The sequence below is a fragment of the Malaya genurostris genome, chromosome 1, assembly GCF_030247185.1.
Source record: "Malaya genurostris strain Urasoe2022 chromosome 1, Malgen_1.1, whole genome shotgun sequence".
Taxonomy (NCBI): domain Eukaryota; kingdom Metazoa; phylum Arthropoda; class Insecta; order Diptera; family Culicidae; genus Malaya; species Malaya genurostris.
Window position 1 is genome coordinate 36137917 of NC_080570.1, and position 239153 is coordinate 36377069.

A 239153-nucleotide genomic window follows, 5' to 3' on the forward strand; every position below is an offset into this window, starting at 1 on the left:
TTCGACCTGAATTTAGTTCGAGAAGGAGGCTTAAAACTATCAGGAATAAGGGACTGATTGATATACTATGAACCGTGAAAAAATTTACCGGTTTCTCTGAAGACTTACGGCTCTCGTGGATCACATCATCTAATAACACCTAGTAGTTTCTGCGCATGATGCATGTAATTCTTGTTTTAGACTGTGCTTTCTCATTGATCAATTCCATCGAGGTCTTCGATATGCTTTTATATATTATGATATGACAGTAACTATGTCTATCTCGCAGTAAATCTATATTTAGAAGTTTAATTTATATTCCTCTAAAAGGATAAAAAAATAATCCAGTAGACACTTTTATAAAGAACGTGAATGAAAATCCAATGAGTAGTATGAGTAATAACATATTGGTTTCGACATTTTTATTACGCTGTCGATTTAAGAAAAACGATTTACACTGCGCCGCCACATTTATTTGAATGAGGCGAAGGGAAATGTTATTATCATTAGTGCCGACTTTTCTTTCATAGATGAATCAGCTTACGGTTGAAAGAAAACTAGCTTAACAATATTATTTCGATTTTCATTCCATTTTTTTCTCTTCTCAATCCACCTACTACATGGAATGAAAAGTCCCGGGTCTCACACATAAAAGAATAGTTTCGAACCGTGTATATTTTTGTTAAGAACAGGCTTCTAGATGGCCCAATATCAAATTTCATGACAATCTATCCACTAGTGTTTGAATAACAACTGATCATGTCAGACGAGCATCCCCCGAATTCTTCAGACCTATTATCTATTTCCAAACTTTCTCCAGGGAAAGAAATTTTCGTCGAATGCTGACGGAAGCCTATTTTGAAGGCCTTGACAAATCTTTTATTTTCAAAAGGACTTTTTTCCGGGACTTTTTTTTTCTCATTCCACGTAGTATGAAAAGTATTCATAAAATGTGTCTTCTGAGCATCATTGTTGTTGACCGGAAAAATGGCTACAAAATACTGAACATACGACAAAAGTTTCTGATAATTCGCTGGTGGGTTCACAGCCCAAATAAATAGTATCTTCCTATCTAAACAGAGAAGTTGGCACATAACTTTTTTTCACAATATTTGAATTCTTCCAAGTTTTTTTCCGTTATCAATTTATGAAAAGAGACGGGTTTCATAAGTTTCATAAGCCATTTGTATGTTCGAACCTTGATCTGGAAGAAATCATGCAACGGTTCAGTACGCTAAGAATCGGCGGTGAAGTCTGTTGAAACAGATGGTCAAATTCCACAGAAGGAGTGTAATATCTTGGCTTTGCGGATTTCAGAGTATAAGGGGCACTAGTCTCGTGAACTAGTTATCGTATGTTCGAGTCTCGACATAGTAGGCCTCTTAGTGCCAATAGGGTCGTAGCACTAGCGATGCAATGGTTCTGTATGCCGAAAATTGGCAGCAAAGTAAGTTGAAACAGAATGGTTAAATTTATGCCATTTGGATTATAACTTTGTAGGTCTTTTCAAAGAATAAATCTATCTTTCTAGTCTTACTAGTCAAAAGGTCGAAGTTTGACGCTACTGTAAACGATAGTGTTTGTTTTACTTGGAAAAGGTTTACACCAAAAACCGAAACGTTGGATAATAAAAAACATATTTTTTCCATTATAAGACTGAGACAGCCAAGTTTTCTTGAGAAATTACAATAGTTAGTAATATTGATCATTTATGTCACGCAGCCGCCACTGGTAAAAATGGTCTAACGCGGCCGATTTTTATATTCTGGATCGTCGGCGCACAGTTTTACGTAAAACAAGTGTATTCGAAAAATTACAATAAAGAAGTGTTTATACATTTCCTGATATATTCTCACGTGTAACATCTACAAAGATAGAAACAATTAGAGTAGATTAGAAAGGTAAGCGTTAGTAGACCAAACTTTTCGAGGTTAATTTAAGAGCATTGAAGTAATAATCATTTGTACCGTTTCAGGAATAGAAGACTACAGAAGAAAGCAGGGGGAAGTTTCACTAACGAAGATGAAGCAGATGGTAGGCTGACAAAAAACTGACTCTATTGACAACTAACTGTTAAATTCTTGAATGGATTTTGCAGCACATTTTTTTCGCTGGAGGACAACCTATCATTTCGTTGATGACGTCGGTTTCATTTGGGCACCATAGCCTAGTCCGTCCGGTATGGAATGTGTGGAACCTGGAAACCCTAACCTTGGCCAGAGTAGCCCATAAAACATTTAACGATTGTTGATCCTTAATCGGATATTTTCTTTTATTCCTTCATGTGCAAATCTACAGTTTTGACGTGCCGCCATGATGTACAAATTTTTCAGCTGAATTCTACAATCAACGGAAACTTGAAGCTTAACGATTACCTCTGCGCTAATACAAGCCATTCTCTACTGGGTGGAGAAATCAAAATCACTCTCATCATTCACCGAACTAATCGTAGTATCATTCTTATCATCCGTGGATGCTGGGACGGCGCCACTGGTTTCTGGAAGTTCGCCTTTCGGTTGATTAGCCGTGTCACTTTCCGCGGCTGGATCGTTTGTGGAATCCGCTTGTTTTTCCTCTTGCTGCTGTTCTACCGGTTCCGGTTCTTCTGGAATACTTTCATGTACATTAGCGGAAGCCACGTTGTATTCGGTTGACGCCTGAGTTTGATCGTACATCTCTTGCTGCTGTTGTTCGGATGTGTAATAATTCTGCTGTTGCTCATCACCTGCATTCGGATCGTAGTAGTCTGGGATCTGGTTGGGATCATACGGCTGTTGATTTTCCGGTTGCTGTTGATCGTAGTAGTTTTGTTCGTAAACATACTGCGTTGGACCAGGATATTCCGTAGCCTGCTGGTACTGGCTAGGATCAGTTTCATCACCTACTGCATATTCTGGGTACGCTTCTATCGCTCCCGATTGATCTTCGTACATGGGATATTGTTGTTGGGCAACGTCTTGCTGATATTGGTATGCTTCCTGTTCGGCCGATTGATCGTACTCCTGCTGATACTGGGAGTAGTCTTCGTACTGAGTGGGATCCATCTGCTGTTCAAATTGCTCCTGCTCCTGTACTGGTTCCAGCGGGACAGACGTGACTGGAGAGTCACGTTTAGATTCCGTTCGGATGGGTTGTTCTGTCCTTTGATCTCCATCGACTGCAACTTCGATCGTTTCTGATTCACGGGATTCGGCGATTTTCGCGAATTCCTTTGTTTCGATTGCCTGACGAGCCGTTGACCAATAGTTAGTACCTTCCGGTGGCGATGTTTTTGCTTCCGTCGATTCTTGCTCCGGTGATAATCTTTGCTCGATCACAGGTTGCTCGTAAGTGTACTGATATTCGGACGGATCCTCAGCACTGTACTCTCGGTGAGTGTTGTCCGGTTCGTAACCCTCGTACTCAATGGCTTCTGCGCTGTACTGTTGCTGTGGATAATCGCTCTCCGGTGCATTTGTTTGTTCATAACCTGGTTGGTATTCGTTTTGATTCTGTTTTGGATCTTCTAAAAAGGATAAGTTTTTTAATCTCTGGGTGTTATACCACTTGAATTACTTACCTAAGTCAGTCGTTTCATGTACTTGCTCTTCCGAGGAAACCTCATCTTCAATCCCTAGTTGTTTTGGTTCGCCAATTTCCAGTTCCGCGAAAGTCACCGGGTTCTCGAGAATTTCTTCAGTACTGAATATAATTTCTTGTGATGGTGGTTCTTTCATTTGTGCAGTAGAGTTCAGTTGTTGGTTCGGAGTATCAACGGCTTCAACTTCCGACGGCTGATCGTTTATGGTCATCAGAGCGGTATCTTCGACCAGTTCCTCTATAATATTTGAACTCGTATCTAGAGGTTTTTGTATTGTAGCTGAATCTTCGTCGTTGACGACGTCTTCTAAATAGGCAACCGTCGGATGAAGCGTTGCGACTACCGCCGGTGGGTTGACTACGATGCTGGGAGTCACGATGTTCTCAGCTGCTGTACCGGCGATCGGTCCCTTCAGGATTTCGTTGTCGATGTAGTTGATGAACTCCTCATTGGAGAGTTCGAATTTACGGGGACTCGACTGAGGAACGGTTAAGAAGTGACGTGGCGTTGGAGGAACTTCAAGTTCTGAAACTTGACATGGATCTGTTTGTGTCGTTGGCTGGGTCCACGATGGGCCAGTTTGTGGATGATAGTATCTTGCCGGCTGCTGTTGATTTTCGATGTAGTTCGCGAGTGCCATCGGCATTGGATATGGATTGTGTTCTACAGTTTGAACGTGTGTCAGATCGGAAAGATATTTGACGAACTCCGATCTCGGTGAATTAGGAAACCCAGCATAGGGAAGATTGGCGCTGTTGTTCGATGCCCCAAGAAAAATTTGTGGTTGAGGGGAACTTTGAAATGAAGGCGAACGCGGAGCAAGAGCTCGCTGTGACGACCAGGACCGAACGAGATATGATTCGTACTGGGTCTGGAAAAAAAGGAAGAGTATTTCTCACAACCGTTCCAATCCAATATACTTATTCTACCTTTAGTAGCTTAAGACGATCGGTTTTCGCCGCCAAGGAAGCTGCTTGCTGGTCAACTTTGTGCAACATCCGCAGCAGTTCTTCGTTTCTCTCCGCTCGCTGCCGTTCCAGGTCCAGCATCCGCTTGTATTTCAGTTTCAGAGAGCGGGCTGCTGCCTTCTCGCTACAAAAAATTGGCGAGTCAATGTCATTCTGACGAAAGCCGTTTGGTGAAATGGCTTTATACGAAACGACATTCGGCGAAATGGTTCGCTCCCAAAATTTACTGGATACTTACCATTCCTGGCGTTCCCGCATTAGTTGACTGAATTTTTGCTCCAGCTGAGTACGCTCTAATTCACTGTCGAAACAAAGCAACCATTGAAAATCGTGACAGATCGAATGACAACCGACAAACTCACCATTTTTTAATTTTATCTTCCATTTCCTGGAAACGTGTTCGATAGTTGTATCGATTGATGCCCTGTTCGTTGGAGAACATTCTTCTGTCGTGTGGTGTTTTGTGCAACTCAAGGACAACTGTGTCACGAATATCCTGTGCTGGAATAACTGCAGCTTTGTGTGAAAAAAAAACTGACTGAAAGTGCAGGGACAACAACAAAAATCGATACCGAATTAGAACTACGCCGTGGAACGGGCGGTGAAAGAAAAACAAACTTATAAACTACAACATTGCAGCCGTAGCGAACGAAGCCAACTAGTGAGCCTGAATTTATGCTCGAAATGTGTTAATCAGGTATGCGCTCGTCCTCTCGTTCCGTTGCTTTGGGGAAGTCATGCTTGACTTGCAGGGGCGAACGAAGGAAAAAGGAAACGGACTTTGACGTGATGCGGGTTCACTGACTTAGCACGCACCCAGGTCATCCATGACCTTCGAACCACTGAACAAGGTTTGTGCGAAAGGCTTCGTTTTGTTACGTAACATTCGATTCACAAAAGTTAATTCCATGCAGAAAGTTAACCTGACAGCAACTTATAGTAATTGCAAGCTAACCTTAATCCTTAAAATTGTTTTCGAAAAAAAATAGAAAATTAGTACTATGAACTATTTACCGTTGCTGCACTTTTGAAACTGATACCGACCACTGCCACTCTTTTTCCCTTCTCAAAACAAACTAACGCCATATGGGCAAGTCTCTTTCGTGGTGTTTTGACTTGAAAAGCGCGCAAATGTCCCTTCTCGTGTTTGGAGGAAAAACTGCATTGCTGTTAGTTTGGGAACCAAAACATTCGAGCGTTGCTTAGGTAACGGGTTGTTTGTTTTTATTCCCACATTCGGTGGAAAAGAGTGCATATCAACTCCAGACAGACTATTTCTCGTTGTAAAACCATTATAACATTTCCGGATTGATTTCAAAACTTCTGAAATCTATTATTTATAGGTAAGGAATAGTAAATAAATGTAATAAAAGATAATTATAACTGGGTTTCGGAAGTAATTCGATTTTTTGTTATGCATCTTACTACTTTATTTATGTCGTTTTCGCTTGATGCAAGTCTAACCAAGTTTACACCCTAACTGCTTTCAAACCGTTTGTTTGAAGCTAGTTTCGAACCTAGTTTTAACGTTGTTGAACTGATATCGAGTCAGTTTTGAGTCTGGTTTTTATATCAGGTTTGCTCAAACCCCCGTTGCTAAGTGCGAAATCAACACAGTTTCGTGAAAAGTGTTTGTTTGATGAAACTACCCTGAGTCAGTTTCAGTTTTCTCAAGCGAAAACGACATTAGTCTTCACTTTCTTTACATTGTATTTTTTCTGCATTTTTTATTCTCTGAAATTTTTGTTTTTTACTCTTCACGAATGAATTTCTATACTTTTTATTATTTAATAATTCAATTTCGAAGGCACACTGCTTAAGTTCTAATATGTTGAGGACATTTTATGATTTTAATTTACTTGAAATTAGAATAATTTCAATAATAGTGGTGATGTCGTATTTGCGTAATGATGATCTACTCAGACGGATCCTGCCTCCAGGTTATGGTTGGCAATAGTAGGTAGATTAGCACTTATCCAAGTGACACTGGCACATATCGATGGTGGCCGCATCCTTTTATCCGTGTGGGTCTGAGGATCACGAAAACTCGGCGGGTGGCCCGCATGCTGGTCATCGTCAAGAGCGGCCCTCAATGAGCGACGGTTGATGATTTTGCAGACGAGAAGATGTAGAAGATGCAGAAAATGGAATTTAAAAGCGGGGAAGGAAATTTCTGTACTGTTTGCCCTTTCTACTTTTTTCTTTTCTTTTTATCATCTTTATTTACATTTTTTCCATATTATTTCATCTCGACTATTTTATTTTCTTACGAATTAATCTCTCAACTTATTTTCTCTCTATTTTCTCTGTACATTTTTTTGTCTTAATTATTCTGTCTCTTTAACATTTTCTCATTTTGCTCCCATTATTATTTCATCTCTTAACGATTTAATCTCTTTACTAATTTCTCTACATTTTTTGTTTTATTATTCTCGCTGCTATTTTTACTGATTGCTATTTTCTGTTTTCCTATTTTTTTTCTATATTATTCCATCTCTACCATTTTCTCTCTTTACGATATGATCTCGCACTATTTTCTCTGTTCACATTTTTGTATATTTATTATTTTATCTTTCTACAACTTTTTTCTTTTCATAATTCTCTCTTAATAATTTTCTCTTTTTGTTATTTTCTTCCATTCAATTTTCTTCGATATTATTTCATCTATTTTATTATTTTACGATTTAATTTCTACACTATTTTCCCTCTCTACTATCTTCTTTGAATTTTTATCATCTCCATTTTCTCTTTAGTATACCTCTCTTTACTATGTTCTCTTTTTTATGTTTACTTTCTTTGCATTTTTTTTCTATATTATTTCATCTGTACTATTTTCTCTCTAATCTCTGCTAATTTCTTTTTTTACTATTTATCGTTACAATTTTCTTTCTTTGTATTTTTTGTTAAATCTCTTAACTATTTTCTTTCTTTACATTTTTTATACAATATTTCAATATTAGCTTTTTACTATTGGCTCGAAAACTTCTTGCTCTTTTTCATTTTCTTTCTTTAAATTTATTCTATATGATTTAATCTCTTTACTGTTTTATCTTTTCACTATTTTGTCTCTTTACTTTAATCTTTCTATGCAGTTTTTTCTCTTTTCCATTTTCTCTTTATTATACTCTCTTTTTGCTATTTTCTTTGTTTACAGTTTTTCTATATTATTTTATCTCTTCTACTCTTCTCTCTTAACGATTTACTTGCTCTACTATTTTCTTTTTTCACTATTTTCTCTGTACTTTTTTCTCTTTTCCATTTTCTTTTTATTATTTCTCTCTTTATTATTTTTACACATTGATTTCTATGTTTCATCTCTATTATTTTCTCTCTACAGTTAATTCTATTTACTGTTTTCTCTATGCACTATTATTCTGTTTTTACTTTTTTCTCTCTGTATTTTTTTTTCTCTTTCAATTTTCTCTTTTTGCGATGTTGTTTCTTCAAATTTATTCTATGATATTCCATCTCTATTTTCACTCTTAACTATTTTCCCTCGTTTCGATGTAATCTCTTGTCTATTTTATCGTTTCACTATTTTCCTTCTCTACCTAAATTTTTCTGTGCAGTTTTTTTTATCTTTTCCATTTTCTCTTTATTATACTCTCTTTTTGCTATTTTCTTTGTTTACAGTTTTTCTATATTATTTAATCTCTACTACTCTTCTCTCTTAACGATTTATTTGCTCTACTATTTTCTCTTTTCACTATTTTACCTGTACTTTTTTCTCTTTACCATTTCCTTTTTATTATTCCTCTCTTTACTATTTTTTCACATTGATTTCTATGTTTCATCTCTATTATTTTCTCTTTACAGCTAATTCTTTTTACTGTTTTTTCTATGCACTATTATTCTGTTTTTACTATTTTCTCTCTGTATTTTTTTTCGCTTTCAATTTTCTCTTTTTGCGATGTTGTTTCTTTAAATTTATTCTATGATATTCCATCTCTATTTTCACTCTTAACTATTTTCCCTCGTTTCGATGTAATCTCTTGTCTATTTTATCGTTTCACTATTTTCCTTCTTTACCTAAATTTTTCTGTGCTGTTTTATTTAATCTTTTCCATTTTCTCTATGTTATTCTCTCTATAGAACATAATATTTTCTTTGTTTACAGTTTTTACAGTTTGCTTTACTATTTTCTCTTTTCACTATTTTCCCTGTACTATTTTCTCTCGGAATTTTTTCTCTTTTCAATGTTCTGTTTATTATTCCTTTCTTTACAATTTTTTCTTCTTTCTTTTTTCATTTTGATTTCTATATTGCATCAATTATTTTCTGTACAACTAATTTTATTTACTGTTTTCTCTTTTCACTATTTCCCTTTGTTACTGTTTTCACTGTTTTTTTTAGCGTTTTCTCTCTTTTTATTGTTTCTCTTTACTGTTTTCCTTCGTTTCAGTATAATATCTTGTCTATTTAATCGTTTCATCATTTTCCCTCTTTACTATCTTTGTTCTGTGCAGTTTTTTTCTCTTTTCCATTTTCTCTATGTTATTCTCTATAGAATATAATATTTTCTTTGTTTGCAGTTTTTCTATATTATTTTATCTCTACTATTTTCTTGCTACGACTTATTTGCTTTACTATTTTCTCTTTTGACTATTTTCTCTCGACATTTTTTCGCTTTAATTTTCTCTTTATTATTCCTTTCTTTACAATTTTTTCTACTTTCTTTTTGTCACATTGATTCCTATATTGCATTTATTATTTTCGCTACAGCTAATTTTATTTACTGTTTTCTCTTTGCACTATTTCCCTTTGCTACTGTTTTCACTGTTTTTTAGCGTTTTCTCTCTCTTTTTATTGTTTCTCTTTACTGTTTTCCTTCGTTTCAGTATAATATCTTGTCTATTTAATCGTTTCATCATTTTCCCTCTTTACTATCTTTGTTCTGTGCAGTTTTTTTCTCTTTTCCATTTTCTCTATGTTATTCTCTATAGAATATAATATTTTCTTCGTTTACAGTTTTTCTATATTATTTTATCTCTACTACTATTTTCTTGCTACGACTTATTTGCTTTACTATTTTCTCTTTTCACTATTTTCTCTCGGCATTTTTTTTCTTCAATTTTCTCTCTATTATTCCTTTGTTTACAATTTTTTCTACTTTCTTTTTTCACATTGATTTCTATATTGCATCTATTATTTTCGCTACAGCTAATTTTATTTACTGTTTTCTCTTTTCACTATTTCCCTTTGTTACTGTTTTCACTGTTTTTTAGCTTTTTTTTTCTTTTTATTGTATCTCTTTTCTGTTTTCCCTCGTTTCAGTATAATATCTTGTCTATTTTATCGTTTCATCATTTTCCCTCTTTACTATCTTTGTTCTGTTCAGTTTTTTCTCTTTTCTATTTTCACAGTTTTTCTATAATATTTTATCTCTACTATTTGTTTGCTGTACTATTTTCTCTGTTCACTATTTTCTCTGTACTATATTCTCTTTTCCATTTTTTTATTATTTCTCTTTTGACTATTTTTCCTATTTTCTATTTTCGCATTGATTTCTATATTTAACTCTATTATTTTTTCTCTACAGCTAATTCTATTTACTGTTTTCTCTTTGCACTATTTTTCTTTTTCACTATTTTTCACTGCAATTTTCTCCCAGCTATTTTCCCTTGGTTCGATATAATCTCTTGTCTATTTTATCGTTGTACTAAGGAGGGAAGTGAAGTTTTTTTTCTCCTCCGTTTTCTCTATATTATTCTCGCTATATTCTATTTTCTTTGTTTACTATTTTCTTGCTACGATTTATTTGCTTCATTATTTTCTCTTTTCACTTTTTTCTCTGTATGCAGATTTTTTTCATTTTTTTACTATCCCTCTCTTAACTATTTTGTTCTATTCTTTACATTGATTTCTATATCATTTCATCTCTATTATTTTCTCTACTATTTTTCCTGTACAGTTAATTCTCTTTACTGTTTCACTATTTACTTTACTTTTTTCGCTCTTGTAATTTTTTCTCTGTCCTATTTTGTCTTTATTATTATCTTTCTAAACAATTTTCTCTTTTTGTTGTTATTATTTTTACATTTTTTTCTATATTGCTTCTCTACTATTTTCTATTTTTACGATTTAATCTCATTACTATTCTCTTTTAACACCTCTTATTTCTGTTGTTTTGCTAGCTATTTCTATTGTTTTTGCTAGCTACTTTTTCTTTTTTTGGCTGTTTTCTTTTAAACTATTATCTCTCTATATATTTTTCTCTTTTGTTATTCTCTTTGCCTTAATTCTCTCTTTTTGCTATTTTCTTTCTTTACGTTTTCTTATATTATTTCATCTCTACTATTTTCATTATACGATTTCGTCTCTACTATTTTCTCTCTTAACTATGTTCCCTCTCAACTAATTACTCTCTTTACTCCTCATTCTGTTTACTATTCACTCTCTAACGTTTTGCCATTTTCTCTCTTTATGATTCACTCTCTTTATTTAATCTCTTTGATATCTATTTTCTTTAATATTTACTTATTTTTATTTGGTCTTAGAAGCCGGATGGATTCTTACTTAGAGTCGACCAAGAATCAACGGCGAAGCCTGTTGAAACAGAATGATCAAATTCTTCAAAAGCAACTGTAATTCAAATACTTTGTTTTGCTCTTTATTTAATTCTCTTTAATCTTCAATCGTATTTTTTTTTCTTTATAGTTTTACTTTTTACTTTTTTCTATCCTTACTCTTCTTTTTTCATGCCTCATTTTTCTCGAAACTGTAGCTGCTTTACCCTGCCCAGTCTTATTCACTTTGTTGTTTTTTTTATCCTTTATTCTTTTTACTTTTTCCTCTATACGACATACTTACTTTACATTCTTAACTCTTTTTATTATTCACTTAAACTGTCATTGTCAACGTTGCTATTTACTTTTCCTGCCGTTTTCTAGTACTGCTCGTTTTCATTGTAGCTTGTAGCTCATTGTTTAATAAATAACAAGCTTTACTTTTCGTTCTCTACTTTTGATTAGGTTCTCGTTTTCTAGTTTATTTATGATTGATTTGACCAGCCACGAACATAAGCCCATTACAAGTGACACTCACTTGAAGAAGTTTTGCAGAACTCAGTAAGTTTTCACCGTAATTTGGTAATGAATTTTTTTATTGATCTGTTAAAAACTGCGGTACAGTTTTGTTTTATTAACACCAACCACTAACAAATGACTGGTAAATTTAGTTTTTATTTGAATTTTTGTCGATTTCCTTTTACAAAGTGGGTACAGTTTGACAGTTAATTTTCCATATTCAGAAGATCTTAAATTCATTTCTTTGGGATTAAAAATGCCTTACTCTTCACTATATGGGGCCGGGTGTCAATTAAAAGTTTCAAAAATAGTCGCGTAACTTTTTTGTGTCATAATTTTGAACGTTAATAACTCGGTCATTTGTTGATGGATTGTTATAATTTAACAACCAATCGATTCGGAAACTTTTAACTTAAACATGTATGACGACGTCGTTTCAGTATTTCAATAGCATACTATTGAAAAAATGGTTGGAATCGACCTATGTTTTCATTAACATCGATGATTTGTTAATGGATTTACCTAATTCAAATGATTCAAAAGCTTCAATATTGTAAACTTAAATATGTTTTAATTTGCCAACGGATCGGTTTGCATACTTAAATCTCAATTCCCATACGAATAAAACGTGACAATGTGACTGAACAAGTTGTTGTCCCACCAGGAATTAAACGCTTCAAATGATTCAAAATTAAATTCTGAAACTTATCTAAAAGCGGCCTCCTCGGTTTAGTAGTATAAATGAGTTTCACAGACTCACATATACAGTACAAATAGATGCAATATCGTATAGTTTCAAAGATAAACTCAAGGTAAGCTTACCTGCGATTTTACATGTATCGTTTGAATAGGAACCCTCGTAGAATTTGGTTAACCGCCAGTTTCAGTTTAATTATTATTTGCTTCAAAACAATAAGCGTCTGATGACTACACGCGTTGTAACTATGACAATGTTCATTCATGTATTAATAACATCAAGTTACAATATGAACAAAATTTCGGAATATTGTTGCGTATCCATTCCGTATATTCCGTATATGCCAAAGCGAAAATCAATGTAAGTAACTAAATATTTTATGCGGACTGTTTCACATGTTTTCTTCCTCGTATTGTTGCCATATTATTTACCGACACTTTCCGAAGATTATCGGCAATTTTGAAGAAGGATTAATAAAATTACACTCTTACTGAGCACAACATTTTTCGTTAAAATAAATAAAATCTTCTCTTGGATCTATAAACTGTTTATAAAATTAATAAGTTTGTACGTTTCTCGAAAATTATTATCATAAAATAAAATAGTTTTATTTGTACAGGTTCAAATCTTTAGGTTGTTTATATCTAAAATTGAGATTTCGAGTAACTTTGAATTCATCATAATTGACTTCTAGTTGAAGAACGTTATTCAAAAACTTAACAATGTAAAAATTTGTGGAAGGGATCAAAATTGAATAGAATCAATTATCAAGAAAGAATCTAATTGTCAATTTTATCATTCGCTAACAATCTTAGCGCTTAAACTAGAGCAAGTTTGTAATTAGTCAATTGAATAAGTTTTTAGTTTAGTCTATCATCATCATTATCACCTTCATTTTCGTATTTATTATGGGAACCCTAGAAACATTTCATTTTTAATGTTATTGTGCTCGGTTGTGTCTTGAATACAACCCTCTAATTTTTTTCATTTACAGAATTCTGTAGAACAACGTAAGTGAAACGATTCGGTCTTGAAACGTCGAGTCGTCTTTCTGTCAAAAGAAACGAATTTACTAACTAGGTAATTGGTTATGTCTTATGTTTGCAGAAAATTTTCCGTCCACCAAAACTACCGAGCAACGAAATCAAATCGTACTTTCTGTGCCTTGTGGATTATTTTCGTTAGTTTGCAAATTCATGACCGAAGTATAAGGAGGTAATTTCCACCGAGACTGTGGCATGCACCGGAAAATTCTAGCAACGCTCACAACGCACCAAACATTCTCAGACGGCGTGGAATCTATTCCTGCATCCCTATTTGGTGGTAGATCATCACAAATTCAGAAGCATAACGGAATCCTTAGGTTGCTTTTTTCGTAACGGAATTAATGAAGAGCTTCGACTTCAGGATGGAACCATTATCGGGGCAAATTATTGCACTCTGCCGCCTGGATTTTCCACACACACCCCCTTCCCCCGGACGCACGAACGATTTCGAATCTGGTGTTCGCTTGTGGTTCTTCGACGAACAAACAGCAATCATTGAGAAATCTGGTGTTTATTTGTCCTGTCCTGACACGGCTAATTTATGTGTTGAATTTGTTATCTCCGGTACACCCACATACGGAGTGACCTGTCGATAGTGGGCCATGGCATCAGGACTCTTACCTGTGGTAAATGTGGAAGAAGAAAAAAAAAGACGGAAGAGAATCAACAGGCAATTGCATTCTTGCTCGGTATCGATGTCTATCGTTTCCACTAAGTGATAAAAAAAACCGTCAATTGACATAGAGATTGTAGGGCTTATAAAAGTCCACCGTTTGGCGGTTGCTGGTCTCATTTGGGCCTGGTCTTGGCAACGGTTCAGTTCTTCGCGGTTCCAACAAGTGTTCAGGTTTTTTTTTACCAGCTTAAACCCTTCGGTTTGGTTCGTGATGATTTTGCTATCGATTGTAGTGAAGTGTCCGGATTGGAACTGATTGAAACAAAACACAAAAAAAACACGAAGTCCAGAAAAAGGGGAAAGCTATGCGATCCCCGCTGTCGCTACTGACGGCCCTGTGTGTCCTGATGGATGTGGCAGTCGAGGTCAACGTCTACGGTGCCGCAGCCAACGCCGACGATGCCCTCGAGGTGACGTTCAGCGAGCGAACCCAAGCCGACTGGGAAAAGGTTTGGCACCAGGAAAGCCACTCCCGCTGCCGGGAAAAGCTGATCCGGCACCTGTACTGGGCTTGCGAGAAGGATATCTATCGGATCTCGAGGCGGAACGACTTTTCCGGGTCGGAGATGAACATGCAGAAACGCACCGGCGGTAAATGTCCAGAGTGTAGTTTTTTAATGTATGATGAATCAGAATGGTTTGAAACAAAATCTACCGTGGCCTAAGCTTCTATTGTATGGGTAAAAATCCGATGCATTCTGATAGATGTTTGTCAGTTCCGTCTGCTAAGCAGTGGAAAATATTACCCATCACAGTAGGCCACAGTTTTAAAACAACCGTTTGTTTTGGGTTAGTAGATTGGTTTGAATTTTCAACTGCAAATAGAAACTAATCGTAGTAAGCGTGCTTTTGTCGGTCGCGAAAATTATTCACAGTTTTTTTTTTTCTTGTCTATGAAGAATATTGTATTCGCTTGAAGAACCTAACATAGTTTTCACGAAATTGAATTTGGTTCTCACTCACGCCCCCGTTGATCAGTGCGAAACTGATTCGACTTTTAGGTTCGTAATTGGTTTTAAATAAATTTGTTCGACAGCAGTTACGGTGAAAATTTGGTGATGATTGGCATCAAGCGGACCCTACGTTAGCGTTCCCTTGTCCAAGTGTTTTGGATAGAGTATGCTGATAACATCGATTTCGATTGAAAAGTTTGCTGAGTTTTTCTTATTTATGTTTCGTGCTATGGACATAAAGAAAATATGTTTCATTCGATTCGATTTTTTCAGGGAAAAGGTACCGCTGAATCAACATAAATAAGACAGCAGAGTATTTGACTTTTAATGCACTGAAATTTTTTGGTATTTTTTGTGCGCATTTTTTTTATGCATATTCCAAAAGTTATTGGGTTTTCCGTAGTTATGCGATGTTTTAGGCGAATTTGATATTCGATTTTCTTCTTGCGAATTTTTCGTTGGTTTTTTTTTCTGTGTTTTCTAAAATTTTGTTTTTTGTTGTATATTAAAACATGAATTTTGTATTATAAAGATAAATAAAAGATTTTTTTCAAGGTGAACTTCCGAAGCAATCCGTTTTCTAGGCGGTACATATTATCTGCACAAAACAGAAGTTGTTGTAGCGAAAATCTAACATATAGAAATGCTGAATGAACACATCAGTTGATAGGATGAAATAATTTGTTTGTGTTAATTTATTTTAGGAGTGGTTTAAAAAAATTCTGGCGAAAATAAGGTTGGAACAAAAATTTTTGGTCTGTGGACTTCGAAATAAATCGACGATTCAAACAGTAGCTAAACCACGACTATTCGCTAGCAGTGTCAACCAATATTTCTAACGATTTATATGGTTTATAGTGTTGTGTAATTCTGGAAGTGGGTCATTTCGCTTAAAGTTATTTCACAAGAAAGTCGTTTTGTCGAACGTCGTTTCGACTAAAGGGTCATTTCACATATTTAGCGGCTTCTTATTTCATATCATTTGTAAGGATATCACCTCAAAACCCTGATTTAACCACTAAAATCATTATAAAATTTTTGCTCCTTTGCTTAAATGTAAACTAAACTTTTTTTTTGGAAAAAAATCGAAAATTTTCTAAGCGTCCCTGAGTTAACTTTTTGGGATAATACCATATCTCGAAGTTTCATGCATTTATAAGACAAAACAAGAAAACCGCATAACTTGGAAAATCTGCGTAAGAAAAAAACCGCGGAACTTCGGCAATCCGCGTGAAAAAAGTTGTGTAAAAAGAAACCGCGTAAAAGAAACCCCAGTGTACCAGGGAAAAAGTTCTCCCAAAACTTCACTTTCGATGGAAAGATCTCTCCGTACTGGGACATAGTTCTGCGAATATACTGATCGTTAACCGATAAGGATGATGCACACGCACTTCTATAGCATTATCGTCCATATACAATGGTATGTTGTATTGATCGTCGATTGTGGAATACTTTGTAGTTTCCCTCTCCACGATACCTTCTTTCTTTCTTACTCTAACTTCACTAAAGTTTCTAAATAATTAAAGCAATAGATATAAAAAAAATATCTTTAAGAAAATAGGGCCAAGATCGAAGCGGATTACAATACGAAATTCTCCAACGAAGATATTGAAAACACAGAAACAGTTGGCAGAATGACAAAATAACGATACGATACAGATGCACGACTCAATGATTGACTGACTCCCGGGCGAAGCACATTTTCTGCTCAAGTGACGAATTCTCTGGCGAACTTGCAATAGAAGATACTCGTATATTTCGTTGCACATTGGTTACCGTGAAGGAATCTGTCGCTTGGGTTACATGCTGGAGGGTTTCCTTTTTCGTTACTAGTGTTCATTTAGGCACCATTGCTTAGTTCGTCCGGTATGAAAAGTTTGGAGCCTTGTAACCCCTTCCCTCGGCCAGAGTAGCCCATAAAGGGATAAAAAAAAATAAACACTAAGATTTATTGGTTGTGTCAATTATACTATTATCACCTTCACTCTTGATTACGTCCGTATCGGCCATATAACGAACGGATACTTTCGAATAAATACGAATAAACCATTCTTGTTTTCACTCGAATGAATTCGAATGCAACTAGTTTGCCACAAAATATTCAAATATCAGTAAACTTCTTCAAATAAATGCCAAGCCTTGATGAAATCAGTCCAATTCTTGTGATTAATCATATGCGAAACGCTAGAATTCGTACGAACGAAAAGTCCCATTCTCGTTTACGGACGAATAGACGAAATGCCGTGGTTTCGATTCGTCAGTTTTATGTTACGAATCAATCGTTCGATTTTTCTGACGATTCTTCGAAAATATGCGTGGTTCCAAGTTTTTACGCATCAAATTTTACATATATTAGGTACTTTATGGAAAATACGCCATGGGCATACATGCTTTATTTTATATCAAATGCATGATTTTACCAATGTAATAAATATGTAAAACTATCGAAAACATGACAAAAGTGCAAGATAAATGCAGCATATTTTTCGCAGATACTACTGATCGGACTGCTATTTTAAATACTTTCTTTACTTTACACGAAGTTTAATTTCAAAATTTTATTTATCGACTTGAATAAAATTGATCTTGAGAATGATATTTATTTATTATGTAGCATTCTTCACTTCTTTGATGCTCGAATTCTTCCTAAAAAACTACCTGTGATGCCGATCCTTATTTTGCACATAAATCACGTTCGAAAACATTCGAGTGAAAACAAGAATGGCTTGTTCGCACTCGTTCGAAAGTAATAGTTCGGCTGAAAAGTTCGTATCCTTTAATAGAAATACACATTTTTTTTGCCAAAATTCGTTTTTATTATTCAACGATCTTCCAACTTTTCGATACCATTTTTGTACTACGATTTGTCCTTTGCCTCAAAATAGGCCTCAGTTTCAGCGATTACCTTTTCATTGCTTCTAAATTTTTTACCAGCGAGCATTCTCTTGAGGTCTGAGAACAGGAAAAAGTCACTGGAGACTAAATCTGGAGAATACGGTGGATGAGGGAGTAATTCGAAGCCCAATTCATTCAATTTCAGCATGGTTTTCATCGACTTGTGACACGGTGCATTGTCATGATGAAACAAAACTTTTTTCTTCTTCGAATGAGGCCGTTTTTTTTAAATTTCGTCCTTCAAACGCTCTAATAACGCTATATAATAGTCACTGTTGATGGTTTTTCCCTTTTCAAGGTAGTCGATGAAAATTATACCAAGCGAATCCAAAAATACAGACGCCATAACCTTACCGGCCGATTGTTGAGTCTTTCCACGCTTTGGGTTCGGTTCATCGCGTGCAGTCCACTCAGCTGACTGTCGATTGGACTCCGGAGTAAAGTGATGGAGCCATGTTTCGTCCATTGTTATATATCGACGAAAAAAATCGGTTTTATTTCGATATAACAGCTCCAAACACTGCTCAGAATCATCAATTCGTTGTTGTTTTTGATCGATTGTGAGCTCACGCGGCACCCATTTTGCACAAAGCTTTCTCATATCCAAATATTCGTGAATAATATGTCCAACACGTTCCTTTGATATCTTTAGGGTGTCAGCTATCTCGATCAACTTCACTTTACGGTAATTGAAAATCACTTCGTGGATTTTTTTCACGTTTTCATCGGTAACAGCCTCTTTTGGACGTCCACTGCGTTCATCGTCTTCGGTGCTCATATGACCAGTACGAAATTTTGCAAACCACTTACGAATTGTTGCTTCGCCCGGTGCAGAGTCTGGATAACACTCATCAGCCATTTTTTGGTATCGGCGGCACTTTTTTTCATCAAAAAGTAGTGTTTCATCAACACACGAAATTCCTTTTTTTCCGTTTTTTTTCACAATAACAAAAGTAGCTTCACTCAAAATGCAATATCTCACAAACTAATGATCAGACAGCTGTCAAATTTATACACGTATATTTTGAAGGTGGGTACTAACTGAAAATGGTATGGATTTAATTCTAGTGGCGCCCTCTCATAGAAACGATACGAACTTTTCAGCCGATCTGTTAACAGTATAAAAAATCGTGTTTCACGTAGCTTGTCATACATCGCTCAAAACTTCTACTACTGGAATAGGGCGAAAAGTCGTTTACACAGAAATATATTTCCGTTAAAATTGGACGGGTTTTGGCAATCTATGGCTTGATAGATAGATATTACCGTGCGGAATGCAAGTCTGAAAACATATTCTGTTTTCAAGGTCAATTGTGACAGATACTGTAAAAAAAACTGGAAATTTTTACATAAAACTTCGTATAACTCAAAAAGTAAACATCCGATCTCAAAACCATTCAATAGCGCCCTCCGGACCTCGGAAAAATTTTCTAAAGTTTAAGCAAATTCTACACCTATTTTTTTATTTATAAAAAAAAAAGTGAAAACCGCAAAACTGAAGAAGATTTGTGGCGTAATCTAAAAAATTTTTTTTGAACAAAATCAACTGGGAAAAAAATTTTGTGATTTCGATATCGAAAAACAATTTTATTAGAAATGCATGAAACGTCGAGATCTGGTTTAATCTAAAAAAACATTTTTTAAGTTCAGAGCTCACCTAAAAAAATTCGGGATAACATCAGATCTTGACGATCGGATTGTTTTAAAATGCAAATTGTTTGATTAGGGAAGTACAACGTAATTGAACCGAATTTATTACATAACTTTATATACAAAAGCTAGTAAATTTTGAGCAGTATGAAGTTAACGAAATGTTCTTTCATGATCAATTTTTAAATGCTCGCGATTGCAATTTTCAAGAGGTAAACATAACCTAGTTCTGTATAAAATGTTCAAAACGACGGATGTAACAATGAGAGATTCTCTTTGTTTACTTTCTCTTTTGATTATTGCGAAACATTCCTGCTTTTTTTTGGTAATTTCTTCAGTGCAGATTCAAAGATGATAGCTTTAGTTATTACTATCGGTAAATAATTGGAGTGAAGGATTGTTAACAGTACCGTAATAATCGAAAGAGAAAGTAAACAAAGAGAAACTCTCATTGTTACATTCGTCGTTTTGAACATTTCATATAGAGTTCGTCTGGTATGAAAAGTTTGCTATGGCAGGGGCCGTAAAAATTGATCAGGCATTACAAAATATTTCGTGTTGCTAGGAACGAGCTTAGTTTTAGATACATTTTCTCTAGTAATAATCAACGGAATGGATCTGTCAAGTTTCGCATCGCTTCACTTTGCGTCGCGTGTTGCCGAAATTTTGGTTTCGCTCTTAAGCCGTTCGTTTCGACGATGGATTCGATTTATGAAGTACCAGTGTTCAATTGGTCAACGTAGCCAGTTCATCATGTATGGAACAAATAAATAAGAAATATTCCAATTAGCATACGGCCGTTTCTGTTGGAACCAAAGAAAGAGAAAATTCTGGCACAATAAAAAAACTATCATCAATCAAATGTTTATTCAATACACATGAATGTTCATCACCGCAACTGAGGGTATGACATGAGCCCATGTGGGAAATTTGTTGATCAGTTTCGTGAACTCGTCGGTATGGTTCCGGTGAAACTCCCAGAACGTTGTGATAACAGAAATATCAACCAGCAAACCATCGTACTCGTGGTCGTCCGGATGCTCAAAATCCATCGTCACATTCCAAGGTACGCCCGGTAGTCCGTGAGTGATCAGTACAAAATGTCCGTCTTGATTGTTGAACCGAGTTGGTGGCGTTACGTTTTCCAACAAACTCCAGCTGACTAATTTCACTCCCGGTTTTGGTCCAATTATGAGTGACGATTGGATGCTTCCTTCCATGGTGAAACTTAACCGTTCGATGCGATCAGTGATCCGCTGTCTACCTTGGTATGCTAGGGTAACGACACCATCGGCGGAAGGCTCCGGTCCAGAGATCCAATAATTGCTGTGTTAGAATAGAAAAATGTTATAATTTGTGTAAAGTATCTTCAACTTTCAGAATGTACGAACTCAAATCGAATCTGATGCCACATGGAATAGAACGGAACGGCGCAAAATATTTCCGTCTGACAGGTGCTCATATCACGCATGGCTACAATCGGTTCTGGACTTGCTACATTCCGGATCAGACGATGTGAGTTGCGATCCATTTCACGGAACAGGAATCCAGAATCTTGGCCCTTCAGCGATCCCAGTTCGTCGTGGTATAATCGAAGAACGTGCTGAAACGCGGAACATCTTTCTTACTTGAGCTGGAACAAATTCGAGCGTTACAAAGTCGACTTACCGTTACGTAGTGTCGCTGAACGGCGGGGGCGTTGGCGCTGTCGTCCCGGTACGGAAATCCAACCTGCGTGAAGCAAGCCAACAGAACGGCAATCAGTAGGAACACCGTCAACCGAGCAGTCAGTTCGGAAGCTTTCCTCAGTAGCGCCACCAACGGTAACATGTAGCTACTACACAAAAGCATACAAAAAGCGGCAATCGAACCGATTAAATATTCGGGATTTTTGGCACCACCTATGCGACCGGATATCGGAACGAACAACTTCATGTAAGTATGGTAGAACTGCGTGGCCCAGAGCATCGTGATCAGCTGGAATCCGACATGTACCAGAAGCCAGTTTCGAACGGTTTTCTGGTAGCCAAGTCCGATCGTAACCAGTGACGATACGAGCGATGTCAACTGTACCACCATGAAAATGTAGACACTGCGAATCCCAACGAATGTCAACGGAACCGTCACCAACGACCAAAACACACTGACTCCGATGAGCCGGGATTGGACGAGCTGCGATAAATTAAGCACCGTCTGTGGACGACAAAAACTGTAATCAGGGTTACCACGATACTTCAAATTACCTTTTTATCAATGAGAAATCTGTTAACTGCCATCTGTACAAAGCAGTGTGACAATAAAGCCGGACAGCAGTACAGTCCGAGGATGAGGTAAGGCGTAGAATACCACGTCATAGCTCGTCCGATAGCATCCAGTTGTCGTCCCACGGCAAGACAAACCACCCAGGCTACGACCGTTCCACCGAAAGTGGCTAAAAATCCGTACACGATTTGTTTACGAATAGCAGCTTCTCCAAGATTTCGTACGGAACGGCTGAGTCCAATGTAGGGTACCAGCACTGCCAGTACGGAAACCAACGTGTTCACGATCACGGCTGTGTCGGTCGAATAACTAACGAAGAACAGTCCTAGGAAATCATAGAACACCGAATAACCTCTGTTCGATTGTTTGTCGCGGCTTCTCGCCAGTTCATCACTGTTCACCATTTCACGAGCCAACGAAAGGATGTTGTCCCCGGTTCGCTGTAGAACCGGCAACGACAGATAGTCAATGTTATCGTACTTGGTGTGATAGCGGTAGCCTTCAATCATGTGCGAAAAATCCATCCCGGGTACGTGTCCAAAATCGCGAAAGATTCGAAAGTCCGTATCGGATGGAATCAGTCCGGAGTGGAACAATTCCTCACCGGAAGCATGTGCAAACGGATATCGAACAGCCCGAGCGTACAGATCGATCATCCACGGATGGTGCGGTCCACTCTGAAACAGTATCTCCTTTCCACCGGATCCCGCCGATTCCAGGTTGAGAAAAGCCGCCACATGTTTGGCCCACGGATGCTGGGTGATAAATCCGTGAGCGGCTTGCAACGGTGTTTCCTCTGCCCCATTGAATAGGAATATAATCGAATGACGATTCGGTTTGTGCTGCCGCGACATCACTCTCATAATTTCCAGCATCACACTGCAGCTCGCTCCATCGTCACTGGCTCCGGGACTGCTGGCGACCGTATCGAAATGACAGTTCAACATCAAAGCCGAACCACCGGTGACGTTATGCTCTTCCCCCACCAACATCACAACCAGATTCTGGACGTTCCGATACAAGTTGGTTAGTGGATTGTCCAGGAATGCCACCGCGTATCCGCCGCTTACGATCTGATGCTCGATCAGCAACCGTTGACTGCCGTCGTGACTGCTGGCCTTGATCAGTTCAATCTCCCGTTTCAAATAATCCACCGTAAGTTTTTCACTGGCCTCGCTTCCGGTCGGTTTCGGACCAAATTCGTTCAACTTTTTTAGATTTTCCCACGCCCGTTCGGCAATGAAAGCTCCCGGATGGTTTTCCAAATCGGCACGCGTCAGCGCGGCCGGCAAATTGGTCAGCAAATAACTGGAAAGGGTTCCACAGAACAGCATCAGCACTACGGCAACCATTCCCAGCTGGGAATCGATCCGGTGTAGGTTCGCTTCAGCTTCATCTGCATCTTCGTCCTGTCGTCGTCGCGTCGGGGTTTTCGCCGTCTTCCGTTGTACCACCATCGTTCACACAAGTAAGTGAAGTGACTGAATGGCCTGTTCGTCATTCTCGGAGGGGGACATCTACAACGAATGAGAGATACACGAAGAAGCGTGGGTTTATCAGTGTGAGCGATTACCAGGCGCATATTATATGATAACAGGTATTATACAACCGAGCTAGTGGTTTTTTTATCTCTTGAATCGCACTTTGTAGTCTATCGTTAGCTTGAATTGGCTCGGAGAAGCTGATATGCTTGAATACTTTAGTATATGTGATAAAGTTTATAAGTTTTCCGGATTTTAAAGTCCGGCCCTGACAAACAAATATATATCAAATATGTAGAACTCGAGTTATCAATACTAAACGCAGTACTTATAATTGTATATAGGATCCATTCTAATTTTTAATACAAATGGCTTCTAAAAGATCCAAAAAAGACAAATGAACGAAATAAAGTTGATGGTTAATGTTAAAAACATAACTGGATGACGTGAATAGGAAAAAAGTACGGGTGTGTAATGTCAGAGACATAACTGGATGTCGTGAATACGAATAAAACTGACACGATTTCTTTACACTTTCGAATTCGAATTGATAGTTGATCGATTGTGTGAATTGCGAAACTATCCCCCTTTTCACTACTAAAATTTTCAACGATTTTTGACGTAGATTATCTCATTTCGGATTCGCATATTTCATTGAAAGAAACTATCAAGATGCTGTACAGGATTCATTTCTGACTTTTAGAAGGACCAAATTGTGGAATTCTCTACAATATTTAGCACAGTTCGGAACATTTATCTCGAACGATTTTCGCACAGCGAAAAGTGCACGAACCAAATCAAATTATTTTGCAAGGATAATTTTTTGAATATTACCATTTAATTCTGTTATAAGTATATCACGTCACTATACAAATTCACTATGTATCTCACAACACTATAAATTATGTATAATGAACGTCACATCACAATGTCACATGTGATGTGACGTTCATTATACATAATTTATAGTGTTGTGAGATACATAGTGAATTTGTATAGTGACGTGATATACTTATAACAGAATTAAATGTTAATATTCAAAAAATTATCCTTGTAAAATCATTCTGTTCAAACACTCAAACTGAAAGGTAATGAAATTATTTTGGATTTTCACTAAACTGATGATTTTTACCTTCAAATTTCAAAATTCAATGCAAAGCACCAGCAGCTGATGCTATCGTTCTTGCTTGAATTGAAACTAGCTTTGCGTACAAACTGAGAACTACGACCTGAGCGTTTAAGGTTTTTAACCACGCAGAAGGTGCGCTCTCCGATGCCGCTGTTTGAATGCGTTTTCTCGCCCCGACGTCTGCTTTCATCCAACGCACAAGAAGAAATGATCTATTTTCGACCACGGTTCCCCTTTTATAACGTTCAATTGAAGATATGTGCCTGACTACCTCAAAATCGACGTCCTTGCGCGAAAAACCCAAGCAAAAGTAAAGAATTTTCCGCGTTGTTTTAAAATTTTCAAAAATCTTAATTTTTTATTTGTTTGTGGTTATCTCACACTGTTCAAAATATTATCCTAAATTCCTGATCATATTTTTGATGAAATAGTGAAAGAATTATGTTGCTGCCATTAATACAAGTCGAGATATTCACGATTAAATTCTGCCCATTTTTTCATATGGCTAATTTTGAAAAGGCGTCCCATAGTAGAGTAAGTCGTATTCACGACAAAAAGAGTCACAATTCTGAATATCGAAAATCGTTCTCAGAAGTTAATATATTGTATGAATTGTGCGTTCATTTCATCACTTCCAGAATTTTAACGGAGCATCTATTCGAAAGTCAGTAAAATTGTTTGCCTGCAGAAGTACACACGTTACAAATTCGAACAATTTCTATGGAGGAAAGTATCGAAAAGTTCTTTAATAATTATTTACTGATATTAAAAGTCAACTGCGCCAGCTAGAATAAATGAAACGGGTCAATTTTTACATTTTAAGCCTACTCAGTTGGTAATCCGAAAATTAAATGTCGCTCACTACAACTAAGTCGTCGTCCGAGCACGAGAAAGAGACGAGTTTTTCTCTTTAGTACTCGTTGAAACCAAACATTTTATAAAACTATAATTCTGAGTTTTTTTTTGTGATTATTTCATACCACCGAAAATTTTATCACAAATTGCTGATCCTATTTTCGATAGCACGGAGACAAAATTCTAAAGATTGTCCCAGAAAGTATGGACGCACTTTGATTTCGCTGTAAATAATTCACAAGTGTTAGATACTCCCGGGTTGGCGGTTCAATGCATAGGATGCTGGTCTTACAAGCCACTTGTCGTATGTTCGAGCCCCGACCTGGAAGGATTCTTAGTGTCAGTAGGATCCATAGTACTAGCCATGCAATGATTCTGTACACTAAGAATCGGCTGCGAAGTCTGTTGAAACAGAAAGGCCAAATTCCACCAAAGGAATGTAATGCCAAGACTTTGCTTTTTTTAGATACTCAAATTTTATTTGATATACTGATAATGTTAGACTACAACAACAGAATATTATTCTCAACATTTGCTACTTAGCCATTGTAGACTAGCTGGCGCACCTTCTTGCGAACGTTCCTCATTAAATTCCGTACGGACTTCTTGGCGACAAATTTTAACACTTTTTTTCAATCTTTTTCGAACTGTTGAATGGTTTCGGCTGCCGAAACATGTTTCCTAAGATGTGCCTTCGTTAATGCCCAAAATTCCTCAATTGGTCGAAGTTGTGGGCAATTTGGTGGATTCATGTCTTTTGGGACGAAAGTGACATTTTTGGTAGTATACCATTCTATCGTTGATTTCGAGTAGTGGCAAGAAGCAAGATCTAGCTAGAAGACAACATGATCCTTATGGCTTCGAATCATGGGTAGAAGTCGTTTTTGTGAACATTCCTTGATGTATATTTCGCTGTTCATTGAAGCAGTGGTGATGACGGATTTCGAAATCTTACCGCAGCTACAAATTGCTTGCCAGACCATAGTTTTTTTTACCAAACTTTTCGACTTCAATCAATGTCTCGGACTGGTTTAACACTTGCCCTTCTCGCACCGTATAATATTGTGGTCCCGGCAAGGATTTGTAATCGAGTTTCACGTAGGTCTCGTCGTCCATGATTATGCAGTTCAAATTTCCAGCAAGAATCGTATTGTACAGCTTTCGAACCCTCGGCCTGATCGATGCTTCTTGTTTCGGACTACGTTTTGGTTGTTTCTGCTTCTTATAGGTTCGAAGATTCAAACGTTTTTTAGCACGAAGAACATTTGACTTCGAAGTGCCCACTTTTTTAGCCACATCCCGAACTGAAATCTCCTTTTTTTGCTCGAACGCCTTCAGTATACGTTTATCCAACTGAGGGTTAGCGGGACCTTTTTTTCGACCCGTTTTCGGTTTATCCTCAAAGGTGTTATCCTCACCGAATTTCCTGATTGCATTTCGCACGGCTTTTTCACTTACTCCTTCCGTTTTTGCTATCTTTCTCAGTGACAGTCCGCGTTCTTTGCACCATTTGTACACAACTCTTCGACGTTGTTCTGCTGAAAGTCCACGCTTTTCGAAACAAACTAATGAAAACGAATAAACAACTGCACAAGTGGTTAGAGAAGAGTGTAAACAACAGTACGCATCCATAAAAATTGACAGATTCTGAGCCATTGCGAAATGGCAGCGGTTTTTGGTTGCGTCCATACTTTCTGGGACAGTCTTTACATCAGTATTCAACTGCTGGGCCTTTGCATTTTTTTTCTCAGATTAAAAGAGATATTAGATTAAACTAGATTTGGACGATTTATGCATTTCCAAAACATTCGGCATTAAAAAAATCGTTTTAGTTTTGCGGTTTTTTTTCGCGGTACGTATCTCTCGCGTAAAAAGATACCTCCGTTGTATTTTGCGAGCTGTCAGGACTGTCCATTTGTGGAGAAACTGCAAACGAAATCTCTTTAAGCTACAGTACTGAATTAATCCGTACAGGACATTTGCAGTACGATTTTCGCTTCAAACGAGAGCAATTGTGTCATCAAGCTGCTGGTCGTTTGAATTAAAGCAAAATGCACCAAAAAGTGAACAATGATGGGGACCACTCTACAAAATAAGCCCTTCTAAGGGCTCTAAACGTCAAATAAAGAACTATAAAGATTCCTCTGCAAATCGGAGGAAAAAAAAGGCGGGTAGGTAATGTCAGAGTGGTAACTGTAATGTAACTGGATGTCGTGAATACGAAAGAAACTAGCACGCTTCCTTCACACTTCCGAATACCAGTTTTTTGATCGGTTGTGTGAATTGTGCAAACTTTCCCTTTTTTAATTAATATTATTATTATCAATAATAATAATAATAAAATAATAATAATAATAATCATAATAATGATATTAATTATTACTACTTCATTAATAGTATTGAAAGTTCTGGCACGAGTTCGAAATATAGAAAAGTCAACAATGATAATAACAATAATATTTTATGATTGTTAGTATTATTATTATTATAACTTTCTTGAAAAACTAATTTTATAATTTAACGAACCGTTATTATCAATAACTATATTAAAAAGTATGCCAAAAAATTTAGCATAAACTTACCATGTCGGCTTACAATCAAAACCGGATTTTGAATCCCGCTCACTTCAAACACTTGTGGATTTTCAGCGGTTTTGAGAAATTCTTTTCTTTCGCAACATTTAAATTTGTATTTTTCTGAAGATAAAAATTACACATTAATCTGTACATGTGGCAACCCTGTTTCGCACGGCATATTTCCAAACGACACCCATACTAGTATAAAGATGGGTTCTACATCAATACTTTCATTTTCGCGTTGCATGAGTTGTAATTGAATGTGTTAGTGACGGTGCAAATTTTGTCTACTTTGAATTGTCGCGACCAACAGGATCTGTATTTAGATCCGAGATGGTTCTTGGCGTGTACTTTGATGACTTCAGTTGTAGTAACGCTGTGTGCTCGGCCCGATGTTACTCTCGTGTGTGTGTGTGTGTGTGTGTGTCTTGCTTCTATAATCGTTGCTCACACAATGATTGAAAAAGTGAAACATTCAGCATTTATATCGCTTTAGCAGCACCTATTTTGTTCTCTTACTCAGAACGCGTTCTGATTAGTTGGTGCTGAAATGGATCAAATCAGACAGGTTTTTCAATAGTGTACTTTAAAAAAAACAAGAAAGGCTAACGCGCGTCATGCGTTTTCCTCTTTGATACTCGTTGATACCAAATATTTCAGAAAAGTTTAATTTTGAATTATTTGAGATTATGTCACACAACTGAAAATTTTATCATAAAATTGTGATCATATTTCCGATGGCATGTAGCAAAAATTATGTTGATTCGTTAGATACAACAGGAGATATTTACGATCAAAAACTTATCACTCTCTCAGAGGGTGAATTTTGAAAAGGCGCCCCATAGTAAAGTAAGTCGTATTTACGACAAAATCATCATTTTGATTAGCTTTGTACACTTTTCGCATGTGAGAACTTTGCAGTAAACGAGTGGAAATGAGGCCTCTGTTGAAATATGCAAATCGGAAGTGAACATAATCAGTTTAGTAAAGGTTTACAGTCTGCTAGATTCCAATTAGAAAACTTTCGCATACTTTTCTCTGCTTCTTTTAAGTGGATTTTTTTTTGTGTATTGGCGTACTGGTTGCCCTAGCACAAAACTTGACTAGCCCCTGAATGATAAAATAAATGTTTTGTTATTCCCTTTCGTTGTGTTTAATCATAGTTTGACTTATTATTATTATTATGGATGTTGGACTTATTATTATTATTATGTCTTTTATTTAGCCCCAATTTTAACAGGTATTTGTCGTTCGTCAAATATCATGCTTTATAAGGACACAGTTTCAGTTTCAGTGAGCCAATTTTATTCGTATACCCGTCAATCCGACTATGTCTCTGACAATACCCACTCGCCTTCTGTTCTCTCGTTTTTTTTTCGTTCACTAGACTGCATTCTACTTAGTTTCTCTCGCCGAGTCCGCAATGACACCAGCGATCCGAAGGACAGACTTAAATATAATCGTTGAATGAATAAATAAAATCGGAAAGTTCGACAAGAGTCAAGACTCGTTGAATAATTCTCGGTTTATTTTTCATTAGGGCGTATAAGCAAGTGACAGTTTCTCTTTGTCTACTTTCTCTTCTATTAATTACCAAGCGGTTTCCCCGTTTATTACTCAACTCTTTGCATAAATTGATACCAGAAACTTACGACTTTCAAACTAGAGTAGTGAAATCAAAGAAAATCGTTTCAATCACATCACAATAATCGAGTGATTGAAGAGAAACTGTTCATTTCTTATATGCCCTAATGAAAAATCAACCGAGAATTTTCTAGTAAGTTTTTATATTCGACATTTTTTCATCGCACATTTTCTAGTCTATCTTTCATTGGGAATTTATAAAAATTCATTATAATAAATTCACGAAAAATCATTTCACGAAATAAATTTGCTCGATAATCTCGATCAGATATCTTCAGTGTGAAAGTTCATAAGTGAATCGCTCACAGCTGTAATTCCATGGTTTTCAATCAAGAGTGAAACGCTTCTTTAGCGGTGATGTTTTGTATTAGTGTTTGAGAATAATCTATGAAATGTTTCAGATGAGAATTTTTTTTTAATGAACGCTTTTAGAATCTATTGTTTATTATAATTCAAACAATTAGTTCCTTCATAAGCGGCTACTGTCTGGTTCCATGGTGTAATGGTTAGCACTTTGGACTCTGAATCCAACGATCCGAGTTCAAATCTCGGTGGAACCTAAAAAAAAGAGGTCTTTTATTTTATAAGTTTAATTCTGTTTTAGAACGTCGTATCCATCAACAAAGCAGTTTTCGGAAATCTTTCTCCATGAAAAAAAAATCACTCCGAAGAGGTTCCACCGAGATTTGAACTCGGATCGCAGGATTCAAAGTCCTGAGTGCTAACCATTACACCATGGAACCGTGCTGACGGTCGACCCTCCACGGCGATATTTTGAACTAGTCGATCGCTTTTCGCCTACCAATAGGCAATCCAATGTGAGAGACATTTTATTTATTTCTTTTATTTTTACTTTCAGTTCAACCGCTCCTCTCGCGGTGGACGATTAGTGCGGAACAGGCGCAAAGCTTTCTGCGCACACGCCGTACCGGAAAGCGCCGTTCGGGTGGTTCCATCACGGCGGAATGCTGCACCCGGATCGGCTGTACCTGGGAGGAATACGCCGAGTACTGTCCGTCGAACAAACGCCTCAACCACTACCGGAAGTAGTCGGCGTCGTCGTCGTTGTTGCTGCCGTTGGGGAAAGCTGGCTTTCGGAACGATCGCAATTATTGGTGGTTAGTGGCACAAACTAAAACAAATATATTTGGGAATGATGCAAACTGGCTAGACATTTGTGGTATGTTTTTTTTTTATTTTGTTTATGACTTTTTACTCTTCGAAAATCCCGCTTTCGACGCGAGGAAGGGAGTTTGAGCGAAGAAATGTTTTTGGTAGACCAGCCAAAAGTAGGACACTCCCAGCGCACAGTAGACACTCGTTGCCATCAGTGGGATGAAGGGAAAGTTTCGTTTTAGGTCCAGTCCCGGGTGGATGATGTTTTCGAACAGTGAAAGAAATACGAACCCGTACAGATAGAGCCGTTCCGGCATGGTTAAAAATTGTCCACCGTGAATTTTTCGGAAAAGCAATACGCTGATTCCGGTGTAGATTACAAGCATACTGTGTTTGATTAGGACCAGTTCCGGTTTGAAAAGAAGCGGAAACAGGGAATAGTGACCCACGATTCCGAGAAACAGCGTCCATCGGGCATCGTTTCGATTTGTGATCGATAGAATAGTGAGCGGGATGATGACCATGAGGATGGCTTTTTCGTGCACATGCCATCCGAACATGAAGGACGAACAGCCGCAAAGTGTGATGGCTCGGATGAAATTCAGCCCTAGATGGGGCGATTCCTTCAGCGTCCAAAGTTTGTGAAGAGTGGGAAGCATCGCGAGAGCCGACAAAATAAATGTCACCCACGGTGGAATCGAGGGAAGGATTTCGTGCTCGAATGTTTGCACTAGACCTCCCGTGCTGGATGCCGTGGCAGACTTTTTACCCAGTGCAATCGATAGTAGCTTGTCGATAAAATTGTACAGCGCCCAAAAGTTTGGTGCCCAATAGGCGTGAGTCAGTCCTCGTTTGAACGGGAATAGCCTTGAGAGTACCTGAAAAGAAAGATGAACTGCAATAAAACCGGTCCATTGAGCTAGCAAATTACAACCAACCTACCTGCGGTATGTGATCGTAGAATGGACCGAATGAAAGTAAACAAACACCTCCGGCAATGGCAATCAGTTTGATTACTTTCATTAGTGCGGCGCCATTGCGGAAGCAATAAAACCGTAGGAGAAATATGGCGTACACCGGAGCCACGTAAATGAAAATATGTTTCAGGTTCAGTAGAATGGCAAAGAACAGTGCCGCAGCGAGATAGTTTTTCGTCAGAACAAAGCTAATGCTCAGCAGTAGAAAACCGAACAGAAATCCATTGTACTGAAAATGAATGTGATCGACCATCAGCAGCCCAATGTTGGCCAGTAGCAGTGCGGAACCGATGACATGCTGACCGCTTGATTTTGCCAGAATATTCATACATCTGAAAAAAAAAAACCCGTTGTTATAACAAACAAAACAAATAATAAGACTAACCTTTTCACACCGAAAGCAAACACAATGTCGGCCACAATCACCGAGAAGCGCTGGAACATCACAGTAGCCATGGACGAATAGTTCAGGTTGGTAACGATGAGCATGGACGAATCAAAGTGCACAGCAACCTGCGACAGAGCCCACTCGAAGTAGGCGAAAAACGGTGGATAGTCCAGCGTCCACTCGCTGGTGGCATCGTGGTACCACTTGGACAGTGGCCTACTGTGAGTGATTGCCAACCAGTTTCGGTGCACTTCGAAGTCTGTCGAACGACTGTAAACAAAAACCCGATTATATCCGTTGATTTTATGACTTAAAATCACTTCATCTGCTGGGTGCATACTTACTAGGCCGGAATGAACATCATTTTAATCGCCGAAGCGAGTAAAAATAGGTGCCAAAACATGACTTGGACTCTCGACTATTCAGTCATACAGTCTCAGTCAACAACCCAATCAACCAACCAACCAACCAACCGCTTCAAGCCAGCTGCCGACACACACTTGTTTACATCAACACTTTTTGCATTTCACCTTGTGCGCTTTGACTGTTCTGTTATCCGTCGCTCGCAACAACGTTGCCAGGTATACCGATTTCTCGGTATTTATATAGATTTTTTACCTCTATACCGCAATACAGATATGCACTCCCAAAATACCGATAATTCACATATCATACAGATAAATACCGATTTTGGTTTTAAAGTGCAAAGACTGAGAAAAGGTTGCCGTGGGACCTTTTTTTTCGGTCACCTTAATGAGCCTTGATGACATTTTCCTGATACTTATATAGAAGAGATTTTGATACCGATATGGTAGACGCAGAGAAAAATATTGTAAATGTAACTAAATCTGGGTTTCACGTAACGATTTATTTTGTTGAAATAGTGACAAAAGAAAAATTGGTTTAATATAGAAAATATTGTTGCTTGAAACAACAAAACTAGGTATTTGATTTTGCTCAGTGGATTAGTTTGTTTCTATAAATATTTTGTTAATACCAACAAATATTTTACTTGTGCGTTCCTGTCAATTTCTTGACAAACAATTTCATAGTAAATTCAACTTGCAAAATCAGTTTAAAATGAACTAATTTTGGATAAAGGTAATATGTATAGTGTTTTGAATTTATAAACTTGGCAGTTGAAATAAATGATAAGATATCAACTTGAAATGATTAGTATTTCAACTTACGTATTTGTTTGTAAAAATTATTCATTTTGTTTTGTTTTTACGAGTAAAATGATTTCTTTCGAAATAATTTGAAGGCTTGTTTTTTGTATGTTTTTCTTCAATTTATATATTTGTAAGGAATTCCAATTATATTTATATTCCATACATTTATAATATTTATCTACATACCACAATCAATCTAATATTACTTTTTATAGTATTTAATGATTCGGTATCCTTTCCCGGTGCCCTTCCGGTGAAGGTAGAGATAACCTGCATCAAATATATGTTGTTAAGAAAACGTGTTATTGCAGTTTCTAATATTATTAACTATCAATACTTACACTTGGATTGATGAAAAGCCCGATGAAAAATATATAAGCAGATAAAATTTTACTTTTGAAACATGTAAAAAACTTTTCTGTTCATTCACGATTGAAAAAACAACTCTGGTTTATAAGAAATAGGACTGATACGGTTATTTTGAACAATAAACTTTGTTGTATCATTACACAAATAAGACAACAAATAAAATGAATAAATTTTGTTCTTAACATAAAGATAAAGCAGACTTGAATCAACATAGATATTGCGAATAAAATCAACTCTGCTTTTGTTGATACGCAATACATTGATGAATTATTTCAACAATAAAATCAGCTGGAACAATAATTTTTTTCGTTTGGCAAGACCAAAATATTTATTCACATTGAACAGAGATCTTTGTTGATGTTGAAGGGAGAAAATGGTTTAAAACAATCATATTCTAGCTTGAAATTAACATGAATCAGATTTAAAAATCTACTAACCGATTTGTTATTTTAAACAAGCTCCATTTCTCTGCGTGTACAGATAAATTTTTTCGCCGAATAGATTTTTTGAAAAATAAACTGGCAGCGCTGGCTCGCAATTCGACGCGGCAGTGATGCCATTTTTGTAATAAAAGTTTACCGGGTTCATTTGAATAGGAGTTTGATTTTTCTTGAAATGAAATTTGCGAAACCTGCGAAATAGTTCAGATAATGGATAAAGGAGAACAATTGTAAGGAAATTGGGTGGATAATCTCAAAGACGTGAATACAAAAAAAATCTCACATCTTTCGTGTTAGAATTTGATTGTGTGCACACAGAATTCGGTAATTTTTTACCGAATTTTCAACAGCTGAACGTTCGGTAATTAAATTGATTACCGATCGTTCGGTAATTGCTGAGCTGTCAAACAACTACCGTAAACTGTAAACCAAATGGATCTAACTGATTGTTCGATAATTTTTTGTTTGTTTGTTTTCCTTTGGTTAAAATTCTGGATTTTCGGATTTCAAAAAACAACACAAATTTACAAAAAGGAATGAAGAAAATTTCAACCTGTTGTGGCTATGGTTTTATTTCACGAAAAAAAGGGTCAAATGTTCCGGCTGACCGGGATTATGAGCGCCTTCCAAAGCACTGCACAATCCGTCGAGTTTACCAGGAATCACCCTCGAACGATTTGTGTAGGCAGCAAGTGGTCAAGTGATTTATTATGTTCTGCCTATAAGTAAACAAAATGCTTTGAGTGGTTCTAATGTTTTAAAAACTTTAGCACCTGTACCTCAAAACATTCGATAAACTATTCAATATTTTTTTTCGTTTGGTTAATAAAAATACACTTACTGAAAATTTTAATAACTGATTTACAGTTAGTTTCACGACAATCAGTTTTCACAGAAGTTCGGTTATTGGAAGATCATTTTACCATTCGGACAGTATGGTACCAGTATTCAGATTTACCGTATGAATTGTATATCGATCATATCGACATTGGCATAAACGATGGAAAGGTTTGTTTTTCATATATTTTGCTCAGAAACAAATGCTTTCAATTTCAAATAGCCCTCCCTGTAAAGTTTTATCTCAATTTTAGGTTGCAATCTACAATCCTGATGCAGATCAAATACGTTCTACCGAATTTGATCCGCCTTACATGAAAAGCTACAGCAATCCAAATGTGTGAAGTAAGAATGACAACACTGGACCATTTAACCCGTTCTACCCCAATTGTTTTCATCATCAGTTTCTCTAGGTAAACTTTCTTCCTCATTCCGATTAGAGGCTGATTGCGACTGACCAAACCAATTGCTATAACGTAGAAAACGTTTGAGAGTAGACCATAAATAGATTCCCAAGCCGTACGAATCATGTTATTCCGTATTACCTCAAGTAACCCTTTGGTCTAGGAAGATTCATCAAAATTGCTCCCTTTCACGTATAAAACTCCAGTGTATTCGGACTTCTCTTTTGAGTCTTCAGATTTTTAAAATGCTTTAAGCACTGATGAGCCGAAGGCGAAACGTGAAGAAAGCTGAAATAAAATATGTGCTTTTCTGTACAAACCCAAAAAACCCCTAAATGTTCACACTCTGCGGCGACCAGTAGTCAGTCGTCACTCGTTTTCGTTCTGGCCATCAGAAAGGATATAGCATCTCGGTGCAACATCCAAAAAAGTCGTTACATAAATAGTGTAAACTTTGCGTCTGCTTAGCGGTTCAAATTGAACTGTTAGGCGGCGATGGCAGTTCAATTTGAACCGCTTTAACACTCCTAATACCAAGCCTCAAAAAAAGTTGGAACGGTAACTTTGAGCTATCATAGCTCAGTTGTTACTTGACCAATTTCGATAAATTTTACACCCTCGAATTTTGTGAAGTTTGTAGATTATTTTAAGTATATCATTATTGACGATCGTCTAGGAAAAACTAATGAAAATCTGATTTTTCCCGTTCCAAGTTTTTTTTTCAATCTCAAAATGTGCCCTATCTGCATTCATGCGGCACCTGCATCGCGAATCGGATATTGAGAACCTCAACTTTACCGAGTCATAACTTTGTTGTTAGTCAACCGATCTTCAAAATTTGTTCACCATTGGAAAGGTACTACTTTCACAAATAAAATGCACTTAAGAAACTAAAAATAGGCTTGTCTACTCTAAGTTATAATGTAAACTGTAGATAGATGACCTAAGATAAGATGAGACTTTCCACAATGATAGTAAATATCTCGAAATCCAAAGCGATGACCTATATATTTTTATACATCACTCGAATGCTAGTGATACCAGCTATAACTTTTGCTCAACTACCATTCCTGCACAATCAAAAGAAAACATTAAAAAATCGATGAATTTATAAATATATATGAATTTTTGATTTATTTTTTCAGTGAAATCCAAGTTTCAGTTTTTTTAGTTTACTGTCTACAGTTTTTATTATAACTTTGGGCGGAACGTGAAGAAAGCTGAAGATTGGAACAGCTAATTCGGAGCTTTGAAATTTCGGATCTAAGTAGCATTAGGAAAAATCTTGAATCTATATACTCAGACAAAATGATCTTCGAAAGCCATATGAACGAATTAATCCATAAGTTTCTTTTATGATATAGAGGTGTAATTCATCAATATTTTTAGATATCGGTAAATTCTTTTCTGTGAATAAATTTAGAATTTGTTTTTTTTTAACATTTCAAGTGTTAAAAACATTTTGAGAATAAACATTTAGGGTTTTTATGGTTTGTACAATAAATATTAAGAGCACAAATGAGTTCGGTCCGTTGTTTTTGGGGTCAAAAAAGCATTTATTTCAAAATTAAAAAAAATTAAAGATTAATCGTCCATAGCTAGTTACGAAAAAAATGTCTCGTCACCCGAGGCGATCCATATTTAAAGTCAATTTTCGTTTACAGCGAAAGAAGTAAACTGACGATCGTCTGCCAGATCGTGATACCTCCGTCGGAACAATCAGTAATCAGAAGGAGCGATGTCAGGATAAAATGACGGGTGCGAAAAATCGTCTTCCAATGTCTCTGGGTTTCAGTTCATAAGACACGCATTTGTCTTCAACGCTGGAATCTCCATTATTGAAGTGTCGAAACCATTCCCTAGATGATTTATCAGTTGGAGAATTTTCACCATAAACATTCACAAGCGTTTCGGTTGTACTTTTTTCCAATTAAAACAAAAAACTAAAATTTCCCGCAAATGCTGCTTAGTTAATACAAAATTGCTCATAATTAACACAAAGAAAAACAAGTTTAACCTCGAAGCAATATGAACTCATCGACATCAGCGGTTACTGTTTAATATTCCGAACAGCCAGAATCATTATTTGAAAACGGACCAACTAATTTGTACTCCCAATACATATTTCGTTTAGATTTATTCACGTTTTGCCTTCGGCTCATTAGTGCTTAAAGCAGTTCGAATTGACAGTTCTAACAGTTGGTTTTATAGGGTTGGAATAATTAATTTAATTCGAAATTATTCCTTTCTCGTTAGCATTTTTGGCATGACGAAATCATAAGACAAAATTATAACATTTTCACATTACGGAATACGCCCATCCTAGTCGTCCGATTTTAGCTATCCGTACCATGGGTGGTTATCCAAGCATATGTTGCAATTCGTGGTTCAGATGTTGTTTCTGTACTGGAATTTAAATTCATATAACTTCTAAACATTAGCGCATGTCTTTTTTCTGACCTTCGCCATTGTCGAATTAACCACTGTTTAGAGTTTGCGAAATTAGTAGACTCGACAGTTTTCCATAGGAAATTACTTTTTTTAGTGACAAAGTCCTATATAGATCATTGTTGAAATCATCTGATTTAATTTTCGGTGGAAAACCACTAATTTTGCATGGTCGAATCGACCTGGTATATAATAACTGATAGCATAAAATTTTTCTGCTGTAATAATGGTAACAAATCATTAAAATCGCCATTTACAAAACAAATACGTGTTTGAAATCGAAATCCGCGTAGGCTTGGCAACACTGAAATAGTGTTGTTTACCGGTCGTTCGGCGGGCAAAACCTAGCCCGCCAATCCACTCGCCAGCAAGACTTGCATACAAGGGCGTACTTTTCTTTTCATATGACCGTTACGCTTCGGTTGCAGTGTATGGCAGTGTGAATTTATTCCCAATGACATTGGGAAAAAAAATGGAACAATAATAATAATAATAGTAATTCTAACGGCACCCGAGCCAAATGTTACTGGCCCTTCGCGGATAGCCCCTTTCCGGTCGAACCCGCTCGTTGTTGTACAGCCAGTAGTAGTTTCCTTTGAAGAAGTACGTCTTCCCGCTGGCAACCGACGTGGCCGCGTCCAGATTGGCTGGTATGCCGTACCAGCGGTCCATCGACATCGGATAGCCGTCGTCCGCTTGTTCGGCCGTATCGTTGTATCGCCAGAACTGATCGCCGGCAAAGATGTAGGTTTTCTGGTTCTTCGCTGTGTGTGTGTAAACCGAGACACGAGAAATGTAAAAGACACAGGATAAGATAAGTCTGCTTGAATGACACTTACACCAGACCATGGCGGCGTCCACCTTCTGCACACTATCTGGTAGACCGAAATCAGTGATGGGACGTGCTTCCGGATGAAGGTAGTTTAGCCCGTCGAAAATCCAGTACTGTTTGCCTGTTTTTCAACAGCGAAATTAGGTTTTATTTTTTCATGAAGCACAAGTCACTCACCGGAAAATAGCACCACACTGTTGTCGGACTCCCGTTCATACACGGCATCGATCCGCTGTACGTGCCTCGGGAACCCCCGAAAAACCTGCCAGATTTTCACCGGATAACCTTCCTTCACGCGGTACTTCTCCGTCAATCGCCACAAGTGCGCTCCCTTAAAAATGAACACTTCTCCACGGAGAACACCGACGGCATCGAATCCACCGGCGCAAACATCGGCCACCTGTGTAAATTCGGGGACTGCTGGCGTGGGAACACCAATGCCGTGATGCCGCGTGATGTGATCATCGACGGTGGTGTAATCTCCTATGAAAGTGATCGGAATATCGTACAGCTTGGTCGTCACTTGATCGGCTTCACTGGCTACAGTCGAAGCTTCGGTAACGAAATCCGGCAGTTTGGAAGCCGGTTCTCCCGGTGGCCTCGTCGTGGGTTCTTCGTAATCTTCGTCGACACTTTCGTCGGAACTGGCTTGCGGTTTCGTGGTGTTGAACTCCTCCAAATGGGGTTCCTCGGTTATGTAGGGATTCTGAACTGAGATGAGATTTTAGTTTACAGAGTGAAAGTCATCAGTCGAACTTACTGTAGAGTTTGTACATTGCCAAAATATCGTCGTAATCAAGCGAACCCTGAGTAATTCCTTTGTAGTAGGGAAACATCAACGACGAGTAGACCGGTGAATGGGCCAATCCCAACGAATGGCCGAGTTCATGAATAGCAACCGAATAGAAATCGACGCCATCCGATAGATGAGTGGAATTCTCCTTCCAATTTTCATCTTCGTCAAAGTGAATGTCCCCACCGTAGGAATTCATCTCGTACGGATAGAAGGCATGCGCCAGGATGTTGCCCGGTCCATCGAACGGATAGCTAGCAATGACAAATGTACTGACAATTCAAATCAAACTCTCAAAACTCACTTATCGCCATGGTGACCACTACCGAAGCCCACTATGATATCGGCCGAAGGGTCGTACACTCGAACAAATCGCAAATTGCTGTATTTGGCCCATTCGCCAAAAGCTCGCTGCATGAACCGGGCAACCGAGTCTTCGCCTACTTTGCTGCTCCAGTTGGCAATGCTGGAATAATATGGAAACAAAGGTGAATTACTTGGTAGGTATTTCATTTCTGGAAGCTGTCACCCTTTCACTTTCCTAGCAAAACGCTTCGCGTTTTTTTTTCACCGAGGCCGCGTCGCATCGCAGTAGGCTTTTCTTCGATGCCAGTCATTATCCGTTCATAAATTCGTTTCCCAACCGCGGCACTAATTACTGACCACGTAACCATCAAAAACAAATTAATCGCACCTGCCGCCTTTAGCCACAAACTTTGATACGATCGGTTGGTGTTTGAAGGGTATTGTCGTCTCCATCAAAACCCGGGCAGTACGGGGCAACGAGAGGTGGTACACTGAGTTTCTGTGCAGTGAAAGTTTTAGGGCTGATCAAAGTAGGCGCGGCTCCCCCCAAAAAAGCCCCGCATTAATGAGTGTGGATAACAATTATCATTTCAACAGAGGTCTATTTCTCTGTCGAATGCGTGTTCATGGGCTTGGCCGACGATCCTTTTATGGGCGAACAATCAGATAAACCGATGGCGATAACGGACCATCGGACCCAGCGTCGCGGCAATGAAGCTGTACTAAAATAGGAGGATCATTCAACGCTCGAGTGACACTGACACACGATCGCGGCACGGAATGATTCGACAAAATGTGCGTATCGAACGAATGAGGTCGTATGGTGGTCGTAGCAGATTTTCGTTTAGGTTGTCAGACACTTGCGAGTGTCATTTAGCGCGCTATTCCGTCTGATTTGGAGATGGAAGATACGGTAAAATACTTACAAGTAGGTAATTTTCCTCTTTCGCCAACTCTCGGAACCAATGACGTACCGCCGGTGACGGCTCGAGTGTTCCCGGCGCTGTACGAGGTCAACAACTCCGCAGCGTGGCGACGACATCAACTTCGGTTTCGATCGGAGAAAACGAAAAAAAAAACCATCAGACAACTTAACTTAATCCTGCATTGAACCAACCTGAATCGTCCGTCGATCCAACTGGCCGGTTTCCGGTAATGCTCCGAAGTGTTGGATGTTCCGGATCGCTTCGACGACGGCATCCTCGCTGTACAAAGCTTCCGCTTGGTTCGGACCCTTCTCCAGGTAGCCAAACCGGCGCATAAAGTCAAACTGTCAAGTCAACAATGGTAATGTAAACAACGTTCGTAACCCGCGAGAAAACAAAACAAAAACGCACCATCGCTTTGGTGGGAATCGGCCCGGGCGCAGCAACAACAATGTCGGCCCGATTCCACGACGGGGCTCCCAGCAGTGTCCTCGGGGCGTAACTAATTAGCAACAGCAACACCACACTGACAATGATGGTGGCGGTGGTGGTTCCCATTCGGTTCGGCCGGGTGTCACTCAGAAATAGTTTTGGCGCCATTAAATTTCACCTTTATCAATTGGGCCACCAAAAAAAAACAAAAAGCTGTTCACGCCTCAACCGAACGGGAAGGGGGAATCTTTTTCCCACCAGAAGCACAATCAAACTGAGACAAAAACTTCCCTCGCACTCGAATGTTAATTACCGCGAACGCCCCGAGAGCACAGCACAGAAATTTTTTTCTACTATACATACTATACATTCTCCTTCTCGTGCGCCACTTGAGCGATCGGTCCGGTCCGGCAGTCCGTCAGTCAGTCAGTCAGTTCAGGAAGAAACAAACGGATTTTGCAGTAGTAATCTCTAACGATCGTGCAATTATGCTTATCGCGACGCGGTTGCAGAAGGCGCCACACCAAGCACGCGTCCCCGCGTTTCGATGGTGCCGCAGAACAAAACAAAACAAAACGAAAAATGTGCCGTCGAAGTAGGCGCCCGTTGTAAACAAATGAAAACCAGACCAGCAGTGAGCTGCGAAATTGTTCGGTCGTGTTACTTTTAATTGGGTAATAAATTTGGTATCAATCATTCTTTTTGTTTTTGATTGTTTGAAATTCTACCTAATTCTGCAACTTGGTCAAGATCAGCTGATTAACTATTTGAACTCTTACAGTTTGCTGATACCGGAACAAAGGGTCACCCTAGTAGTGAAAAAATGGAAGGAATAAATTTCTAGACCTGTTTATTGTTGCAGACATTACAACCTTTTGGCATCGGGGAAATGGCACATAAATGGTTTGAAAACTATTTATGTGGTAGATCTCAATAGACTGTTTTTTTTAACGATGTAGTGTCCAGTTTCCTCGGTAATTCACTTGGTGTGCCTCAGGGAAGTGTGTTAGGTCCTATTCTATTTATTATGTATATTATTGATGTGGAGCGAGCTATAAATATTTTGTGAATTTAAGGAGTGTATCGAAAATAAGCTATCCGTAAATTTTTCTTTAAAATTATGATAAAAAACGATATTTTATTCAAACCAAAAATTTAACCTTTATTGTACGAGGTCAAACTTGAACATTATGAAAAAACGGATGAAATTTAAGTTATTCCGAATTTTCGAACTTTTGATCGAACGCTTTTCATTAAGTTCCGGACAAGTGTTGCATCGCATTTTCGGAAGCTTGAGCCCAAATTTGTTTGGAATCCTGCATGTTCCCATCTGCCTTACCAGTCTTCTTGAAGACCCTCTTCACGATTGCCCAGTAACGTTAGATGCGTCGAAGTTAAGGGCAATTTGGTGGATTGATATTTTTCTCAACGAAATTTATACCCTTTTCCGCAAGCAAATTGAGAGTGATTTTGGCATAGTGAGTCGACGCTAAATTCAGCCAAAACAGTGGAGGTGTACTATGCTCCTTATGTAACAGTTCGGCTGAAAAGTTCGTATCGTTTAATAGAAACACACATTTTTTTGCCAAAATTCGTTTTTATTATTCTACATAATTGCCATCAGAGGCGATACAGCGATTCTAGCGATCTTCCAACTTTCCGATACCATTTTTGTAGTACGATTTGTCCTTTGCCTCAAAATAGGCCTCAGTTTCAGCGATTACCTCTTCATTGCTTCTAAATTTTTTACCAGCGAGCATTCTCTTGAGGTCTGAGAACAGGAAAAAGTCACTGGGGGCCTAATCTGGAGAATACGGTGGATGAGGGAGCAATTCGAAGCCCAATTCGTTCAATTTCAGCATGGTTTTCATCGACTTGTGACATTATGATTGTGAGCTCACGCGGCACCCATTTTGCACGAAGCTTTCTCATATCCAAATATTCGTGAATAATATGTCCAACACGTTCCTTTGATATCTTTAGGGTGTCAGCTATCTCGATCAACTTCACTTTACGGTCATTGAAAATCATTTTGTGGATTTTTTTCACGTTTTCATCGGTAACAGCCTCTTTTGGACGTCCACTGCGTCTATCGTCTTCGGTGCTCATATGACCAGTACGAAATTTTGCAAACCACTTACGAATTGTTGCTTCGCCCGGTGCAGAGTCTGGATAACACTCATCAAGCCATTTTTTGGTATCGGCGGCACTTTTTTTCATCAAAAAGTAGTGTTTCATCAAGACACGAAATTCCTTTTTTTTCACAATAACAAAAGTAGCTTCACTCAAAATGCAATATCTCACAAACTAATAATCAGACAGCTGTCAAATTTATACACGTATCTTTTGAAGGTTGGTACTAACTGAAAATGGTATGGATTTAATTCTAGTGGCGCCCTCTCATAGAAACGATACGAACTTTTCAGCCGATCTGTTATAGGCAGCAATCTCTTTTGGAGACACTCAGATATTATTTATAGTTCCGGTAGTGTAAAAAATGGTTGACTTCAAACCACAGGAACATATTGCTTGCCATACTAGTACCTTTCGACCGAATTTATCCACTTGAATCGACCTGTCCGCATCGCTCACACCCTCCCCAAACGACAACAGTAAAGTATTGTGGACCTGGAAGGGTTTTTGAGTCCTCTTTTACATAAGTCTCTTCGTCCATTAAGTTCATCAGCATGCATCCGGACACTGCAAATGACGCGAATACAATTTCCGGGCCCTTGTTGCTGCTCGCTTTTTCTGTTCTACACTTTGTTTCGAGATTTTATGTCTTCAGGTAATTTCGCCTCTTGATACGCTGGATCATTCCGACACTCGTTCCTACGTTTTTGGCCAAGTCACGTATTGACATTGATTTGTTCTTCATGATTAGAGATACCACTTTCTGATTCAGTTTCAGGTTAGAAGAACCGGATTTTCTGCCTCTTCCGGGTAGCTCATTCAAAGAATAATGTTCCCCAAACTTATTAATGATGACTATTTGAAGAATTTTATTATTTTGGCCTATAGAATAAAAAATTTTAAGTACACATTTTTTAGTCTATTTGCTGAATTTCTGTTTTTCATTATTGGCTTTTAACTTAAAACTATAAACTTTTACTTTTCATTCTTCGGCCTATGTCGTTGGACTCTCGATTTCTGAATTTTGGTTTTCAATTTTGATCTGGAAATTTTAAATCAATGATTCAGACTTTCGCCTTGGGAGATTTTTTATGATTCGTGATTTTTGGCGGAATTCAAACTATACTGATTATATTTTGCTTTTGTATTTTCACTTTACTTCAGGTTAGGATCTCGATTTTTGACTTCTAACTTTTGATTTTTAAACTGATTCCCTTTTTTTTATACAATTCATTATGCTTAACTTTGAAGGAACTGAGTCCACTAGGAAATTGATAGTATCTATTATCTTTCTCCGGACAGAAACAGCTTAGAGGCCGTGTGGAATTCGGCGGGGAAAAACCTTATCAAAAATAGGTCCACTAGGTTCTTGCATACCATGTTGTGAAAGGCAGCAATTGCACTACAGACTGTACTCGAAAAGAAAAAAGATAATCAAAACTTCATTTTAAGTCGGATATTTTCGAAAATCCCAGAACCAACAGTGTTTTTGGCATAGTTGGGTTGCTCAACCTTCTCTCCTAGGACAAATGCCCCTACCTTGGACTGAAACCTACCTGTCAAATTCGGTGCAACTTTTGCGCCATCTTTCTTAAACACTTTCATCCACTTTGTCGTTTTTGAAGATCTCTCCTGCTTTCCGAAGTTTTCCCTTCATAATCGCCCGGAATTTTCATATTATTGAAATTCTCCCAAATTTAATTCCTATCCTTCAGTGCAGAATCGACAACGATGACTTCGTACCATACCATCACCGGTTTCGCGCCATGGCGCGATGCCAAATTCCATCAAAAAAAAAGATAATCACGTTTGTGAAAACTGAGTATGGGCAACAGACATTCTTCTTCGTAGGTGCCGAATGCCTGGCATAATTCTTACGATAAGCATGTGCAGTTTTCTCAATTGAACGAAAATTTCCAATGTGAAGCACTACGATTCTAGTGCATTCTTTTGGTGTGTATCGACTAGTAGCACGTTTTGTGTTTGTCTGTCAGAATCGGTCAAGAAATTGCGTAATAATTCCATGTTGACATAGGATACATCCAGATGGTGCACCGTGTACACTAGCCTCGGCCAGATTAAAGAATTTTCTTGATTTTCAGGGATTGAAAATCTACTAATGGGTTATGCTTTACGAAATTCGTTTTATTCAATTGCGTTCCCCATACTGAATGCTTTTGCCTTTGACTCTACGGATCATATTTTGTGCAGGCGATTATTTCAGTGATTTTTGTTTTTAACCTGATTTTCTTCAATTTCATGTCAGTTTAGATTGCGTTGGGATAGGCAAAGTTACGGTGGATTTAGTGAGTTCATATATTTTGGTGAGAATTTGTCACCGTTGGCTCGGTATCACTTTAATACGTTTCAAACGTAGTGGCAGAATGCTAAATCACGTCAAAACAGAATTGATCGTCTGAGTTTCTTTATGAAAAGACAAGAGAGGCTTCCACCGGCACTATTCCGTGTAAATCGCATTATTTATTGTTCCGGAAGTGATGAAAGGAGCGCACATTTTACCACACCCGCCAATCATCTGTCAGATCAGAAATATCAAATGACAAATTTATGAAGCTAAGCCTTGGTATTAACATACATTCGCTTTGTGGAACCTTGACCTTCTGTTTCAACGAACTTCGCAGATGGTTCACAGATAGTAGCTCCAGATTTTCAAAATAATAAATTTTATTAAGTACAATTCTACCGAGCCGCACAAGAGGCGACCTTTGAACTAATTAATGAGCATTAAAGTTATCAGTAGATTTGCTAAGTACGTTACGTTGTTGAGTGGAACTGATTGTTTTGTTTTTTCCTCTAGTTAATTTTGAAAGTTATTTATTCGATTAAAAGGTAGGAAAACAACAGATCGATTGGCTTCAAAAGCTCCCAGATTTTGTATTAGTGGAATAAAATTGTGCAAAACTAAGTTCTTCAAATTCTGCGTGTAAGAAAATGACATGACGGACACGGATAGGAAACCGGATCGTATGAATCAGAATGACGGTTACGAACGTTGACGTTCCGGTGACGGTGACGGAAGAAGCCGGACCGTCTGAATCGTACTTAACTCTACATTCACAACCTCTTCCTCAACTTTCGCACTAAATTGCAACTCAATGCAGACTGCTTCGATGGAAAAATCAAAACTGCCACTATTTTTTCGGATCGACACTGTACATCTCGGCGTAGTTTCCTGCTGCGACCACCCGAACAGAAGTTTCGAATCTTTTTCTTCACCGTTCCGTTTGTGCCCGGTCCGTGCGGTTGTCCCAGCCCAGCCCCTCCCGGTCACTTTCTCGGGTTCTCGATCTAATCCTCCCATGTGGGGTTCGATTGGATGCGGACTGAGAATGGATATTCAGATGACGGTTTGCCACTTGCCCCTGTTTCGGAACGAAACATTTTGGTTTCTTCTTCGGCAATTTCGATTTCCGTTGTCTGAAATCTTCCATCCGAATGACAGGTTGATGTTTACAGTTTCTTCTGTCTAACCTTTTTTTAATCGAATCGATTATCGTGATTTTACAAGTCCTTTTCGCGCAAGGCCTACTAATGTTTGGCTTTATGAAGAAGTATCTTGATCGAAACACGCTCCCCAATAACAATCTGGAGGGACTTGTTTTAAACATTCGATTTGTTCGTTGATATTTCGGTTTCGCAACGGCGAACAAAAGTGAATGAATCTTCTTCTTCTTCTTCCTTTCTGGTTGGCGTCACCTCACTTGAGATGACGCCGAATTGATGGCACAGCAACTAAGGCTATATTGCCAGTTAATTTTCGTTTATAGTCCAGTGGACTTTCTTTTCACTTGACTACAAGCGAAAATCTCGCTGTGTGGCTGCGTCGAATCGTCAAAGTACGGCTGAAAATCCTTTCTTTCTTGCGAAATACTCGAATTTTCCCCGGACTAACACGATGCAACGTGCTCACCTGTTGAGAGTTTCACCGGAAGTCCGTGAATGAATCAAATTGAAAAGCAATCCATTCGTTATCAATCAACACCAACGTAAAAACGTGCCTGTGCGTGTGCATGTGATAGACGACACCCGCAGTAAATGCGAGTAACTGAGTTAGTAAACGATTCATCATTCGGAGGGAGAAAAAAAAATCTCCAAACATATGTTCTACGACCGACAACCTTTATCTAACCGGAGCATGTAAACTGTCGTAAATTATAAGCAGCTATGACAGGCAATTTTCTAGCTGTCAAATTGTTATGCTGCACCCTGTCGGACAAAACGGCCACGCTGGAACACTCGTTAATTGGCCCCTCACCGAATGTCACTCGGAGGGGGGGGGGGGTCCATTGGTGAGCCAATTGAATTGGATTGTTTTGAACTTTCGCGCGCGATGGCAGTGCTGTCATTTGACTAACGACGACGGGGTGGCTGATGTAATTATACGGAGGATCTAAGCAGGCGGCTATTGGGTTGCTGCATCTCTTGTGCTCGAATCGATGTAATTTATTCATTTTTTCTTCTTTCTTAACGCGGACTGCGGTTTCACCTAGAATGCATGCAATTTAGTGTAAATTACATGTCTCCTTGCGACAGCGGCCTCGGATCACACCGCAGAACCACCAGCAGCCGAACAGGTCTTGTTGCCCACAGAGGCTAACGTTCGGATTCGATTCCGATGCGATTGATTGGCATCATTCTCCTTCGGATTCTGTGGATTGCCGTGGATGGTTGTGGTTTGTGATTGTATCGGATTGCAGAGAACCACACGGCTCTGTGAAACCTTCGACGGAACGTTTGCCTCAGAATCCAGTTGGTTGATTGAAAATTAATTCAATTGTTTTTGATTGATCGGGAACAACCATCCTCTTAACGCCTTCGAACATCATCATCATCATCATCATCGACTGTTCGAGATGGAAGGAGGAATTCTGGTTCTGTCCACTTGACCCTTTGCGGGCAGTTCTAATCATTCAGTAATTAATGTCACATTTATTTACTGGACAATTATTATGCTTGCGGATGATGTATCCTGCGTTTCGTAGACATGCTTCTCTGTGATTTGCCAAAACCATCGAAATTGCATAGGAAAGCTGAAGTTTGACACATCATTTTTTTTGCAAATCGTTTCATAAAACTCTCAATACACCAAATTGTCCGCTATCCGGGCGCGCAGCAAATTACTGGCTGTTACGAAGAGGAACCTGAAAGGAAAAAAGGTACAGTCATCAAACGGCAGCTCAGATGCAAATTATTACAAAAATAGTGAGGAAAGGTTTGAAAGTTTTCCGGAAACCATGACGAATCCATTATCTTCGACTAGTATCTATTGTTGAAAGCTAAAAAATGATGTGCAGCTGACAACTGTTTTCCAACTAAGTTGGCGATGCTTCATGATGTCAGTTTCCCATCAGAATTAAGCAGCCATCTGACACCGGTATGTGAGCACCAGCCATTTGAAAGTATACCGATTACGTTGAGCCCCTCGCGTTTCGAGCCCCAAACACTGCGATGTTTTGATACTCATCGCGACTCTCAAATTGTGAAAATTATCTCCACTTAATGTCCCAAAACACTGTCTGCTGTATTTTAGGTAAACCGACAAGTTATTGTGAGAGAGTCGACAAAAAATTCACTAATTTTCGTGCACTAAACATTGTAAACGCGTTAAACAAATGCATTACTGTTTGGTGTTTACGTTGATTTTGAAGTTCCGATTTTGATCTCATCAAGATGGCGTCGTGACAGGGGACCGGAATTAAGCCATTCCACCGCAAATGACAGATCTTTAGTTTGCCATTCTAACTCTACACTCAAATAAAAATTAATCACATAGAATCGTTTCTAATGTCAAATGGTGTATTTCACATGACAAAAATGAACGTTATGCGAACATCCCAGAAAATGAATAGAATCATCACATGTTTATGGTTTATGTGAATTGACCAAATCCCAAACAATCTACGTGAATTTGTGGTGTGAAAAATTCGATTATGAAAATGGCTAGCAGTGAGTCGTTGAAGTGTAACACATGGACTGAAAAGTCACGGACCTAACAAATCATCAACGTAATCTCCATCAAGAGCGCCGCTCTAACATGTCAATACCACTTGTTTAGAGCGATTTATCTTCTGCCTCAAAATAGGCCTTAGTTTCAGCGATAACCTTTTCATTCGAGCGAAATTTCTTACCGGCGAGCATTTTTTGTAGGTCTGCGAACAGCCAGTAGTCGCTGGGAGCCAAATCTGGCGAATACGTTGGATGTGGAAGTAATTCGAAGTTCAATTCATGTAGTTTTGTTTTTTATTCGGCATTCGTCTGATGGAACAAATTTTGGAGATCTTGAATGTGGAAACAAGATGACCTGAGTTTTTGCTGCATTGATCACAATTTTCCAGCTAGTAAAATATTCAGTTAGAGCGTCCAGACCTGTCTGTAGTTTATTCTTCAGAGCATTAATGACACGACCTTTGTAAAGAATGGCAGTGTCATCAGCGAATTGTGACAGAACACCACCACCCGGAAGAGGTGGGATGTTTGATGTAAAAATGTTGTATAGAATGGGACCTAGGGTACTTCCTTGGGGTACACCAACAGGAATAGTAAATCTTTCTGAAAGTGCTCTATTCAGAGAAACCTGGAATGCTCTATCTGAAAGATAATTTTTGATAATTTTAATAAGATACATGGGAAAATTATACCGATGCAGTTTAAACACCAGGACATCGTTCCACACATTATCGAATGCCTTTTCAATATCCAATATTGCCATGGCAGTCGTTTTGGACACTGATTTGTTTTGCTGGATGACGTTGTTAACCCTTGTGAGTTGGTGGATGGTGGATCTTCCTTTCCGGAACCCAAACGGTTCTTCCAGAAATATATCCTGTTCATCTGCGAAAGCAAGAATTCGCCTGTGTATTGACTTTTCAAACAGCTGGAATAGGGCAGAGAGTAAGCTGATGGACCGATAGCTCTTGGAAAAGGAAGTATCTTTCCCCGGTTTCAAGACTGGCTTTAACTTTAGCTAACTTCCACTTTGAAGGGAAGTAACCAAGCTCCCAGCACCTGTTAAATAGTTTAGCTAAGAAGACAATTGAGCGAATACTCAAATGTTTCAGCTCAATGTTGAATGTGTTATCGAAACTGGGGGCCTTCATATTTTTGGATTTTTTCACAAAAGCCATCAGCTCATTCGCAGTGACTCTACTTTCCTCAGGAACTAAGCTGTCTGATTGGTCAACCTCAGCTACGCTATCAGCAACGGCTCTTTCATATGGACTAACAATGTTGAGTCCTAAATTGTGAGAACGCACAAACTGCTGGCCTAGCGCATTTGCCTTCTCTACTGGTGTGATTAAAGGAATTCCTTCAGCTGCGTCCTGGAGTGACATCAGAGGAGGAATAGGCTTCGGTTTTTTCTTAAGCACCTTCGTTAAGGACCAGAAGGGCTTTGAATGTGGGAGAATTTCTCGAAGCTTTTGCTGGAAGTTCCTGTTGCGAAGCTCAGATATCCTTTCCTGGATTATCCTAGTTAAGTTGTTATAAGAAGTCTTCCTATCTAGGATGCCAGTTCGTTGATACTGCCTCCGGTAGATATTTCGAAGTCGGATGAGTTTCTTGGTGACACTGTCAATTTGAAGACAACTCGGCATATGTTGTACTGGAACCGTCCTATCACGAGCGACTGTGATTGAATGCTGGAAGGAAGATAGGGGCGCATCGATTTCCATCGGAGAATCAAGTGGCAAATCGATATTAATAAGTTGGCCGGCGATTTGTTGAAATTGGGCCCAGTCGGTGCGATAATAGTTCCTCCGAGGTTGAATAGGCACTGTTTCTGGTGAAGATCCCAACGTCAATATTACTGGAAAGTGGTCGGAAGATAGCTCGTTGAAGACAATCGGAGAGCTGTCTATGGCGATGTTGCTGATAAATATATCCAAAATGGAATGAACTCCCGATCTGGAAAGTCGCGTTGGTTGATCCGGAGCGAAGATGTTGTATTGTCCAGCTTCGTAATCTTCGGCAAGTACGAATCCGTTTCGATTCTGTCTTCTGTTTCCCCACAGCTCATGCCGTGCGTTCAGGTCCCCAGCAATGATGAATTTGTTCTGTCGTCGAGTGAGCATAGCCAGATCTCGCTTCAATGATGCACACGTACCATCTCGAAGATTGGCTTGTTTGGGGCAGTACGCTGCAATGATGATGATGGGTCCCATCGTCGTTGTAATCTCAATTCCGATGGCTTCTATGAGTTGCAATTTAAAGGCTGACAGAAGCCTGTGCTGAATGGATCGTTTAATGGCAATGGCAACTCCCCCTCCTCTGGTAGTTACCCTGTCGAGCCTGTGAATCCTGTAATTGGAAATAAAAATAGAAATTTCAGGTTTAAGATGAGTTTCAGTTAAAATAGCAATATCGGCATTCTTCTCTTGAAGAAAGTCAGACAATTCAGAAGTTTTGCTCCTGAGTGAGCAAGCATTCCAATTTACTATAACCAACTCATTAAATTGCATATTCGATGATGAATTTGCCTAAGGCGTTGATTTGATCTAACCGCGTTCTGCAGTTTCGTAGTTTTGTTGTCATTGTTTCAAAAATGACGATTTTACCCCTGTTCCTCGACTGATGCTAAGAAGAAACTCCACCCACAGGTTCGACACTAACATCCGCCCGAATCTCCCCATCCCTCGTCTGTCCACCATCTTCATTGGAACTAACAAGATCTTTCTGCTGTCACTAAATTTTCTGCTTCCCCCTCCCACGTTTTTTCACCATCTCGATGTCAACTAATTAGATCTTTGTCGTTCTTAGTCATTTTGTTCCCATATCCCCTTTTTACTCTGTTCTCCGTAATATTCACTTCTCTGTATATATTTCTTTTTTTTCATTTTCCTCCGTAACATCATCATCATTGCCCACGGACGGCCGCTGTAGTCTATGAGATGAATATGGGCCACCCGCCTGGTATTCGTAGCCTGGGGGTGTTCCTCGCGAACCCACACGGACAGAAAAAAGCGGCTAATACCAAGATACTTACCAACGTGTTACATTCAGTACGCCGGCCGGTGCCGATTGCCAGCTGAAGGCGGGATCTGCCAAAGTCATTACATTATCTTAATATACTATCCTAGTTTTAAGTTATTTGTTAATTAAAATTAGAAAAAGCCCTTGGCATCTTAGAGCTTAAGCAGTGTGCCTTAATAAATTATATAATTGAAAAAAAAAAAAAAAAAATGACGATCAGTTGTTCAGCAGAGAATAAATCACCAGAGTCATCCTTTGCTTGTGGTTGATTATTGCCCCATCCAGGAAGGATTCTTGAGGAAGATTCTTTTTGAGATCCAGCGGCTGAAGTCTTTGGATTGCTGCGAGGAAGTGGCGGCAAATTCGGAATATCCCTCTTCGGTGGGAGCCGTGGGAAATTAACTTCATCCTTCTGTGGAACATTCTTGCGCGTTGATTGTTTACGGGACGCCTGTTGTCGAATTTTTGTGAACTCAGCACGTTTAGGACACGATTTGCTAGTAGATGGATGGTCCCCATCACAGTTCACACATTTTACAGCGATGTCATCTAGTAGGCAATCGTTGGTATTGTGTGGTTCGGCACATTTCCCGCACCGACTTTTCATGTGGCAATTCCTCGCTCCATGGCCGTAGTTCAAACAGTTCGTGCACTGTGTGACATCCCGATGTACCGGTTTATACTTTTGCCATTCGATGATTATGTGAAATAACGATTTAATCGTTTTCAGTTGACTCATGGTGATGGAGCCCTTCTCCAGATGAATCAGGTACAGTTGATCTCTAAACTTTTTGTCCGTATTATGGCGCTTCATTTTAAATACCATCAAAGGCTTTAGTCCAGCCTCCGACAGTGCCTGCTTTAGTTCGGCTTCCATCATGTCGGGTAGTCCTCGAAGTACAACCTTCATAGGTTTGTTGACGGCAATATCGTGTGTGAAGTATTCCGCTTTTGTCTGCTTCAGATAGCATTCCACTCCTTTGTAGTGGTTCAAAGCCGGAACAGTTATTTTGTAGCCTTCAGTACATAAACGGATTGTTGCCTGTAGTCCTTTGCTGATCAGTGTGTTGAAATCCGAGCGTAGAGTTGGTGGGAAGCCCTTCAGGTAGAAAGGCGGCATTTTTTCCTTCTTCTGCAGTTCCTCTTCGACATCTACTGGCAGATCAGCATATTGGTTTTTACTCAGCAAACGGTCGTTTACCTGTACATCACTTGGCTTCAGACGCTTAGCATCCTTTGGATCCTTCTCGGATCTATGGCGGTTTTTACCCATAGCTTGGGTAGGTAGACAACTGCGAATAAAAAATAAAACAAAATCGAAATTAGTCGTAGTAGGTTATTCGTCTATCCACATCGAGTGTTAGATGACGAATTGATGAGAGTACGACCTGAGCGTTTCACGCTTTATACTTGGTTTGTTCTTACTGATGTTGGTGGGAGAAGCTCACCTCGACATCCAGTTCTGTCTGTAGCAATAAGAGAAATGAACAGTTTTTATTAAAAGATTACCTTTCCTATTTGTTCAGTAGATTCTAATATGTGCCTGGCAAACTCAAAACCGTCGTCCGGATGCGAAAAAGGCAAGCAAGCGTGATGAATTTTCTTCATTATTTCCAAAAGTTTTAGAAAACTTTGTTTTTCAATTATTTATGGGTTTTTCACGCTGTTGAAAATTTAATCACGAATTCCTGATCATATTTCCGATAGCTTGTAGAAAAAAATATGTTGTTGGGTTAAGTACATCAAGATATATTTGTGATAAAGTTGTGCCCATTCTTGTACAGGGTAAATTTTGAAAAGGCGCCCCATAGTAAAGTAGGTCGTATTCAGGACAAAAGAACCGATTTGAAGAATTCTGGAATTAGGAACTGGACCTGAGTTCATGAACTAGATTCAGAACTTAGAACAAACTTAGAATTCAGGTGGATTTTAGTCGACTACAATTTCGAAACTGTAATCAGCTCCGGAATCTTTTTCCAGAATCCAGTTCAGCATGCAGGCTCTGAATTCGGAGCCCATATTTCGGAGCTAAGCCTTGAAAATTGAAGACGAGTTTTCGCCACGACTACCAAAATGGGTTGTATAGAGTACAGTAAAGTAAAATTTCTTATAATTCTTTGGGAGTAATATTATATTTCTAAAAAGAACCGAATAGAAGAATTCTGGAGTAAGGAACTGGACCTGAGTTCAAGAACTAAATTTAGAACTAAGAGCAGACTCAGAATTCAGTTGCAATTCTAGAACTACAATTTCGAACCTGAAATCAGTTCCGGAATATAGTTCCAGAATGCGAATGAGCGTTTGAGGTTTTAACCACACAGAAGGTGCACTCTCCGTCGCTGCTGGTTGATGATATCGCTAGCTCGGCGACCGGAAAGTAAATGATAAATCATTCTCACGACGTCTGCTTCCATCCAACACAAGAAGAAATGATCGATTTTCATTTTTTATATATATTTTTTTTACATTAAATATTTATTGTTTCTCTTTGGTTACATTTCTGTATGATATTACATATCAAGTGATGTAGTAATGTTACTTTTCAGCTTTTAATTTACGGTAATTCACTAGTTAATAATTTTGATTAAATTTCTTTTTAACAGTTTAACTGAGTGACAGTTTGATTTATAAAACTAAACTACAACTAAAACTACAACAAAACTAAAATAGTGAACTAATAAGAGGGTATTCAGAAATTGCACATTTTGCTTGGAATTTTCTATTGGCTGCAAATAGTTTCTCGTTGACGGTAGTGACGTCTGCTATTTGATGAACTGTTGAAATACTGGTGAACCACGGAAGATCCAGAATCATTTTCAGGGCTCTGTTCTGCAGCACTTGGATTTTGTTCCGATGTGTAACGGCACACCTCCCCCACACAGGCAACGCGTACTGAAACACTGGAGCGATGATCTGGATGTAAACGGCTAACTTATTCTTGCGAATAAGAGATGACCTTCTCTTGATTAGCGGGTAGAGACATTTGATGAGCAAGGAGCATTTAGTTTTTATCTTATCGACATGCGAGCGGAAAAGTAGTTTACGATCAAAAGTGAGCCCCAGGTAGACCACCTCATTGGACCAGTCGATTTGAAGCCCATCAACCACGATCTTGCAATCAGCTGGTGGAGTGAGTCGCTGAGGAAACAGGATCGCCTGAGTTTTGGAAGCGTTGAATTTTATCTTCCAGGTGTTCATGTAATTGACAGCGGTGTCAAGGCAGTTTTGCAGCTTTTTGGTGAGATGTTTTGTGACCCTTCCTTTGCAAAGGATGGCTGTATCATCCGCGAAGAAGCAGAATTGGCAACCATCAGGAAGACGAGATAAATCCGAGGTGTAGACGTTGTACAATACTGGTCCGAGAATACTACCCTGAGGTACTCCGGCGGGTACAACAAACCCATTCGACAGGGTTCCGTTCACGCTGACTTTGAAGCTTCTGCCACTGAGATAGTTTTGCACTATCTTGATGAGGTATACTGGGAAGTTGTAGCGATACATCTTGTAGATCAGACCTTCGTGCCAGACGTTGTCGAATGCCTTCTCGACGTCCATAAGAGCCATAGCTGTAGACTTTGCGACGTGCTTGTTACGGTCGATGATGTTCACTACTCTTTGCAACTGATGAGTTGTGGAATGGCCCTTTCTGAATCCGAACTGTTCGGGCAAGAAAATGTTGTTGTTTTCGATGTGCAACAGAACACGATCTAGGATTAGCCTTTGGAAGAGCTTGCTTAGCGACGACAGAAGGCTAATGGGACGATAGCTAGAGGGATTCGTTGGATCTTTAGATGGTTTGAGTAACGGTACAACCTTGGCGATTTTCCACTCCGAGGGGAAGTAGTTTAAATCGAGACATCTGTTGAGAACACTGGCAATAAAGGTGTAGGTCTGATGGCTGAGTTTCTTCAATGTAAGGTTAAAAATTGAGTCAAAGCCCGGTTCTTTCATGTTTTTGGATGCTTTCACTGTTGCTGCAACTTGTTCGGGTTTAACCTTGACATTATCCGGAACGTAGCAGCGGGTGTTACGCAAAGTGGACATCGTTTCTCGAACGGCGTCTTCCATGGGACTGACAACGGAGTTTCCCAGGTTGTGAGAGCGCAAAATGTGTTCGCCGATTGCGGTCGCTTTTTCAAACGGGGTGACCAGTACGTCGTTGTTCTGAGCTAACGGAGGGATTTGTTTCGGTTTGGACTTTAAAACCTTTGACACCTTCCAGCAAGGCCGCGAGAACGGGTCTAGCCTTTGGATCATTGACGAAAAGTTTTCGTTTTTCAGATCATCCACTCGAGAACTGATCAGCTCTGATAATTTCGATGCAACATATTTTTTCGACAAATCGCCTGACCGTTGAAATTGGCGCCGTACTTTGTTACGTTGACGGATAATTGCTTTGGTCATCGAGTCGATTTTAAGCAGTACTCCGTGGATCGGAACCTGTCTAACGCAGTGGTTCTCAGCTACAGAGATAGCGGACTTCAGCTCGGATAAAGCTTCATCTATATCGTCAGTGGAATTCAAAGCTTTGGTTGCATCGATATGTCGATCAACAATACGGGAAAATTCCACCCAGTTGACATCGTGGTAGTTTTTTCTGTATTGCGGTTCACCGCGCTGAGTATCACCACCGATTTGAAATGAAACCGGAAAATGATCAGAGCTGAGATCGTTTATTGTAACTGGTTGGCTCAGCAAGTCGAAGTTCGACAGAATTATGTCCAAGGTGGACGAGATGTCGGCAGGCGAAAGATATGTCGGCTGATACGGAGCGTGGATAGTGTAATATCCCAGCTGTAGATCCTCGAAGAGAAGACACCCATTTTTATTCCTACGGATATTTCGCCATGTCTCGTGTTTCGCGTTTAAATAGCAAGCCAAGATGAACATCTTCTCGGTTCTTGTTAGCTTCGCAAGATCATTTTTAAACTTCCTTGCCATCCCATTGCCGTCATAGCACTGTGTCGGACAATAATCGGCAATAATAATAATTTTTCCAGTATCGGAAGACACCTCGATACCGACGGCTTCGATAACAGATGTTCGATAGTGTGGTTGTATAGTATATTTAATAGTTTTCCTGATGGCTAGAGCGACACCTCCTCCGCCCGAGTGGATTCGATCCAGCCTAAATATGATAAACCCAGAAAGATACAAATTATTTCCGGGTTTTAAATGCGTTTCTATGATAGCTACGATATCTGTTGATTGTTGCTTCAAGAGATCACACAACTCAACGCGTTTCCGCGACAATCCGCGGGCGTTCCATAAAACAACATTTAACGGGTTAACAGGCATATTGTATGATGAATTGCCCTAACACAGAAACCTAGTCAAATCTTGTTTGACATTTTTGCATTTTGTTGCGCATCTCTGCGAAGATCGGCAAGAGTTGTTCGGTGGTAAATTTGGGCGGAAGATTTTGGTCCAAATGAGGCGTATTTAAATGGGGACTCACCTGAGCTGGTTGACCGTTTACTCCAGCAAGTGGCATTCCGGATCCTGCCAACAACGATGACCAGAGAACCATGGGATTTGGCTGCGGCGGCAGTTGCTGTGTGGAGGAAGTTCCTGCGCCGTTCTCCCGATTTGACGTCAGCAAAGGAAACTCGCCGTTATTGAAAACCGGTCCCTTGTTGAGTTTTCTTCCAGGCTGATGATTCTGCGATGCACGTTTTCGTATTTAATGATCGATTTTCGACCACGGTTCCCCTTTTATACGCATTCAGATAAGGATATGTTCCTGACTACCTCAAAATCGTCGTCCTGGCACGAAAAAGCCAAGCAAAAGTAATGAGTTTTCCGCCTTGTTTTCAAAGTTTCAGAAAATTTAATTTTTGAGTTGTTTGTGGTTATCTGACACTGTTCAACATATTATCCTAAATTCCTGATCATATTTTTGATGAAATGGTGAAAGAATTATGTTGCTACCGTTAGTACAAGTCGAGATATTCACGATTAAGTTCTGCCCATTCTTCCATATGACTAATTTTGAAAAGGCACCCCATAGTAAAGTAAGTCGTATTCACGACAAAAAAATATCTCTACTGGCAACAGTGATATATTATTTATAACAGGGAGCAACCGCAATAAGAAGAGAAACCAGCCAGTCTGGCCTTGTCCTAGGAAAAAAATATATGCAAAAATAACAAACGGTGCCTACTTTTTCAACGTCCGCTACTGTAAACGGGTAGAGATAACAATGATCCATCCGAGACCGGGTAGGCAGGGAGGGTCGCTAGCAGGCGCGCCAGTGGAGGACGTTTTGACCAGGGGAAGACGAAATGCAAGTTTACATCGGCAAGTAAAGTTGAACACCTGCCGGTTTGTTGTTTTCGGACCAGTTCGGTTTTCTTTCTGGTTGGCATTTTTTCTTTCTTTCTTTCCACCAAACACAACCAGATGGAAAGAAGAGTGTGGGACAAGGGTTTTTCAATGGGCTCAACCGATTCTCTGGATGGACGATATTTATTTCTGCTCCATGCAGTCAAACACACTCGCACACACACACACCTTGTCCGAAGTTGGGGAAAGGAACTTTTATAATAATGGAAAAAAATCGGTCGGCTGGTTGCTAAATTGCGCAGAAATTATCTGGTTTTGAAAAGATTGTGTGCTTGCTAGGGTTTTACTCTGAGATAGGAAACCATTTATTTAGATGGGAATGCATGGCTGATTTCAGCTCTTGCAGTTTCGGAAATATTTCTTTCTAAACAAAAAAAAAAAAATCAACCATCATCGTTCGAAGTAATAGTTCTTTTTAATAACGGTTTCGTAACAATCGCCATGGCCTTACAGTGACTGCACCATCTGGAAGAAGGGAACGGGTAAGGAGACGAAGGAGACCTCATTAGTAAATGACTAACACTGAAACTGAACACACAAACCGATGATATATTGGTGACCACCGATAAAAAAAAACAAACAGGACAAAAAAAACATCTACGGATTCCGTATCCGCATTTCGTCATGTCTTTTCATTCAGGATGAATTGATGATTCATGAGACGATGAAATGGTGAACAATGGTTTACGGGAAAATACTGCTGGGTGACAGTACCAGGGCCGAGTTGCAGCTTTTCAGTATCCCTCGGAGCAACGAAACGTCGTCGGGTGTCAGCGACCAACCGCTCAGCTGGCCAAGGCTCTGCAGCTCCGGACAGCGATCCATCAATATCTGCAATCAACGAAAGGAATCGAATTTCATTCTACTAAAACCAACAAAAACCAACTCACCTCGACGCTAGTCATCGACATGTGAGGAGCCGTCGTGAACCAAATGTCCTCCAGCTGATAGAAGTTCTTCTCGATCATCAGTGAGCAGAAATCCTCATCGTTGAAGGTGACACTGTCGATCGCCAGCCGCTTCAGGGTGGTCAACAAACCAAGCAAACTATGAAGTCCCGGTTGGGAAATGGGACTGCTAAGGATTTCCAGTCCCTGCAGATCACGGAACCCACGATCACCGGAGAACGTCAACGAATCCATCATGTAGAAATCGAGATCGATCAGGTTCGGACAGCACCGTATCAGGCGATGGATTTCCAACGTTCCGCGACCTTTTATCACAGTTAGGTGCCGCATGGAGTTCCCAATGGTTTCGACCAGGGTGAACAGTTCCGCACAGCTAAACTTATACAGCTTCAGTCTTCGCAGGTGAACATTGGATAGTTTCGTTAGGATACCGGAATCCGGACGGTCCAAGTACAGATCCACTAGATTCGGACAGGTGCTAACGATAGCGTCCAGTTGTTTGGCCTTAGTTTTCGTGTCGTGAATGTAAGCTAGTTTGCACTTGAAACCGGCATTCTTCTGTTCTAAAATGTACAGAAGACTTTGGCCGACGAACGAGTAACTGGCTAAGCTGACAAGGTTCGGTAGGTTCATGACGACCAACGCGATGTCCGTGTGACAAATATTTTCCTCACCCAACGAACCAATATCCAAAATTGTTAGGCTATTCTTCGACTCACCATAGCAAAGATATTCCAAACCAATCTCGGTGATATCGGTATCTCCACTGACGTCCAAGTTCCGAAGGTTCTTGGAATAGTCCCCAATGTGCTTCAGCAGATTGTCATTGGCAATGTGCGGAATAGTCAACTTCGTCAGATGCGGTAGATGCTTGATGATTTCGTACATAAAACAAAGACAATCTTCCTTCACCCAAACACCCTTCATGTTCAGCTGCCGTAGTCCTCGACCCTGGGAAGCGATCACGTGCAGAATCCGTTCGTAGTAGGAAAACGGAAATATCTCCGTGGCCAGTGTGTGAACACTTTCGTTCAGCAGCATTTGTAAACAGCAAAATCTCGTCGACGCCTCCAAAGAATCCGACGTCAAAATCACTCGCAGCAGATCTTCGTAGATGGCAGCGGTAGCTCCCATATTCTCCAGGTACGAGTTGATCTCCACTATCAGCAGGGTGAAGTCCGGTTCCACGCCGAAGTTGTACGTCGTCTGGAGCATGTTTTCGATGGCGATCACAATCGAACCGGCCACCTCCGCCAACGTAAGCTGAGTCAGCATACGGACCGGCAACTTTTTCGACATTTTCTCCCGACGCAATTCAAAATGGAACTGTCATGTCAGCTGTTCTGGCGGCGTGAAAAATGTTTCGCTTCTGCGCCGCGCTTTCCACGGCCTGCTGTTTTGTAAACAAAAATAGACAGCTAGCACCTGCGCGCTACCGTCGGATGCGAAGCGTAGCTGGCCTTGACGGTTTACCGCAATTCAATCGGTCGTTTTCCGTTATGTAACGACGGCGTTGGGATGCAGAAAAAGGACGACACTATTCAAAGTGGTTTAGAAGTTGCGGCAAAAAAAAACAGAACACACCGAAGCGACCGGACAAATTTGAAACCGTGAGGCGTGAGGTTTCCAGACGAAGGGGGGTGAGGCAACAGATCAGAAAGAGTTTGTATTCGCTACTGATTTCATTGACAAACGAAAGTGAGATGGTAAGGCTCTAATGAGCGACCGAGCGTTTCGCTCTCGTTGTTGGGTTTTATTTTTAGGGAAGCATTTTTTTTGGTTGTATTGTTCTGCGCATGATTCAAAGACCTCCCAAATAGTTCTAGGTACGCTGGGCGGGGGGGGGGGGGGGGGGGGGGTTAAACGGCGGTGTGGTTTGTTGGTAAACAAATTTGCATTTTAATTGTTACACGATGCTTTCGTCGACCATTAGGGGTCAGGGGGTCCATTTTTGGGTCAGGGTTGCCACATATACAGATTAATCTGTATTTTACAGATTTTTCAGATAAATTTTGACCAAGATTCTGTATATACAAATTACAGATTTTCGGCAAGTAATACAGATTTCTACAGATTTTTGATAGCGTGGATTAAAAATTGAATAATGATTGAATTAAAATATATATCATAATGGTACTATTGTTTCTCGAAATAAAACTTTTCATGTTAATTTTGAAAAGAGAATAACACAGACAGGGTCAAAACGTAAGGTAAAAAAAAAGTAGATTGCTATTTGCGTCATACCTTATAAACGATAGTAAAAATAATTAGACTTCATTTTTAGAGCAGTTTCCAATAGGTTTTCAAGTAGTTCTTCATCTTTTTTTTTTTTTTTTTTTTTCAAATAAAATTTTTATTAGGCTCATTTGCTTTAGCTTAACGTGGCCGATTGTCTTGTTGTTAGGGGGAGAGAAAGGGATGCCGTATTACGGGGCGGCATACTCCCCAGTTAGTAAGGGGACATAGGGAGGGTGGGACCTACACAGTATTGAATTGAAATTTGAATACATCATTGGTTTGTGGCATACATCTTTTAGACACATTTTGCGTTCGATGAATCTTCATGTTTTGCAGCTTGTAGCAATGAAGAGATTATTCTGGATTGGGATGCTTCGTTGGTGTGTTCTGACGTTGATGTGACGTTTTTGGGTAGCTTCCAGCAACTCAGTCAGTTCAAGGCAGGTGCATGCTCCGAAGCATCGTTTACACAGGCCATACTTCCAGCAACGTAAAGAAGAGTGCGGTAGAGCTGTAGACGAGAAAGAGATAGGGAGAGCACTAAATTTGAGCATTGATAGTTTTCAAGAAGTTATAGATGAGAGTCATATAAGGAAGATTTCGAGTTGCCAAGACGTCGCGGACTGGTACGAAGGGTGGTATACCTCGGGCCCGAAGGGAACCTATGAGTTGGGACCTGGCATCACAATACTCGACACATGTCCAAACAACATGTTCGATGTCATGATAACCCTCACCGCAAACGCAGACACCACTCTCAGCGAGCCCCACACGACGGAGATGCGCGCTGAACATATAATGATTAGACATGAGCCTTGACATTACACGAATAAAGTCTCGGCTCACGTCTAACCCCCGGAACCAAGCTTTCGTCGATACCTGTGGGACTATTGAGTGTAACCATCGTCCCAGAGTTCCACTATTCCATGTATTCTGCCAGCTGGCTAGAGTTTTCTGACGACAGCAACTGAAAAATTCATTGAAGCAGATTGGTCTTTCATAGATATCACCTTCTAGTGCGCCCACCTTGGCTAACGAGTCCGCCCTCTCATTGCCCCGTATGGAACAATGTGAGGGGACCCAAACCAAGGTAATCTGGTATGATTTTGCAGATAAAGCACTCAATTGTTCCCGTATTTTCCCCAGGAAATACGGTGAGTGCTTTCCAGGCTTCACTGAACGGAGAGCCTCAATGGAACTGAGACTGTCCGATACAATGAAGTAGTGATCTGTGGGCAGAGTGTCAATGATCTCAAGGGTATACTGAATTGCAGCTAGTTCTGCGACGTAAACTGAAGCTGGATCACTGAGTTTATAGGAAGCGGTGAAATTTACATTGAATATACCGAAGCCAGTGGACCCGTCTAGATATGATCCGTCAGTGTAAAACATTTTATTACAGTCGACTTCTTTAAATTTATTATTAAAAATTTTTGGGATCTCTTGAGGGCGTACAGGATCCGGGATTCCACGAATTTCCTCTTTCATGGATGTGTCGAAAAACACAGTAGAATTAGAAGTATCCACAAAATGAACACGATTGGGAACAAACGAAGAAGGATTTATATTCTGAGCCATGTAGTCAAAATACAAGGACATAAAACGGGTTTGTGAATTAAGCTCGACGAGCTTTTCAAAGTTTTCTATCACCATCGGATTCAAAATGTCGCATCGGATTAGCAGTCGATATGAGAGATCCCAGAACCTGTTTTTCAACGGTAAGACGCCCGCCAGCACTTCAAGACTCATCGTATGGGTTGATTGCATGCAACCCAAGGCAATACGTAAACAACGATACTGAATTCTTTCCAGTTTAATGAAATGAATATTCGTAGCGGAGCGGAAACAGAAACATCCATATTCCATTACTGACAATATCGTCGTTTTGTACAACCTGATCAGGTCTCCTGGGTGAGAGCCCCACCAAGTTCCGGTTATTGTACGAAGGAAATTGATTCTCTGTAGGCATTTTCGTTTCAAATACCTAATGTGACATCCCCAGGTACCTTTGGAATCGAACCAGACCCCGAGATATTTAAATGTGAAAACCTGAGCTATGGTTTCACCCCCTAGTTGAAGCTGTAATTGCGCAGGTTCTCGCTTCCTTGAAAATACAACCAGCTCAGTTTTCTCCGTAGAGAACTCGATACCCATTTGAAAAGCCCATGTCGACAAGTTGTCGAGGGTATCTTGCAATGGTCCTTGGAGATCGGCAGCTTTGGGTCCTATAATAGACACAACACTGTCGTCGGCAAGTTGTCTTAGCGTGCAAGATGTGTTGATACATTCATCAATGTTATTTACGTAAAAGTTGTATAAAAGGGGGCTTAAGCATGAGCCCTGAGGAAGACCCATGTAACTGAATCGCTTTGTCGTCAAATCACCATGCTCAAAATGCATGTGTTTCTCGGACAATAGATTATATAAAAAGTTGTTCAAAACTGGTGAAAGACCATGCTGATGCAACTTCTCAGATAGAACGTTAATGGAAACTGAATCGAATGCCCCCTTGATGTCGAGGAAAACTGATGCCATTTGTTCTTTACGAGCAAATGCCATTTGAATTTCTGTTGAGAGCAACGCTAGACAATCGTTCGTTCCTTTGCCCCTGCGGAACCCAAATTGTGTACCTGAAAGCAATCCATTTGTTTCGACCCAATTGTCTAGACGGAAGAGAATCATTTTCTCCAACAATTTCCGGATACAGGAAAGCATAGCAATCGGCCGATACGAATTGTGATCGGAGGCTGGTTTTCCAGGTTTTTGAATAGTAATAACTCTCACTTCTCTCCATTCGTGTGGGACAATATTACCCTCGAGGAACTTGTTGAATAAATTCAGCAAGCGCCTTTTGGCAGAGTCGGGCAGATTTTTCAACAAGTTGAATTTAATTCTGTCTAACCCCGGGGCTCTATTGTTACACGACAAGAGCGCAAGTGAGAACTCTACCATCGAAAACGGTGTTTCGTTTGTATTCAATGTCGCGACGCGGGATATCTTCTGTTCCGGAACAGAATCAGGACATACTTTCTTAGCGAAATCAAATATCCAGCGGTTAGAATATTCCTCGCTTTCGTTCGCGTGATTTCGATTGCGCATGCGACGGGCCGTATTCCAAAGAGTGCTCATTGCTGTTTCTCTCGTTAATCCGTCAACAAACCTTCGCCAGTAACCGCGTTTCTTAGCTTTAATAAGACTTTTCATTTGAAATTCTAACGCCGCGTATTTCCGATAATTATCTGGAGTTCCGTTCTTTCTAAACGAGATGAAGGCTGAAGCTTTTTTCGTTTTCAGCTCTGAGCACTCTTTGTCCCACCATGGGTTGGGAGAACGCATACTAGTTTGCGCGCTAGGTACTCGTTTCGTCTGAGCTTGAATTGCGGTGTCAAGAATCAAGCCAGCCAAAAATGTATACTCTTCCTCCGGAGGAAGCTCCTGTGATGTTTCTAGTTTCTCAGATATCGAGCTCGCGTAACGTTTCCAATCAATGTTTCGTGTGAAATCGTACGAAACATTGATTGTTTCCGATGGTCTTCCACGGTTGGTGATAGAAACTATGATCGGCAAGTGATCGCTACCGTGAGGATCACAGATTACCTTCCACTTGCAATCTAACTGTAGCGAAGTCGAGCAAAGGGATAAATCCAGCGCACTTGGTTGTGCTGGCGGTCTAGGGTTCCGTGTCATTTCTCCCGTGTTTAGAATTGTCAAATTGAAGTTGTCACACAGATCTTGGATTAACGAAGAACGATTATCATCATATAAGCAGCCCCATCCTGTACCATGCGAGTTAAAGTCCCCTAAAACCAGCCGCGGTGAAGGAAGAAGTTCTATGATGTCTGCAAGCCGACGATGCCCTATCGAGACTCTGGGAGGAATGTAGATAGAAGCTATACATAGATCTTTGCCTTTAATATTAATTTGGCAAGCAACAACTTCAATTCCCGGTGTCGAGGGGAGGTTAATACGATAAAATGAATAGCACTTTTTAATCCCTAAAAGTACCCCTCCATAAGAGTCTTCTCGGTCCAGGCGGATTATGTTAAAATTATGGAAGTCGAGGTTGATGTTAGAAGTAAGCCAAGTTTCACTCAAGGAGAATACATCGCAATTATGAGTATGTATTAAGTGTTTGAAAGAATCAAGTTTTGGGATGATACTTCTGCAATTCCACTGAAGCACAATGATCATATCTTCGATTCTCAGTGGTAAATTATCCATCAAAAGATACGATCGCTGCAAGGAGGGGCCATTGTTCAGTCAACTGTTTTAAAAATGTCCTTACTGTTGGCAGTAGAGCAGTTAGGAAGCTTTTCAGAGGATCAGTAATATTGAAGGCTGTTAATATCCAGTCCACGATATCAGAAAATTTCAATAATCCAGCGTTTGTTGGATTTTCTGGTTGTGCTTTGGGGTCATTCGGGTTTTTTGATGCCCCAGGAAGTGCTGGGTACTCCTTATCATCCCTAAGTTTTTTTAACCCAGGAGGTGTTTGCTTCGGTTTTGAGTCAGCACTTTTTGTTTCCGTTTGGTTCTTTTGTGACGAAGAGGACAGTCTGAGGCCTTTACGAGGAAGCTTGGGAGAAGCCAGATTTTGTCTTTTCCTGCTTCCTTCAACCTGTGTGTAGGAAGGTCCTTCGCCTGGGTCGTCAGAGGTATCCTCTTCAACTGGCAAGATTGCAAACGGGTTCTCAGGGGTCGATGGAGTGGTTCTTTTTAAGATTTCCGCATAAGAACGTTTGGAACGTTCTTTCACGGATCGCTTCAATTTCTCCGCACGCTGTATGTACGTAGGGCACACCGAAAGATCATGAGGATTCTCCCCGCAGTAGCAACACTTTTCCACTGCTCTTCTGCAGAGATCGTCCTCATGGGCCTCTCCGCATTTGCCGCATCGCAGTTTGTTGCAACAATAGGTTGCCGTATGACCTAACTGTTTGCAGCTTGTACAATGCATTACCCGCGGTACATACAGCCGAACAGGTAGACGAACTCCACTCACTACCAAGTAATTTGGAAGTGCAGATCCGGCAAAAGTCACGCGAAATGAGTCCGATTGGTAAAATTTACCATCTATCGATTTGGAGTGCAATTGCTTGCACTCCAAAATTTTCACTGGATGAAGGTCGGGGTTTTTGAAACGGCCTACCCCGTCCTTCATCAGATCTTCGATTGTCAGACTTTCGTCACGGACCACACCGTCGATCTCCACCACATGAGACGGGACGTACACGCGGTACTCCTTCGTGAACAACTCGTTGGTAGCAATCGCGTTTGCTTGCTTCAGGTCGGACACAACAACGCGTAACTTGTTTGGCGAAACCTTATCTATTGTTTTTATTGCCGAGTAATGTTTTTCCAGGTCCCGAGCAATATTTAAAACTCTGAGAGACTTTAATTTGGGCCGGAAGTATACCACCCACGGACCCCCCGAGCCATCATCTTGGTAAACTTTTTGGCGGGCAGGCAATATCTTAGAGGGAGATGGAGGCATCGGAGAGGGAGATGGCATCGGAGAGGGAGATGGTATCGGAGGGGGAGATGGTATAGGAGGGGTAGATGGCATCTCGGAAGCAAACTCAGCCTCTAAATGTTCTTCGTTCATTCGTTCAGCTTCGCCCTCCTCCGAGACACCCCCACTGTCATCAATATTCATATTTAAAGTGCGGGAGTAAAGAAGTCTCCCGCACTTGAAATGAGAAAGAAAGAAATAAAATGAAAAGAAAATATATGAATAGTAAAAGTTGAAAGAAAAAGTTTGAGAAAATACTTAACAGTATGTCACGGTAAGCTGTTAGGTGAGTTGCTCCTTCACTCCTTCGTTGTGCTTCAGCGTGACCTTGACTCAGGATTTGGCTGCTGCGATGCGGGTAGCAAACAATAGAAATAACTGCTGCCCGAGGATAGCACAATAGCGTCTACTGTTGATACCGATACAAAACCGGTGCACAGACAGAACTCACTTGCGGGGATGCTACTTTTTATCACTTTTATTTAATGCCTATACTACAGCCTCTGCTGTGATAGGCACCTTCGTCTTACCGATGTCGATTGTTAAAAAAACGCGTGTGCTCACTTCGAACATTCGGTTACGAATGTAGTTCTTCATCTAGTTTCATGTTGATTTTTTAACAGTAGTTCTTCAAGTTATTTTTTAATTGTATTTTGAGCAGTTTCGAGTAGTTTTTCAACCAGTTTCGAAAGGATTTTTGAGCAGTTTCATGTAGTTTTTAAGGATGTTTGGAGTAGTTTTTCAAGCAGTTTCGATTTTTTTCAAATCGTTTTTAGAGTAGTTTCAAGTAGTTTTTCGATCAGTTTTTCTAGCAATACTTCGAGTAAACTACTTCGAGCAGTTTCAAGTAATTTCTCGAACAATTTCTAGCAGTTTCGAGCAATTCTTCGAGATTTTCTATCGAGCATTTTTAGTAGTGTTCCAAGCATCCTTACTTATCTTTTCGAGTAGTTTTTTCGAGCAATTTCGAGTAGTTTTTCGATCAGTTTCAAGTAGAGTTTTGAACAGTTTCAAAAAGTTCTTAGAGTTTTCCGAACATTTCTTCGAGTTATTTTTGAGCAGTTTCGAGTAGTTTTCCAACAGTTTCAAGTAGTTTTTATAACAGTTTCAAATAGTTTCTCAACACTAGTTTCACGTAGATGTTTGAGCAGTTTCAAGTAGCTCTTCACGAACACTTCAAGTAGTTTTTCGAGCAATTTTACAAATTGTTTCGAGTAGTTTTTTTTTGCAGTGTCGATTTTTTAAAAATCGTTTTTATAGTAGTTCAAGTAGTTTTTTGAACAGTTTCAGACAGCTTCGAGCAATTTTTTGAGATGTTTATCGAGCAGTTTCGAGTAGTTTTCCGAGCATCGTTTAGAATCTTTTTTTTGAGTATTTTTTTCGAGCAGTTTCAAGTAGTTTTTCGAATAATTTCAAGTAGCCTTGAACAATTCCTTTGGTTAGTTTTAAAGACTTTTTCATGCAATTTCAAGTACATCTTTGAGTAGTTTCGAGTACATCTTTGAGAAGCCTTCAAGTTATTTTTCGTATGATTTTTGCAGCAGTTTCAAGTAGTTTTCAGATGAGTTGCAAGTAGTTTTTTAAGCACTTTCAAGCAGTTCTTATTTCGAGCTGTTTTTCGAGCCTTTCTAAAAATTATTTTAAAGTAGTTTTTGGAGCAGACTTGAATAGTTTCCGAGCAGTTTCAAGTAGATTTTTGAACAATTATTTTTTTAGCATTTCTTCGAATTGTTAAGTAGTAATTTTTCCAGTAGTTTTTAGAGCAGTTTTAAGTAGTTTTTCCAGGAATTTAAAGCAGTTTCGAGTAGTTTTTTCAAAGTTTCGAGTAGTTTTCCAACAGTTTGTAGTAGTTTCTAGATGAGTTGCAAGTAGTTTTTGAAGCACTTTCAAGCAGTTCTTACTTCGAGCTGTTTTTCGAGCCTTTCTAAAAATTATTTTAAAGTAGTTTTTGGAGCAGACTTGAATAGTTTCCGAGCAGTTTCAAGTAGATTTTTGAGCAGTTATTGTTTTTAGCATTTCTTTGAATTGTTAAGTAGTAATTTTTCCAGTAGTTTTTAGAGCAGTTTGAAGTAGTTTTCCAGGAATCTTAAGCAGTTTCGAAGAGTTTTTTAAAAGTTTCGAGTAGTTTTTCAACAGTTTGTAGTAGTTTCTAGATGAGTTGCAAGTAGTTTTAGGAGCACTTTCAAGCAGTTCTCATTTCGAGCTGTTTTTCGAGCCTTTCTAAAAATTATTTTAAAGTAGTTTTTGGAGCAGACTTGAATAGTTTCCGAGCAGTTTCAAGTAGATTTTTGAGCAGTTATTGTTTTTAGCATTTCTTTGAATTGTTAAGTAGTAATTTTTCCAGTAGTTTTTAGAGCAGTTTTAAGTAGTTTTTCCAGGAATTTAAAGCAGTTTCGAGTAGTTTTTTCAAATTTTCGAGTAGTTTTCCAACAGTTTGTAGTAGTTTCTAGATGAGTTGCAAGTAGTTTTTGAAGCACTTTCAAGCAGTTCTTACTTCGAGCTGTTTTTCGAGCCTTTCTAAAAATTATTTTAAAGTAGTTTTTGGAGCAGACTTGAATAGTTTCCGAGCAGTTTCAAGTAGATTTTTGAACAATTATTTTTTAGCATTTCTTCGAATTGTTAAGTAGTAATTTTTCCAGTAGTTTTTAGAGCAGTTTTAAGTAGTTTTTCCAGGAATTTAAAGCAGTTTCGAGTAGTTTTTCAACAGTTTCAAATAGTTTTTATCACCGTTTCAAACAGTTTTTCGACTAGTTTCACGTAGATGTTCGAGCAGTTTCAAGTAGCTCTTAACGATCACTTCAAGTAGTTTTTCGAGCAATTTTACAAGTTATTTCGAGTGGTTTTTAGCAGTGTCGATTTTTAAATCGACTTTTTTAGAGTAGTTCAAGAAGTTTTTTGAACAATTTCAAAAAACTACTTGAAGCTTCGAGCAATTCTTTGAGTTGTTTATCGAGCAAGTTTTCGGTCAGTTTCAAGTAGTTTTTAGAGCTTCCCGAGCATTTCTTCGAGTTATTTTTGAGTTGGTTTTAGAGCAGTTTAACTGCTCGAAACTGCTCGAAAAACAAACTCAAAACTAAATCGAAGAAATGTTCGGGAAACTCTAAGAGCTACTGGAAACTGATCGAAAAAACTACTCCAAAAAAACATTCAAAACGAGTTTCGAACAATTCTTCGAGTTAGTTTATAGTACTTTTTTATGTAATTTGTTGTTTTTCGTGCAATCCTTAGAGATATTTTGAAAGTAGTCTTCGAGCAGTTTCAAGTAGATTTTTATTATTCTTTTTAATATTTCTTCGAATTGTTTAAAAGTAGTTTTTCGAGTAGTATTAAGAGAAGTTGTAACTAGTTTCTTCAGAAATTGTAAGCGGTTTCGAAAGATGCTTCGAGTGATTTTTCGAGGAATAGTGTTCAAAAACTCCACAACGGAACTCACTTCACTTTCACAAACTGAGACTCAAATGCATAGTCTTATGGTCCCATAAGCTGCTATTGAATTTTGTCCGGATCTGACATCCGGCGCCGAAACTTCTATTTTTCTAAGTATCTCGACCTAAAAAAAACGGGATAACACCAGTTTCGTGCATTTCTAAGACAAAAAAAAACGGATAAATGAAAATTCGCGCAAATAATCCACGTAAAAAAACGCATAACTAGGAAATACACTAAACCTCAGTGTATTAATTTATTCCCAAATTGAGCAGATGAAACCGAACATGCTCAGCTTTGTTCGTACTCCTCGCAACTCAAATAAACGTTATACCCCTACGGTATCTTTCCACTACCACTTATTATTTCGCAAATTTTTACTTCTGCCGTTTCATTCGGCAGTCTTCTCCCAGTCTACTATTCTCATTAGATACTGTTAACAACATACTACATAGTTCCATTTGAACGTTGAGCAATTTCATGCGGAATCGGTTGGCTCGAACCCCTCTAATTTGCATGAAACTTTGCAGGTGTGTTCGGTATAGCAAGTATTTTTCACCGATTAAGAGATTTTTTTTGTCACTCAAGATTAATTTTTGAAAAAGGCGCGTGTGCTTTAGGCAACATTATTTTTAAACAATTTTAACTCGAAATCTATAGCTTCTACGAAAATTGTGTCGAAGAAGAAGTTGTTGGTAATCAATATAAATTTAAAAAGAACTGATAAAATTGATTAAAAAATTACACTGAAAAAAAAATTGATTAAAAAATTTAAGTTTGATTTAGTGAAATTATGCCCCAAAGATCTCAAGTCAGCATCTGACGGCAAAGCAGAAGAGAAGACAGACTTGTGATGCAGTGAGTGTTGTTGTTTTATGGATGTGTTCCCAGAGAAATAGGACTATAATTGAATGCTGTCAAGTAAAGCGAAGCATGCTTGGTTATTCTAGGTTCAATTGGGCTGTCTCTTCATGGGTTTTTCACATCCAGGGTAGTGCATTTGGCAAAACAAACAATTCTCCCGGTTAGGGGACTACGCGACGGGTTCGAGCCCCGTCTCTGCGGTTTTCATTATATAGTTGCATTCGCATGTTATTTTTCCAATCCGTTTTCCTCGTTAGATACTAATCAAATTTATTTTCTAATGACAGATTTTAGATTTACGTCTGTCGTAGCGATATGAAATTAACAGGGAAGGTGGTCTCAATGTTTATTGCAAATAAATAGAGGGTGATTTTTTTGCTGGTATCTTTTTGGCAACACTGTTTTTGACAGATCACCCGTGAATCATGTCTTGTGTCAATTTGGTCAATAATTTTATAAGGAATCGTCGGTTGCACTATAATTTAATCGATTGGCGCTGGCAAGGTTGGAGGAAGATTCACTCTTTTATCGCAAAATTGTATTTAGCGATGAAGCTCATTTCTGGTTGAATGGATGCGTCAACGAGAAAAATTGCCGCAGCTGGAGTGAAGACCAGTCCGAAGCATTGCACGAGCTACTAATGCATCTCAAAAAAAGTCACTGTTTAGTGTGGATTATGGGCATTCGATTCCAATACAGATTTCGTCAATTCCCATCCTATACCTCTTTGAAAATCACCCTTTAGTGGTAAACATTAACAGGAGCTGACAATGAAATGCGCACTATTACCCACCTTTCCTACCTAAATGTGACGACCCGGAAGAAAATCTCCCACCAGACAATCAAAAGATTAAAACCGGACCAATATAAACCTGCAAATCTGTAGTCCAATCCCATTCCCATTCCAGGGTAGCTCAATTGGTGCAGAGCAGTTCGCAATATTTCATTCACTTTCATTATGGTTGAAGTGGCTATCCGTTCTCAAATAGACAAGTTCGAAGTAATCCTAAAATTAGTAAATTAAGATACGAACTAAAATGAAATGTTGGAAACGGGATTTTTTACGACATCTTCGAGGTCAGAGTCGTCGAATCCAAACCCCGAAAAGGATTGGCACTCGCTATGTTGTAAACCGATTCAGAATTATGACCCAACGGACACCACACGCATCGCTTAATGGCTGTCTATCGCCGATCACGATCCCATCCCGATCGACAGTGCGGGTAATACTTTGAGACTCGATTCGAGACTGAGCCCCTGCGGACAGGAAGCTGCCAAAGCCCAAGCAATTTCATCACGAAGGAACCGAACGCAGCAGGCACGCACCAAAACCCGACCTTTCGGAATGTTTATGTTTCCGAGAGCGAAAAGCCAGATGATGATGATGATGAGGTGGTTGATTCTAAATTGCTGCGTTGGGTTCTTTCTCCACCAGCACGCGGAATCCGAGAAATGATTGACTGACCATTGGGCCCGGCAGCAGCGGCTACCTGTGGCGATATTTTCGTTGGTGATTATATGTTCAACGTAACGAAGATGAATTGTAATCGAGTTCTCCCTGTAAGTTCTAAAGCAGAACAAAACTTCAACGTTGCTGTTGGCCGTCAGCCACGAATTGCTACCTTCCGATCGGACCGTTGACCTCCACGAGCCCGTTAGCACCGTTTCGTTCGGTTCTTGTAATTGGATGTTGCGCGAAAGCAAGCGTAGCAAGCTGAAATGACATTCGAATTTTCGTTGCAAACAACGACGAAATTAATTCATATCGCAGAATCACCTGCCGGCTGTCAATCTTTTGCAACCAGTTCAGCACCTTGTCATTCGCGCGACCGACGCGAACCGTAATAATGCTTACATGCAACGCGCGTCCGATAAAAGCATGCCTCTTCCTCTGAAGCCTCCTAACCTCATTCTGCTGCAGTGCAGAAAATAACGACCCCGAAAATAAATTGCTTATAATTAATATCTCAACGCAGAGCAGCGTTCCGCTTAAAAAAGGGGTTCCCCCCAACCGATTGACCAGGACCCCGTCGGCATCCTTTCTTGAAAAAAGCCCGGCACCTTCGCCTGTGCAGTTCGTGTCTTGGCATTCCGTTTTTCGTCGTCCACTTTCAAAAAAAAACGCTGTCCTCTCAAAAATGCGCCGCTCGCGATAATTATTATGCATTATGCTTTAGTTGCAGCAACAATCCAAAACCGCAGTAGGCGGCGGCAGGAGGCAGAGCCCTTTTTCGCGAAAATAAACACACACACAAACACACACCGCTTGTTTTCGAAAATGATCCCATTTTGCGGTCCGTTCCATGACAACCGAGTGGCATGGCGTGGCGCCTCTCGACGCTTGCTTGCTTGGTTAGAATGGTTAGAAGGCGCTGGCATCTGCTCGATGGAATATGGTTTATCACTTTTGGCCTCGATTGCTCTAACCGTTTCGCGGAACGCCAAAGTCTAAGTTCTGCCGGGGGGTGCGGGAGGATGCGCTCGAATGGACGCGTTTTGGTAAGCCTGCGAACGCAAAGCGGGAAGTTTTCACTTTGAACCCATTAGCACCGGCTCGTCGCACGCTAATTGCAACCAAACCCTGCTGCTGAAAAACTTCTACTTGTTGATCTTTCTGCTGGGCCGGTTCTCTAGAGAGCGCGGCCTAGACTAGGAATGACGGACTGGGAAAAGTTTTTCGACAAACAAGCCGTATGCGATGAAAAACGGCCTTTCATCTTCACGGATGAATAAATTGAACTTAAATTATTCAGTGGATGGTTGGTGCTACCGGTAGACCGGTAGGATCAAAAGAAATAGATAGAAGTTCAGGAATCAGAACAAATTGGCTCAAATGGCACGTTCCCCTTGATATTTGGAGATTTGTGCCTTGCCATCAATTTGTTTTTAGCATCATTTTCTTGATATATAAGAGGGAAGGATTGAAAGGAAATGGTAAGGGTTGGACTAGGAGGATGGGAAAAATTGACACAAAAACACATAAAAGCAGAAGTAAATTCTGCACCCCTAAGGGATGCTGAACAATCTGCTGAGGATCACATTTAGTGGAAGCAGAAGTAAATTCTGAACCTCTACGAGGTCCCGAACAGTCTGCTGTTAATAAAACCTTCAACCCCCGAGAGGATTTAGAGATCTTTCAAAAGCGACACCATTCTGCACTCCCGGAAGAATGCAGAACGATTCGCAGTATGTACGATCAGAAGTAAATTCGGTACCCCCTAAAGGATCCCAAACAATCTGCTAAACCCTATTTAAGGTGCATACAGAAGGGATTCATTCACTCCAGGAAGAACGATGAACCCTTCTGATTATAGCTCCTTACCACATTGGGTGAGAAACGAGAGAATATCCTTCAATTTTAGCTCCGCATACACAGACTCAACCATGTATGGAGAACCAAAAACCCGGATACGTAGCTGCGTCAAAGCGGGACAGTTACATATCAGATGATATGAAGTACCGTAATCGCATTCACACAAATCACACGAATAATACTCAGCACGTTGAATAGTAGCCATGTGATAATTGAGTTTGCAATATCCAGTCAGAGCTCATTCGAACTGAGTGCTTTTAAGGCTGCCTGACTGTCGGAACAAAAATAAATTCGATTACCACAGATCCTCTGCCGAAGTGCCGATTGTACTCCACACAGAATCGCGTAGATTTCCGCTTGGAACACAGTACAGTATCTACCAAGTGAATGAGACTGCTCCAGCCTCATTTCACGACAGTAGACACCAGCACCAGCACGACCATTCAACAGAGAACCGTCCGTATAAAAAAACTATGTGTTCACCAAGTTGTCATTCCAGACAACCAAACAACCATTCCTCACAAGGAGGATAGCTCACATTGAATGTTTTGAAAGGAAAACTGCATGTGAGAGTTAGGTCACTAGGAGCGAGTAAATGCTCATCCCACGTAACCATTTGATACCACAAGCGAGTGTGGCTAGTAGCATAATCTAATCAGTTACTGTTCCAAAGCCCTGTAACCTTAAGACGGTATGCACAAAATAATGCTTCTTGTTTTAGGAACACATGAAGTGGTTTAATGCACAGTAGCGCCTCTAGAGCAGCAGTAGGAGTTGTCGTGAATGCTCCTGTCATCGCCATTAGGACCATCCTTTGGAGATGATTTAGCTTTGACTGAACTGTCGCGACTTCTTCTTTCTGCCACCATACAAGACATCCATATGCTAAAATTGGTCTAACAATAGTTGTGTAGATCCAATGAATATATCTGGGTTTGAGTCCCCATGATTTTCCAAAAGCTCGTCTACATTGGCTGAAAGCCATGCAAGCTCTTTTAATTCTGAAGTCAATGTGAGCAGACCAATTCAGTTTTGAGTCAAGAATAACCCCGACGTATTTAACTTGTTCGACCACAGTGACCTCTGAACCAAAGAACTGCAACGGACGAGCTCCTGTGATTATCCTACGATGAGTGAAAAGCACCATTGATGTTTTGCCCGGATTTACAGATAATCCAACCTGACAACACCATTGTTCAACAGATCGCAGGGCTTGTTGCATTAAATCAAAGAGAGTGTTAATGCTTATACCGGTCATCAATATATGATAATCGTCGGCAAAACCATAAGTCGGAAATCCAAGGTTATTAAGTTTCCTTAACAAACCATCAGCGACTAGGTTCCATAAAAGTGGGGATAGTACACCACCTTGAGGACACCCACAGACACTCAGCTTTTTAATCTCTGCTTGCCGAAGCGATGAACAAAGAAGTCGATTGCTAAGCATTGCGTGTATCCAATTTGTGATACTTGAAGGTATGCCATGACCACGGGCTGCTTCCAGAATTGAATTGAAAGACACGTTATCAAAGGCACCTTCAATATCTAGGAAAACTCCCAAGCAAGATTGCTTTTGTGAGAAAGCTTTTTCAATGTTGTACACAACATCATGTAACAGGGTTGTAGTGGACTTTCCACGCTGGTAAGCATGTTGCATTCCATGTAGCGGATGCACGCCCAAACAAACATTCCTGATATAGTGATCTACTATGCGTTCCACTGTTTTAAGAAGAAATGAGCTTAGACTGATAGGCCTGAAACTCTTCGCTTCCTCGTAAGTGTCGCGACCGCCTTTGGGAATAAATTTGACAGTTATTTCCTGCCAGACTCTTGGAATATATCCTGTCGCAAGTCTAAAAGTAAGTATTTTCTTCAAAACATGTTTGAAATGTTCATACCCTTTCTGCAGTAACACTGGGAAAACTCCATCCTTTCCAGGAGACTTGTACGAAGCAAAACTCTCAGTTGCCCATTTGACCGATTCAATCGTCACAACGCTTCGAGCAAGGCCCCAAGAATCGTAACTACCTGAAAAAGTCTCGGGAAAGCTTACCCCGCGTGACTCAGGTTGGTAATCCACTCCATCATCCAGTCATTCACTTGTAAGATACCCTGATGCACTCCCTGCTCCTCCCCCTTGTCGATATACTTGATCATAATACAATATAATATAATATAATATAATATAATATAATATAAAATAATATAATATAATATAATATAATATAATATAATATAATATAATATAATATAATATAATATAATATAATATAATATAATATAATATAATATAATATAAAATAACATAATATAACAAAATATAATTTAATATAACATAATATAATGCAATACAGTATACTACAATATAATACAATATAACTACAGAAAACAGACATCCAAGCTTCTTTAAAAAGCTGTATAAAGCATACAAATGAAAATCCGTTAAAAATCACCGTTGCACACGGCTTTGCACGTTTGACTGTCTGTTGGATATCTGTCCTCTGTGATATAACATAATATAAAATAATATAACACAGTATAATATAATATAACACAATATAATATACCATTACACAATATATTCTAACAATAGACTATAACATAATACAATATAACACAATACATATACATATACTTATAATATAATATAATATAATATAATATAATATAATATAATATAATATAATATAATATAATATAATATAATATAATATAATATAATACAATATAATATGATACAATGCTCTGCAGTATAATACCATTCAACATAATATAACATAACAGAAGATAATATATGAAATAATATGCTATGATACAATGTATAACAGTTGATGTCGCAGTGTAAGTTATGCTCTTCTTTCGTCGCAGTACTGCAGGAAATATAATATTTCATTTTATATAATAATAATAATAATAATAATAATAATAATATTGATAACAATAACAATAATAATGATTAGATAATAATAATAACAACAGTATATAATACAATGTAATATAATTCAATTCAATATATAACAAATAATGCAACAAGCAACAGAACCACATGTTGCAATATACTATGATAAATATTGCACTTTAGGATGGGCTTCAAACTACAAGCCTTTTTCGCACCCTCTCATTCTGCTACTAACGCAGAAGGCGATAGCACCCAGTCGACGCCGTTCTATTGACCAAATGTCATCATAGACGCTCGGGGAGGCATGAGATAGGAACTTGTGAGGACTTAGTTATCTCACCATTTGACGACCCAAAAAAAAAATAACCAGATCTAGTAATTCTAAGATATTTGGCATAGAAATATATTTTTCGGTTTCAGAAATCTCCAAATTTCTCTTAGTCGATATCTGAAAAAAATATTTTCTAGTTAACACAAAATCTTAACGTTTCAAAAAGTCCCAGAGTCGAGTTTTTTTTTCGAAAAAGAAAATTGGAGAAGACACTAGATCTCGACGTTTCAGACGTTCAAATTGGCCTGCATAGTGCAAACTTGAACCGCTAAGCAGACGTGAAGTTAATCCTTTTTGCAAAACACTTTTTAATTGGCATCGAAGTGCCATGTCTTTGCTGACGTGCCGAACGAAAAACGTTATTTTCGGCTAATACTGGCCGATTCAGGTATGGTCATTCAGAGGTTAACCGAAAATAACGCTTTTCGTTCGGCACGTCACCTAACCTAAGCACAAACTTAGGTTAACCCCTCAATGAAAAAAAAAAAAATTTCGATCTCGGAAATCTTGAAATTTTTCGAAGTTCCAAAATCGATTTTTTTCAAAAAAGAGAAAAATTAAAATGTTTTTGTTTTATTTCTGTGAATCTGAAAATATTTCTAAGTACCAGAGTTTAATTTAAAAAAAAATCGGGATGATACCAGATCTCGACGTTTCAGACAATTCTAAGGCATTTCGTATCAAAAACTATTTGTCCATTTTGGAAATCTCAAAAATTTTCCAAGTCCCAGAAAGTCGATTTTCTTAAAAAAAATTAAACTAAATCTTGACGTTTCATGAAATTTTTACCCATATCCGGTTTAGCATAGGGACTTTTTTGGGGTGCTTAAACTTTTGAGCAATTGGAGATGACCCTAAAATATTGCCATCCTACTGGACATGGATTTCGTTTTCGAAATTTTCAAAGCTGACAGTGACATTTATTTTTCGTCGTTTTAGTATATTTTAAGTCAATGAAAACGACTTTCATTAGCTCTGATTAGCTTTAGATAAAATTAGATAGCATTCAACAAATAAAACACTATGATCGTAACTCATTCTTCGGCCTTTTTACTGACTTATTCCACAGTAGTCCTGGTTTTTGGATTGCATAATAACACCCTCGAATAAAGAATTAACATTTCGTGAAAATATGAGCGGCCCTGACAAGAACCGATTATTGACGGACATTCAAATGTCAAAATATCAGCTTAAACTTAGTAGTAAAAGCTAGGTATAGCTTGAATATCGTTCTGCTTCAAAATCACAGTTATGTCTTTAATAGGTAATGTTTGTTTTAATTTCCTTTTTCCTTCCAACCAACCAGTGAAATTGTAGGTAGATTCTGTCACCATCATAGGTAAGTTATACGCGTTCGCATTGTCAATCGTAGGTAGTGCAGCCATTATTTTATTTCCCCGGGGTAAACAAAGCCTACCTCGTTCTCTGTCAAATATATCTGCCAGGTGCATCGTCACCATAGCGACAGTCGCGTCAAACGATCGAACACGTGCGTCACAGTAGAGGTATGGATCTCATCAACGAACTCCCGACGGAACTGCTCGAACAGGTGTTCGACCATTTCGGTCACGTCCAGCAGCACATTGTGATGCGTGCCTGTGTTCGGTGGTTCCAGATTTTGTCCAGCGATCGGTACATCCGGCGGCGGCGGCTCTGTCTGTGTGCCTACAATCTGTGCCGGGACGGAGACAGCCTGGAGGAGATGGGCCGGTACCGGGCCTTCACCGTCAATTCACTGGTCACCAATCGGAACAAGAACGTTTTTCTGAAACCGCTGCGGGAGTTCCTGTTCGACGGTGGTGTTGTGCGACAGCTAGAAGAACTGCGGTTGACGCAGTTCCGGCACTCGCTGGCACAGTTGTTTGCCAGTGAAACCAAGTTGCATCTGCCGAATTTAAGAAAAATCAGTTTTCAATACTTGAAAGAGACGTCGGAGGAAGACGTGTCCAGTTTTCAGTTGGTGGCTCCGAATTTGCGTGAAATTGAACTGGAAGATTCGAATTCGTCCGTCAGTCCCTTGGTTCGGCTATTCAGTGAACAGATCGAGACTCTACGGGTGGCATTTGAACACATTGAACAGTTCAGTGCGTCGATTGGATCGATGAAGTTTGCGAATCTTCAAAGTTTGACACTGACAGCCCGATCCGAGTATTCGTTTCAGGAGTCAAGCGATAGTCTGACCAACATCGAATTGTTCGGTCGGTTGAAGTATTTAAAGCTGACGGATGCAGGGGATGTATTTTATCCGGTTTACCAGAGCATCCTCCGAGATGCGAAGAACCTGGAAACCTTGATCATCCACGGTCAGGATATTGGTGAAGACGCTTTCGCCGAGATCGGCCATCTGCAAAAGCTGCAGGAGCTACAACTGATGATTCACATCGAAAAGTTAGATACGGTGGAGAAACTGTCGCTTCCGAACTTGAAACGGCTCACGACCTTCGTGGGATCCCTGGTTCCACTGGAAACGGTTCCCCAGTTGCGATCAATATCGATCAAGAATCATACGCCGTTTCGGATGAGGTTCCTTTTCAGTGACGCCGAAAAGCTGAAGTCATTCTTCGGAGCGTTCAACCAGCAGTTGGAAGTGCTAAGGCTGGACAAGATCAGCACACTGTACAACACGTTCGCCAAGCAGATCTGCACCATGATTCGACTCAAGGCCCTGGAAATGGTGGATGTGGAAACGGTAAGATTCGTGTAGTTTTAGATGATTGGAAGGTTAAAGTTCTAATCGAGATTTTTATTTCTCCGAAATAGGAACAACAGGATATCGAGTGGATCCTTGGTTCGCTGAAGCAGTTACGGAAGGCGCACTTCATACGGTGCAATTTGCTGCGGAAGGTGGTGGAGGAGACTAACGATCAATTTTTCCGGAAGCTCCGACGTCAGAACGAGGACTGCCAGATTGCGTACGTGACGGCTGCTTCCCGCTGATTTTCTAAGGCATTGGATGCATTATTTTGTAAGATTTTTGGTTATAAATTGCATGAATGAAGTTTTAATAAAATAAAAAAATTAATTACTGTCTTGTTGAATTTAACTATTAATTTGGTAACAATTCAGTTCGTTCATAAAATCAAGAACATTTGTATTGAGAAATACAAAACAAAAGAATATTTCCAAGTTTATTTCTCTAACGGTATTCAACGATAAAACAGACTACACCAAAGCCAAAAGTTTCGTCTTCGAAAGCGACAATGCATAACAGTTCAATCTGAACAAGTAGTGCTATTTTAGTAGTTCTTCGGAAATCCGCGTAGAAAAATCTCGCAAAACTAAAGAAATTTTTTTTTTGATTCCAAATGTCTTAGAAATGCATCAAACGATCCCCTTTTTTTGGAAAAAAAAATCTAAAAAATCCAAGTATCAGAGAGTTGACTTAAATATTTTTTTTCGGGATAACATCAGATCTCCACGTTTGATGCATTTCTAAGACAAAACATGAAAACCGGATAGCTTTGAAAATTCGCGTCAAAAATCGCGTAACTCTGGAAATCCACGCAAAAAAAACCCTAAAAACCGCATTAAACAACCGTGTGAAAAAAGACCTTAGTGTAAATTTTGTATGTGTCCATATTTTATTGGTAAATGTATTTTATTTTAATATGAACCTTTTTCTTGAATTTTGCACATTTTTATAACATTTTTTTTGCCAAAATTCGTTTTTATTATTCAACATAATTGCCATTAGAGGCGATACAGCGATTATAGCGATCTTTCAACTTTACCATTTTTGTAGTACGATTTGTCCTTTTCCTCAAAATAGGCCTCAGTTTCAGCGATTACCTCTTCATTGCTTCTAAAGTTTTTACCGGCGAGCATTCTCTTGAGGTCTGAGAACAGGAAAAAGTCACTGGGGGCCAAATCTGGAGAATACGGTGGATGAGGGAGCAATTCGAAGCCCAATTCGTTCAATTTCAGCATGGTTTTCATCGACTTGTGACACGATGCATTGTCTTGATGAAACAAAACCTTTTTCTTCTTCAAATGAGGCCGATTTTTTTTAAATTTCGTCCTTCAAACGCTCTAATAACGCTATATAATAGTCACTGTTGATGGTTTTTCCCTTTTCAAGGTAGTCGATGAAAATTATACCATGCGAATCCCAAAATACAGACGCCATAACCTTACCGGCCGATTGTTGAGTCTTTCCACGCTTTGGGTTCGGTTCATCGCGTGCAGTCCACTCAGCTGACTGTCGATTGGACTCCGGAGTGAAGTGATGGAGCCATGTTTCGTCCATTGTTATGTATCGACGAAAAAAATCGGTTTTATTTCGATATAACAGCTCCAAACACTGCTCAGAATCATCAATTCGTTGTTGTTTTTGATCGATTGTGAGCTCACACGGCACCCATTTTGCACAAAGCTTTCTCATATCCAAATATTCGTGAATAATATATCCAACACGTTCCTTTGATATCTTTAGGGTGTCAGCTATCTCGATCAACTTCACTTTACGGTCATTGAAAATGATTTTGTGGATTTTTTTGCACGTTTTCATCGGTAACAGCCTCTTTTGGACGTCCACTGCGTTCATCGTCTTTGGTGCTCATATGACCAGTACGAAATTTTGCAAACCACTTACGAATTGTTGCTTCGCCCGGTGCAGAGTCTGGATAACACTCATCAAGCCATTTTTTGGTATCGGCGGCACTTTTTTTCATCAAAAAGTAGTGTTTCATCAACACACGAAATTCCTGTTTTTCCATTTTTTCACAATAACAAAAGTAGCTTCACTCAAAATGCAATATCTCACAAACTAATAATCAGACAGCTGTCAAATTTATACACGTATCTTTTGAAGGTTGGTACTAACTGAAAATGGTATGGATTTAATTCTAGTGGCGCCCTCTCATAGAAACGATACGAACTTTTCAGCCGATCTGTTAATTGTATTCTTTTGTGTCGGCGGTAGCTTTTGTTCGTTTGGTTCACTCAGTTCGAGATCGTTCTATTGTTCACTACACAATACTGTACTTGGTTTCTTCCGTCACGAACGTAAGCGGTTTTGTTTTATCGACTGACTTGGATGAGATGAGAAAGTGTACTGAATTCTCAACGTTGATCTGATTTGACGAAATCATACAATCAAGGTGCATTTTTTTTATGTGAATTGAGAAAACTGTCGACTCAAGGTGATGGACATAAGTTTACAACAACATTTGTATTAAGGAGTGTATTGAAAATAAGCTATCCACAAATTTTTCTTTCAAATTATGATAAAAAACGTTATTTTATTCAAACTAAAAATTGATCCTTTATTGTACTTTGGTTAAACTTGAGCATAATGAAAACCGGATGTAATTTAAGTTATTCCTTCACGAATTTTCGAACTTTTGATCGAACGCTTCCGGACAAGTGTTGCATCGCATTTATTGGACGCTTGAGCCCAATTTTTTTTTAACTCCTGCATGTTCCCAGCTGCCTTACCAGTCTTCTTGAAGATCCTCTTCACGATTGCCCAGTAACGTTCGATGGGTCGAAGCTGAGGGTAATTTAGTGGATTGATATTTTTCTCAACGAATTTTTTACCCTTTTCCGCAAGCCAATTGAGAGTGGTTTTGGTGTAGTGAGCCGAGGCTAAATACTACCAAAACAGTGGAGGTGTACTATACTTCTTATATAAAGGCAGCAATCTCTTCTGGGGACACTCAGATCGATTGGTTTCTGCATTTATAGTTCTGGTAGTGTACAAAATGGTTGACTTCAAACCACAGGAACATATTGCTTGCCATACCAGTACCTTTCGACCGAATTTCTTCACTTGAATCGACCTGCCCGCATTGCTTACATTCTCCTCAACGACGACAGTAAAGTATAGTGGACCTGGAAGGATTTTTGAGTCCTGCTTTACATAAATTTCACAGTCCATCAAAACGCATGCATCCGGACAAAAAACAAAAGACGCGAATACAATTTCCGGGCCCTTGTTGCTGCTCGCTTCTTCTGTTCTACACTTTGTTTCGAGATTTTCTGCTTCTGGTAGGTCTTCAGGAGATTTCGCCTCTTGATACGCTGGATCACTCCGACACTCGTTCCTGCTTTTTTGGCCAAATCACGTATTGACATTGATTTGTTCTTCATGATTAGAGAAACCACTTTCTGGTCCAGTTTCGGATTGGAAGAACCGGGTTTTCTGCCTCGTCCTGGTAGCTCATCCAAAGAATAGTGTTTCCCAAACCTATTAATGATGGTTTTAATACTGGCATGATGAATTCCAAACCGCTTCGCCAATTTTCGCATAGTAATACCCTTCTCACTTAGCCATGTGTCCAGCACCTTAATTTTCACTTCCTTTTCAATACGCGACATTTTGAAAACACAGAATTTCAACCGCACAAACCAGTAAACAAACGATAGCTGACAGCCAAATGCACAGAATGCTGTGACCTGAGCATACAAAACCATCACAAATACATGCGTACAAAACAAATGTATGTGGATAGCTTATTTTCGATACACTCCTTAATTGCATCCTTATTCTATAGGTTTTCCTCCCCGGTGAATGATCAAAATGGTTAAAGTCGGGGTAAAATATGTGATATATAACAGTTATTCTATAGTACGAATGTAGTTATGATGATAAACAGCCTTTCGTTATAAAATAATCCTTATTAGATGGCGAATTTTGAGCAATTACGTGGAAATAATGATGTCATAGAAATTTTCTATAAAGAGGAGGGATCAGCAAGTGTTTATAGTAATTGAAATTATGATTATTGTGAAATCTGAGATGGGACACTGATCATTCGCAATCTAAACATGAACGTCTTTGTTGTGTTTCATTGCAATCAGAGTATCAATGGACGAGGACCATTTTTAGAGTTTTTTCGGTCTTGCCTTCACGAAACGTTACATTGGAATTACAGGGTGTTGAGTTCCTAAAATTTTAAATCGTCGTATTTCGATTATACAAAAAAAAAACTTTAAAATACATTCAAAAGGTTGGACTCCAAACTATTCAAATTTGTAGCTGTAGTTAGTTCATCATTACATGAACCGTTTTCGTTACAGGTGGACTAATTACTTATACGAGGCAATTCATGTCAAATGACGGGCGATTCCATTTGTACTTACTTTTAATGTTGGACGAGACTGAATTTTACTTGTTCCGTCTGTAATTTCCATCCGGCTGGCAAGTGAGACTGTATCAATTTAGTTGCACCACACAATAACTTTCAAATGAAATATTTTTGGAAGAATAACCGCGAATGAAATTTGTGTGTAGATCAAATGAATGAGTTTTGAAATCGGCTTCAAAAGTATTGCCGCACACTGCTTCTTTAAGGAATTACATTATTCGGATTTAAAGGACGAACAAAATAGAACCTTTTATGGACGACAGAATGGATCTTGATAATGAAAGGGGAAAAAATCCTTCGCCAGCTGTCAACTTCCATCATCACAGCACGGACTACTAGCAACTCTGACTTGCCTACGCATACTGCGATTAGGGATGTCGTATTATCGATCGATTAATCGAGTAATCGATTAATAACCCAGATAATCGAGTAATATTTAATCGATTAACTTAAAACTAATATTCGATTATTGAGCTAATCGAATAATTAAGAAAATCCCATAGCAATAATCGAATGAATAATCGAGTAATCGAATAATAACCCAGCTAATCGAATAAATTTCAATCGATTAGTTTCAAAATTGTACTCGATTACTAAATAATCGAGTAATCCAAAATTTCCGACATCCCTAACTGCGATGGATGAACAAATGAAACAAAGTGAGCGAAAGAAAGAAAAAAAAACAGTAAAACTGTGCAATTTCGGGTAACGTCATTCATCTTGATTCTTTCTATCTTCGACAGTACGTTTCGTTACGTTTCAATTCATCCAACTCACAACTCCCAACTGTTCCAGGGTAAACTATTCTACTCGTACAACTACCGGGGAACCACTTGGAGGGGGGAGATTTAGTCTGCCTGAAATGCGAGGCATCATCGTCTAATCAAATCAGCTCTCGGCAAGTGACTTTTCTCGCTCGGGTCAATCTTTCCGGGGCTGGCCCGAATCGCGTTAAAATCTGGACTCTATTTACTAATCTTCCACTGTGGAATTAGCCTCGTTCCACACTTCGTGTCTGACTAGGGGCCAACGGTAATCCGAGCCAATCAGCAGCGGTCACCGAGATTCAGAACGTGACTCCCACTGTTCTGTTCTATCCGGCAATGGAAACCGGTGCCCTAAACGGTGTGTGTGTGTGTTTACGGATCGGAACGGGACGAGCAACATTTGATACTTTATCGAAGGACACCCGAGAGCTACTCTCCGTATGAGAATGGATCGCACCGTTTTCTCGGACCAGGGACCAGAAACTCAACCTCCGGTCTCCGGACCAACCGAGGGTGGACTGGAATATGGGTACAAAACGGTGGAAGTGAAGGCTAACCTAACCTCGTTCATCGTCTGTGATTGACTGTGAAGCCCCAGCAAAGGAGCGAACGGTCTTCTGCTGGTCCGATTGGGTTTCATTGAGCTGTGATAGTGGCAGAAGGCGTTGCGTATCACGAATTCTAAACAGACGGAGAACCAAATGGGGGTGGTGATGTTAGTTGGGTAAGTTAGCCAGACGTCAGTTAAATCAGGGTTGTGTAACTGTAAGAGGAGATTTTTCTTTTATTTTTTTTATTTTACACCTTCGTGTGCGTACCGCGCGTTTTACCGATGTTTCCATCAAACTTTATAAATGTTTCATTCGTGACAGTTCCCTCAGCGATTCCCTTGGGAAAAATCAAGCGTTCATTAGTCAGCCATTTCTTGGAAATTCAAAAGAATTCCTTTGGCCAGTCCAACACCGCGCAGCTCCAAATCGCTACTTCGTGAGTTCTCTCCAACTTGCCAGAGGAATGTTCACGGCAAGCTTTCGTTTCGTTTCGTTTCGTTTGGTTTCGCAATCCGCCATTCAGAGACCAGTTCGAGATGCTGGAGGATGGATGGATGGATGAAGCCTTGGAATTGGAATCCAGCCGGACTCTCGGCGGATCCTTTGAAGCGGTCGTTTTCATGCAGCCTGACTTGTAGCCCATCACAATCAATCATATTCAAACACTCGCGCGTCAACTACGCCACATGTGAGGCCGCCTGTCCGACCGGTGTTTGCATCGATTCCTACCGTGGCAGCCACCAAACTCAACGCATGCTGTGTGTGTGTTGAGGGAGTTCTTCCCGAGTCCCTAAAAGAGCGTAATTTTCATTCATCATAAACACATCACTCTTATTACCTCGTTTTTCTTCGGATTTAAGCTTGGGCTCATGCAGAAGAAGAAGGAAAAGAAGATAGAAAAAAAACAGTTCAAACTCGACCTCAGCTTCTTCAGCTGCCCAGTTGCTGGCTGAGTAAAGTTCAACAAAAGCGCAAAAACAAGTGAAGGGAGAAAAAAAATAAAGGAGATAAAAACATCATTCAAACATTAATTTCCCGCCGCCTTCTCACCACCCCTCGGAGGGACTGCGAACTCCGTGCGGTGTGGTGGTGCGTTTGAGACCTCGCACCTCACCCTCATAGCTCGTGTAGTAACCTGTTTTTCGAAATCACCAAGCAGAGCCTACTATGGTTGCTGCACTGCAGTGATGAGACGGCGGATTCCGACGAATCACGAGAGTCAATACTTGCCGTTGTTGTTGTTGTTGTTGGGGTCCGTCGATCCATCACTCACCGTTCCGCTACTCTCCCCTTCTTCCGTCATCCCTCAGCAGTAGCGGTAGAACTAAACAAATCATGACTTGGGAAGTGTTGGCAGCTGACTCGGCATTTCAGATTACGACTGGGTTTAATTCCTAACCAGTATTTTTGGAGCTCCTAAGCCTGAACAAATGTCTGGTCTTTTGGTGAAATTGACGAGTCACGCAGATCCAAAGCCATAGTCGAAATGGTAGATATTTTTTTTTACTAGAAATGTACTTGGCTCAGTCACGTGTTTGAGAATGATCCGATTGAGTTCGTCACAGTGTTTGGTCGCTCTGCAGGACAAATCATCAGCCCAGTTGATGACCTACAAGTTCTTTTTTCCAGCGTTTAATGCAAATTTGTAGAAGGCTAACACACTGTTAATTTTAACTGAAGACTGTCCCAGAAAGTATTTAATGACGCACCTAATTTAGCCTTGCACAACAGATGAGTATTCTCAAGATTTGCTATCTAGCGATTGCAGACTAGTTGACGCACTAAAATTCTTTAATTAGTCGAATTTACGAGCAATTTGGTAGATAATTACAAGACGCAAGATCCGGCTAGAATACAGTAGGATCCTTGTGGCTTCAAGTCGAGTGGGTAGAAGTCGTGTTTGTAAGCATTCCTTTTTTATATATTTCGCTGTCCTTAGACGCAGTTGTTACGAAGAGTTTTGAAATATCACCGCAGCTACAAATAGCTTGCCAGACCATAACGTTTGTATTGAGAAAGATCGATTTTTTTCGGATGGTGATAAAAAAGCTAAGACAGATAATTGATGAATTATCCATGGAAGGTTATTATTTAAGTTTATCAGGTGTACAACTTTGCTTCCGCCGTTTTCCGATAGGTGGCTGTACCGGCTGAGACTGGTCAAAATACATAGATGATAATGCCTATAAAGTGAGTGTGTACAGTGCCTAACGAATTGTCATCGCCGTTTCAGTGACAGTTGTTCTTGTTTTCGTATTATTCACGCTCGAAAATGTCTGTTTATGTGCCCAATTCTCGCCATTTGCGGGAAGCGCATCGAATGCTCTCAGAAACTTACGATGATGCTGCTCTGAGTAAAAGAACGCGTCGGGAGTGGTTTCAACATTTTAAAAATGGTGATTTCGATGTCGAAGACAAACATGGTTGTGGAAGAGAAAAAACCTTCAAAGATGAACAACTAGAAGCATTGCTCGATGAAGATTCGTGCCAAACCCTAGAAGAGCTTGCCGAATCGTTGTCAGCAAGCCATTTCAAAACGTCTCAATGCCCTGGGCATGATTCAGAAAGAAGGAAAATGGGTGCCGTAGGAGTTAAAACCGAGGGGACATCGAGCGCCGTCTATTTGCATGTGAACAACTGCTTCAAAGACAAAATCGTAAGGGGTTTTTACATCAAATCGTAACTGGTGATGAAAAGTGGATTCGATACGATAATTCTAAACGCAGAAAATCATGGGGAAAGTTCGGGCATGCTTCTTCATCGAAGGCAAAACCGAATATTCACGGCGCCAAGGTTATGATTTGTATTTGGTGGGATCAGCTCGGTGTGATTTACTACGAGCTGTTAAAACCGTCCTTAGTCGCGCGCTAAAAGAAAAGCGGCCACAATATCAAGAGCGACATGACAAAGTCATCCTCCCAACACGACAATGCTCGGCATCACGTCGCAAAAGTGGTCAAAAAGTACCTGGAAACGCTGAAATGGAAAGTCTTGTCCCACCCGCCGTATTTCCCAGATGTCGCCCCTTCTGACTTCCACCTATTCCGTTCGATGGCACACGGCCTGGCAGATCAACATTTTCAATCCTTCGAAGAGTTGGAAAAATGGATCGCTTCATGGATTGCGTCAAAAGAGGACTCCTTTTTTCGAGCCGGGATCCGAAAATTGCCGGAAAGATGGGAGAAAGTTGTCGCTAGCGACGGACAATACTTTGAAATTGGGCCATTGATAAGCACTTTTTCGCAATAAAGCTATTTGCTCCTTCTTCTCCAACGATCGCTTCGAGTAGTGGGCCGATGCCAGAATTTTCCAGAACACCACATCTTCGCTCATATGGTATTTCTTGATGAACGACGCTACTTCCGGCAGGCATTTCGATGTTCGTTAAACTATGATTGATGCTGCAGGGGTAGTTTCGTCAAATTAAAAATATTAAAAATATAAATTAAAAAAAAAATGAAATGAAATTTCATTTTGTTAATTCGCCCTCTATTAACAAACCATGAAAACCGCTTAAAGGCCATGCAATTAGCGTTTTCATACACAAAACTTTTTTATATTTTCATTTTTTATTTCCTGGAAAATGAAAAAGTTATGATTTTCGAACTTTCCCTATAAAAAGGTACTAAAATTCTGGAAACCCCGACTTTCGAATGGAATTTCAGAGACCCATAGCGTTATATACCATTCGACTCAGCTCGATGAGATCGTAAAAAGTCTGTATGTGTAGTGCGTGCACCTTTCAACGAATTTTTTTTACCACTCAATTTTCTAAAAGATGGCTGAACCAAATTCAATAAGCTTAAGCTTGTTTGAAAGCTACTATTGGGCCATTGATAAGGTTGAAGATCAAATGGCTCTGACTTATGGTTCCGGAGATATGATGGTATAAATGACGTAACCGACAAAACACGTTGTTGTTTATCCGCACAATGATGGCATAACCGACTTTAGCAAACTGAGGCTTGTTTGAAAGTTAATATTGGGCCATTGATTAAGTTCGACTGTTACCTTCGGTTCCGGAGATATAATGGCACAAGTGACGTAATCGACTAACTGCACTTTTCTCATTGTCTTTAACTTCTCGAAGATAATCAACGAATTTCGATAAACTTAAGATTATTTAAAAGCTGCAATGTGGTCTCCGACCATGTTTGGAGTTTCAATTATGTCTTACATTCCCGGTTCGGAAGTTGTAATCGTATATATGACATAACCGACAAAACGTAGCGTTTTTTAGTACGCCAAAATTTCTCTCTGCAATGTCTGAATCGAATTCAAAAGTTTTGAATACGTTTGGGGGTACATGCAATTTCCGAAAACGAAATATTTTTTTTTAATCTATTCTCTGGGATTTTAAAAAATGTTGATATCTCTGAAATCGAAAATTTCATTTTGGCATCAAAACAAAATTTTCGATTTCAGAAATTTCATTTTTTTTAAATCCCAGAGAATCGATTTTTTCCAAAAAAAAATTAATTTAGTTAAGATATATATGAAATTTCTTAAATCGAAATTTTTTGTCAAATGTTTAAAAATTTGCCTGAAACGTGGAGATCTGGTGTTATCTCGAAAATATTTCATGCAACTTTTAGACGCCGGTTTCAGACAATTCTAAGGCATTTGGATTCAAAAAATAAATTCCTAGTCGCAGAAAGTCAATTTACTATAATTTTCAAAAAATTATAACTCAAAATTAGAAATTTTACTTCGCTGATTTTGTGATAATTTTACACAACTCAAGGTCTAAATTGAAAAGGAAATAACAAAATATAGCGCCCTCTATCTATCAATCATGAAAACCGCTAAGAACTATCTATGAACAATAGACGTTTTTAACCACGAAACTCCAATTTTCTCTATCAACGCATTTTTCCTAAAAGCTGCCATTTTTCCTATAAACTGTAGACAACATATCCAACCAAAAATTTCAAAAAAAATTGGTTTCAAGTTATGAATTCTTGGAAAAAGCCAATTTTCCAGAAAATCGATCAAAACCGATTTCTTGATCTGCCCTAACATGGAAATGGTCCCCCAACGGAAGAATGAGAATAAATACGGGTCTAATATTTTTCGACGGAGAACGATTGTATCAAACATTACGAATTTCTGAAAGGTCGTATATTTTTTCCATGACAGAATTGCTGCATAATAGCACATGGGCTGAAAAGTTCCGGGCCTAACAAAGAGAACACGATTTGTTTGGCTCAAAATTAACTTTCTTCATTATGGTAATCTCCATCAAGAGCAACGCAATCATTCCAGCGTAGAGCGGTGCGCATTTCAATACCACTTTTGTAGAACGATTTATCCTTTGCCTTAAAATAGGCCCTCAGTTTCAGCGAAAACCTTTTCATTCGTGCAAAGTTTCTTACCGGCGAGCATATTTTTTTCAGGTCTGCGAATACCCAGTAGTCGCAGGGAGCCAAATCTGGCGAATACGGTGGATGTGGGAGCAATTCGAAGTTCAATTCATGTAGTTTTGCCATATGCAGTCGTTTCCTTGCAATTTCAGCCTTCAAACGCTCCAACAACGCCTCATAATGTTCAATGTTAATAGTATTTCCTTTCTCAAGATAGTCGATAAACATTACGCCAGCCACATTTCAAAATACCGAGGTCATAACCTTTCCAACCGATTGTTGTGCTTTCGGGCGTTTTTTACGTGGTTCACCAATTGCTGTTCACTCAGATGACGATCGTTTTGATTCCGGAGGGAAATGATGAATCCATGTTTCATCCATTGTCACATATCGACGCAAAAAATTCCGGTTTGTTACGTTTAAGCATACCCAAACACTGCTCAGAATCATCCACACGTTCTGGTTTTTTGTCAACAGTGAGCAAATGTGGCACCCACTTTGAACAGAGCTTTCTTATGGCTCATGCAATATGAAGCCAACACTTTTCTGGTGTTACCGGCTCATTTGGATGTCCACTGTGTTCTGCATCATCGGTGTCTCTACGACCACGTTTGAAGTCAGCAAACCACCGTTTTATTGTTGTTTCTGTTGGAGCGGAGTCTCCATAACACTTTTCAAGCCATTACTTCGCTTGAACGGTATTTTTTCACAATCAAGAAGCAGTGTAAAATTGAAACACGAAATTGTTTCTGGTCCATTGTTCTGAAAATAACAAAAGTAGCGTCACTCTTAGCACAATAACTCACAAACTAAGGAATAGAATATCATGAAATTTTAACAGCTGTCTTTTTTCAGCCATGTTTTATATCGCTCGATTGATTACAGAACAAAAATGATTAGTAACTATTTTGAACCGCGCTTTCGAATCAATATCTTCAAATAAGTTTATTAGGGCAGCCGGCTACCGAGAGAAAAATTATTGGATTATCTTGTAATAGTTGGAAGTGTGAAACGTCACCTAACTAAAGATTTTTTATCGGTTATCGGAAGCGAGATGATCATGTCTTGTATTTTTTCCTTAATTATTCAGCATACCGCAAACGCAGTAAGGCAGATTCATCGATAATATTAACATTACCGAGAATCGGGTACGACTGCTTTTGTTGATTGAATTGAAAGATGACCAAAAAACATTTCTGGCTTTTGAAATATCAGGTGTACAACTTTGCTTCCGCCGTTTTTTTCCAAAATTAAAGCTTTATTGCGAAAAAATGCTTACAGGTGTATTATTCAAAAGTATTGTCCGTCGCTAGCGACAACTTTCCGGCAATTTTCGGATCCCGGTTCGAAAAAAGGAGTCCTCTTTTTACGCTATCCATGAAGCAATCCATTTTTCCAACTCGAAGGATTGAAAATGTTGATCTGCCAGGCCGAATCGAATGGAATAGGTGGAAGTCAGAAGGGCCGACATCTGGGGAATACGGCGGGTGGGACAAGACTTCCCATTTCAGCGTTTCCAGGTACTTTTTGACCACTTTTGCGACGTGAGGCCTCGATGTCCCTCGGTTGCAACTCGTACGGCACCCAGTTTCCTTCTTTCTGAATCATGCCCAGGGCCTTGAGACGTTTTGAAATGGTTTGCTGGCTCACTCCCAACGATTCGGTAAGCTCTTCTTGGGTTTGGCACGAATCTTCATCAAGCAATGCTTCTAGTTGTTCATCTTTGTAGGTTTTTTCTCTTCCACCACCATGTTTGTCTTCGACATCGAAATCACCATTTTTAAAACGTTGAAACCACTCCCGACACGTTCTTTTACTCAGGGCAGCATCACCGACAGTTTCTAAGAGCGTTCGATGCGCTTCAGCTGCATTTTTTTTCGAATTGTAACAGAAAAGTAAAACTTCTCGCAAATGGCGAGAATTCGGCACATAACACATGGATCAATAAGTCCCGAGACTAAAGCAGAGATCGCGCTCGTAGTAAACCAGTAACCACGTCTTTCTAGAGTACTAACCTTTGCTTGAAACGGGTCAAAATTTTAAGTCGATCCGACCAGAAGCAGCTGAGTTATCGAGGTTGGAGTAAAGTCGTTTTGTAGTTTGTTTAAAAAATGGAAAAAAAACCGAGTTTCGTGTTTTGATAAAACATTGTTTTTTTATGGGTAAAACACCGTGCAAGCGAAACAATGGATTGAAAAATGTTATCCGGACTCTTGTCCATCAAAAGCAACGATTTGTCGGTGGTTCGCCGAGTTTAAACGTGGTCGTACCGACACAAATGACGCGGAACGCTCGGGTAGACTTGTGGAAGCCGTTACACCGGAAAATGTGAGTGAAGTGACAAAAATTATAATGAAAGATCGTAAAGTAAAGCTCCGTGAGATTGCTGAGATGACACAGATATCACATGGAAGTGTATTTATAATCCTTCATGAAAAATTGAGCATGAAAAAGGTTTTTTCCAAGTGGGTGCCGCGATTGCTTTCGATGGAACAAAATGCACCCTGCCACAAGTCGATGAAAACAATGGCGAAATTAAACGAATTGGGCTTCGATCTGCTTCCCCACACCCCATACTCGCCAGATTTAGCCCCCAGTGACTACTGGCTCTGTGCTGATCTTAAAAAAATGCTCCAGGGAAAAAGATTTGGCTCAAATGAGGAGGTCATCGCTGAAACTGAAGCTTATTTTGAAGCGAAAGATAATTTTTTTTATAAACATGGTATTGAAAAATTGGAAAAACGTTGGAACCATTGTATCACCCTAAAAGGTTTATGTTGATGAATAAAAAAAAATCTCGGGACTTATTGATCCATGTGTTAAACAGACATTTTCGAGCGTGAATAATACGAAAACAAGAACAACTGAAACTGAAACGGCGATGCCAATCCGTTAGGCACTGTACACACTCATTTTAAAGGCATTATCATCTATGTATTTTGACCAGCCTCAGCCGGTACAGCCACCTATCGGAAAACAGCGGAAGCAAAGTTGTACATCTGATATTTATTTCACGGTAACGGCCAACGTTTCGAAGGTTTATTCCTTTATCTTCAGGGCAACACGACTACAAACATTTTTCGTCAATAACATTATTTTTAAAGTTGCAACCTACTTGACGAGAAATATTTGTAGTCGTTTTGCCCAGAAGATGAAGAAATAAACCTTCGAAACGTTGGCCGTTAACGTGAAATAAATACTTCAAAAGAAACAAATGACCAAAAAAGCCATCTTTCAATTTAATATTAATATCGTAATTTTAATGGATTAATAACGAGCGGTGATTTAGATAGAACTACACTTCGAAACTCAACGCCCACCCGGCCTCTAGGCTAGTACTGTCCGGAGAATGATAATAAAACCTATCAATCTTCCAGTGGACCCTAGCCCCTTAAGATGCTGCAGTCTTCTAAATGCAATATTTATTGGAAATTTTTCGACATCGATTTTTTAAATCTATATTGTGAACGAGGGAAAAGTATCTATTAAAAGTACACGCAGCACTCAATCCAAAAGCGATCGCTGGCAACACTGCTCCCGTTTGTCAAATAGTACCCGATTGCTTACCCGTTTACTGGTCAGACCACCCCTCTGATGCGCGCCACAGAACACCGCACGCCCCCGGTTCTTCTATTTTGTCTACTGTCTGTTTCCGATCGCACACAGGCTCAACTTTGACTCATTGGGTGATGACTAATAATTAACATGTTTTCAAGTTCGTTACCGAGCCTCGTAAGCCCACCGTGCGAAGTCAACTCGGCAGCATTGCATCTGCGGTGCGGTTGATCTTATGTTGCGGTTCCACACATACACACACAAAAACACAAAAGAGAAGTCACGGGGATGCGGTTAGGGGAAGGAGTGAGACGGACACGGCACAAACAAGTGCGAAGGAGTTCAGGTTTCCATAGAGATCACTGACTGCAGGGTAGATTGATGATTGTTCAAGGCTTGTTACGAAATCTGCGTGAGAAAAAAAATTCATCATGGGTATATTCCAGTACGACTTAAGGGTCTTCACCGTACGGTCCTATTTCGGATCATTCAAGTTTACTGTTTACGGCAGAATAGAGACAAAGCGACAAAGCCCCCACTGACAGATACTAATCAGCTGTCGTAGAGGAAAGCAACCGTAATCCGAAACATAAACAAGCTTCCAAAGTGCTGCTACGCACCGAACCGGGGCCTACTGCGATCGTAAATCGAAACTTTCCATCGAGTCCATTAATGTCGTCATCGTAAAAAAGAAGAAAAAGAAAAACATTGACAACCCAATCTATCCCATGCTGTGACACAGACTCCGTTTACTTCACGGTCTCAATATGCTTGAATGGAACACTGGATGGGTGTTCAATTCCTTAATCAAACACAGAGTTATCCTCCTAGAGGCAGGGAGCAGCAAGTGCATTATATGGAACGACCTCCATTGCTGCTATTAACTTGGATAGGGTGGCAACATGAGAAGGCGCAGAGAAACAACAACAACTGAATGTGTGTCATGGTGCTGCTTCCAGGCCCCAACATCATCGTCATCATTCCCGTACCGTACCTACATTAAATCTGACAACATGACAACGCCTGGGCGCTGGTGTCGAACGAGGACGGGAACCGCCGAGTCGAGTATGGCTTTTCGGTGGCAAATAATATCAAATCCTTCGACCATATTACGGCTCCGGCACTGTTGCAGTAAACGTTGCGATCTCACGAGACAGAAAAACGGTGAGTGAACAGCAAAAACAGGAAGAAGAATCTGAACCCGAACACCACAATCCGAAGCCAAAGCTCTAAACCCAAAGTGAAGCCGTACGTTGTCATTAATGGCGTTCTTTCGGCGATTCGGTGTTCTGTGTGCAACGCCTCCTGTGGTCCCGGCTGTCAAAATAATTGGCAAGCGCTTCTTGTGTTCGGTTCGGTTCGGTTCGTCGGATCTTCCGACAGCACTGCAACTGTGAAATCAGAAATTATTGTCAATATCGAGCCTTTGTTTACAATCACAACATTTGCGTTGTTTGATTGGTGTGCATTCGAGGTTGGACTTGCATTCTCGCCAATCCCATCCAAAAATTACATAAAGCGGTGATAACGGAACCGAACATACGAAACATCGTCATATCTTATCTGGACGGGAAAGGTTTGATGAAGAAACATTTCGTCACTTCGCGCACCTTTCGAATTTCGTTTCAAAAGTGCCCGGTCCTAACTTGGCATCCCAAAACCGACGTAACATCATCACATGGTCAATGAACTCGAACGAACATTCAAAATGTACCAATCCCGTTCCCGAAGTCACGACCATCCTCCCGCATCTCTCCGTTTCGAACAAGCCACGTGCTTCCACTCAAGTGAGTGTGTGCGAAAGAGAGAAAAAGAGTGAGAGAGTAGGGAAACCCGACTGGTGGAAATCAGCTTTTATCCAAATTATTCCTGTTTTTTTATTATTATTGTTATTATTATGATTCGGACTTTAGATCCCTTGATCCGAACGACCAAACAAAGAGCCCAGTCGAAGGAACAATTCCACGGGATTAAGAAGTTGCAAATCATGTTCCGGGGGCTTCAGACACAGTGGAGATCGAACGAATTCAACCGAGTGGACCATAATTTTGTTCGGTTCAAATTGTCTGGTTCTCGTCGCTCCGTGTTGAACGTAATGAACGTGACCTTGGTAGGGCGCTGGGAGAAAGTCGGTAGACTCAAATTTCACGATCGAAGTCAGCTTAGGATGTTATAATAAATGTTCATGCTACAGCTTTTCAAATGAGTGAATGTGTGTTTTTTTCTTGACGAATGGAATCCTGTAGCAAAAGCTTTTTTATATAATCAAAAGCCTCCTTGAGGGCGGGGGTGGTGGGGGGGGGGGGGTTTGTAGGATCTGACGGTTGAAACAAATTTCAAGGTTGAGTACAAGACACGACCGGTTGCGATGACATTGAAAACGCAGTAATACAAAAATTAACGAAATCATATCAATGGTAGAAGTCACGATTCTAGATTCAAAATACAAGGAATAATAGTCCTATAATATTCCCACTGATTTGTAAAAAAAATAGTTTAAATGTATATTATTTTGGATTATAATAAATTGTTATTACATAGGGGTGCTTCTATTATTTCCTATACTTTCGTTATGTGACATTCTTATTGTTAGTATTATTTTTATTGTTATGTCTTTCATTTACCCCAATTTTTAACCTGTATTTGTCGTTCGCAGGAGTTGATATCATGCTTCATAGGGGCATAGTTACAGTTTCAGCAAGCTAATGTTATTCATATTCACGTCAATCCGATTATGTCTTTGACATCACCCACCCGCTCTTTATTCATTACACAGTAATTACAAGCTATAATAATCGCTTATTTTATCAATCCGAATCGAAGAAGCTAAAGGAATCTCTGTTAGAGAAGCTTTTGACAACAATGTTCAAGTTAAATTGATTTGGTTTGTAGAAGATAATTAGTACAGAATAGAATATAGATATACAAAAAATGCGAAATCTCAAAAAACACCTTCAAACAGTTAAAGATAGAAGCACCTGGCACCTCTATCGTATCTTATTTGGACATTGGATAAGCTTTGTTGATATCCAGATCAATATAAAATCATTCTGAATAGATTGGTAATTAATTCAGAAGAAGTAATTCATGGTTATCTCAACAATACAATATGTCAAAATGAACTACACGTACATACGATACCTACCGCATCAAACAAACCGCGTAACTTTGGAAATCCGCGTAAAAAAAAATTAAAACTAAAGAAAAAAATTATTTTGATGCCAAATATTTTAGAAATGTATGAAACGTCCAGATATGGTGTAATCTGCAATTTTTTTAAATTGAAAATTTTCAAAGTGTCAAAGAGTTAAACAAAAATTCGGGATAACGCCAGATCTCTAAGTTTCATGCATTTCTAAGACAAAACAAGGAACCGCCTAACTTGGGAAATCCGCGTTACTTTGGAAATCAACGTAAAAAACGCATAATTTCGGAAATCCGCGTGGAAAAAACCGCGTAACTTCGGAAATCCGCGTGAAAAAGCCACGTAAAAAAATCCGCGTAACTTCAGAAATCCACGTGGAAAAAACCGTGTAACTTCGGAAATCCGCGTAAATAAAGTTGCATAATCTTCGGAAATCCGCGTAAAAAACCCGCGCAACTTCGGAAATTCACGTAAATAAAGCCGCGTAACTTCGGGAATCCGCTTAAAAAAGCCACGTAAAAAAACCGCGTAACTTCGGAAATCCGCGCAAAAAACCGCGTAACTTCCAAAATCCCCGTAACTTCAGAAATCCGCGTAAATAAAGTCGCGTAAAAAGACTCAGTATGAAAAAAACCGCGTAACTTCGGAAATCCGCGAATAAAACCGCGTAACTTCGAAAATTCACGAAAAAAGCCGCGCAACTTCGGAAAATCGCGTAAAAAAACACGTAACTTCGAAAATCCGCGTAAAAAAACCGCGTAACTTCGGAAATCCGCGTGAAAAAGCCGCGTAAAAAAATCCGCGTAACTTCGAAAATCCGTGTGACTTCGGAAATCCGCAATAAAAGAACTGCGTAACTTCGGAAATCCGCGTAAAAACGCGTAACTTCGGAAATCCGCGCAAAAAACCGCGTAGCTTCCAAATTCCACGTAACTTCAGAAATCCGCGTAAAAAACCCGCGCAACTTCGGAAATTCACGTAAATAAAGCCGCGTAACTTCGGGAATCCACTTAAAAAGCCACGTGAAAAAACCGCGTAACTTTGGAAATCCGCGCAAAAAACCGCGTAACTTCCAAAATCCACGTAACTTCAGAAATCCGCGTAAATAAAGTCGCGTAAAAAGAATCAGTATGAAAAAAACCGCGTAACTTCGGAAATTCACGAAAAAAGCCGCGTAACTTCGCAAAATCGCGTTAAAAAACACGTAACTTCGGAAATCCACGTAAAAAAAACCGCATAACTTTGGAAATCCGCGTAAATAGAAACAGCATAACAAACCGCGTATCTTCGGAAATCTGCGTAAAAAAAACCGCTTAACTTCGGAAATCCGCGTAAAAAAGCGTAACTTCGAAAATCTCCGCGTAAAAACGCGTAACTTCGGAAATCCACGTAAAAAAATCCGCATAACTTTGGAAATCCGCGTAAAAAAATCGCGCGACTTCGGAAATCCGCGTAAAAAACGCGTAACTTCGGAAATCCGCGTGAAAAAGCCACGTAAAATAATCCGCGTAACTTCGGAAATCCGCGTAAAAAAATCGCGTAGTTTCGGAAATCCGCGTGAAAAAGCCACGTCAAAAAATCCGCGTAACTTCGGAAATCCGCGTTGAAAAACCGCGTGACTTCGGAAATCCGCGTAACTTCGGAAATCCACGTTAAAAAATCCGCATAACTTTGGAAATCCGTGTAAAAAGAAACAGCATAAAAAAAACGCGTAACTTCGAAAATCCGCGTGAAAAGGCCACGTAAAAAACTCCACGTAACTTCGGAAATCCGCGTAAAAAAACCGCGTAATTCCGGAAATCTGCGTGAAAAAGTCAGGTAAAAAAATGCGCGTAACCTCGGAAATCCGCGTAAAAAACCGCGTGACTTCGGAAATCCGCGTAACTTCGGAAATCCACGTGAAAAATCCGCATAACTCTGGAAATCCGCGCGACTTCGGAAAACCGCGTGAAAAAGCCACGAAAAAAATCCGCGTAACTTCGGAAATCCGCGTAAAAAAACCGCTTGACTTCGGAAATCTGCGTAACTTCGGAAACCCACATAAAAAAATCCGCATAACTTTGGAAATCCGCGTAAAAAGAAACAGCATAAAAAAACCGCGTAACTTCGTAAATCCGCGTAAAAAAACCGCGCAACTTCGGAAATCCGCGTAAAAAAACCGCGCGACTTCGGAGATCCACGTAAAAAATCCGCGTAACTTTGGAAATTCACGAAAAAAACCGCGTGACTTCGGGAATCCGCATAGAAAAAACTGCGTAACTTTGGAAATCCGCGTAAAAAAATCAAAACTAAAGAAAAAAGTTATTTTGATGTCAAATATTTTACAAATGCATGAAACGTCGAGATCTAGGAATTCTTTACATTTTTTTAAATCAAAAATTTTCTAAGTGTCAACAAATAAAAAAAATATTCCGGGATAACACCAGATCTCTAAGTTTCATGCATTTCTAAGACAAAACAATAAAACCGCTTAACTTGGGAAATCCGTAACTTCGGAAATCCGCATAAAAAAACTGCGTAAAAAGAGAACCCAGTGTAGTGTATGATTTCGGTATGCATGAAACAATAATTAATTTCATCAGTACAACAGAAAAATTTCATGCACAAATATTCACTTTGGCACGGTGTATATTCCAATGGCACCCATACGAAGACAAAGCGTTGAATGTATTAGTGGCGACGATCTGAATAAAATTCGGTTTTACGAAACAGAGTGATTAAATTGCCACAATATCGAAATTATTCCTAGCTTGATTTGTTATGGTAGCCCTAAAAAGGCCTGAGATAATTCACCTTATAACTCCAAAAAAAAGCTCCTGGGAAGAAAATCGCTATTTCTATTTCAGCGTTGTCCATCTTGTCGAAATTAGTACCGTCGTCCTGCTATGGTAGTAACCGCTCCAAACAGAATAATGTGCGCAAAATATTTCGCACTGTCCTTAGAGATGCAATAATTGCTCCTTGAGAAATGATTAGGAAGTAAAACATTTTTGCGCTGCCTTTCCGGTTGCTGTGTCTGCTCCAGACAGAATTGTTTCGCACTGCCCGTCTTGCAGCGAGAATCGCTCAGGAAAGAATGATGAAAAAATTTTAACCGTTAGCTTTTGTATTCGCGCAGTGTGCTTGTTGCTTGTTGATAATGTATTCTGATTGGCTGAGCAGCATAGTCACAGTAGATGTTTTTCCAGACCCCTACGTTTACGTGTATTATTTTTTAAATCTAATGTTTTGTGGTTGTTAAGGTCAAAACAATTATTTTTCACGACAAAATTCGCCATTTTGTAGCTATAAAACCTCCCCGACGTAACAAAAAAACGAAAAGGAAGACGTTGGAGTTGAGTATTTTATATGTAGAAAGCGTGTGAGAAATTTGAAAATAATTGAAGTAAAATCGAAAAACGCTTTTGTATTTTATTTCCTATAAAATCGAAGGAAACAGTTTGTTTTCTACGGAACGGGAAGGGTCAAACACATTATAAAAATTATATTTTTGTCTTGTCTCTTTTCAGTATGAGATTAGTAAAGATAAAGGCCCATAACTTCCAGAATTTTATTCCGATAGGCTTGAAAATTTGACAAAATATTCTTGAAATGTTCTATTACAAGAAAATACGATTTTTCAAAAGTTTTGGACCCTACCCGCCCTTTGAGTTTTGAATAAATGGTTTTCGGCGAGTTGGCTGTGGGCGAGCTGTTGGTTTTTAATGAATTGGTTTTGAGGGAAGTAATTTTCCAACTTGGGCCGAAAACTTCCAATTTGTTGGTCATATTAGTTGTATTAGCAGGTCATTTCGCCGAAAGCCATTTAGTCGAAAGCCGTTTCGCCGAAAGCCATTTCGCCGAAAAGGTCATTTTGCCGAATCCTGAAATCGTCCTAAAATCGAAATGGGAATTTATTTAAAATAAAGAGAAATGAAAGAGGAAACGACCCTTTCGACGAAACGACGAAATGACCTATTCGGTGAAACGACTTTCGGCGAAATGACCCGCTCCCCTAGGTAAGCTAGGCACAATACAACAACTGAACCGCAAAAATTTTGTACCGTGGCAATCCGGGACATGAACCTGCAACCTGCTTCAAGCAATGGGAAGGCTCTACCATTGAGCTACCTCGAATTGTTTCAAAATCTGGAACCAAACGAATCTTTTCTTTTGAAATCGAGCTTTATTTCGGTTTCGTTTCGCTTGTTGTTTCGTTTTCGACCATTTACACTGAAGTCTCTTTTTATGCGTTTTTAATACGTTATTTATGCGAATTTTTCATACACGGAACGACCGAAATCAGCATTTTCGCGAAAAATTTAGTTGATTTGCTGATTTTAGTTAGTTATTTTTTGAGACAACTAAAAAAATCTTACTTTTGCTGATTTAGATTTTTTATTCTCATTCCCTTAATAATAATAAAATATTTGTTTTAATGACTATTTTTTTAGTTGAATTCACAAATTAAACGTGCTGTCATTTCTTAGCTAAGGCACATTTCATTTCCATTCAACTAATTTTTTAGTTGAATTAAACAAATATAATGTTGTTTTCAACCAATATGAATGGTTGAATTGGCCTCTGCAATCTGCAGCTATATGGCGCCCTGTCACCGAAACGGTAACACAGTAATGACTACTAGCCACTAGATGGCACACTACTGCCGAAAAAATTTCAGACGCGGTTGTCTTTTCTATATTGGCAGGTATAAATATGATGTTGTATTGGAGAAAAAGACATAAACGAAACGTAAACATCGTTTTGAATTTTTTTCTTCTTAATCACTGTTTTCTTCATTCTCACTGAAAACTTTGAGCACTCGAAAACAAAAACCGAATACAAATAGTACACCGGACGGCGCAGCTCGGAAGGTTTGAAGATACAAAAAAACTTCATCACAATTAGAGTGAAACATTCGAAATTCACTTCACTGTTCCGCGTAAAAACATTATTACGCACAATCGCTTCAAGTGCGCACAAATTCTGAATAAATACGATTTCCACTAACAGTTTACGACATTTTTACATATCGGTTTAGAAATTTATATAAAGATATATCGAACACATGCGAAAAACATCAAAACAATTTTCAAGCAGTTTCAATAAGACTGTCCTTTTTAGCTTTTTAATGGATTGTTTTGCTTTGACACTTCTCATGAGTTTTTGGCTAATAAACTTGTTAATAATACCCATTTCAGTTTTGGTTTCTTTGTGCTGTCCTTCAGTAATGATGGTGATAGATAAATAGAAACAAATTTTCTGATTTTAATAACAAAATTAGTTGTCAATGAGAATTTCGTGTTGGATTGAAATATTGCTGGTTTGTGTCCAGGATATTCACCAACTAAACACATTCTCTAAAAATAAGAGTTTTTTCAGCAAAACAAATTCTCAATTTTAACTAATTTAATAGTTATTTTGGAAATTTTGTTGTTAAAATCAACTAATTCAAAAACAGTAATACGAATTAGGCGCAGAGCTAATTTCGGTCGTTCCGTGTAGTTATGCGTCCTATAGATAATCTAGTTAATTTAATTAACTGTAGAATTTTTCAATCGACTACATGGTAATTGGGATAAAATCGATTTTTAAAATTTCAAATCTCAAAAATAATATTTTTCGAATTCACACTAGAACTCGATGTTTCAAGAATTTTTAAGACATCTGACAACACCGAAGCCTGGATTCTAAAAGTTAGTTCAATTCCGGAATTCTAGAACTAAATTCATGAACTGAATTCTCGATCTGGATTCCGAACACGATAATAACATGTCCTACTGTGAGCAACCATATCTCAGGAAAAATTGGATGTTTTTACATAAAAATTATACAGATGGAGTCTCTAATGAAGAATGATAAATACATAAAAAAACTGAAGATTAGACAACCCATAGTTTATTTTTTATTCCAAACTCGAAATGAAGAAATCGAAAAACACCGCCTCCAGGAGAAGCTCTCCTTAACTAAAGTTTCGTTAAAATTTTCGTCTACCCTCGACCTGAGTGCTTCAAATCAAGAATTGAAGACGAAATGTCAATAGTATGAAGTAGGTTTTTGTGTTTTTCGTACCTAAAACTACAATTTATTCAAAGATAGTTTTTTTTGTTATGTTCTGTGGTGCATAATTCAGAACTCTTGGACTTTTTAGTAAGACCGTTTCCATGAGACCGTAAAAAGTCTTAACAAGAGCCGAAACGTTAGAATATTAGAACATACAGAACATGTGCAATTCCGAATAGCTGAAACATAATCTAAAAATAGTGAGTTTTGTTTCGGTGTTACGTTAATTGATCCGTTTTACTTTAGAAAATCGATATTTGACAATCGACCTCAGTTTCGATTGACAGTTCATTAACAGTGAGAAAAACCTTTCCCTTCAAAGGCATTCCGACGAATTCTGCGCATTTTGTTCTTATCTTTTTGAACCTCACCTTCGGCAGAAGATTAGTGGACCCTTTTTGTGCACCTTTTTCCGTTCAATGTAACACACTTAATTCTCTTCTTCGATCAACGAAGCAAAACACTTAAGCTTTTTTTACAAAACCGTACGGGACGCACTAAGCGTCACAGATAAACGGATGTGTCACAAAGAAGTGTTTTTTTTTTGCTAGATGAATTTTTGCGAACTATTATAAATGTGTTCAGTTTTTAAAATCGATCAAAAATTTCAGCAGCCTGTTCCATCCATTTTGTCTGTGGTCAGTTCGTCTTGCGTTAAGCCCAGCATCAATAGAAGAACGGTCATCGGGCTTCGGTCGTCGTCGTCGTCGTCGTCATTGTCGCTGGTGTGCGTTGATTCACCTTTAGCTTTAGCATCGTCCGTTCTCTTTCTTCTGTGCTGTGCTCATTCGCGCAATTCTTCTGTTCTATGTTCACTTTTCCTCCCGTTTTTTGTTTGCTTTTGCTGCCACAGATTTCGAGCGCACCACCGACCGCCGACCCCGATCAGGTAGGAGAAGGAAAGAGAATTCGTACCTTTTGCTGTAGGGTTCGTCGGCGGCGACTCGTTCCCTGATGATGAGCCGGCCGTCGTGCACACGCACACTCGGAAGAGTTTTGAGCAACAGTGCTCAAAACTCTTCTCGCTCGTTGCGCGCTTAGCTCACTCACCTGTGGCCGTCGGCTGAAGGTATTTGTGCGGTCGCCTAGCAAAAAGCAGCAGCAGCAACAGGTCGCGCATCACGATCCAAACCAGGTTGCTACGATTCGGCTCAATCGCCGTGCGCTCGCTCAGTTGCAGTTCGGTGGTCGTCGCGAGAACTTGTTGCGTGCGCAGATATTTTGCCTGTTCAGTGTTTCTTTTGGTTTTTTTTTCGTTGTTCGATTTAAGTTGGCAAAATTTCGTTATAGTTTTTACTTCGAATAGTCTAGCGTTACTTGTTTTTTTTTCTTATTATTTTGGTTTGTTTGTTGCCGTTCACTGTTGATGATGATGCCGATGTAGTGGTGGTTCCATTCATCCGAATTCGTTCGATTCGCAGTGTTCGATGCTTAAGTCGCGTTATTTGTGCTAGAAACTGATCAGCTGGACGGAGACGAAAGGCGAAGAAAGGGACTGTCAGCCTCCCCTGTCAGTGTGTTTGTGTTGTGATGTAAAGACACAAGAAATAAGTGGAGAAAAAAAAAACTTTAGCTGTGCTGTTGCCTCCGGTGAGCGCCCGTGTAAGTTTCTTCGAGGTCGAGTGTGGCCTTTAACGGATTTGGGAATCGGCCATGCTGGCCATTACTAACTTGCTGTTCGCGGAGGTTTCCAGAGCGATTTCAGTGCTAATTGCCGTTTTTTTGTAACATGAAACAAATAAGAAGGTGATCTGTGAAGTCTGGCGCACCGAATGTGGCTGTCACTTTAGGAAAGCTTTCCAGCTCTCCAGAGGAGCTCGGGATAGAATGAGGTGAACGGTAATGGCTCTTTGTCACGCGGTGCCAGTCAGCAGGAACAGGAACTGACGGTAGTCACTAGTCACTGGAAGTCGGTTAACGGTTATGCTTCGTTGTCACTCGATTGCACGTGAGGTCTGTTTCCGTGTTGATGACTTGCGACACTTGATCCAACGGTGATGAGTAAGACGTCATTCACCGCTTCATAATAGCCCCGTACTGACGGTATGACGCACAACTAGTCCCAAGGTGGATTTTCTCGAGAACTAGCGTTGCTTTAGTCGGTCGTAGTTTTGATTCAGACATACGAATGCATTGGGGGCCAGTGACGAAACTCGACACAGAGTGTTATTTTTACCTTTTGATATTACCTTATTATATTTATGATAGCAGATTATATTGAATGGATTTCCCTTTGCTGCTGACTAAACTTCTAACACTTGTTTAGTTTGGGTTCAAGTTCTGGTCCACCAACAGGGCTGGAAATTTTTTTTCTGACTAGACTAACACAAGATCATGCAACACGCAAAACTCCACACAAGAAAAGTGCAAACTCTTTGAGAGAAAAAAAAATCGGGTGGGTAATGTCAGAGACATAACTGGAATACGTGAATACGAACAATAAACGGACACGCTTACGAATATTGTCAATAGCTCTAATTGACAGTAATAATCGTACAAAACAGCCACTTCTAAACTTCCAGAACTTGAAATGGTACCCCGTATTGAAGTACGAGTTCATTTAAATATATTGTAACGAACATTTTTTTTAATTTTTATTTATTTCAAATCAATTTACGAAGAAACCCATTTTGATGAAATTTTGTTCCAAAATTGCAAAACCGTTCCTAAATTGCAAAATGGGCACATTCAAGGAACAAACGCTTCTATCAAACTTTTGCTCTTTCAAAAGCTACTGTCGGGCCATTGATCAAGTTCAAAGATCAAATGGCTGTGACTTTTTGGTTCCAGAGATATGATGGTATAAGTGACGTAACCGACAAAACACGTTGATTTTTACCGCTCGTATATATAAGGGTGCCAATATTTTGGGATCACCTGTAATTTCGTAAAGCGCTAGTGCTCAAAAATTTAAGCACCTTGAAAAATGTCCTCATGCAAAATTTGAGCTAAATCGGACATAGGTAAGGGGTGCTGCGGCGGTTTGAGGTTTGAAATTTTCGATCTTGAAAAAGCACTATGTGGTAGAATACATGAAATCGAAATTTTTTTTTGATGCCAAAAATCTTAAAATTGCATGAAATTTTCATGTTATCTACGTTAGGACAAAATCACATTCCAATAAAGAAAGGCTAACTTTACTTCAAAATATTTATTCATGATCGATTTTTCTCAGTGTAAAATTGGATTAATAATTTTTCCAGTACATTAATTCGACTTGTTTTGAGAACATCACCAGCACAAACCATTTTTCGTAGGATATGTCATTTTTCTATTTTAATTGCGAGTCCTTTTCAAAAGATAGTGGCTTTTTGTGATAAAGGCCGACTATGAAATTTGTCAATTCGAATTCTTCACTGAAAAAAACAAAAAAGCCCGCCTTACATGGCAGGTTTTCAAAATTTAAAGTCTTACAAAAATGAAACACCACTTTCGAGTTCAATGAAACTGTGTCCCAAGGTAGGTATTATTAAGATTCCTTTTCAAACCGGCCATGTAAGGCGGGCAGTTTTAGGAAAAAAGAGTTTCTAACTAGAACTGTTTTGCAAATATCGGGCAATCAGTATTCTGTGAAATCTCCTCTCCAATTGAGATGCTTTGAATTCTTGAATGATAATGACTTTCATTTAAGTTTATACAATAAAAAGTAAATTGGTTTTAAAATTTTACAATCATTTTTTTCCAGTGTAGGAATCGATGTGGAAGTTTCTCAGAATTTTTACAGCCGACTATCCAAGTTTCCGAATAAATCAGATATCCCGCAGGGTAGTAATTAAGGGCCTGTCATGTTCGTATTGTTCTTTAAGGATACCAATTGTTAGGAATTGGTAGGTTATATCAACAAAAAGGCGGGTGGGTAATGTCACAGACATAACTGGAGGACGTGAATACGAATAAAACTGACATGTTTCTTTCTCACTTCTGGATAAAGATAATCATTCGTATTAGATTATGTATATTATTCAACTTTCATTGCTTCGCTTCCAGAATTTTAACGAAGCATCTATACTGCAGTACAACTAATTGACGGCGAACATATTCTACCATACAATTAAATAACACGGAAAACATACAGTTTTGAAGATTTAGATACTAGTAGAAATAAACTTCTCAAAATCCTTTGTAAATATTTTAGTGGCTCTAAAAAACCGCTTTGCGTGATTTGTTGAATGGTTATAACTGTTAAAATTAAAGAACTAATATATAAATCTGGGGCACGCTCCGAATTTAGCTGCAAATTTTCGGAATCTCAGGTCTTATATTTAGTTCTAGAAGTAAGGAACTGAAGTTATTTTTAGAATTTTTCAAATTGCGTTATAGAACTAAATTCTGAGCTTGAATTCTAAGTCTTGATATAGGAACTGAATTCAGTTCCAGAAACTAGTTCCAGAAATCATGTTCACAATTTAGTTCCACATGTAGGTTCTGAATTCTGGAAATGAATGCTTAAACTGAATTGATGAAATAAATTCTGAAACTAAATTCAGGAATTAAACTCTGGTTTTCAATTCAGTTTTTAAATCGAGGTTCGGTGTTCAGGCCTAATATTTAGTTTCAGAATCCAGATCTAAAATTCATATCCTGAATTTTGTTCATGAATTCTGAAAAATTCTAAATCTCTGGATTCGAGTTCCTGAATAAGGAACTAAATTTGAAACCATTTTCAAAATCCAGAAATATGATTCAGTTCTAGAGTCATAGTTTTAAATTCTGAACCTGTAATCTGGAACTAAATTTTTAAATAGAACAATGAAACTATATTCGGAACCTAAAATTAACTTCAGAATTCAGGTGGATCAGAATCTAGTTTCTGTGATTAGTTCTTGAATTTAACTAGAAATTCAGTTCTCTGCTACTGCTAGCCACGACACGTCCGAATGCGAAGAAGAGCTACATTGATTCCACCTGAGCGTTTGAGGTTTTTACCACCTCATTATTACTGATGTTGGTGGAAGAACCTCAGCACGATATCCAGTTCCGTCTAACGTACTAGAAAAAATGAACCATTCTCGATCAAGATTTACCTATTACACTCGGCCGGTAGAACATCGGAACTAGTGATGGGCGAGCGCTCACGAGCCGTTTATTTGAACCGGCTCGTAGCAATGAGCGAACGAACCACGGCTCTTCAAAATTGAACCGCGGCTCTCGAGCAGAGTTGCCATTTCCAAATTTGCGTTTGAACTTTGAAAATCTGTGTGCCTGTGTACGCCCAAATTTAATGGTTAAACGATGATGTTTTCTAATGAAGCTGTTAAACATACATAGGCACATTTATTCAGCAGTGAATTTTCAAAGAATTCTGTCGTAATAGAAGAAAAATAGATTTTTTTTCCAAATGGAATTTCAACTCATTTATTTCAATATCGCGCTTCCTCGCACACGGACACCTCTTGTTGTGAAACACAATTTTAGATCGCTCATACCGCTCATGTATTTCCGTGGCTCTCACACTCACTCTCTCGAACCGCTTCTCCACATTGACGTTTATTGAAAAAGAGCCAATGAGCCGTTCAATTGAACCGGCTCTTACGAAAGAGCGTTCGGTTCAAAGCCGAATTGAAATGAGCCGTATTGCCCATGACTAATCGGAACTGATATGTGCCTGACTATCTCAAAACCGTCGTCCTGGTGCGAAAAAGGCAAGCAAACGTGATGAGTTTTCCTCGTTGTTTCCAAAAGGTTGAGAAAACATAGATTTTGAGTTATTTATGGTTATTTTACACTGTTGAAAATTTAATCACAAATTCCTGATTATATTTCAGATAGCATGGAGGAAAAATTATGTTGTTGCGTTAAGCATACCAAGAGATATTCACTATCAAGAACTTATCACTCTCCCAGGGGGTAAATTTTGGAAAGGCGCCACATAGTAAAGTAAGTCGTATTCACGACAAAAAAATCTCGCCGGGTGTTGATAATGGCTAACTTTATCAACGGAGAGATTGACCCTCTCGAACGGTGTTATGACCAGAGCTGCAAATTGTCAGTCATGTCAAATGACCTTGACAGACTGAATAAAATCATCGTCAACTGTAAGCGGTACGGTCAAAGTGTCTGTCAAATGAGATACTCGATAGTTCTATGACCAAGTAGAAGTATACTCAGTCAAAGACAGCCAATTTTTTTTATTTTCTCTCTCATTCTCCTATTGTCTGTTGAAGTAAAAAAAAATACCACGAGAGTACTAACATAAACATAAATTGATAAAGTTCAGTCATCGGACTTCGGAGTTTTTTGGTGTGAATGAATTTAGTTCAATGTTTATGCTGCATGATTAATAGTTGGTCACATCGTAATCAAGCAGTGAGAGGAGAAATGAAGATAATATCAATCGCATCGGCAATCAATGAGTGTCCCGGTGAGTGTAATATCAAGAGAATTTAAGTTATGACAGATCGGCTCTCGGACACTCAATATATGACAATTGGTAGAGCCTGGTTGGCGGCAGCAGTCTAGTGATATAAGCTTTCCAATCTTCACCGTGCAAAGTTGCTAGTTGATAGTGACATTCAGCATGACTCTGGTTATGACCTGCGAAACATAACCTTACAACAACACAGATTCTATAGTAAGGTATTCGGATATAAACAACCGATTCCTGCAGATGTAAGAGCATTCACTTTATTGGAAGAGTTTAAAGATTTCAAGTTCGGAAAGCGATCTCCAACAATTTGACGACAGATAGTTTGTGATAATTTGTTATAACTGAATTTTTGAATGTAAGGAGTTTTTCGAAACAATAAGCTATCCACAAATTTTTCTTTCAAATTATGATAAAAAACGACATTTTGTTCAAACTAAAAATTGATCCTTTATTGTACGATGTTAAATTTGAGCATAATGAAAACCGGATGAAATTTAAGTTATTTCTTCACGAATTTTCGAACTTTTGATCGAACGCTCTTCATCTTGTTCCGGACAAGCGTTGCATCGCAGTTTTTTGACGCTTGAACACAATTTTTTTTAACTCCTGCATGTTCCCAGCTGCCTACCAGTATCGTTCGATGGGTCGAAGCTGAGGGCAATTTGGTGGAAGGATATTTTTCTCAACGAAATTTATACCCTTTTCCGCAAGCCAATCGAGAGTGGTTTTGGCATAGTGAGCCGACGCTAAATCCGGCCAAAACAGTGGAAGTGTACTATGCTTCTTATATAAAGGCAGTAATCTCTTCTGGAGACACTCAGATCGATAGATTTCTGCATTGATAGTTCCGATAGTGTTTAAAATTGTTGACTTCGAACCACAGGAACATATTGCTTGCCATACCAGTACCTTTCGACCGAATTTCTCCACTTGAATCGACCTGTCCGCATCGCTCACATCCTCCCCAATGACGACAGTAAAGTATATTGGACCTGGAAGTGTTTTTGAGTCCTCCTCTACATAAGTCTCATCGTCCATCCAAACGCATGCATCCGGACAATGCAAAAGGCCCGAATACAATTTCCGGGCCCTTGTTGCTGCTCGCTTCTTCTGTTCTACACTTTGTTTCGAGATTTTCTACTTCTTGTAGGTCTTCAGGTGATTTCGACTCTTAATACGCTGGATCATTCCGACACTCGTTCCTGCTTTTTTGGCCAAATCACGTATTGACATTGACTTGTTCTTCATGATTAGAGATACCACTTTCTGGTCCAGTTTCGGGTTGGAAGAGCCGGGTTTTCTACCTCTTCCTGGTAGCTCATCCAAAGAATAGTGTTCCCCAAACTTATTAATGATGGTTTTAACACTGACATGATGAATTCCAAACTGCTTCGCCAATTTTCGCCTAGTAATACCCTTCTCACTTAGCCATGTGTCCAGAACCTTAATTTCACTTCCTTTTCAATACGCGACATTTTGAAAACACAGAATTTCAACCGCACAAACAAGTAAACAAACAAAAGCTGACAGCCAAACGCACAGCATGCTGTGATCTGAGCATAAAAAACCATCACAAATACATGCGTACAACACAAATGTATGTGGATAGCTTGTTTTCGATACAGTCCTTATTGCGTTACTTAAATAACTCATTGTTTTTAGAAGACAGTAGTGTTTACGTCTATCTGATAGTGACATGAAAATGTTCCAACTCAGATGGACTCCATTATAAATAAACAAACAACATAAAAAGGCTCATTATAAATACTGCATCATTACATGCTTATAGGTTCTTCAAAAAATGGATCCTTTTTCTTGAAAATAAAATTTTTAGCAGCTAAACATTGCCACTGATTCGGAATTGTAATAACACACATCGTACAATCGTCCGTGTATTTCATTATTTCATCCATCTCAATATTTGAGTGAAAGTAACTATCGAAATGCTGTACGAGATTCATTTTCGACTCGACACGACATTGAACACTGTTCGGAACATTTTGCTCGAATGCGATGCAGTCAAATGCTAGCTATATTTGCGCTCGCCATATTGGATTTCGAAAGAAATTCAAGTATTGTTTTCTAATACCTGTTCATCGTATCCGTTCCGAAAATACCCATATTCAAGGAATATCAATAAACCGGAAGTCGTTATCTTGGATTTACGAAATACCTTAAACATCATTTTTCGGAACTACTACTCTTTAAACCCGTTTCGAAAAAAACCCATATTGTAGTAGTTGCCATGGAACATAAATGAACCGGAAATCGTTTTCGTTGTACGCAAAAACCTCGTTTTACAAAGCAGACACGTAAAAAGGTGGGTGGGTAATGTCACAGACATATCTGGAGGACGTGAATACGAATAAAACTGACATGTTTCTTTCTCACTTCTGGATAAAGATCATCATTCGTATTAGATTGTGTATATTTTTCAACTTTTATTGCTTCGCTTCCAGAATTTTAACGATGCATCTATACTACAGTACGACTAATTGACGGCAAGCATACAATTAAATAACATGGAACAAATACAGTTTTGTAGATTTAGACACTAGTAAAAATAAACTTCTCAAAATCCTTTGGAAAAATTTATGTGGTTCTAAAAAACCGCTTTGCGTAATTTGTTAAATGGTTATAACTGTTAAAATTAAAGAACTAGTATATAAATTTAAGCGCTCCGATTTCAGCTGCAAATTTTCGGAATCGAGATCAAAAACTCAGGTCATAAATTTAGTTCTAGAAGTAAGGAACTGAAGTTATTTTTAGCAATTTTCAATTCAGTTTTTAATCAAGGTTCGGCGTTCAGGCCTAATATTTAGTTTCAGAATCCAAATCTGAAATTCATATCCTGAATTTAGTTCATGAATTCAGAAAAATCCTAAATCATATCTATGGATAAATTTGAAACCATGTTCCAAATCCAGAAATAGGATTCAGTTTTAGAGTCATAGTTTTAAATTATGAACCTGTAATCTGGAACTAAATTTTTAAATAGTTGTATGAACTTAAAATTAACTTCAGAATTCAGATGGACCAGAATCTAGTTTCTGAGATTAGTTCTTGAATTTAACCTATTACACTCGGCCAGTAGAACATCGGAACTGATATGTGCCTCAAAACCGTCGTCCTGGTGCGAAAAAGACAAGCAAACGTGATGAGTTTTCCTCGTTGTTTTTAAAAAGTTTGAGAAAACATAAATTTTGAGTTATGTATGGTTATTTTACACTGTTGACAATTTAATCACAAATTCCTGATTATATTTCTGATAGCATGGAGGAAAAATTATGTTGTTGCGTTAAGTATAACAAGAGATATTCACGCTCAAAAACTTATCACTCTCCCAGAGGGTAAATTTTGAAAAGACGCCGCATAGTAAAGTAAGTCGTATTCACGACAAAAAAGTTCACGTTATTTGGGATTTGATTCTTGAAAAGAGTTACGTGAAAAGGTTTGGGTGTACTTTCGGATTTTAAGTAAACTCAAGGTACTGGAAGATATTTGTTGGATTACTTCTGAGCTTTACACTGGCGGAGAGCAGATCTCGAAATTTCTATGAGGTTTTCTGGTTTCCAAGTCGGCCTCTTGAAGCTTCTACCTGAAAGTATGATTACTAATTCGTCATGGAACTCCAAGACGCTCGGAGTTCTTTGTGAAACTTCAACCGCATTTTCTAGTTGCTCGAGTGCTTCGAAAACGCCTTTTTAGTTCGGAAGAGTGAAACATATTCTTGAAGGCAAGAGAATAAGTTTTGAAGATTGATAACAGAACGGGTTCAAGCGAAACCCCTAAAATTCATTTTTCTAAACTGTTCTTCCTCTTCTTCTTGAAATTCAAAAAATTTAAAATAAATCGATTTAAAAAAGACAGTCATTTTCGTTTGAAATCGAAACTACTTTTGTTTCAGCTCCAATGGCTTTGAAGCTTTCAAACTTCTGACAGCCTTTTGATTTGAAAACTATGTTAATTTTATCTTTAAGTACTAATTTTCTGCCAGTGTGTAGATTGCAGGCAATTTCAGTTTTGGAAAAGTCGTAAAAGTCAACTGTTCTGTCTCAAACCTATGCAAATTCCGAACCGCTCAATGGCCAACCAATCGCTATTAGATCAATAACCATTCGAACCAGGCAACAAACTCGGACCAAAACAAAACTCGTTGCCGTCTTCGTTGTCGTCGTCACATCTCTATAGTGACTAATCGAACACCGCCTACTCAGGTAGGCGCAAATCATAAACAAACGTCACGCACGTAAGTAATCTGGTTTCCAGCGCTTGCCTGGCTCGTTGTTTACGCTGCCGCCGACAAATATTTACATTTGAAACCTCATTTCCATTCCCTCTTTTCAAGCTGAATCTTTGTCATCGTTTTTTCCCCGACGTTCCCCCCCCCAACCGACAATCGAGCATCCCTTGTCTTGGCCTAAAACGGTGGGTAGGCAGGCAGTCAGGCAGTTGGTTGTCTTGCAATGAAAGTGTTATCTCTGGTGCAACCGACTGCAAACCTTTGCGCCCAACCCAGCTCAGACCAGCTGTTTCGTGTTTCGTGGCCTGATAAGGAACCCCCTTTTTACTTTGTACGTTGCATTCGAAAAGTTACAATCAATTACGGGCTGTTGCTGTGGATGTTCAGCTTTTCGAGTAGCTTCGAATCTCAAATGAGCCTCCATGTATTTTGACAACCGCGTGTCACTTTACCGGGGTTATCATCCTCCGTGACCGCAATTTCCGATCATTTTTTTGACAGATGGTACCGCGCGAATACCGAGGATTTCCCTCAAAAGTTCAGCGTCTCACCGAAGCTGAATGAACCGAACTGTGTCTCTGTCGAATTTCTCACATAGGAGGCGTGGGAATTTCCAATGTTGCTGGCCTGTCATTGACCGCTTCGCTCAAGAAGAAGAAGAAGAAGTCATCCATGCATGGAAATGTAAAAAAAGGGGGCAGCAGCAGCAGCATGGGAATTTCAAGGGTCCCAACCACCGTTTTGGTGTTTTGGAACTTTAGTAGTTTGTTTCGTTTTGTTTTAGGTTCTTTCATTTTCGGTCTGAAGACTGCGGAAAGTTAGCGCCCAACCAAACTAAGCGCGGTCGACGCTTGTTCAAAATTAGAAATTCACGCAGGAAGCAGTCAAGCTGCGTAGCAAAGCCCAGGCTGGTGGCAGCGGAAAACGGGGGTTGGCAACAACCCAGTTCGAAACTCGATGACACTGATGGGTTGAAAATAGTAGCGTTTTTTGCGTCAGTGTATTGCACGATTTTTCCCGGTTTACTTTGTTTCTGTGGCCACTGTCAGCCACTGTCTGCCACCGTATTTGACAAGATTTGGTCAGATTCAGTTCGAGGCGTGATGTCACGTACGTGACGTTAAGTTTCTTTATTTTACACTTTTGCTGCCCGCAAAAGTTCGTTGGAGGAACTGAAACAGGAAGGAGGTCGAGCTCATATTGCCAAGTGATTTGTTAGAGAAATCTGACCGACGTTTCGATCGATTTTGATTATCTTTTTCATCGGATGAAAAACTGGACAAATTGCCCTGAAGTTATAGGGTAACGGCTCGCTATTTCATCTGAACTCCTATTTCCACCGTCTCATAACTTTGAACATGAATCATATCGTTCAACGTATCTGAACCAAACAGTGAAATGTTTCAGAATGTTTTTTTTTTAGATTTTGTCACACTTTTCCATTAGAAAAATGGTTCTAAATCATTCAGTGATCGTTTTTTCATTCAAAAATAATTCAATAACTTTCCAGCAACATTTTCGTCTCAAGTTTTACAATTCATCATGTTTCTGAATATCTACTACTTGATTCGATTCAAAACATGACCACTATTTCACACAATTATAAGGGAGAGTGTTCGGTTACCAGCACCCTTTTCTTTTAAGCTTATAACTTCTGACTAAGTGCACATTATGCGGACATATGTACATCAACGGAAAGCTAAAGTTCCTATCTAACAACTGAATAAGAAACTAAGTTGATTCAATCGATTGAAAAAACATTATTGTCAATTTAGTAAAGTTATAAATTTTGGGTGCTCGGTTACCGGCACCCTAAGAAATTTCACCAAAAATGGAAAAATATAAGTATACACTGCAGTTATTCAAAGAAAAAACAGACTTACTTTACTATGGGGTGCCTATTCAAAATTTACCCTCTGAGAGAGTGATAAGTTTTTGATCGTGAATATCTCTTGTTGTATCTAACAAATCAACATAATTTTTGCTACATGTCATCGGAAATATGATCACAATTTTATGATAAAATTTTCAGTTGTGTGACATAATATCAAATAATTCAAAATTAAACTTTTCTGAAATGTTTGGTATAAACGAGTATCAAAGAGGATAATCCATAAGGCGCGTTTGCCTTTCTCGTATTTTGAAAGCTCATAGCTCAGTAATCCGTGAAAGGATTTATGTAATCTAACTACCAATAGAATCGAAATTTTTCAACTTAAACGTGAATAGAAACATCATTGAAGTATTTCAATAGTACACTATTGAAAAACCTGTCTCATTTGACCCATTTCAACACCAGCCAATCAGAACGCGTTCTGAGGAAGAGAACAAAATATCTGCTGCTGTACAACAAATCGTTCGAGAAAAATGTTCCGAACAGTAGTGAGTCCCACAATTTGGTCCTTCTGAAAGGCAGGAATGAGTCCCGTACAGTATCCTGACAGTTTTGTTCAATGAAATGCAAATCCGAAATGAAATAATCGGCATTAAAATTTTATATGCTGCTATTTTTATAGCCGTTAGGACCGCCCATTAGTGAAAAGGCTACAAACGAAATCACGCAAAAAGAAACCTCTTAACAAAATGGATCAGTTTGGATTCTATCGCCACTGCGAGCAGATGTATAGTGTATCGCTTCCGACAAAGGCGATTACGTCACAGCTGCTAGTCGTTTGCATTGGTGAAAAAACAACGAAAAGAGGACAACGGTGGAGAGAATCACACAAAATCAGCCGTTCTAATGGTTCTAAAAGTTTTCTGAAGAACTATTAGGATTTCTTGCTCGCAAATCGAAGGTAAATGTCCTCAGTTTAAAGCAAATCTAGAACAGTCTGATTAGATTTGTGCACTTTTCGCTGTGTGAAATTTACAGTAATCGAGATCAAGTGAAGCCTTCTCTAATTTTGTGAAAAATGTGAAAAAGGGGAATGCTTGCATAATTCATACATGATTGATATTCGGAAGTTTTAAGGAACATGTCAGTTGTTTTCGTATTCACGACATCCAGTTATGTCTCTTATTATTACCCACCCGCCTTTTTTTCTTTTTGGAAACGTTTTGAACAAAAGTCTCCATTGTCTGATGATGACTTCATCTTGGCTCTCTTGGTCGATGATTTGGATGGTGACGCCTTTGGTGTTGATTTGGCCGGTCTTCCACGCAGCTAGATGTTTGGCCAAAACGTTGGCCTGCTTTATCTCGACAGCAGCCTTGCATATCACTAACAATTTTTCACGATTTGTCGAAAAAAATGTAGTGCCGGTAACCGAAATCGGTAGACATTTAGAAAATGACAAAAGAAATCATTGGTTGCGAAAATTTTGATAGCATCCAGTATTAAAACACTAAATAGATCGATTTCACCTCATAAATATTCAATCCATTCACCTTTTCGATTGATGCTTTTCAATTTATGATACTATAAAAAACCTGTTTTAATCCATCTAGTGGTGTAATGATGCCTTTCTCATATCAATCATACTATCATATATAATACTGTGGTATTCTTCAAAATAATTTTCTTAGATTCTTGAGAAAATAACCAAAATCGGTTTGTTTTTCTGTCTGAAGATTTGCGGTCGATTTAGAAAACTTTTTACGGTTTTTCGCCCTTTTCAGTGATGGTATAAAATTTTTAACACACTTTACCCTATATTTCCGGATCCGGAAGTGATTTGAATCTGAGTTTGTGAAAATCGGTTCAGCCATCTCCGAGAAAAGTTAGTGCAAAAAAACGTTACATACACACATACACATACACACATACGGACACAAACAGACATTTTGCGTACTCGACGAACTGAGTCGAATGGTATATGACAGTCGGCCCTCCGGGCCTCGGTTCAAAAGTCGGTTTTCACAGTGATTACATAACCTTTCTATATGAGAAAGGCAAACAGTCATAATAAACTTTTGTGTTGATTTTCACGCAATTAAAATTTGTTTTGAGCGCAGCGGCTATTTTTATAGCCGTTAGGACCGCCCATTAGTGAATAAGCTACAAACGAAATCACGTAAAAAAATTGGTGACCTAATCCCTCATACGATGTAATTCATAAAGACCTAATTTGTCAAATGACGGAAAATCTCATTTGTAATGACTTAATGTCAGATGAGCTTGAATTTTACTGGTTTCGACTGTAACTTGCGTTCTACTAGCAGGTGCGACTGTATGAATTGAAATGCACCTTTTACCAACCAAGCAAATGCATGCTTCTGTGGCTCAGTCGATTAACAGACGAACTTGTGATCCAATGATTCTACGTTCAAGTCGCGACGGTTGCTCTCAATTTTTTTTTATTCATTTCAATGAATTCCATGTATGGAGTTTTAGACACAATATTAAATGTTCTTCCACGTAAATTTGCGTAAATTGCGACTCTCCATTTATGTGCATCTAATAAGATGTAAAAATTTTTAAGTGTGTAGTTTCGCTTCCGACAAGAGCGTTTACGTCACAGGTACCAGTCATTTGCATGGATGAAAAAGCAACCACCGAGAGCATTACACCAAATTAGCCGTTCTAATGGCTCTAAAAGTTTTCTGAAGAACTATTAGGATTTGTTGTTCGCAAATCGAAAGGAAATATCCTCAGTTTAGTGAAAATCTAGAACAGTTTGGTTAGATTTTTGCACTTTTCGCTGTGTGTAATTCACAGTAATCGAGATCAAGTGAAACCTTCTTTGTTTTTGCGAAAAATGTGGAAAAGGGGAATGCCTGCATAATTCATACAATTGATCAACTAATTGATATTCGGAAGTGTTAAGGAACATGTCAGTTGTTTTCGTATTCACGACATCCAGTTCTGTCTCTGACATTACCCACCCGCCTTTTTTCATTAAATTTTAATTTTTTAGTTTACAAACGTTTTACAGAGTAAGTGATACAGCTGGTTGCTTCTCAACCTATGTCTCTCTATCTTGTTTAATAGTTTAAATCTATTTGCAGTGTTGGCGATTGCCGAAAATTTGACAGAAGCTGCTATATTGCTATCTATATTGTATACAACATTTTCAATCCGATAGAAGATGCTACAACAACTCAGGTCTCTCAATGCATGAACCACGAGAGAATTTTTTCTACATTTGTTCGCTCCACTTCATACTCTGAATATTTCATGACCCTTAGAAAAAATTACAGTCTGATAATGATCGTTGCTGTGTGGAATTTCCCAAGAGAGAATCGCAAGTTGACAATTATCGTTGAAAATCGAATCGATGATTCAACTTGATGATTCTCATACTAGATTGCAATATTTCAAAACCCTTGTGTGGAGCCTTCACAGACATTTTCATTGACACAACTTATACAAAGATTATATGCACATAGTTAGAATAATCGGCAATAGTAAAATGATTCTATCGCAATTATCAACTGCCTGTGTAGAATCGGATCGCGAAACGAGAATAAGCGACCGTTTGTTTCTTCAGAGAGGATCCCCACAGCCGCGTGCTAACCTTTGGTTCTCAGAAATGTCATCGAGAGAAATTCGCTCTCGCACTGGTGTCTATTCTATGTTAAATGAGCCATGCCGGGTTTTTGTTGTTGCGATGATATCCGTCTCTCTTTGATGGCACTGATTCAATCATGTGAAACGTTCTTTGATACGATAAAAGCCATCCTTGTCTGTTTGTATTGTTTTGCTACTTGCAGAAATTTTGGTTAACAAAAACTTTTGTTTCTGGAGGTCAAAATTGTCGGTTATGTCACTTTTATGGTATTCGATCCATTTGAGCAGCTCAAGCTGGTTAAAATCGGTTCAGTTATCTCCGACAAAATTGTGCGTAGAGAAAAATCTTTGAAAGATCAACACAAATTGAGTTGAGCTGAGTAGAATGACTTGTTTTTCTAATAATTCCATTACCTTTCATTTCCATTGCAGAAAGACAAAAAGACATGAGTATATTTTCATTTTATCGCACAAGAGTTTTCAACTGGTCACTGAAAGTGACATGACATTGTTGGAGCATTTCATTAAACGATGGCTCAAAGTGTAAAACATGTCAAAAATTACGTATGGTGGCCAGTTTTTACGTACTTTAAATAATAGAAAAAATACTAATACCTTGAAATTCTAGACGCGACAAAAAATATTCAATCGACAGAGATCTCTCGGCAGCCGGCTGCCCGAAGATTGAGTTCAACGTTTGGATCTTCTTTCTTCCGTACTCACTTGTCTATTATTGTCAATAAGCTTCCTTAGAAACACAGAATATTACAACCAAATACAAATAATAATACCCCTAAGTCCCATATAAACAAATCGCCAATGTTTGGTTCACAGCATGAACAAGTCAGCCTAGCAAATATCTCCCTTTCGTTGCGATAGTGTGAAAATGTGAAAGGAGATCGTTTCCGGCAACGCTTTATGCTAGTTGCCACGGTGCAAAACAAACTTGTTTGTTTATCGTTGCTGTATTAAACTGCAACAATCAGTCTAAATATCTCCGGCTAATAAACCGAGAAGCTCTCGAAATGGTGGAAGTTGCTTAGTAGAGCGATGTGACACACGAACAGGGTCGGCATTTGGCTGCGCGCGATTCTTTTACCTTCATCTCTCCAGTTTTACAATACCTCGGTTAAGATTATAGTTCTTCTGACTTCGCTTGTGTTTACATTTTTTTTCACTATAATATACAGTAACTATAGTGAACTTGTTCTTACCCTTCAGTGTTGCTAGTTTTATAGGAAATTCGTTAAAGTACATTGTCACTCTGACAGTGTATCGCACGATGCAAAATGTGTCCTTGAAAATTTGTCGGAGTACTCCGTATTATAATTTGTATTTGTTACAACTCTGTCTAGGTTTTCTGGTCTTTTGATTATCGTTGGTGTCTAATTTCAACTGGATTGAATGTGAAATACCCTAGGAAAAAACAATTTTTGTTCCAAACGTCAAAACAAGACGAACCAACTGATGTAAATCGGATCCGGAGTTTTTATTTTTTTATCTCAAACACCCAGTGACATCCAGTGTTCCAAACAGGCTTTCGGGAACTTGATAACGCTGAAAAGTCACGTTCTAGATTGCCGCTATCAATTAAGATTAGCCATGCGAAGGGGCAAAGGTTCACCCCCTTTCCGGGGAAAGGACGGAAAGGACACAACCCCACACGCATGATCTTTCTTCCCCTTGGTCTCTTTCCGACAGGTACTTCATAAACAGCTTATCACTTCCGTCACTTGTAGAGCCGTGTCACCAACCACCGAGCCCAGAACAAGTGCACGGACTGACTGACGGCTATAAGTCATAAACCACCACCGAATGAACGCGAAATTCTGGAGTTGTTTAACTAATGTTCTTTTTTTTCCTCTTCTTCCTTTCAGATATTACCGCTCATTTGCGAGACAGGAGTTCGCAATCAGATCACCGCCTACTGGTGTCATATAAATCAGAATCGAACAGCCCGGCGAGGTTCGGGTAAAAAGTAACACACACCGAAAATTTAAAAAAAAAACCGATGCGATAAGTGACGAGTGTGAGTGTATGTGTGTGTGTGTGTGTGTGTGTTATCTTCAATGATAACAACAGTCCATGTTTTGGTAGGAAGAAACGGAAGAGCAGAGCAATAAGTGATCGAAAATTCGAGTTGCAGTGCGATTGTTATCAGCTGATGTAATTACAGCTGCAGCAATAAATAATCAGTCACCTGGGGAAGTAAGAAAAAGAAGTTTCAGCTTTCAGTGCATTGAGGAGCCGGTGCTGACGGGCTGGCGTGCAACGTTGTTGTGAAAGTGTGAAAACCGCTGCAATTGATAGAGTGTATTTGTTTCGTTGTTTTTTTTTTTCAATCAAAGCACCAGTGCGAAGAGAATTGAGGTGGTGCGGCTAGTTAAGGAATCAACGAGTCGGTTTTCAGTTTATAGCAACAAACCAAAAGTGCGGATAAATCGTGAAAAAAATATATATAAATACGAGACGGTACGGCAGTGGGACCGGTAGTGACGCGCGACTGTGTGGCCATTGTTCGTGAGCAGGGAACCGTCATTCGACAGTAGGAATGATTGTACGTAAAAGTGTGCTCCGAAGCGCAGCATGAAAACCGAAACCACACCGATAGTAGCCGATGGTTTATGTTGATAGAATTGGCGGTTTTTTGCTGTTAGGTAGACGCTAATAGTGGGTGGCTTAGTCAGACGAGAGCAGCAGGAGGAGGAAAAAAAATCAATTCAATTAACCAACAGTTTGTAAACCTATTGAAGCGTGCGGTCTCTCATTTTTCATTTCCCCCCGGAGGTTGGTGTTGATACGGGAAACGTTCCGCTAGATGCCGCCACAGATTTTACCCTCGAAGATGCAGTCCCGTGAGCATCCGTTCAATCGTTCGACGCGACCTCTGCTGGAACGACGGGCCGCCAACATGGCGCAACCGCAAGTGCTGAGCAGTAAGCAAATCAACGCAAAATCACCGCCAACCCGTGGCTACAACGACTTCAATCTCATCACTCGGCAGTACGAAAACTTGAATTCCAACAAGGGTTACCCGTACGGTAGTCCCCCGTCACCAACTCACCTCAACCAAATTGACTTTCAATTTTCCGATGTAAATGAGCCGCGTTATCGACCGGTAGCACCAGCCGCCACACGATACCTACCGGCCAGTACCAATCGGAACAACAGTGACCATGAGGACGACGACGATGAGGACGATTACGATGAGTTGGTGTACCATCACAACCAGTTGAACGTCCAGCAAGTCCCGGCCGTTCCGAGGCGACGATTGATCGATGCAAGTTCGCCGCCCGTTCCACCACAGCGGATAATCCCGGTGGAGACTTCGACGCCACCGTCGCTGCCGCTGCCACCGCCGCCGCCGCCGCTATCCCGAGGGGATACTCTCGAGCACGAGGGACCGTTCGTGTTTGGCGTTCATCATCCGAATACTTTTACACCGGCCTACGGCAAAGGCAAGGATACCGCCGTCGTCGTCGTCGGCAGCAGCAATGGCAGTCCCAACTCCTCCATCCAGGTAAGTCCCATTAATCTTCCCAGTCATCTAGTTGGTTGGAAAATGGTTCTGGTTCAGGCTTTCATTCGGGGTCAGGTAGATATGAATAGGATGCAGCGTGCAATCAATTACCGGGGATGATTTAGTTGTTTTTCTTCGATTCTACAGACTACTTTGTTATCTGGTCTGTGTGTGTGTGTGTGCGTTTTGGGAAACCGATTTTCGGCCGAGCAAAAGGCGCGCCGAATGAATGTGTTGTGTAGGGATAATAATTTATCGATCCGGATCGGGGTTTGAAAGCAGGCAAAGTAGGCCATAAACTGAGAAACGGAGAACATATGTTTTCTCACAAGCAAAGCTTGCTGGGATTTCTTTTCTTTTCTCTGCTTTTTTCCCCTCTTTATTACAGCCACCTCGTCGTCTTTTATTGCGGAGACCGAAGGCTGTCGTGGCATCCTGGCAGGATCCTTTGTTGTTCTCCGGGTGTCTCTGAGCTTAATCTGTGCCTTCGGGGAGTCGTAAAATCTAGCGAGCATTTTTTCTCTTGTTTCGTTTGGTTCGCTAGCTGTAATTTGGTGAGGGCAAATTTGTAGACTTTTGCTAACGAGAACGAATGATAGCGAATGACCCGGAATGCTGCAGGGATTCGGTAGAACACACGAGAATGCTGTGATCTAGTGAGAACGTCAAACGTTCTTTGATCAATAGGAAAAAAAAACGAATTCGTTCTGATTTCCATGGCGAAACTAGTCAGTTTCGGAAACAATGGAAGTTGTCACTTGTTGACTGAGATCGACAGGTTTTCACGTATCGGTTTCAGAGGGATACACTAAAGAAACTGTAGGAAAAAGATGCTCATTTTAGAAAAATCGAATCTAATGACGATGGAACAGAATATTTCCATTTCATGTTTCATTTTTCCTACTACTTAAAGCTGCTACTTTCTTTTTCGTTAGCTAACTGTCTAAAAGATCGTAGCGTTTTCGCAGTAGAGCAATTCCGTGCAGAATCGGCTGGCAAGATACTAAGACTAATTTTTAAAAAAGGGCGTATGTGTTTTTTTAGCAACATTATTTTTAAACAATTATAACTTAAAATCTACAACTTCAACGCAAATTTTGTTCAGAAAAAAGATGTAGCCAATCAATTGAATTTAAAAAAAATATATCTTCAAATTTTCCAAAAAATCAAAGAAAAAATTATTTTTTTCAAATTTCTTAGTAATTTCACTGTATAATTTTTTTTCAAGAAAAACGTCAAGTTAAAAGGAAACTAATGAATGTGTCAGAAAGTAGGAGAGGTGATCTACAAACCCGTTTCCCGACAAAGATCTTTGTGCCGGTTTCCGGAAACGATGTTTTTAAAGGAATAAATGTGTTCGAGCTCATTGCTTATCAATAAAAAAGTTCATAAATGCAAATATGCATTGATAAATGCACTTCCTAAATGCAGTCATTTTTGAAACATGAAGAACAAAATCGAGAAAATGGATACTCTATTAGAATACGTCTCTTTGCTTTTCCTATATAACAGTTCGGCTGAAAAGTTCGTATCGTTTAATAGAAACACACATTTTTTTGCCAAAATTCGTTTTTATTATTCAACATAATTGCCATCAGAGGCGATACAGCGATTATAGCGATCTTCCAACTTTTCGATACTATTTTTGTAGTACGATTTGTCCTTTGCCTCAAAATAGGCCTCAGTTTCAGTGATTACCTCTTCATTGCTTCTAAATTTTTTACCAGCGAGCATTCTCTTGAGGTCTGAGAACAGGAAAAAGTCACTAGGGGCCAAATCTGGAGAATACGGTGGATGAGGGAGCAATTCGAAGCCCAATTCGCTCAATTTCAGCATGGTTTTCATCGACTTGTGACACGGTGCATTGTCTTGATGAAACAAAACATTTTTCTTCTTCAAATGAGGCCGTTTTTTTGAAATTTCGTCCATCAAACGCTCTAATAACGCTATATAATAGTCCCTGTTGATGGTTTTTCCCTTTTCAAGGTAGTCGATGAAAATTATACCATGCGAATCCCAAAATACAGACGCCATAACCTTACCGGCCGATTGTTGCGACTTTCCACGCTTTGGGTTCGGTTCATCGCGTACAGTCCACTCAGCTGACTGTCGATTGGACTCCGGAGTGAAGTGATGGAGCCATGTTTCGTCCATTGTTATATATCGACGAAAAAAATCGGTTTTATTTCGATATAACAGCTCCAAACACTGCTCAGAATCATCAATTCGTTGTTGTTTTTGATCGATTGTGAGCTCACGCGGCACCCATTTTGCACAAAGCTTTCTCATATCCAAATATTCGTGAATAATATGTCCAACACGTTCCTTTGATATCTTTAGGGTGTCAGCTATCTCGATCAACTTCACTTTACGGTCATTGAAAATCATTTTGTGGATTTTTTTTCACGTTTTCATCGGTAACAGCCTCTTTTGGACGTCCACTGCGTTCATCGTCTTCGGTGCTCATATGACCAGTACGAAATTTTCAAAAAAACTTACGAATTGTTGCTTCGCCCGGTGCAGAGTCTGGATAACACTCATCAAGCCATTTTTTGGTATCGGCGGCACTTTTTTTCATCAAAAAGTAGTGTTTCATCAACACACGAAATTCCTTTTTTTCCATTTTTTTCACAATAACAAAAGTAGCTTCACTCAAAATGCAATATCTCACAAACTAATAATCAGACAGCCGTCAAATTTATACACGTATCTTTTGAAGGTTGGTACTAACTGAAAATGGTATGGATTTAATTCTAGTGACGCCCTCTCATAGAAACGATACGAACTTTTCAGCCGATCTGTTAGAAAGGCTATGCAATCACTGTGAAAATCGACTTTTTAACCGAGGCCCAATACCATTCGACTCAGCTCAACGAACTGAGCAAATCTCCGTGTGTGTATGTGTATGTAACAAAAATATGCACTCACTGTACTCGGAGATGGCTGAACCAATTTTCACAAACTAAGAATCAAATGAAAGATCTCATGGTCCCATAGTCTGATATTGAATTTCATTCCGATCCAACTTCCAGTTCCGGAGATATAGGATGATATGTACAAAAAACTGGAAAAAATATGCACTCACTTTTTTCAGAGATGGCTGAACCGATTTTTACAAACTTATGTCGTTTTCGCTTGAGAACACTGAAACTGACCCAGGGTAGTTTCTTCAAACAAACACTTTTCACGAAACTGTGTTGTTTTCGCGCTTAGCAACGGCGGTTTGAGCAAACCTGATATAACAACCAGGTTCGAAACTGACTCGATTTTCAGTTCAACAACGTTAAAACTAGGTTCGAAACTAGCTTCAAACAAACGGTTTGACAGCAGTTAGGGTGGAAACTGGGTTAGGTTTGGTATCAAGCGAAAACGACATTAGATTCAAATAAAAGGTCTAATAATTCCATAGCCTACTATTAAATTTCATTTGGATCAGATTTCCGGTTCCGGAGTTACATGGTAATATGAAAAAAATAGAGAAAAAGTTGACACTCAAATTTTTCTGACACGGCTTAACCGATTTTCACAAACTAAAATTCAAATGAAAATTTTCTAAAAATTGCTCATAGTTTTCTAAAAATCGATAGAACATTTTATCTGGATTCGACTTCCGGTTCCGGAACTAAAGCGTGATAAGTGGAAAATTACCAATTTCATTAGTACTTTTTCACGAATGATGGTCAAAAACAGGTACAAATCCTATAAAACTGTCTGATAAATTCTACTAGTTTGCAGAACTTGTTAGTTTGTGGTCATAAAAAACTTAATTCGGCACTACTAGTCCCTCCTTTTCCTGTTCCGGAAGCACCGAAAGTAATGAAGAAAAACCCAAAAAAAATAGAATTCACTTCGATTTCTCTGCGATGCTTGAACCGATTTTCACAAATCTTGATTGGAATTAAAGCTCATATTATCTTTAAAGCCACTGTGAAATTTCATCCGAATCTGACTTCCGGTTCCGCAGTTACAGGGCGATGAGTGTCAAAGTTTTCAAATCGCCATATAGAATGACAATATGTACAACACCGGTGCGTGGTGGAACGGTGGAAGAAGAAGAAGATGACACAAAACAAACGATGCGTGCTTTGTTCTATTTCGTAAACGTTATAAAGAAAACGAAAGGGTTACGAATGTCTGCTACTGGTGTGTGATATTGGTAAAGGACGGTGCAGCGGTCACTCACTTTTCTTCAAGATGGTCAAATTGATTTGCACAAACTTGTAGGTTTAAAGGAATAGTTCATACGGATATCTTAAATTTGTTGTGGATACTACTTCCGGCTCCGGAGCTACAGAGTAAACAGGATTTGTAGATTTTGTTAGATTAAGTCCGAACAAACTTTTCAATTTCTATTCAATGAACGGTTGATGTTGCGAATTCCTCAGTAATATTTATGATGTTATGAGTAATATGAAAAAGGCATCATTACACCACTAGGTGGATTAAAACTTGTTTTTTTTTTATAAACTAGTCTGGGTTCGTCATGAACAAATTTATTATTTTTGTAATACGCATACGAGCAGATGTTTTGCCAGTTAATATGACAGCGTCGTCAGCAACATCGGGAAATAATTTAGAAGAAATACCGTTGGCTACATCAGGCAAAAGCAAAGTCTTGGCATTACATTCCTTTTGTGGAATTTTACCTTTCTGTTTCAACAGACTTCGCAGCCGATTCTCAGCGTACAGAATCATCATTGCATGGCTAGTACTATGGATCCTACTGACACTAAAAATCCTTCCAGGTCGGGGCTCGAACATACGACAACTGGCTTGTAAGACCAGCGTCCTATGCATTCAACCGCCCCGGGCTACATTAGGAGTACGATTTAGAAGAAATACCATCAGCAGCTTCACTCGCCCGAGCATCCTCCCAATGATTTGAGGAATCAAAATGATAAGATATTCATTGGGAGTACAAATCAGTTCGGTTCGTTTTCAAAAGATGGCTCTGGCTGTTTTGAATATTGAACACTATCAGCTGATGTCGACAGTTTCAAGAGGTTAGACATCTGTCATAAATATTCAGTTCATATTGCTTCGAGTTTTTTTTAAACTTGTTTTTCACTGTTAATTACGAGTAATTTTGGCGGTTGAAGCGCATCAAATACTTGTGGATGTTAATGGTGATAATGCGCCAACTGATAAATCTTGTAGGAAAGGGTTTCGACGTTACAAGAATGGAGATTTCAGCGTTGAAGACAGGCCTTGCTCTGGACAAAAAAAAAATCGAAGACAAACAGATAGAGATATGACTCGGTGAAGATCCGAGTCAAACGGAGTCAAGAGGAGCTTGCACAATCATTGCAAGTGACTCAACAAGCAGTTCCTGTACGATTAAAATGGGAATGATTCAAAAGCAAGTGCCTTATGAATTGAAACCGAGAGACATTGTAAGGCGACTTTTCACTTGCGAGAAAGGGTTTTTTACAACGAACATCGAAAAATGGACACGTATTCTATGATAACCCCAAGAAATATTAGGCTATATCCGATCAATTGTTGCCATCGATCTCAACATCGAAACCATAACCGAATACTGATTATTCGAAGGTCATTTCGTTCATCAGGCGAGACAATAACTGTTACAACTGCTACTACAACGGGCGATCGGAAGAACGGACGAAGAACGGCCGGAATACAAGCAAAGACATCATAAAGTTACTCTCCTGCATGACAATGCTCGGCCTTGTGTCGCAGAAGTCGTGAAAAAATATCACGAAACGCTCAAGTGGTACATTTTGCCGCACCCGCCACATTCTCCTAACATTGCTCCTTCTGATTACTGGTTGTTCCGACGGATGCAGCACGATCTGATATTTTTTTCACAGAAATCAAAAATTGGCTTCAAGGCCTGTATCACCTTAAAAGACGAGACATTTTTTCGAGATGAAATTCGAAAATTGTCTGAGAGGTGGGAAAAAAGTAGTAACTAACAATGGACGATACTTTGATTAAGCTTTATATTCTTATTTTGAAATAAATGCATTTTTGACCACAATAGACACAGCAATCTCGTTCTGTTATATGTCACATGAGAAATATGACGATGGTGCTGTTGAATGGAAAGATATTTATCAACAAACAAAAATGATTCAGGGTACACAGAAATATAATTGCTTCATTCCAATAACAGAAAATAAGATTGCCGTAAAATTCGTATCAATCGACACAAAAATGAGCTATCACATTATACATAAAATCTGCGATTAATGAAGCCTAAATATTAGTTAAAGTTTAAAATAAACTATATAATTACGAAGATAATCAAAACATGACAATATACAACTGTAATGAATATTGATGAGAAATTATAAAATTGGTTTGCAAACGGACACATCTGCTCCAATTGTCTTGACATAAAGAATAATTTATTCAAAATTTCATGAGGTTTACAAAAATTATAATGGAGAACCCAGACTAACGTATAAAAAAGAGTGTATTCCTATGAAATATCCTTTTTCCTGATTTTGTTTCTATATCTCTAAAATGGCTTCATTTAGGAAGTAGCTCTCTATGAACTTTTCCGTTAAACGTAGTTTTAAGAATAATATTCCTATACACATTTATTCCCATAAAACATAAACTGTTTTACAGATCACTTCTTCAACTGTTTGGGTAGTTTTTCGAGACCTTCTTCGAGCTGTCATTTCGAAGAATGTTTTTTCAATTGAAAAGGGTAGTACAACTGTTGTTGAATTTTATCAAAATCCGACTTCGTATTCCAGAGTTTATCGGGCAGATTATCGGAATTTTCAAAGCAGTTTGGTCCAGTAGTGGATATTTTTTTTTCAAGTAGTTTTCCGGGCAAGTTTTCGAACAGTTTTTCGAGTAGTGTTTTGTGCTGTCTTTTCCAGTAGTTTCCAGAGTAGTATTATTCCTGCTGTTTTTTCCAATAGTTACTGCGAGCAGTTTAGCGCACTGTTTTTTTTTTAGAGTCTTATGATTGCTATTGAATTTGATTTTAACTCGACTTCGGATTGCCCGACAACCTTCCGGAGTTCTTAAAGTAGAATTTAGGCACTTTTTTGAGCAATTGTTTCGAGTAGCTTGCAGAGCAGTTTCTCGAGTAGTTTGCCGAGAAATATTTTGAATAGCTAGTAGAACTGTTTTTCACGCGCAGTGTATCGCAGCTAGAATAGGTCCATTTGGTTATCAATAGAAATAAGATAATCAAAAAAAATATGTGTTAAATTGCTTGGATTCGTGGGTCTTTACGATTGGAATGTTTTAGCGACCTCATTGGATTACCACAGCAGTCCGGAGATCTGAAGTGGAACTCACTAAATATGATCGGGTTTCGGGTGCCCTCGTCAGTTTTAATGCGTTTTTTAGCATGTGACAGTGACAGGATGCTAAATCTAGCCAAAATTGAGTTGATCTTTTGTATTTCCTTCTGAATAGAAAAGGACGCTTCTTTGAGTACCCTTCTGTGTGAACCGCGCCGCACATTATTCCGAAAATGACGAAGAGTGCGTTTAATTCACCAAATTAACGAATCGCCTGCCTGATCATGAAATTCTGTTGCAAATTTCAATAATTATTTTTCCCGAAGAAAACCTTTCTCTGAAACAGTAAATTTAGACTTGGTAACAAAATATACGTGCCCAAGTGAAGTGATTGTGGCCTTCACTGATGCTTTGCTTTTCATTCAGATTCGGGCCTTTTTGTACCTTGTAAACATTCCAAACCCACGCTCCATGGTTTACTCCACAAAACCAACTGACTCCTTGAACTTTCTAGCGACATCTCGATATCGTTGATCATAAAAGCAACGGTGAAATTGAATGATTTGCGGTACGGACTTTCTACCCGGATATCACTTTGAACCCTCTGCCTCAAATGATATGATAGATTGCTTAATAGTTTAATGGTAAAGCAAAAAGCAGACATTGAAAAGCAACACCTACTAAAAATGTTTACTTGATCCTGAAGCATGTTCATTTGATAACCGTGTTGTTTTACCCACCGGCTGATAGAGAATTGACAACATAAAGATAATGAACCGAAAATTGACAACATAAGAGACTGATCAAAAGAAGTTCGTCGTTGCTATTGAAATGTACTTCATTTGAGAGATTAGTTAAAAACGCGTAAAAAATACGTTCATCTCACCATTCCATTTAATTCATATTTGGTATCTTCATATTTTAGAACATTACGCCTGAATTTATGTTGTAGAAATTACCATTGTAGCAGACACACGCCTGAATTTATACCCATTAACGTCAAGTGCGTTACGTTTAAATTTCAGCGGAATCAATCCAAATAGATCATGATCCGAGAAGTTTTTTTCATGGTGTATTATCATAATATGAAAATATATTATTTTCCCCAAATCATGACTCGTTTTGCTCATTTCTAGAATCGGAATTCTTCCCGTGTACTTTTGTAGAATGCACCCTTTATAAGAGTAACCATTTTAATCACGCCTTGAAATCGCATCACTGTAAGTAACGAAGGTTTCAGTCGCAGTCTTTCGTATAATGGAACCATATCGACCACAACTCTCGGGTCAAAACAGTCCGAACACCTGACACAATGTTTTTAAAATTAGAAAACTTTCATCCGAATCCTAACGATCCCTCTTCGCCCGGCTCTCGAAGCTGTGCCGAGAACAAAACCACTGACCAATTTTCCGACTATGCTTTTAGGATAAGTGCAAAAGTCAATAACAGCGTTGTCACGTAGCCGGCAAAACTCACCCCGAAACCGACTTCTAATCCGCCGGAATCATTGCGTGACGACGATTAGTTCCGACAGCACGTCACGTGAAAATTTTCACTTTTTCGACACATAATCTTGGAGTCGATTGTGTTTGATAGAAAGAAAAAAAATACCACACGCACAGTCAGTGCCTTTCTCCGCACTTGAAACACGCACTTTCAACAGTAAAGTTAAATTTTCCGGGGGTCACTTTCAAACCGTTGTAGATTATGTAACTCAAAGGGGTTTCCGATCGCCGCCGTTAATTGAAGCGTGATATCAACAAACCAGGCTAGGCTCTTCGGTATTTTGGATTTCTGGGTTCGTGTCGGGATTCGCACTGAATTTGCAAACGCGGAGACCGGCGGGACACGCCGTCATGCGTGACTTGATGTGATGTGGTGACGTGATGCGGTGGGCGGTAAATCACGACTATAATTGCTGCGGCAATTAGATTTAGGAGGACAGCCCTGCCCCGTCTTCGCTTTGATTGCGATTTTGCGTTTTTATCCACCGTAAATTTCCCCTCCGTTAATTAGCGTGCGATAATTACCGTGACAATCAGTGAAAAAAAAAATAACCACCACGAAGCGCCGACATAATTCGTTTAAATGCGACTACGAATAGCTTAATTAGGAGCCAATTTCGGCTGGCAATTCTGATTACGATAAGTGAGCGCCGCCGATGACTCTTCATCACATTGATTGATATGACATAAACTGGAACAAATTGAGGAGCTTGGTTCGCTTTTGCTTTGCGCTCTTGATTCCCAGCTCCGTTTTTGGGGAGCTCCCCAACAACAAAAAAAGACGTACTTTGCATTCAATTGACGTCGTTGCACAACTCCGCATTCGTTGACATTCACTCGAAAGGTTTAAAGGAGAAAAAAACGGGTAGCTTTCACTTCTCATTCGACGCCCATGATCATTTATTCGATTAGGCTAGTTGCTCCCGTTGGACTCACTCGTGCGCCATGTTCCTCTACAATCAACGTTAATTATCGCCAATTTCGGGCAAGCCTCATTTTCGTACCGTCGGATCCGCCGAGGCATCGATGGCATAGCCTCTGGGAAAAAGTTCCCGTCTGGCTGCAGTGACAGGTGCTCTGACGGTGCTGACACTTGCAACAATGTAACAAGATGTAAATACTTTCCATAATGAGCCTATTGTTCCAACGCGGTGCAGCTCGAGTTTCTTCATGTCGGCCATGATACTGCTGGTGGTGGTGGTGTGCGGGCCCGTCATTTTCTGTCGCTGAAATTTCTCGGCGCGAAAGCAGCCACCCCGGGAAAACTCGGGAGTGTAAATTGATTAACCATGTAACAAACCCAATTAAGTGACAATCAGCCGGTACTTGCTTGCTCTTTGCCAACACCGTCTTTCCGTTGCTCGTGTTAGAGATGGTCACATTTTTATTCGGTTTTTGAATTGCCAACCCAAAAAAAGGTAATAATCAGGCTTCTATCGGCGTATTGACAAATAGGCAAAAAATCAGTGATTCGTGTGGCTTGTCTTGGGTAGATGGATGGCGCTTTACGACATCTCTAAAGCGCCACCCATCTACCCGTTCCCTTCCATTTCCGGCATGATATGGGAAAGTGATTCCATTAAATCAGAGGATACAAAGTTTCTGCACGTTTCGCCTTGCAGTGTGCAATTTTTTTTTCTTTTCCCATTTTCTGCCGGATGCTGCTGCTGCGGTCGACAGATGCGGAGGCTTTCCTCGGCGATGTTTGACACTTGACAATGACGCCCGGTGGTGGCTCGGTGAAAGCTCGACGTCGACGTCGGATTTGCATATCTGTTCACCAAGTGTCCCTCGGGGGAAGTTTCTTTCCTTTTTTCGGGTCGGGTCGAGTCGGGCAAGTCCTGCGGTCGGAACACTAAACCGGGTAGGAATGAAGAGTCACGTTTTCCGGTGCGGTCTGGACGGAACAAAATACAGTGGGAATATCTTTTGTTATTCTTCCGTTTGTATTCTGTTCATTTTCATGGAAGTTTTCAGTTTTAGCTTTCTGCGAATGAGTGATAAATAGCGATGTTTGAAGTGGCCGTCTGGGTGTCTGTCTGATATCCCTCAATCTTGCTCAGTCGAATTTTACTTTTGACATACAGTTCACCCGTTATCTTTCGGTATCATTTTCATCATTACTATGGTGTTTAAGATTCTGTGAAAAGCACTAGACGTTTTTAGTCAGTGTACGAAAAGTTATACGAATGCGCGCGTCTTTTGAATGATCGTTTTATTTAACTGAAAAATTAAATTCTCAAACTTTTGGAAACAATGATACTCAGTTACAATTCTTGAAACAAGTCCACCAACGATGTCTGTGGCATTACCAACCAGCTTTTTTCTTCTAATATTATCTTAAACTTTTTATAACAAACATTCGACGTTAATTTGATGAGTACCTTCTTGAAAAAATGAAGTAATTACAGCCTAACCAATCCAAATATGTTTGCCAAATATTAAACATCTGATGAAAATGTTTCATTTCAACACTAGAATATGATTTTACAGTATAAAAGCAATAAATTTGCTCATTGTGACGTTTCTTCTAGACGTAGCCATTCTCGAGATATTTGAACTTGAAATCTATAGGCTAGGTTTTTATAGAATTTTACCGATTTTGAATAAGTTTCATAACCTCAAAAAATCTCTTCTTAATTCATCTTTCGCATATTACTCATATTTCCATGAACTTTACTATGGAATTCTTTAGAAAAAAAAAACTGTTCATCGAATATTTGATAAAAACTAGAATGTTTATTTGGGAATAAACTAACGAAAACTTTTCAATTTGTGAACAGTTGAAAGTGTGAAAGTGTCTAAGTGACTGTTTGAACACACTTCATTTTCTAGCAGCTCTGGAAGCGGAAGTCGGGTCCGCACAAAAATTCAATAGCAACTGAAAAGACCGTAAAACTTTTCATCTGAGTCTGGGTTCAGTCGTCTCTGAGAAAATGAAGTGAGAACTGTTTGAGATTATTTGACCACTATTTTCCAGTACACCTACAGCCGAAACTGTGAAGCTGAGCTCCGAACCTGGATTCTAAAACTAATTTCAGGTGCTGGATCTCGGATTCCAGAACTGAACTGGAGCTGAACTCCAAACCTGGATTCTGGAACTGAATTCTAAGCCCGGTTTCTAGAACTGAACTGTGAAGCTGGGCTCCAGTTCAGTTCTAGAATCCAAATCCAAGCCTGAATTCTGAAATTTCGAGAGCTGAATTCTAAATCTGGACACCAGAACTGAACTGTGAAGCTGAGCTCCAAACCAGGATTCTGGAACTGGATTCTGAATCCGGATTCCAGAACCGAACTGTGAAGCTGGGCCTCAGTTCAGTTCTAGAATCCAAATCCGAGCCTGAATTCTGGAACTAATTTCGAGAACTGAATTCTAAGCCCGGACTCCAGAACCGAACTGTGAAACTGAGCTCCAAACCTGGATTCTGGAACTAATTTCAGGTACAGGATTCTAATCTCGGATTCCAGAGCTGAACTGTGAACCTGGGCTCCAAACCTGGATTCTGAAACTAAATTCTGAACATGGATTAGGGAACTGATTGCTACAGAAGAACTCCGACCCATGATTCTGAAACTAAATTGAGGAACTGCATTCTGACCCTGAAATCTGGACATGGATAAACCGAATTTCAAAATTCTGGAGCCTGATTCTGAACCTGGATTCCGGAACTGAATTCTGCAGTTGAACTCTGACTCACGATTCTGAAACTGTATTTAGAAACTGATTTCTAAAACTGAACTCCGGAGCTGAAAACTAGACCTGGATTCAGAAGCTGAATCCTAAACCTGGGTTATAGAACTAAGTTCTGAGTCAGGATTTCGCACCAGAAGTTTGAAACTGAATTCCGAACCTTGATTAAGTTCTGGAAATCGAAATCTGGACATTGATTCTGGAACTGCGTTCCAGAAAAACGGAGTTGGGTTCTTAACCTGAGCTCTGGAACTGAATACTGAAATTTCTACTACTATTCCGAGTTCTGGGCCTTGATTCTGGAACTGAATTTGGATCTGAACTCTGGAATTTAATTCTGATACTGATTTCTGGATATAAATTCTGAACCTGAATTTTGAACTGGATTCTAGACCAGGAATTGATATCCAGGTTCATCTGAATTCAGATCTTGAATTGAAAACTCTAATTCCCATTCTTCACCAGAATTGGGAGCTGGAGCTCTTCTTAGAAACCAAATTTTGGAACTGAACTCTCAACCGGAATTCTGAAACAGAATCTTTGAACAATGCGAAACTTTGAAACTGAATGCGGCAGCAAAATTCTGAATTCTGCAACAGTACTCCGACGCTGGTTTCCGAATCATAATTTAGGAACTGAAATTGAAAACTGAATTCTGGAGCTGGATTTTGAACCTAGATTATGGAAATGAATTGTAAAGCAAAATACTGGATATGAATTCTGAACCTGATCTAGACCATTAGATAAACTTATTAGCTAATTTCAAGAATTTGTTGCTTATCATACTTTTGAAATTAGTGTTGGGCACCAAGCATCCTGAATCTGCGGAACTGAAAGTCGATTCTGAATAAAAATCGAAGTATTATTATGGTATCTTAATACCTTCCAGTTGAACTTGAGATGGTGTAAATCGGTTTAGCAATCTCCAAGAAAAGTAGCTAACATTTTGTATCATAAATCACCCTCTAATTCCGAAACTTGAAATCGGATTCGGATTAAATTCAGGAATCTTGTGCGGGATCTTAGGCTTTTTTGTTTGAATCTGAGTTTAATAAACTCGGTTTAGTCATCTCCGAGAAAATTGAGTGACATTTGCTGGTGTAGACGAACTGATTCGAATGCACAGTGGTCCGAAACGGGAAATTAGGAGACAATATTTTCGTCATTAACTAATATTTTTTAGTGGTTGAAGTCTTCACAAAAGTGATTTGCTAACAACTGGCGCATCTCTTGATGTAAACAGTGGCACATCTTTTGATTAGGATGGCCCATGTTTGGATTGAAATCTAAAATCCAACTGTCTTAATTGAATTTAAAAAATTAGTGCTCTTTACTGCAAAGTTGTAGGAAATTTTATTTTGAGCAACTTTGCTCAAGACGCCGTCTTCCTAGCTCTCCATTAGATCCAGTTACATAATTTTTTCGGAGTAAAAGTAGGATGTGCAATAATTAGCTCGACAAATCTTTGGAAGGCAATTTTCTCGTAAAACTGTTCACAAAAAAGGTGATTTATTGAGAGCCACCCGACTTTTACTCCGAAAATTTGATATAATTCGATCAAATGAAGAGCTAGAAAGGTGGCTTCTTCAACAAAGTTGCTCAACAAAAAATTTCCTACAATTTCGCTATAAAGTGTAATAAAGTTAAATTATTCTTGATTAGATTCCAGGTAAATAAATATGACATTCGGGCCGGTTTCAAAAAATTTAGTAACTTTCATGTTCTGTACGGTATTTTCAATTCAAACATAATCAAACGCATTAGTTTCTCTACTAATGCGTTTGATTTTAAATTTCAATTTAGATCAGAATAAATCTACAGACTAACAAAATTAATGGCATAACTTACCTCTTTCATCTGAAACTTGGGACTGATATAACTGCTACAAAAATCTCATTTCCTGCGGAAACTTTTAGTGTCGGATATGCTTTAAAAATTCGTATTTCATTTTAACCAATCTACAGTGACTATCAAAACTAAGCTTTTACTTTACATTCTGTACTTACCGATGGCTATATTCCAATGGATAACGGTATTCAACTTGAACTCATTACCAGTTCCGATGCTGCACCATGGAAGATAAGTCACACACAGAGCGTCCTGCAAAAGAATAAGTGAACGAAACAAAAAACGAAAGATTTTAATAAGATTATAAAAATTACTTTCCCAAGAACAAATCGACACAGGAACGAACGAACGAACGGATGGACGGTCTTTTGCCTGAGTTCCGTTTTCACCTGCTTGGGGTATTAAATTTCTTCTGTTACGTCGCAAGACCCCCTCATTCCTCCCTCACAAGACAGAATAAAAAAAAAACAAAAAACGGACATAAACTTCTCAACAAGCGAACAACGAACGAACAACAAATCCAGACGAAGTGGTTTATTGCGAACCTGTTTTCAAGTCGAAAGCTTCCCCCTTACATACCCAACATACAACCCTCGAACTTATGTTGCTCTATTCGGCAGAAGATAGTGGCGTTTTTCGCTCACACTAAGATGAATTTAATTAGAAAATAACTCTCCTTGCACACCGGTTTTGACGGCCGCCACCGGGTTTTACTTCGTCGTTAAGAGTTATCCAGTAAAATTTTAAGCGATTTCCTTGGCACACGATAATAGTTGATAATACTTTGTTATATCTTTAGGTTAATTGTTGTAGTTGCGAAGTGCTTGTAGTAAAAAAAAACTAAAAAAAGTGAAATAAAACTTTCCGGTGGAAAACTTTTTGCGTCGTCTAGCTTTAATCGGATGTTGTTCTCAAGTCAACATTTTAATCAAAGCAAGCGAGCAAAACAAAACTCTGTCCCGAAGAGTTACTCGAATGACAGCGCACGAGATCTAGTTTGGTTCGTTCTTGAAAAGCTGTTGCGCGAAAATAGAAACACAAACTCAACAACCAACAACCATAACCTCAATCGAGTGAATCGTGACGCTGTGGAAATCATCATTCTGTTGAAAGCGTGCAACAGCGTCGGAAGGCAGATTTCGCCTTCGCCGTCGTGCATTTTGTGATCCGGTCAGTTCGAAGATGGTTAGGAAATGAAACGCGCTGGTTGCAACTGCAACTGCAACTGCAATTTCCTCATCGAGGCCTTCGTGTTGTTTTCGCCGGGCCTATTTGTGCTGCTCTGATCGTCGTCGTCGTCGTCGTCTTTGTTTTGCTATCACAGTAAACGGAAGAAAGGCTAGAGTTCACGTTCCAGTCCCCCACAAACGCACAAACGTTGTACATATTATCATAACCTTGATTCAGGGTCGTTGCAAATGTTCCGGTCTCGAGAAAGAGAAAAAAAAACTGCAGCTGCACCTTTCAAGGTTACTGCGATTAGAAAAGTGTCACTTTCCGGGAGCAGTTGCTTGATAGAATCAGGGTTGGTCAGAAGTCGTTGTCGTCGCAAAATCGAACCGAAACCGCGTGATTCGACAGCGCTTTGAGAAAGTGACGCATGCTGGCGTCTAAGGTCTTATCGTAGACGAACGCTCTGTGTTTGAAAATAGACTGAAGGCAGGTGCGAAAGCCTTGATTTTTTTCAATGGTTACTGGTTGGAGATCATTTTAAAACAAATACCACGATTTCCAGAGTTCGGTTCCGTCAAGAAATGTGTGGAGTTTTGATAACGCTTTGGTATGCAGCTGACGCTGCTACCCGAACGGATAATCACAGCAGGAGCTTCGGCAAACCCCACCTTGACCGTTATCATCGAGCGCAGCTGGTCTGGATCTGCGCCAGCGTCAGACTACGACGGACAGGCCCGTACCAAGGATTTCATTTCGGGAGGGGGCCACATTTAATTCTTGGAAGCAAGAGTGCAGTTTCTAACTTACAAAACAAATAGAAATAATGTCCGAATTCCCTTAGATTGTAACTTGCAAATTAAGTAAATTTTGGATGGGAATATGATTTAAGCAGGATTTAAGGATTTAAGCAGGAATTTCTATGTGTTGAGGGGACGAGATTTTTACGTTTCTCTTATCATATTGTCCCACAGTCCGGATTGAACTTCCTGTTCTGGAATTACGAGATCTTCAATTTCAAAAATGAGAGACGATGCAAAAATGAGCAAATACTTTTAATCTATTCAGTAAACTCTTCTAGTTTTTGTAAATTTGATTGATTACAGCAGTTTTGGAGGCGATCGAAAATTTCAAAATATAACTCACATCGATTTCTCCGAGATGGCTGAATCAATTTTGATAAACTTTTTTTCTAATAAAGAGTCCTATTGAAAGAGTGATAACAAATATCCATGAGATTGTCATAACCTTACCGGTCGATTGTTGAGTCTTTCCACGCTTTGGGTTCGGTTCATCGCGTGCAGTCCACTCAGCTGACTGTCGATTGGACTCCGGAGTGAAGTGATGGAGCCATGTTTCGTCCATTGTTATATATCGACGAAAAAAAATCGGTTTTATTGCGATATAACAGCTCCAAACACTGCTCAGAATCATCAATTCGTTGTTGTTTTTGATCGATTGTGAGCTCACGCGGCACCCATTTTGCACAAAGCTTTCTCATATCCAAATATTCGTGAATAATATCTCCAACACGTTCCTTTGATATCTTTAGGGTGTCAGCTATCTCGATCAACTTCACTTTACGGTCATTGAAAATCATTTTGTGGATTTTTTTCACGTTTTCATCGGTAACAGCCTCTTTTGGACGTCCACTGCGTTCATCGTCTTCGGTGCTCATATGACCAGTACGAAATTTTGCAAACCACTTACGTAACTCCGTATTCAAGAACGCCAGAATACTGAATGTAAGCGTTTAGTCATAAAACTTCATAGGCTTTCGCCGTAACAAAATCAAAGCGGATGTCGTTCTGATCACATATTTATAAGACTCTCTCAATGTCCATTTGTAGAGCACCACAACCCACGAGGCTTACGATGATACACTTCAATTCACTGTATTGATCGTTCACGAATTGCATTAGAAGCAGTGGTTCGAGGGGGCTCCCTTGTTTCGTCTTGCGAAGAACGGAAAAAGTCTTCTTGACGCGTATCAAAATTGTTCCAATTTGTAGGTCATATTAGTTGATGGCCAAACTTATTTACTTATTTATTCAGGAGCAAGGGAAAAGCCCGCTGGAGCTGAGATTTTTGTTCGCCTTCTCCAGCAGGTATAAAACCACCTCATCTTTTGTATCAACAGGCCACTTTTGTGCAAATGATACATAACGAAATCTTAAATTACCCTTAAAGACGGTTCCAGAAAGTATGGACGCAACCAAAAACCGCTGCCATTTCGCAGTGGTACAGAATCTGTCATTTTCTATGGCTGAACCTGTTGTTTACACTCTTCTCTAACCACTTGTGCAGTTGTTTATTCGTTTTCATTAGTTTGTTTCGAAATGCGTGGACTTTCAGCAGAACAACGTCGAAAACTTGTGTACAAATGGTGCACAGAACGCGGACTGCCACTGAGAAAGATAGCAAAAATGGAAGGAGTAAGTGAAAAAGCCGTGCGAAATGCAATCAGGAAGTTCGGTGAGGATAACACCTTTGAGGATAAACCGAAACCGGGTCGAAAAAAGTCCTGCGAACCCTCAGTTAGATAAACGTATACTGAAGGCGTTCGAGCAAAAGAAGGGGGTTTCAGTTCGGGATGTGGCCAACAAAGTGGGCACTTCGAAATCAAATGTTCTTCGTGCTAAAGAACGTTTGAATCTTCGAACCTATAAGAAGCAGAAAAAAACAAAATGTAGTCCGAAACCAGAAGCATCGATCAGGTCGAGGGTTCGAAAGCTGTACAATACGATTCTTGCTGGAAATTTGAACTGCATAATCATGGACGACGAAACCTACGTGAAACTCGATTACAAATCCTTGCCGGGATCACAATATTATACGGTGCGAGAAGGGCAAGTGTTAAACCAGTCCGAGACATCGATTGAAGTCGAAAAATTTGGTAAGAAAGCTATAGTCTGGCAAGCAATTTGTAGCTGCGGTAAGATTTCGAACCCTTCATTACAACTGCTTCAATGAACAGAAATATACATCAATCAATGTTTACAAAAACGACTTCTATCCATGATTCGAAGCCACAAGGATCCTGTTGTCTTCTGGTCAGATCTTGCTTCTTGCCACTACTCGAAATCAACGGTAGAATGGTATACTACCAAAAATGTCACTTTCGTCCCAAAAGACATGAATCCACGAAATTGCCCACAACTTCGACCAATTGAGGAATTTTGGGCATTTTTTAGGAAACATGTCTCGGCAGCCGAAACCACTCAACAGTTCGAAAAAGATTGGAAAAAAGTGTCAAAACTTGTCGCAAAAAAGTTTGTATGGAATTTAATGAGGAACCTTCGCAAGAAGGTGCACCAGCTAGTCTACAATGGCTAAGTATCAAAGACTGAGAATAATATTCTGTTGTTGTAGTCTAATATTATCATTAAATCGAATAACATTTGAATATCTAACACTTGTGAATTATTTACAGCGAAATCAAAGTGCGTCCATAGTTTCTAGGACAGTCTTTATTAAAACTATAAAGCTAACTATAAACCTTGATATCGCCAGTTTGATAATATGGTGCCCAAATAACAACAGCATACTTCAGTGTAGAGCTGACTAGAGCGCAATACAACGATTTTAGGCAGTATATGTTATTGAAATTTTTTGAGAAACGAAAGATGAAACCTAGCATCTTGAATGCTTTAAAGAGAGTATATTCTATGTGATCTTTGAAACTAACACTTCTAGATCCTTGATTGATGTCTCCTGTTTTAGTACAGCTTGCGAAATAGTGTAATCATACGTGATCGTGGTTCTTTTAGGATGCGAAGGAGATAACGGAGCATTTCAGAGGACGTTCAGAACCATTCGGTTGACGTTGCACCAGTTAGAAAATACATCCAACTGCGAGACTGCAAGAAATTTGAGTCTTTCAGATCTTTTATGAGATGAAACAGCTTGAAATTGTCGGCAAATAATAGCTTCCTACATTGCAATGAGAAATTCCAAAATCATTTAGATATAGCAGAAATATGAATGGTCCTAGATGGCTTCCCTGAGCTCATGATAAATGATACACTACGGCCATTCAGAAATGATTCAATTCAATTGGGAAAGGTGCCGCTAAATCCAAGCCTGTCGATGTGACTTGTAGACGTAGACCGTTTCGGCATGGATCCATGTTGAGTATCAGATATGTAACTAAAGCAGTTGTGAGTTATGAAGTCCATAATGCGGCAATTTCTCGATAGTTAGGGAAATAAGGGATTTACCTTATGATCAAAAAAGAACCGGAATTTTATTAAAAAACGCCAAATTTCAATTTTGAATAAATTTCTTTTTTATCGCCTTCAAAGTACTCTCCTCCTGCGGCAATACATGTATGCCAACGCTTGATCCAATTTTCCATACAAGTTTTATAACAGTTCGGCTGAAAAGTTCGTATCGTTTAATAGAAACACACATTTTTTTGCCAAAATTCGTTTTTATTATTCAACATAATTGCCATCAGAGGCGATACAGCGATTATAGCGATCTTCCAACTTTTCGATACCAATTTTGTAGAACGATTTGCCCTTTGCCTCAAAATAGGCCTCAGTTTCAGCGATTAGCTTTTCATTGCTTCTAAATGTTCTACCAGCGAGCATTCTCTTGAGGTCTGAGAACAGGAAAAAACAGGGAAAAGTCACTGGGGGCCAAATCCGGAGAATACGGTGGATGAGGGAGCAATTGGAAGCCCAATTCGTTCAATTTCAGCATGGTTTTCATCGACTTGTGACACGGTGCATTGTCTTGATGAAACAAAACTTTTTTCTTCTTCAAATGAGGCCGTTTTTTTTTATTTTCGTCCTTCAAACGCTCTAATAACGCTATATAATAGTCACTGTTGATGGTTTTTCCCTTTTCAAGGTAGTCGATGAAAATTATACCATGCGAATCCCAAAATACAGACGCCATAACCTTACCGGCCGATTGTTGAGTCTTTCCACGCTTTGGGTTCGGTTCATCGCGTGCAGTCCACTCAGCTGACTGTCGATTGGACTCCGGAGTGAAGTGATGGAGCCATGTTTCGTCCATTGTTATATATTGACGCAAAAAATTGGTTTTATTTCGATATAACAGCTCCAAACACTGCTCAGAATCATCAATTCGTTGTTGTTTTTGATCGATTGTGAGCTCACGCGGCACCCATTTTGCACAAAGCTTTCTCATATCCAAATATTCGTGAATAATATGTCCAACACGTTCCTTTGATATCTTTAGGGTGTCAGCTATCTCGATCAACTTCACTTTACGGTCATTGAAAATCATTTTGTGGATTTTTTTTCACGTTTTCATCGGTAACAGCCTCTTTTGGACGTCCACTGCGTTCATCGTCTTCGGTGGTCATATGACCAGTACGAAATTTTGCAAACCACTTACGAATTGTTGCTTTGCCTGGTGCAGAGTCTGGATAACACTCATCAAGATGTCAAATTTATACACGTATCTTTAGAAGGTTGGTACTAACTGAAAATGGTATGGATTTAATTCTAGTGGCGCCCTCTCATAGAAACGATACGAACTTTTTAGCCGATCTGTTATCAGTAATTAGAAAGACTGTTTCTAAGAAAGCTTTGTAAACTGAATGTGTGAATAGAAATTCCCCCCCCCCCCCCCCTCCTTTAAGTACGTACCTGACGAAGTAGGCCCGTTCCAATATCAGTTTACTCACTCGCTCGCTCGCCTACTTTGTACCGTGTAGCGTAATTATGGCTTTTGCCTGTCGGCCGGCCAACCGGTTTGCTACGTTTTTGCGATATTTGTTGTTGTTTTTTCGATGTTATTGCGATTCATTTGAGTAACTCAGCAGAAATGCTCACTCGCAGCTTCGCTGGTGGAACTGCTGGCTATTAAATTGTAATCGCATTATCACTGTGAGTGATCCGAAGGGTTTGCGTGGTGGTCGGTAGGACCAATTCCGGTTGTTGGCTGGAATATTCGCGGAAGACACATATGAAATCGCCATTATTAACCCGCGATGTTGGAAGTTGTTTAAATAGTCGTTGCAACACTTAATTCACCCTTCAATCCTCGATCGCTGCTGGGTGATTATCGTTGCGGGGATTCCGCATCGGAAGTTGAGTTTCACTCCGGGAGAGGAGGACCCGAACGTGAAAGCAGTCAGCCGTGCGCGGTGTGACCTTGGGAAAAAAGGTACGAAACCCTAACAATGGGGATTGCAACGATGCGAAAAGCGCCTCCGGGGAAGTGTTTCACACACTTTCCAGAGCAAGCCAGTAAGTAAGAGTGTGTGCGTTTCCTTTGCCGGCGGTTAACCTCTCTGTCTCTGTCTCTGTCTCGGAGATTTCTATTTCCCCCCATCTCGGCAGGTATTATGACCTTTTCCTCTGGTGACTACCTTGCTTCCTTTGCCAGTCACTGCACCGTCCGCGGAGAACCGCTTCGGGGCCCAAATAGGGGAAGGTTACCAGCTTATTTTTTCGCTTTCATAACGACCTCGCCGTTTTTTTTTTTTCTATAGGAGGTATGGACGGTCGGACTCGGTCGGAGTTTCAGTTTCACGAAAGTGCGATTTTAATGGAGTCGTGCTGCAAACTAATGCCCGGTGATTTGTGTGGGTGGTTGCTTCCGAAGGCTAAAAGTCGGTTGGATTTAAATCCTTTACCTTTTGATTTCCGAACAAGTGGTTGGCTTTGGAATGCTACTAGTCGAAAGTTTTCATTTGCACCAAGTGTTCTTTCGTAGCATTGATGAGAGGGGAGGGGAGGCGGGTAAGCCAAACGTTTTTCTGTGTACAAAAAGTATTAAAAGCGTTTTAACATTTCAATCGGTCCACTAGTCAAACCCATTTCGAAAGTATTCACAATGAAGAGGTTCTACCAAATAAAAGCATCCGGAAGGCACTGAGGTAAGAGCCAGTAGATCCAAAGTCGAGTCCTGACCTAAAAGAATTCCCCTCGTCAATGCTAGCATCCTTACTACAAAGCAACAACTGTTGAAACTATGTTAAAACAAAAGGATAAAGTTGATTGCGAAAACGAATTCCGGAATTTTGCATTGGTTTCAAATCAACCGGAAGATATCGAATGGTTTTAAAACTCCATTTTAGATTTCCTCTCGTTTCCAGTTCGTTCCAATAAATTTGTAGGGTTCTATATCAGACATGGCGTGACCGATTTTCACAAACTTAGATTCAAACGAAAGGTCTTATGGTCCCATGGCTCGCTATTGAATTTTATCCCGATTTATCCGACTTCCGGTTCCGGAATTACAAGGCAATATGTGCAAATCTATGAGAAAATGCGCACTCAATTTTCTAGGAAATTTCTTTACCGATTTTTACAAATTAAGATGAAAATGAAAGGTCTTGAAATTCTTTAAAAAGTCCCCGAACAGTTGATCCAGATCTGACTGTTGATTCCGGTATTACAGTGCGATAAGTGAAAATTTTCAATTTCATGAGCATTTTTTAAAAATGATTGCGAAACGAGGGCCAAATTTTTATAAAATTCACTGCTAAATTCATCTAGTTGGCAAACCTAGTTAGTAAGTGGATATATAAATATACTTTAGGACTACTAGTCCCCGGTTTCTGTTTCCGAAAACACCGGCAACAACGAAGAAAAGCTCCAAAAACGAAACTCACTTTGATTGCTCAGCAACGGTAAAACCGATTTTCACAAATCATGATTCAAATTAACGTTCCCAGTTTCTTAAAAGATAGTGTGCAACTCCATCCAGAGTCGAAATCCGGTCGGTTCCGAAATTATAGGAATGATCGATGGAGTATCTAAACTTTCAAAATAATGCTAAATCGGAACGTGCTGGTACGGAAGAAGAAAACGACACCGTCTAGCACACAGCGTGCTTTGTTCAATTTCGTATAGCGTGCAGAGTTGTCACATTTAAATCTATATTAATATGACAAAGGCGTCATTAAACCACTAGGTGGATGAAAAAAAGGATTTTTGACTTTGAATTTCTAACAATTCTGAAGTAATTCGAAGTAAGTAATTGAAAAAAAAGGAAATTAATTGCTCGATTTTTTTCCTCAAAATTATTGATTTATCATCGTAGAAAACCAATTCTTGTGTCAAAATATAGTCTGTGTTTTCTATCAGGCTGTTACAGATTTTTCGGGGTTTCGGTTGAAACAAACCCCATCCCAGTTTTGAATGCACCGGCTATCAAATAACGAGTGTTTTTTTAGTATGTTTGTTTTTTCAATAGGGATCACTCTATTGTTTGAAAGTTGTTTTGACAGTGTACTGTGACGTCTCTACTCAGTATTGTTTGGCAAATCATCATGATTAGGTTGACCCCAGAACTACGCTTTCGAATTGTGGAAATTTATGAGGAAAGACGACGCGTGACCGTGACTGGAAATCGAAACAGAATCATGATCGGTGAATTTTTGTTGCCAAATTTTCAAGATATGGAAGTGCATGGAATACGGTTTCAACAGGATGGTGCCACTTGTCATACAGCGGCCGAAACAATCGACTTTTCGAAAGAACATTTCAACGACATTATTTCAAAAAATGCTTATGTGATTTGACGCCACTCGATTTTAGAATTGTAGGTACTTTCCGCACCGGAACCCGAGAAGCGGTATAATCGAAGTCGGTTCGTATGATCATCAACATGACGTACAAACTCTACCAGATTTTGACATTGTACTTAAAACGATGGTGTTAATTTTTGTTGATTCCGAAGAATATGCTTTATTTTTGGTAGGAGCATAAGATCATTCATTTGAACCTAAGATTGGGAATATCGGTTGCGGAAGGAAAGAAAGTGAGATGCTTTTTAGAGTATATGACTATTATCTTTTTTTATGCGGTTTTTTTTATGCGGTACGTAAATTCGCATAAAAAAAGACTTCAGTGTATTATCGTTACTCGAATACCGGGAACCAGAATATACCGGAACCGGCTTGTATGACTCTGCCTACTGATAATGGCTTCAATAGTGCATAAGACAACGCCGCTTCAAGTGAGGGTACAAAATAGACTTTACCCTATAATTCCAAAACCGGATGCAATTTGGAAGTTTTGTATTGGATCACAATACCTCTCATTTGAACTTAAGTTTGTTAAAAACGGTTGCGCCACCTCTGTGAAAAGCGAGGAAGTAATTTGAAATTTAAGTTTTTACACTAATCACCCTGCAATTACGAAACCGGCGGTCAGATCGGAATGAAATTCAGGAAATTTGAAAGAAAGCGTTTGAATTGGAGGTATTTTTATCCAAAATTTAAACTTTTCATATGTCATATTGACTGACTGACTGACATTGACTGGCGGTTCTAATGATTTCCATTCTATTTGATTTTTGAAGCAAACGTTCTACCGAAAAAAATCAGGAATGTTTTAAGCATTGTCGGGAAGGTTTACCAATTTGTCAAATATTTTGGAGAACATAATTTCTCACACTTCCAATATTTGTATAACTCTGGATTTGTTTGTATTGAAAAAAGAAATAATGTGTAACGTATTAATGTGCATCGGATACGTATTCTTTTTAATGTTGACGACCACAACATCTCACTTAAAAAAAAAAACTTGGAGTAGGTAATGTCAGAGACATAGCCGCGAGATTGACGTAGGACTGCATTCGAGATGTGTACAGATATATAACTGATTTGATACCGTTTGATTATTTAAGATTTTGTAGTCCTGAAAAGAACAATTTGGTTTCGGAAAATAATGTTTGTATTCTAAGAATTAAAGCGGCAGTTTAAGACAGTTCTCTAAATGAGTTCTTTACGTTACCTTTGGGGTCCTAAAAAGGACTCTTTGGTTACGGATGATTATGTTTGTATTCCAGAAAGAAGGGCACCAGAAGGTTTGAGTCTTGGCCTAGAAGAAATCATTACATAAATATAATCGTAACACAAGTCGTACAATCGCTCATATATTCCAATATTTCATACATCTTAATATTTGACTAAAGGAAACCATCAAAATGCTGTACGGGATTCATTTCCGGTTTTCAGAAATGCCAAAAATACGATATTAAACACTGTTCGGATCATACGAAGCAGCCAAATGCTAGTTCTATTTTCGCTCGTTTGGTGCGAATTTCGCACAGCGAAAAGTGCACAAAGCTAATCTAATCACTGTAAATTTGCACTAAATTGATGATTTTCACTTTCGATTTGCAAAGAAGTAATCTTAATAGTTCTTTAGATAACATTTAGAGCCATTAGATTTAGGCTGATTTAGTATAATGTTCCCCATCGTTGTCCACTTTTCGTTTGGTTTTTCTCCAATGCAAACGACCAGCAGCTGGATGACGCAATCGCTCTTGTTTGAAGCGAAACTCACACTGCGAACGTCCAACAGCAGATATGCTTAAAGAAGAACTAGTTGTTGTTTTTCTGCGTTTTAGAAATGGAGCCTCATATTCGCCACTGGCTTAAGCACCAGTTGAATAATGTCTGGTGTAGTTCCATAGTCTTGACGTAGATGGCAGCCTGCACACTCGATGATAGCTACAGGGTCTGTTAATAGATTCGGTTGACTTTGAGGTTTCGTGTTTCGACCTATTTTTTATTATTTAAACAATGTTTTTACGTAATGAATGCGACAATAACAACAATCTTACACCTTTTCCCATTGGTTTTGTGAAAGAATTAGAGAAAATACTGAAACAGGGAAAAAGTTATTAAGACATCAAATCTGGAGTAATATTGTTACACTTAGTTGCGAAATTTTGAAATGGGATCCATAGTAAAAGAAGACGTAGAGAAAGACGTAGGTGGATTATTTTAGTGATAACTTGGAAAAGCTGTTGTTCACCTCATCCCAGCTACCTTCACTTTCAAGAATTATATCGAAAGAGAAGGTTAATGAATTTCTTTTATTTTGACTGGGATTTTTAAACGATTGCAAAGTTCGCGAACAGAACCAAAATTGCAAACAAATTCAGTTTGGATAGCGAAAAAGTTTTTGAGTATTTTTGAATACTTAAATACTACAATTCCGAACCCGAGCGGAGCCTCGGAAACCCATAGTGTTATATACCAATCGATTCAGCTCGACGAGATCGGAAAATGTATGTGTGTATGTATGTATATGTGTGTGAGTGTGTGTGTGTGTGTGTTCGCGCGCAGTTTTCTCAGAGATGGTTTAACCGATTTCAACGTATGTGTGTATGTAACGTTTTTTTGCACTAACTTTTCTCGAAGATGGCTGAACCGATTTTCACAAACTTAGATTCAAATGAAAGGTCTTGTGGTCCCATACAAAATTCCTGAATATTATTTGGATCCGACTTCCGGTTCCGGAATTATGGGGTAAAATGTGCAAAAAATTGTGAAAATAAGTGCACTAACTTTTCTCAGAGATGGCTGAACCGATTTTCTCAAACTGAGGTTCAAATGAAAGGTCTTGAGGTCCCATAAAAAATCCCTGAATATTATTTGGATCCGACTTCCGGTTCGGGAGTTATGGGGTAAAATGTGAAAAAAAAAGAAAATATGTGTTCTAACTTTTCTCATAGATGGCGCGACCGATTATCACAAACTTAGATTCAAATGAAAGGTCCTGTGGTCCCATACGTAATTCCTGAATTTTATGCGGACCCGACTTCCGGATCCGGAAATATAGGGTAATGTAGGTTAAAAATTGTATACCATCACTGAAAATGGGGAAAAATCTTTGAAAAAATTTTAAATCGACCTCAAATCTTTTCCAATTGATAGTTTTTATCAGTAGACGGTCAAACAAACCGATTTCGGTTATTCTTTCAAGAATCGCAGTATTATATATGATAGTATGATTGATATGAGAAAGGCATCATTACACCACTAGGTGGATTAAAACAGGTTTTTTTTTATGTAAAATCTAAAGTGGCACCAAAATTGTAAGTGCGATTTGAAAAAATTCGAAAACTCTGAACTTTTTTTTCACATGAAATACATTTTGGGAAATTCTGAAAAAATCAGAAAGGTTTTCCATAATTCCTAAAATATTTTTGTTTTTTTTTTTAAATTTTTTTTTGCTAGAGGTTTTTGAAATATTTAAATAAAATGAAAATCAGAAGAACCACCCTAACTCCACCAATATGACAGTTAAAGGGTTAAAATTTTGGGAAAATCTTTTCCAATATAAACCTTTTCAAACAGCGTATATAAATTTTTTTTCTGTTTAGGGGCAGTTTTTATATGCATTTTATAAGAAATACAGAAACAATAGATTTGGAATGGAGAACGCATATTAACTTATAAAAAGAACGGGTGGGTAATGGATGACGTGAATACGAATAAAATGTTCATACGAATTCAGTTTCTTTGACGTTAAAGATTCTGAATTCTTTAATTGGAATTCAGGAGCCGAATTTTTGATCCGAAATTGAATTCTGAAACTCAATTCAATTCGGGAATTGAATTCTGAATAGTTTGAACTCATCATTCGAGACCAGGATTCTTTTTCGACTTTGAATTTTGAACTCTGGACCTGGATTCTGATAGGCAGCATTAGTTTACAGTTACAGAATTTCGGTCCACGATTTGGTTCGTACATTCGGATCGACAATTCAGCTGAGAAGATCCAGAATGTAGTTCAAGGATCTTCCGAATCTAGTTCCTAAATTCAGTTACACTTCTAGAATTGTAGAACTGAGCTTTGGAACCAAATTCGAGTAGAATAATATTTTAACAACATTCAATTCCACTATAGATAGTAGAATTGAATGGTGCTAAAATATTATTCTAGTCAAATTATTCTACTAAACGCTAAAGTGACAGACTAGTGACTAAATTTTAGACTTGCATTTTAATTTAGAGCTCCGAACCTCGGAATCCAGTTTAGAACCCATTTGATGAAATACAACTTAATTAGGGATCTGAGTTTCGTTCCTGGATTTCGGATTTTGAAACCCGAATTCTGAAACTATATTCTTCATCTGAATTCCGGCCCGGGAATTTCTGAACTGAACTCTGATCTCAACCGATTTTTCAGTTCCAGAATTCAATTTCAAAATTCATATCCTAAGTCCAAGTCTCGAATCAATCTTGATCTCAGATCCAGAATTCGGTTCTAAAATCTCGACTTAGAATCAAGTTCTGAGATTCGGGTTTAGTTCCGCTTGATTCTGACCTTGGATTCTGAGCGAGGAACCGAATTTTAAATCTGGCTTTTAGAAATGAACAAAAAATATCAAGTATTTAATTCTGAAACAGAATTTCAGAACTAATCCCTAGAATTGATGGATTCTGATCTTGACTGAACGAGTCAACTATGTAGGCAGGAATAAATGAAGTGTCGCCATTGATCAAGTTCGAAGATTAAATGGCTCTGACATTTGGTATAAGTGACGTAACCGACAAAGTACGTAGTTTTTTAACCGCTCAATTTTCTCCGAGAAAGCTGAACTGATTTCAATAAGCTTAGTCTTGTTTGAAGACTACTATTGAGTCATTGATCAAGTTCGAAGATCAAATCTGTCTTTTTTTTTATTACGGAAATATAATGTTATAAGTGACGTAACCGACAAAACACATTGCCTTGATGTATATAAGGGTGCCAATATTTTGGGATCACCTCTAATTTCGTAAAGCGCTAATGCCCGAAAGTTTAAGCACCTCGAAAAAAGTCCTCATGCAAAATTGGAGCTAAATCGAACATGGGTAAGGAGTGCTGCCCAGCGGTTAAAGTTTGAAAATTGTCGATCATGAGATGAGATTTCCAAAAGCGAAAAAAGTTTTTTGATGCCGAAGGTCTTAGAATGCATGAACCGTCGAGATTTAGTGTCATCTCAAAATTCTTTTTTTTTTTAAATATGAGTTTTCTGGGACTGGATTGGGAAATTTTGCGATTTTTTTTTAGTTCCAAAATCGTTTTTTTTTCTCGAAACGACACTAAATCTCGACATTTCATGCAATTCTAAGACTTTTGGCATCAACATTTTTTTTCGATTTCGGAAATTTCATGTACCTCCTCCCAGAAAGTTATTAAAAGTCACTTTCATTGACTCAAAATAGACGAACATGACAAGAAGTAAATGTCACTTTCCGCTCCGCTTGCAAATTATGAGTGCGAGATCCATTTCCAGTGAACGACATAAGCGGAACAGTAGTTTGAAAATGGTGTTCTTTCTTTCAGTCATTTTTGGTTTTCAGTGAAAATCGTATACTGTACAGTGGCTTATTAAGAAGGTTTTTTTTTAATTTTCGATCGGGTACGGGTAAGTCAGGTTTGAAAAAATGCTTACCCGACCATCTCTACTGGCTTCGCTCGACTTGAGTACATATTCCTTTTAGTGCACCTTATTATTTCAACATCTCTTTTTATTGAAACACCAATTTTCACTGCACTATAGTCCCATCAGTTGTGAACAGAAATCGCAGTCTCTAACGAATGGTAATTCAAATTATGAGATGATGGGAGGAGCCGAAAAAAAAGCACAGATTTTCTCAGGTGTCTCAACTTATCGCGTTCCCAGAGTCGGCAACACTCATCATCAGGTGTCAAAGTCGCCCGATACCGTGAAGAAGCCTACTGCGACAGCAGCTCCCAAAGTGCGATGATGATTACAATGAAGATAATAATAGCTGGGGTATTGTGTAGTAGAAGTCAGGCAGCAGCTGCATTGACTGCGACTCAGCAGGCCGCACAACCCACGCTCATCAAGTGTTGCCTGTCTGCCTGAAACAGATAGGCTAACAGTTTGCGAGTTAGGTTATGTTGAGATGATGTTGTTTTTTTGTTTTGCTCCCGAGCTCACGCTCAACTGCGCGAACAGCCAAGCAAGCACAGAAAACGAAACGAAACAAATCAAATTTGAATAAACCGCATTATGCCTATGGTCTCATGCATGACGTAACGCCATACGAACGCCCAAAAATGGTACGATGCCACCGAATTCGCTCCGTTCTCCGTTTCGACGAAAATCATCCGTAAACCGGAGATGGAGCGATGGGGTGGCATTAGAATATCGTAAAATTTTACATTCACGGCACATTGTTGGCCTTTTTTTTGCCGATCGTTGTCGTTCTCTGCCGATTCCACCAAGCCATAAGAGCTTAATTTATTATGTAAATCAAAAATTAGAAGATATGTCAAACGAACAGCAGGGCAGAAAGTAGCGGACGAAATGGAAATTATCTCAAATTGTACCACCGTGTAGTGCCACGTCGTGCACAAATGACTCACCGATGAGCACCACTGCGCCTTACATAGTATAATAGTATAGGCTGAATTGACATGTTCGAACAAGGCAACCTTTGCCGTGTCCGACTGCAAACAGAGTTGCCAGAAAGTTTCACGGTTAGCGTAGTGACATTACAGAGATCTGATATTGACAGTGTGAACCATGGCATCCCATGGATAAACTATTAAAAAAATACAATGACATCCAGATCAAAAGCAAAAGTCGAAAACCAGAAAACGATCACCTTAAAATTACGCAGCGATGAAGGTTGATTTCAATCTAGCGAAGAAGATAAATCCTCACTTCTGTAACCAGAGCAAGAGAACCGCATTTTCGTTTTTGAAATAAAAAAAAAATGATCCCCAAGCCCCCTTCCGCACACCGCTTCCGTGCTTATTTATGAAGTGGCATGTGGGACTTGACCTTTCCTCGAAAACGAAAACAAAACGGCGCGCACGGTTGATAAAAACGGTGTTGATGCCGATGCCAAAAAAAAACAACGATGGAGACGACGACGACGACGGCCGGGGTGTGTGAGAAAAATTCACATTTGCTATCTAGTTTTGATTCATGGAATGCCGCAAGAGTTGCTCAATATGATGCTGCTTATTGCCAGAGAGAGAGCAGCGTTACTCGTAGCGCACCCGAGATCACCGCTTGGGCAATGTTTGATTTGTTGCGTCAATTTCGAGTGGGGCAATCGAAGATGGCGTGTTGTTTTTTTTTCGTTTCGTTTCTTTCTGATGATTGGTGAAATTGATGTAAGAATGGGAACAGAACGTTCATCTATCCAACGTCTATCGGTCGTAAGTTACAGTAATCATCCCGTACAATAATGTCTTACTCACGCAAACATTTGTCGTTACTACACGCGGTTTATTTAGCTAATCAATTAATTGATTTCGCCATTTTTGTACCAGACGATGTTAGATTTTTGTCGCTGCTGTCCACATTTCCGTCCTTTGGCTGTCTCAAACTTTTTTTTTAATTTAAAACTTCTAATCTACATTCTGCTTTGTAAAAAGTGCAAAGGAATTGAATGTGCTGGATGGCAACAACTCTCTTGACACTACCGAAGAATCTATTCAAAGAACCATGTTGCGGTAGAGATTTTTTTTTTCATTGTAGAAGAAAAGAGCAAAAATTTTTCCCCGATTTCCTCAATGGCGTACGTTTGTTCCACATATGCCCAAAAGAAAGCCACATCTTCCAATGGGACGTTCGATCAGGACACACGATTTCCATGCGAATCACTGGTCACGTACGATAATCAGCTGGCTACAGGTCAATATTGTCAGAAAACTGCTCCCTACGGTTATCCCTTAGGACAAGAGGTCATTTACACTTCTTCTTCCTCGCCGGTCCCAGTGCTTCAAAAACAGTGATACAATGCTTCAAAAACAGTGATACAATCTCATCAACGAAATCGTCATCTAAAACCAGTGGTCAGTAGGGTACCAGTAAAAAAGAGTCACCACTTATTGCATAAAGCGGTAGTGCACAAATGATTAAACGTCAAAATAAGTCCCTTTGTTAAGGGGGGAGAAGGGATAATTTGAATCAAAAAACCCTTTTTTTGTAATTTTTCACGAAGAAACAGATTAAGCAAATTTATTCGAACTATTTTATAAACATTATAAAGTATCTTTTAAAGAATATTTATTCAAATTTCCGTATATTAATATAGAAAAATAAGGCGGTAACAGAGCATTTCCAAAAAACCTCTTTTGAGAATCACATTTCGTGGTGAACAGAATAACTCGGTGTAGAACTATCTGAAATCAAAAATGTTCTTAAATTTATTTAAAGTGCAAGTTAATTCTACCCCCCCCCCCCCCCCCCTCCCCCCGTCGTTCTCAAGTTATTATTTTGATTTTTAACATCTCGTGGCATATTTAAACAAAAAAAAACGCGATCTTACGCTAAATTTTCCGCCAACTTGGAAAAATTTCTAAACGCATTGTATACCAAGAAAGTATGTTCCAAGTTTGAAAAGAATCGGTTCAGTAGATTTTGCAGGATCGTGTTGACGGACTTCGAAAAACTTGGTTTTCAGAAAAGCGCTTTTAAATTTGGTTTTCTCAAGAAGAACTTGGACAGTTTTGTTACGATTGATTTGAAATATTGCCACAATATTTTTGAAATATAAAACTACAAGAAAATGTAAAAAAAAAAACGATTTTCCGAAACTGTTTATCCCTTAACCTCCCTCCCACCTTTAATTTGAAAAACATCGGATAAGGGGTAAGTCGTACCGTTGGAAAATGTTCGCTCTTGAAAATCACCACCAGAAGTACATAAAATTTCCGGAATCTAAAATTTGTTTGATATAAAATATCTTAAAAATGTTTGAAAAAAATCGGCTCTGGGACTTTGAAATATTTCGAGATTTCTGATATCGAAAATTTGTTTGTTGCCGAATGTCCAAGAATTACCTGAAACGTCGAAATTTGGTGCTATCTCGAACAAAATTTGTTTGAAAAATATTGGCTCTGGGATTTAAAAAAAATTGAAGATTTCTGAAATTGAAAAAAAATGTTGATGCCTAGTGCCTAAGAATTGCTCAAAACGTGGATTAATTTTCGATTTCTTTTTTTTTTAATATCACCAAATCTCGACGTTTTATGTAATTTTAAAATAATTGGCATAAAAAAATTCTTCAATCTCAGAAATCTCAAAATTTTTCAAAGTCCCACTTTTAGCCTCATTTTATTCAACAAAAATTTTTTCGAGATGACACTAGACTTGACACTAGATCTTGACGTTTCAAACAATTTTAAGACATTTGGCATCGAAAAAAAAATCAATATTTTCCCAGTCGATGAGAACTCAATTTTAGACAATTTTATGACATTTGACACAAAAAAATTCTACTTCGGTAATCTCGACTTTTCAAACAATTTTAATATAATTGGAATAAAAAAAAATTTTAATTCCGGAAATCTAAAAAATTTCCGATACCCCGAGTCGACTTTTATTCAAAATTTATTTTTCAAGATGACACTGGACGTTTCATGCAATTCTAAGACATTTGGCATCAAAAATATTTTTTCGATTTCAGAAAACTCAAAATTTTTCCAAAAAAGTCCCAGAGAGTCGATTTTTTTCATAAATTGTTTTCTAGGCTACATCAAATAATTTTAAGACATTTGGCATCAAATAACAATTCTCGATTCCGGAAATTTATAAAAAGTCTCACAGTTGATTATTTTCAAAACATTTTTTTTCAATATGACTCTTGATCTCGACATTTCAAACAATTTAAGGACATTTGGCATCAAAGAAAAATTATATAAAATTTTCCCAGTCGATTTTTTTCCAAACAAATAAATTTTCGAGATGACACTCGATCTCAAATTTAGACAATTTTAAGACATTTGGCACAAAAAAATCCTTTGCGGAAATCACAGGATTTGTCCAAGTCACAGAATCGATTTTTTCCAAAAAAATTTGTTCTCGAGATTACATCAAATCTTGACTTTTCAAACAATTTTAATATGGCATCAAAAAAAATTTCAACTCCGGAAATTTAAAGAAATTTCCAAGTCCCAGATTCGATTTTTTTCCAGAAATTTTTTTTGAGATGACCTTAGATTTGGACGTTTCATGCAATTCTAAAACATTTGGCATCAAAAAAATGTTTTGTTTTTTCATTTAGGAAATCTCAAGTCCCAAGGTCGATTTTTTCATAAATTGTTTTCGAGGCTAGAACTCGCCGTTTCAAATAATTTTAAGACCTTTGGCATCAAATAACAATTCTTGATACCGGAAATCTAAAAAATGAAAGGCTCCCACAGTTGATTTTTTTCAAAAAATTTTTTTCCATATGACACTCGATCTCGACATTTCAAACAATTTTATGACATTGGGCAACAGGCAAAAAAAATTCTTCATTTCGGAGATCTGAAAATGTTTTAAGTTCCAGAGAGTCAGTTTTTTTCAAAATTTCAAAATCTCAAAATTTTTCAATCCCACAGTCGATTTTTTTCTAAGATGACACTAGATCTTGACGTTTCAAACAATTTTAAGACAAAAATTTTCCGATTCCGGAAATCTCAAAATTTTTTATGTCTCAGAAAATCGATTCTTTAGAAACAATTTTTTTTTCGAGATGACACTAAACCAACGTTTCATGCAATTCGAAGACATCCGGTTCCGGAGATATTATGGTATGCGTGACGTAACCGATAGAACGTGTTGGTTTTGGTTTGACAGAGATGACTGAGCCGATTTTAACAAGCCAATGCTCGTTTGAAAAAAAAATTATACAAAAATACTACTGAATTGTAGATCAAGTGCGACGATCAAATGGCTGTCACTTTCGGTTCTAGAGATACAATGGTATAAGTGACGTTAGCGACAAAGTGCATTAGTTTTGATCGCTCAATTGTCCCAGATTTGACTGAGCCAATTTTAAAAGCATAGATTCGTTTGAATGCTACTATTGAATTACGGATCAAGTTCGAATATCACATGACCGGCACTTTCGGTTATGGAGATATAATGATATAAGTGACGTAAGCGACAAAACGCGTTGTTTTCTTACAGCTCAATTATGTCGGAGATGGCTGAACCGCTATCAACAAACTTGGTTTCATTAAAAAGCTACTATTACACCATTGGGCAAGTTTGAAAATCAAAAGGCTGAGTTTTCTGGTTCCAGAGATATAATGATATAAGTGACGTAACCGACAGAACGTGCTGTTTTTTTTGCCGCTCATGTTTTTCAGATATGACTGAGCCGATTTTAACAAGCCAAGGCTCGTTTTAAACAGAATAATACAAAGTTCGAAGATCAAATGGCTGCGACTTTTGGTTCTAGAGATATAATGATATAAGTGACGTATGCGACAAAACGCATTAGTAATTACGACATTACTAATTATGCGACAAAACGCATTAGTAATTAAATTCAATTTTCCCAGATATGACTAAGCCGGTTCGAAAGCTACTATTGCTTTGTGGATCAGATTCAAAGATCAAATGGCTGCGATTTCGTGTTCCAGAGACATAATGGTGTAAGTGACGTAACCGACAAAACCCGTTGTTTTTTTACCGCTCTTTTTAAGAGCTAAAATTCCCAAACTGAATACCAAAAACTTAATCCATTCATACCATTTATGCTGTTTTTTTTTGTGTGCAACTTTTTTTATGCAAATTTTAAAATTAAAGACTGGAACGCGAAAAAATTGATCGACGAAAAAATCTTTTTTTCAGTATTAATTCATAATAAAAAATCTTCTTGTATTTCTTTTAGTAGTTCAATTCATATTTAACAGTTCGGCTGAAAAGTTCGTATCGTTTAATAGAAACACACATTTTTTGCCAAAATTCGTTTTTATTATTCAACATAATTGCCATCAGAGGCGATACAGCGATTATAGCGATCTTCCAACTTTTCGATACCATTTTTGTAGTACGATTTGTCCTTTGCTTCAAAATAGGCCTCAGTTTCAGCGATTACCTCTTCATTACTTCTAAATTTTTTACCAGCGAGCATTCTCTTGAGGTCTGAGAACAGGAAAAAGTCACTGGGGGCCAAATCTGGAGAATACGGTGCATGAGGGAGCAATTCGAAGCCCAATTCGTTCAATTTCAGCATGGTTTTCATCGACTTGTGACACGGTGCATTGTCTTGATGAAACAAAACTTTTTTCTTCTTCAAATGAGGCCGTTTTTTTGAAATTTCGTCCTTCAAACGCTCTAATAACGCTATATAATAGTCACTGTTGATGGTTTTTCCCTTTTTCCCTTTTCAAAGCCGATTGTTGAGTCTTTCCACGCTTTGGGTTCGGTTCATCGCGTGCAGTCCACTCAGCTGACTGTCGATTGGACTCCGGAGTGAAGTGATGGAGCCATGTTTCGTCCATTGTTATATATCGACGAAAAAAATCAGTTTTATTTCGATATAATAGCTCCAAACACTGCTCAGAATCATTAATTCGTTGTTGTTTTTGATCGATTGTGAGCTCACGCGGCACCCATTTTGCACAAAGCTTTCTCATATCCAAATATTCGTGAATAATATGTCCAACACGTTCCTTTGATATCTTTAGGGTGTCAGCTATCTCGATCAACTTCACTTTACGGTAATTGAAAATCAGTTTGTGGATTTTTTTCACGTTTTCATCGGTAACAGCCTCTTTTGGACGTCCACTGCGTTCATCGTCTTCGGTGCTCATATGACCAGTACGAAATTTTGCAAACCACTTACGAATTGTTGCTTCGCCCGGTGCAGAGTCTGTATAACACTCATCAAGCCATTTTTTGGTATCGGCGGCACTTTTTTTCATCAAAAAGTAGTGTTTCATCAACACACGAAATTCCTTTTTTTCAATTTTTTTCACAATAACAAAAGTAGCTTCACTCAGAATGCAATATCTCACAAACTAATAATCAGACAGCTGTCAAATTTATACACGTATCTTTTGAAGGTTGGTACTAACTGAAAATGGTATGGATTTAATTCTAGTGGCGCCCTCTCATAGAAACGATACGAACTTTTCAGCCGATCTGTTATAAAGGTTTGTTAAATCCAAACTGCCGTGCTTTTCGCTTAAATTTTGTACAGTGGTCTTAACGACCATATTCGCCACCAGTTAGATTTACAGGCACTCCTGGACGTAGATCTATTGGTTGGTGGTTCCCGTTGTGATATGAATTCCACTTTTTAGACCACACGTGCATATGGCCTGCCAGACGAGGTATTTTTTCGGGAACTTCAATAGTTTAACATTTTCCTGATGCGGTATAAAACTCCTGTCCCGGAAGCTGCTTGAAATCCGCTTTCACATAAATTTCGTCGTTCATATTCATATACAACTTTCTGGACCGCTGCTTTGCCGACGTGTTTTGTTTATTATCTCGGTTTGCCACCTTCACCTTCTTAAATGTCGATAATCCGGCTCGCTGTCTTCGCCCGCTGCGCAGTAGTATGGGATACCTGGAGCTTGTCAGCGACGTCCCGGATGGAGAGGTTAAGATTCCGCTTAGAACCTTCTTAGTCATCGCTTCCACTTCAGGAATACGATTGACGCCGTTTTCTGGCGGTCGACAGACGTTCCCCAAACACTTTTAAATCGTTGGTCACGGTCGATTTGACCACATCCAGCAAGTTTGCCAACGCGGCGTGCGAGAACGTCGGATTTCCTTGCAGCACGAGCAAAACCATTCAAAGTTTCATCCATCTCGGAGCAAGTCGATCTTGTGTTTTTTCACCTTTCCGACTGTTAATTTTTGGAATTTACTAAATAAGAAATAATAATTTTTTCGCCGAAATCGACGCGGGTGACCTTCAGTTAACTGTTATTCGAAGTGCTGTGCACCGCCTGCACCGTCGATCGGTTCGCTAGACTTAGCAGCGAAACTCTAAAAGCATGGTTTGCAATTTCTCCTTCAAACAGGCACTCCTCCTCCTACTCCCTGCAGGGTGAAAGTCATAATGAGAGAGCTCAAGTTGCAACCCGCCATTCAATGTACGTCGTGGACGGTCTAAATAAGCCGTATTTTTTAACTATTGAATTTGACAGCTGTCAGCTGTCAGAATGCGTATTTCCTACGCAGAAGAACAAAAGAACCTTGAAGCCGGACGGACTTCTATAGGGCATTAATGTTTGCCAACTTATCGCACTAGATTAAGTCGGTGGTGGCGGCGGCGTCAGTGGCCACAGTGGCAGCGTCATAAGAGAGAACCGCTTATCCCAACAAAAGCATATGTTGCCACAGACGTCGCAACCGCCGCCGCTCTCGCTGTACAGGTACATTTCACTCATTATGGTTGTACATTACATTTGCCTTTTTTTTCGCAATTAACTTCAATTTGTGTTTATGTAAATGAATTTCCTACTCTATTCGTCCGAGATCGTTGTTGCCTGGTTGCGGTGTTTGATCACCGAGCAAAAAAAAAAATAGAAATAATGCAGCAAACGATACGGAAAGGGACGTGTGGACGTGGGTCGAGTCGGAACAGGAAGAAGAAAAAAAATGTGCGCCATTTTCCCGGCTGTTTGAAGTGCTCAGAAGCGTAATGCTAATGAGGCTCTCTTTCACTTATTGGTGCACGGTGGATTGCTTTGGATCCTGACGTTTATTGCATTTGCTGTGCAGCGTGTCGGAACGTATAATTATGGAAAGGTAGGTAGGTAGGTAGATACGACAAGACCCAGCTAGTGCGGACAAATGGCTTCGCAACACGAGACACGACCGGGGTGTGATTGTTTTGTTATCGTTACAAAGTACACGATGCACGAAAAATCTTTTTCCATTAACTATTTTGCTTTCGGGAAACTCAACCCAACCGAACACGAGTTTACCTGTACGTAAGCAAACCACTCATAGTAGGCCACATACAAACCGAACTAAACAAAACATAAATGCAATAATTATAGCAAACCCCATTCCCGGGAGGCAAGTGGGAAGAGGCAGTAGGCTTAGCCTTCGCAGTAGGCTCAATCAGTCGGCGTCCAGTTTGTGCGTTGGGACCGACAATTTCATGTTTTGCGACTCACCACATCGAAACCACTGCTGATGCTGTTAATGCTGCTGAGATGCTGATGGAGGCCACCCACGCAGAAGAAGCGATAGAGAATCGATACGCGCTACGCTACTAACCAAAGCTGCCGGGGAAGCTTCATATCCTTTCTACATTTTCACAAACACAACAGTCAACAAATAGGCAGCAGCAGCAGCAGAACGCTTTTCATTCCGCATATTAATTCAAATTATTTCCCATCCGCTTGTGCAAATATACCGCATTTCTCCTGCGGTATGTCGTCCCTACCTCGTACTCCTGCAGGCAGACAACCAGCGTGGCATTATCATCAACAGCAGCAGCAGCAGCAGCACCATCATTAGGATGCCGGTCGTCGTCGTCACTCGTGTGGTCTTCTCTACGTAGCACTTCCTGGAGCACCGAGCACCAGTCAAGCCTCGGCCTGGGCTCCGGAACTGGGTGGAAGGGACCCAGAAGGAAATGTTTTTCATATGTTCTTGTGCTTCCTTCTCCCTTGGCTTTTTTTCCCGCAATGTTCCGACTTCGGGTTCAACTGTCGTGGTGCTAATTTCGCTAATAACTTCCTTTTTTACTATTTTTTCTTTCATTCTTTCTTACATTGTCCTGTCGGTTGCATCTGTTGAACTAATTTTTTCTCTTTACAATTTCCCCTTTTTCCCACAGAACAACAGTGATATTAGCTCTAGAAATACGTCATCCAGCGAGAAGGAAAGGCGAGCACTGATGAAGGAGAAGAAACACTCGAAGCGAACCAAAAAAGGTGAGTCCAAAGGAAATTGGTTTGTCTTTTGTCCATCTCAAAAAACCTGTCATTTTTCTTCAAACTGTTGTTTTGTACGAAAGACCTTTTAATGGTTATATTTTTTGCAAAAGACGTCTTAACAAATGCTTTCCTTATTTTAATAATCAGTTTTCAACTCCGTTTTATGGAATCATGAAATCGAAAAATCCAACGCCCAACAGTCCAAAACTCAACGGTCCCAATTAAAAGCGCTAAATGTTAAGCTTTAAATTCAAAGTTTGAATACAAAAGCTTAAATTCAATTGAAAAATTCACAGATCTCAATCGAAAGTCACCGACCGTCATCGACCAGCCCCGCCTAAATGAAATGTTTGCATCAAATGGATTATTCAAACATTACAGAAAGACCTTCGATCCCTTGCAATTGACAAGCAATCGACGCGAATTTAGTTTATGTTCTCTCAGTTTCGTTTGGACAATTAACATTAACAAAATAACTTTGAAAACAGCTAATATTCGAAACACTGCCGAAAAAACTGCTTAGATACTATTCGAAGGAACTGCTTGAAAAACTGCAAGCAAACCTGATCGTAAAACTGCGCAAAAAACTCCTCAAAAATCTGCTGGAAAAAACTTTTAAAATCTGCTTGGAAAAGTGCACGTATAACTACTTGAAAACACTACTAAAATGCTGCTCGCATGAACTTTTCGGATAAACTACTCCAATAAACTGCTCGAAAACTACCATAAAATTTGCTTACCTTAATTTCTTGAAATAACTTTGAAAGCAGCCTAAAATGCTCGAAAGAACTACTCGAAAAACTGTAAATAAAACTGATCGAAAACCGGCACGTTAACCTGCTCGAAAAAAAAACTACTTTAGTACTACTCGGAAAAACTGCTTGAAAAAAACTCACAACTACTACTCGAAAACACTACTCAAAGCAGCTGCTTGCATGAACTTCTCGAATAAAATGCTTCATTCAACTGCTGGCCGAACTTTTCTTTTCAAGCTGCTCAAATAAACTGCTCGAGATAATTGAAAACTACTACTCGAAAAACAGCAAAAAAATTACTCAGATACTTTTCGAAAGAACTCGAAAAACTGTAAGTAAAACTGCTCGAAAAACTACAGGCAAACATGCCCTAAAAAACAACTCGAAAAAACTGCTTAAAAAACTATTGGAAAAAACTGCTAAAATATTGTCTAAAAAACTGCTTGGAAAAGGGTACGTAAAACTACTCGAAACCTCTACTTAAATTCCTGCTCGCATGCCCTTTTCTGATGAACTGCTTCAATAAACTGCTTGTAGAACTACTCAAGAAAAAACTGTAGGTAAGTCTGCTAAAAAACTGCTGCAATATAAACTGCTCAAAAAATTGCACGCAAAACTGCTCGAAAAACTACAATGAAAAGTGCTCAAATAAACTGCTTGGAACAACTTTGATAACAGCTTAAAAACTGCTCGAAAAACTGCTCAAAAATCTACTTAGTTATTTAGGATGATATGAAAAATACTAATTTGAAAATTACAAGGAAAGCTGCAGATGGTTTTTCGTGAAAACAAGTTGACCCTTCAGCAATTGAGGATTTTAGGAAACAAGAGCATTTTTAGGAACTTTAGAATTTTAAGGAACCTGAAGACTTTAAGGAACTTGAGGATTTTAAGGAACTTGAAGATTTAAAGGAACTTGAGGAATTAAAGAAACCTAACAAACTTGAGGATTTTAAGGAACTTGAAGACTTTAAGGCACTTGAGGATTTTAGGAAACTTCCGGATTTTAAGAAACTTGCGGATTTTAAGGAACATGTGAATTTTGAGGAAAATGTGGATTTTAAGGAACTTGAAGATTTTAAGGAACCTGAAGACTTTAAGGAACTTGAGGATTTTAGGAAACTTGCGGATTTTAAGAAACTTGCGGATTTTAAGAGACTTGCGGATTTTAAGGAACTTGAGAATTTTGAGGAAAATTTGGATTCTAAAAAACTTGAAAATTTAAAGCCACTTGAAAAATTAAAGGAACATAAGGAAGTTGAAGACTTTAAGGAACTTAAGGATTTTAAGGAACTTGTGAATTTTGAGGAAAATGCGGATTTAAAGGAACTTGAAGATTTTAAGGAACTTAAAGACTTTAAGGAACTTGAGGATTTTAGGAAACTTGCGGATTTTAAGAAACTTGAAGATTTTAAGGAACTTGAGGATTTTAGGAAACTTGCGGAATTTAAGGAACTTGTGAATTTTAAGGAAAATGCGGATTTTAGGGAACATGAAGACATTAAAGAACTTGAAGATTTTAAGGAACTTGAGGATTTTAAGGAACCTGAAGACTTTAAGGAACTTGAGGATTTTAGGAAACTTGCGGATTTTAAGAAACTTGCGGATTTTAAGGAACTTGTGAATTTTGAGGAAAATGTGGATTTTAAGGAACTTGAAGATTTTAAGGAACCTGAAGACTTTAAGGAACTTGAGGATTTTAGGAAACTTGCGGATTTTAAGAAACTTGCGGATTTTAAGAAACTTGCGGATTTTAAGGAACTTGAGAATTTTGAGGAAAATTTGGATTCTAAGGAACTTGAAAATTTAAAGCCACTTGAAAAATTAAAGAAACATAAGGAAGTTGAAGACTTTAAGGAACTTAAGGATTTTAAGGAACTTGTGAATTTTGAAGAAAATGCCGATTTAAAGGAACTTGAAGATTTTAAGGAACTTAAAGACTTTAAGGAACTTGAGGATTTTAGGAAACTTGCGGATTTTAAGGAACTTGAAGATTTTAAAGAACTTGAGGATTTTAGGAAACTTGCGGAATTTAGGGAACTTGTGAATTTTAAGGAAAATGCGGATTTTAGTGAACATGAAGATTTTAAGGAACTTGAAGACTTTAAGGAACTTGAGGATTTAAGGAAACTTGCGGATTTTAAGAAACTTGAAGATTTTAAGGAACTTGAAGACTTTAAGGAACTTGAGGATTTAAGGAAACTTGCGGATTTTAAGAAACTTGAAGATTTTAAGGAACTTGAAGACTTTAAGGAACTTGAGGATTTAAGGAAACTTGCGGATTTTAAGGAACTTGAAGATTTTAAGGAACTTGAGGATTTTAGGAAACTTGCGGAATTTAGGGAACTTGTGAATTTTGAGGAAAATGCGGATTTAAAGGAACTTGAAGATTTTAAGGAACTTAAAGACTTTAAGGAACTTGAGGATTTTAGGAAACTTGCGGATTTTAAGAAACTTGATGATTTTAAGGAACTTGAAGACTTTAAGGAACTTGAGGATTTAAGGAAACTTGCGGATTTTAAGGAACTTGTGAATTTTGAGGAAAATGTGGATTTAAGGGAACTTGAAGATTTTAAGGAACTTGAAGACTGTAAAGAACTTGAGGATTTTAAGGAACTTGAGGATTTTAAGGAACTTGAGGATTTTAAGGAACCTATGAATTTTGAGGAAAATGAGGATTTTAAGGAACTTGAGGATTTTAAGGAACCTATGAATTTTAAGGAATTTGAGGATTTTTGGAAACTTGCAGATTTTAAGAAATTTGCGGATTTTAAGGAGCGTGTGGATTTTGAGGAAAATGTGGATTTCAAGGAATTTGAAGATTTTAAGGAACCTGAAGACTTTAAGGAACTTGAGGATTTTAGGAAACTTGCGGATTTCAAGAAACTTGCGGATGTTAAGGAGCTTGTGAATTTTGAGGAAAATGTGGATTTAAGGGAACTTGAAGATTTTAAGGAACTTGAAGACTTTAAAGAACTTGAGGATTTTAAGGAACTTGAGGATTTTAAGGAACTTGAAGATTTTAAGGAATTTGAGGATTTTTGGAAACTTGCAGATTTTAAGAAACTTGCGGATTTTAAGGAGCGTGTGGATTTTGAGGAAAATGTGGATTTTAAGGAACTTGAGGAATTAAAGAAATTTAAGGAACTTGAGGAATTTAAGGAACTTGAAGACTTTAAAGAACTTGAGGATTTAAGGGAACTTGCGGATTTTAGGGAAATTGTGAATTTTGAGGAAAATGTGGATTTTAAGGAACTTGAAGTTTTCAAGAAACTTGAGGAATTAAAGGAACTTAAGGAACTTAAAGATTTTAAGGAACTTTAAAACTTTAAAGAACTTGAGGATTTCAAGGAACTTGAGGATTTTAAGGAACCTGTGAGTTTTGAGGAAAATGTGGATTTTAAGGAACTTGAAGATTTTAAGGAACCTGAAGACTTTAAGGAACTTGAGGATTTTAAGGAACTTGAAGATTTAAAGGAACTTGAAGATTTTAAGGAACTTGAGGAATTAAAGAAACTTAAGGAACTTGAGAATTTTAAGGAACTTTAAGACTTTAAAGAACTTGAGGATTTTAAGGAACTTGAGGATTTTAAGGAACCTGTGAATTTTGAGGAAAATGTGGATTTTAAGGAACTTGAAGATTTTAAGGAACTTGAGGAATTAAAGAAACTTAAGGAACTTGAGGATTTTAAGGAACTTGTGAATTTTGAGGAAAATGTGGATTTTAAGGAATTTGAAGATTTTAAAGAACCTGAAGACTTTAAGGAACTTGAGCATTCTAGGAAACTTGCAGATTTTAAGGACATCTTTGTGAATTTTGAGGAAAATGCGGGTTTTAAGGAACTTGAAGACTTTAAAAAACTTGAGGATTTCAGGAAACTTGCGGATTTCAAGAAACTTGCGGATTTCAAGAAACTTGCGGATTTTAAGGAACTTGTGAATTTTGAGGAAAATGTGGATTTAAGGGAACTTGAAGATTTTAAGGAACTTGAAGACTTTAAAGAATCTGAAGACTTTAAAGAACTTTTTTAGGAGGATTTTAGGAAACTTGCGGATTTCAGGAAACTTGTGGATTTTAAGGAGCTTATGAATTGAGAGGAAAATGTGGATTTTAAGGAACCTAAAGACTTTAAGGAATCTGAAGACTTTAAAGAACTTGAGGATTTTAGGAATCTTGCGGATTTTAGGAAACTTGCGGATTTTAAGGAACTTATGAATTTTGAGGAAAATGTGGATTTTAAGGAACCTGAAGACTTTAAGGAACTTGAGGATTTTAAGGAACTTGAAGGTTTTAAGGAACTTAAGGAATTAAAGAAATTTAAGGAACTTGAGGATTTTAAGGAACTTGCGGATTTTAGGGAAATTGTGAATTTTGAGGAAATTTTGAATTTCGAGGAATTTTTGAATTTTGAGGAAAATGTGGATTTTAAGGAACTTGAGGAATTAAAGAAACTTAAGGAATTTGTGAATGTTAAAGAAATTGAGGATATTAAGGAACATGATAATATTAAGGAACTTGGAGGGACTAGAAGAACTAGAAGATTTTAAGGAAATTGTAAATTTTGAGGAAAATGTGGATTGTAAGTAACTTGAAGATTTTATTATTATTTTATGTTTATTTTCAAAACAAAATTATCTCGACGTTTCATGCATTTCTGAAAAATTCGGCATAAATTTTTTTTCGATATTAGATTCTCGATATTATTCAAATTAACAAATTTTTTTGAGTTAACACCAGATCATGAATTTTAAGGACATTGGGCGACAAAGAAAATCCATTAGTTTTGCGTTTTTTTATGCAAACTTTCAAAGCTAAGGTTAGTAAAGTATGTAAAGGAAAGTTAAGTAATTGTAGAAAGTGAAGTTAGTAAGTAAAAAAAGTTAAACAAGTCATCAGGCAAACCATTAAGTTTTGTACGGATAGAGAGGTGAATTCTACACAAGCCTGGAATAAGTGAAGAGTAATTAAAGAGTGAAGAGTGATTAAAGAGTAAGTAAAAAGTGAGTAAAGAGTAAGTATATGATAAATGAAGAGTAAATCAAGTGTTAGTTAAGAAAGTGATGCAAGTAAAATAAGTAAAGTATGTGAAAAGAGTAAAGTAAGTTAAGAGTAAGTAAAGAGTAAGAAAAGGTTAAATGAAGAGTAAGTATACTGTGAGTAAAGTAAGTGATGTATAAAAAGTAAGTTAAGTAAGTAAAGTAAGTCAAATAAGTCTAGTGAGTAAAGTAAATAAAATATGCAAAGAAAGTTAAGAGTAATAAAAGGGTAAATGAGTAAGTCAATTGTAAGTAAAGTAAGTGATGTAAGTAAAATAAGTAAAGTATGTGAAAAGAGTAAAGTAAGTTAAGAGTACGTAAAGAGTAAGAAAAAGGTAAGTGAAGCGTAAGTGAAGAGTAAATGAAGAGTAAGTAAAGTGTAAGTGAAGTAAGTGATGTAATTAGAATAAGTAAAAAAAGTAAAGTAAGTAAAGAGTAAGAAAAAGATAAGTGAAGAGTAAGTAAAGTGTAAGAAAAGGTTAAATGAATAATAAGTAAAGTAAATGATGTAAATAAAATAAATAAAGCCTGATTTTCAGCAAAGGAGTTTATTTTTTTTATCAATGCAATTCATTTAGGAGGCTCTGTACAAAGTTGAGAAGGAAAAGATCGAAAAGTTGTAAATTTTCCAAAGGGTTTTATGAAAATTTCATTTTAAAAAGTAAATGATAATTTAATAGATGAAAAATAAAGTAGTCGCGTAAAGAAACCACATAACTTTGAAAATTCGTGTAGAAAATCGCAAAACCCGCATGCTGGGTTGGGAATCGAACCCGCATGCTGGGTTGGGAATCGAACCCAGGTGGGCCTTCGTGAAAGGCGACTGCTACTTACCCACCACGCTATACCCGCCCTCTTATTTGAAATTTTGTTCTTCGATCTGGGGAAGAAATTTCACAAAGCTTTTCTTGAATGTAGCAGACTTCACATTCTCCCATTTGAATATGACTAAAAACTAAAAATCTACCCGCACCCGATCTGAAGTCGACAATGTTTTTTTTTCTGTACCCGAACCTGAGGTGAATTCCTCGGTTCGACAAAATATTCCAGCCAATTCCTTGGAAAATCTCACGAGGCACGTAAAATTCCATTTCGTACGCCGATTCATCACACTGACAGTAGATAACTTTCGGACGACGAAAAAGGTGAAACGAAATCACTAAACGGGCAAATCTTTTTACGCTGAGTCAACCGGAAAAAGTTTCCCCGAAAATTAAAAAGAAAAACACGGCAACCTTCGACTTCTATCGGACGTAAACTCACACGCACATACTCAGGCACAGACGTGAGATCAACCTTCCAGAGATGTTCTCATGATCATTGCTTTACTTTTTTGGTTTACTTTATTCCCCGTTTTGGTTTCCTTCTTTCCTTAGAGCTTAGCTCCCGATAAGGCGCGTTCGCTACTCGTTTGTTCTGTTGTCTGTGGTTTTTTTTTGGCATCAAACGAAGAATAATCCTTCAAACCAAAAAAAAACGCATAGAAATCGCAGCAGCCAAATATCCGCATTGCCCGAAACGGAAGTGCACTTCCGGGGTGTTGCAGCCGTGTAATTCCAAAATTGACCCAATTATTCTTTCGAATTGAGCTCGGGGAGCTTCACACGATCAATCGTCTACGAAACGCAGCAGGCGGTTGATTTTGTTTTCTACCAATGCAATGCCTACTTTATTACCGCATCTCATAAAAACTCATCTCATCCGAATGGTTTCTGGTGGGACTTTCTGGTTCCAATCGAAATCAAGAGCTAGCCATCAAGTCGGGCGAAAAGAAAAAGAGAAGAAAAAAAAGTTACCGACGAGTGCTTTGAGAAAAGATGGGAAAAGCTAGATTACCGTTTCGTTCGGGGCCTGCCGGGGTCATTGTTTCGAAAGATCACGCATAGAAATTTCCATAAAATAAACTGAAAACTACTACTAACTGCGTTTTATGGTCGTGTGACAGCGCACGCGAAGATACTGATTTTTCTTTTGTTTTGTTCCCCAACTTTTTCGGAGATATCTATTCTTTTTGTTTCGTCTTACTTTTTTTTCAGGCAAAAGCTGAGTCGGTCGGGTTTGTTTGGAATTTTAATTAGTTGTTGGCGTGGCGGTGGAAAGTGTGATTTATAGGCAAAAACAAACGGTCTTCGCCCAGTTGAATGAGTCAATAATGATAATATTTAGAGATAGTTTGGAATGATACATAATTCTGGCCTGACGAGGGAATATAAAAGTGTCTGATAACGTTTTATTAGTTTCTATTCGACGTTGTTAATTTGTGTGAAATTACATCAACCAATCCCATCGTACATAACGCCTGTTGACGGTGAATCCAACGCTCAGAAAACACGCGTAACTAACGATTTTTTTTATCCGCAAAGCATTTGTATTTGCAGCTGAGAGCTTTGATCCCAGTTCAACATTAAAAAATATATTTTTTGTTCAGTGTTCCGACATCGGAATTCAAAGTCATTAACCCTTGCAATCGTACGCTCGCTCGATATCCAATTTCAATTTCAATTGGGTCGGCAGGTCTTGTTAATATTGTGCGGTTGGTTTCCCTCTCTTTCTAGCCTTCGTGACCCGCCGTTGTCTAGCTGACCGGTCCCGGACTAGGCGATAAATGGCAATTTAACACGCCAACTTGGATCCTGACTGCATGCCACCATAGTCAGTATGTTCGTATATTTTTTTTGTCGGGGTCGAGATTCGTTCGCTCGATGGCAGCAGCAGCAGCAGCTTCAGTGGCTAAAAAGTCACCGTCGGTCCAATAACTCAAAGTCACTCGGACTCTCGGACAAGCTCGATTCGTTCGGCAGATTAGTTTGGCCTTTATGGGACTAACCATGCGGTGCAATCGTATTATACCACACGCACACACCTACAGAGAGACTGAGCAGCAGCAGCATCGTCGTCTTGGGGCCCCTCGTCACACTACAGGCTCGCCAGGATAAATTACAGTAGATAAATCAAGATTTGTGTCGTACCGGAGTTGCCTTCTCATTGTTGCAAATCGTCTCACGCGGCGGCGTTCGGCGCAGGAGTTGCCGACAGGAGTTTGAAACGGCAGGAGTAGCAAAATCGAATATTTATCACTTTTTCGGTCGTTGGTCTTTCTTACGAAGTGAGTTTGATTTCGGTTTCCTCGGTTTAATGTAGACGCGCTAGTTCCGATAAGGGGCCTGACACCGGAACCATGCCATTGTGGACCCGATCGAACTGCCCGATGCTGCTGTGGGGAAGTGAAAGTCATCGAGGAAGCTGATTCACTGTAAAACACGATCGATCCGGGGTGAAACGTTGGGGGAGGGGGGGGGGGGGTAAGGAGATAATCGGGCAAAATTCCCCTGCAAGCTATTTCAAACTTTCAGACGGATATAAAGATCAAACCACCCGGGAACAGAGTAGTTGACCAGTTCACGCATGCAGCAGCCGGCAAACCAGTTTTAGCCTCGTTTGTTGCACCCGATTTGACTGTCGTAGCTAATCGAGCCAGGTTGGATACATACAAAAGTTTATGGCTGTGTTGTGATGCAAGAAAAGTCTACCAAAGATTTTTTTAAATACTCAAATAACTGCAGTCGCATTTCACGAAGCCCACCTAGGTTCGATTTCCAACCCAGCACATAGGGCCGGGAAACTTTTCTGGCCCGAAGAGGCGAATGACCGCATGGTTTAAACCTCTACAATCAAAAAAAAAAGCTTGACATTGCGCTTGTTTCATCCCATGAGAACTTGGCGAAATATTTTTAATGATTTCAACTTTTTTTGTCGTGAATACGACTTACTTTACTATGGGGCGCCTTTTCAAAATTAGTCATACGGAAGAATGGGCAGAACTTAATCGTGAATATATCGACTTGTATTAATGGCAGCAACATAATTCTTTCACTATTTCATCAAAAATATGATCAGGAATTTAGGATAATATTTTGAACAGTGTGAGATAACCACAAACAACTCAAAAATTAAGTTTTCTGAAAATTTTATAACAACGCGGAAAACTCTTTACTTTTGCTTTGGTTTTTCGCGCAAGGACGGCGATTTTGAGGTAGTCAGGCGCATATCTTCAACTGAACGTTATGAAAAAGGGGACCGTGGTCGAAAATCGATCATTACTTCTTGTGCGTTGGATGGAAGCAGACGTCGGGGCGAGAAGACGCATTCAAACAGCGGCATCGGAGAGCGCACCTTCTGCGTGGTTAAAAACCTCAAACGCTCAGGTCGTAGTTCTCATTTGCCTTCCGGTCGTCAAGGCGAGAAGACGCATTAAACCAGTTTCGCATCATTTGGCACTGCAAGCGGATGTGTTGCAGTTTGTACGCAAAGCTAGTTACAACTCAAACAAGAGCGATTGCATCATACAACAAAGCTGCTGGTCGTTTGCATTGGAGAGAAAGAAACAAGAAACGAAAAGTGGACAACATTATATAAAATCAGCCGTTCTAATGGCTCTAAATGTTATCTAAAGAACTATTAAGATCACGTCTTTGCAAATCGAATCATCAGTTTAGAGTAAATCCAAAATAATTTGATTTGTTTCGTGCACTTTTCGCTGTGCGCGAATCGTTCGAGAAAAATGTTCCGAACTGTTCTAAATAACGTAGAGAATTCCACTATTTGGTGCTTCTAAAAGGCAGAAATGAATCCTGTACAGCACCTTGATAGTTTCTTTCAATGAAATATGCAAAGCCGAAATGAGATAATCGACGTCAAAATTCTATAAGTGCCTATATGTGTGGCCGTTGGAACCGCCCATTTGTGAAAAAGGTACAAACGAAATCACGTAAAAAGATGCCTCTTAAGAAATATTGATTCAGTTTGGCATTATTTGGCACTGCAAGCGGATGTGTCGGTTTGTTCGCAAAGCTAGTTTCAATTCAAGCAAGAACGATTGCATCAGCTGCTGGTCGTTTGCATTGGAGAGAAAGAAAACAAGAAACGAAAAGTGGACAACATTATATAAAATTAGCCGTTCTAATGGCTCTAAATGTTATCTAAAGAACTATTAAAATTACTTCTTTGCAAATCGAAGGTAGAAATCATCAGTTTAGAGTAAATCCAAAATAATTTGATTTGCTTCGTGCACTTTTCGCTATGCAAAAATCGTTCGAGATAAATGTTTCGAACTGTGCTAAATATCGTACACGGAAAGAAATCCGTTACAGCTGTTATGATTAGAAAATCATGAAACCAATCATTTTAACTTATCATGAAATCATGAGCAATAACTCTTCTCCCATGAAAATTATTCATGGTTCGAAAATGCGTTACTTCAAGAATGAATTTCTTTCAAAGCTCGTAACTCTTATTTTCTACCTGGATATCACTTTGAGCCCTCTGCCTCAAGTGATGTGACAGATTAATAGATTAATGGTAAAGCAAACAGCAGACATTGAAAAGCAAGACCTACTGAAAATGTTTACTTGATCCTGAAGCATGTTATTTATTAATCGTGTTGTTTTACCAACCGGCTGATAGAGAATTAAACATAACATAAAAATAAAGATATTGAACCGAAAATTGACATCATAAGAGACTAAGCACGGCTATGCTTTTAATTTGACAAACATTAATGTAAGATTTTGTTCGAATGTATTCTTACATATTTGATGTGACCGTTGTTGCTAGAATAATATCCCGAGAGCTAGCGTTTAATTCGATTGTGAATTTGGAACACCATCTAACGAAAATCAGAAAAATATTTTGTTCAACCACTTTGATTAATTTGTTTCATAGATATAACAACACAAGCTGTAATGATATTATGAATAAGACGATTTTTTTGCAAGAAATAGACATAGAGTTTCTTTTTAAGAGGTTTGATACACTCGTGTTTTTTTTTCATGCAGTTCGTTTAAGTATTTAAATTCTGAAACACAAAATCAAAACTGAAGTAATGAACGCAAGTAAACACGTTGTCTCTTGCGTCGTCGATTTTCAAAAACAGAATATTTTCATTTTAAAAGAAGTTCGTCGTGCTTTTCACTTAATTTATATTGCAAAAATGACCATCGTTGCAAAAATCACACATAACGCCTGAATTTATGTTGCAAAAATTACCATCGTAGCAGAAACACGCCTGGAGTTATACCCAACAACTTCTAGTGCATTACGTTTAAATTTCATCGTAATCAGTCCGAATGGATCATGATCCGAGAAATTTTAATCATGGTGTATTATCATAACATGAAAATATATGTATTATTTTCCCCAAATCATGACTCGTTTTGCTCATTTCAAGAATCGGAATTTTGCCCGTGTAGAGAACTCCCTCAATTTGGTCCTTCTAAAAGGCAGAAATGAATCCTGTACAGCATCTTGATAGTTTCTTCCAAAGAAGTATGCAAATCCGAAATGAGATAATCGACGTCAAAAATCGTTTAAAATTTTAGTAGTGAAAAGGGGGAAAGTTTCGCAATTCACACAATCGATCAACTATCAATTCGAATTCGAAAGTGTAAAGAAAGCGTGTCAGTTTTATTCGTATTCACGACATCCAGTTATGTCTCTGACATTACACACCCGTACTTTTTCTATAGTAATACACCATATTTCTTTTGATACGGGTATTGAAGTTAGTGAATTTTCATGACAATGTTCCATTTTTCCTTAGTTTTGCGATTTTCAAGTTATGTGGTTTCTTAATTCGATTTTTTAAGCGCTATTCTATTTTCACCTCTATTAAATTATCATTCACTTTTTAAAATAAAATCAACTATCAACTTTTCTCTCTTTTCCTTCTTAACATTGTGCAGAGCCTCTTGAATAAATAGCACGCAAAAAATCAATTTTCGCTTTTTAAAAATCACTAAACGGTTTACCTTACTGAAGACATATGAACTTTGTTGTAATTTATTGAAAGATGGGTTTTTGGTCAAGTATTGCTTTACAAAATATTTATTTTGCGTTAAAGGCCGGCGTTTCGAAAGAATATCGCTTCATCTTCAGAGCAAAACGACAGCAAATATTTTTCGTCAATTTTTTTCAATGTTTCAATCCACTTGACGAAAAATATTTGCTATCGTTTTACCCTGAAGATGAAGGGGTATTCCTCCGAAAAGTCGGCTTTTAAAGCAAAATAAATATTTTGTAAAGCCTGACACCTGACCAAAAAGCTATCTTTCAATAAAAGGCATATTCAAAGTTTAATTTGAATCGAAGTAGGCGAATTTTGATGGCTTACTTCACTTTTCTTTTACTATCTTTCTGCACTTACTTATCTTACTTTACATACTTTACTAACCGCATAAAATAGTCTCTTAGCGTTGAAAGTTTGAATAAAAAACGTACTTAATCCACCTAGCAGTGAGATGATACCTTTTTTTTTATCAATCCGCATGTGTTTTTTGCATGAATATTCTTCGGTGTTTCAGTTTTCATGACATTATTCTCCGTATGTCCGTAATGTCCGTGAATTCTTTAATGTCGAAACTGCAAATCGGATCGAATTTGAATCTAAAAGTGTAACAATCGATTAAACATTCCATGATATGTCGAAGTAATTTCCACTTGAGAGTTTAGGGTAATTTAAGGTACTTCCAGAGCCGGTATTCAGGAACCAGCCTAACCCAAACCGATTCGTATGGCCATATGACGAATAAATTGCAATATTTTTGAGTCCAACTTTAAAGCTTTTCGGGATTGTCATTTTCTATATCGCTTTGAATTCAAAAAATTCATCATTCTACAATTCCAGGATTGAAAGTCAGAATTGGATAAAATTAGATTTATTTTAATTTGAACTTTTGTTTCTGAAACTCGATTTGGCTTTTTTGAGAAAACGATTGAGCTTTGACAAACGATTCGATCTTCGATAAAAATGAGTTACACAGTTTCAATTTCGTTTCACATATCATCCTGTAGTTCCGGAACCAGAGGTCGGAACCAAACATAATTCAGGAACCTTGTTTGGGAGAAAACCGAAAAAAATTAAGTGAAATTTGCATTTGCTGATCTCGACGAACTGATTCGAATGTATATGGCTGTTATGTTCTTCCAGCATTTATTGCTGTAAGTAGTTTAAATCAATATAATTATGGAATGGCTTTCAACTTCGAAAATTCTGCCATCATCTGGTTTACATATGGCATATTCGAATGATTATGTTGCCAAAAACGAACCATGCTAAAATCGGTCCGAGGCAAAATATCATGCTGTACACAGTCTTTTGGGTACTTAGAAACAAATGTATGTAACAGTATAAACAATCGTGTTTTATGTTGCTCCCAAGCATTTCTTTGCCAGACAGCGCTCAAAACTTCTACTGCTGGATTAGGGGAAAAAGTCGCTTACACAAAAATTTCGATATCTCCGTTAAAAATATACGGATTTTGACAATCTATGGCTTGTTGGATAGGTATTACCGTGCGGAATCTAAGTCTGAAAATAAATTCTGTTTTCAAGGTCAATTGTGACAGATACTATCAAAAAACTGAAAATTTTGACATAAAACTTCGTATAACTCAAAAAGTAAACATCCGATCTCAAAACCATTCAATAGCGTTCAGGGTGACGGGGAGACCTTTGATTTGCGACCAGTTTGATCAAAATCGGTCCAGCCATCTCTGAGATCTCGACCTCTTAGTTGACAACACACATACAGACACACACACGGACATTTATTCAGTTCGTCGAGCTGAATCGATTGGTATATGACATTCGGGCCTCCGGGTCTCGGAAAATTTTTCTAAAGTTTGAGCGAATTCTATACCTATTTTTTATATTTATAAAAAAAGGTAAAACGCAAAACTAATGGATTCTTTTTTTGTCGCCCAATGTCCTAAAAATTAGTGAACAGTAATGATCTGGTGTTAACTCAAAAAAATTTTTTGTTTTGAAAAATATCGAGAATCTTGAAAAGTTTTGAAAAATCCAAAATCGAAAAAAAATTGTATGCCAAATTTGTCAGAAATGCATGAAACGTCGAGAACTGAGGTTATTTTGAAAATTTTTTTTTCTTGTTTTCTTGTTTTTATAAGACTTAAAATTTTATTTTCGAACTAACAAATAAAACGAAATATCGACTTGAGACTTAGTAAAATTTTTACATTTCCCAAATTGAAAAAAAAAAAACAATTGGCAAATGTTTTCAAAATGCATGAAACATCGGGATCTGGTGGTTATTCAAAATAAAACAAATTTGTAAAATAACGGAAGTCACGGATTTTTCTCTTTTTTTTCTTTGAGAACACCCCAGGTCTTAGTGTTCTGTGCATTTCAAAGACAAAACATGAAAACTTCATCAATTTGAAAATTCGCATTTTGAAAAATCGTATAACTTTGAAAACTCACATTAAAGTACAAAAAACTTTGAAAATTCGCATTAAAAAGTCGGAAAACGAAGGAAGAACTTTTTTTTGTTAAATGTTTAAAAAATCATCAAACAAAATATAAATGCATAAGGTTTTAGAAACGCATGAAACGTTGGAATCTGGAGTAATCTTTAAAAAAAAATCAGTGTCCCAGAGAACCGACTTAATTTAATTTTTCAAACATTCACTTTACATACTTGAACTTTTTTACTCACGTGCATTGGTTTGTTTATCTTACTTCCTGTATTTGCTTCTTTACTTACATCGTTTATTTTACTTATTTTAATTTTACTTACTTCACTTACCCTTTATTTGTTCTTAATGTACTGTACTTACTTTGCTTAATTTGTTTTACTTACTTTACTTTATTTACTTTGCTTACGTTACTCAGTCTTTACTTTCTCTTGACTAATTTTACATATTTTATTTGTTTTACTTATTTTACTTATTTTTTTACTTTACTTACTCCTTACTTTTCACTTACCCTCTATTCACTTTTTAAATACCCTTCACTCATTCGTTACTTGTTCTTCATTCACTATTTACTTACTCTACTTAATCTCTATTTACCCTTCACTAGTTCTTTACTTATTATTAACTTTAATACTTTTTAATTACTCTTTAGTTACTTTACTTACTCTTCACTCCCCTTTAAAAAAAATCAGTGTCCCAGAGATCCGACTTAATTTAATTTTTCAAACATTCACTTTACTTATTTGCACTTTTTCACTCACGTGCATTGCTTTGTTTATCTTACTTCCTGTATTTGTTTTACTTTCTTTACTTGTTTTACTTACTTTACTTTCTTTACTTACATCGCTTATTTTACTTATTTTAATTTTACTTACTTCACTTACCCTTTATTTATTCTTAATTTACTGTACTTACTTTGCTTAATTTGTTTTACTTACTTTACTTTATTTACTTTGCTTACGTTACTCAGTCTTTACTTACTCTTGATTAATTTTACATATTTTATTTGTTTTACTTATTTTACTTATTTTTTTACTTACTTACTCCTTACTTTTCACTTATCCTCTATTTACTTTTTAAGTACCCTTCACTCATTCTTTACTTGTTCTTTATTCACTATTTACTTACTCTACTTAATCTCTATTTACCCTTCACTAGTTCTTTACTTATTATTAACTTTAATACTTTTTAATTACTCTTTAGTTACTTTACTTACTCTTCACTCCCCTTTAAAAAAAATCAGTGTCCCAGAGATCCGACTCAATTTAATTTTTCAAACATTCACTTTACTTATTTGCACTTTTTTACTCACGTGCATTGCTTTGTTTATCTTACTATCTATATTTGCTTTACTTTCTTTACTTGTTTTACTTACTTTATTTTCTTTACTTACATCGCTTATTTTACTTATTTTAATTTTACTTACTTCACTTACCCTTTATTTATTCTTAATTTACTGTACTTACTTTGCTTAATTTGTTTTACTTACTTTACTTTATTTTCTTTGCTCACGTTACTCAGTCTTTACTTACTCTTGACTAATTTTACATATTTTATTGGTTTTACTTATTTTACTTATTTTTTTACTTTACTTACTTCTTACTTTTCACTTACCCTCTATTTACTTTTTAAGTACCCTTCACTCATTCTTTACTTGTTCTTTATTCACTATTTACTTACTCTTTACTTACTCTACTTAATCTCTATTTACCCTTCACTAGTTCTTTACTTATTTTTAACTTTAATACTTTTCAATTACTCTTCAGTTACTTTACTTACTCTTCACTCACCCTTTTTCTACCCTTTATTCACTCTTTACTTATTTTTTATTCACTATTTACTTACGCTTTGTTTTTCACTCCACTTACTCAATTTTTACCGGTAAAGCTGTGCATAAATAAACGACATAATAAAAAAATACTTTTTACTGACTCTTACTTCACTTATTCTTAACGTAAGTAAAATTACTTTATTCATTCTAGTTACTTTACTTACTCTCCAATTACCGTTCTCTTATTCTTTCCTTACTTTATTTATTTGACTTACTTTACTGACTTCATTTATTTTACTTCCGTTTACTTACTTCACTTACTTTATTTGTTTTACTTACTTTTTACTTGGGTTACTTTCTTTACTTATTGTACTTACTTTACTTACATCACTTATTTAACGTATTTTACTTTCACTTGCCCTTTTCTTATTTTTCTACTTCACTTACTCCTTACTTACTTTTCATTTACCCTTTACTACCTTTAAGTACTGCACTCATTCTTCATTCACTATTGATTTACTCTTTACTCACTCGCCACTAACTCTTGACTTACATTTTATTTACTTTTCACTGGTAAACCCGGGTATAAAAAAACGGCATGATAAAAAAAATTTCTCACGCTTTTCTTATTCTGTATTTACCCTTCACTAATTCTCTACTTATTATTTACTTACTCTTTAATTACTCTGTTTATTTTACTTACTCTTCATTTACCCTTTTGTTACCCTCTACTCCACTCTTTGCTTACTCTTTATTTTTCACTTCACTTACTTTTTACCGGTAAAATCGTGCATAAATAAACGACATAATAAAAATACTTGTTACTGACTCTTTATTGGCACTTTCCTTATTCTTTACTTACTTTACATATTCTTAACTTAAGTAAAACTACTTTATTTACTCTAATTACTTTACCTACTCTCCAATTACCGTTCTCTTACTCTTTACTTACTTTATTTATTTTACTTACTTTACTTACTGTTTATTTACTCTACGCTTACCCTTTTATTACACTTTACTTACTTTACTTATTTTACTGACTTCACTTATTTTAATTCCCTTTACTTACTTTATTTGTTTTACTTACTCTTTACTTACTTTACTAACTGTTCACTTACATTTCTCACTCTTATCTTAATTTATTTATTTCATTTACTCTACTTATTTTACTTACTTTGTTTGCTCTTTACTTATTCTTTTCGTACCCTTTACTTACTCTCTTTACTTTTTACTTACTCTCCACTTACGTATTACTTACTCTTTACCTACTTTACTTATTTTACTAACTTCACTAACTTTACTTACTCTTCACTCGCCTTTTTCCTACTCTTTACTTACTCTTAACTTATGTTACTTATTTTACTTACTTCACGTACTTTACTTACTCTTTATTTACTCTCCACTTACGCTTTTCTTCCCCTTTACTTACTCTTAACTTACTTTACTTTATTCACTTCAATTACTTTACTTACTCTTCAATCACCTTTTTCTTACTCTTTACTTACTCTTAACTTACTTTACTACTTTACTTATTTTACTTACTTCACGTACTTTTCTACCTTTATTTACTCTTGACTTACTCTTTTCCTACACTTTACTCACTTTTAGCATACTTTACTTACTAACTTATATTACTTACTTCACTTATTCTTAGTGTAATTTACTTATTTTACTGACTCTATTTACTTTAATTGCTTCAGTTTCTTCTAACTAACCCTTTTCTTATCCTTGACCTACTCTTTACTCACTCATTACTTATTTTTTATTACCTATTTACTTACTCTTTTATCACTCTATTTGTACTCTCCACTTACTCTTTACCTACTTTTTACTGGTAAAACCGAGTATAAATGAACGACATAATAAAACAAAAATACTCATTACTGAAGAGTGAGTTGACTCTACTTACTCTTTACTTATTTTCTGCTTACCCTTCATTAGTTCTCTACTTATTCTTTATTTACTCTTCACTTACCCTTTACTTACTCTTTACTTACTTTGCTTACATTAGTTTTTTCACTAACTTTATTTACTTGCTTTACTTACCTATTTTATTTTACTTAATTTCATTTACTCTTTTCTTTTTAATTTCAATCTCTATCTTTTAACTTCTCGTTTTTTCCTAACTTCGAATTTTTCAGTCTATACTTTTCAATTTTAGCACTGAATATCTCAGCCTACGGATGTCTCCCCCAATTCCGAATTGAAATTTCTCCGTTTTGGACTGCAAAGCTCTAACCTACAACGGTTCGCTTTCGTTTTCATGCATCCACCAGGGAGGGAGAAATTTTCCAAACCCGATTTCGAAATTACAGCTGCTTCCTTAAAAACTTATATGGAAATATAAAATTTTTCAAATGACAAGTTTCAAACTATGATTTTCAATGTGTCCCACATTCAATACTTACAGTTTTCGCTTCTAACTTTCAGCTTTTAGAGTTTAAATTTCAACCGCCAGCTTTCAGCATTTAAATTTTAACTTCGCATTTTTAAAATTGCAATACACTCAAGTCTCTTTTACTGCTTACTTAAGCTCCGGTATTACGGTTCAAACTTTAACAAGTTTGCTAAATATTGTTCCGAAATACGATTATTTTTCATATATTTCGATTATAGAAATTTTAACCTTACGGTCATTCACTTCTGGAGACAGACAAAATTGATAACTCTATGTGAACATTAAGGGGTTTTGTTGGTTTGTGCAAAAAGCACATATTTTGTTTCTATTTCTTCGCGTTTTGCCTTCGGCTCGTCAGTGCTTAAAGCAGTTTACGCCTGAGACGTCAGAAATAATATAGCACTTGTGCAATATTGTTTGAGGGTTGCATAAGTAGTGCAAATTTTGCGTCTGCTTAGCGGTTTAAGTTGAACTGCTAGGCACTAGATGGCAGTTCAATTTGAACTTCTTTAAGCACTGACGAACCAAATCTAAATAAATTGAATTATGAAAAAGATTTTAGTTCATAGGAACCGATCACGATGACATTGAAAATGCACGCCTAACAAACGTAATTTTTGTTTCTTCATTACAGAAAAAAAGACAAAAACGAAGTCGTCCACGAAACCGAAGGAACCTCCGCGGTCCACCAAAGAGCCGCCGAACGTGAAGTGCGTTCTCGTCGGTGACGGAGCAGTCGGCAAGACGAACCTAATTGTGACGTACATTCAGGATCGCTTCAACCCGGAGTACGTCCCGACGGCTTTCGACAAGTATAATGGTAAGTACCGTGAACCCGCGAAACTCCTCTAACTGACACAAAGTCCGTCCCTATCTATTGATCTCCTTTCGCCCATCAAAAGCAATATTTATCCGACCAAAACTCATGGCACACTCGATTGTCGTTTAGATAACTCGGTTGCGATAGTAAAAGAAGAAAAAAAACATCCTATCTCTCATTCTCACTTGTGAACTGCGATGAACTGCGGATGCCAAACCAAAGCGGGTGGATCGTTATATGAAAATTTCTTCGCATCCATTCAATCTACTTCAAAGGGGCCTTTGGCCAATAACATCCGACCGACCGGCATCTTCTGGAAGCGCGTCTCGGAAATGGTGGATTTTATCATTATTCTGGACTGCCACAAACCGACCAACCGCAGTTCGAGTTCGATTCGATTGGCGAATTCTTCGATGAAATAAATTATCGGTGAACTTTTTCTCTGCGAATTCGTGAATTTCATTTAACAAATCGATACTTTTGGATAACACCCACTCGAACACAGTCCATAACTGTCAGATTTACATCCGGTCTTGAACACACCAAAAAGAGTAGGAAACGAGACAAAAAAAAGACACTCAGCGCCAATAAAACCCCGCTCACATCGTGTAGGAGCCCCCCTTCACATTCGATGGTACCTGCAAATTAAATTTATTAACATAATCACATTTCACTTACTTACTTCTCTTTCAATTCATCGTATCGTCTGTAGAGACAGTTTTCACTCTTCCTTTCGAAAAAAAAAAATAAAGAAGAAGAGTTGAATTATGAACCCTCAGATCGGGGGCCTTGGTGCGAGCGAGATGGAAAAACGGTTCCGCGTAAAATATGCAACCATAAATATTCGCCGATTCTACGACTCGCTGTACACATATTTGAATGAACTTGGTGCTATGCAAATTAAGTTTCGCCTTCGTATCTTCCCGTGCACTGCGCACTGTATATTGTTCAGGTTACTGCTAATAATGGAGTGTTTACATTCCCGAAAAGGGGGAGAGGAAGGTGAAACCGAGGTTGCTTCTAGCACACAGAAAGAGAGAGAGAGAGAGAGAGAGAGAGAGAGAGAGAGAGAGAGAGAGAGCATTTAAACGGAACACTTTCATCACTCGACTCGAATGGACAGAATTTTAATGTCACTGTTTCCACCGGCTGGCAACAGATGGAGCTGGTGGTTTTTTCTATTCAACTCGAAAGTGAAAGTTTAATCAAACGGGTATGAGAAGAATGACGAACAACATGCGTTCCATTTTCTTGAGGAAGTCCAAATCGATCTAGGTTAGATACAATAATTCGGTACCTTTTCAAACAAATTTCCAAAAAATTGTTTCATCGAACTCTCGTGCTAACTTCCTCCATTGTTTGAAATGGTTTACTGTTAATCAGCACTGAGAACCGGATCAAAACGCTGTAAAGAATTCGGCGAGCTTACATCTAACTAGCGGTTCACGTTGAACTACTACAAAGCAATTGATTTGAACTGTCATGCACATAGGGGATCGAAGACGAAACATGAAAATAATCGAGTACATTGAGGACGTTTTTACGCGGGGGATACGTTCAGATCTGGTGTAATCTCCAAACAAAAAAAAATTGTTGCTAAATGTCTTAAAAGTGCACGGAACGTCGCGATCTGGTGTAACGTCAAAAAAAATTTTTTTTTATATAAATCAACTTTAGAACAGGAACAAATTTGAGATTTCCGAAATCGAAAAAATAAATTTCTAATGCCAAATGTCTTGGAAATGCATGAAACGTCTAGATTTGGAGTAATCTAAAAAAAATTTTTTTTGAAACGTCCAGATATGGCATAATTAAAAAAAATCTGGTGTATTCTCAAAAAAAAAGGACTGAAACCGTGTAATTTCGCATAAAAAAACCTGTTTTAATCCACCTAGTGGTGTAATGATGCCTTTCTCATGTACATATTATATTGTGATATTCCATTCAAAATTTATCTCTTCGATTTTTAAAACAAACCAAGAGATTGTTTGTGCATTTACTAGTATAACATACAGAATAAAACAATGCTTTGATTGCGTGAGTCATCCACATTTCCACAAACCAAAGAACCGACCACTAACTAACATGACACACAAACTCTTCTAGTACGCACTCTAAATTACGATTTAAATGTTTGTTGCATCCGAAAATATTTTAAGATATTGAACACACTTTACCCTATAATTCCGGAACCGGAAGTCGGATCCGGATGAAATTCAGGAATTCCGTGTGGGACCACGAGACCTTTCATTTGAATCTAAGTTTGTGGAAATCGGTCAAACCAACGCTGAGAAAAGTGAGTGAGATCTATTTTGGTATATATGACTACTATTTCCGGTACTTCCGGAACCGGATACCGGGAACCAGGATAGCCGGAATCGGTTTGCTTAGTAGCCTACTGATAATGACTTTCGATTTGTGTGGTTTTGAGACCAGTTTAGAAATTTTTTTACGTTTTTTGTTTCGCCGGTTTAAATGACGGTGTACAATATTGAACACACTTTACTCTATAATTCCGGAACCGGAAGTCGGATCCGGATGAAATTCAGGAATTCCGTATGGGACCACGAGACCTTTCATTTGAATCTAAGTTTGTGGAAATCGGTCGAACCAACGCTGAGAAAAGTGAGTGAGATCTATTTTGGTATATATGACTACTATTTCCGGTACTTCCGGAACCGGATACCGGGAACCAGGATAGCCGGAATCGGTTTGTTTAGTTGCCTACTGATAATGACTTTCGATTTGTGTGGTTTTGAGACCAGTTTAGAAATTTTTTTACGTTTTTTGTTTCGCCGGTTTAAATGACGGTGTTCAATATTGAACACACTTTACTCTATAATTCCGGAACCGGAAGTCGGATCCGGATGAAATTCAGGAATTCCGTATGGGACCACGAGACCTTTCATTTGAATCTAAGTTTGTGGAAATCGGTCAAACCAACGCTGAGAAAAGTGAGTGAGAACTATTTTGGTATATATGACTACTATTTCCGGTACTTCCGGAACCGGATACCGGGAACCAGGATAGCCGGAATCGGTTTGCTTAGTAGCCTACTGATAATGACTTTCGATTTGTGTGGTTTTGAGACCAGTTTAGAAATTTTTTTACGTTTTTTGTTTCGCCGGTTTAAATGACGGTGTTCAATATTGAACACACTTTACTCTATAATTCCGGAACCGGAAGTCGGATCCGGATGAAATTCAGGAATTCCGTATGGGACCACGAGACCTTTCATTTGAATCTAAGTTTGTGGAAATCGGTCAAACCAACGCTGAGAAAAGTGAGTGAGAACTATTTTGGTATATATGACTACTATTTCCGGTACTTCCGGAACCGGATACCGGGAACCAGGATAGCCGGAATCGGTTTGTTTAGTTGCCTACTGATAATGACTTTCGATTTGTGTGGTTTTGAGACCAGTTTAGACATTTTTTTACGTTTTTTGTTTCGCCGGTTTAAATGACGGTGTTCAATATTGAACACACTTTACTCTATAATTCCGGAACCGGAAGTCGGATCCGGATGAAATTCAGGAATTCCGTATGGGACCACGAGACCTTTCATTTGAATCTAAGTTTGTGGAAATCGGTCAAACCAACGCTGAGAAAAGTGAGTGAGATCTATTTTGGTATATATGACTACTATTTCCGGTACTTCCGGAACCGGATACCGGGAACCAGGATAGCCGGAATCGGTTTGCTTAGTAGCCTACTGATAATGACTTTCGATTTGTGTGGTTTTGAGACCAGTTTAGAAATTTTTTTACGTTTTTTGTTTCGCCGGTTTAAATGACGGTGTACAATATTGAACACACTTTACTCTATAATTCCGGAACCGGAAGTCGGATCCGGATGAAATTCAGGAATTCCGTATGGGACCACGAGACCTTTCATTTGAATCTAAGTTTGTGGAAATCGGTCAAACCAACGCTGAGAAAAGTGAGTGAGATCTATTTTGGTATATATGACTACTATTTCCGGTACTTCCGGAACCGGATACCGGGAACCAGGATAGCCGGAATCGGTTTGTTTAGTTGCCTACTGATAATGACTTTCGATTTGTGTGGTTTTGAGACCAGTTTAGAAATTTTTTTACGTTTTTTGTTTCGCCGGTTTAAATGACGGTGTTCAATATTGAACACACTTTACTCTATAATTCCGGAACCGGAAGTCGGATCCGGATGAAATTCAGGAATTCCGTATGGGACCACGAGACCTTTCATTTGAATCTAAGTTTGTGGAAATCGGTCAAACCAACGCTGAGAAAAGTGAGTGAGAACTATTTTGGTATATATGACTACTATTTCCGGTACTTCCGGAACCGGATACCGGGAACCAGGATAGCCGGAATCGGTTTGCTTAGTAGCCTACTGATAATGACTTTCGATTTGTGTGGTTTTGAGACCAGTTTAGAAATTTTTTTACGTTTTTTGTTTCGCCGGTTTAAATGACGGTGTTCAATATTGAACACACTTTACTCTATAATTCCGGAACCGGAAGTCGGATCCGGATGAAATTCAGGAATTCCGTATGGGACCACGAGACCTTTCATTTGAATCTAAGTTTGTGGAAATCGGTCAAACCAACGCTGAGAAAAGTGAGTGAGAACTATTTTGGTATATATGACTACTATTTCCGGTACTTCCGGAACCGGATACCGGGAACCAGGATAGCCGGAATCGGTTTGTTTAGTTGCCTACTGATAATGACTTTCGATTTGTGTGGTTTAGAGACCAGTTTAGAAAATGTTTTACGTTTTTTGTTTCGCCGGTTTAAGTGACGGTGTTCAATATTGAACACACTTTACCCTATAATTCCGGAACCGGAAGTCGGATCCGGATGAAATTCAGGAATTCCGTATGGGACCACGAGACCTTTCATTTGAATTTAAGTTTGTGGAAATCGGTCAAACCAACGCTGAGAAAAGTGAGTGAGATCTATTTTGGTATATATGACTACTATTTCCGGTACTTCCGGAACCGGATACCGGGAACCAGGATAGCCGGAATCGGTTTGTTTAGTTGCCTACTGATAATGACTTTCGATTTGTGTGGTTTAGAGACCAGTTTAGAAATTTTTTTACGTTTTTTGTTTCGCCGGTTTAAGTGACGGTGTTCAATATTGAACACACTTTACCCTATAATTCCGGAACCGGAAGTCGGATCCGGATGAAATTCAGGAATTCCGTATGGGACCACGAGACCTTTCATTTGAATTTAAGTTTGTGGAAATCGGTCAAACCAACGCTGAGAAAAGTGAGTGAGATCTATTTTGGTATATATGACTACTATTTCCGGTACTTCCGGAACCGGATACCGGGAACCAGGATAGCCGGAATCGGTTTGCTTAGTAGCCTACTGATAATGACTTTCGATTTGTGTGGTTTTGAGACCAGTTTAGAAATTTTTTTACGTTTTTTGTTTCGCCGGTTTAAATGACGGTGTACAATATTGAACACACTTTACTCTATAATTCCGAAACCGGAAGTCGGATCCGGATGAAATTCAGGAATTCCGTATGGGACCACGAGACCTTTCATTTGAATCTAAGTTTGTGGAAATCGGTCAAACCAACGCTGAGAAAAGTGAGTGAGATCTATTTTGGTATATATGACAACTATTTCCGGTACTTCCGGAACCGGATACCGGGAACCAGGATAGCCGGAATCGGTTTGTTTAGTTGCCTACTGATAATGACTTTCGATTTGTGTGGTTTTGAGACCAGTTTAGACATTTTTTTACGTTTTTTGTTTCGCCGGTTTAAGTGACGGTGTTCAATATTGAACACACTTTACCCTATAATTCCGGAACCGGAAGTCGGATCCGGATGAAATTCAGGAATTCCGTATGGGACCACGAGACCTTTCATTTGAATTTAAGTTTGTGGAAATCGGTCAAACCAACGCTGAGAAAAGTGAGTGAAATCTATTTTGGTATATATGACTACTATTTCCGGTACTTCCGGAACCGGATACCGGGAACCAGGATAGCCGGAATCGGTTTGTTTAGTTGCCTACTGATAATGACTTTCGATTTGTGTGGTTTTGAGGCCAGTTTAGAAAATTTTTTACGTTTTTTGTTTCGCCGGTTTAAGTGACGGTGTACAATATTGAACACACTTTACCCTATCATTCCGGAACCGGAAGTCGGATCCGGATGAAATTCAGGAATTCCGTGTGGGACCACGAGACCTTTCATTTGAATCGAAGTTTGTGGAAATCGGTCAAACCAACGCTGAGAAAAGTGAGTGAGATCTATTTTGGTATATATGACTACTATTTCCGGTACTTCCGGAACCGGATACCGGGAACCAGGATAGCCGGAATCGGTTTGTTTAGTTGCCTACTGATAATGACTTTCGATTTGTGTGGTTTAGAGACCACTTTAGAAATTTTTTTACGTTTTTTGTTTCGCCGGTTTAAGTGACGGTGTTCAATATTGAACACATTTTACTCTATAATTCCGGAACCGGAAGTCGGATCCGGATGAAATTCAGGAATTCCGTATGGGACCACGAGACCTTTCATTTGAATCTAAGTTTGTGGAAATCGGTCAAACCAATGCTGAGAAAAGTGAGTGAGATCTATTTTGGTATATATGACTACTATTTCCGGTACTTCCGGAACCGGATACCGGGAACCAGGATAGCCGGAATCGGTTTGCTTAGTAGCCTACTGATAATGACTTTCGATTTGTGTGGTTTTGAGACCAGTTTAGAAATTTTTTTACGTTTTTTGTTTCGCCGGTTTAAATGACGGTGTTCAATATTGAACACACTTTACTCTATAATTCCGGAACCGGAAGTCGGATCCGGATGAAATTCAGGAATTCCGTATGGGACCACGAGACCTTTCATTTGAATCTAAGTTTGTGGAAATCGGTCAAACCAACGCTGAGAAAAGTGAGTGAGAACTATTTTGGTATATATGACTACTATTTCCGGTACTTCCGGAACCGGATACCGGGAACCAGGATAGCCGGAATCGGTTTGTTTAGTTGCCTACTGATAATGACTTTCGATTTGTGTGGTTTTGAGACCAGTTTAGAAATGTTTTTACGTTTTTTGTTTCGCCGGTTTAAGTGACGGTGTTCAATATTGAACACACTTTACCCTATAATTCCGGAACCGGAAGTCGGATCCGGATGAAATTCAGGAATTCCGTATGGGACCACGAGACCTTTCATTTGAATCTAAGTTTGTGGAAATCGGTCAAACCAACGCTGAGAAAAGTGAGTGAGAACTATTTTGGTATATATGACTACTATTTCCGGTACTTCCGGAACCGGATACCGGGAACCAGGATAGCCGGAATCGGTTTGTTTAGTTGCCTACTGATAATGACTTTCGATTTGTGTGGTTTTGAGACCAGTTTAGAAATGTTTTTACGTTTTTTGTTTCGCCGGTTTAAGTGACGGTGTTCAATATTGAACACACTTTACCCTATAATTCCGGAACCGGAAGTCGGATCCGGATGAAATTCAGGAATTCCGTATGGGACCACGAGACCTTTCATTTGAATCTAAGTTTGTGGAAATCGGTCAAACCAACGCTGAGAAAAGTGAGTGAGATCTATTTTGGTATATATGACTACTATTTCCGGTACTTCCGGAACCGGATACCGGGAACCAGGATAGCCGGAATCGGTTTGTTTAGTTGCCTACTGATAATGACTTTCGATTTGTGTGGTTTAGAGACCACTTTAGAAATTTTTTTACGTTTTTTGTTCGCCGGTTTAAGTGACGGTGTTCAATATTGAACACATTTTACTCTATAATTCCGGAACCGGAAGTCGGATCCGGATGAAATTCAGGAATTCCGTATGGGACCACGAGACCTTTCATTTGAATCTAAGTTTGTGGAAATCGGTCAAACCAATGCTGAGAAAAGTGAGTGAGATCTATTTTGGTATATATGACTACTATTTCCGGTACTTCCGGAACCGGATACCGGGAACCAGGATAGCCGGAATCGGTTTGTTTAGTTGCCTACTGATAATGACTTTCGATTTGTGTGGTTTTGAGACCAGTTTAGAAATGTTTTTACGTTTTTTGTTTCGCCGGTTTAAGTGACGGTGTTCAATATTGAACACACTTTACCCTATAATTCCGGAACCGGAAGTCGGATCCGGATGAAATTCAGGAATTCCGTATGGGACCACGAGACCTTTCATTTGAATCTAAGTTTGTGGAAATCGGTCAAACCAACGCTGAGAAAAGTGAGTGAGAACTATTTTGGTATATATGACTACTATTTCCGGTACTTCCGGAACCGGATACCGGGAACCAGGATAGCCGGAATCGGTTTGTTTAGTTGCCTACTGATAATGACTTTCGATTTGTGTGGTTTAGAGACCACTTTAGAAATTTTTTTACGTTTTTTGTTTCGCCGGTTTAAGTGACGGTGTTCAATATTGAACACATTTTACTCTATAATTCCGGAACCGGAAGTCGGATCCGGATGAAATTCAGGAATTCCGTATGGGACCACGAGACCTTTCATTTGAATCTAAGTTTGTGGAAATCGGTCAAACCAACGCTGAGAAAAGTGAGTGAGATCTATTTTGGTATATATGACTACTATTTCCGGTACTTCCGGAACCGGATACCGGGAACCAGGATAGCCGGAATCGGTTTGTTTAGTTGCCTACTGATAATGACTTTCGATTTGTGTGGTTTAGAGACCACTTTAGAAATTTTTTTACGTTTTTTGTTTCGCCGGTTTAAGTGACGGTGTTCAATATTGAACACATTTTACTCTATAATTCCGGAACCGGAAGTCGGATCCGGATGAAATTCAGGAATTCCGTATGGGACCACGAGACCTTTCATTTGAATCTAAGTTTGTGGAAATCGGTCAAACCAACGCTGAGAAAAGTGAGTGAGATCTATTTTGGTATATATGACTACTATTTCCGGTACTTCCGGAACCGGATACCGGGAACCAGGATAGCCGGAATCGGTTTGTTTAGTTGCCTACTGATAATGACTTTCGATTTGTGTGGTTTTGAGACCAGTTTAGAAATGTTTTTACGTTTTTTGTTTCGCCGGTTTAAGTGACGGTGTTCAATATTGAACACACTTTACTCTATAATTCCGGAACCGGAAGTCGGATCCGGATGAAATTCAGGAATTCCGTATGGGACCACGAGACCTTTCATTTGAATCTAAGTTTGTGGAAATCGGTCAAACCAACGCTGAGAAAAGTGAGTGAGAACTATTTTGGTATATATGACTACTATTTCCGGTACTTCCGGAACCGGATACCGGGAACCAGGATAGCCGGAATCGGTTTGTTTAGTTGCCTACTGATAATGACTTTCGATTTGTGTGGTTTAGAGACCAGTTTAGAAAATGTTTTACGTTTTTTGTTTCGCCGGTTTAAGTGACGGTGTTCAATATTGAACACACTTTACTCTATAATTCCGGAACCGGAAGTCGGATCCGGATGAAATTCAGGAATTCCGTATGGGACCACGAGACCTTTTATTTGAATCCAAGTTTGTGGAAATCGGTCAAACCAACGCTGAGAAAAGTGAGTGAGATCTATTTTGGTATATATGACTACTATTTCCGGTACTTCCGGAACCGGATACCGGGAACCAGGATAGCCGGAATCGGTTTGTTTAGTTGCCTACTGATAATGACTTTCGATTTGTGTGGTTTTGAGACCAGTTTAGAAATGTTTTTACGTTTTTTGTTTCGCCGGTTTAAGTGACGGTGTTCAATATTGAACACACTTTACTCTATAATTCCGGAACCGGAAGTCGGATCCGGATGAAATTCAGGAATTCCGTATGGGACCACGAGACCTTTCATTTGAATCTAAGTTTGTGGAAATCGGTCAAACCAACGCTGAGAAAAGTGAGTGAGAACTATTTTGGTATATATGACTACTATTTCCGGTACTTCCGGAACCGGATACCGGGAACCAGGATAGCCGGAATCGGTTTGTTTAGTTGCCTACTGATAATGACTTTCGATTTGTGTGGTTTAGAGACCAGTTTAGAAAATGTTTTACGTTTTTTGTTTCGCCGGTTTAAGTGACGGTGTTCAATATTGAACACACTTTACTCTATAATTCCGGAACCGGAAGTCGGATCCGGATGAAATTCAGGAATTCCGTATGGGACCACGAGACCTTTTATTTGAATCCAAGTTTGTCAAAATCGGTTAAGCCATCTCCGAGAAAACCTAGTGAGATTATTTGAAACATACACACACACATACATACACACACACACACACACACACACACACACACACACACACACACACACACACACACACACACACACACACACACACACACACACAGACATTGCTCAGCTCGATGAACTGAGTCGAATGGTATATGACACTTTCACTAGTCGGTTTTTCAAGTGATTGCATAACCTTTCTATATGAGAAAGGCAAAACATCAAAACTAAAGAAATTTTTGTTATGCCAAATGCCTTAGAAATGCATAAAACGTCGAGACTTTAGTCTGCGACCGCGTAAATTCGCAAATTTTTGAGATTTCTAGAATCGATCGACTTGTAGATTTTTACTCATTCCATATAAATCTGATAACACCGACAATGATCACACAGATGGCGCTTCGATCGGTTGACACCTATCGACAAAAAATAACGGCAAAGCATTTTCTAGGCGAAATGGGCTTTCGGCCAATCAGTTATTGACGAAATGTGTTCCGGAAGCCGTTTCGTTAAAAAACGATTTCGCCGAAAACCTTTTTCTTCGAAAGCCATTTTATCGAAAGTAGCTTCGTCGAAACCTATTCCGCCGAAAGTCTCTTTTCACTGAAAGCCATTTCGCCAAAAGTCGGTTCGCCGAACGCCATTTCGCCGAACGCCATTTCGCCGAACGCCATTTCGCCGAAAGCCGTTTCATTGAAAGCCATTTGGCCGAAAGGATAATTTCATCGAATGTAGTATTTAAGTATTTTGTACATTTAATTTTACAGTTTCCGGGTGGTTCAAATTTCAGTCCCTTAACCATCGACAGAAAATTACTGCTACTTGCTCTTAGTAGAAGAGGCTATGAAATAAGCTGGATCACCATTAATTCAACAACATTTTCATAAGTCAAAGCTGTCAAATAACCGAAAAACTCAAGCCCTTTCACGTTGGCCTAGTTCCTGGGCAGTCGTTTCACGTCCAGGTAGTTTAACAACAACAACAACAACAACAGAAACAACAACAAAGCCGGCAGGAGGGCGATCATAAATTTTATTACATGAGTCGCAGCAGTTTTCCATCCACAATTTTCAGAGTGCACTTCTGTTTACGATGTGCTTCGGGGAGCCTGCCCCGGCTATCTCTGTTTCACACGAAAGCCTGCTGCATATTTTTAATGATTAACTTTTTCGCCATAAACACGCGAGCAAAGCCGTCGTAGTGTGCTATGGGAGGATGGATCGATCCTCCTGTTTGCCCCCTCCCCCGCATCATCGACTGTACAGAGCTTCGAACTGAAAGTTCTAGTAGGCTAGGCTTGGCGCTCATTGTGTGGAAGGTCGTTGCCTGGTTTGCGGCGCGCCATGCTGTCTCATTCGAGACGGTGGTGGGAAACTGTTTGGCAAGTGTCACTGCTGCTGCTGCTGCTGCTATTGATGTTGATGCTGAGTGTCGCTTTCGTTCCCACCATCACCAGCACCACCACCACCAGCGGTAATCGTTGGACGTAAACATGGCGATAAATATTCATTCAACCACCATCAAGAGACACTTTGATGGGTGCACCCCACCGTGATGTTTCCGTGAGTGTGTTTGTGTGCAACAATCACTTTTTTTTCCCTGCACCAGAATGGCAGAGAAACATTGCCCAGTCATTGAATATTCATACACAATCGACCGAGTTCTCGAGCGGTACCCCTCACTTTACCTAGATCCTTGAAATTGCATACATGTAGACCAAAGTTCATTTCGTCACAGAGAAGAAAAAAACAACAACATTGTGAGACCTCACCATGTTCAGGCGGGGGGGTGGGTATAATTATGAATGCAACCCGCTCGGGTGGTTCTTTCATGAGCAAAGCATGCCCTGATTTTTTTTTCTTCCTCCATATGTCAGTCAAACGACGGTCGACAGTTCGGTGATGTTGTTTTTTTTTGTTTTCGATATTTGTGCGCATTCACCAGTGCATTGCTCTTAATTAAAAGCCCGTCAAATCGAAATTGATGATTTTATGGTTCTGTGACCTCGCGCTGGATGGATGAACGGCGGTGACTGAAGTGCGGCAAGTTAATTGAATTATTCGGAAGATTGTACCGGAAATGGGACTGATTGCGAATGAAAATCAATAGGCGAATTGGGTCGGCGGGTGTTTCCAGCACCGGTGGAAGCCTAATGAAATTTAAGTCAGTTTTGTAATCAAGATCAAGATTTATTACTGACGATTCGATTCAATTGAATCTTCGCACAGTGCAGTCATAAGACGAGTCGGCAATTATGGGCATTGTTGAACAGAGCAGCCTCTAAATCGATGCTTCCTCGAAACAATTTAGATCCTATTGCATGTGAGTTATTAATGTCTTTTTTGAAAGGCTTGGGTAACTCAACATTACACGAATAGCAAATTGAAAGTCACATACATTGAGCACTTGATCAGTTCCCAATGCCTATTTCGCTGAGTCGATGGTTTTCCGTTAAGTAAGTTTCACATTAACATTTCTAAATTCCTCTGTCTTAGCACAAATAGCAGTCTTAGTGAAATAGCCTTCACGAAAACACTCGTCGAGTCACCTTTCAACAAACGGCTTTTGGAAACGCGTTCCATTTCGAAAACCTTTTCGGAAAAACACCTATCGACAAAAAGTTACTGCGGAAAGGCTTTCGGCAAAACGCCTTTCAATGTAAAACTTTTCGGAACGCCTTCAACGAAAAGGCCTTTCGAAGAACGTTCGCTTTTTGGTTAAAATGCTTTTGGCCCCTACCGAAAGAAAAACTGCGAAATACATTATGCGAAAAGCCTTTCGGCCATCTAGCTTCTGGTCACGTTGAAATAACTTCTAAAGAAGCTTAAAAGGTTTTCCAACGAACCACCGGAAGCATTTCCGACTCAAATAGCTTTTATTCACTAATAGTGACTAAACGCATTTCAAGGAAAAAAAATTGCGAAAGTTGTCATGGCAGTTTTTTGGAAAATCGTTTTATTTCGACGAAAAACTGCACAAAGACCTTTTGCAAAAAGGCGTTCAGACAACTAGTTGTTGGCGAAATGTGTTGCAGTGAAAAAACTTTTTGAGAAGACACCGTGAAAAGCCTTTTTGGTGAAAAGGCTTTCGGTATAACACCTACCGACAAAAAGAAACACCGAATGCGAAAAGGCTTTCGACCAACTAGCTGTTGACCATGATGAAATAACTCTTGGAGAAGAGGAAGACGCCTTACAACGATATCGAAAGCATTTCCGACGCAGTAGAACGCCTTTCAAAGAAAAAAAAATCGAAACGCCTTCAATTAAAAGACAATTTTGTTTCGTAAACCTTTTCTGGCAAAAAGCTTTTTGGAATAACACCTATCGACAGAAAAGAGCTGCCTTCAATAGTTTGCAAAAGTTGTCATCGAAAAGTTTTTTGAAAAATCTTTTTATTTCGACGAAAAACTACTGTGCAAGGACTTTTTGAGGAAAGGCTTTCAGCCAACTAGTTGTTGGTGAAATGTGTTCCAGTGAAAAAACTTTTTGAGAAGACACTGTGAAAAGTCTTTTCGATGGAAAGGCCGACACCTACCGACAAAAAGAAACTGCGAACCACCGTATGCGAAAAGGTTTTCGGCCAACTAGCTGTTGGCCATGATAAAAATAACTTTTAGAGAAAAGAAAAAGGCCTTTTAGCGACGACTTAAATCGACAGAATTTTCGACGTAAATTGACAGAAAAACTGCCTTCAAAGTTTTCAGGAGTTGTCAGTGAATGTGTTTTGAAAAATCGTTTCATTTCGACGAAAAACTGGGCAAAGATCTTTTGCGGAAAGGCTTTCGGTCGACTAGTAGCAATAGTAGTAAATAAACTAGTAGAACTTTTAGGAAGGAAAATTTACAGTGAGACGTTTTTCACCGAAAAGGCACCTCTTATCGGAAGCATTTCTAGCCAACGATGAAATAACTTTTAGAGAAGAGAAAAAGGCCTTTTAACGATATCGGAAGCATTTCCGACGCAATTAGGCTTTAGTGGAACACATTTCAAATAAAAAAAGAATTCGAAATGCCTTTCAATAAAAATGTAATTTCGTCTCGGAAACCGTTATCCGGCGAAAAGGCTTTCGGAATAACACCTATCGACAGAGAAAACGGAGCGATGCCTTCAATAATTTACGGAAGTTGGCAACGAAAAGTTTTTTTGTAAAATCATTTCATTTCGACGAAAAACTGCACAAAGACCGTCTGCGAAAAGGCTTTCGGTCAACTAGTTGTTGGCGCAATGTGTTCCAGTGAACAAAACTTTTTGAGAAGACACTTACAGTGAAACGCTTTTCAACGGAAAGGCATCTTATATCGGAAGCAATTTCTACGTAAAGGCGTTTCCGAGGAAGGCCTTTCAGTTTAAAGGTTTTCGGAATGCCAATGAATTTCAATAAAAAAGCAGTTGGAAAAGTGTTCCATTTCAAGAAACTTTTCGGCGAAAAGGCTTTCGGAATAACACCCATCGACAAAAATACTACAAAATGCTTTATTCGAAAAAACTCGAACAACTAGTTGTTGACGAAAAGTGTACCGAAATCCGTTTCGCCGAAATCCATTTCGCCGAAAGCTGTTTCGTCGGAAGCCATTTAATCAAAAGGGTCATTTCATCGAAAGTAGTTTCGTCGAAACTCATTCCGCCGAGTCATTTCATCGAAAGAATCATTTCCACGAAAGCCGTTTCGTCGAAATAATCATTTCACCGAAAGTCGTTTCGTCGAACGCCATTGCGCCGAAAGTGTCATTTCACCGGAAACAGTTCCGTCGAAACCCATTCCACCGAAAGCCGTTTCACCGAGACATTTCATCGAAAGGATTATTTCGCAGGAAGCCGTTCCGTCGAAAGGGTTATTTCGCCGTAAGCCGTTTTCGTTGAAAACCAATTCCGCCGAATGGTTCATTCCACTAAAAGTCGTTTCGTCGAACGTCATTTCACCGAATGCCGTTTCTTCAAAACCGTTTCGCCGTAAACCTGTTTCTTCGAAAGCCATTTCGCCGAAAGCCATTTCGCCGAAAGCCGTTCCATTGAAAACCATTTCGCCAAAAGGGTCATTTCATCGAATATAATTTAGTTGAAACCCATTCCACCGAAAGCTGTTTCCCCGAAAGAGTTCGCTGAAAGCCGTTTCGTCGGCAGACATTTCAACAAAAGGATCATTTCATCGAAAGTAGTTTAGTCGAAAGCCATTTCGTCGAAACGGTCATTTCGACAAAAGCCGTTTCGTCGAAAGGGTCATTCCACCGAAAGGCATTTCGCCGAAAACCAATTAGCCGAAAACCGTTTTATCGGATGCCATTTCATCGAAAGGGTCATTTCACCGAAAACCTTTTTCTTCGAAAGCCATTTCGCCGAACGTGTTTTTCTTCAAAAGCCATTTCACCGAAAGACGTTTCATCGAGCGCCATTTCACCGAGAACCGGTTTTTTCGAGAGCCAACTCACCGAAAGCCGTTTTGTCGAAAGCCAATCCACCGAAAAAGTAATTTCGCCGAATCATACAACTGTCTAAGTATTGTATTGGGATTGATTTAAATTAACAGTAAATGATATATGATAGTGTTCATGCCCATTTTGTAAACTTAAAATCGTACATCTGAAACATTACCTTTTTAAAATGCAAGATGAATTCATTTTTCTGTGATTAATTCAGGAAAAAATACTCTCTTGATTGAATTTTTCAGATTAATTTATAGAACTCACAAAGGGATTTCCTTTTATTCCCAGGCAATTCTTCTGAAATCATACTGAAAAGCAGACTTCTAGCTTTCCCGAGGGACCTGTCGTCATCCTGGTTGCTTTCAAATGAATTCCAGAATATTCTAAATTCGCAAATTGCTTGCCAAATCATTGCTTGATCATTTATTTATCGATTTGTCTCTGTACAAATTCAACAGTTTCACTTTTTCTGTACCATTTAATTCTACTATTTCACTGTCACGTTATTACACTTTCACAAAGTCACTATACTTTAATGAAGCATAACAAACGTTACAATACAGATACGCGTATTTCGGAATGTTACTTACATCCTTCTTCAGTGTATCGGTTTTATAGTTTTACGTTTTTTATGCTTCATTAAAGTATAGTGACTTTGTGAAAGTGTAATAACGTGACAGTGAAATAGTAGAATTAAATGGTACAGAAAAAGTGAAACTGTTAAATACATTCCACTAACAGCTCCAGGTAAAAAATAGTCTGTACAAATTGATTTCTCACTTCTCGTCGGACAGTGCAGAACTAGGCCGACAAGGCGCAAAATCTGACCAGATGACAGTAGGTTTCGAATAATGGGTAGATATCATTTTTTTGAACATTGTTGGAAGTATATTTCGCTGATTATAATGATGAACGTTTATTTATCTTCGATTTTAGCCGTTTGGTCTTTCACTGTTCATCAAAGCAAATGTGTTAAAGGGTTCCGCAGGCACAAATAGCTTGCCAGACTATAGTTTTCCTATCAACTTTTTTACTTGCGCCTGTACTTACTGGGACAGTATTTATAATCGAAAATGTGACGAACGAATGGAAGCATGATTTGAGAAGGGTAATCTGAACGTAACGAAGAAGTGATTGAGGTGAGGTGCTCAATGCAAGTGGGAAAAATTCATATTGTGTGCGTACAACATGAATACAACGGATGATAGATACCTTCCTTGTGGAACTCATGCAAATTATCACAGTTCGAATCAAACGCTGACTCCGTACAGGTGTGAATCCGTCGACACTGAAAAAAAGTCAAGTTCATATATAGTTCAGCACGAGATTACCTTCTTCAACCGACTGACACCCTACTTAACAGAGTGACACCTAGGATTGAATGAAATTTTCTTTCCCCGAAGGACATTATTTCCACAGAACATCTGTCCATTAGTCAGACAGCGAAATATGACACGAGGTCTAGTTGACGAGGGAACCGCTTTGGAATCATTTTCACCCGACCATAAACAATCGAAAGACTTCGTAATTCCGGTCTGATTCGATACCCTCCCTCTCCTCACCGGCGCAGTGATAGAGCAAACATAGTCCGCCCTCTGCTGACACTGACGCAACTGCTGTCAGTTTCGAAGACATCCGACCACGAACATTTCACAATCCGGTTACCACCCAAATCTCAGAAGGTTTGCGCAGAGTATCACAGGATTGCTTGGGGAGTACACATTTCAGCCTGTCAGAGAGCCTACCCGCGGTGGCACCGAAGGAATTGAAGCGGAAGGCACCGAGTGAAAAATGATGTTGGCTTGCGATAATGGTGTTTCATACCACCACCACCACCTTCTCCTACTTTTCCTCCTGTTCCTGCTCCTACTCCACCACACATCTGTCACCTGAATTGGTGGAACGGTTTTTCCTTTCCGCCGATTGTTTGCAATCGGTCGCGTTAAGTTGCCGGTGGAAAAGTTCCTCGAGCATCGTTACGCCTCTCGCCCTCTCGCCTCGGGGGAGGCAAAATGTGGTTTGTTAAAACCGTGAATGTTTGGATTTCGCACGAGCACACGCGCGTAAAGTTTGCGGAATCACATTTTGTTTGGGTTTCTTGTTTTCCCGGAGTCACTGAGATGCTAAAACAAATCAAATCTACGTTTTTTTTGCTCTCGAACAGAAATCAGATGAGGGTTCAATTTTGACTTATCCTGATAGCAACAAATATTTCAAAATCGAAGCAAACTTTCACCAATCCAAGTGACAAGCAGGGCAGGTTCGTACCCAGGATTTTGTTTTGGGAGGGGTCCCCGCATCTAGCTTTTGGTTTTTTGAAGCGGAACTTCAAAGTTTCCGAATTAGCATAGAAAGTAATTTGCAATTTAAGTAAATAGTCACATATGTTGGATGGCACTATGAGGGATTAGAGCAAAAAGTTCTATGAGTCAAAGGGAATAGATCGATTGTTTACATTTCTAGAGTCATATACTCCCGGAGATTCGATTTCTGGTTCCGGAGTTACTGAGTGATGAGTGTTGGAGACTTTAATTTCAAGAGGGTGTTTTCGTTACTGACGATGTAAAAAGTAGCAAAAAGTTCTTCTAGTTTGCAAATTTGGTTGATTATTGCTCGAACAAATTATCAAAACATTCGAAATGGAACTCCCATCGATTTCTCAGAGATTAGCTAACAGCTATAGTCCTGGGGTGTCCTTTGCTGTATCAAACAAACGTCTCCACATAACTCGGTCCATGGCTGCTCGTCGCCAGCCACTCAAGGCACGGATGCTTCTGAGATCACCCTCCACTTGATCGATCCACCTTGCTCGCTGTGCTCCTCTTCTTCTTGTACCAGTCGGATTAGATTCAAGAACCATTTTCACTGGGCTGTCGTTCGACATCCTTATGACATGCCCAGCCCATCGTTGACGTCCGATTTTAGCTGTCCGTACGATAGGTGGTTCTCCTAGCAGCTGTAGCAATTCGTGATTCCGTCTTTCATCTGCACTCCGCCATAGATTGTCCTCAATACCTTTCTTACGAAAACACTGAAGGCGCGTTGGTCCTCTGCCAACATGGTCTAGGTCTCGTGGCCATAGAGAACAACCGGTCAAATGAGCGTTTCTCTGAGTCCAAAGTACGCACGATTCCCTGCCAAAATACGTCTCTGAATTTCTCCGCTGGTGTCATTATCAGCGGTCACCAGTGAGCCCAATTACACGAACTCGTCAACCACCTCGATATCGTCACCGTCTATCAATATTCGTGGTAGGAGGCGTAGTGTTTCTTCTCCAGAGTCTCTTCCTCTCATGTATTTTGATTTTGACACATTTATGGCCAGTCCGATACACCTAGCTTCAGCTTTCAGTCCGATGTAGGTTTCCGTCATCTTCTCAAGGTTACGTGTCACAATATCAATATCGTCAGTGAAACCAAAAAGTTGTACGGACTTTCGGAAGATAGTGCCACTCGTGTCGATCCTCGCTCTTCGAATCACACCTTCCAAAGCAATATTGAACAAGCTACAAGAGAGTCCATCACCTTGCCGTAGCCCTCTCCGAGATTCAAAGGAACTCGAGAGCGTCCCAGATAGCATATCGCTCTATCCATCGTTGCTTTGACCAATCGCGTCAGTTTATCCGGGCGGAACGTTTCTGTGAATGGCGAGCGTTATTACCGATGATTGACGATTTCTTTTTGCCCAAAACGGAAGAATTGAACATGCCTGACATGTGGTTTCAACAAGACGGTGCCATATCCCACACGGCACGCTACGCAATGACCAAATTGAGAGCCGCCTTCGGTGAACAGTTTATCTCACGTTTTGGGCCCGTCAATCGGCCCCCTAGATCGTGTGATTCAACTTATTCTTGAGAGACCATGTTGAGGCTTATGTTTACAAGGATAAACCAGTAACGTTTGACGCACTGGAAGCCAATATTGAAGCATTTATTCGTGAAATACCGGCCGATATGTTGGAGAGAGTATGCCAAAATTGGAGCTTGGGCCTGGGCATCTAAAGCGGAGCCGCGGCCAACATTTTCATGAAAAAATCGATTCCAATGAAGATTTTATCGATTTTCTTCAAATTTTCGTTTTATTTTGGAAATCAAACCCTATATCGCTTAAAAATTCACCCTTTATAAAATTGTTTTGGCTATACCGGTTCCCGCTTTCCTGTTTAGAAAGTACCGGAAGCAGTGCTGAAAAACTCAAAATGAAATATTTCGATTTTCCAAAAATTAGGCTCATATCAAAGGTCCTATGGTCTCAACGGTTTCTCTGTAAGTTTATTCGAGTCCGGATTCTTCCGGAACCGGATTGAACATTTCCAGCGACTGTTCCGTTGGGGAAAAAGACTTCATCGCATCACTAGATATATCGAAACAGATTTCAATATAACTTCATAATGTGCATAACAAAAATATGTGAAAGTCTCGTCTCGTGCCCTCCTCTGGGCACCTCGTACCTGGTGACAAGAGCCGTTGTCCGATCTAGTAGACCGTGCGATTTAAAATCACGAAACCGTGAAAACATTTAGTAAGCTTTTGCATCTCGTTTCACTGTTTACCGGCAAAGAAAAAAGACGCCCACGGAGTGGTTTTGAGTTTTTTTTCTCTGTTTTTTGAATCGATTACTGTACCAAAGTGTTTCCCAGCGATCTCATCCGCTACGGCTAATTGACCAGAAAGTGATACAATCTCATCTACGCTGTCCCATCTGACTGAGCTTTATTTAGCTAAGATCTCACCCACCAACACACAGACACAAAACATGAATGGGGGGGTTTCATAAACCGAAATATGGAATGGCAAGAGATGTTATTTTCTCGATAAAAAAAATACAGTGGGACAATGGGGGTAAGATGGACGGACTGGAGAATTGCTCCACCATCATTAACTGAAATTTAATCCCCGGCCTACTTCGCTCAGCACGCCACCTCCGTTCCTTTCCCGCAGGTACATTTGACAGAACACATCAAAGCGGCTGTCATCGTGGGAAAAGCGCCTATAACTAACACCTGTGAGTCGGAGTAGAGCCGATCGGCGGAAAAGTAGGGGAATCTAAAAGCAAACCTCCTATCAATGCAGTAATGTAACGAAAGAAACAAACTTGGTTGACTTGAGTTGATTCGGGATTGGAAAATAAACTGCTACAGTGTGTGTCAGAGAGAGAGAGAGATGAAAACAACTGAATGGGATCCCGAAAGCCGATCTGGGGAACCGATGGACCCAGGAAAAAATGGGTCCGTTGACTAGCAGGTTGGACGACGATGAAAAACTGGGAAACAAGTTTTTGGAGCTCGGAGAGATCGTCGTCGATAAAACCTGTTCCCTTAACCAACCAATCAAGTGGAAGGGACCCGTAAAAGGGCTGCCGCCGCCGCCAACAGCTGATAAAGAGAGAGAAGAAAAGACGATCACAACAACCAACTGGATCGAAAATAGAGGCTTTCATTCAGCTCCGTCTCCGGTAACTGTAATTCTACAGATGAAAGGCAATTGAAATCAACGGAGGTAACGGATTACGACTCGGTCGGGCCCGGAGTCAGTCAGGACGTCGGAGGGCTGCAGAGACACAGAGAGCTTTAATTCCCATATCTGTCTCGGTACGGTAACCGTCTTCGAACGGTAATTGTATGTTTTGAATTGGCGTTAATGAGCTACTGCGCGAGCGAGCATTTTAAAGTTGCTGTTAAAGGATCAGAACGACGTAAAGACGACGTCAAAGCTAAACAAAGCAGGCGGTTTTTGGTGAGCGTGTGTGTGTGTCAGTTAAAAGCCGAAAATTTTCCACGGCGATGACTTGGCGCTTCGAGACTGTGAAATAAAACCTCGTAATGAGATGACATTTCAACTTCATTATTAGATGAAAACATTGTTGTCTATGCTATGGGACTCGGAAGCGATAAAATTTTCACCCTACTTTTGATAGACAAAAGCGAACCCCCTTTTGCCGGAGGCAAAACAATGGAATAAAGTTTTATCGTGACGAAAATTTTACCCCGAAAATGCCGTAACTGGCGGCCACAATGAAGCGAACAAGTTCTTTAACATCTAGAGGTGTTTCTCATCATTTTTTTTTGTTGAATAACCTACCTCTTAAAGATTGTGTTTTTTTTGCGGTTCCATAAATCTCGAACTTTTATTGTTCACTACACAATTGCCGGTCACTCATTGAATATAGTTCACAATCCGGCGAAAAAAAATGCACTGGATGGAAGACGTTGCACTTTTCATCCATAAATCAGTTTGTAATCGAATGTTGCAGGATGCTTGCAAAAAAAACCGGAACGCAGTCTAAAAGTCATGGCTTGCTGTGTGCGACGAAAGTGTTCGTTTTCTTTTGTTTCCCAGCTGGCTACGACCATAGTTGATCCAACTCATCTAAGTCGTTTTTGTTAAAAAAAATAGAAATAGAGCAAGCAAAAATGTGACACATGAAACAGAGTTCTCGGTTGATTTTTCAGAAGACCGTAAGAGCAAATGACAGTTTCTCTTTGTTTACTCTGTCTTTCGATTATTATTGCGATGTGATTATGAAGATTTCCTTTGATTCCAGAATTCTGTTTGAAAGTCGAAAGTTTCGGGTATCGTTTTATGCAAAAAGTTGAGTGATAAACGTGAAAACCGCTTGGTAATTGCTTGGAAGAAAAAGTAAACAAAGAGAAACTGTCACTTGCTCTTACGGTCTTCCGAAAAAATGAACCGAAAGTTGAGTTCGCCTTAAACAACGATGGTATGAGCCAATCACCGTCGAAGCTCTAAATCATCACATTTAGGTTCCTAACGTGCCTTCCAACAAAAGGGTTTGACGGTAGTTAACTCTTACTTCATGGGACTACGATAGTATTGTTGTTCTGATTGAAGCTAGAGTACTCATGGCATTCAAGAACAGCTTCCATATCTTCGATTAAACGTAAGATCATGATCTCAAATGCTTTTTTGTCCTAAAAACTCTACATTAGAACGAGAAATGCCTTCGAGGATGTCTGAGTTGTCTCTATTCTGAATTCCAATCTCTGACACACGAAAAAAAAGGACATTAGCAAACTGTGGATCAAGTGGGTTAGCCCATGAACAAGTTTTCCGATTGGTCAAACCATCAGAGGATCGATGAAACTCATTCGTTTGAAGGAAGCTATGATGATAAAACTGTTGGAATAAAAGATTAGGCTAGAATCCGTATTTTTTCATCTTGACAACGCCCGGCCACAGATTTAGACTTCTGTCGGAGACGAGTTGGATTGTGGTATATACCAAAAATTCCTGGGTCAGAATTCGTTTCGTTTGACGGGTCACAGTCTACTTTCATTTAGCCTACTCACGCTTACTCGCAACCGATCGAAAGGTGGACGACGGTTTTTTGATCCGTCAGCCAGCGCAGCGGCATTTCGGTCGGTAAAAGTCCAGTATCAGAATTCCAGGTCCAACATTCATTTCCAGAATCCAGGTTTAAATTTCGGTTTCAAAATTCGATCTAGATTTCATATTAAGTACTCAGGTTCAAAGTTTTGTTTCAGAATCCACGTTCAGAGCTCAGGTCAAGCATTCGTTTCCAGATTCAATCCAGTATCTAAAATTCATATCCAGAATTTATTTTCATAACACAAATTCAAAATTCAGTTCGGAAATCCATGTTCAGAATTCCAGTCTAACATTCAGCTCCGTAATCCTGGTCCAGAATTTTCAGAACTCAAGCCCGGAAAAAATTACCAGAATCCAAATTCATTCCCAGAATCTAAGTTCAGAATTAATTTCCAGAAACCAGGTTCAGAATCCTGGACCAGAATTCAGTTTTCAATTTCATTTCCAAAATCTAAATCAAATTAGATTTCAAGACTGCGCCTGAAATTCCACAGTACTGATCCAAAATTCATTCCCATAATCCAGTATCAGAATTCTATTCAGAATCCAGAACTCAAATTCAGTACCCAGGCCCAGAATTCAATTCTAGGATTCATTTCCAGAATCCACATCCAAAACCCAGGTCAGAAATCCAGGTTCGGAATTCATTTAGTTCTAGGTTTGTAACCGAATTCTGGGCCCGGGTTCTTCCAGGAGCAGAATTTAGTTTCAGGAACCAGACTCGGAATTGTTTCCAGAACCCAGATCCAGAAGTGATATTTAGAACTCAGGTTCAAAACTAAGTTCAGAATTTAGTTTCAGAAATCTCTCCAGGACCATAATTCACATTCGGAATTCAGTTTCTGAATCCAAAATTCATATTTGAGACCCAAGTTCAGTTCCAGAATTCAGGTCAGGTTCAGACTCCATATCCAAAATCCAAGTCCAGAAGTCATTTTCAGAATTCAATTCCAAATCCGAGATTCAGAGTGCTGACCCAGAATTCGGTTCCAGATTTAGAATTAATATTTTTACTCTTTTTTCTTTTTTTAACGACTAAGTTTAGTAGTCAGTATTTATTTTTTCTTTTTGCGATATTCTCCTAACCAGAGAACATTTTTTTGTAGAAACAGACAATGAAAATTATAGAATGATAGTACTCAAGGGAGAGCAAGGATGTGAAAATATAGAACGGAAAAGTGTCACATCCTTGCTCTCCCTTGAGTACTATCATTCTATAATTTTCATTGTCTGTTTCTACACAAAAATGTTCTCTGGTTAGGAGAATTTAGAATTAATTTCCAGAATCCAAGTCCGAATATAAAAATTCAATTCTAGAATCCAAGATTTAACTTCAGTATCAGAATCTAGGTACGGAATTCTCTCCAAAATCCAGATCCAGAATTCATATTCAGAATCCAGAACTCAGGTTTAGATCTCAGTTACAGAATTATTTTCCAACTTTTTAGTTTCAGAATCTGTTACGATTTCAGGTACAGAATTATTTTTAGAACCCAGATCCGATATTTAATTTAAGAATTTAGTTCTTGGAATGTTTTCCAGAAACCCAGTTCATGAATTCATTACCAGATTATGTAGATAATTCAAACGAAGAATCCATAAGGTTCTAGAATTTAGGTCAGGAATTCAGTTCAAAATCCAGTTCCAGAATTCATTGCAAGAATCCATATCCGAAATTCAAATCCAGAAATCATTTTCAGAACATAAATTCAGAATTTGGGCCCAGCATTCAGTGTCATAGTACTGATTCAGAATTAATTTCTAGAATCCTAGTCCGGAACTAATTTCCAGAATGCAGACCCGGAATTCAATTCCAGAACTCAATTTCAAAATTCAGTTCCAGAAACCAGGTTTAGAATTTCTTTCCAGAATCTTGAACCAAATGTTTTCCAGAATCCAGATCCATAATTCATATTCAGAATCCCGATCCTGAATGCTTTTTCACCAAATTAGAATTCAGTTTTAGAATCCCGCTGTAGAATCCATCCTCAGAATTTAGTTCCAGAATCAGATTCTACAATCCTGACCCGGAAATGATTTCAAAAACCGAATTTTCATAATTTAAGTTTAGAGTTCAGTTTTTTTATCCAGTTTTAGAATCCATCTTTAGTATCCAGATCCTGAATATATATTCAGAACATCCAGAATCTAGGTTCAGATTTCAGGACCAGGACTGAAATTCAGTTGAAGAATTCAGTTCCTGGAATGATTTACAGAACCCCAGTTCAGAACTCAGTTCGTGGACTCGGTACCAGATTTTGTGTGCAGAACTATGTTCAAGAATCCATGCTCACAATTCTGGTCTAGAATTCATCTCCAGATCCAGTCCCTGGATTTATTTTCAAAATCCAAGTTCAGAATTCAGCTCCAGAATCCACGCTTGGAGCTCACATTCTGAATCCAGGTCGAATATCCAGACAGGAATCATTTTTCTGAACACAAATTCAAAATCCCAGTTCCAGAATTTCCATGAATTCCAGAAGTTCAGTTCATGAAATTAAATCAGTACTACATTTTGTGTACGTAATTCAGTTCCATTCCATTGCTGAATTAATGTAATTCCAGTTCTATGCTCAGATACCAGGTCTAGAATTCATCTCCAGATTCCAGATTTATTTTAAAAATCCAAGTTCAGAATTTAAATTCATAATCCAGATGCAGCTCCAGAATTCTATTCCTAGAATCTGAAACTTTTTTCTGAGCATAAAATCTGGTATTAAATTTCGGAACTGAAAATTCTGGACCTGCATTCTGAAGTGTAATTGTGGATTCTGCATCTCAATTCTGAAACTGAATTGTAAAACTGAATTCCGAAAATGAATTTTGGATCAGAATTCTGCAACTTCAGATCTCGGTCTCAGAATCCAGGTTCAAAAAATTATCTCCAGAATTCAGATCCAGACTTTATATTCAGAATTCTGAATTCATGTTCCGCACTAAGATTCAGAATTTATTTCCAGAATCTGGGTTCATAACTCAGGTTTAGAATTAATTTCCAGAATCCAAATCCGGAAATAACTTCCAAATTCCAGATCAATTCTAAAATCCTAGTATTCAGTTATAGAATCAAGCTGCAGAATCTATCTCCTGCTTCATGGTTCTGAGTTTCTATTTAGAATTTGGTTCATGTATAGAATTATTTTCCTGAAACCCGGAAATAATTACCGAAATCCAGACCTAGATTTTAATTTTAGAATCCATCTCTTGAATCCAGATACTGAATTTATATTCAGAATCGAGGGTCAGATTTCAGGTACAAAATAAATTTTCAGATTCCAGGTCCGAAGCTCAATTCAAGAATACAGTTTCTGGAATGATTTCCAGAACCCCCAAGAATTCTGTTGCTAGAGTTTGGAACTGAAATCTGAACATAAAAATTGGCATTGAGTTCCGGAATTAAGCTCTGAAAATTATTCCATGAACTGAGTTCTTGCCAAAGAGATCCGAATCTAGCACAATTCTGAAATTTAGCTCTGGACATGGATTCTGCAAACTGAATTTTAAAATTGAATTCTAGAACTGAATTCTGGAATATAATCTCAAAAATGAAACTGAATTCCGAAGATGTGCACTGACTTTGTATTCTGTAACTGAATTCTGAAACGGAATTCAGATTTGTAATTCAGTTCCAAATCCAAGTATAGAATCAAGCTCAATACTCTGAATATAGAGCTTTAGAATAAAGAGTTCAGTTGAAGATTCCATTTGCAGAATCCAAATCTAGAAAGCAGTTCCAGCATTTGGGTTAAGCATGCAGTTCCTGATTTCAGGTTTAGAACTCAATTCAACAGTTCTGGTCCAGGTTTATAATTCAGTTCCAGGAACCGGCTTTCGAAAACAGTTTCCAAATCTGATTCCATGTTTAAAATTTAGTTATAGAAATCAGTGCCCGGATTCAGTTTTAGAGCCCAGCTCCCGAATTCCAGAATTCAGTTTCAGTTTCAATCCTGTTCCAGAATTGAGTTTACAAATCCAGGTCTGCATTTCTGCGCCAGGATCTAGGTCTTGATCCCCGGTTTGAAATTCAGTATTTGCTGCCGACCAAACTAATCAAAAGTACGGATAAAAGGGACTGGTTTGGCATAAACAGCTTACGAACTTTGTGAATACCATTCTAGGGAGCCACACCCTCCACACTTGAAAGTTCTCGTGACGCAACCGAACGCAGCTTCTTGAATTCATTGTTCAGCTTCTTCCCAGCGAGGAAGTACTACGCGGTACTTGTTCTGCTCTTTGCACAGTTTTATACAATTTTTTATGTTTGTAATCTTAGAGCCACTACTCTCAAGTTCAAATAAGTGCAGGTTTATCATAGCATTTTCATTTTTCGGTCCAATGTTCGAACTTGAAATAGACGGGTTCTTCTTCATAATTGTTGTAAATTTGTTTATCATTTAAACACTCTCAGATGGAATATTTCTAGAAACTGAATCAAAAGCCCCCTTGATGTTTAGGAAAACTGGTGCCATTTGAATTTGTGTTGTGAGAAACTCAAGATAATCCTTCGTTACTTTGCCCCTACAGAAGCCAAATTGTGTATCGGAAAGTAAGCCACATTAGTCTCGACCCAATTATCTAGACAAAGAGAATCATTTGTTCAAACAATTTTTGGATACAGAAAAGCATAGAAAGCAGCCGATTGAGAATTGAGATTGGAGGCTGATTTTACCCTCAAGGAGTTTATTGAAGCAAGTCAGTAAGAGTCAGGCAGACGGTTCAACGAGTTCAATTTAATTCTGTCTAAACCCGGAGCTTTATTGTTACACGACAAGAGCGCAAATGAGAACTCTACCATCGAAAAAGGTGTTCGATTTGTACTCGATATCGCGACGTGGGAGACTTTTTTTTTAGCGAAATCGAATTTAGATTCCTAAACCAGGAGCATTTAGCACCACTTTTTCTAGCTGTAATTTTTGGAGATACCTTCGAATCCTTACTAGGGAGCTAACTACTTACTTGTTTACTAATCACATCTACTCAGCAAATAATGGTGTCCGATAAGCACACTGAAATAATGAACACACAACCGGATCGGACCGGATCAGAGCTCGGATCGAGCTTGCAAGGAGACTAATTTGACCCCGCAAACAAGGAGCCACATTGTCTAGCCCAACAACAACCAACCGCGTGACGATTTCTCAAGCCCTCGGTCTCAGTCTCCTGTGTTTCGGATCACGCAACGGAACCCGTTTCTGGTTTCTGTTTTATTAAACCGTACCGTTTAAAAGCCCGATTGGCGGCAAAATTTATGAGTTCACGATGCAATCACAACGGCCGATTCGGTATCTCATGTGGGTGTGGCCTAGAGCCAAAACGTGAGAGCTATAACTTGATTCGAGATACAGACCAGCTGCACAGCTGATATCTTAATTATGGAAATTTTCCAAGCTATTATCGCCTGGCCGACGGACCGGTACGGTCCAGCTTCGGTTCCGCGGAGCTATCAGACGGAGCACTCCTTCGGCACGGTTCGGACCAAGAGAGATAGAGAGATAGGGTTCAATCGGTGCCCAATACAACAATCTGCTAACCAAACAGCAAAGCAAAGGATCACTCTGGCGATGTGATGTGGAAAATCGCTTTTAATGGTAATCATACGCTTACTTCGATGACCTTTTCCGGGCGGTGTCATCATCGTCGGCATCATCTCATCGATTGGAGAGCCCCCTGGCAAACCCCGAAGAGGGAAGAAGGAGGATGGTCAAGTTACAAACAACCGCTCGTTCGTAGTCTGCTTTTGCTCATGCATATGCATGGTTTTAATGAAGTTCGTCTGTATGAAGCCACAGTTCCACCTCGTCGTCCCCTTTCGCTGGGTTCGTTAGTTGTCCAGGTCCGTGCTCTTGTCTAATCGAAATGAGGGCAAGAGTCAATTAATTTCGATACACCTAGTCAATGAGGATGCGTGTTTCGAAGCTGGTCAGAAGATGGGAGTAATTATCAGCTGAACTGTTTCGATTCGTGACAGGCACAGGTTCTATACGGGAACTAAGATGTCACTCCTTGCTTCCTAGTCTTGGTATCCGTTTCGTGTTTACCTTCCTGACGTTTATCCACCACGATAATCGAATCAATTCCGACTGGAATTCGCACAAAAGTTTTCAGCTACCATGGCAACTGCCCGTCAATCAGGCGCGGTCCATTGCTTCGGTGTCATTTGTTGGGATTGGGACGGTTGTTCAAAAATAGTCTGTCTCTCTCTCTCTCTCTCTCTCTATCCCTTCCGCAGAAGTGATACCAGTTTCAGTACCATTCCGGCGCTCTTTTATGCAAATTACGAGACAAGTAATTATCGATGCAGTCGATGTCGATTTGATGTGCGTGTGCAAATTGGTTAATTGGGCCTGGACCTGACCGTGTGGGGGCATTTGGGAGAGGGGGAGCTCCAGAAGCTATCGATTGATTTCCCTGTGGAGAAACAGAATAAAACAACATACTGTTGTACGTTTCGGACAGCCCCTCTGTTGGGTCGCGCGTCCGGCACTGACCAAAAGGTCTGTCGTGAACCGAGGTCAAACCAATTGCCGCTCGACAGATCATCGACAGCGGGGCCGTTTCACATTCGGTTCAGTGTAAGAGTCAAATACAAAAGGGCACAACATGATCATATTTTTCGTCCATTTTTGGTACGCGGCGAATTCCCTTCCTTCCTACCACTCGGATCTTCGCAGAATCGGAAGCTGACCACGAATGAGCCGTTTTTTTTTTGCGTCGAACATCATTTTATTACAACCAGTTTGTTAATTCACTTCCTCCACTCACTTTGTTCGAGCCGGTATTGTTAATTCCAGTTTGTTGTTTTTTTTTCCTTCCATTGGTTTTGGCTGCTGTAACTTATGAAAGTGTGTGTTCAGAAGCACGGCATGTTTACTGGGGCAGAAAAAAGTTGTTACTGTTTAATATGCCGTATTTCAATCATTTTTTTTTAGGTTTTCCGAGAGGAGGGGAGATTTCACGGATGAAAAATTATCTCTCGGTTGGCATAAGTCGCCTAATCAGAAAGCATAGAAAGTATTTATGTGTTGGGGAAATTTAGATACGATAGAAAAAAACGTGTGCCATCAATTTGGAAAATAGTAAAATTACACCTGAAAATAATTTTATTTTGCTCAACAGTTAACAGTTACTTAAAAACCTTAAATATGAAATATTTTAACCACTTCGCCCATCGAAAGATAGGCTAGAAAAAAACAAGCCTCGAATTCACAACTTTCCAATACAAAAACAAGTGTTTCAGACTAAGATTCAATCTATTCATTTTGATCCAATTGGCAAAACGATTTCCCCCGGATAGGAATAAGCTACGGGTTCGAGTCTTGTCTCTGCGGTAGCTTTTTCGCAGACAGAACCCTTACAACATATGGCTAGTGACAAGTCCAAGGGCTTGACAATGCCAAAAGAGCTTGACGATCCCTCCCCAGGCCACTGTGAGTTGTAGAGCTAGTCTAGGATGCAAACAAGCCCTACTATACCGAGCCCTAATTCAAGGTGTCAAGGTGGAGATCTCTTCAAACCCCTTTGCCAAAAGGGGTTTGAAGAGATCTCCACTCGCAAAACCGGATGCGAAGGAGAAAGGAACAGTGGTAGCCAACGGAACGAGCGACAGTAATGCTCTCGTCAAATCGGTGTACCAAGCAAAAACCCTGGAGTCGGAGTCTGGTGAAGTTCTATTGAGTATGACGACGATCATCGCTTTCAGTAGCGAAAAGAGTAACATCAGCAAAAGACCTCAAGCTGAAGTTATGGAAAGCCGTAAATGCGGCCAAGAGGGACCAGGAGGCTCTAATGGCGAAAGCATGACTAAGTGCTCTCAAATGGAGCCCTTCTCTTTCCAAAGTGCGTAAGAAACGAACAGAGACCCCAATCCAAAATGTGATACTTGGTCCCTGCGACAGAACCCGAGCCTAGTGAAAAGGCTTAAACTGGTAAGGACAAGCCCGATAAGCAAGGAGCAATCCGATATGGAGTGGCACTGGCTCAAAGTGACCGGGAAGAAAACGAAGAAAGTCCCCATAGAGCGCGAGAGAAGGGTTATGAACAAAGAGGAAGCCTTGCTGGCCAAGACCGACAAGGAGTAATACGCCGACGTCCTCAAGGCTATACGGAACAAGACAAAGCTAGCCGATCTTGGGAAGGAGATTCACAGCATCCGGCGTACTAGAACGGGCGAGATGTTACTTGTGCTAGAACAGGAAGAACAATCGGTAGGAACGGAACTCGGGGCTCTAGCCCAGAAAGTTCTAGGCGACGAGGTCGAAGTAAGCTAGCCAAGGCCATAATAAAGGAGCAAGGAAGTGTGGATGTCCCACAGGAATCCATTCGCCTGAGAAATGGACCCCAGGGCACTCAGAGAGCCACGTTCAAGCTATCGGTCGGTTCGTGGACTGTAGACCTGATGGGTAGAACACCAATCGTGATTGCTAGAGCAGACGCTGCTAGAGGCCCTTGCTAAGCTAGGCTTGCAGACTTCGACTGTGAAACGTTTAGTGCAGTCCTCGCACTGGAGGAGTACACAGTGAACCTGGGGGGGGGGGGGAAGAGTAGATAGCCGTCCTGGTGCAGGCGTGCGATGCGACAGTGCCGAGGAAGGCACGACCGTGGATCAAATTGTGCTTTCCAAAGCATCAATCGTTATTTCTCCGGTTCATGTTCTGTTTTCTGAACTTTGATTCTGGGTTTGAATTCTGTACTTGGATCATGCCTTTGGACCTGGAGTTGGACTCAGGACTTGAACTCTGAACCTCAGTTCTGGAACTAAGCTATGGACCTGGATTCTAAAGTTAAATTCGGGACCTGGATTCTGCATCTGAATTGTGGACCTAATTTCTGCATCTGAAGGCAGGACCTAGATCTAAACCTTGATCTTGGGGTCGGTTTCTGGAACTGAGTTCTGGATCTGGATTATGAAACTAAAGTTTGGAACTCGGTATTTGAATTCTACAGCCAAAATTCAGAGCCTAGGTTCTGGATCTGAACCATGATACTGGGTTCTGGACCTACATGAATTGAACTGTGACTTTTGTTATGGAGCTGGATTCTGGACGTAAATTCCCAATCTAAGTCCTGAACCTGGATTTTGACATGAGTTCTGGCTTCTAGAACTGTATTCTGGACCTGAATTCTGAAGGTGAATCTTGGATCTGGATTCTGGATCAGAACCTCAATTATGGAATCGAGGTCTGAACCTGGATTCTGAAACTGATCTCTGGATCAGGATTCGAAATCTGAATTCTGGACCTGAATTCGACATCTCAATATAGAGTCTTAGTTTTGGATTTGAACTTTGATTTTGGGCCGCGATTATGAACATGAAATGTAATACTGGATTGTAGACCATGATTTTGAGCCTGGTCATGAATTTTAGAGTTGGATTCTAGATTAGAATTGTGAACCTGGAGGTTGATTCTGTACCTAAAAGAACTGGACCTTACTTTAAGCCAAGGAGTTGAATTCTGAACGTAAATTCTGAATCTAAGTCCTGAACCTGGATTTTGACATGAGTTCTGACCCTGGCTTCTAGAACTGTATTCTGGACCTGAATTCTGGATCTGGGTTTCTCAATTCTGGACTTGGAACTGTATTCTGAACCTCAATTATGGAATCGAATTCTGAAACTCTGGGCCTGGATTCGGCATCTGAATTCTGGACCTGAATTTAGAGTATGGGTTTTTGAATGTGAAATTTGATTTTGGGCCTGAACCTGAAATCTTATACTGGATTCTGGACCATGATTTTGGGTCTGGTCTTGAATTTTAGAGTTAGATTTTGGATTAGAATTCAGATTTCCGGTCAGGAGTATGAACCTAAATTCTAGAATAGAGTTCTGAACCTGGATTCTATATCGGAATTTAGTAGCTAGAGCCTGGATTTAGCCTTGACATTGAGTTGGAGCTGGACCTTGAACCAAGATTCCAGGTCTGGATTTTGGACTGAAATTCTGGACCTGGATTCTAGAACTGTGTTCTGCAGCTGGATTCTGAAACTGAATTCTGCACCTGGATTTTGGACTTGAATTCTGAACCTGAGTATGAATTTTTACCTAAAACTGGACGTCGATTTTTTTAGCTAAACTATGGGCTGAAATTTCCAGTCTAAATTCTGAACCTAAATTCTAGAACTGAGTTCGGGAGCTGGATTTAGTGTCGGAATTCCAAGAGCTGGGGCCTGGATCTAACCTTGATATAGGACTTGAGCTATGAAACAGGATTGTAGAACTGTATTTTGGACCTGGATTCTGAAACTGAATGCTGGATCTGGATTCTAGAACAGAGTTCTGCAGCTGGATTCTGAAACTGAAATTAAAACTTGGTTTTTGGACTTGAATTCTGAACCTGAGGCTGAATTCTTACCTAGAACTAGACCTCGATTTTTTAGCTAAACTATGGACTGAAATTTCCAGTCTGGATTCTGAACCTATATTCTAGAACAGAGTTCCTGAGTTGAATTCTAGAACTGGATTCTTCATCAGAATTTATGAGCTGGAACCTGGATCTAGCCTTGATTTGGGACCTGAATGTGGATTATGGTCCTGAACTCTGAAACTGAGTTGTAAACCTGGACATTGATTTTGGAGCTAGACCTTGGGCCGAGATCAAAGTTTGGATTTTGGACTGAAACTCTGGACCTGGATTCAAGAACTGTGTTTTGCGCCTGGATACCGGAATTGGATTCTGAAACTGAATTCTGCATCTGGATTTAAATTCTGGACCTGAGACTGAATTCTTACCTAGCACTAGATATCGATTTTTTTAGCTAAATTATGGATTAAGTTAGCCGATCTGGATTTTGAAACCTAAATTCTAGAACAGCCTTGATTTGAGACTTGAGCTCTGAAACAGGATTGCAGAACTGTAGTTTGCAGCTGGATTCTGACACTGAAATCAAAACTTGGATTTTGGACTTTAATTCCGGACCTGAGGCTGAACTCTTACGTAGAATTGGACCGCGATTTTTGTCGTGAATACGACTTACTTTACTATGGGGCGCCTTTTCAAAATTAGCCATATGGAAGAATGGGCAGAACTTAATCGTGAACATCACGATTTGTATTAATGGTAGCAACATAATTCTTTCACCATTTCATCAAAAATATGATCAGGAATTCAGGATAATATTTTGAACAGTGTGCGATAACCACAAACAACTCAAAAATTAAGTTTTCTTAATTTTTGAAAACAACGCGGAGAACTCTTTACTTTCGCTTGGGTTTTTCGCGCAAGGACGACGATTTTGAGGTAGTCAGGCACATATCTTCAACTGAATGCGTATAAAAGGGGAACCGTGGTCGAAAATCGATCATTTCCCTTCGTGCGTTCGATGGAAGCAGACGTCGTGGGAGTGGAATCATCAACCAGCAGCGACGGAGAATGCACCTTCTGCGTGGTTAAAACCTCAAACGCTCAGGTCGCATCTCTCATTCGCTTGTTGGCCATCGAGGAAAGAGGACCTTAACCAGCAGCAGCAGCGGGAATTAACCAGCAGCGACGGAGAATGCACCTTCTGCGTGGTTAAAACCTCAAACGCTCAGGTCGCATCTCTCATTCGCTTGCTGGCCATCGAGGCGAGAACCAGCAGCGACTGAAACTGGATTCTGAGTCTGTTATTGGATCTAAATTTAGGTCTTGAACTCAGGGTCCAGTTCTCTATTCCAGACTTCTATTCGGTTCTTCTTAAAACCATAATAATACTCCTAAATAATTATGCGCAATTTACTTTACTGTACCTCTATACAACCCATTTTTGTCGTGAATACGACTTACTTTACTATGGGATGCCTTTTCAAAATTTACCCTCTGAGAGAGTGATAAGTTTTTGATCGTGAATATCTATTGTTGTATCTAACGAATCAACATAATTTTTGCTACATGCCATCGGAAATATGATCACAATTTGATGATAAAATTTTCAGTTTTGTGACTGTCGTGACCAACAGCCAATTTCGATTTGGTGTATTGCCGTCTCTTCATTTTTTGTTTAGTCCGAACTGCCTCGCGCAAGTGTTGTCGAACGAATGACGAATTTTTTTAAAGCTGCGAAATTTCCAGCAAATTCTTGCACAATCATTAACTCAAGACCAAGCAAACGCCAGGACTGCCATGGCAACATTGTCAAGGAAACGGAGGGGAAATAAACATCGGTTTCTTTCGTTCTTTCTGTTTTTAGAATGCTTCCAAAACTTCCGTTTTGACGAATTTTCATAGACCACTAGACCAAGAACGCAAGGAATAAGGTTGATGATACAGATATACATATTTATCACAGGGCAGAATGTTAAGACGATTAACAGAAGCATTCGAACATTTATTTCTTCATTTATTCATCCATTTTTTTATAAAGCTGACCTAAGATTTATATTTATATATTTTATATATTTTATATTTACATCCTCCACAGTGACATAGTCTCAAATAATTCAAAATTAAACTTTTCTGAAATGTTTGGTATAAACGAGTATCAAAGAGGATAATTCATAAGGCGCGTTTGCCTTTCTCGTATTTTTAAAGCTCATAGCTCAGTGATCTGTGAAAGGATTTATATAATCTAACTACCAATAGAATCGAAATTTTTCAATTTAAACGTGTATAGCAAAAGCATTGATGTATTTCAATAGTACACTATTGAAAAACCTGTCTCATTTGATCCATGTCAACACCAGCCAATCAGAACGCGTTCTAAGGAAGAGAACAAAATATCTGCTGCTGTACAACAAATCGTCCGGGAAAAATGTTCCGAAAAGTGGTGAATATCGCAGTGAGTTCCTCAATTTGGTCCTTGTGAATGCTAGAAATGAATCCCTACAGCATATTGATAGTTTCTTTCAATAAATTATGCAAATCCGAAATGAAATAATCGACAATAAAATTCTGTATGCGGCTATTTTTATAGCCGTTAGGACCGCCCATTAGTGAAAAAGCTACAAACGAAATCACATAAAAGGAAATCTCTTAACAAAAATTCAATCAGTTTGGATTCAATCGCCACTGCGAGCAGATGTGTTTTGTGTCGTCTGCACAGCTAGTTTCGCTTTCGACAAGAGCGATTACGTCACAGCTGCCAGTCATTAGCATTGGAAAAAAAACAACGGTGGAGAGCATTGCACAATATCAGCTGTTCTAATGGCTCTAAAAGTTTTCTAAAGAACTATTAGGATTTGTTGTTTGCAAATCGTAGGGAAATATCCTCAGTTTACGGCAAATCAAGAACAGTTTGCTTAGATTTGTGCACTTTTCGCTGTGTGAAATTCACAGTAATCGAGATCAAGTGAAGCTTTCTTTGTTTTTGCGAAAAATGTGAAAAAGGGGAATGCGTGCATAATTCATACAATTGATATTCGGAAGTGTTAAGGAACATGTCAGTTGTTTTCGTATTCACGACATCCAGTTATGTCTCTGACATTACCCACCCGCCTTTTTAACAAGATTATGGACTGAGATATCCGATTTGGATTCTAAAATAGAGTGTTTTGCCCCAGGATACCGGAAATGAATTCTGGACCAAGATTCTAGAGCTGTGTTCTGCCTCTGGATTCTGAAACTGAATTCTGCATCTGGATTTATATTCTGAACCTAAGACTGAATTCTTACCTAGCACTAGATCTCGATTTTTTTAGCTAAATTATGGATGGAGTTAGCCGATCTGGATTCTGAATCTAAATTCTAGAACAGCCTTGATTTGAGACTTCAGTTCTGAAACAGGATTGTAGGACTGTGTTTTGCACCTGGATTCTGAAACTGAATTCTGAAACTGAGTTCTGCAGCTGGATTCTGACACTGAAATCAAAACTTGGATTTTGGACTTGAATTCTGGACCTGAGACTGAACTCTTACGTAGAAATGGACAGTGATTTTTTAGCAAGATTATGGACTGATATATCCGATTTGGATTCTAAAACTGAGTTCTGGAACTGAATTCTGGGATCTGAATGTGGATTATGGTCCTGAACTCTGGTTTGTGAACCTGGACATTGATTCTGGAGCTGGACCTTGAACCAATAATCCAGGTCTGGATTTTGGACTGAAATTCTGCACCTGGTTTCTAGAACTGTGTTCTTACCTAGAACTGGACTTCGATTATTTGAGCTGGATTATGGATTGAGATATCCTATCTGGATTTTGAACCTAAATTCTAGAACTGAGTTCGGGAGCTGGATTTAGTGTCGGAATTCCAAGAGCTGGAGCCTGGATCTAGCCTTGATTTGAGACTCGAGCTCTGAAACAGGATTGTAGAACTGTAGTTTGCACCTGGATTCTGAAACTGAATTCTGGATCTACATTCTAGAACTGAGTTTTGCAGCTGGATTCTGAATCTGAAATCAAAACTTTGTTTTTAGACTTGAATTCTGGACCTGTGGCTGAATTCTTACCTAGAACTGGACCGCGATTTTTCAGCAAGATTATGGATTTCCGGTCGGGATTCTGAACCTAAATTCTAGAACAAAGTTCTGGAGCTGAATTCTGGACCTTGATTTTGTATGGGAATTTCAAGAGCTGAAGCCTGCATCTAGCCTTGATTTGGGACCAGAATTCTGAAACTGTATTGTGAACCTTGATTCTGGAACTGGACCTTGGACTGAGATTCCAGGTTTGGATTTTGGACTAGAATTCTGGACCTGTATTATTGAACTATGTTTTGCACATGGTACTTTGCGTAAATGTGTAAAAATATTGAATATGTATAAAGTGGTTGTTTGAGTTATATCGAGATGTTTCCACATTTACTAATTATTGATTTGAAAGTTCTTCATGCAATGCCGTGGAAATTTTTATTTTAGTTTTATGTTCTATCGGAATTCGTACACAACTTGTACAATATCTCCTCAGAATGTATTCTCAATGAATTTAATTATTTTGTAGAACATTCTTATTTGAAAATCAAAATTGTTAAATAATCATTTAGTTTGCTCATAAATTTTCACTATTTGGGAAAACTAAACTGTTTATAATCACTAATTTTTCAATTATGACAGCGTTTTCCATTTCCAATCCGTGTCATGTTTGTCAGTCTATTTTTTTCTTTCAAACAATTGTTCAACTTTGAATCAATTAACCACATACTTATCTTGTTTCCGTTTCACCTTCTTTCCCACAGTTGACGTCAGCGTGGATGGCCGCCCGATCTGTGTGACGCTGTGCGACACCGCCGGCCAGGACGCACTGGATCCGCTCCGGCAGCTGTGCTATCCCGGTTCCGATGTGGTCCTGCTTTGCTTCTCCGTTGTCCAACCGGGCTCGTTCCGTTCGGTCGCGACCAAGTGGGAACCGGAAGTGGCCCGACTGAAGGGCTGCTCGCTGGTACTGGTCGGTACGCAGTCCGATCTGCGCAACGACCGAAACACAATACTCAAACTGCAGGTAACCTGAAAACCCACAAAAAAAAATAGAAATATTATTTATTCAGTTCCGTTTTTCTTTGTTTACTTGTTTGTTTTAGGCTCAGGGAGAGAAACCGGTTCCGGTTTCGGCAGCATGGGACTTTGCTCGCAAAATTGGAGCCAAATACATCGAGACGTCTTCGCACAGAAAAGTAAGGATGACATTCGTTTAAAGTGTGACCGGCAACACTGTTTTAAAGCCCATTTCCTCCCGCTAATTCAAATTAAAGTCATTTGCTGGCTGGCCTAACGTCAAGCCTCGTTGTCAAGCAGGCAACTGGTTTGTTTGGTTTGTCACCACGTACAATCAATTTTTTGAATGGTTTTTTTTTCCAATTGTTTGAACAAATACCTACCGCTAATTCGGCGATTATTCCAACCGCAAACAATCCCCTGCGCCGTTTTTTTTTATTTTTGCTTTCGTCTATGGATTTTATTTGAAGAAGGAACAAAAAAAAACATTGAACTTGAACTCTTCCATTCGCGAAATACCCGCGTATTTACCGCGGCCTCTCAAATATTGAGTAACCGCACAAATTTCCAAACAGCGTAGGCCGCGATTCTTCCGCTTCAAAGGAGTTTGAAAAATTACCAACCCGCAAATCACGTCTCATTATTTTTTTTTGGCAACGACCTCTCAATCAAAGCATGCCTCACGACGCACAAATGACGTTCGGCACCTGATTTGGAGGTTATGTCGTGCCGATATATCTATGTATAGACAAATTCCCCGACTGTCAATGTGACTTGTTGAAGGTCGTGTCCAAAAAAAAAACAACAAATAATGAAACCAATGGAATGAATCATCATCTTTTTTTTTTCCTCTTCTCATGTGTCTTTCAGGAACGAATCAAGGAGGTGTTCGATACCGCAATCTGGGACGCACTGCAGGCGCGCGAATTCGACCGGAAGCGACCGCTCTGGAAGCGGATGTTCTGCCTAGCCTGCTGAAATGCCGAGCGTGGAACGTAGAACGTGTATGCTCAGAGGGAATCATGAATCGAACCGGAAGACTGGTTTTTTTTCTTTGTATTTTAAACAAAAGTAATTATTATGTTTACTGTATAGAATGTTTGTATTATAGTAGGAAGATAGTTTAGCTTAACTAATGACAGTGACAATGTTGAAATTATTTGCACAACACAGATTTTTAAGCAATGTAATGAAGCAAAATTCTCTTCTGTATATGTATTTACCGTTGTATTTGAGGGTAGGTTAAAGACGGACGCGCGACGTCTTTCGCCAAGACGTTGGGGAAGAATTGTGCTCCAACAAAGAAATGACAGTAAATTATACGAAACTTTTATGGCTAACTGTAAGCAGAAAACAATTCGAACATTAATTGTAAATGTACCTAGACACTTGTAAGAAACAAAACAAAAACACACATTCAAGTCTTGCCAATCCTATCCAAAAACCACCGTAGTCGAAAAGCTACGGAAGCTGACTGAAAATAAACCGGAAAATTTATCCCATTGAAAAAAAAATCCAATTCCAATTACAAATAGAGAATGTCCTTTCCTTCTTCCGCCGAGTTCTGCAGGTCCCTGCACAGTCCACAGTCAAGTTGCACTCGCAGTTTGGGTAATTTATTTTCCTAACCTCAATTTCGAACCGAGCAATGGCAGACTGCCACATCGTCATTTGCTTCCGGAAGAACGGGGCTCGGGGATCTCGACGTAGGACATGGTGGAAACCCCTTTACAGGAAACAGGACCGGAGATTCCGGGCCACTCACTACTCGGTAGGGTTGGGTGGTCACTTGGAACTGTTCCATAGATTTATTATTGGACACATTAGAGTACCGGGTGTTTTTATTATTATTATTTTCTTATTCTCGGGCAGTGCTGCCAACTGTAGCGTGAGCGAACTATTTGGGTTAGTATCCAAATTTGCGAAATTCTGGGCTTTATTTAAAAAAAAACTGGTCAAATATTTTTTTAATATTCATTTCGTGAAATTTTTTAGCTTATAGGTTAAATTTGACAGTTCGATAGACATTTCATCATTGATAAAAATTACAAAGGACAACCCTAGAAGGCTGCTCAAACTGTTGACGTAGGACTACTACACATCTATTGTCAAAACACTACTAAAAACTAACGAATATTTAGGCAATTTTCGATTTTGATATGTTTACGTTTCGTCTTTGACTCATCAGTGCATAGCAGTTCAATTTGAAAAAGTCGAAAACACGTTTTCGTTCGGCACGTCAGTATAGACATTGCATTTCGATGCAAAAAAAAACAAGTGTTCTGTAAGTAGCAGAAGTAAGTAGCAGAGTTTAGCATAAAGCAGTTCAATTTGAACTGCTATGCACTGATGAGTCAAAGACGAAACGTAAACATATCAAAATCGGTTATGTGCCCTAGCACAAAATTTGGCTAACCCCTGAATGAATTTTCGATTATTTACATGCGGTATATTATTTCGAAAATAATTCGTTGACAATTTTGGCTGCCCTGAAAAGAACCGTTTAGTTTGCTAGTGATGATGAAAGAAGCTGTCTATAATCTTACCCCCTGGAAAGCGACGAAACAGTAGCATTTGTACGTGAAAACGTACGTCTCTTGTGCGAAGTGAACGGCACACAAAACAAATCAACAAACGATCCACAATTGCTGATGTGTGAGGAGTGTATCGAAAATAAGCTATCCACAAATTTTTCTTTCAAATTATGATAAAAAACGATATTAAGTTATTTCTTCACGAATTTTTGAACTTTTGATCGAACGCTCTTCATCAAGTTCCGGACAAGTGTTTCATCGCATTTTTTTGCACGCTTGAGTCCAAATTTTTGTGAACTCCTGCATGTTCCCAGCTGCCTTACCAGTCTTCTTAACCTATTCACGATTGCCCGGTAACGTTCGATGGGTCGAAGCTAAGGGGCAATTTGGTGGATTGATATATTTTTCTCAACGAAATTTATACCCTCTTCCGCAAGTCAATAGAGTGGTTTTGGCATAGTGAGCCGACGCTAAATCCCGCCAAAACAGTGGAGTTGTACTATGCTTTTTATATAAAGGCAGCAATCTCTTCCGGAGATACTCAGATCGATAGATTTCTTCATTTATAGTACCGATAGTGTAAAAAATGGAAGGAACACAGGAACATATTGCTTGCCATACTAGTACCTTTCGATCGAATTTATCCACTTGAATCGACCTGTCCGCATCGCTCACACCCTCCCCAAACGACAACAGTAAAGTATTGTGGACCTGGAAGGGTTTTTGAGTCCTCTTTTACATAAGTCTCATCGTCCATTAAGTTCATCAGCATGCATCCGGACACTGCAGAAGACGCGAATACAATTTCCGGGCCCTTGTTGCTGCTCGCTTTTTCTGTTCTACACTTTGTTTCGAGATTTTATGTCTTCAGGTAATTTCGCCTCTTGATACGCTGGATCATTCCGACACTCGTTCCTACGTTTTTGGCCAAATCACGTATTGACATTGATTTGTTCCTCATGATTAGAGATACCACTTTCTGGTCCAGTTTCGGGTTGGAAGAACCGTGTTTTCTGCCTCTTCCTGGTAGCTCATCCAAAGAATAGTGTTCCCCAAACGTTTTTAACACTGGCATGGTGAATTCCAAACCGCTTCGCCAATTTTCGCATAGTGATACCCTTCTCACTTAGCCATGTGTCCAGAACCTGAATTTTCACTTTTTTTTTAATACGCGACATTTTGAAAACGTAGAATTTCAACCGCACAATCAAGTAAACAAACGAAAGCTGACAGCCAAACGCACAGCATGCTGTGATCTGAAAAACCATCACAAATACATTCGTACAACACAAATGTAACAGTTCGGCTGAAAAGTTCGTATCGTTTAATAGAAACACACATTTTTTTGCCAAAATTTGTTTTTATTATTCAACATAATTGCCATCAGAGGCGATACAGCGATTATAGCGATCTTCCAACTTTTCGATACCATTTTTGTAGTACGATTTGTCCTTTGCCTCAAAATAGGCCTCAGTTTCAGCGATTACCTCTTCATTGCTTCTAAATTTTTTACCAGCGAGCATTCTCTTGAGGTCTCAATACAGGAAAAAGTCACTGGGGGCCAAATCTGGAGAACACGGTGGATGAGGGAGCAATTCGAAGCCCAATTCGTTAAATTTCAGCATGGTTTTTAATCATCAATTCGTTGTTGTTTTTGATCGATTGTGAGCTCACGCGGCACAAAGCTTTCTCATATCCTAATATTCGTGAATAATATGTCCAACACGTTCCTTTGATATCTTTAGGGTGTCAGCTATCTCGATCAACTTCACTTTACGGTCATTGAAAATCATTTTGTGGATTTTTTTCACGTTTTCATCGGTAACAGCCTCTTTTGGACTTCCACTGCGTTCATCGTCTTCGGTGCTCATATGACCAGTACGAAATTTTGCAAACCACTTACGAATTGTTGCTTCGCCCGGTGCAGAGTCTGGATAACACTCATCAAGCCATTTTTTGGTATCGGCGACACTTTTTTTCATCAAAAAGTAGTGTTTCATCAACACACGAAATTCCTTTTTTTTCATTTTTTTACAATAACAAAAGTAGCTTCACTCAAAATGCAATATCTCACAAACTAATAATCAGACAGCTGTCAACTTTATACACGTATCTTTTGAAGGTTGGTACTAACTGGAAATGGTATGGATTTAATTCTAGTGGCGCCCTCTCATATAAACGATACGAACTTTTCAGCCGATCTGTTATGTGGATAGCTTATTTTCGATACACTCCCTAGTGCTGCAGACACCTTTTGTTGCAGATTTTTCTTGCCTTTTTGACGTTTGTCAAAATCAATTTTTTTTTCTGCAGAGTTTCGCTAAAAGTAACACTTTGTTGCTCGCTAAGTCAGTTTTGTGTTTCATACTTTATAGAGAAATGAAGCCCACAAACTGATTTTTTTCGGATCTACAGACTTTTGCCACTCTGTCTGAAGATATTTGAAAATTTACCTGATATCTATGGATGTATGTACCGATGGTGAAGTTTAGCACAGTCGGATGTCGGATTTTTCGAATTACTCGATTATTCCTAAATTGAGTAAAATTTTCAAAATGATCGATTAAGTTTGAATCAATTACCAGGATTATTAATCGAACACCCGATTGATTATTCGATTATTATCATTAGAATTCTCGAATTATTCCACTAGTTTAATAATTGATTTCGATTTAATCGATTCATTATTCGATTATCTGGATTATTATTCGTTTACTCGATTAATCGAACAACATTCTCACATTACCAGAATTTCAAGCAGGCTCATGTGGCAAAGTTTACCGATCGTGCTTCGCCTTACAGCGACAAACAAAATTGTCAAGAACCTCGAAATTTTCTCGCATTAATGAAATCGTAGATCTTGTGGCTTTGTTCATTTGTAGAGACGAATAATTATAATGGAACTCGTCCCCTGTATGCTTGTAGCATTCGAAAGACGAAACATTGGAGAAAAATACAAACTACACAAAATGATGAATGAGAAGCTCGCACCTAGCGGTGCAAAACAAAGTTCAAAATTTAAGTCGAATATATCATCCTGACGATATCCCTTTAGTCAATGACAAACAATCCCTCACAATGTTCTAGTGTTTGGATGTTCCGGAAGAACATCACAACACAACATTTACCCGATCACCATGCAAAGTAGGCTAAGCTGCTACGACAACAACGTAGCAAACACAAAAACCTGCAACGCTCATCACAACGGGACAATATTATTGCTTTCGACACCTATCTCTATCCGTTTTCATCCTGCATCGAATCAACCGTCCCACAGCCAGCTAGCGAGCCAGCCAGTCTGACCCCTGGACAGTGTGGTTTAAAGCAAAGTTGTTCATAATAGAGATCAATGGGTTTTTCCTGGGTCCCTCCACAGGGCATTGCACTACGACCGGTCACTGCCGGTGCTGGTGCTGGGTGCTGCTGCTTCTGCTTCTCCGAAGTCCGATTTGTTATTGGCACTGATGGGACGACGGGTCGTGTTATCCCCCTGCCCCAGTCCTCCAGTTCCCGGTTGCATAAGAATTTGTGACAATTTTATTCGTCCGTCGTCTGCTCAAACATCTGCTCTGTTCCTCTCCCCCTTTGCTGGCCAATTGTTGGTTCCGAATACCGATGGGGGATGGCGAAGGTCCACCGGCATCAGAAATTAAATTATGTTCGTCTGAATGGAACGGAATGATAAAAGTTGCTCTCTTTCTGCACCGTCCGGCATCGAAAAGTTCCATCCTGTTCCTGTGTGCCGATATGTGGACTATCGGAGATCCAAGCAGGCTGGTAGACAGGCAGACCATATAGCAGCTGTAAGGTGGTGACATTTCCGAAAACAGAACGAAGCCTGCTGCGATCCAAATTCACCTTCAGATTCCAGCACTGCGACAATGTAAACTATTGAACTGGGATGGTCTTTCGAGTTCCCATGTTCATAATTACTGTAGTTTGGATCCAATCGGATCCCTTTCGAATGTGTGTGTGTGTGTGTGTAATAGTTGCTCTCAAAGGGACCTGTAATTTGCTTGTTTCATATCCAATTCTGTTTCAGCGTACAATATTTGATTGTTTCGTGGTGCCACAGTAAAAATGTTAATCAACACAGTTGTCACCGTTTTTTCGCCCGAATACATTCTTCCCAGATAGCTCTGGGGCACTGTGAAGAACTGTGCCATCGAAAGCTCACACTTTCATCGATTCGAGTTTTTTTTTTCAAAGCTGCAGCAGAGCGACCTTACAGATAAATGGCAATGTAAAGCGCAAAGTACCGGAGGTGTTCCACAAATCACATAACTTTAGGGGGGAGCGCCCGTGTGAGCACGACATACGACCTGATTTCAGCTGGGCGGACTTTATTTATCGCTACTGGCGTGGTGCGGCTTGTTCGCGAATGGTTCATAAAATTTATAAAACAGTGTAGGAGACAGAAAAGAAACAATTCCAAGCTTTAGTCACACCAGCATTACCGTAAGAAGATCAATGCGATCAAATGCTTCGTCTAAAATCTGCATCTGCATCTCGATCTGCAAGATCTATTAAATACAAAATGCAATATTCAAATTCTTTTTTTTTTCTTTATGGGCTACTCTGGCCGAGGGGGGTGGGTACAACGATCTGCACTTTCCATACCGGACGAACTAGGCTATGGTGCCCAAATGAACACTAGTAACGAAGGAGGAAACCGGCCTATCATTGATAGGTTCCCTCCAGCATGTAACCCAAGCGACAGATTCCTTTACGGTTATCAATTTGCAACGAAGGATACGAATATCTTCTATTGCAAGTTCACCAGAGAGTTTGCCACTTGGGCAGGAAGTGTGTGCTTCACCCTGTAACCAGTCAATCATTGAGTCGTGCGTCTGTATCGTATTAGTATTTTGTCATCCTACCAACTGCTTCTGTGTCCTAAATGTCCTCGTCGATGAGACTTTGGAAAATTTCGCTTTGTATCCGCTTCGGTCTTGGCCCTGCTTTCCTATATAGTCTTTTATGTCTGAAGCGGTACAAACGATTATTACTTTAAAGTTCCTAAATAGATGTAGATATGTTTGGTCTGCTAACACTCTCCATTCTAATCTGCTCTTATTGTTTCTATCTTTGTCGAAGTTACATTTCCTTTTCCCCATTGCATCGCTTTTTTGACTATGCCGGAGAAAAACCTGTTAATATCTCCAGCTGATAATTTATCAAGAATAAAGAAATAATAATAATTACTATAACAATAATAATATTAATAAGAAATAATAATAGAGACAATCACAACAATGATAATAACAATAATATTTATAATAATACAATAACAACAACAATAATAATAATGATAATAATAAAAGTAATATTAAAAATAGAAATATTGTGACTTACCAAATGTTAATATGTCATCAAATGAGTTATTACATGAAAATACCTATTTTTCGTCGTTATTCCTGTGGCACCCTAGGATCTTTCCGCTCCATATCGTTTTTGTCTATAATCTTTTATTTTGATAGTTTCTTGTGATAAAAATAAAGTAAAATCATGTGTTAGTAAGCTTGTTAAATTATATAATGTAAGGATGCGCATTTAACACTAGATTGCCCAGGAAAGTCACAATATGTAAACAATGGAAGGATTGCTTGAAATTCTGTGAACTTTTCTAATTTTTTATTTAACGATATATGCACTTAGGCACACTGCACTAGCTTTTATTCATTCTGTCACAGTTTTTATTATTGACTTTCTCTCTTTCAATCATTTTGACTGCTTTTGAGCAGTTTAGGTCTAAACTAAGTTTTGGGCCTTCTAGTGTTGAGCACGCATCCAGGAAACAAGAACAACATGTATTTAGTGAAGAAATACTAGGTGTGATTGGATGAAATGGTCCACGTGAACCGTTCTCTTCCAGAAACACACATCTCACACTCTTAGTTAGAAGGTGACATCTGTGTCCAAGTTGGGGAAATCTAAGTGTAAATTGACTCCCACCCCCATCCACCAAGCGAGGGTACGCGCCCAGTAGCTCAGCATCCAAAGCCCAGGGTAGTATATCAACAGTTGGTTCAGCCATCTCCGAGAAAAGTTAGTGCAAAAAACGTTACATACACACACAAAGACATTTTTCGTACTCGACGAACTGAGTCGAATTGTATATGACACTCGGCCTTCCGGGCCTCGATTCAAAAGTTGGTTTTCACAGTGATTGTATAACCTTTCTATATGAGAAAGGCAAAAAGACAGTACAAAAAAGACAACACCAAAAGGGCAGAACAAAAAAAAACAGTACAAAAAAAAACAGTGCATAAAAGATAGTACAAAAAAGACGGTTCAAAGAGGACAGACAGTAAAAAAAGACAGTACAGAAAACAACAGTACAGTACAAAAAGGCAGTACAAAATAGACAGCACAAAAAAGACAGAACAAAAACGAGAGTACAAAAAAACAGTACATGAGAGATAGTACAAAAAAGACAATACAAAAAAGACAGTACAGAAAAGACAGTACAAAAAACCAATACAAAAAGACAGTACAAAAAAGACAGTACAAAAAAAGACAGCACAAAAAAACAGTTCATAAGAGACAGTACAAAAAGGACAGTACAATAAAGACAATACAAAAAAGACAGCACCAAAAGGACAGAACAAAAAAGCCAGTACAAAAAAAATAGTGCATAAAAGACAGTAACAAAAAGACAGTTAAAAAAGGACAAAAAATAAAAAAGACAGTACAGAAAAGATAGTAATGAATTACAGTACAAAAAGACAGTACAAAAAGGCAGTACAAAAAAGACAGTAAAAAAAGACAGTACAAAAAAGACAGCACCAAAAGGACAGAACAAAAAAGACAGCACAAAAAAACAGTACATAAAAGACAGTAACAAAAAGACAGTACAAAAAAGACAGTTAACAAAGACAGTAATAAATTACAGGCAGTTCGAAAAACGACAGTACAAAAAAAAAAACAGTACAAAAAGTTAGTACAAAAAAGAAAGCACAAAAAGGCAATACAAAAAAGACAGTACAATAAAGATAGTACAAAAAAGACAGTTTAAAAAGGACAGACAGTAAAAAAAGACAGTACAGAAAAGACAGTAAAAAATTACAGACAGTACGAAATGGCAGTACAAAAAACGACAATACAAAAAAGAAAGTACAAAAGAGAAAGTACAAAAAAGATACTACAAAAAATACAGTACCAAAAAGACTACAGACTACAAGGTACTGAATTTGAAAGTCGACTGCGCAGGCTAGAATGAATGAAACGTGTCAATTTTTACAATTTATTCCTAGTTAGTATTTTTAAAAGACGTCGTATAGTAACATATACGCATAAAAGGGGTAAGGAATAAACAGTTTGGAGAAAATGGTTTTTTTTTACATTTTCTTGTAGTTTAACATTTTAAAAATATAGTGTCAAAATTTCAAATCAATCGGAACAAAACTGTCAAAAAACTGCGCCCTAGAGTGGCGCCTCTTTAGTGGATTTTTCTGAAAACCAATTTTTTGAAATCCGTGAACACGATTGGGCAAAATTTACTGAACCGATTCTTTTCAAACTTGAAACATGCTTTGTTGGTATAAAATGCATATTGACTTTATATTATGGTAGTTTTTCACCTCCAAATGGGCGGAAAATTTAACGTTAGATCGCGTTAAATATGCCACGAACTGTCAAAAAATCAAAATTATAATTTGAGAAGATAGAGGGGGGGGGGAGGGGGGGGGGGGTGAGGTAGAAATAACTCGTACTGTAAGTAAATTTAAGAACATTTTTGGTTTCAGATAATTCTACGGCGAGTTATCGTATTCACCGCGCAAAGTTATTCTTGAAAGAGGTTTTCGGGAATGCTCTGTTACCGCCTTATTTCTCAATATTAAAACACGGAAATTTAACTAACCCGCTGTTTCTCAATAAAAACTTACAGAAAAGTTAAATATAGAGTAAGAGACTCAACTGTTTCCATGTATCATTGGAAAATGAATATTTCATACTCAAACTCTGAGTTAAATGTTTTAAGCTTGTAAGCGTTTCAAGTTTTCAAACATTTGAGTGAACAAAATACTTCTTGCAGTTCAGTGCATTTTCATTCTCGTAATATTTTTATCGAATTTAAGCGCACAAGAATACGTCGTTTTGACGTAAATACTATGTAAAATTTTTCCAAATTTACCATCTTAGAGAGTGCATTCAGTTCCAGATACAGCATCAAGCATGCAGTTCTGCTGCTGGGCGGGTTTGTTTTGTGCACCGTTCGCAGTGCGTGTTTTCGTTTCAAACAAGTGTAACTACATCAGCATTCAGCTGCTGGTTGATTGGAACAAAATACACCGAAAAGAGAAGAAAACGACCGTGAAATTCTACCAATCAGCCCTTTTCAGGGCTGTACATGTTTACAATGAAACCATCAGAATTACTTATCTGTTTAAATACGCAAATCGAAAGTGACGAACATCACACTAAACAAGTGCAAATAAAATCCAAATTCAGCTGCTTTGCGTTCGAGAAAAATGCACCGAACGATGTTCAATATCGAAGAAAATACCACAATTCGGCCCTTTTGAAAGTCAGAATTGAATTCCGTGTAACATTCTGATAGTTTCAGTAAGTTGTTATTTTGTGAGCTGTTAGGAGCGCTCATTTGTGAAAAAAAGCTGATAATGAAATCACGAGAACGGGAATGCCTTCACAAAAATTGCTTCAGTATTGAATTAATTCGCACAGTTCAGGTAGAAAAATCAGTTCTAGCGTAAAAATTTAGTTCTATCAGGTGTACAACTTTGCTTCCGTCGTTTTTTTTTCAAAAATTAAAAGCTTTATGACGAAAAAGTGCTTACAGATATATTATTCAAAGTATTGTCTGTCGCTAGCGACAACTTTCTCCCATCTTTCCGGCAATTTTTAGATCCCGGTTCGAAAAATGGAGTCCTCTTTTGACGCTATCCATGAAGCAATCCATTTTTCCAACCGTGTGCCATCGAACGGTATAGGTGGAAGTCAGAAGGGGCGACATCTGGGGAATACGGCGGGTGGGGCAAGACTTCCCATTTCAGCGTTTCCAGGTACTTTTTGACCACTTTTGCGAAGTGAGGCCGAGCATTGTCGTGTTGGAGGATGACTTTGTCATGTCGCTCTTGATATTGGGGCCGCTTTCCTTTTAGCGCGCGACTAAGGCGCATCAGTTGCGTTCGGTAGCGATCTCCTGTGATGGTTTCACCCGGTTTTAAGAGCTCGTAATAAATCACACCGAGCTGATGCCACCAAATACAAATCATAACCTTGGCGCCGTGAATATTCGATTTTGCCTTCGACGAAGTAGCATGCCCGGGCTTTCCCCATGATTTTCTGCGTATAGGATTATCGTATCGAACCCACTTTTCATCACCGGTTACGATTCGACGTAAAAACCCCATACGATTTTGTCTTTGTAGCAGTTGCTCACATACAAATAGACGGCGCTCGGTTTCAATTCGTACGGCACCCAGTTTCCTTCTTTCTGAATCATCTTGATTTTGAAACTAACAAAGAAAACGAATAAATCAAATTTAGCTGAACCATTCCCTTTTAATCCCTGCGTCAGAAACAATACCGCCTAGAAAGTTCCGCCTATCTTTGAGTTCAGCTCGCGCTGAATTCTCAGTAAAATCTGTCGCTTGCCAGCCCCAGGTTTTCCCGGGCGGCAACCGGCCAATTCTTGCGATGGTGCTGTGGAACTTTTTGTCTGTCCCGTTAAAATATGCGTGCATCCGAGCATCGCATTTTAGAGTGATAAGTAGTTAGAAACTTCACGGATAGAGAATAGCTCTAGTTACCCGCTGAGGGGGGTGGTCCCTTTAGAAAGGGTGATAAACTCCCCGAGGGGGAATCGTAGCACTTCCGGTACTACTACTACTACTACTACTACTACTGTGATGTAGCGATGCGAGGCGTTGTTCGTCCTTCGGAATTGGCTTCGCAGCTTCAAGTGCAAATGACGTTGGTAAATGCCATCCGGATCGGTGCCTATTATCCTGATTATGTTTCCTCCAGCGAGCACGGGACGGAATCAGGTATGGTTTCCACACACACACACCCACACATGTTTCGTTCGATAATCCACTTTTGTACAGTCGACTGAATTCTTCTTGTTTTCCTTGAAAGCTTCAACTTCAACAGGCAAGTGGCCAGCTCCGGACGACTGGAATGTGATTATTGCGTTGCCGTTTGCTGTGTGTGTGTGGTTGTGATGAGCCTGAATGTATACATCCGGCAAGCACCTTTGACCGGAACCAACGTTATAACTCATTGGGCTGTGATTCGGTGATCGGTGCGGGCACGGTGAGAGGCTGGCTGGTGGCTGCTCTGCTGACGTACATCTTCTGGGTTATCCTTATCGAGTTGTTGCATTGATGGATGACGGCCATGTTGCTTGCCCTAGCAGCTCAGATGAAAGAGGATGCCGGAGTCGGTTCCGATGAGTCCGGCCCTAGCAAGGCTGAAACATAAATCGACAACGTAGGATGATTTTATTGGGCTCCGGTTACAAGAACTTGGTTTTCTGTAATATCTTCATCATTGAGTTATGACATAAATTAAATTTCCAGCTCGATTCCATGGACTTTGAAGGAAGAAGGAACTGACATTTCGAATACAGAATAGGATTGTGACTAGCTTGTGAACTTTTATATTCTCACGTATCCCCACACTTAACCTAGTTCTTGCCAACAATTCAACAATGGCAATGAAACACGTGGTGGGCGGTCTTCCGCCTTCCCCCGTCCACCCCCTAGCCGTTTCGATTATCAATTACAAATACAGAGAGAGAGAGTTCAAAGTGTGGACGAGTAACAGCACCTTTCGACACCAATTACGACACTAGTCACGTAGACTAATGTGCTTCTAATGAAACGCGGAACGACAAAAAAAAACTACCAAACCATTTATTATCACTTATTTTCTGCTAACTTCCGGGGTCTTCCAACCTGTGATTTGGAGAACGAAGGAAAAGCTTTCACTCGCGCGCACACACACAGTCAGGCACGCTCAGGCACTAAATCCACAAGTAGGTGGTGATTTCTGTACCCGGATGACAGTTTATTTTTACAATGCGAGTTAAATTGCCCTTTCAGCAGTAACCAAGTAGGCTATGAGTTTTACGCTAGTCGCTGTTTCGCGACGCTTTTTCCGCGTTTCGTTCATCGATTTGAAAACCGTCTCGTTGTTGCCGTTTTTCATCACGCATGGCAATTGTCACAATAGCATACAGGACGGGATTCAGGACGAGTAGAAATATAAAGTTAGAGCACCAGCCACCAGCTACAGATTTCGAATCATACTTTAAAACTTTGAAGTTTATTAAAACTGAAACTGATGATATGAACAAAAAGAGTGGGTGATGTCAGAGACGTAATTGGCGTGTTGGGAATGAATTCTGGAACTAAATCTGGACCTGGTTATGAAAACTGAAGAGCTGCTGAAAATTGGAACGCTCGGAAATACATACCTCTACTTGTTCATCGAATATCTCGGCTTTGAAGGCTTGTATCATAAATCTACCGTGACAAAGTCTAGATAATTTAGTTTAGATGCGATTAGTACATAAAAACTTACATATTTTTCTGTGAAACAAAGTCAGTTTCAATGCATCCACCAATTTTTTTTCGCTTTGATTTCCTGATAGCATTCTGAAAAAGGAGAGAAAAAAAATTGGCTTGACAAGGCTGCCAAACAGTTGAATATTTTTTCATTGTTCATTGGAATCCATGTAATGTCCAACCCATACGATAGATTAATGTGATAAAACTTCTCATCAAAATAATAAAATGTATGCTGGCAACCCGGTACAGTTTGCTCATATACGAGAGACTACAAGAGAAACACTAATAAATAAATGGTCGATTTAAAACTCAACACGTGGCCCTCTGTCCTCAGACCTTAAGCAGTGTTACGAAGCGTTTCGTTTTCGCAAGTTTAAGGCCTTACGAAGCATTACATGCGTTGCTTTTCAGTAAGTTATAGGCGTTACTAAGCGTGACATGCGCTACTTCATTATAAGTTAAAAGTGTTACGAAGCGTTACTTTTTTGCAAATTCTACGCGTTACGAACCATTACTCTTTGGTAAGTTATAGCGTCCATTTGGATGAACATTTCCGTAATCGACAGATATGAGTGAGCAAAAACGATAAGATTTTACTAGACCTAAAATAGGGTCCCTAATTTTGGACTAGATTCTGGATCGAACATGAATTTTGACCCTAAATTCTGGATCAAAATATTAAATTTAGATCGTGGACTGAAATTGGGAAGCAGCATTTTAAATATAGATTCCGAAACTGAATTCTTGACATGCATTCTGGAACTAAATTTGATTTCTGGACGCGGAATCCTAGAACTGAGTTCATATTCAGGAAACTTAGTACTGGACCTGGTTTCTGAAACTGAATTATAAACTCGAATCCTGATTATGGACTCAGGACCCATATTCTGAACCTGTATTTTGAATCCAAGTTCTTGACTAGATTTTGGATTTCTAAACTTGAGTTTTGAACATGGATTCTGGACAAGAATTTTAAATCTTTACAAGAATTTTAAACTGGAATTTTAAAGCTGGATTATAGACTTGGATTCTGGATCGAAATTTGGATTCTGGAACTAATCCTGGATCCAGGGAAGTGAATTTTTGGACCAGGATTCTGAATCCGAATTGTGGTCCTGGATTCTAGATCGGGATGTGGGACTAAATTTTGGCATGTGGATCGAAATTTCGAACTTGGATTTGGATTCCAAAACTGAAATTTAATTTGAATTTTTGGAATTGGATTCTGGAACTTAATTCAAAAACTAAATCTGGTAACGTTCGTTGATAAATCATATTCACGGTCAAAAACTCCTCTTGAGGGTAAATTTTAGAAAGGCACCCCAAAGTAAAGCAAGACTTAAACATGTCGAAAGGAGTAAGCTTTCAGACGAATTTGAACTTGATAAAAATAATCAATATGTTGAAAAAGGCAGAACATAAATCGTAGAAAATAAATATTGAAATGGATGGATCATGCGCTCAAAGTACTAGGTGTTTTTGAAACCGTCAAATATGAGTATGCAAAAGCTATAATGAAAGCAGCTTCGATGGAATGTTAGTTTAGGACTCACCCAAACCGCATTAGATGGACTCGATTGAGTGATATCTTACTATTAATTGTGTATCTCAAGAATCCAAATTCAGAATTTCAATTTGATACCAAGACTTCGCTTATGATAATGTTTCAATTTGCGTACTCAACTAGCAAAAACAATCAATCGCATACTACATTCATAACAAACCAAACAAAACTGAAACTTCTCGTCCCCGCCGGGCTCGACTTTCCCAGAAAAAAAACCGCTCCATCACGTTCCGCCAGACAAGCAAATGATGTGACGCAGCAATGTAGCATCCTTGTTTTTCGCCAAGAGGAAGAACGGAAAACGGAAAACAAACCATCATCGCGAAGGCAAAAATAAAATCGCCTAGCAACTCGCGTCAATCTTCGGAAGATCTGCCAGCATTCGTCAGCAACGATGAGTCCGCAGTGGGGAAACGTGGTGGAACGCACCTTTTTTTCACCCGGTTTGTCGAAGATTTGATGTGTGCGCAATTTTCCACGGGTTTCGAGCTGCCGGCGGAGAATCAACTTCGTCACCGACGTACGACGGTATAGATCAAATAGAGAACGTAGTTTTCCCGGGGGGGTATTCAATAATTACGTAGAATGTTTTGACAGATAATGGAATTTTGCGACATAGTTTGTTTTTCAAGCTTTTTCAGGAGGGGTGCTTCGTGAACTTCATAGGAACTTAGCGAAGTACTCGAAAAAAATAAACTGTTACTGTAACTATTTAGCAGCTCATTAGCAACAAACTATCCACTGGGTTTCGATTTAATTTCTAGTTTTTTTGAGAGAGATGTTTCATTAATATTGAGCAACAAGTTCAAAATTACCGTAACTAATTAGCAACTTATTAGCAACTTAACTCAACTCCAGCTTATTTGGAAGGGGTGCTTCGTTAACTGTATATAAACATAGCGATGTACTCAAAAAAATTAAAAAATATAAGCAACAATCTCAAAATTACCGTAACTAATTAGGAACTTATTTGCAACAAACTATCCACTGGGTTTCGGTTTGTTTTCGAGATAATTTGGGAGAGGTGATTCATTAACTTCACATGAACTAGGTGAAGTACTTGAAAAAATTGAGCAAAAATATCAAAATTACAGTAACTAATAAGGAACTTATTTGCAACAAACTATCTACTGGGTTTCGGTTTATATTCAAGCTAATTTGGGAGAATTGATTCATTACCTTCATATGAACTAAGTGAAGTACTTGAACAAATTGAGCAAAAAACTCAAAATTACCGTAACTAATTAGGAACTTATTTGCAACAAACTATCTACTGGGTTTCGGTTTGTATTCAAGCCAATTTGGGAGAGGTGATTCATTACCTTCATATGAACTAAGTGAAGTACTTGAACAAATTGAGCAAAAAACTCAAAATTACCGTAACTAATTAGGAACTTATTTGCAACAAACTATCTACTGGGTT

The 239153-nt window shown here is 39.0% G+C and overlaps 8 protein-coding genes and 2 non-coding genes across 14 annotated transcripts; 4 read left to right on the plus strand and 6 right to left on the minus strand.

The window, feature by feature from the left end:
* Window positions 1-2221: 2221 nt before the first annotated feature.
* On the minus strand, window positions 2222-5687 carry LOC131437097 (transcription factor SPT20 homolog). Of its 3 annotated transcripts, none has more exons than XM_058606211.1 (6): window positions 5542-5687; window positions 4890-5065; window positions 4766-4828; window positions 4489-4651; window positions 3539-4430; window positions 2222-3481 (listed from the first exon to the last, which is right to left on the minus strand). In XM_058606211.1, exons 1-6 carry the CDS (start codon window positions 5611-5613, stop codon window positions 2379-2381), a joined length of 2469 nt encoding a protein of 822 aa, XP_058462194.1. In that variant the 5' UTR covers window positions 5614-5687; the 3' UTR covers window positions 2222-2378. The 3 variants fall into 3 exon arrangements, with proteins under 3 accessions (XP_058462194.1, XP_058462184.1, XP_058462205.1); XM_058606201.1 differs by having other exon boundaries at window positions 2222-3484; window positions 5542-5683; XM_058606222.1 differs by lacking the exon at window positions 5542-5687 and adding an exon at window positions 5146-5448 and having other exon boundaries at window positions 2222-3484.
* An 8416-nt stretch (window positions 5688-14103) lies between these two features.
* Window positions 14104-30582, plus strand: LOC131437104 (probable insulin-like peptide 7). Its single transcript, XM_058606254.1, has 2 exons — window positions 14104-14562; window positions 30276-30582. Exons 1-2 carry the CDS (start codon window positions 14277-14279, stop codon window positions 30464-30466), a joined length of 477 nt encoding a protein of 158 aa, XP_058462237.1. The 5' UTR covers window positions 14104-14276; the 3' UTR covers window positions 30467-30582.
* On the minus strand, window positions 20328-24018 carry LOC131437089 (endoplasmic reticulum metallopeptidase 1-like). Its single transcript, XM_058606188.1, has 4 exons — window positions 21713-24018; window positions 21138-21662; window positions 20861-21072; window positions 20328-20795 (listed from the first exon to the last, which is right to left on the minus strand). Exons 1-4 carry the CDS (start codon window positions 23186-23188, stop codon window positions 20339-20341), a joined length of 2670 nt encoding a protein of 889 aa, XP_058462171.1. The 5' UTR covers window positions 23189-24018; the 3' UTR covers window positions 20328-20338.
* Window positions 29905-29976, plus strand: Trnaq-cug (transfer RNA glutamine (anticodon CUG)). The gene has a single exon. It is a non-coding gene; the product is annotated as a tRNA-Gln (tRNA).
* On the minus strand, window positions 30088-30159 carry Trnaq-uug (transfer RNA glutamine (anticodon UUG)). The gene has a single exon. It is a non-coding gene; the product is annotated as a tRNA-Gln (tRNA).
* On the minus strand, window positions 30536-32450 carry LOC131437102 (probable dolichyl pyrophosphate Glc1Man9GlcNAc2 alpha-1,3-glucosyltransferase). Its single transcript, XM_058606238.1, has 4 exons — window positions 32242-32450; window positions 31895-32167; window positions 31475-31841; window positions 30536-31410 (listed from the first exon to the last, which is right to left on the minus strand). The coding sequence occupies exons 1-4, from the start codon at window positions 32298-32300 to the stop codon at window positions 30619-30621; spliced, it is 1491 nt and encodes a 496-aa protein (XP_058462221.1). The 5' UTR covers window positions 32301-32450; the 3' UTR covers window positions 30536-30618.
* A 5539-nt stretch (window positions 32451-37989) lies between these two features.
* On the minus strand, window positions 37990-41196 carry LOC131437111 (matrix metalloproteinase-2-like). The gene is made up of 8 exons (XM_058606264.1): window positions 40836-41196; window positions 40616-40768; window positions 40425-40543; window positions 39497-39658; window positions 39160-39446; window positions 38577-39110; window positions 38407-38520; window positions 37990-38331 (listed from the first exon to the last, which is right to left on the minus strand). The coding sequence occupies exons 1-8, from the start codon at window positions 41022-41024 to the stop codon at window positions 38069-38071; spliced, it is 1821 nt and encodes a 606-aa protein (XP_058462247.1). The 5' UTR covers window positions 41025-41196; the 3' UTR covers window positions 37990-38068.
* A 17522-nt stretch (window positions 41197-58718) lies between these two features.
* LOC131437119 (uncharacterized) lies at window positions 58719-60965 on the minus strand. 3 transcript variants are annotated; one of them, XR_009230715.1, is made up of 3 exons: window positions 59213-60963; window positions 58865-59153; window positions 58719-58787 (listed from the first exon to the last, which is right to left on the minus strand). XR_009230715.1 is itself a non-coding variant. In XM_058606287.1 (3 exons), the coding sequence occupies exons 1-3, from the start codon at window positions 60527-60529 to the stop codon at window positions 58770-58772; spliced, it is 1452 nt and encodes a 483-aa protein (XP_058462270.1). In that variant the 5' UTR covers window positions 60530-60965; the 3' UTR covers window positions 58719-58769. The 3 variants fall into 3 exon arrangements, 2 of the variants coding, with proteins under 2 accessions (XP_058462270.1, XP_058462260.1); XM_058606287.1 differs by having other exon boundaries at window positions 59037-59153; window positions 59213-60965; XM_058606277.1 differs by having other exon boundaries at window positions 58719-59153.
* Window positions 60966-79305: 18340 nt separating this feature from the next.
* Window positions 79306-80750, plus strand: LOC131425696 (uncharacterized). Its single transcript, XM_058587774.1, has 2 exons — window positions 79306-80502; window positions 80574-80750. The coding sequence occupies exons 1-2, from the start codon at window positions 79321-79323 to the stop codon at window positions 80748-80750; spliced, it is 1359 nt and encodes a 452-aa protein (XP_058443757.1). The 5' UTR covers window positions 79306-79320.
* A 24733-nt stretch (window positions 80751-105483) lies between these two features.
* On the plus strand, window positions 105484-223600 carry LOC131437130 (EF-hand calcium-binding domain-containing protein 4B). Its single transcript, XM_058606298.1, has 7 exons — window positions 105484-105926; window positions 122261-123903; window positions 163630-163726; window positions 183594-183779; window positions 221837-222099; window positions 222179-222271; window positions 222963-223600. Exons 2-7 carry the CDS (start codon window positions 123202-123204, stop codon window positions 223068-223070), a joined length of 1449 nt encoding a protein of 482 aa, XP_058462281.1. The 5' UTR covers window positions 105484-105926; window positions 122261-123201; the 3' UTR covers window positions 223071-223600.
* The last annotated feature ends 15553 nt before the right edge of the window (window positions 223601-239153 follow it).

Excerpts from the sequence above, each read along its gene's own strand:
- LOC131437097 (XM_058606201.1), bottom strand. The coding sequence starts at position 5,613 with ATGGCGTTAGTTTGTTTTGAGAAGGGAAAAAGAGTGGCAGTGGTCGGT. Across the intron at positions 4,652-4,765 it reads ATGCGGGAACGCCAGGAATG|CGAGAAGGCAGCAGCCCGCT; the intron begins GTAAGTATCCAG and ends AATTTTTTGTAG. Across the intron at positions 4,431-4,488 it reads ATCGTCTTAAGCTACTAAAG|ACCCAGTACGAATCATATCT; the intron begins GTAGAATAAGTA and ends CTTTTTTTCCAG.
- LOC131437104 (XM_058606254.1), top strand. The coding sequence starts at position 14,277 with ATGCGATCCCCGCTGTCGCTACTGACGGCCCTGTGTGTCCTGATGGAT. Across the intron at positions 14,563-30,275 it reads CATGCAGAAACGCACCGGCG|TTCAACCGCTCCTCTCGCGG; the intron begins GTAAATGTCCAG and ends TTTTACTTTCAG.
- LOC131437089 (XM_058606188.1), bottom strand. The coding sequence starts at position 23,188 with ATGGTGGTACAACGGAAGACGGCGAAAACCCCGACGCGACGACGACAG. Across the intron at positions 21,073-21,137 it reads TTCAGCGACACTACGTAACG|CACGTTCTTCGATTATACCA; the intron begins GTAAGTCGACTT and ends TCCGCGTTTCAG. Across the intron at positions 20,796-20,860 it reads TGGCATCAGATTCGATTTGA|CAATTATTGGATCTCTGGAC; the intron begins GTTCGTACATTC and ends ATTCTAACACAG.
- LOC131437102 (XM_058606238.1), bottom strand. The coding sequence starts at position 32,300 with ATGTTTTGGCACCTATTTTTACTCGCTTCGGCGATTAAAATGATGTTC. Across the intron at positions 32,168-32,241 it reads ATGATGTTCATTCCGGCCTA|TCGTTCGACAGACTTCGAAG; the intron begins GTAAGTATGCAC and ends TTTTGTTTACAG. Across the intron at positions 31,842-31,894 it reads TTTGCTTTCGGTGTGAAAAG|ATGTATGAATATTCTGGCAA; the intron begins GTTAGTCTTATT and ends TTTTTTTTTCAG.
- LOC131437111 (XM_058606264.1), bottom strand. The coding sequence starts at position 41,024 with ATGGCGCCAAAACTATTTCTGAGTGACACCCGGCCGAACCGAATGGGA. Across the intron at positions 39,659-40,424 it reads AAGAGGAAAATTACCTACTT|CATTGCCAACTGGAGCAGCA; the intron begins GTAAGTATTTTA and ends ATATTATTCCAG. Across the intron at positions 39,111-39,159 it reads GGCAATGTACAAACTCTACA|TTCAGAATCCCTACATAACC; the intron begins GTAAGTTCGACT and ends ATCTCATCTCAG.
- LOC131437119 (XM_058606277.1), bottom strand. The coding sequence starts at position 60,529 with ATGTCGAAAAAGTTGCCGGTCCGTATGCTGACTCAGCTTACGTTGGCG. Across the intron at positions 59,154-59,212 it reads TGTCGATGACTAGCGTCGAG|ATATTGATGGATCGCTGTCC; the intron begins GTGAGTTGGTTT and ends CGTTGATTGCAG.
- LOC131425696 (XM_058587774.1), top strand. The coding sequence starts at position 79,321 with ATGGATCTCATCAACGAACTCCCGACGGAACTGCTCGAACAGGTGTTC. Across the intron at positions 80,503-80,573 it reads AAATGGTGGATGTGGAAACG|GAACAACAGGATATCGAGTG; the intron begins GTAAGATTCGTG and ends TCTCCGAAATAG.
- LOC131437130 (XM_058606298.1), top strand. The coding sequence starts at position 123,202 with ATGCCGCCACAGATTTTACCCTCGAAGATGCAGTCCCGTGAGCATCCG. Across the intron at positions 123,904-163,629 it reads GTCCCAACTCCTCCATCCAG|AACAACAGTGATATTAGCTC; the intron begins GTAAGTCCCATT and ends TTTTTCCCACAG. Across the intron at positions 163,727-183,593 it reads CTCGAAGCGAACCAAAAAAG|AAAAAAAGACAAAAACGAAG; the intron begins GTGAGTCCAAAG and ends TCTTCATTACAG.